The following is a 286,704-nucleotide window of genomic DNA, read 5'->3' as shown; positions in this document are numbered from 1 at the left end:
CCCTCACTCTCACAAGCCTTGGGAGGCAGGCCAATCCTCACTTACAGACAGCCCCCAACCTGAAGCAAATACTCACCAGCAACTACATACCACACCACAGAAACACTAAACCAGGAACCAATCCCTGTAACACACCCCGTTGCCTTCTTTGTCCCCATATCTACTCTACTGACACCATCATAGGACCCAACCACACCAGCCACACGGTCAGGGACTCATTCACCTGCACATCTACTAATGTGATATATGCCATCATGTGCCAGAAATGCCCCTCTGCCATGTACATTTGCCAAACTGGATAATCTCTGCGTAAAAGGATAAATGGACACAAATCAGACATCAGGAATGGTAACATACAAAAGCCAGTCGGAGAACACTTCAATCTCCCTGGACACTCAATAATAGATTTAAAAGTAGCCATTCTTCAAAAAAAAAACTTCCAAAACAGACTTCAAAGAGAAACTGCAGAGCTACAATTCATTTGCAAATTTAACTCCATCAATTTGGGCTTGAATAAGGACTGGGAGTGGCTGGCTCACTACAAAAGCAATTTTCCCTCTCTTGGTATTGACACCTCCTCATCAATTATTGGGAATGGACCACATCCACCCTGACTACATTGGCCTTCAACATTGGTTCTCTACTTGTAAGGTTACTCCCTTCTCTTCATGTGCCAACATATATTTATGCCTATATCTCTAATTTTCACTCCATGCATCTGAAGAAGTAGGCTTTTTACCCACGAAAGCTTATGCCCAAATCAATCTGTTAGTCTTTGAGGTGCCACCAGACTCCTCATCTTACAGTAGTTTCATCTAGATCCTATTTCCCTAGTTTGCTTATGAGAATGTCATGTGGGACAGTGTGAAAAGCTTTATTAAAGTCAAGTTATATCATGTCTGCTGCTTCCCCCATCCACTAGTTCAGTGACCCTGTCAAAGAAGGAGATTGGATTGGTTTGGCATGGTTTGTTCTTGACAAATCCATGTTGGCCATTCCTTATCATCTTGCTATCCTCCAGGTTTGTACAAACTGATTGTTTCATCATTTGTTCCAGTATCTTTCTGGGTATCAAAGTTAGGCTGATGGGTCTATAGTTCTGCAGGTCCTCCTTTCCCCCCCTTTTTGAAGATAGGTGCTATGTTTGCCCTTCTCCAGTCCTCTGGGACCTCACCTGTCCTCCATTAATTCTCAAAGATAATCACTAACGGTTCAGAGATTGCTTTGGCTAGTGTCTTAAGTACTGTAGAGGGTGAATTTCATCTGGCTTGGACAAATTGAATACCTCTAACTTACCTGAATATTCTTTAACTTGTTCTTTTCCTATTCTGGTCTCAGATCACTCGAGCCATCTATCCCCACACATACATCTCTATCTATCTATCACTGTTCTTAACACCACACTATATTTCAAGCATTCACTGTGATGAATTCCCAGCCATGTGACCAGGACACAGGCTGACGCTCCTAATGGGACACAGCCCAGAGGTGTCTTTAAAGTTGGGTGAGGCTGCAACCCTAACGAGCAATAAACCATCCCTGATTGAAATCAAGAAACAGGTTCTGTGCCCTTCAGAACTGGCAGGCACGTCCCAGCCTGTCCGCCCCTCCCTGCCCCCTGGGGACGCAGTTTGTATCGGCAGGTAAGATTCCCCTGGGATTGATAGGGAGGCTTCCAGGGAGTGTCCTTCTGCAAGGGAGAGCTGGGACACTCAAGTGGGGAAGGGGAAGCCTGGGTTTCCCGGCTCTGGGGCACAGCCTGGGCCTACGTTCTCAGGAATGCACACTCACACCCCTTCCCCACGTTGGCATCTCCAGGCTCACACTCTCCAAACACTCACACTCCCCCTCACACATGTATGCATGCTCCCCCTTCCCCCACATCACCCCAATACCCTCCCTTTTACACATGTACGCATGCTCCCCATACACACCCCAACACACACAGCCCTTTTACACACATACTCATGCTCCCCACACACCCCCAACACACACACCCCTTTTACACACGTACACATGCTCCCTACACACCCCCAACACACATACCATGTAAGCATGCTCCCCATACATACCCCAACACCTCCCCCTTTTATACATGTACTCATGCTCCCCATACACACCCCAACACACACACCCCTTTTACACACATACACATGCTCCCCACACACCCCAACACACACACCATGTACGCATGCTCCCCACACACACTCCAACACACACATCCCTTTTACACACATACACATGCTCCCCAAACACCCCCAACACACACACCCTTTACACATATACACCTGCTCCACACACACACCCCAACACACACACCCCTTTTACACACCTATGCAAGCTCCCAGCACTCCCCTTTACACATGTACGCATGCTCCCCACACACACCCCAACACCACCCTTTTACACATGTACACATGCGCTCTCTTACACGCACACTCCCTTCCCAGTTGTATGTATGCTTACACACACAGACACACACCACTCCTTTTACACACATACACAAGCACACTCTCACACACATGCCTCTTCAGATGTATGTATGTTCCTACACATACACACCCCAATACACACCACCCCTTTTACACATGTACATGTGTGCTCTCTCACACACACCCCTTTACAGAGGTATGTATGCTTACACACACACACATGCCCTGACACACACCCCTTTTACACACATACACATGCTCACACATGCACACCAGCTCCTTCACCCAAATACATATGCTTCCTCCCACACATGCACTTTCACAGTCATTTTCATCTTGTGTCTTCGGGGCAACTGCACATGGCCAAACACACACATGGCACTGAGGCCGTGTCTGCTCATAGGGGTGCTTAGCAGGACCCTGCCTTTGGAACGACAGGTGAGCCAGTGACTGAAGGATTCTCCCAAAGCACCTGGTACACCGAGTGGCTTAGCCAGGCCATGCAGACACAGCGGGCTGCCAGGTGTTTAACCCAGCAGCAGGGGCTCTCATCTCACTCATCACTTTAGTGCTTTTGCTACAGCTCTGGCAGACGGACTTCTTAGCATGTGCGCCACATGCCTCAGGTGGCACCTGGGGAGAGGGATAGCTCAGTGGTTTGAGCATTGGTCTGCTAAATCCAGGGTTGTGAGTTCAATCCTTGAGGGGGCCATTTAGGGATCTGGGGCAAAAATTGGGGATTGGTCCTGCTTTGAGCAAGGGGTTGGACTTAGATGACCTCCTGAGGTCCCTTCCAACTCTGATATTCTATGATTCTATGACCAGGATTCATCACTGAATTTGGTCCACTGGGTGGATCATTCGATTCCCAGGCTGGGTACTGACGGGGAGTGCGGCATGAACACTGATCCAGGCCCTCCAGGGATGGACTGAAAGGGGACCTCTAGCTAATAGACTGGAGGAGCCCAGAGGGAGAAGGTCCTCTTCCTCGCATCTGCCTCCTGGGGGCTTCAGCCAGCATCCAAACTGTAAAGGAGTACTTCCTTTTCTTTTTGCGAATACAGACTAACACGTGGCTACTCTGAAACCCAGCCAAACTGTGTGACTCTAATGAGCAAGGCTTCACACTGAGCACACTTCCATCTTCCCAGGGCCAACCTTATGGGTAGGCATCCACCCAGGGTGCTGTGGTCACCGGGGGGGGGGGGGGCACCAGGATCCAGAGGCAAGGAGTGGGGTGGGCTTGCGTGAGAGGCTGTGGAAGGGAGCTCAGGAAACTGTTGTGAGGGGGGAGGGAGGCAGCAGGGCTCTGGGAGGCAGTGGGGGCCAGAGGGGAAGGGTGGGGAGCCTGGGGGGCAGCAGGGGCTGGAGCAATGGGGGGAGGTAGTGGGGACTGTGGCAATGGTGGGGGGCAGGTCTGGGAGGCAGCAGGGGCCAGGGGGGATAGAGGGGGAGGCAGCAGGGGCCAGGGCACCAAAAATTCACCCAGGGTGCCATTTTCCCTAAAGCCGGCCCTGCATCCTCCCCTGCCTGGGAGCCTGCAGGAGAGTTGACCCATGGCTGGGCAGGGTTTAGCAGGCTCTTCTCTACCAGTGGTTGCTCTGGCCCTGAGGTTGTCCGCTTCCATGACTCAGTCTCTGACCAGGTCACTCCCAGGCATCAACAGCCCACGCGGACAGTGTCCCTCATGCTGTGGGTCATTAAGACAACGTTTCCCGCCCTCTGCGGCTCCTCTGCCATCAGATCAGGACCCTACAGCTCCTCCCTGGGGCTCTCAACCAAACCACAAATCACAATGGAAGCTACTTCTGCCCTCTCCCTTGGGCTTAAACGTAATCAATGTGGGTCCTGCCCAGCACTCTGGTCCTCTGCAGAACGCTGCCTCCCTGGAGTCTTGTCTCTGCTCCCCCACTCCTGTCCACCTCCAAGGCTGCTGTTTGTGGGTTGGCCTCTCTCTGACCCAAATCAGGAGTCTCCTTCACCCCTGCTGCCCTCTCCCATCACGGCCCATCTCCAGGTGCCCTCTTCAGTCAAACACCTCCCTGGTTTCTTCCCTGGTGCTCTGTCTGGGCTCTCCGCTGGAGCACGCTGCACCCCAGCTGCTTCTCTGTAGCTCTGGGTCCCACTCCCTGTGCTCAGAGAGGGACTGCAGCATTTGTCCCTCTCCCCTGCAGCCCCCTCTAATCTGGGCCTCCTCCCTTTACAGAAGTTACCCAGCTCTCCCTAGTTGGACCTCATCTTTAATCAGGCCTGGCCCCCTCCAGGTGCAACCAAGTGTGTTCACTGGTCTCTCATGGCCACAGTAACCCTTACACCACCAGTGTGAGCAGACACTGCATTGCAGAGCCCTATGTAGGAGTGTTCCTGGGGAATCTGGGGGTGCTAAAGGCCTGCAGGATCATTTCCAGCATCTGAAGGGTGAGCCTTAGCATGCCACCTGGCATCTGAACAGGGTTAGTCCCCGAGACAATCCTAGGGACCACAGGGGAAGGGGAGAGCTGACTTTGGTGACAGGAGACAGGATGCTGGTTTGAAGCTGTCATGGGTTGGTCACAATAAAAAGCTGTGACTATTTGATGGCCTAGGGAAATGAGCTGGTGGATACCATCCCATCCCAGCCTCCCACCACTCCTGGTGCGAGAGCCACCTCCTCTGCAGCTCTGGGTGCCTTGAGCAGTCTTAGCCACTGTCACTCTTTCCTCCTCTCCCAGTGCCTCTGAATTCCTATTCCTCTCTGCTTTGGTTACTAAGGAGCCCATCTGGGGACAGCTCCTCTGCACCGTGCAATTAGACTGCAAGCTCTTTGGGGCAGGGACTGTCTGTTTGTACAGCACCTGGCACAAGGGGTTCCTGGGTCAGGACTGGGGCTCCAGGGTGCTACAGTAATGTGAATACCTAATAAATCACTTTTTTCTCTCCTGGGGTCACTGCCAGAGGGTGAATTTCAGCCCCATGCAGACAGCCAGAGCCAGCCCCAGCCCGAGGCACCATGAAGTCCCAGGTGGTGCAGAGCCCTCAGCACAGGGGTGAATTCTACCCACCAGCTGCCACTTCAGCTTTCAGGGCCCAATTCTGAGCTTGCATGGTCAGCATGGTGCCCCACATACAGGAGGCAGGCGCTTGCCACCTGCAGCAGGGCAGGTTCTGCACCTGCATCCAGCTTGCACTCGCTGGCTGGACATGGTGCTGATGCACTGGGCGCTGATTTTCAGATGGGGCTGGCGCTGCTGCGGGATGCGAGTCCTGCTGGCAGCTAACAGGCTAGCCATCCATCTGCGGCATTCCAGCCAATCGCTCTGGCAAGAAGGATCAGTTGGATAAAAGCTTTTACTTTGCCAAACGCTCTGGCCGTAATTACATTTCATCACATTCTCATTTGTGCTGATGAATTACCTTATGACTAACTCATGATTAATTAATCCCAGGGAGGGGAACATGCCTTTATTAACTAAACTTTCCAGTTCACTTCCTGGCACTCTGGACACATTCCATCAATTAGGGAGTAAGGGGATGTTTGTTGTTAGCTAACAGATACCGCAATGAATCTCCTGTGATTGGGGCTGGCTGAGCTGATGGCTTGTTGGGGCTTCCCCCAGCCTGAGATGGCAGCCACCCATGTGCTGCATGGACAAAAAGCAACCGGTCGTTTCAGGACAAAAGGAACAAGATGAAACAGGATGAGTGATGATGTTGCAGAGGAACAGCTGCCAGGTGTGGAGCTGACTCCAGAGATGCCAAGGGGACTTGCCAGAACCGAGAATAGACCTGAGAGTAACAGGAAGTGCAGGCTCCTTGCTGAATCAGTCTCATTTTGTGGATTGGAGCTTAGACAGACAGACAGACATATGAGCACAGATGGGGGTGGATGGGGAGATAGATAGACAGACCCTTTTCAATAATGTAGACAGACTCCGTATCACTTTTCATGGTCCTTTGTTCCCTCAGGAGTCCTATTCTCCATCTTCTCCCAAGGCACAGAGCAAGGGTCTCTCATACCCAATAAAGATTTACTGTCATCACCAGGTGTATTACAGATGGCAAACCTGAAGCCCAAAAACCTTCTTTTCCACTGCTATCATGTTATCACTGCCTGTATCAAAGGACTGGTAGCACTGATGGCAAATGTTTGGCAGACAAGTCTAGTGTAGACACAGCCACAGAGGTTAAAGGACTTTTCCAAGGTTACACAGCGAGTCAGTGGTGAGGTCAATTAAGACACCTGGGGCCAATTATGATCTTTCCAGAAGGCAGGGAAGACAGCTAGGTTGATTGGGACACCTGAAGCCAGTCAGGGGCTGGCTGAAACTAGTTAAAACTCTCCCAGTTAGTCAGGTGGGCGCACATGTCAGGAGTTGTAGGAGGAAGCTGTGCTCTTGGAGGAACTAAGCAGTACAAACCATATCAGGCACAAAGAAGGAGATCCTGAGGTAAGGGTGAAGTAGATATTGAGGAAGTGGGGGCTGCTGTGAGGAAGTGGCCTAGGGAATTTTACATGTCCTATTTCCAAAAAGTCAGCTACCATAGCTGCTACTATTAGGGTCCCTGGGCTGGAGTCCAGAGTAGAGGGTGGGCCCGGGCTCCCCCGCTCCCCTCCCCAATTAATCACTGAGACTGGAGACAACAGAGACTTGCTGGCTTAGATGAAAATGGCTCAGTAGGCTGTGACCCTTGCCTCTAGAGAGAGAAGGGCTACGTGGAGGGTCACAGTGAGCCTCTGAGGCTAGCGAAATCCGCCAGGAAGCGTGGGACCCACTGAGACAAGGACAGAGCTTTGTCACCTGGGTTATATATTCTTCAGCATTTTGCCCAAACAAATTTTAAATTACTTAAGCAATGGGGCTCCCATCCCTTCCCTGGGAGAGATTATTCCACAGCCTAATAGCTCTCAAAGTTATTCTGATAAGGATAAGATATGAATAAGACAGACTCTTCTCTGGGCAAAAATTACATTGGGGAAGAAATCTACTAGAGTTTCCCCTGGGATAGTGCTTGGGGTGTGCTAGAGACCGCCGGGATCTCATTTGGATATGGATCGAGCCCTCTTTAATGTTTCTAATGAAGTAAATACTAATGGGAATTGTGTGATCATGGGAGACTTTAACTTCCCAGATATAGACTGGAGGACAAGTGCTAGTAATAATAATAGGGCTCAGATTTTCCTGGATGCGATAGCTGATGGATTCCTTCACCAAGTAGTTGCTGAACCAACAAGAGGGGATGCCATTTTAGATTTGGTTTTGGTGAGTAGTGAGGACCTCATAGAAGAAATGGTTGTAGGGGACAACCTTGGTTCGAGCGATCATGAGCTAATTCAGCTCAAACTAAATGGAAGGATAAATAAAAATAGATCTGTGACTAGGGTTTTTGATTTCAAAAGGGCTAACTTTAAAATATTAAGGAAATTAGTTAGGGAAGTGGATTGGACTGAAGAACTTGTGGATCTAAAGGTGGAGGAGGCCTGGAATTACTTCAAGTCTTTACTTTTTTGCGAACAGGGACCGCTAACAGGGAGTTTCGAGAGGGAGTTTGGAAAGGGGGCGAGGTACACTTGCCATTCTTTAAAACCTTTAAACTAAACTATAATCAAAACTTCTTGATTTAAACAAAAACCCTATCATTAACCTAGGTAACGGTAGGAGAAAATGCAGGCAGAAGCCCAGCAGCCGAGTGGGGGCTATCCAGTTTATTGCTCTCAGTGTAGCATGTATGATTTTACCTGCCCTGTGGGCGGGTGGCATATGTGTGCATTTAGTGCAAGGAGCTCCTGGCTCTCAGAGACCATGTGCGGGCTTTGGAGGCCAGAGTGGCAGAACTGGAGGAGCTCGGGGAGGCAGAGAGGTATGTTGATGAGGCTTTCCGGGACAGTGTAGATTTGTCCCACCTCTGGTCAGACAGCACCTGCGCTGTTAAGGAGGATGAAAGGCCCAGAGAAGGAGAGCAGTCAACGGGAACAGAGGGAAACCTTCCCATAGTTGGGACCCTCCTTCCAGGTGATGTTGGAGTATCCTCTCGTACTGAGGTTACCTCTTTGGGGGAGGGAACTCCAGTCATTAGGAAAAGGCAGGTGTTAGTAATGGGAGATTCAATCATTAGAAACACAGATAGCTGGGTTTGTGATGACTGGGAGAACCGTATGGTGACTTGCCTGCCTGGTGCGAAGGTTGTGGATCTCTCGAGGCATCGAGATAGACTTATGTGTAGTGCTGGGGAGGAGCCGGTGGTTGTGGTACATGTCAGTACCAATGACGTAGGGAAGGGTAGGAGAGACATCCTGGAGGCCAAATTTAGGCTGCTAGGAAAGAGACTGAAATCCAGGACCGCCATGGTGGCATTCTCAGAAATGCTTCCAGTTCCAGGAGCAGGGCCAGGTGGGCAGAGCTTCAGAGTCTCAATGCGTGGATGAGATGATGGTGTAGATAGGAGGGGTTTACATTTATTAGGAACTGGGGAAACTTTTGGGATAGGAGGAGCCTATACAGGAAGGATGGGCTTCACCTAAACCAAAGTGGATCCAGACTGCTGGCACTAAACATTAAAAAGGTTTTTAAACTAAGAGATGGGGAAAGCCAATCGCTGCAGAGGCGCATGTGGATTGGACAGAGACTTCTCTTAGAGGAGTGTCTAGTGAGAGAGACTCTCCAGGTTTTAATCAGGAGGAGAGGATGAAAGAGGACAAAGTATGGGCCAGATCAGACGAGAAACATTCACATAAAGAATCTGACACATCAGAAAAAGGCAGACAAATAAACAATGACAAGTTTTAAAGTGCTTGTACACAAATGCTAGACGTCTAAATAATAAGATGGGTGAACTAGAGTGCCTCGTGTTAAAGGAGGATATTGACATAATAGGCATCACAGAAACCTGGTGGAGAAAGGACAATAAATGGGACACAATCATTCCGGGGTACAAAATATATCGGAAGGACAGATCAGGTCGTGCGGGGGTGGGGAGTGGCACTATATGTGAAAGAAAATGTAGAATCAAATGAAATAAAAATCTTAAATGAATCCACATGTTCCATAGAATCTCTATGGATTGTAATTTCATGCTCTAATAAGAATATAACTGTAGGGATCTATTATCGACCACCTGCCCAGGACAGTGATAGTGATGATGAAATGCTAAGGGAGATTAGAGAGGCTATCAAAATAAAGAACTCAATAATAGGGGGGGGATTTCAATTATCCTCATATTGACTGGGTACATGTCACCTCAGGACGAAATGCAGAGACAAAATTTCTCGATACTTTAAATGACTGCTTCTTGGAGCAGCTGGTACAGGAACCCCCAAGGGGAGAGGCAACTCTCGATCTAGTCCAGAGTGGAGCGCAGGATCTGGTCCAAAAGGTAACTAAAACAGGACTGCTTGGAAACAGTGCCCACAATATAATAACATTTAACATTCCTGTGGTGGGAAGAACACCTCAACAGCCCAACACTGTGGCATTTAATTTCAGAAAGGGGAACTATGCAAAAATGAGGAGCTTAGTTAAACAGAAATTAAAAGGTACAGTGACTAGAATGAAATCCCTGCAAACTGCATGGACACTTTCAAAGACACCATAACAGATGCTCAGCTTAAATGTATACCCAAAATAAAAAAACACAGTAAAAGAACTATAAAAGAGCTACTGTGGCTTAACAACCATGTAAAAGAAGCAGTGAGAGATAAAAAGGCATCTTTTAAAAAGTGGAAGTCAAATCCTAGTGAGGTAAATAGAAAGGAGCATAAACACTGCCAAATTAAGTGTAAAAATATAATAAGAAAAACCAAAAAGGAATTTGAAGAACAGCTAGCCAAAAACTCAAAAGGTAATAACAAAATGTTTAAGTACATCAGAAGCAGGAAGCCTGCAACCAGTGGGGCCCCTGGACGATTGAGATACAAAAGGAGCACTTAGAGATGATAAAGTCATCGCAGAGAAACTAAATGAATTCTTTGCTTCAGTCTTCATGGCTGAGGATGTTAGAGAGATTCCCAAACCTGAGCCGTCTTTTGTAGGTGACAAATCTGAGGAATTGTCACAGATTGAAGTGTCACGAGAGGAGATTTTGGAATTAATTGAGAAACTTAACAGTCGCAAGTCACCGGGACCAGATGGCATTCACCCAAGAGTTCTGAAAGAACTCAAATGTGAAATTGCAGAACTATTAACTATGGTTTATAACCTGTCCTTTAAATCAGCTGCTGTACCCAATGCCTGGAAGATAGCTAATGTAACGCCAATATTTAAGAAGGGCTCTAGAGGTGATCCTGGCAATTACAGACCAGTAAGTCTAATGTCAGTACCAGGCAAATCAGTTGAAACAATAGTAAAGAATAAAATTGTCAGACACATAGAAGAACATAAATTGTCGTGCAAAAGTCAACATGGTTTCTGTAAAGGGAGATCGTGTCTTACTGATCTACTAGAGTTCTTTGAGGGGGTCAACAAACATGTGGACAAGGGGGATCCAGTGGACATAGTGTACTTAGATTTCCAGAAAGCCTTTGACAAGGTCCCTCACCAAAGGCTCTTACATAAATTAAGTTGTCATGGGATAAGAGGGAAGATCCTTTCATGGATTGAGAACTGGTTAAAAGGGTCAGTCCTAGGACCAATCCTATTCAACCTATTCATAAATGACCTGGAGAAAGGGGTAAACAGTGAGGTGGCAAAGTTTGCAGATGATACTAAACTGCTCAAGATAGTCAAGACCAAAGCAGACTGTGAAGAACTTCAAAAAGATCTCACAAAACTAAGTGATTGGGCAACAAAATGGCAAATGAAATTTAATGTGGTGTGACAAAGCTCTGTCCTTGCCTCCGTGGGTCCCACGTTTCCTGGCGGATTTCGCTAGCCTCAGAGGCTCACTGTGACCCTCCACATAACCGTCCTCTCTCTAGAGACAAGGGTCACAGTCTACTGAGCCATTTTCATCGTAAGCCAGCAAGGAAGGTGAGGAGAAGTTATCCTTCCTTGCACAGTCTCTGTTGTCTCCCAGTCTCAGTGATTAATCAGGGGGCAAAGGTGGGGGAGAGGGGGAGCCCGGGCCCACCGTCTACTCCGGGCTCCAGCCCAGGGACCCTAATAGTATCAGCTATGGTAGCTGACCTTTTAGAAACATGACATGTACAATTCCCTGGGCTACTTCCCCCACAGCAGCCCTCAATTCCTCAAGCTCCACTTCACCCTCACCTCAGGGCCTCCTTCCTTGTGCCTGATGTGGTGTGTACTACTCAGCCTCTCCAACAACACAACTTCCTCCCACAGCTCCTGACATGCACACCCACCTGACTGACTGGGAAGCTTTTAACTAGTTTCAGCCAGCCCCTGATTGGCTTCAGGTGTCCCAATCAACCTAGCCTTCTGCCTGCCTTCTGGAAAGTTTTTAATTGGCCCCAGGTGTCTTAATTGACCTGGAGCAGCTGCCATTTCACTTATCCTGGTACCAGGGATTTGTTTAGCCTGGAGCTAATATATCTATCTCCCACTACTTTTCCATAGCCATCTGGCCTTGCCCCGTCACAGTGGATAAATGTAAAGTAATGCACATTGGAAAAAATAACCCCAACTATACATACAATATGATGGGGGGTAATTTAGCTACAACTAATCAGGAGAAAGATCTTGGAGTCATCATGGATAGTTCTCTGAAGACGTCCATGCAGTATGCAGCAGCAGTCAAAAAAGCAAACGGGATGTTAGGAATCATTAAAAAAGGGATAGAGATTAAGACGGATTATTGCCCTTATATAAATCCATGGTACACCCACATCTTGAATACTGCATACAGATGTGGTCCCCTCACCTCAAAAAAGATATACTGGCATTAGAAAAGGTTCAGAAAAGGGTAATTCACATGATTAGGGGTTTGGAACGGGTCCCATATGAGGAGAGATTAAAGAGGCTAGGACTTTTCAGTTTGGAAAAGAGCAGACTAAGGGGGGGATATGATAGAGGTATATAAAATCATGAGTGGTGTGGAGAAAGTGAACAAGGAAAAGTTATTTACTTGTTCCCATAATATAAGAACTAGGGGCCACCAAATGAAATTAATTGGCAGCAGGTTTAAAACAAATAAAAGGAAGTACTTCTTCACTCAGCGCTCAGTCAACCTGTGGAACTCCTTGCCTGAGGAGGTTGTGAAGGCTAGGACTATAACAGGGTTTAAAAGAGAACTGGATAAATTCATGGACGTTAAGTCCATTAATGGCTATTAGCCAGGATGGGTAAGGAATGATGTCTCTAGCCTCTGTTTGTCAGAGAGTGGAGATGGATGGCAGGAGAGAGATAACTAGATCATTACCTGTTAGGTTCACTCCCTCTGGGGCACCCGGTATTGGCCACTGTCGATAGACAGGATACTGGGCTGGATGGACCTTTGGTCTGACCCAGTCTGGGCACGCTTATGTTCTTATGTTCTTAAGTCATAGCTGCAGAAGCTATCAGAAGCCTGCATCCCAAGAAAGGGGAAAAAATTCATAGGCAGGAGTTGTAGACCAAGCTGGATGAGCAAGCATCTCAGAGAGGTGATTAAGAAAAAGCAGAAAGCCTACAAGGAGTGGAAGATGGGAGGGATTAGCAAAGAAAGCTACCTTACTGAGGTCAGAACATGTAGGGATAAAGTGAGAGAGGCTAAAAGTCAAGTCGAGTTGGACCTTACTATTCGTTTTAATTCCTTTTGCAAGAGGTTCTATAGCCATATAAATAAGAAGGAAAAAAAAGAAAGAAGAAGTGGGACCGCTAAACACTGAGGATGGAGTGGAGGTCAAGGATAATCTAGGCAAGGCCCAATATCTAAACAAATACTTTGCCTCAGTCTTTAATGAGGCTCTTAGAGATAATGGTAGCATGACAAATGGGAATGAGGATATGGAGGTAAATATTACCACATCCGAGATAGAAGGCAAACTTGAACATCTTAATGGGACCAAATCAGGGGGCCCAGATAATCTTCATCCAAGAATATTAAAGGAACTGGCACATAAAATTGCAAGCCCATTAACATAAAATGTTAATGAATCTGTAAACTCAGGGGTTGTACCGTATGATTGGAGAATTGCTAACATAGTTCCTATTTGTAAGAAAGGGGAAAACAGTGATCCGGGTAACTACAGGCCTGTTAGTTTGAAATCTGTAGTATGCAAGGTCTTGGAAAAAAATTTGAAGGAGAAAGTAGTTAAGGACTTGAGGTCAATGGTAATTGGGACAAAATACAACATGGTTTTACAAAAGGTAGATTGCGTCAAACCAACCTGATCTCCTTCTTTGAGAAAGTAACAGATATTTTTGAAAAAAGAAACACGTGGATCTAATTTACCTCGATTTCAGTAAGGCATTTGATACGGTTCCACAGGGGGAATTATTAGCTAAATTGGAAAAGATGGGGATCAATATGAAACTTGAAAGGTGGATAAAGAACTAGTTAAAGGGGAGACTACAACGGCTCACACTGAAAGATGAACTGTCAGGCTGGAAGGAGGTTACTAGTGGAGTTCCTCAGGGATCTGTTTTGGGACCAATCTTATTTAATCTTTTTATTACTGACCTTGGCACAAAAAGCGGGAATGTGCTAATAAAGTTTGCGGATGACACAAAGCTGGGAGGTATTGCCAATACAGAGAAGGTCCGGGATATCATACAGGAAGATCTGGATGACCTTGTAAACTGGAGTAATAGTAATAGGATGAAATTTAATAGTGAGAAGTGCAAGGTCATGCATTTAGGGATTAATAACAAGAATTTTAGTTATAAGCTGGGGACGCATCAATTAGAAGTAACAGAGGAGGAGAAGGACCTCGGAGTATTGGTTGATCACAGGATGACTATGAGCCACCAATGTGATATGGCTGTGAAAAAGCTAAAGCAGTCTTGGGATGCATCAGGTGAGGTATTTCCAGTAGGGATAAGGAGGTACCGTTATACAAGGCACTGGTGAGACCTCATCTGGAATACTGGGTGCAGTTCTGGTCTCCCATGTTTAAGAAGGATGAATTCAAACTGGAACAGGTACAGAGAAGGGCTACTAGGATGATCCGAGGAATGGAAAACCTGTCTTATGAAAGGAGACTCAAAGAGCTTGGCTTGTTTAGCCTAACCAAAAGAAGGCTGAGAGGAGATATGATTGCTCTCTATAAATATATAACTATCACGGCGGGAGAAGAATTATTTAAGCTCCGTACCAATGTGGACACAAGAACAAATGGATATAAATTGGCCATCAGGAAGCTTAGACTTGAAATTAGACAAAGGTTTCTAACCATCAGAGGAGTGAAGTTCTGGAGCAGCCTTCCAAGGGAAGCAGTGGGGGCAAAAGATATATCTGGCTTCAAGACTAAGCTTGATAAGTTTATGGAAGGAATGATATGATGGGATAGCCTAATTCTGGCAACTAATTGATCTTCAACTATTAGCGGTAGATATGCCCAATGGCCTGTGATGGGATGTTAGATGGGGTGGGATCTGACTTACTACAGAGAATTCTTTCCTGGGTGTCTGGCTGGTGGGTCTTGCCCATATGCTCAGGGTTTAGCTGATCGCCATATTTGGGGTCGGGAAGGAATTTTCCTCCACGGCAGATTGGCAGAGGCCATGGGGGTTTTTCACCTCCCTCTGCAGTATGGGGCACGGGTCACTTGCTGGAGGATTCTCTGCACCTTGAAGCCTTTAAACCATAATTTGAGGACTTCAATAGCTCAGACATAGTTTAGGGGTTTGTTACAGGAGTGGGTGGGTGAGATTCTGTGGCCTGTGTTGTGCAGGAGGTCAGACTAGACTATCGTAATGGTTCCTTCTGACCTTAAGGTCTATGATTCTATAATATTCAGCTGCATTTTCCCATACACCATTTCAGCCATTGCTCCTAGAGAAGAATGAGGACTGGATGGGCCCTCTGGGGCAGCCTCCCATCACTCCCCCTGCACCCCTGCAGGACTGATCTCAACACCTGGGAACAACCCCAGTGGATGTGTGGGTCTCTCTCTTCGCTGACCTCACACTTGGCAAGGCAACTCACATCCTTTCATTTTCCACTCCATGCATCTGATGAAGTGGGTTCTAGCCCACAAAAGCTTATGCCCAAATAAATTTGTTAGTCTCTAAGGTGCCACAAGGACTCCTTGTTGTTTTTGCTGATACAGACTAACATGGCTACCACTCTGAAACCTCTCTTCGCTGTGGTTCTCTCCATCAGCTTCCCGCTGGCAGCTTGTTCCATTGCTGAGCTGCTCCTGGATTTATAGCTCTTTCTCATAGTGGTGAAGCTAAGTTTTCCCTGCTGCAGTATCAGGTCATTACTTCTTGTTCTGTCCACACTGAGTAATGCAAATAATTGATCCCTCTCCTCTTCCTAACATCCCTCTACTCCTCTGCAGACAATAATCGTCTCTCCCCTGAGCCACCGCTCCTCTTTAGGCATTCACGTGGTGTTGCTCCATGGTCAGACTCCTCCATCACCAAGATAGGTGCTGCTGGAACCACGTCAGAGGGACGGGGAGTGTCTGGGGTGAATCGCCAATAAATCAGCCACTGCTTCCCTCACTGCACTCCCAGCTACAGCAAGACTGCGGCTGGTCTCCTGGCTGGGAAGGAATCCGCTGTGAACAGGACTTTCTGACTCCTGCCCCATGGACAGAGCCAGTTGCTATGGGAGCGGGAAAGCTCAGTGATCCATGAAAGCTGCTCTCTGCGTAAATGGGGGCAGAACTCCTGAGCTTTAACATCACTTCTGAGACTTTCTGGAGAGCACACTATCACTTGTGCCCTAGCGCACGGTGGGCTCTTTAACATGAGCCACCAGCCACTTGAATGAGACCTTTAAACTCATTACACTTGTGGCCCCAAGCAGGATGTAATCCCACAGCCCCATTGGTGACTGGCTTGCACCCTAACCAAGGGCTGCAAGCCTTGTAGCAATAGCCTTAAAAAGCGCTTTAGTACTCTTGGCGATCGTGCCTCAAACACACTGGCTGTTTCTAGGTTACATAGCCCACGCCAAGAGCTGACTCTTACCCCAGGATCACCAGCCCAGAGCATTCAAAAGAAAAAATCGTGAGATCTGGGAAAGTAAGAACAGTGCAGCTCTTTCCCTTTGCCTTCTGTCTTTGGAGCCTCGTGGACAAACTCAGGTCACATTTTCTCTTTGCTCCTCAACCATTAGAGTGAAACTTTTTTTTTAATTAAATGAAAACTGGGATTCTTACACAATCCCAGGAGCTGGGGCTTTACAAAAAATACCAAATATTGTGATACTTGTTATAAACTCATGAGAGTCGGCAACACTGCTTGCCCCTATGAATAGCTATTTAAATGCTATACTCTCTCTTTCGGGGCATAGATGCTTGCTAATCTGTTACTCTGTTTGCTAATCTATGGGAAGGGAGATTTAGGTTAGATATTAGGGAAAACTTTCTAAGATCTAGAACTGGCTTCCAAGCAAGGCTGTGGAACCCCCATCATTTGCAGGTTTTTAAGAACAGGCTGGACGAACACCTGCCAGGGATGCTCCAGGTTTACTGAGTTTGGCCTCAGGGCAGGGGGGTGGACTTGGTGACCTCTCAATGTCCCTTCCAGCCCCACATTTCTACATTCTATGAAAATGCCATTAAGTGCCCACATACTTTTAAACATCTGACCTGAAATATTTCAGAGTAGCAGCCGTGTTAGTCTGTATTCGCAAAAAGAAAAGAAGTACTTGTGGCACCTTAGAGACTAACCAATTTATTTGAGCATGAGTTTTTGTGAGCTACAGCTCACTTCATCGGATGTCTTCTGCAGTTTCCACAGTATGCATCTGATGAAGTGAGCTGTAGCTCACGAAAGCTCATGCTCAAATAAATTGACCTGAAATGTCTATACTGAGCTTGCCTGGGTATCCTTCGCTCTGCCCCCTGGTGCTCCCACGGTGCACTACAGCTTTAATGACATGGCCACATATTATATTCCCACCCTGTGTTTGTTGTCTGGAGCACAGTGAAGGAGGCAGCTGTGCAATATTTATTTTTATCCCCATTATTCATTGAGTGGATTCTTGTTGCTTTCACTTCACACCATCCAGCCTGCCCACTGAGGGCCCTCATGTGTTCTCAGTTAGATCAGGTTCATTTGCATTTACACCTTAGTAATCACAAATAGAACTAGGTTCCTTATCAGGGACAGATCCTCAGATTCCCAGCCTCATCTACTGCAAACTGCCCAACCCTACCAATGAGTCAGGGGTCTTGGGGGGAAATAGTAGGTGATCATGTAATTAACGACTGTGGGTGGGATTTTCAAAGGAGTCTGGATGCCCAATTCCCACTGGAAATTAATAGGACCTGGACATCCACATTTGACAATCTGAGCCTAAATTCTTTTGCAGATACACAAGGGGACAGAGCCAAGTATGCACAAAACCTGACCTCTGTATTGCAACATGAATGCTCTTGCAACTGAGTTGCTGTAGAGGATTTCCTAGATCATTTTTTCTAAAGGAAAATGATAAAGCAAAGAGAAAAGGAGGACTTGTGGCACCTTAGAGACTAACAAATTTATTTGAGCATAAGCATGCATGCATCTGATGAAGTGAGCTGTCGCTCACAAAAGCTTATGCTCAAATAAATTTATACTAACACGGCTGCTACTCTGAAACCTGTCATAAAGCAAAGAAATCCCCTCATGTGAAACTATTTGCTAGAGGGCAGGAGAGGGCTGATTCCTGTACAAGACACTCACTAGCTCTACCTTATGGTTGGTGAAATTCACCTATGCAAAGAAAGCCAGTGCAACGCTTGGCCTTAAGTGGGACTTCAGAGATACAAAGGTTTGTGCTGGACCTCTGTCCAGGGGTGCATTCCAATCCCATAGGCAACTTCAAACATGGTATAGGGGAGATTCTATAGTTACCTTCTGAGAGCCAAAATCCCATTGCAATGATTTGTATGTGTCAGCCCAGTGCTAATCCCAGTGGGGGAGGTTGTTACTAAGGAATCTGTCACGTCTTTGTTCTTTAAATAACATTAGGAGTATGCAGAAAGCACACGGACACCACTGGGCTGCGAATAACAGTGCTTACTAGCTATATACTACATAAAAGGCCTATATAGATACATATACACACACTCTGCTGCTCTTTTAGGCTATGGTGCATCCTGCAATAGAAGAGAGAGAGGCCCACTAGAGAGCTCCAAACTATTTAAAGAGATACTACCCAATTTTTTAACACTGCAGAATCCCTCATCTTTTTCTCAAAAGAAAAAAACAATCGAAGCACATGCACAAAGTGTTTTAGCAAGTATTTATAACTCACTGTGAAAGGCTTCGCTCCACTCACAGCTGTGGCAGCCCCTCCCCGGGGCTTATCTGTGGAAGTCACTCACCACTGTCCGAGCCCCAGCCTGCTTGGGCTCAGTCCCTTGCCTCAAGCACTTGCTCTGCAGTCCTTCTCTTGCTAACCAGGAGCTGTAGCACCTCTCCATGGCTTCGCCCTCTGGCCTCCCCTGCCGGGGTCTCATCAAAGTCTCTTTCCACCAAGTCTCAGGCAGTCTCCATATCCCCTGTGCTGACGGTGCCACTCCCACAGTGGCTGGTAGGGGAACCCGGGCCTGTCCTCTTCTCCTGGTGCCAGGCCAGGGACCCTGAAACCCACCGTTCAGATCTATTCTCCCTTCACTGCTCCTTCCCTGGACTGCTTCCGAGAGCGCTTTTTTCAGGGTCCTAATCCGGCCCTTCTACCAGGAAGTGTGACTGCAGGCTCACCTTGGCTCCTGGGCTTTCTAAAAGCCCCCTCCTGGACCTGTCCAGATGAGCTTCAGTCTCAATGAGTGTCCTTGCCCCTTAGCTGCCCAGCTGGTGCTGCCTTCGGCTAATTGGCCTCTTGCCACCGTAACCCCTTCAGTGTTGCTAAGGGGTGAACACTCCATCATACTCACCCAAATCAAAAGGCATTTTTCACCCCCCACTGAAAGGCACTTCTCTGAGCTGGCTCCTCTCCCCTGGCCTGGCCAATATGCGTGTGTCTGCACCAAACCACGGAGGCGTCAGAGCTGTTAAAAAAGAAGTCACTTTTTATTTTATTTTTTTTAATGCTGGGGAAAAAAGTATTTTCCCACCTTCTTTGTTCCTGAAATTTACTGAGCTGTTTTTGCTCAGTCTTTCAGAAACGAGAAAGCAGCAGACTCACAGGCACTGCCCAGGGCCAGAACAATTCATCCTGAAAGGGAAAAGCTTCCCACTGTAAGGATGTGCAAAAGAGAGGACGGCACCAGGGTGGAACCCAGGAGATCTGGGTTTGACTCCTGGCACTGCCAGCGACTCCTTAGTGAAATCCCCACGGCACACATCCTCAAGGTGTCTAACTCCCGTTGACAGAGCTGGATTAACACATAGGCCAACTGGACATATGCTGGGGGCCCAGATTCGTGGGGAGGAGGGGCCCAAAACATGGAGGTTTATTTATTTATGTATTTATTTATTTATTTATTTTAAACCATATAATCATAGAACCATAGAAGATCAGGGTTGGAAGGGACCTCAGGAGGTCATCTAGTCCAACCCCCTGCTCAAAGCAGGACCAACCCCAACTAAATCATCCCAGCCAGGGCTTTGTCAAGCCTGACCTTAAAAATATCTAAGGAAGGAGATTCCACCACCTCCCTAGGTAACGCATTCCAGTGCTTCACCACCCTCCTAGTGAAAAAGTTTTTCCTAATATCCAACCTAAACCTCCCCCACTGCAACTTGAGACCATTACTCCTTGTGCTGTCAATGTGGATTTGCAGGCAAACTGAAAGAACTTTGCTCCCTTGAGTGGGTGCTGTTGTGGCCAGGCACAAGGGGTGGTAGCACCACTCAAATTTGGCCAGGCTGCCCTTTCATCCAAGTGAGTAGCACGCCTTGGAGCAGCAGGATGAGCAGCCGGTCCCAGCAGATCCGCAGCACAGTCAGCCTGGCCGCAACGGACAGTTGTTTGTTGTTATTCATATTAGAAGGTAGAAACCCAGAAGCGTCTGTTTGCCTAGAGCACAATGACGGGGTAATCTGGCTCTGCCCCTTGATTTCAGTGGGTTGGTGGGTTGTCTGTGGGCGAGGACTGGCCTGCCTCCCAAGGCCTGTGAAAGTGCGGGATCATTGTCCAGGATGGGTTGTAGATCAGTGATGATGCGCTGGAGAGGTTTTAGCTGAGGACTGTATGTGATGGCCAGTGGAGTTCTGTTGGTTTCTTTCTTGGGCTTGTCTTGCAGCAGGAGGCTTCTGGGTACACGTCTGGCTCTGTTGATCTGTTTCCTTATTTCCTCATGTGGAAATAAGGAAACAGGCCAGTCCTCGCCCACAGACAACCCGCCAACCTGAAGCATATTCTCACCAGCAACTACACACCACACCATAGTAACTCTAACTCAGGAACCAATCCATGCAACAAACCTCGATGCCAACTCTGCCCACATATCTACACCAGCGACACCATCACAGGACCTAACCAGATCGGCCCCACAGTCACCGGTTCATTCACCTGCATGTCCACCAATGTAATCTATGCCATCATGTGCCCGCAATGCCCCTCTGCTATGCGCATCGGCCAAACGGGACAGTCCCTACGTAAAAGGATAAATGGACACAAATCAGATATTAGGAATGGCAATATACAAAAACCTGTAGGAGAACACTGCAACCTCCCTGGACACACAATAGCAGATGTAAAGGCAGCCATCCTGCAGCAAAAAAACTTCAGGACCAGACTTCAAAGAGAAACTGCTGAGCTTCAGTTCATTTGCAGATTTGACCCCATCAGCTCAGGATTAAACACAGACTATGACTGGATTGCCAACTACAAAAGCCGTTTCTCCTCCCTTGGTGTTCACACCTCAGCTGCTAGAAGAGGGCCTCATCCACCCTGATTGCACTAACCTCGTTATCCCTAGCCTGATTCTTGCTTGCATATTTATACCTGCCTCTGGAAATTTCCACTACATGCAGCCGACGAAGTGGGGATTCACCCACGAAAGCTCATGCTCCAATACGTCTGTTAGTCTATAAGGTGCCACAGGACTCTGTGCCGCTTTCACATTGAAAAGTCAGCCTTTAGTGCATAGAAATGCACGCCTCGCCCAGGCTACTCTGCCAGCCCTCACCTCTCCCCCAAGACAGGGGAACTGCCAGCCATTTCCTGTTACTGTCCTGACTCTCTGCCCTCCTCGTTCATCTCCTTCACGAAAAGAAGGGCTGGATGGTAACTACTGACTTAATTAATGCCTCATTATTAATCACTCACACATAGAACTTATATTACTGGTTAGGGGTGATGAGTTACAGAGAAGCATCTTAAAGAACTTTAAACTTAAAAGAATCAGACACAGAAGCAATAATGACAGGTTTCAGAGTAGCAGCCGTGTTAGTCTGTATTCGCAAAAAGAACAGGAGTACTTGTGGCACCTTAGAGACTAACCAATTTATTTGAGCATAAGCTTTCGTGAGCTATAGCTCAGTTTATCGGATAATCAAGGTGGGCTATTTCCAGCAGTTGACAAGAACGTCTGAGGAACAGTAGGGGGTGGGGTGGGAATAAACATGGGGAAATAGTTTTACTTTGTGTAATGACCCATCCGCTCCCAGTCTCTATTCAAGCCTAAGTTAATTCTATCCAGTTTGCAAATTAATTCCAATTCAGCAGTCTCTCGTTGGAGTCTGTTTTTGAAGTCCTTTTGTTGTAATATTGCGACTTTTAGGTCTGTAATCGAGTGACCAGAGAGATTGAAGTGTTCTCTGACTGGTTTATGAATGTTATAATTCTTGATGTCTGATTTGTGTCCATTTATTCTTTTACGTAGAGACTGTCCAGTTTGACCAACGTACGTGGCAGAGGGGCATTGCTGGCACATGATGGCATATATCACATTGGTAGATGTGCAGGTGAACGAGCCTCTGATAGTGTGGCTGATGTGATTAGGCCCTGTGATGGTGTCCCCTGAATAGATATGTGGGCACAGCTGGCAATGGGCTTTGTTGCAAGGATAGGTTCCTGGGTTAGTGGTTCTGTTGTGTGGTGTGTGGTTGCTGGTGAGTATTTGCTTCAGGTTGGGGGGCTGTCTGTAAGCAAGGACTGGCCTGTCTCCCAAGATCTGTGAGAGTGATGGGTCATCCTTCAGGATAGGTTGTAGATCCTTGATGATGCGCTGGAGAGGTTTTAGTTGGGGGCTGAAGGTGATGGCTAGTGGCGTTCTGTTATTTTCTTTGTTGGGCCTGTCCTGTAGTAGGTGACTTCTGGGTACTCTTCTGGCTCTGTCAATTTGTTTCTTCGCTTCAGCAGGTGGGTATTGTAGTTGTAAGAATGCTTGATAGAGATCTTGTAGGTGTTTGTCTCTGTCTGAGGGGTTGGAGCAAATGCGGTTGTATCTTAGAGCTTGGCTGTTGACGATGGATCGTGTGGTGTGGTCTGGGTGAAAGCTGGAGGCATGTAGGTAGGAATAGCGGTCAGTAGGTTTCCGGTATAGGGTGGTGTTTATGTGGCCATCACTTATTAGCACCGTAGTGTCCAGGAAGTGGATCTCTTGTGTGGACTGGTCCAGGCTGAGGTTGATGGTGGGATGGATTGACAGAGCCAGAAGAGGACCCAGAAGTCACCTACTACAGGACAGGCCCAACAAAGAAAATAACAGAACGCCACTAGCCATCACCTTCAGCCCCCAACTAAAACCTCTCCAATGCATCATCAAGAATCTACAACCTATCCTGAAGGACGATCCCTCACTCTCACAGATCTTGGGAGACAGGCCAGTCCTCGCTTACAGACAGCCCCCCAACCTGAAGCAAATACTCACCAGCAACCGCACACCACACCACAGAACCACTAACCCAGGAACCTATCCTTGCAACAAAGCCCGCTGCCAACTGTGTCCACATATCTATTCAGGGGACACCATCACAGGGCCTAATCACATCAGCCACACTATCAGAGGCTCGTTCACCTGCACATCTACCAATGTGATCTATGCCATCATGTGCCAGCAATGCCCCTCTGCCATGTACATTGGTCAAACTGGACAGTCTCTATGTAAAAGAATAAATGGACACAAATCAGACGTCAAGAATTATAACTTTCAAAAACCAGTCGGAGAACACTTCAATCTCTTTGGTCACTCGATTACAGACCTAAAAGTGGCAATTCTTCAACAAAAGGACTTCAAAAACAGACTCCAACGAGAGACTGCTGAATTGGAATTAATTTGCAAACTGGATACAATTAACTTAGGCTTGAATAGAGACTGGGAGTGGATGGGTCATTACACAAAGTAAAACTATTTCCCCATGTTTATTCCCCTCCCCTCCCCCCCCCCCCCCACGCCACTGTTCCTCAGATGTTCTTGTCAACTGCTGGAAATGGCCCACCTTGATTATCACTGAAAAGGTTTTCTTCCCCCCTCTCCTCTTCTGCTGGTATTAGCTCATTTTAAGTGATCACTCTCCTTACAGTGTGTATGGTAACACCCATTGTTTCATGTTCTCTGTGTATATAAATCTCCCCACTGTATTTTCCACTGAATGCATCCGATGAAGTGAGCTGTAGCTCAGGAAAGCTTATGCTCAAATAAATTTGTTAGAAGCAATAATGTCACAGTAAAACCAATATGGGACTGGCCTAGTCGTTTTCAAGAAGCAACACTGCCCCTCCCCTTCCCTCCCCGCGCACACTTCACTGCCTGAGATTGGGCAGCACCCTCCCCCCCACTCCAGACCCCCGTGTTCATCTCCTCCCCTGCTCCAGGGCCCCATGCTCACCTCACCCCCCCCCAGCTCCAGACCCCCATCTTCACCTCCCCCTCCTCCCCTGCTCCAGAGCCCCATGTTCACCTCCCCCCTGTTCCAGACCCCCCCGTGTTCACCTCCCCCCCATCCTCCCCTGCTCCAGACCCCGTGTTCACCTCCCCCCCGCACTCCTCCCCTGCTCCAGACACCCCCAGATTTCCTCCCCACCCCTGCCATACCTCCCCTACTCTGGATGCCCTCACTCTCCTCCCCACCCCATCCTTCCTCCCCCTGCTCCACTTCCTCCTGCTACCCTCAATGCCCTGCCCCCCCTCACTCTCCCCATTCCCTTTTCACAGGGTCTCTGCTGCTCCTCACAGGCCCTGCGACCCGTAGCACGGCAGCCATGTTGCCGGTGAGCTTGGCTTTAATCGCACTGCAAGCAGCAGGAGGTGGCAGCCAGCACTATTAGGGGAGACAGACTGTAGGGAAATGGCAGCGTCTTGCTGGCTTCAGCCCCACTGAGGGTGATAGGAGATGGCGGCCATTGTGAACAGGGGAAAACTCATGAGTTGGCACCTTCCACCATGTTTTCATGAGACAGGTTAAAAACCAGCCCAGAATCACAAGAGTCACAATCAGATCGTGAGAGCTGGCAATGCTGTAAATAGTGTGACTCTCCCCGGGGCTCAGTTCTCTTGTGCAAAATGGAGAGGGTGGCACGTCCCTTCTCTGTCTACAGAGATTGTAACCTTGCTGGGGCCAGCTCTGTCTCTCGTTGGGTGTGTAACATGCTAGGGCCTGGGGGGGCCTGCAGCTGGGAGGCCTGCAGCTGCTCCTGTGAGAACAAAGAGACCCTTTCAAATGAAAAGCCTTAGGGTATGTCTACACTACAAAATTAGGTTGAATTTATAGAAGTCGGTTTTGTAGAAAGCGTTTTTATACAGTCGATTGTGTGCATCTCCACACAAATGCTCTAAGTGCATGTAGTCGGTGGAGTGTGTCCACAGTACCGAGGCAAGAGTCGACTTCCGGAGCGTTGCACTGTGGGTAGCTATCCCACAGTTCCCGCAGTCTCCGCTGCCCATTTGAATTCTGTGTAGAAATCCCAGTGCCTGATGGGGCTAAAACATTGTTGCGGGTGGTTCTGGGTACATATCATCAGGGCCCCCTTCCCTCCCTCCCTCAATGAAAGCAAGGGCAGACAATCGTTTCGCGCCTTTTTTCCTGAGTTACCTGTGCAGACGCCATACCACGGCAAGCATGGAGCCAGCTCACCGTCACCGTATGTCTCCTGGGTGCTGGCAGACGCAGTACTGCATTGCTACACAGCAGCTGCTCATTGCCTTTTGGCAGCAGACAGTGCAGTGTGACTGGTAGCCATAGTTGACGTAGTCCTGGGTGCTCTTTTAACCAACCTTGATAAGGTCGGGGCGCCTGGGCAAACATGGGAGTGACTCAGCCAGGTCATTTTCCTTTTAAGTTTCATCTCATGGCGATTCAGTCCTACCAGCAGTGCACTGTCTTTTAATCAGCAGCCAGCAGAAGACGATGGCCAGGAGTCATACTGCACCGTCTTCTGCCGAGCACCCAGGAGATGACAATGGCCAGCAGTCGTATTGCACAGTCTGCTGCCAGCAAGATGTATAAAGACAGATGAAGTGGATCAAAACAAGAAATAGACCAGATTTGTCTTGTATTCATTTTCTTCTCCCTCGCTCCGTGAAATCAACGGCCTGCTAAACCCAGTTTTGAGTTCTATCCTTGAGGGGGCCATTCTGTTTCTCGCAAAGCCACCCCCTTTGTTGATTTTAATTCCCTGTAAGCCATGTTGTCAGTCGCTCCTCCCTCCATCAGGGCAACAGCAGACAATCGTTCCGCGCCTCTTTTCTGTGCAGACGCCATACCACGGCAAGCATGGAGCCCACTCAGCTCCCTTTGGCAATTAGGAGCACATTAAACACCACACGCGTTACCCAGCAGTATATGCAGCACCAGAACCTGGCAAAGCGAAACCGGGCGAATAGGCAACCTCAGCGCGGTGACGAGAGTGATGAGGACATGGACACAGACTTCCCTCAAAGCACAGGTCCTGGCAATGTGGGCATCATGGTGCTAATGGAGCAGGTTCATGTGGTGGAATGCCAATTCTGGGCTCGGGAAACAAGCACAGACTGGTGGGACCACATAGTGTTGCAGGTCTGAGACGATTCCCAGTGGCTGTGAAACTTTTGCATGCATAAGGGCACTTTCATGGAACTTTGTGACTTGCTTTCCCCTGCCCTGAAGCACAAGAATACCAAGATGAGAGCAGCCCCCACAGTTCACAAGCGAGTGGCGATAGCCCTGTGGAAGCTTGCAACGCCAGACAGCTACCGGTCAGTCAGGAATCAATTTGGAGTGGGCAAATCTACTGTGGGGGCTGCTGTGATGCAAGTAGCCCATGCAATCAAAGATCTGCTGATATCAAGGGTAGTGACCCTGGGAAATGTGCAGGTCATAGTGGATGGCTTTGCTGCAATAGGATTCCCTAATTGTGGTGGGGCCATAGATGGAACCTACATCCCTATCTTGGCACCCTAGCAGCAAGCCGGCGAGCACATAAACCGCAAGGGGTACTTTTCAATAGTGCTGCAAGCACTGGTGGATCACAAGGGACGTTTCACCAACATCAACGTGGGATGGCCGGGAAAGGTTCATGACGCCCGCATCTTCTGGTCTGTTTCAAAAGCTGCAGGAAGGGACTTTATTCCCAGACAAGAAAATAACCGTTGGGGACGTTGAAATGCCTACATGTATCCTTGGGGACCCAGCCTACTCCTTAATGCCATGGCTCAAGAAGCTGTACACAGGCAGCCTGGACAGTAATCAGGAGCTGTTCAACTATAGGCTGAGCAAGTGCAGAATGGTGGTAGAATGTGCATTTGGATGTTTAAAAGCACGCTGGCGCAGTTTACTGACTCGGTTAGACCTCAGTGAAACCAATATTCCCACTGTTATTACTGCTTGCTGTGTGCTCCACAATATCTGTGAGAGTAAGGGGGAGATGTTTATGGCAGGGTGGGAGGTTGAGGCAAATCGCCTGGGCACTGGTTACGTGCAGCCAGACACCAGGGCAGTTAGAAGAGCACAGGAGGGCGCAGTGCGCTTTAGAGAAGCTTTGAAAACCACTTTCATGACTGGCCAGACTATGGTGTGAAAGTTCTGTTTGTTTCTCCTTGATGAAACCCCCAGCCACTTGGTTCACTCTACTTCCCTATAAACTAACCACCCTCCCCTCCTCCCTTCGATCACCCGCTTGCAGAGGCAATAAAGTCACTGCTGCTTCACATTCATGAATTCTTTATTAATTCATCACACAAATAGGGGGATAACTACCAAGGTAGCCCAGGAGGAGTGGTGGAGGAGGGAAGGACAAGGCCACACAACACTTTAAAAGTTTAAAACTTTAAAACTTATTGAATGCCAGCCTTCTGTTGCTTGGGCAATCCTCTGGGGTGGAGTGGCTGGGTGGCCGGAGGCCCCCCCACCGCATTCTTGGGCATCTGGGTGAGGAGGCTATGGAACTTGGGGAGGAGGGTGGTTGGTTACACAGGGGCTGTAGTGGTGGTCTGTGCTCCTGCTGCCTTTCCTGCAGCTCAACCATATGCTGGAGCATATTAGTTTGATCCTCCAGCAGCTTCAGCATTGAATCCTGCCTCCTCTCATCATGCTGCCGCCACCTTTCAGCTTCAGCCCTCTCTTCAGCCTGCCACTTACTCTCCTCAGCCCGCCACCTCTCCTCCCGGTCATTTTGTGCTTTCCTGCACTCTGATATTGTCTGCCTCCACGCATTCGTCTGTGCTCTGTCAGCGTGGGACGACAGCAGGAGCTCAGAGAACATTTCATCGCAAGTGCGTTTTTTTCGCCTTCTAATCTTCGCTAGCCTCTGGGAAGGAGAAGACCCTGTGATCCTTGAAACACATGCAGCTGGTGGAGAAAAAAAAAGGGACAGTGGTATTTAAAAAGACACATTTTATAGAACAATGGGTACACTCTTTCACAGTAAACCTTGCTGTTAACATTACATACATAGCACATGTGCTTTCATTCCAAGGTCATATTTTGCCTCCCCGCACCGCGTGGCTAGCCCCTCATCCCTCCCCCCTCCCCATGGCTAACAGCGGGGAACATCTCTGTTCAGCCACAGGCAAACAGCTCAGCAGGAACGGGCACCTCTGAATGTCCCCTTAAGAAAAGCACCCTATTTCAACCAGGTGACCATGAATGATTTCACTCTCCTGAGGATAACACAGAGAGATAAAGAACGGATGTTGTTTGAATGCCAGCAAACGTACACTGCAATGCTTTGTTCTACAATGATTCCCGAGTACGTGCTACTGGCCTGGAGTGGTAAAGTGTCCTACCATGGTGGATGGAATAAGGCTGTCCTCCCCAGAAACCTTTTGCAAAGGCTTTGGGAGTACATCCAGGAGAGCCTTAAATGCCAAGGGCAAATTAATCATTAAACATGCTTGCTTTTAAACCATATATAGTATTTTAAAAGGTACACTCACCAGAGGTCCCTTCTCTGCCTGGCAGGTCCGAGAGGCAGCCTTGGGTGGGTTCGGGGGGTACTGGCTCCAGGTCCAGGGTGAGGAATCAGTTCCTGGCTCTTGGGAAAACAGGTTTCTCCCCTTGCTTGCGGTGAGCTATGTACAACCTCACCATCATCATCATCATCTTCCTCGTCCCCAAAACCTGCTTTGGTGTTGCCTCCATCTCCACTGAAGGAGTCAAAAAACATGGCTGGGGTAGTGGTGGCTGAACCCCCTAAAATGGCATGAATCATAGAATCATAGAATATCAGGGTTGAAAGGGACCTCAGGAGGTCATCTAGTCCAACCCCCTGCTCAAAGCAGGACCAATCCCCAATCAAATCATCCCAGCCAGGGCTTTGTCAAGCCTGACCTTAAAAACTTCCAAGGAAGGAGATTCTACCACCTCCCTAGGTAACACATCCCAGTGTTTCACCACCCTCCTAGTGAAAAAGTTTTTCCTAATATCCAACCTAAACCTCCCCCACTGCAACTTGAGACCATTACTCCTTGTCCTGTTCTCTTCTACCACTGAGAATAGTCTAGAACCATCCTCTCTGGAACCACCTCTCAGGTAGTTGAAAGCAGCTATCAAATCCCCCCTCATTCTTCTCTTCTGAAGACTAAACAGTCCCAGTTCCCTCAGCCTCTCCTCATAAGTCATGTGTTCCAGACCCCTAATCATTTTTGTTGCCCTCCGCTGGACGTTTTCCAATTTTTCCACATCCTTCTTGTAGTGTGGGGACCAAAACTGGACACAGTACTCCAGATGAGGCCTCACCAATGTCGAATAGAGGGGAACGATCACATCCCTCGATCTGCTGGCAATGCCCCTACTTATACAGCCCAAAATGCCATTGGCCTTCTTGGCAACAAGGGCACACTGTTGACTCATATCCAGCTTCTCGTCCACTGTAACCCCTAGGTCCTTTTCTGCAGAACTGCTCTGAGCCATTCGGTCCCTAGTCTGTAGCGGTGCAGTGGGTTCTTCCGTCCTAAGTGCAGGACTCTGCACTTGTCCTTGTTGAACCTCATCAGATTTCTTTTGGCCCAATCCTCTAATTTGTCTAGGGCCCTCTGTATCCTATCCCTACCCTCCAGCATATTTACCTCTCCTCCCAGTTTAGTGTCATCTGCAAACTTGCTGAGAGTGCAATCCACACCATCCTCCAGATCATTAAAGAAGATATTGAACAAAACCGGCCCAAGGACCAACCCTTGGGGCACTCCACTTGATACCAGCTGCCAACTAGACATGGAGCCATTGATCACTACCTGTTGAGCCCGACAATCTAGCCAGCTTTCTATCCACCTTATAGTCCATTCATCCAGCCCATACTTCTTTAAACTTGCTGGCAAGAATACTGTGGGACACCGTGTCAAAAGCTTTGCTAAAGTCAAGGCATAACACGTCCACTGTTTTCCCCTCATCCACAGAGCCAGTTATCTCGTCATAGAAGGCAATTAGATTAGTCAGGAAGGACTTGCCCTTGGTGAATCCATGCTGACTGTTCCTGATCACTTTCCTCTCCTCTAAGTGCTTCAGAATTGATTCCTTGAGGACTTGCTCCATGATTTTTCCAGGGACTGAGGTGAGGCTGACTGGCCTGTAGTTCCCAGGATCCTCCTTCTTCCTTTTTTTAAAGATGGGCACTACATTAGCCTTTTTCCAGTCGTCCGGGACTTCCCCCAATCGCCATGAGTTTTCAAAGATAATGGCCAATGGCTCTGCAATCACATCCGCCAACTCCTTGAGCACTCTCGGATGCAGCGCATCCGGCCCCATGGACTTGTGCTCGTCCAGCTTTTCTAAATAGTCCCGAACCACTTCTTTCTCTACACAGGGCTGGTCACCTGCTCCCCATGCTGTGCTGCCCAGTGCAGGAGTCTGGGAGCTGACCTTGTTCGTGAAGACAGAGGCAAAAAAAGCATTGAGTACATTAGCTTTTTCCACATCCTCTGTCACTAGGTTGCCTCCCTCATTCAGTCAGGGGCCCACACTTTCCTTGACTTTCTTCTTGTTGCTAACATACCTGAAGAAACCCTTCTTGTTACTCTTAACATCTCTTGCTAGCTGCAACTCCAGGTGTGATTTGGCCTTCCTGATTTCACTCCTGCATGCCCGAGCAAGATTTTTATACTCTTCCCTGGTCATTTGTCCAATCTTCCACTTCTTGTAAGCTTCTTTTTTGTGTTTAAGATCAGCAAGGATTTCACTGTGAAGCCAATCTGGTCGCCTGCTGTATTTACTATTCTTTCGACACATCGGGATGGTTTGTCCCTGTAACCTCAATAAGCATTCTTTAAAATACAGCCAGCTCTCCTGGACTCCTTTCCCCCTCATGTTATTCTCCCAGGGGATCCTGCCCATCAGTTCCCTGAGGGAGTCACAGTCCGCTTTTCTGAAGTCCAGGGTCCGTATTCTGCTGCTCTCCTTTCTTCCCTGTGTCAGGATCCTGAACTCGACCATCTCATGGTCACTGCCTCCAAGGTTCCCATCCACTTTAGCTTCCCCTACTAATTCTTGCCGGTTTGTGAGCGGCAGGTCAAGAAGAGCTCTGCCTCTACTTGGTTCCTCCAGCACTTGCACCAGAAAATTGTCCCCTCCACTCTCCAAAAACTTCCTGGATTGTCTGTGCACCACTCTATTGCTCTCCCAGCAGATATCAGGGTGATTGAAGTCTCCCATGAGAACCAGGGCCTGCAAGCTAGTAACTTCTGTGAGTTGCCGGAAGAAAGCCTCGTCCACCTCACCCCCTGGTCCGGTTGTCTCTAGCAGACTCCCACCACGACATCACCCTTGTTGCTCACGCTTCTAAACTTAATCCAGAGACTCTCAGGTTTTTCTGCAGTTTCATACCTGAGCTCTGAGCAGTCATACTGCTCCCTTACATACAGAGGAACTCCCCCCCCTTTTCTGCCCTGCCTGTCCTTCCTGAACAGTTTATATCCATCCATGATAGTACCCCAGTCATGTGAGTTATCCCACCAAGCCTCTGTTATTCCAATCACATCATAATTCCTTGACTGTGCCAGGACTTCCGGTTCTCCCTGCTTGTTTCCCAGGTTTCTTGCATTTGTGTATAGGCACTTAAGATAACTCACTGATCGTCCCTCTTTCTCAGTATGAGGCAGGAGCCCTCCCCTCTCGCGCGCTCCTGCTCCTGCTTCTCGTCATAGAAGCAGCATGTTTTGGGCTCTGATCCGGAGCAGCCGTTTGCCTCTCTGATTTTCTGGTAGGCTTGCCTCAGCTCCTTAAGTTTCACGCGGCACTGCTTCGGGTCCCTGTTATGGCCTCTGTCCTTCATGCCCTGGGAGATTTTGACAAATATTTTGGCATTTCGAAAACTGGAATGGAGTTCTGATAGCACGGATTCCTCTCCCCATACAGCGATCAGATCCCGTACCTCCCGTTCGGTCCATGCTGGAGCTCTTTTGCGATTCTGGGACTCCATCATGGTCACCTCTGCTAATGAGCTCTGCATGGCCACCTCTGTTGATGAGCTCTGCACTCACCTGCAGCTTGCCACGCTGGCCAAACAGGAAATTGAAATTCAAAAGTTTGCGGGCCTTTTCCTGTCTACCTGGCCAGTGCATCTGAATTGAGAGTGCTGTCCAGAGCGGTCCCAATGGAGCACTCTGGGATAGCTCCCGGAGGCCAATACCGTCTAATTGTGTCCACAGTACCCCAAATTCATCCCGGCAAGGCCGATTTCAGCACTAATCCCCTTGTCGGGGGTGGAGTAAGGAAATCAATTTTAAGAGCCCTTTAAGTCGAAAAAAAGGGCTTCGTCATGTGGACGGGTGCACGGTTAAATCGATTTAAAGCTGCTAAATTCGACCTCAACTCCTAGTGTAGACCAAGGCTTAGGCAACCTTAGCAAAAGGATTGCTAGGCTTTTCATCTACAGTGCTGAGGGGGAGTCCTCCAGATCTCTGTCCTACGGGTGCCAACTTTCCAATGTGCTGGGGGATACTCAACCCCCGGATCTGCCCCAGGCCCCGCTCCCACTCCACCCCTTCCCCCAAGGCTCCATCCTGCCTCTTCCCACCCCTATCATGCCACACCCCTGTCCTGCCTCTTCCCACCCTATTCCTCCCCCTCCCCTGAGCATGCCCCCCCGCTCCTCCCCCTCCCAGTGCCTCCTGCATGCTGTGAAACAGCTGATCATGGTGGGTGGGAGGCGTTGGGAAGGAGGGGGAGGTGCTGAACGGTGGGGCCACCAGGGGGCGGAAGGCACTTGGGGCAGGGGGGAGCTGATGGGGGTATTATTAGAGTCTTATTATGAAGAGGACCTGAAAGGTTTTAGCTCACAAAAGAGGGTGTTTTTTCTTCTTTATTTTTTTAATCTTAGAAGTACCCCCAACATGAAGCATTGTTTCTTCTAGCGGGGCTTGCGGGGGACTCCAGAGATGTGAATTGTGTGTTCTCACACCTTAATTGAAGGTGTTGGCTGGGGGGAATGGTGACTGTTTAACAATGACATCCTTTCTCCAAAGAGTTCATTGGCCATTGCTATTCAATAGGTGTTAACACAAACAAACCAAAAGCACAGTGTTTTAAGCAGCCTAATTAAAATCTTCTTCCCCTCTCAGCCACTGCAGCTCTTTGATGATGGAATTTCACTAGCTCTCCAGTCCCCAGTGACTCTTTGGGGCTAGACAAGATCTGAATCCCTAACATAAAAATAAACCTTTATTACTTTTTAACACAACCCCCTTTGGGCCCGTCCTGCATCAGCAAACACAAGGCACAAAGCGGCTGAATTTCCCCCTTTGCTGGTCACCTTTAAATGATCCCATCAAGACCTGGGCGAGTCCACCACAGGGAGGTGAATGGGGAGGGGGAAGTGGGCTGGCTGCTGAGACGGAGGAGGGGCTGCTGCCGTGCTGGGCACCTTGTTGCCCTCACCTGGGGAGGGGGTTGGTCCTTCTTGGCAAGGAAGTGCTGGAAGCAGCGCTGCTTAGCAGTGAGAGTGAAGACTCACTGTTCACTTTGGCCCCTCACCAAAAACATGCCTGGATTCCAGCCTGCCCCAAAACAGACCATTTAAGCCTTAGGATGCTGGCTTACTCCTAGCTGGACAGTTTGTTGCTACTAGGGGGCGCTGTGCTGCCCTGGGGAGGGAGGAGGGCTGCTGACAGCAGGGAGTCTGAGTAAATTGAGAAACTTGGGAGGGTCCAGAATGACACCCCCTCCCCCCCCCCAGCAGCCCTGCCTCCTTCCCTGTCGCTGCTCCAATACAACCCAGCTTCCTCCCTCCCTTTGCCCTGGGCTGGGAGCGAGCACGGAGGAGACAGGCCATGTCAGGCCGGGGGCATGAGGGAGCCAGCCCAGTGCTGGCAGCAGGGGAGAGCCGGAAACAGGGCCCTGGAGGCTGAACTCCGTAGCACCAGCCATGGCGGGGAGAGGGGACCTGAGTCCCCACTCAGGCTTTGGCCTCTACGCTGGGTGCAGGGCCTGGCTGTGCATGATGTCACTTCTCTAGCCAGATGGCTTAGGTAACACGGGCTGTAATGACAAGCTTTATTTTCGATACAGCTGAGTGCGAGGATGGGGTAGCTTCCTCCCAAGGCTGTCTGAGAAGCTGGCTTCTCAGAGCCGCCCATCCTATGTGAAGGCCAGAGCCTCGTCCCATGGGCCCTCCGCTCAGCTGAGTCAGCCCAGACGCAGGATGATTTTAGCCCTGTTCAAGCCACACAGCACCCGCTCCTGGAACTGCAGCCACCAAGGGCCCATTCCTGCCCTTGAGCTCGCTGTGCCCCAAGGAGCGACAAGTCAAATGCTGGGAAAAGCCCTGGGCAGTCAGAAGGGTGGGGAGAGGGGCTCAGCCCAGGGGGGTGGAGGGGACAGGGAGTCACAATCGAAGAGTGGAAGCTGATAGTGTGGAAAGGAGCACGGTGAAAGGACTGGCATAAGCAGGAGGGGATGAGAGCAGAGAGATAGAGTGGGGAGGGCGAGATCAGTTGCTCACATACAAAATGGGAAATGACTGCCTAGGAAGGAGTACTGTGGAAAGGGATCTGGGGGTCACAGTGGACCACAAGCTAAATATGAGTCAACAGTGTAACACAATTGCAAAAAAAGCGAACATCATTCTGGGACATATTAGCAGGAGTGTTGTAACCAAGAATACAAGAAGTAATTCTTCCGCTTTACTCTGCTCTGATTAGGCCTCAACTGGAGTATTGTGTCTAGTTCTGGGCACCACATTTCAGGAAGGATGTGGACAAATTGCAGAGAGTTCAGAGAAGAGCAACAAAAATGATTAAAGGTCTAGAAAACATGACCGATGAGGGAAGATTGAAAAACTTGGGTTTGTTTAGTCTGGAAGAGAGAAGACTGAGAGGGGACATGATTACAGTTTTCAAGTGTAACCCTTCTGCCTGTCAGAGTTGGCAGCAACAAGGGCCGGGTTCAATATCTAGGGGATCCATTCCAATAACACAATGCAAACCGGCTCGAGCCCCCACCCAGTGACCTGGGACAAATATATACCACCCCCGCTGGGCGCTTCCAAGAGGCAATACTTCCCCTCTCGCAAGCACATAGTCTGAGTGTAGCAAAAAGCCTTTTAATAACAGAGAGAACCAATGTGGCATTATGTTGGGGAAACACCACCAACAGGATTCATAACACAACCCATGAGCAAAAAAAACCCACCCCAAGCAAATTGGGGCATGCCCCTTTCCCTTTGGTTCTTGAGTCCAGCAACCACAAATCACCCAAAGTCCCAAAAGTCCAATGACCCAAAAGTCTCTGTCCCTGGTCAGGGCAGCCCCAGAGTTCGAAAGTTTATCTGCGGAGCTTTACCTCCCAACCTGGGTGGAGATGGGACGGGGGTAAGAGGCACCTTACATGATCTGAAGCTGACCGCCCCACAGCTCCATAGGCCTTCGCTCCATTCTGCTCCGCCAGCCGCCCCACGAACTCCTTCGCTCAGCTCCGCTCTGCTCTGTTCTGCGGCTCACAAGCAGCTCCCGCCGTCCCACGAACTGCCCCACCAGCCGGTCCACAAACTGCTCCACGTCCTACCAGCAGCTCCCGCCATCCTACGAACGGCTCCACCAGCCTGTCCACAAGGCACTCCAGCCGTCCCGCAAACTGCTCCACAATATATCTTCAGGCTCCCCCACTACTTAACACAACGCCCAGTGATTTCAGCTTGTAGTAGGGGAGCCTCAGTGCTGGTACACCGTTAGCCCAAAGCGAGCTCAGTAGTCTGTAACTAGACTCCTAATGGAATCAAAATTAGCTCTGATATTCCACAGTGGAGAGAGGAAGAAGTGCAATTAGCATGTAAGGCCCTCACCAAGGGGCCCATACCACCAATATTAACACTTGTCCCCAGCCTCTCTCAATTCACACAGTTTGGAAACCCATGACCCTTGCCTAGCGAGTGCCACTTAGTTGATGGTGAGTCCCTCCATCATAACGAAAGGCCCAGTACAGTTCCAAGCACAGTTCCCATAATCAGGGTAATAACAATTTATTCTTCCTGCCCCAATAACAGAGACACTGGGGATCCCACAGCAGCCAAAGTGACCACTTGGGCAGCTATGGCCTCATTCTAGGCGGGGTGGGTGTGCCTATGCAAATGAGATCGGCCCCTGAAGTTCTTTTCCACAACTTGCCACACCTCACCACCAGATCTCAGGGTGGAGCTCATCCTGACACTGCTTACACAAGTATGTAAAAGGTTGCTACAAGGAGGAGGAAGAAACATTGTTTTTCTTAAACTCTGATGATGGGACAAGAAGCAATGGACTAAAATTGCAGCAAGGGAGGTTTAGGTTGGACATTAGGAAAAACTTCCTGTCAGGTGATTAAGCACTGGAATAAATTGCCTAGGAATCTCCATCATTGGGGATTTTTAAGAGCAGGTTGGACAAACACCTGTCAAGGATGGTATAGATAATTAGTCCTGCCACGAGTGCAGGGGACTGGACTAGATGACCTCTCGAGGTCCCTTCCAGTTCTATGATTCTATGATCATGATGGCCCTTGTAGCCAATGAGGAGAGAAGCAGCAGGACTGGCCCTAGGTGGGCAGCTGCCAGAGGAGAGACATCCCCATGCTCTGTGCAGGCTGGGAGGCCACCCAAGCCCTCCATCTCTCTTGAGATCAGCATCAGCCCCGCCACTACCCAGGGGATTCAGACCGCTGAATTCAGCCATCGCTGGAGCCCTGCCAGGATCCCATCACCACATGGCACTGGGAGCAGCAGCTCTGCCTCAGCTGCTTCCCTGGCACCAGCTTCCTGGCGGCCCCAGGGTTCCTGGCCTGGCTCCAGAAGCTGGTTCTGGAGTTTTTGGGCCACGGCTGCACTGGGTCTCTGCGGGGGTTCTCCATCTCCCCCTGGAGGAGGGAGGACAGGGCCTGACGTGCATGCACATGCAGGTCCATGTCTTCCACCTCCAGGCCCTGCAGAGGCTCCTTTATGGTGCAGGTAGCTGGGCGTGGAGCATGTTGGTGCATACCTTCCTCCGCCGCCTGCGAGGGCTCCAATACGATCAGCAGCTCTTTTCTCTCCATCCGAGAGGTCTTCCGTGAGACCTCTCCGAGCTGCCAGTCTTCTACCAGGACCTCCTCCGGATCTGGAAGCTGGTTTCAGCGACCAGGTCCATGGTACCCACCAAGGAGGCGGATCTCCTCACAGAGCCCCTGCTACACAATCTTCATCTTTGTGTGCAGGTGGCGGAGTCCCCCTCGGTGAGCCTGGTGGAAATTACCAGGATCGGTGACCTCCTGGACTATGACCGGGGGGACTGGGTGGGTCCCTATGCGCTCAGTAGGCAATGGGGTTCTCCATCCTTGGTACCCCGCTGTGTACTTCGGGAGGTGGAGGCAGCCTTATTGTCCACTTGTCAGTCTTTTCTCGAGTGGGTCCTGAGAGAGAGTATCCCCCACCCGCCCCTTACCCTGGGCCCTCCGGATCTCTTCATCCAGCCCCTGCCCTGTGAGTCCTCTCGGCCCCCACCCCTCTGTACCTCAAGTTGGCTGCGCGATTTGCAGCCGGTTCACTTCCGAACCACACCATGGGACCATCTCTACACGCTCGAGCTCCACATTCTTCATTTCCCCACCCTCACGTCCTACCAGCTGCAGGGGGTGGGGGACGCCGGTGGGCCAGTCTGTATTCCATCCTGGTTCCACGGCCCACCAGGGACATTAGTTGGCAGTTCCTCCATGGAGCCATGAGCACGGGCGTGTACCTGGCACAGTTCACCCCTCTTCCTGACGCCTGCCCTTTTTGCGGTGTGCAGGAGACCCTGGTGCATGTCTATCTGCAATGTGCCAGGTTGCAGCCCCTCTTCCGGCTCCTCCAGAACCTCTTGTTGAGGCTCTGGCTGCACTGTTCCCTGCACCTTTTTATACATGCTCAACACATCTGTGGCCCCACGAAGTCGAGGGACCACCTCATCAACCTCCTAGCCATGGCCAATGTGGCCTTTTATAACACCAGGGAGAGGAGGTTGGCTGAGGGGAGGGCCTGAGACTGTGCGGCCTGTTTTCGTTCTTTCATCCGTTCACACATCCCGGCAGAGTACCTCTGGGCGGCGTCCGCTGCTTCCTTGGATGCTTTTGAGGAGCAGTGGGTGCTGTCCGGGGTTCTCTGCTTGGTATCCCCTTCCGGTTCCCTAGTTTTGGCCCTTTGACCCCCACACCTGTTCCTGTTTTTTTTTCTGTGTTGTCCCCCGACTTTGGTTGAATTCTGGGCTCAGTAGCTCCTCCCCAGGAGGAGAAGGACCCCCGCACCCAGAAGGACCAGCTTCCTGGCAGGTGCTTCCCAGCCTCCCCTCCAGCCCTGCGCCTCACCCTGACTGCAGCAGGGGAGCACAGAGTGGGGCAGGGCTGGGGGGGTGACAGCACAGTGCAGGGTGTGATGCACGCCCTGGCCCTGCCAGTGCTGTGCCTGCTCTGGGGATAAGCAGAAGCCCTCAGGCACTGGGGCTGTCACATCCACTTGCATTCTGCTGCCCTGAGAGCTGCAGATCTGTGGACCAGCCTCAAGCCATACCGGAGTGGAGTGGCAGCCAGGGCACGCAGCCCTCTGCGGCTGGGGCGCCAAGCAGCACCAGGGCCAGGCTCTAAGGGCCCCTCCTGGATCACTGAACGGAGGGGAGTCATGCTGGCGAAACAGGCAGGGGGCTGGGTGGGTGCGAACAGTGAGGAAACGATCCCCAACCCCCCAGAACAGGCAGCGCCGCCCTTCCCCAGCTGCTGCCCCCCAGCAAAAGCAAGTGCCTTGGTGTGAGGCCATCTCCTGGGTGACTCCAGCGGAGAAGGGGCCTGGACCAACCCCCTGGGGCTCAGATCTGGGACCAGCCTCTCCGTACCCAGTAGCAAAGCTTGTGCTTGGGCCCATCCCTGATCCCTGAGACCTGGGGCACTTGCTTTCCAGGCTCAGTGCACAGGCCATTCAGCTCAGGGAACCCCACTGCCCTGTCGCCACAAGCAGCATGGGGGGGCGGGGGGAACTGGGACACAGTGGCCTGGCTGACAGCACCTCGCTGCTCACACCCTTGTCAGCTCTGCAGCAAGGTCTCGGGGCCACTTGCTCCCCACAGCGATGGGCTGCTCTGATGCTTTGTGCCTGAGAGAAACCCGCTCCCCGTGGCCCGTGGGAGCATTATGGGGTGTTTGGGAACGGAGTGGCCAGGCCAGCCCTACTGCCCAGGGAGCAGGCCAGCACCTTGGCAACAGAGTGGGGTGTGCCAAGTGTTCCATTGGGGGATGCTGCGGGGACAGGTGAGCTTGTGGCTGTCATCCAGACCTGGGCTCAGGAGACATGGAGCCCATTCCCAGCCCTGGCACTGACTCGCTGTGTGATATCAGGCAAGTCAAAACAGTTTGACAGTTTGACTGTGTACTTGATTGGTTATTTGAAAAAAGTGTGAATTGGGTGTGCTTTGTTCCAGGTGAGCCTTGAGTAGGCCTGACTGTTATAAAAAGCCAGTCAGCTGCGAACCAGCGACCAGCAGAGAGGCTAACAGAGGGAGTTTGCCTGGGAGTTCGTCCGGGGAGAGCCCACTGAGCCTTACATCTTGCCGGCTTCTCTGAGTAGTTACTACAACTCCTGAAGAAGCTCGTAGAAGGAAGGTAATATGGACGGGGAGCGTTCAGCTGTTGTGACCTGCACTGGATGTGCCATGTTTGTCTTTCTTCCACAGGACAGAAGCGACTTTGTCTGTACAAAGTGCAAGCTGGTCTCCATATTGGAAGAGAAGGTTCAAGGTCTGGAGCAACAGGTATCGACCCTGCGTTTCATAAGAGAAACGGAAGATTTCCTGGACATACGTCAGGATATGCTCCTATGGGCACAACATTCTGAAGATTCAGAGCAGGCTGCGCAGCGGGGACAGGAGGATGGGGAAGAAATTTGGCAGCATGTGACCTCCAGAAGAAGAAAGGGGAGCGTCCATGTACCAGCAACGCAGATACAGGTAAGTAACCGTTTTCATGTTCTCTCCACAGGTACTAACGCGGAGAGTGGACTAGATGATACATCTGAGGGAAGGGAACAGAAGGAGACTCCACTGATTGGAAGGCATGAGATGCACTGTCCCAGGGATGGGGGTTCCACGACCACCGCTCCCAAGAGGAGGAGGCGGGTGGTGGTGGTCGGGGACTCTCTCCTCAGGGGGACTAAGTCATTTATCTCCCGCCCTGACCGCGAAAACCGAGAAGTCTGCTGCTTGCCAGGAGCTAGGATTCACAATGTGACGGAGAGACTGCCGAGAGTCATCAAGACCTCGGATCGCTACCACTTCCTGCTTCTCCACGTGGGCACCAATGATACTGCCAAGAATGACCTTGAGCGGATCACTGCAGACTACGTGGCTCTGGGAAGAAGGATAAAGGAGTTTGAGGCACAAGTGGTCTTCTCGTCCATCCTCCCCGTGGAAGGAAAAGGCCTGGATAGAGACCATCGAATCGTGGAAGTCAACGAATGGCTACGCAGGTGGTGTCAGAGAGAAGGCTTTGGATTCTTTGACCATGGGATGGTGTTCCAAGAAGGAGGAGTGCTAGGCAGAGATGGGCTCCACCTAACAAAGAGAGGGAAGAGCATCTTCGCAAGCAGGCTGGCTAACCTAGTGAGGAGGGCTTTAAACTAGGGGGAAGGAGACCAAAGCCCTGAGGTAAGTGGGGACGTGCGATACCGGGAGGAAGCATGAGCAGGAGAATGCGAAAGGGGAGGGCTCCTGCCTCATACTAAGAAAGCAGGACAAACAGCAAGTTATCTCAAGTGCCTATACACAAATGCACGAAGCCTGGGAAACAAGCAGGGACAACTGGAAGTCTTGGCACAGTCAAGGAATTATGATGTGATTGGAATAACAGAGACTTGGTGGAATAACTCACATGACTGGAGTACTGTCATGAATGGACATAAACTGTTCAGGAAGGACAGGCAGAACAGAAAAGGTGGGGGAGTTGCACTGTATGTAAGGGAACAGTATGACTGCTCAGAGCTCCGGTATGAAACTGCAGAAAAACCTGAGTGTCTCTGGATTAAGTTTAGAAGCGTGAGCAACAAGGGTGATGTCGTGGTGGGAGTCTGCTAGAGACAACCGGACCAGGGGGATGAGGTGGACGAGGCTTTCTTCCGGCAACTCATTGAAGTTACTAGATTGCAGGCCCTGGTTCTCATGGGAGACTTCAATCACCCTGATATTTGCTGGGAGAGCAATAGAGCGGTGCACAGACAATCCAGGAAGTTTTTGGAGAGTGGAGGGGACAATTTCCTGGTGCAAGTGTTGGAGGAACCAAGTAGAGGCAGAGCTCTTCTTGACCTGCCGCTCACAAACCGGCAAGAATTAGTAGGGGAAGCTAAAGTGGATGGGAACCTGGGAGGCAGTGACCAGGAGATGGTCGAGTTCAGGATCCTGACACAGGGAAGAAAGGAGAGCAGCAGAATATGGACCCTGGACTTCAGAAAAGCGGACTGTGACTCCCTCAGGGAACTGATGGGCAGGATCCCCTGGGAGAATAACATGAGGGGGAAAGGAGTCCAGGAGAGCTGGCTGTATTTTAAAGAATGCTTATTGAGGTTACAGGGACAAACCATCCCGATGTGTCGAAAGAATAGTAAATATGGCAGGCGACCAGCTTGGCTTCACAGTGAAATCCTTGCTGATCTTAAACACAAAAAAGAAGCTTACAAGAAGTGGAAGATTGGACAAATGACCAGGGAAGAGTATAAAAATCTTGCTCGGGCATGCAGGAGTGAAATCAGGAAGGCCAAATCACACCTGGAGTTGCAGCTAGCAAGAGATGTTAAGAGTAACAAGAAGGGTTTCTTCAGGTATGTTAGCAACGAGAAGAAAGTCAAGGAAAGTGTGGGCCCCTGACTGAATGAGGGAGGCAACCTAGTGACAGAGGATGTGGAAAAAGCTAATGTACTCAATGCTTTTTTTGCCTCTGTCTTCACGAACAAGTCAGCTCCCAGACTACTGCACTGGGCAGCACAGCATGGGGAGCAGGTGACCACCCCTGTGTGGAGAAAGAAGTTGTTTGGGACTATTTAGAAAAGCTGGATGTGCACAAGTCCATGGGGCCGGATACGCTGCATCCGAGAGTGTTCAAGGAGTTGGCGGATGTGATTGCAGAGCCATTGGCTATTATTTTTGAAAACTCATGGCGATCGGGAAAGGTCCCAGACGACTGGAAAAAGGCTAATATAGTGCCCATCTTTAAAAAAGGGAAGAAGGAGGATCCTGGGAACTACAGGCCAGTCAGCCTCACCTCAGTCCCTGGAAAAATCATGGAGCAGGTCCTCAAGGAATCAATTCTGAAGCACTTAGAGGAGAGGAAAGTGATCAGGAACAGTCAGCATGGATTCACCAAGGGCAAGTCATGCTTGACTAATCTAATTGCCTTCTATGACGAGATAACTGGCTCTGTGGATGTGGGGAAAGCAGTGGACGTGTTGTTCCTTGACTTTAGCAAAGCTTTTGACACGGTCTCCCACAGTATTCTTGCCAGTAAGTGAAAGAAGTATGGGCTGGATGAATGGACTATAAGGTGGATAGAAAGCTGGCTAGATTGTCGGGCTCAACGGGTGGTGATCAATGGCTCCGTGTCTAGTTGACAGCCGGTATCAAGTGGAGTGCCCCAAGGGTCGGTCCTGGGGCCAGTTTTGTTCAATATCTTCATAAATGATCTGGAGGATGGTGTGGATTGCACCCTCAGCAAGTTTGCAGATGACACTAAACTGGGAGGAGAGGTAGATACGCTGGAGGGTAGGGATAGGATACAGAGGGACCTAGACAAATTAGAGGATTGGGCCAAAAGAAATCTGATGAGGTTCAACAAGGACAAGTGCAGAGTCCTGCACTTAGGACGGAAGAATCCAATGCACCGCTACAGACTAGGGACCGAATGGCTCGGCAGCAGTTCTGCAGAAAAGGACCTAGGGGTGACAGTGGACGAGAAGCTGGATATGAGTCAACAGTGTGCCCTTGTTGCCAAGAAGGCCAATGGCATTTTGGGCTGTATAAATAGGGGCATTGCCAGCAGATCGAGGGATGTGATTGTTCCCCTCTATTCGACATTGGTGAGGCCTCATCTGGAGTACTGTGTCCAGTTTTGGGCCGCACACTACAAGAAGGATGTGGAAAAATTGGAAAACGTCCAGCGGAGGGCAACAAAAATGATTAGGGGACAGGAACACATGACTTATGAGGAGAGGCTGAGGGAACTGGGATTGTTTAGTCTGCGGAAGAGAAGAATGAGGGGGGATTTGATAGCTGCTTTCAACTAACTGAAAGGGGATTCCAAAGAGGATGGATCCAGACTGTTCTCAGTGGTAGCAGATGACAGAACGAGGAGTAATGGTCTCAAGTTGCAGTGGGGGAGGTTTAGGTTGGATATTAGGAAAAACTTTTTCACTAGGACGGTGGTGAAACACTGGAATGCGTTACCTAGGGAGGTGGTGGAATCTCCTTCCTTAGAAGTTTTTAAGGTCAGGCTTGACAAAGCCGTGGCTGGGACGATTTAGTTGGGGATTGGTCCTGCTTTGAGCAGGGGGTTGGACTAGATGACCTCCTGAGGTCCGTTCCAACCCTGATGTTCTATGATTCTAAGTCGCCTCACTGTGCCTCAGTTTCCCCATCTGTGAAATGGGAGTAACGGAGCTACTCCCGCGAAGAACTGTGAAGGCTTGAGCCGGATCCCCAGCAGGTGGCTCCAATGGATCAAAGCCAGTGTACACTGGCTGAGGATGTGACCTTCGTGAGTGGCACTCACTGTGTCTGACTGGAGCATCCATGGCAGCTCCTCCACTCCCCAGGCCCTGGGAACTTCTGTTCTGACCTCTCCTTCCCCCTGGGGACATCTGGCTTCTGGGACTCTTGCCTGGGCCCAGATTACCATTAATGTCTGGTGATAAGGGAATTTAAGCCATCTCTGGATGGGTTAGGAGCAAGGCCTGTTTGGTGACATCTTGTCCATGTGCTTGGAAGCAGGGCAGGCATTTTCCAGGAATGCTCCCAGTCAAGGGTCAGGGGAGGCCTTGTCTCTCCCTCTCTGCTACAGCCACAGAGACAGAGCACATGTCCAGTTCAGTCACTCCTCAGCACGGGGACCTGGCTGGGCTAAGCTCATTCTGCCAGGGCTCTCTCCGACTGTGAGTGTCTCCTGTGCCGAGGAGTGCGGGCTGTGGGCTGCACTAACAGTCATTCCACGCCCACTGTCCCTTCGCCTGCAACAATGGAGCGACCTCCTGCCCAGACAGGCCCTGGTTACAAGGAGCCGAGCTGGATTGCAGGGAATAATAAGCCCAGGCAGCCTCCTTGGTCTCCAGGCTCAATTACCATGACAGCTCTGCCTCGGGCCAATTAAAACAGGAAGGTGCAATTATCCTGCCAGCAGGCAGCCTTGGCTAGCACTGGAGATGGGCTGAGGAATGTGGCTCATCAGAGTTAACTCTTTAGTGGCAGACGGAGAGAGAGAGCAGAGGGTGAGTGAGAAGCAAGGGGGTGAGATGAAGGTGAAAGGGTGGCAACAAGGGATGTGCCCCCATAAAGAGCTGTCAGTGGGTCACCCCTCTAGTTTTGCACAGACTATCGGGAGTGGGGCGCTGGAATCCAGTTCCTGGCTCTAGAAGGAGCCCAGGTGCCCCGGTCCGTGTCCGTCTGGTGTGTTGCGAGTTCCAGCCAGAAAGACCAGAGACTTTGTGACCTGGCCCAGGCACCCGTGGACGGTCCCCAGAGCATCTGTCGAAGGTGGATCCCAGAAACAAGCCTCTCTTCTCTCTCAGGCCTCCAGATGCCCAGGGCAGTGAGGCACAGCATGCCTCTCTCTGGCTCCTCCTCCAAGGCCGGCTGCTAATGAGTGTAATTAATCATGGCACAGGCATGAGTTCTATCTCCACCTGGTGCCTTGGCACCAGCAATATTCAGAGCCCAGGGGCCCAGCTCCACCCATATTTGGGGCTGTCCCCCCCCCGGCCCCACCTGCCGCCCCCCCGCGCCTCCTACGAGTGTCCCCTGGCCTCTGCCCTGCAGCTCCATGCGCCTCCCTGCAGCAGCTGCTGCCACAGAGTCCCAGTGCCCCCAACTTGACTGCCAGGGCAGACTGACTCTGAGCCTGCCCTTCCCTCTCAGACCCTTCCCTTTTCCGCCGGGACCCTCCACCAGCACAGGGGGCCCCCCGCCCGCAGTCACCGCTCCTGCCCCACGCTGGACAAGGAGGCAGCCCCATCCCCCACCCCCAGTGAGGCTACGGTCAGGGACAACAGCAGGGGGGGAGGCTCACGCAGCACCCCCTGGCACCCACCATGGGGGAGGCGAGGGAGATTCCTGGGCCTGAGAGGGGCCCTAGGAGCACATGCAGTGACAGTGGTGGGGGTGAGTGCTGCTGGGGGGGCAGGAAAGGGGGGCTCCTCCCCCAGAGCTCGCTGCTGCCAGCAGGGAAAGGGCTGGGGGAGTCCTCCTCTCTGGCCCCCGTCCCGGAGCAGCCTGCCTGCAACCCAAACTCCTCATCCCCAGCTCTGCCCCAGCCCAGAGCCCACACCCCCAGCCAGAGCCCTCACCCCCCCACCGCACCCTCAACCCTCTGCCCCAGCCCTGAGCCCCTCCAGCACCCCAAACATCTTATCCCCAGTCCCAGCCAGAGCCCTCGTCCCCCTGCACTCCAACCCTCTGCCTTAGCCCTGAGCCTCTCTAAGCCCCCAACCTCCCCAGACCCAGACTGATCCCTCACCTCCCCCACTCCTACTCTCACCCTGAGCCCCTCCCACACCCCAAATTCCTCATCTGCAGCCACACCCCTGCACCCCCTCCCTCCGCACCCCCTCCCATCCCCAAACTCCCTCCCAGAGCCTGCACCCCAATCCCCTGCCCCAGCCTAGGGCCTGCACCCCAGACCTCCTCCCCCACCCAAACTCCCTCCCAGAGCCTTGGGCAGGTGGGGGGCGGAGTTTGGGCAGGGGCAGGTTCTGGGCACCGCCAAGAATTATACAAACCTGCCGCCCCTGGGCAGAGGTGGGAATTTGAGGCTCATAGGCTTTGATTTTCTGCCCTGAGGGCTGGGAGCTGAGCTGAAATATGAATAGCTGAGGGAAGTGGGATTGTTCCCAGACGATGAATAGCTCATCATCAGAGACCTTCCCCTCCCCTTCCGGGGCTGGAGCACAGAGCTGCACGTCCAGAGGCTGGGGGAGCAGAGGGCTCCCCACCAGCCCCACCACTCTGGGGAGGCCCCTTCTATTAGGCCACCCTGGGTTACTGCCGTCATTAGAGCAGGGGGGTCAGGACTCCTCCTGCAATGCACAGCCCAGGCAGCCCCCGGCCTGCTCCTCAGACATGCCTGGCCAGTCTGGTCAGGGTGCCCATTTTCCTATGGCCAGCAGGGGGCAGGACGACATAAATCACCACCCTTGTAAAGAGACGAAATGGCTTCTGAATGGGCCTGACCCTGCAAAGTCTGCTCCACCAGGAGCTTTTACTGCCATGAGCAGAGCTGCTGGGACCCGTGGTGCCCCCTGTACGGACCCGGTTTGCTGGCACCACTAAGACAATAACATGCCTGCATAGGTTTGATCCTGCATGGTGCTGAGCACCACTGGTGACTCTAGCAGGGTGGGAGGGCACTCAGCACCACCCAGCATCACTCGCTGGGGTATGCGGGGAAGGGAGATGAACCCAGGCAGCAGCCCGGGCTCACCATCATCTGCTTTCCTGGACCCCATCCTCCCCCTCCTTGTTTGCAGCTTCCCCGACCCTGCCCAGCCTCTGCTTCTTCCCTCCCCATCTCCATTCTCCCCGGCCTTTATGTGTCTCATTCCCCCTCTCCCCCCACCCCCTGGCCAGGCAGGGTACCCCAGGCCACACCCAGCCCTGGGGGGCCAGCCTGACATTCCGGGGCCTGACCCAGCAGATTCGTCACTTGTCTCTCCCCAGTGTGTAGGGAAATGGGGGATGCTCGCACCCACAGCTGGTCAAGGGATGCTGCAGGCCCGGATTGAGCCTCGGAGGGGATAGATGAAGGTAGGGTGACCAGATGTCCCGATTTTATAGGGGCAGTCCCGATTTTTGTGTCTTTTTTCACATAGGCACCTATTACCCCCCACCTCCTGTCCCGATTTTTGACACTTGCTGTCTGGTCAGCCTCGATGAAGGGGCTGGCCCCAGGGGAGTGCTACATTAGCAGCGCACCGACTCCTCGCAATCTCCCCTGGGCCAATTCTGCAGGCAGGAGCTGCTCCAATCAGCCCTCGCCATCGGAGGCACCGGCCCTGCTGGGGAGCCAGAGCTGTGAATAGCAATTTGCCTTCAACAAATTAAACACCAAAAGCATATGTTCCCTGTCACCCTGTCACCTCCGCTCTGCCACAACTCATCTGCCAAGCCCTTTGCTCTCTGGAGAGCTGCCCCCGATCACAGCGACCCAGCCGAGGGCCAGAGCAGCTGCAGTGATCCGTGCCGAGCGCTGCCGGGCCCCGCAGCCACGTGCCCTCTGCACAGCACAGGCAGCCGGCGCAGCTGGCAGCATTCGAACTCGCAGCTTCCAACACCAGTAACTGTCAGCCCCAGGGACCCGGCCGGCCAGCCCTGAGGAGCCATTAGAGGGGAGCAATTCTGGCATATTCCAGTAGAAGGCAGTGGGACATACCCATTAGAGACCATCCAGGGGACTGGTTATCCCTCAGGAGTGGGGTCACAGCATGGTGCACAGGCTTCACGCGCCACCAACCCCCGCCAGAAATACTTCACGAGTCAGCCAGAGATTCCCACTAGGATCTGAACTCAGCACCGTGCGCGCCAACCACCCAGGCTCTCAAGTCAGGAGAGCTAAAGCAGCCGCTCCGTTCGCCAGGGCAGGCTGGGGCCCTGTGGAAGACAGCGGGTGCGATTGACACACAGCTCTGCCTTGCAGCAGGTAAGGATTATTTTGTACCACAACAGGGTAGGCACCAACCCCACTGCCTGTGGGAAGGGTCGGCCCTGCCTGAGCTCAGCAAGCGGCGGGAGCTGGTGTATTCACCAGCAGGGCCTGGACTGGATTTGAGTTCCTCGTGTCAGCTGCAGCGCGGGTGCTGGTGCGGGTGCCGGTGCGGCTCAGATGTTGTTCCCACTATGCAGCAGGTGTTCGGGACAGTGAGCCCAGCCAGTACTGGCCCTGATGTTGCCAGGACTGGTACAGCTGTCCCACTGCTGGAATGTGGGCACTGATTTGGCTAGAGGGCAGTGCCCAGGTACCCGCCCAGGGATCTAGACTGCTGACTATTGTGTAGTCACTGTGGGGTTTCCACCTCAGCCTGCTGCCTCTGCCTCTGGAGTGGATTCTCCGGCCCCTCCCCTGGCATGGAAGGGATCCCAGGATGGCCCTGCCCTGCTCAGTGCTGTTTAGCCCTTGGTTTCTTAGTGCCATGGGTGGTGGGAGTCTCTGGCATGGCGCAAGTTTGTGGCCTGAGCTCTGCTGCAGAGGCCTATGGATAATCCATCCCTATTGCTGCCTCACTCCATTCCCAGCACCCCACCAGCACACACCGCGGGGGCTGAGAAATCTGAGGGTGCGGGGTTCCCAGGCAGAGCATCAGGTATTGGGCACTGTCAGAGGGAAGATGCTGGATGCTCGTTGGCCCTGTGGTTTGCTCCGGAGGGGCAGGAGATGGGACACAGCACTAGCTGGATCAGTGAGTCGGCGTCTCATTACTCATCAATAGAGAGTGCTGCTGAGAGCGCGGCTGCACCGGGGACAGCGGCAGCTCCGTGGTTATCCTGAGATACAGCAGCTGTGTGTCCCACACAAACGATCCCCCGGCCTGGCACTTGGGGCAGGAGATCCATGGAGCAGGAGACGTGTGTGTATCAATGGTAGGGTGACCAGACAGCAAGTGTGAAAAATTGGGACGGGGTGGGAGGTAATAGGCCTCTATATAAGAAAAAGCCCCAAATATTGGGACTGTCCCTATAAAGTTGGGACATCTGGTCACCCTAATCAGTGGGCCTAGAATCATAGAATATCAGGGTTGGAAGGGACCTCAGGAGGTCATCTAGTCCAACCCCCTGCTCAAAGCAGGACCAATCCCCAACTAAATCATCCCAGCCGGGGCTTTGTCAAGCCTGACCTTAAAAATATCTAAGGAAGGAGATTCCACCACCTCCCTAGGTAACGCATTCCAGTGTTTCACCACCCTCCTAGTGAAAAAGATTTTCCTAATATTCAACCTAAACCTCCCCCACTGCAACTTGAGACCATTACTCCTTGTTCTGTCATCAGCTACCACTGAGAACAGTCTAGATCCATCCTCTTTGGAGCCCCCTTTCAGGTAGCTGAAAGCAGCTATCAAATCCCCCCTCATTCTTCTCTTCTGCAGACTAAACAATCCCAGTTCCCTCAGCCTCACCTCATAAGTCATGTGTTCCAGTCCACTAATAATTTTTGTTGCCCTCTGCTGGACATTTTCCATTTTTTCCACATCCTTCTTGTAGTGTGGGGCCCAAAACTGGACACAGTACTCCAGATGAGGCATCACCAATGTCGAATAGAGGGGAACGATCACGTCCCTCAATCTGCTGGCAATGCCCCTACTTATACATCCCAAAATGCCATTGGCCTTCTTGGCAACAAGGGCACACTGTTGACTCATATCCAGCTTCTCATCCACTGTAACCCCTAGGTCCTTTTCTGCAGAACTGCTGCCTAGCCATTCGGTCCCTAGTCTGTAGCGGTGCATGGGATTCTTCCGTCCTAAGTGCAGGACTCTGCACTTGTCCTTGTTGAACCTCATCAGATTTCTTTTGGCCCAATCCTCTAATTTGTCTAGGTCCCTCTGTATCCTATCCCTACCCTCCAGTGTATCTACCTCTCCTCCCAGTTTAGTGTCATCTGCAAACTTGCTGAGGGTGCAATCCACACCATCCTCCAGATTGCCTAGACACCTCCAGTGATGCACTGAGCCTTGTGACTACACAGCTCTCAGGTGTTTGGTCTCTCTTGCTCGCCTCCAAGGAAGAAGCACGGGCAGGGGTTGGGCCCTGGCCTCTGTCTGCCAGAAGCTGGGAGTGGGCGAGAGGGGACGGATCACTCAATGGCCTGGTCTGGTCATTCCCTCTGGGGCACCTGGCATTGGCCACTGTCGGAAGACCGGAGACTGGGCTAGCTGGACCTTTGGTCTGACCCAGGGCGTTCTTATGTTCTTATGTGCAGTGGCTTGGCTTGGCTTGGCTTGGCTTGGCAGTGTGTGCGTGTTTTTTAAATATAACCGTGGCTGTGTGTTTCTGTTAGCAAAGGCAGGCCAAAGAAATGTGCCTCACACTTGGAGTCAGGGGCACCAGAACAGGGGGAAGGGGTGGAGCGGTGACAGGGGGGAGCAGGGTCTTGGGGGAAAGATACAGCTTGGAGCTGGGGCCTTGGGGGAAGAGAGGGTGTGGGGGCGGGGTCTTGGGGGAAGGGGCAGTGTGAGGGCGGGGGCTCAGGGAGAAGGGCAGGGCCTGCTGCTCCTGCTTGGACTGGAAGGTGGGGAGGTGTGTGATGGGGGAGTTCACTGCAATGTCAGAGCAGCCCCCGAGAAGGGTCTGTCTCCCGCACAGATGAGCTTTGCTCTTGTTGAGATTCCACTGGGCCAGAGGAGCGGAGCTGTTGATTGTGGTCTTCATCCTGGATCTTACCCCTGGCAGCACCGTGGTGGGGGATATGCACCAACTCCCCCATCCCCAGACATTTTCACAGGGGAGGGGAACCTGGGCCCCAGAAAATCATTGCCCCTATTGTGCACACCTGGGGAGGAGTAATTGGGCGGATCAGACTCAGGTTCAGTTAAAGAGAGACCGTTAAGGGCTGGGAAGCCGGGGGAGAGCACAGGTCGAGTACCCCTCCTCCACAGCCGGGCTGGAGACAGCACGTTCCCTAGGAGAAGAACTGCAGTCTCGGGTCCAAACAAGTGCTAAGCTGGCTAAGGGAAAGCACGGGGCAGGTTAGGGTTTCACTTGACCAGCTCAGCACAAGCCTACATAGCCTTGCCTGGTCTCTTCAGAGCAGCTTAGTGGGCTCCTTCTGACCCTGCACTGTTTCGCCCAGCCTGGGCCCGGGGCTGCCTGGCTGTGGGATCGGGGTAACTGCAGTCTAACCAAGAGGGAGCGAGCGTGTTCCCAGCAGGTGCTTGGGAGCACTGATAATGTCAGTGTTGATCGGCAGCACTGTGAATTACAAGCAGCAGAGGCTGGACATGAAGACAGGCGAGCCTGTCCTGAGCACTGTGCCGGGCTCTGTCAGCGAACCTGCCCCTCTGCATTATGGCACTAAGCTGGTCAGGAGATGGTTCTGCTCCCACACCCCTGGCGTCGGGACGTTAGAGCACGTGGCTGTGAAACAAATACATCACTTGCCACTTAGCCACAAGACCTGTGCTACGGACCCTGGCCCCAGTCCTGCCCCCAGCAAAGCTGCTGGCCCTCTCTGTGTCTCCAGGCACACCTTAGCAAGGGATCATCACTGCTTAGTCAGGGATGAGGATGCCCGAAGGGGCACTTTTAGCAGAACCCTCCTCTCGTCTCTGGGACTCCTTCCATGAGGCCCCTATGGTAGAAGCCCCCTCCCTGATGTGATCCACTATCCCTCCATCCTCCCCGGCTCCGAGCCTCCCGCCCGCTCAGGACACCTTTCTCCCAAGAGGCCTCAACCTGACCCACCGAAGGCACCTGACAGCTGACGATGGAGCAGGTCGAGGAGGACACAGACATGGCAGACTTGAAGCGGCTGATGTCCCCTTCCTAGACGGGCGTGTCTGGAGCAGCGCCACAAGCAGAGTCATGCAGACTGAGATGACCAGCACTTTTGTCTGAAGAAAACTACATTTGTGGAGCTTAGTGAGCCGCTTGCCCCACCCCTCCAGCGTCACGACCCACGCATGCATGAGGGCAGCCATGCTGGTCTTGACGCTGGTTGCCAGAGTCCTCTGGAAACTACCTTAGACTGTTCCGGGTCCATTGCCAACCACTCTGGGACTGGAAAGTCAACTGTGGGTACAGCGGGGACGGAGGCTTCTGAGGGGATCCAGTATGTGGGTTACCCCACAGTGGCGTGCGTTAGATATTCCGGAGGTAGCTGCTGGCTTTGAGAGAATGGGGTTTCCAAACTGGGCCGGGGTCATTGATGGGACAGTGCCCATAGTTTGCCCTCCTCAAGGAGCACAGGAGTATGTAAACTGCAGCAGGTTCCACTCCATTGGCACACAGGCCCTTGGGGACCACAGAGGCTGATGTATGAATGACAACCTGGCTGCACTGGGAAAGATCATGGTGCCAGGGTTTTCTGCTGATCAGGAATCTACGTCCAAGGACAGGCTGTGCACTATTCCCTCCAAGTGACATTGTCTTAAATGGAGTTAGTGTCCCCACTGTTCCTCTTGGGGACCCTGCTCACCGCTTTTTGCCTTGGCTTATGGAACTGATCTCAGAAACTCTGCCAAAAGATTACACTCTCAGCAGGAGTAATTAACTCAACGATGTAACAAGCTGCCTGCTAACAGTGAACTGGGGAAGGGGGGATTGAAATGGGGGCCATTTACAATTGTAGTCCATTTCAGTTCAGTGTAGTCCATCTGGTCCACAGGTGGCAAAATCTTTTGTTTGGATTAAATATGCTGGGGGGTTGAGTGCAGCCCAGAAATGTGCCGGGGGGAAGGAAGGGGAGTGCCTGCAGAGTTCTGTGTGTCTCCATACAGTCATAATGGGCTGTTCTGTACACCATGGGGAGGCACCAATCCATATGGATGCTAATGCAGCATCCTGTAGTGTCCCTCATGAATTGTGACCTAATCCCAGGTGCTGAGAGCTGCAAACTTTTCCCAGAGCAGGAACTCCAGAGAGGCAGTCACATTTTGGGGAAGGGCATATTTTTCAGGGCCACTTCGGTAGCTGACCAGCCCACTCCACTCACAGATGTGCTGGTCATCACCACATATCTGAATACTTTGGTGGCACACACGGCTGGCTTGCCACTGGGGAATAAACCCTTGTGTCCTTCAAGGTGTGGAATGCCTCAAATGGTAGGGGCGTCTTAGGTGGAACGCCCCAGGAGCTGCCCTGCCCCGAGCCCGGACTGGTCTGCACTTCTTAGAAAAAAGCCATTGTGATTTTTCATTTCCCATTCTCTGCAGTGCCCAGCACTTGGGCAAAGTCTTGGTAAAAGATGCATGATGATGGTGTGTTCCCAGAGGTGGGGTTTTCATCCCTTGCTTTGCAATGGTTGTTCTTGAGCTGCTTAATCTGCTCTCTGCATTGACAGCCTGGTCTGGGGAATTTCCAACGCTGCCAGCCACTTTGCCGTTTGCGGGTAGGTGCAGTCATTCCTTGGACTTAGTGAAAGCAAATGGTTAGTTTGTTGGCCTCACACCAGAGAGTCCCCGAAATCTGGTTGTGCTCATGCCACCTGGAAGTTGTGGGTCTTGTGGGTCCTGCATTTGTCCTGTGAGGAAGGAGCAGAAAACAAGGGCTGGTCGGTGGCCATTGCAAGTGCCGGAGGTTCACTCTCTTTGCAGCTCAGAGGTTAGATGCTGCGCTGTATTTGAACAAAGTGAGTTGACTGGCATCTTGTGGGATAGAGATGACAAGGAACACCGGCCAGTGGGGCTGTGGGATAGAGTTGGCACACTCTCCGGGGAAGAGTCAGTCATGGCTGCATCACACTGCAAAATAATAGGGCTTGAACCCTGGGTCCCAGAGGGACTCACGTTTGGAACTCCCTGTGGGGTCCTCGGACCCTGAGTCTCAGCCCAAGTCTAAACGATCTGTGTGTAGACAGAAGGGGGATTCAGGATTGAGCCTGAGCCTGGGCTTACACTGCAGTGTGGACATACACTGAGGCACAGCGACTTCTCTCAGGCCTGTGGTGGAGTCAGGAATGGAGGCCTGACTCCCAATCCCCTGGGCTAGGCACTCGACTTCCCTGATGACTGGAAAGTCAGCTCTCAGGCTGAGAGTGCAGTGCTGAGAGCCGCACACTGATTGAGCTGAGCAGAGGAGAGTAGCTGTTTGAAATGTAGGAAGGTGCAGCCCCCACACAGACCAGGTTACACTGCAGTATGCTGAAAGGGTTCCACTGAGGTCAGGGCTCCGTGGTGCTTGGAGCTGTACAAACATGCAGCCAGTGACAGTCCTGGCCCCTAGGTGAAGCTTAGCAGGCAGATACAGCAAAGGAGGGGGTGAGTGGGGATTAACAAATGTGTTAGCATCAGCTAGCTGTATGGGCCACGCTTAGTCAATCAGGAGCAGCGGTCACAGCTCGTTGCCTGGCTTGCCATTTGCAGATGGTGATTTTCTGGCTGCAGAGGTGAGTTTGGAGAAGGGACTCGAATGGAGACGAAGGGGAGCTTCGTGGATTTTGACTGAGCTTTTTTCCCCATTAGTAAGGGGCAGAAAGTAAGGGCATAAATCATGGTTGGAATCAGTAAACCTCAGCCTGTAATATCAGTGGCTCTTAGTTTGCTTGTTTGTTTTTATTTTTTGTAGGGGAAGAGATTCTTAATTCAAAATAATGCAACAAAAGTTTTAAAAAATGGTAAGTCCATTTCATATTCTTGCTGAACCCAGCCTTTCAACTCCCATGAGCCAGGCCCCCCAGAATTAGAAAACTGGCTTAAAAATCAGGAGATTTTAAAATATAATACACGTTGGAGTCTTTTTCTGTGCCTTCGGGGAGTCACGTTTTCAAACTCTTCTGTGCAACCAGGCAGGCTAGAAACTTACTTTTTTTAAAAAGAAAGCTGAGATCCTGATATACACACTTAACTGCGGGAGCTGGGGTTTCCAACAAAACACCAAGTATTGAAAGACTCATGACAAAATCACAACACTGGGTTACGTGGAAATGTTTGAAAATGTTTTCTTTTCTGATTTTTCCTCAAAAATAAAACTGAAAAATTGCTGACGTTCTGGGTCACCGCCTTTCCCTTTTTTCCCCTTTTTCAGTGGCAAAGCTGAAAGAGGGGGGAAAGAAGGAGGGAAAGGGGAAGAAGTCAACACACACAGACACACACAAAAATGGAAAAATAACATTTTTAGTGGTCATATTTTTGTCGACAAACTGGAAAATTTTGAAAAATCCCCCCGGAAGTCTTTCTTTTCAGCAAAAGATCATTTTGCATTGAGAAAGAATTTGGAATGAAAAAGTTCAACTGACTCCACGACAGGCCAAAATCTTGTGTCCCAGGGAGAATCTCAAAGCCTCTTTGAGTCTGTCAGTGCTGGAGCTAGTTCTATTTCCAGATCAGGTAGAAATATCTGACTGAGCCAGTGCACTGGCACAGGAGGCCAGCCAGGCTAACCAGCCTGAGTATGGATCAAGGGTTGGGGGTGAGATTGGGTTTCATCGAAGCAGAGATATATTGCACCAGGCTTTGAGGAGATCCCAGTGCCAGTTCTAGTGTAGACAAACCCTCAGAGCGAGTTGTCGGGGCGGAAGCTGGGCTGGTGGGTTGAGACTCTCAGAGGAGAAATCTGCAGCCTTTCTATGGATTTCTGAATCCGTTTCCTAAAAGAAGAATTGCAGCTGATATTGACAAGCGGATATTTTCTTCCCGACCTCTTTCGATCCTTGAATGAAAGGCCCTCTGCACAGTATGATGATTTGGTTTTTTCTGCATTGTCTGCAGACACTGGTTCCTAATGGCAGGGTAGCTGGCAGGCACTGTGCACGCTGACCTTTTATTGCAGAGCTCTCCTGAATTAACATAGGGCTGCGCGCACAGGTTTGTTATTGTCGGGTTGCTGAGGAGCGCTGGGCTGAGCACACAGGTTTGTTATTGTCGGGTTGCTGAGGAGCGCTGGGCTGAGCGCACAGGTTTGTTATTGTCGGGTTGCTGAGGAGCGCTGGGCTGAGCACACAGGTTTGTTATTGTCGGGTTGCTGAGGAGCGCTGGGCTGAGCGCACAGGTTTGTTATTGTCGGGTTGCTGAGGAGCGCTGGGCTGAGCGCACAGGTTTGTTATTGTCGGGTTGCTGAGGAGCGCTGGGCTGAGCGCACAGGTTTGTTATTGTCGGGTTGCTGAGGAGCGCTGGGCTGCGCGCACAGGTTTGTTATTGTGGGGTTGCTGAGGAGCGCTGGGCTGAGCGCACAGGTTTGTTATTGTGGGGTTGCTGAGGAGCGCTGGGCTGAGCGCACAGGTTTGTTATTGTGGGGTTGCTGAGGAGCGCTGGGCTGAGCGCACAGGTTTGTTATTGTCGGGTTGCTGAGGAGCGCTGGGCTGAGCGCACAGGTTTGTTATTGTCGGGTTGCTGAGGAGCGCTGGGCTGAGCGCACAGGTTTGTTATTGTCGGGTTGCTGAGGAGCGCTGGGCTGAGCGCACAGGTTTGTTATTGTCGGGTTGCTGAGGAGCGCTGGGCTGAGCGCACAGGTTTGTTATTGTCGGGTTGCTGAGGAGCGCTGGGCTGAGCGCACAGGTTTGTTATTGTCGGGTTGCTGAGGAGCGCTGGGCTGAGCACACAGGTTTGTTATTGTGGGGTTGCTGAGGAGCGCTGGGCTGAGCGCACAGGTTTGTTATTGAGGGGTTGCTGAGGAGCGCTGGGCTGAGCGCACAGGTTTGTTATTGTCGGGTTGCTGAGGAGCGCTGGGCTGAGCGCACAGGTTTGTTATTGAGGGGTTGCTGAGGAGCGCTGGGCTGAGCGCACAGGTTTGTTATTGTCGGGTTGCTGAGGAGCACTGGGCTGAGCGCACAGGTTTGTTATTGTGGGGTTGCTGAGGAGCGCTGGGCTGCGCGCACAGGTTTGTTATTGTGGGGTTGCTGAGGAGCGCTGGGCTGAGCGCACAGGTTTGTTATTGTCGGGTTGCTGAGGAGCGCTGGGCTGAGCGCACAGGTTTGTTATTGTCGGGTTGCTGAGGAGCGCTGGGCTGAGCACACAGGTTTGTTATTGTGGGGTTGCTGAGGAGCGCTGGGCTGAGCGCACAGGTTTGTTATTGTCGGGTTGCTGAGGAGCGCTGGGCTGAGCGCACAGGTTTGTTATTGAGGGGTTGCTGAGGAGCGCTGGGCTGAGCGCACAGGTTTGTTATTGTCGGGTTGCTGAGGAGCGCTGGGCTGAGCGCACAGGTTTGTTATTGTCGGGTTGCTGAGGAGCGCTGGGCTGAGCGCACAGGTTTGTTATTGTTGGGTTGCTGAGGAGCGCTGGGCTGAGCGCACAGGTTTGTTATTGAGGGGTTGCTGAGGAGCGCTGGGCTGAGCGCACAGGTTTGTTATTGTCGGGTTGCTGAGGAGCACTGGGCTGAGCGCACAGGTTTGTTATTGTGGGGTTGCTGAGGAGCGCTGGGCTGCGCGCACAGGTTTGTTATTGTGGGGTTGCTGAGGAGCGCTGGGCTGAGCGCACAGGTTTGTTATTGTCGGGTTGCTGAGGAGCGCTGGGCTGAGCGCACAGGTTTGTTATTGTGGGGTTGCTGAGGAGCGCTGGGCTGAGCGCACAGGTTTGTTATTGTCGGGTTGCTGAGGAGCGCTGGGCTGAGCGCACAGGTTTGTTATTGTCGGGTTGCTGAGGAGCGCTGGGCTGAGCGCACAGGTTTGTTATTGTCGGGTTGCTGAGGAGCGCTGGGCTGAGCGCACAGGTTTGTTATTGTCGGGTTGCTGAGGAGCGCTGGGTTGAGCGCACAGGTTTGTTATTGTCGGGTTGCTGAGGAGCGCTGGGCTGAGCGCACAGGTTTGTTATTGAGGGGTTGCTGAGAAGCGCTGGGCTGAGCGCACAGGTTTGTTATTGTAGGGTTGCTGAGGAGCGCTGGGCTGCGCGCACAGGTTTGTTATTGTAGGGTTGCAGACAGTGACAAAAGGGCTGCTGACTGATGTTTTTTTAAAGCAGAAAAAAACGGCACAGAAATGTTTGCTTTAATAAAAAATCACAAGATGAAGAACAGCCTGAAACTTACGAATTTTGGATCAGTCAGCTGGGGGGTTGGGGGGCGGGACTTTGAACGAATCCAGTCCCCCACCCCACCCCCAGCACTCTTCCAGCATCCACAAGACTAGTGAGAAGCGACACATGCTCCCGGGGCTACTGCTCACCCAGCCGGCAGCCTGTGCAGCACAGAATTATGACACCCCACCTTAAATCGGAGCAAATTCCATCTTTCTGCGACGATGGCTCGCTCATTGCCAATCTAAACACGCAGGGAGGTTGGCTGCTGGCCAGGGCTGTGAGGGCCCCGCAAAGAGCCCCGGGGGAGTGCCTGTGCAGTGCTGTTATTGCTCTGCCAGGAATGGGCTGCTCCCTGGCCTCACAATGCTGCCTCACAGCTTGCTGGGGCAGCTCCAGCGCCAGGCTTGCAGACCAAGCTGTATGGCGCTCCAGGTTCTGCAGGGTGGCCGAAGCCCAGAGGAGTGCACCCCTTTCTCCCTGCCCCGAATGCCCTGGGGGCAGCAGCAGCAGCAGACACCCAGCTACGAAACCCTCTGACTGAATCCCAAGGAGAATCCAAACCAGAGTCCGTCTCATCCAGCATCCTGCCTGAGAGCAACCAGCACCTTTCAGACCATGGTGCAAGAAACCCCCTAGTGAAGCACTAAGGAATAACCTACCCGTAGGTTTCAGCCTAATCCAGTTAGGGTGAATCACGGCCAGCTGAGAGCGATTTTAGCCCTTCTAAGAATGTATATTTCCTATTTATGGGGGTTCTCACTAGCCATTTAAATGTCCACTCCCTATTTTAACCCTGCCGAGCTCCTCACCTATCTATCATAGGTATTTGCCTGGCCTCTGATAACCTCCAAATCTTTAATGTTTTTATCCTTACCACTGTTATGGAGGGGCTATTCTCCCCATGGGAAAATGAGGCACACAGAAACTGAAATGACTTGTCTAAGGTCACACAGGAAGTCTATGGGGAGCAGGGAATTGAAGCCAGGTGTCCCAAGTGGCTAAGCCACTGCCCTGATCATCCTCCCTCTCTCAGAGATATCTTCTGGCAGTGAGTTCCACGGGTTAAGTACATAGTTTGTAAAACAATGTTTCCTTTTTCTGTGTTCAGTTGGCTGCCTTTCATTGCCAGTGTGTTGGTTTTGGATTATGAGAAATGATCAACGGGAGAATCTGGGCCATTCAGTGTCATATCCCCGCTTATTCATCTTCTCTCTAAACTAAACAGTCCCAGGCTTCGCAGTCACCTTTTCTGTAGAAGTCTCGCTAGGCCTCTAACCATTTTCAGCGTCCATCTCTGAACCCCTCTGGACCTGCTATATCTTGCTGAGAAGGGGTCTGCACACACTACTCCTAGTGGATGTATAGAATGGCATTCAAACGTTTGCTGTGTTATTCTCTCTCCCACTCTTTTGGCATCCCAGTATCAAGTTTCCATTTCTGACAGTCGCTGTGCAAAGGGTCTGAAAACATTTTACAAACTATTTGCCCAACATTTTCAGATGCAGCCCTGAAATTACAGGTGCCTCAATTTTGGAGGGATCACACTAAGACACCCCAATCGTGAGACATCCAAACCTCAACAGCCACTTTGGAAAATGTTGGCCTATATCTGTCGGGATGACTTCACCCACCACTGGAATGCAGCCACCTCTGGAATGCTGCAGCTGTTTAACAGTATAGAGCAATGTTACAAAGCAGTTTAGGACAAGTGAAAGAGACTGTCGTATCTTCATGAAATATAGGGGAATTTAAGGATGCTGAATGTAATGAACTGCACTGGAACTTGCCTTGGAGGTGTAGACTAACAATTTGGCAGAATTTGCCACAGCATCTAAATGACTGGGTTTATGAACCGTTCTATAACAGGGTTATATACAATATACAAATTACAGAGTTGCTGAAGGAGAGAGATTAAGAGACAAAGGAGAAAACAGATTTGAAAGGGGATGAGGAATGGTTAAGAGGAAGAGCTGCAGAAAGGCTGTTCCAAGAAGAAGGCTCTTGCACCAGTAGTGACTGTATTGGGGAGAGCCCTGCTCATTTGTGCTTTTCAATCTGACACAGTTGAAAGCTACATCAGATAGTTTGGATTTCAAAATGGGAAAGAGCTGATGTTCTTAATCCACAGAGTGACTGCTTCTGGGGGCTGGGGCATAAGCAGCGTGGCTTTGTCTGAACTAGGAAAAGTGGTTGAGGTTAGGTTTCGCTTCGCTAACACAAGCTAGCTCACTAAGCTCAGCCTAGGTGACAACTCAGCCTGCTAAAATTTAACAACCCTGCATCTACACTAGGAAGGAAAAGTGCTTGAGTTTAGATCAAAGTTAGCTAGGTCATGTTAGCTGTCCCAAACTAAACTCAACCCCTTCTCCTAGTGAAGATAAGGCCTGTGAATACCCAGGCTCCAAAGGTCTCTATTATTATTATCATTGCTCCTCTATCCAGCAGCTGATGGGAAGGACCTTGCAAGTTGGCTACCCAATGGAGGAGAAATTACTGACATGGAGTCTAGGTGTATTCTAAGGATTTGTCTGTACAGGGATGAATTAAAAGTGGATTAATTGAACTGCATTAAACCCCTGTGTGGACATTCTCATTCATAATTAAAGTGGCCTTAATTCAGTTTGTGAATTAAACTAAACTGAATTAAGGCCACATTAATTCTGAGAGTGTCCACACAGGCGTATAATGCAGTTTAACTAATCCATTTTAAATTCACACCTTTAGTTAATTCAGGTTATTTTTCCTGAGTGTCTTTGTGCAGACAAGCTCTAAGTGTAACTTGTGTTATTTACACATATACTCCAGTCCTGGAGCAGTGGTGTTCACAAACAGCAGGCAGGGAAATCCTCAGGAATCTCAGCCCAATACTAATATCCTGTTCTCAGACAGCAATTCTGCCTCAAACAGTGACTCTAATCAGAGCTCATGGCAGAGAGCAAATGCTCCTGCTGCTCACACAGCTCCCGCTGGCCAGAACCTTGCATAACAAAACTAACATCACATAGCATTTCTTCCCAAGACTGCACATTTGCTCGCACACTAGAAGAAGGTCTTGGAGAACTCTATGTAACAGCACCACCTGGTGTTAGTTATATTCCAGGATGTTACACCAGTTGATAGCATGCCCTGTATGGAGCAACAGCATTACATGAGTGGGTGAAGAGGAACAAGTCAGCCAAGAAGCAATACCTGCACTCCAAGCACAGTAGGCTGTGCAGAGGCAAGAAGCCAGGGGGCAATGCAAGTAGAGGGGAGTCTTCCAAAGAGCCCGCTCCCCTGTGACTAGGTAAAGGAAGGGCAGAGCAAAGGTAGGTTCATGCTCCATGAGGCTCAACACTCTAGTTTTGAGGCTCCAGAAGAGTCAGGCTCCCCAAAGAGGCTTTTGCTCTGTGGGCTCTTGTCTTCCTTCCAGATCTGAGCCCTTCCTCTTTAGAGCCGGGGTTGGGGAGGGGTGTGTGTGTGGAATTTTGACTAAAACTTTTTTCAGAAAAAAATGCAGACTCAAGTAAACAGAAATATTGTGTGATTTTAGGTCAGTTTTGGCTAATTGTTTTGGTCGGGGGAAAAAAACTAAAAAAAATTCTGAAAAAGTCAAAACACTTGGTTCTGACATGTTTTCGATGAAATGCTTTGACTTTTCAATTCAAAATGGCTTTTTATTTAGAAATTAGCCCTTGGAATTTAATTTTTTTAATGTAAAAATGAAAAAAAGCTCAACACTGAAAGGAAACAAAACATTTTGTCTGACCCAAAATTAATTTTTTCCCCAATTTTTCAATTCACCAAAAATTTCAAAAACAATTGTTTCCAGTTTGTCACAAAACTATTTTGTTGTTGTTTTGGAATGGCCAGTGAACCGAACCATCCATTACTCACACAGATCTCTTCATCTCCCTCCCAAGTGGTCCAGCCCAGCCCAGAAGGAGACTGTCCAGCCAGCAGTGACCTTCTGTGCCCTGCATTGCCAGTTGCTGGTCTGCCCCAAGGCTGCAACGAGGCTCCCTCTGATCATAGGACCCAGATCCCATTGATCCTACACAGCGGATGGTGGAAAGCAATAGAGAAGACAAAGATGAGGAAGGTGGATATGCACCCGGAGGATGAAGAAAGGAGGCAGCCAACCTATCCAGTTGCTTATGTAGCTTGGGGCAGGGACTGTGGTCTCACGGATGTTTGATGCCAGGCTGAGCATGATGCTAGTGCTCAACAAATATTGATAATCACGATCAGCTCTGACCGCTTGTGAGCAGTGGTCATCACCCTGGGGCTAGAACAGGAATCACAATTAGCTCTCAGAGTAGCAGCCCTGTTAGTCTGTATCTGCAAAAAGAAAAGGAGGACTTGCGGCACCTTAGAGACTAACCAATTTATCTGAGCATAAGCTTTCGTGAGCTACAGCTCACTTCATCGGATGCATGCAGTGGAAAATACAGTGGGGAGATTTATATCCGCAAAGAACATGAAACAATGGGTGTTACCATACACACTGTAACAAGAGTGATCAGGTAAGGTGAGCTATTACCAGCAGGAGAGCGGCGGGGGGGGGGAAGCGGGGAGGGGGAAAACTGGTGTAGTGATAATTAAGGTGGGCCATTTCCAGCAGTTGACAAGAACGTGTGAGGAACAGTGGGGGAGGGGGGGAAATAAACATGGGGAAATAGTTTTACTTTTGTGTAATGACACATCCACTCCCAGTCTTTATTCAAGCCTAAGGTAATTGTATCCAGTGTGCAAATGAATTCCAATTCAGCAGTCTCTCATTGGAGTCTGTTTTTGAAGTTGTTTTGTTGTAATATTGCGACTTTTAGGTCTGTAATCGAGTGACCAGAGAGATTGAAGTGTTCTCCCACTGGTTTTTGAATGTCCCCTGAATAGATACGTGGACACAGTTGGCAACGGGCTTTGTTGCAAGGATAGGTTCCTGGGTTAGTGGTTCTGTGGTGTGGTGTGTGGTTGCTGGTGAGTATTTGCTTCAGGTTGCGGGGCTGTCTGTAAGCAAGGACTGGCCTGTCTCCCAAGATCTGTGAGAGTGATGGGTCGTCCTTCAGGATAGGTTGTAGATCCTTGATGATGGTTGGAGAGGTTTAAGTTGGGGGCTGAAGGTGATGGCTAGTGGCGTTCTGTTATTCTCTTTGTTGGGCCTGTCGTGTAGTAGGTGACTTCTGGGTACTCTTCTGGCTCTGTCAATCTGTTTCTTCACTTCAGCAGGTGGGTATTGTAGTTGTAAGAATGCTTGATAGAGATCTTGTAGGTGTTTGTCTCTGTCTGAGGGGTTGGAGCAAATGCGGTTGTATCGTAGAGCTTGGCTGTAGACGATGGATCGTGTGGTGTGGTCTGGATGGAAGCTGGAGGCATGTAGGTAAGCATAGCGGTCAGTAGGTTTCCGGTATAGGTTGGTGTATATGTGACCATCGCTTATTAGCAGAGTAGCGTCCAGGAAGTGGACCGCTTGTGTGGACTGGTTTAGGCTGAGGTTGATGGTGGGATGGAAATTGCTGAAATCCTGGTGGAATTCCTCAAGGGCTTCTTTTCCATGGGTCCAGACGATGAAGATGTCATCAGTGTAGCACAAGTAGAGTAGGGGCGTTAGGGGACGAGAGCTGAAGAAGCGTTGTTCTAAGTCAGCCATAAAAATGTTGGCATCCTGTGGGGTCATGCGGGTACCCATAGCAGTGCCGCTGATTTGAAGGTATACATTGTCCCCAAATGTAAAATAGTTATGGGTGAGAACAAAGCTCTGACTGCCTGTGAGCAGTGGTCATCACCCTGGGCTAGAACAGCTGTGGGGAATTTGCCACACCTCCCAATGTGCAGTCTCAAGAACTATTGACACCAGAGCAGTATTTTAGTGCTGTTGACCTCAGATACCATCACTGGACTCTGAGCAGCAGCAGGGTAATTGTAGGGACCAGTTGGTCTTGGAAGAGCAATCAAGAAATGGGTGTATGTGAGAGAGAAGCATATCGTGGGCCTGGAGCAATGAGCTTGTTTCCTTCCCCTCCCCTGGGATCAGCTCTGAAATGGCTTTGCCCCTGCAGCATTCCCCTCAACTCAGTGCTGCTCATCTAACCTGGGTAATAAAATTGCTGGTAAGTCATCACCTACAGGGACTGAACCTATGACCTGGGGACCTCAAACCCAGAGTCTCTAGTGCCTGAGCTGAAGGGCAAGGTCCCCTGCAGGCAGCAGCAGACTCATCGAAGAGCCGCACTGTGTGACCATGAGGTACATCAGGCACATGTGGATTGCTGCAAAGCTGCTCATAGGAAGTGCTCCAGGTGTGGCGGCAGCACAGAGCGTGCCTGTCAGGGTTCCCTCCCCACTCTGAACTCTGGGGTACAGATGTGGGGACCCGCATGAAAGACCCCCTAAGCTTATTTCTACGAGCTTAAGTTAAAACTTCCCCAAGGCACAAATTCTTTGCCCTTGGAGGGTACGCTGCCACCACCAAGTGATTTAACAAAGAATCAGGGAAAGGACCACTTGGAGTTCCTATTCCCCCAAAATATCCCATCAAGCCCTTACACCCCCTTTCCTGGGGAGGCTTGAGAATAATATCCTAACCAATTGGTTACAACGTGATCACAGACCCAAACTCTGGGTTTTAGGACAATAGAAAAATCAGTCAGGTTCTTAAAAGAAGGATTTTATTTAAAAAAAAAAAGGTAAAAATCACCTCTGTAAAATTAGGATGGAAAATATTTTTACAGGGTAACAAAAGCACACCAGGACTTCCTCTAGGCTTAGTTTCAAAGTTACAAAAAACCGGAATAAACCTCCCCCCAGCAAAGGAAAAATTCACAAGCAGAACAAAAGAACCTAACACGCCTTGCCTGGGCTTTTACGTACAATTTTTGTAATATGAGAGACTTTTAGGATGGTTTATATGAGAAGGAGTTTTCTGACCTGATGCTTCTTGGCTTCCCAAGAGAACACACAACACAGAGCACAAAAAGTCTGCCCCGCCCCCCAGATTTGAAAGTATCTTCTTTCCCCATTGGTCCTTTTGGTCAGGTGCCAACCAGGTTATTTGAGCTTCTTAACCCCTTACGGGTAAGGAGGAATTCTAGGCTACCCTAGGCTGTATGGTTATGACAGGGCCCAATCAGCACAGGGGCAATGCTGCCAGTAGAACAGAGGTGGGCAAACTGTGGCCCGTGGGCCACATCTGTCCTGCCCGGCCCCTGAGCTCCCGGCCGGGGAGGCTAGCCCCAGGCCCCTCCTCCGCTGTCCCCCCTCCCCTGCAGCCACACCACCACATGGGCAGCATAGTTTGCACCCGCCCACTTCCCAGGCTTTCCAATAAGCCTGTCCTGCCACTCTGAGCAGCATGGTAAGGGGGCAGGGGGAGGAGGGGGGGTTGGATAAGGGACAGGAGGTGCTGGGGGGCAGTCAGGGAAGAGGGGGTGGTTGGATGAGGCGGAAGTTCGGGGGCGGGGTCAGGAGACGGGGAGCAGGTGGGGTTGGATGGGGGTGGGGTCTGGGGGGGGGCAGTTAGGTACGGGGATCCCGGGAGGTGGCGGTCAGGGGACAAGGAGTGGAGGGGTGGGAGGTTGGATGGGTTGGGGGCCTGTTGGGGGGAGAGTGTGGATAGGGGTCGGGGCAGTCAGGGGACAGGGAGCAGGGGGGGTTGGATAGGGGGTGGGGTCCCGGGGAGGGCGGTTAGGGGACAAGGAGTGGGGGGGTTGGATGGGTTGGGAGTTCTGAGGGGGGCAGTCGGGGGCAGGAAGTGGGAGGAGGCCAGGCTGTTTGCAGAGGCACAGCCTTCCCTACTCGGCCCTCCATACCATTTCACAACCCCGATGTGGCCTTTGGGCCAAAAAGTTTGCCCTGCAGTAGAAGGTGCCTACCTTGTGGATATTGCTAGGGCAAGCCAGGGTGGGAGATAGCAGGAAAGAACTGGGAAAGAGAGGGGAGGAGGGAAGGCTGTGGAAAGGGATGGGTGGGCAGAAATGGCCCCCTCAAGGATTGAGCTCACAATCCTGGGTTTAGCGGGCCAATGCTCAAACCACTGAGCCATCCCTCCTTGGCAGCCCCAGTAGCAGTGTGACGGACTGTCCTCTCATGACAGCAGTGTCGCAGAAGGCTGAGGTGAATCAGGTCTGTCATGTCCTGCTCTGATTTAAAGGTGGACATAAAATGCTGTAAAGAAACCATCCTTATTCTCCATCCAGCTCTGAGTCCTAAACCTGCTCTGGGCTAGTCCCTGCATCAGCCACTCCCATAGTGCAGAAATCAAGATCCAGCCTTTGGATTCTCACTTGACTCCTCACTTCCCCAAGCTCCTGCGGGTGCTGTGGACACAACAATCAGGTCCAATCAGGGAGTCTGAGCCGGACAGCTCTTGATTTCCTCTCACAAGCTATCATCATTCAACTTCACTCACTGTCATGGTTTCCATCAATGTCATTATCCTCACTAAAACAAAAGGAGGACTTGTGGCACCTTAGAGACTAATTTATTTGAGCGTAAGCTTTCGTGAGCTACAGCTCTCTTCTTCGGATGCATTCTGGATGCATTCATCGGATGCATTCACTGGAGCTTGAAAGGCCTGTGATTGATGTTTCCCCTGAAGTGGAGACCAGCTGGGTTACATCTCTCTAGGGAGCTGCTGAAGGAGACCGGGCCTGCTGCAGATCCTGCCAGCATTCAGAAAGGGCACAGCCTTCCCAGCTGTGAACTCAGTGGCTTTCCTCCCAGAGGACCAGCCTCTCTCATTCACACAGCTGCACCCCCAGCAGCTCCTCTCTTGTGTCTCTAGCTCAGAAGTCACAGCTCCCTTTCAAACTTTGTATTCCTGGTGCCGTCAGTGGGGAAACAATGTCTTACGATGCGCTGCATACTTCATTTCCCATTATTTGCATGCAGACTACGTGCTGAGCATCTTCATCTGGAGTCAGAGACGCATCCGGTGCATGTTAGGTGATTCTGGTCTGATTACGCTGTCATTAGGCATGGATATCGGTAATACGCTTTTTGGATTTGGATTTCCAGCCTTAAATTGCTCAGCGTTTGTTGTCATAATAAGAACGTGGCATGTGTAAAGTAAGGAACAAGAGTCTCTTTAGGGACCTTTGAGGATGCAAATCGCTGTGAGATTTCAAACTGTCAAGCGAGGGGATAGGTGAGGGGTCTGGAAGAGGGGCGAGACAGATGTGGGGGAGGAAGATAAATAGACAGCTAATTAGATTCACAACAATGGCACTGTACACATACTGTAAAAAATAATAGATAGGTCAGGACAAAGGTGTGAGGTCACCTGAGTCAGATTAGATAGATAGTGGGCTGTATAGGGATAGATTGATGGATAGAGAGAGGGGCTGTTTCGGGACAGATAGATAGATATGAGGGGCTTGAAATAAAGCATATGGTACAGAGAAGCAAAGACACAGTGTGGGAAATGGGTTGAAGGGATAGGGATAAAACAAAGAAGAACACTGTATTTTAAAATGAAGTATAACATTAAATACTGTCCCCTCCAACCCACTGAAATGTCCCTCCGTTAAGGCTCTAAATCCAGCTCAGGCTGTGGTCTCATGCTCTATAGTATCAGCCTTGTGTGGTGTACAGAGTGGGCTCTAGTCATTAAAGCTGAGAAGCAGAAGTCAGGACTCCAGGGTTCTGCTCCCAGTTGTGGGAAGGACTGTGATCCGGGTTCGTGCCCTGGTTCCACCACTTCTACTGGGCAAGTCATCTCAGTAGCTGAGTAGCCCCGCTGATGAAATTGGGACAATAATAATTACCTTGGGAGGCTGGGGGAGGCTTTAAAGCTTAGAAGGACCATTTTAAAATCACTCCTTGGTCTGAAAATGTATTTGCTGTTACAAGTAACATAGAAGGTGACTAGAACAGCCAGAGAGGAGAGTGGTCTTTTCCAAAGCAACTGATTCATTTAGGAGCACAAGCCCAGTTGTCAATGGGACACACGCTGTTGATTGCAATGGGAGGTTAGGAGCCTAAATACCTTTACGGATCTAGGCCCTAGAGCTTTCAGGATCCCACCTGCATTTGAGCCAAGGCAGTTTGCTGCTTTCCCCCTGTTTATTGGGGCCTCAGGCCCAGCGATAGGGCAGGGACAGAAGGTACAAATGCCTACTTTCTAGTTGCAGGGATTTTGACCTTTGCTGTAGTAAATCAATCACAGCAGAAGCTTCAGCCCTAAGGGATTTCCAGCCCCGCCCTGGAGAAACCCCCTCTGTTCCTCATCCTCCCTTGAAAAGCAACCCATCAGAGCTACTGCAGGAGGCATACAGCACTCTCCCCCCTTCCCTCAGGAGCCAGAGGAGTTTTGGGTAGGGGAGGAGGGAGAGGAGCAGCCCTTCCTTCCCTGGAGAGGCTGGTAAAGAGCCCTGGAGCTGCCCCCACCCAGGCATGGGACAGGGGAGACGAGGAACCCATTGTGGTGCCCTAGACCTTGAGGAGGGCTCAAGGGCCCCACAGCTGCAGGTGGGGCAGAGCTGGGAATGGAACTGGGAGTATGGTGTAACTGGGACCCAAGTGCCCTCACTTCGGATGGGGGAAAGGGGGCTGGCAGAGCCGTAACTGCCCCAGCACTGTGCATGGGGGGGGGGGGGGGCTGGCAGAGCTGTAACTGCCTCCACCCTATGCAATGGGGGGTTGGGGAGTGTGGGGAAAAAAAACAGAATCATCTTATTAAAACCATCTGATGATTTTTGGGGATCTGAGTCATGATTTTTGAACTTTTAGGGTTGGCAGCAGGGCGGATGCGCCCGCTAAGCCACAGATGGTGGCAGGGTCTCAGGCCAGGGGAAGCCCCTGACTAGAGCTGGACACAGTCCTTCCCTTTCAGGGGGTTCCAATGTCAGAATGTGGTTTGGGTCCGACCTGAAGCCAAGCCCCGAAGTTCTAAAGTCTCCGGGGGGACAGAGCCCCAGCTGCAGGGCAGGGCACTGCGCCCGGCTAGCACCCAGCCAGCTGCCTGGCGGGCTGTCCAGGAGCCGGGCGGGGAAACCCGCCTGATTTCTGCGGGAGTTTGGGCGAAATGGAGCCAGTCCCACGACTTCGCCAAATCAGCAAATTCCAACCAAACATTTTCCTCCTGGAATTTCCCCCGCCAGCTCTCGTAGTGAGCCCGGACGCGTGCGGGTTGTGCCGAGACGGGGGGAGGGCACGGCCCATGTAGGGGACACTGACCCCGGCTGGGCACAAGCTGCTCCCCACGCCCGAGCCCCGCGCCCAGAGCCAGCCAGCCCTGTGCTGCGGCCGGGTCCCACGCAACCCCCCAGCGGGGTGCAACTCCGAGCTGCCAGGGCGGCCGCGGCGGCGCCCGGCGCAGGCGGGGGGTGCGGGCTGCTGCGGGCTCCGCGGACCGCGGGCAGGAGCGCGCCGCGCGGGGCTCCATGTCGGCGGGCGGAGCGCCCCCAGCCCGCCCCGGCTGCCGGGATCCCTGCGCCTTTAGCCCCCGCCCCGCCAGTGCGCAGAACCGGGAGGAAATTCCCCGGCCGCCCGCTCGCTCGCCCGCCCGCCCCTGACGCGGCACGGGGAGCAGGCGCGGGGCCCCGCGGTCTGCCTTTGTCCTGGCAGCTGCGCGGGGAGGGGCGGGGAGCCAGACTCGACCCGACCGCCCAGCGAGCCGGGCGCGGCTCGTTCCCTGCTCGCGGCTGCCGGCGCCGCTCTGCCGCCGCTTCCGGAGCTGGAGCCGCGGGACAGGGCGGGCCCGAGCCCCCCCGGCAGCGTCCCCAGCTCGGGCCGGCCCCGCGGCAGCTCGCCGAGGGGGTGTGGACGCGCAGTGCCGGCGGCCGGCCGGCTCCGCGGAGGCAGGGGCACAAAGGCTGGGCGTGTGCGCGCCGCGCAGGGAGGCGCCTCGCCCTGAGCCGGGGCCAGGCTGCCCGGGCGGCGGGCGGCTGAACCCGCCGGGGGAGGCGCGGGGAGCCAGGGGCGGGGGCAGAGCCGCTTTCGGGCCCCGCGGGCCATCCCCGCTGGGGGAGGCGGCGCCGCCCGCCATGGCCTGCAGCCTGAAAGACGAGCTGCTCTGCTCCATCTGCCTGAGCATCTACCAGGACCCGGTGAGCTTCGGCTGCGAGCACTACTTCTGCCGGAAATGCATCACGGAGCACTGGGTCCGGCAGGAGCACCAGGGCGCCCGCGACTGCCCCGAGTGCCGCCGCACCTTCGCCGAGCCCGCGCTGGCGCCGAGCCTCAAGCTCGCCAACATCGTGGAGCGCTACGCGGCCTTCCCGCTGGACGCCATCCTGAGCGCGCGGCGCCGCTCCGCGCCCTGCAAGGACCACGAGAAGGTGAAACTCTTCTGCCTGACGGACCGCGCCGTGGTCTGCTTCTTCTGCGACGAGCCCGCCGTGCACGAGCAGCACCAGGTCACCAACGTGGACGACGCCTTCGAGGAGCTGCAGGTGGGCGCCCCGGGCTGCAGGCGGGCTGGGCCCTGCCCCCGGCCGAGCCTCCCGGGGAGGTGCCCGGTGCCGGGGAGCCCCGCTGCCTGGCAGGGCCGAGCCCCGCGCTCGCTGCCTCAGTCGGGAATAAAAACAACGAGGAGTCCGGTGGCGCCTCAAAGGCGAACAGATTGATCTGGGCAGAAGCTGTCGTGGGTAAAAACCCCTTTCTTCCCTCCACACATCTGAAGAAGTGGGTATAAATCTGTTCGTCTTTAAGGTGCCACCGGACTCCTCGTAGTTTTTGTGGATACAGACGGACACAGCGACCCCCCGATACTCAGTTGTGAATGTAAAAAGCCCTGGCACCTCTTTCATTACGCATTGAGCTCTGCCAAGGAGGTGCCCATGGGCTAAAGCCCTGCGCTCAGCTTGGCTGGCCAGCTGCTGCTCCGCCCAGACCTAGGCTCTCATTCCTCCGGCCGGGCGGTGCCTGCCCCCAGCCCGGCTCTGGGTCGGTCCGGAGCCCTGAACCTGCTTGGCTCAGGCAGTAGCTCTCTCCTGGGGCAGCTGACAAGAGCCCAGAGCCTCTGTCCTGTGCCGGGGGAGGGAGGGAGGGAGCGCTGTGTGGCAGGTCCAGCATTAGCACCTCAGCCCTATGCCGAGCTCCTGGAGAGAGCTTCTGCTGAGGGTACAGATGGTGCCACACGCCCCCCTTCTGTCCCTTCGCCAGAGGCGGCAGCCTCATCTCATCCTCTACCCTCCCCTTGTTTCATTAACCACCGTTCTTGTTTTGGGGGTTTCTGACTGGAGCCAGCCCCCCAGGAGGGCCTGTTCCCCAGGCAGGGCGTGCTGTGCTCCATCTGCTTCACAAGGAGGGGTGGTGAACCCCTCATTTAACAAAAGGAGCAGCCAGCCCTTTTCTGAGCCGTTTAGCAGGGATCATGCCCCCACAACAACCCTCAGTGAACTGCGCCTCCTCTTGACTCCATCCCCCACCCGCAGTTCTCTTCTCACCCCCATCCTGCCTGCTTTGCTGCTCTGTGCATCTGTCTGAGCATGCGCCTCGGCATCTCAGCTCCCCGGTACCGTCCAGTGATTCAAATGGTGCTTGACTTGAGTAACATTGTAAGTGACATGGACTGGCTGTATACTACCTCCCAGGGTCCTGCGGTCCACAGAGCTAGAAATACCCACAAGGAAGATGCCAAAGACCAAATGGTGCAGAAAGACCAATAGACCTGTGGAATGAATCCACTTCCTTCTGCTGGGGAGTAATATGGTGTTCCTTCTATCCTGAGTGCTGCTGAAAGGGATAGCAAGGTAAACAGCTTTCTCTCCAGTCTGCAGTGTGCCATGCTTTGGGGGTGAGCAGCAGAGGTTGAGATTTAAGATAGGGATGATTGAATGCCATGCTTTGCAGGGTCAGGAAGGAACTGTGTCCCTCCTGTGCAGCAGTGCACAATTGGCCTGGGACATCATGGGGCTTTTCTTTCCCCTTCCTCTTGGAGCCTCAGGTGCCAGGATACAGGACATGATGGACCTCCTCTGTGTGACACTTTGCTGCGGAGGTTTATTTGGGTGGATGTGAGTGGTGGGTGTCTACATCTCTCTCTGCTCTCAGTGACAAAGCTTGCTTGCCTCCAGGGCAAGAGATTGAGCTGAGATTCCCAAACTTGAAACATCCATGAGCCTGTCTCCTGCATTTCCAATGGGTCACGTAGCTGGGCACAGCGCAGTGGATGATTTACAGCGCATGCTCTGCCAGTATCGTTGGAGGCATCGTGTTGGGCCGGAAGCTGGAAACCACATATCTGTTTTAATTTTTGGATTAATAATCTAGCAAGAGGGAGGCTGAGGGCCTGGTCTCAGTCTCCTGCTGCTTAGTACCCTTTGGGATTTTTAAAGCAAATTTCCTCTTTCTCTGTGCATTGGACTTTAACCAGGGGAGCTGGGGTTTTTTATGGCTATGAAGTGAAACTGGCTAAGATCTCTGCACTGGGTAGGAGCCAGAAACTGGCCTCAGACCCACCAACTAATTGCTTTCCAGTTGATAACAGCACTTATTGCCTTATTAAGGATACATCTGGCTGGTATCAGGGTGACATGCAGCCTGAGATCTCAGCGATAGGGTACAGTTATTACCCTTCCACTCCAGAGTGGTATCGGAGCTGGCTTTAGGATCTTTGGGTCCCAGAACTATTGGTGGGGAAGGGGATAGGGATGGTGGGGTGTTGTTGAAGATAAAAGGGGTAGCCTGTAAATTGCCAAAAAAATCACAGGGCCTCAGAGTTTGTGTGTGCTTTGGATTGTCCTAGGATGCCTGTGGGTTGGGAGATATATCTAGTTGGGCTATGAGGCAAGGGGTGGTTCAGGAGGGAGACTAGTGTGGGGGGTTCTCCAGTGGGGAATGCTGATTATTTGGGAGGGGCCAAAGTACCCCTAGCATGAAGTTCCTGGGCTCATTCATGATTCAAAATTGTTCCCAAATTCCTCCTCCGAATTATTCTCTCCCTATGGGTTGTTTGCCCACTGAGTTTGTGAAATCAGGTTCTTTACTGGTTAGCAATAGAAGTCACATAGTATTGTTCCTGCTTGGGTGACTTATGCAGCTAACCAGCAACTGCCATGGATTTTGAAATAATTTCAGAGATCAAATTTGAAAATTCCCTTAGTGCTGGTTCTGCTTTGCACTGAGGGACCCCAGACTGAAAAGTCTCTTAGGAACACAGGCATTGCCCGGCCAGATCAGAACAGGGACCTGTCTAGCCTGGTATCCTGATTCTGACATGGCCAGTACCGGTTGTTTCAGAGGAAGGTGCAAAGAGCCTTCAGTTATGGAATAACCTGCCCACAAGGGATGTTTTTACCTAACCCCTGTTACTCAATGGTTGGCTGATGCATGGAGCAGGAGGATTTATAGCCCTCATCCATATAAACCTCTCATTCTTTTTGTTTAGGTCTCCTAATAAGTTCTTGAACTATGTGATATCTTGTGGTTCCAGAGGTCAATACTGCGCTGTGTAGAGAAATATTTGTTAGGATCCGTTTTAGGTTTTTCTGGCTTTCAACTTTATGAGCTGCCTCCCTGTTCTTAGGAAGGGTGACTGGAGCTCCTCTTTCCAGGGAATTGAATGCGAGAGGATCACAAGGTGTTCACGCTGGCGTTGGTGTATGCTGCTTTGCTCGGCGCACTCTGCTCAGCCTGTGACAGGCAAATCGGCCTGATTTCAGAAGATATGTATTTTGCAAACATAAGTAGCTTCTGTCACTCAGTGAATCTCTAATGGGCTGGTTATCATGGGAACAACTCCATGACTGGTGACTATGACCTTTCCTCAGGCTCTATCTTGCTGCATTTGAAAGCTGTTGGTATTTAGTAGCAGGACTGGGGTTAGGGCTTTTGGCTGGGAAGGCGGGTGCTCTGGGAGACTATGGGAATCTGAGGCCTGGTCTACGCTACGAGTTTAGATTGAATTTAGCAGTGTTAGATCGATTTAACCCTGCACTTGTCCACACAACGAAGCCATTTTTGTCGACTTAATGGGTTCTTAAAATCGATTTCTGTACTCCTCCCCGACGAGGGGATTAGCGCTGAAATCGACATCGCCGGGTTGAATTTGGGTTAGTGCGGACGCAATTCGACGGTACCGAATGGGAGGTACTCGTTCTGATCGCTGTATGGGGAGACGAATCCGTTCTATCAGAACTCCATTCCAAAAGACGAAATGCCAAAATATTTGAAAAAATCTCCAAGGGCACGAAGGACAGAGGCTATAACAGGGACCCACAGCAGTGCCATGTAAAAATTAAGGAGCTCAGGAAAGCCTACCAAAAAAACAGAGAGGCAAATGCCCACTTAGGGTCAGAGCCCCAAACATGCCGCTTATATGATGAGCTGCATGCAATTCTAGGAGGTACCCCTACCACTGCCCCACCCCTGTACGTGGACTCCTGCAAGGGGGGAGTCTCACACAACAGGGATGAGGATTTTGGGGATGAGGAAGATGATAGCGCACACCAGGCCAGCGGAGAAACCGTTCTCCCTGACAGCCAGGGACTGTTTATCACCCTGGAGCCAATACCCTCCCAACCCGGGCTCCCGGACCTTGAAGGCGGAGAAGGCACCTCTGGTGAGTGTACCTTTGTAAATATAATACACAGTTTAAAAGCAAGCGTGTTTAATGATTAATTTGCCCTGAAGACTTGGGATGCATTCGTGGCCAGTACAGCTACTGGAAAAGTCTGTTAATGTGTCCGGGGATGGGGCAGAAATCCTCCAGGGACATCTTAATGAAGCTGTCTTGGAGTACTCCCAAAGCGTTTGCAAAAGGTTTCTGGGGAGGGCAGCCTTATTGTGTCCATGGTAGGACACTTTACCACGGCAGGCCAGTAGCACATAGTCTGGAATCCATTGCATAAGAAAGCATGGCAGCGTGTGGTCCCGGTGTTTGCTGGCATTCAGAGACTTCACTTCTCTGTGTTATCCTCAGGAGAGTGATATCATTCATGGTCACCTGGTTGAAATAGTGGAATTTTATTAAGGGGACATCAGAGGTGGCCATTCCTGCTAGGCTGTTTGCCTGTGTCTGAAAAGAAACCATCCCCGCTGTTAGCCACGCGGTCGGGGGAGGGGTGAAGCAATCATCCCAGATAATTGGGGGGGTGTATGTAGGGGGGGGGTTAGTTGGGTTTGTGCTGCACGTTAACCCGAAAACATCAGCCCCTCCTTTTAAATGGCCAATGTGTCTTTTTCAATTTTAACCTCCCTTTTTTTCCTCCTGCAACTGCAAATATTTCAACACTGCGACTAGCATCTCCGTCCCAGAGGCTAGTGCAGATAAGAAGGTGAAAAAAACGCACTCGCAATGAAATGTTCTCTGAGCTCATGCAGTCCACCCAAACTGAAAGAGCCCAGCAGAATGCGTGGAGGCAGACAATGGCAGAGTCCAGGAAAGCACAAAATGAACGTGAGGACAGATGGCTGGAGCAACAGGCGACGTGGCAGCAGCGTGATAACAGAGGCAGGATGCAATGCTGAGGCTACTGGAGGATCAAACTGAAATGCTCCGGCATATGGTTTAGCTGCAGGAAAGGCAGCAGGAGCACAGACTGCCACTGCAACCCCTGTGTAACCAACCGCCACTGCAACCCCTGTGTAACCAACTGCCCTCCTCCCCAAGTTCCCTAGCCTCCTCACCCAGACACCCAAGAACGCGGTGGGTTGGGGGGGCCCTCCGGGCACCCAACTACTCCACCCCAGAGGACTGCCCAAGCAACAGAAGGCTGGCATTCAATAAGTTTTGAAGTGCAGTGTGGCCTTGTCCTTCCCTCCTCCCCTCATCCACCACCCCACCCTGTGCTTCCCTCCTTCCCCTTCCCCACCCCCACCCCCACCCCGGGTACATTGGCAGTTATCCCCCTATTTGTGTGACGAATTAATAAAGAATGCATGAATTTGAAACAACAATGACTTTATTGCCTCTGCAAGCGGTGATTGAAGGGGGGAGGGGAGGGGAGGTCGATTGGCTAACAGGGAAGTAGAGTGAACCAAGGGGGCGGGTTTTCATCAAGGAGGAACAAACAGAAATGTCACACTGTAGCCTGGTCAGCCATGAAACTGGTTTTCAAAGCTTCTCTGATGCGCACCGCGCCCTGCTGTCTGGCTGTGTGTAATCAGCGGACACGCAGTTTGCCTCAACTTCCCACCCTGCCATAAATGTCTTCCCCCTTACTCTCACAGATATTGTGGAGCACACAGCAAGCAGTAATAACAATGGGAACATTGGTTTCGCTGAGGTCTGAACGAGTCAGTAAACTGCGCCAGCGCACTTTTAAACATCCAAAGGCACATTCTATCACCATTCTGCACTTGCTCAGCCTACAGTTGAACAGCTCCTGACTACTGTCCAGGCTGCCTGTGTATGGCTTCATGAGCCATGGCATTAAGGGTAGGCTGGGTCCCCAAGGATAACTATAGGCATTTCAACATTCCCAACAGTTATTTTCTGGTCTGGGAATAAAGTCCCTTCCTGCAGCTTTTGGAAACAGACCAGAGTTCCTGAAGATGCGAGCGTCATGAACCTTTCCCGGCCATCCCACATTGATGTTGGTGAAATGTCCCTTGTGATCCACCAGTGCTTGCAGCACCATTGAAAAGTACCCCTTGCGGTTTAAGTACTGGCTGCCTTGGTGGTCCGGTCCCAAGATAGGGATATGCGTTCCGTCTATCACCCCACACCAGTTAGGGAATCCCATTGCAGCAAAGCCATCCACTATGACCTGCACATTTCCCAGAGTCACTACCCTTGATAGCAGCAGCTCAGTGACTGCGTTGGCTACTTGCATCACAGCAACCCCCACAGTAGATTTGCCCACTGCAAATTGATTCTCGACTGACCGGTAGCTGTCTGGAGTTGCAAGCTTCCACAGGGCTATCGCCACTCGCTTGTGAACTGTGAGGGCTGCTCTCATCTTGGTATTCTGGTGCTTCAGGGCAGGGGAAAGCAAGTCACAAAGTTCCATGAAAATGCCCTTATGCATGCGGAAGTTTCACAGCCACTGGGAATCGTCCCAGATCTGCAACACTATGCGGTCCCAGCAGTCTGTGCTTGTTTCCCGGGCCCAGAATCGGCGTTCCAGAGCATGAGTCTGCCCCATTACCGCCAGGATGTCCAAGTTGCCAGGGCTCGTGGTTTGAGAGAAGTCTGTGTCCATGTCCTCATCACTCTCGTCACCGCGCTGCCATCGCCTCCTTGCCTGCTTTTGCAGATACTGTATGATAATGCGCGAGGTGTTTACAATGCTCATAACTGCTGTGGTGATCTGAGCAGGCTCCATGCTTGCCATGGTATGGCATCTGCAGGAGAGCAGGGTTGCAGGGGAAGCGGTGGTTGGATGACCAGTTTTGCAGACTTACTGCACCGTCTGCTGCCAGGACACAACAGCTGAGCGGCCTGCACGCTTGCTGTGGTATGGCGAGACAAGAGCAGCTGAGCAGAGTTGCAGCGGAAGCCGCCCTGCGAGACCACCAGGAGAGCAGAGTGCCAGCGGAAGCGGTGGATGACGCCGGTCATAGAGGACCTGCGAGGTGAATTCATAGCATCAGGAGAGCAGAGTGGATGACGATGATGACGGTGAGCAGTCCTACTGCACCGTCTGCTGAAAGCAGTATGGCGCCCGCACGGAAAAAAGGCGCAAAATGATTGTCTGCCGTTGCTTTCACGGAGGGAGGTGGCGACTGACGACATGTACCGAAAACCACCCGCGACAATGTTTTTGCCCCATCAGGCATTGGGAGCTTAACCAGAATTCCAATGGGCAGCGGAGACTGCGGGAACTGTGGGATAGCTACCCACAGTGCAATGCTCCGAAAGTCGATGCTAGCCTCGGCACTGTGGATGCACTCCGCCGACTTAATGTGTTTAGTGCATTAGTGTGGGAGGACACACAATCAACAGTATAAAATCGCTTTCTAAAAATCGACTTCTATAAATTCGACCTAATTTTGTAGTGTAGACATACCCTGAGATCGATTGGGGGCTGATTGGAGCTGGGAGGGGTTTGCCAGGCTTGCTGATCCTCTCTGAATCTGGTTGCCTTGCTCTCTTCTAGGTCAGGAATCCTGTGCCATCCCAGCACAGGTAGCTGTGCCTGGTTGAGCAGCTTCCTCCACTGCCTATGCTAGGTTGAGCGGTTGCTTTGCATGGCCAGGAACAGCGACCTCTCCTGCTTGGAGAATCCGGATGAGGCTCCGGACATTTCTCCTCTTGCCATAGTGGTGTGTTGGCACTCGTCGCATTAGCTGCGAAATGGCTGGGGGCTTGGCTGCTCAGAACTCGTATCGTATCTTAGGATTTTATCCTGCCACTCATCATGATAGTATCTGGACACCTTCAGTGTAAAATCCTTAGCAATAGTGGAGTCCCTAGTAGAGGTCTCTGGCTCTTTCTCCATTTTCAGGACCCAAACTCTGGCTGGGGTAGGTTTTTCTTTTTTGCTGGTAGGGGCTTGAGGTAGAGGGGATGTCGTGCTGTGCGTTTCATTCTTGTGGTGGAAAGGGCTTCTCAGAAAGGAAACTTTTGCAGCGTTTCCTAGAGATGGTCCGATTCAGGATTCCCCCATTCGGCTGGGGAGATTGCTTTGTCCCCTACTCCTGCGTGCTTTGTCCTGGGCTTAGCGCTCCACATTGTCCCCGAAAAGCACAGCTGTTACAGTACTTCATGGATCAGAATTCAGTCGTTGATGTAGCTGGGGGTTGGGCTATAAATTGCTTTTAAAATTAGGACCAAGGCATTAAATTGGCACTGAAAGCAACTGGGAGCCAGTGGAGGGGCTGTCCCACGGCCTGATGTGCTTCTGGCAGCCTGAGCTGTGGAGAAGAGGTGCAGCTGTGTTCTGTTCCAGCAGGGATCGCTGACTGTCCCGAAGGAATCAGCAGTGTCTGTAGCCCCCCAGTGTGTACTGCTCCTGCTCCACCCACGCTGTCCGCCCAGGGCGAGATGCAGCACCGCCGTTGGCTAGCGACCCCCTTGGTGCGGTAGCTCACATCTAGCATACATGCTGCAAGGCCAGGTAGCAGAGTTAGTCTTCGTTACTTGCATCGCATGGTAATTGTGCATGGCACGTTGTGAACGCAGTCATGCCAGGGCCCTGCCCCAAAGAGCTTGCTGATGCAATATAGACAGTGAAGGGTGGCAACAGTGAGATCAGGGCTCTAGCAGTGGGATCTAATGAGAGACTTAATTGGGGAGAGGGAGGCTGCTAAGGGATCTGTATGGTGTTTGCAGGAGGAAATGGTCATTTCCATCAGAAATTTTCCCCTTGTTTCACCCACGTGGTCCAGGTACAGTCAGGGGAAAGCGTTTAACTCTCCTTGTGCAGCAGAGCGTGCAGCGCCATCACCCAGGGGTGGGAGGATGTTCTCTGCCTGGCCCCAGAAGCAGCTCCTCAGTTGCTCCTCTGATTGCTGTGGACTTGAGCTGAAAGGCCTTGTTCCTCCTCAATAAGGGCCCTTCCTGTGTCTATATAGGACCTTATAACCCGGTGCATCTCAACCCCTGGGACCTGTAGGGTGCAGTGTGTGGAGGGCTGGGAGTGGGGTTGGGCTGCTGGAATAAGGTTGGCTATAGGTCAGGAGGGTCCAACCTAGGGCCGCACTGGTAACTTCCTCGGAGACATGCATGGTGCCACAGACTGCAGCCGCTCTCCCTTGGGAGGGTGGTGTAGTCCCAGAGGCCTCCCAGGGTGCAGTGGGGCTTGGCTGCTTGGGTCAAGGTGGATTGTCGCATGCTGGCACCCACTGAACTTTGGGCCTGACAGCCGCGCTGGCCGTTGCCCATCTGCAGGTGACCTGGGCGATTTAGCCATCTAATGAGATTAGGCAGGTGCTTAGAAGGGCAGGTGGCCTCTATCTCTGCCCAGCTGTCTTCCTGAAGCCCCCTCTTAGGCTGCTGAGCAGAGTTCACCTTGGGGAGCTGCAGCTCCACCCCTCGGTCCCAGGTTTACCCACCCCCTGCAGCACTTGCATCTCATCCATTGCAGTAGGGTGCGAGAGGATAACCCAAAGGGAAATGCGTTTGCAGGCAAAGTGTGATCAGTAGCCCAGGATGGGGAATGCCAGCTGCAGAGCGTGACCCTGCAAGCAGGTTGCCCAGCCTGCCTGGCCGCACCTGGAAGTGGGGAGGAGCCGGAGTGGGTTGGCACTGGCTATTGGAACACAGGAGTGGGGATTAGGGATGGCTTAGCGCCTCTGCTGAGCGCCAGCGGCCAGCTCCCCAGCCTTGCTATTGCGTGATAATCTTCTTGACAATTAGCAGAATCCCGCAGAGGCCAGTGCTAAAGGGAGGTGGCTACCAGCCAGGCCTGTGCTGTTCTACCAATGGGACACGTCAATGGAGGCGTGCTTCCTTTGTTGGGGGGGTCAGTGCACCCGGAATAGCCCCCTGGCCCTTGAGGGAGTCTGTGCTTTAGCCTGGCACAGTGCAGAATTGGCCTAATAGTACCCTCCTGGGGGCTGTCCTGGAGCCCTGTGTGACAGACACCCCAGAGCCGGCGCACAGCAAGGGCTCCCGTGTTAAGGAAAACAAGCAGGGTAGGGCCTCATCTGCCTTGGCTTAGAAACTGAGCCCCCCATTCCTGGCTCTGCTGTGGCTCCTTTGTAGCCGCTCAGCCGCCGTCAGGGGCCCCCAGAGTCGGCTTAACCCGCCTCCAGGGCATAGCCCCAGGCCGGGGGAGGCATTGAGCTGGCATACCTGGCTCTTCGGCAACCCCCATCATGCAGTTGCTCGCAGGGGTCCTGAGTTACAGAGCAGCCCATTGGTGGCTGTGGAAGCTGCTATGAATTAGAGCAAGGCTTGGGGCTGCTCTGACATACACCACAGGCCAGCCCTGCCCTGCAGCCCCCTCTACCTAACCCCCTAGACTGGCGGTAAGCTCCACCCTGGTCCCACCGAAATCCAGGCTGCCATTGCCTGCCGGGGAAGCAGATCCCTACCTAGCACTCTTTAAACCTGGCTTGTCCCTGCAGTGCAGGCCAGCCTTGGAGACCAGCACAGGCACCCAGTGGAGGCCAGGCCTGTGGTTAGCTTGGCTCTGGGCTGCAGGCTGGCTGGGAGCATGAGGCGTGAAAGCACTTTGCCTGGAGAGTTTAATCTCTGTGAAGGGTATCTAAGCCAGAGGCCTAGCAAACTCATTATCTGTGTGAGTGCCTAGCACTGATGGAGTGATAGAGACCAGCCCTCAGGAAATCTTGGGCTTACAGTCTTCAGGCAAATGCAGTGACTCATGATGGGGCCTAGCTGCACTGTGGTGCAGGGTAGGGGAGATGGGAAGGGGCCAGCATCGGCTGGGTGAGGCTCTGGCCTGACTGAATTAACCAGGGTGAGTGGGAATCTTGAAAGCGGCCAGTGAGAAGCGTCCCGCCAGCAGCAGGGGCCTGCCGCTACCTCCACCTCCATAGAGACCCTTGACTCACAGCAGCAGGAGTGATCCCATCCCCTGAAGTGCCCGTCCCCCCGCCACTGATTCCCTGGGTGCTGCTGGTGAGAATGAGCATCCTTCAGCTACGGGGGCTTTCTGCAAGAGCAGTGCTGCTGGCACAGCAAGGATCTCCCTGCTTGCTGGCTCTCAGCTGACATGGTACCTCCAGGGAGACAGGATGATGTGTCATTAGCAGGCGACTGGGGGGTCCTGATTGCCCAGCCCGCAAACCCACTTCTGCTAGGCCGGCGTCAGCCTCCTTCCCTCTGCCCCGGGGGAGGGGCGGTGGGGCTTGCTAATCGGCTGCCTCTCACTGATTGCTTCCCACACTGCCGTGGAGGACGAGCACTCTCTGCACAGCCCTCACTGAGCTGCCAGGAGGATGAGCCGTTGATGGGCCTCGCTCCGCAGGCGGTGTTAACGGGGATGCTGGCGTATGTCGGGGCGCTTGCGGCAGGGAGATGGAGCACGGCGCGGGAACAAAAGGGCTTGTTGCTCCTGTACACCTTGGTGGGAACATGACAGCAGGCGGCGCGAACACGCACGGGGGAGGCGGTGCTAGGAGCCGGTTGCTTGCTCAGCCAGATTCAGCCCCATGGCGAGTGTCCACACTGCTGCCAGCACCAGCTTTGGTCATGGCCACCTGGCCGTGTACAGGTGATGGAAGCTGTCCACGTGGCGCCTGCTGCAGCACGGGCTCCCCGGATCAGGCGGGCAGAGCGATTAGAGAGAGGAGAGGCCTCCCTCGCTGGCCAGGATCCCAGCTCCTGGCTCTTCCATTGCACCCCTCAGTCCCCTGCCTTCTCCAGAAACCAGGCCAAGCATAACACTTCATGCATACCTTGTCTCTTTCACCCTGAATTCCTGTATAAATCCTCCATCGAGGACTTGCCTCATGTACTGCTTAACAGCAACTACTTCTGGGGTGGGGCGCTGCAGCCGTACACAACAGCACTGCCCAGCAGTTCCAGACTTGCAAATGCTGTACGAGGGGACGTCAGGGAGGCAAGTAATAATAATCCTGGGTTATTGGGCCAGCTATTGCTGGGCAGGAAGTTCCGTAGGATCTGTTCTGAGGACAGATACTCAGGGCCTCAGTTTTATGTCCCATCCTAAAGCCTGCATCTCCCCACCTGCCATTGCATTGGCTCACTATCAAGCCAGAGGAAGAGTGATAGCTACTGAATGCAGCACCTCGGGTTGTTCTGGAGGTCTCCCACCCGAGCACCGATGAAGGCTGTGACCTTATCTGGCTTACGAAGCTAGTGCACAGGCTGAGGCAGCAAGGGTACAAGCCATCTACGCTGCTTTTCCTTCTGGCTGAAGTCACCTTCTCTGGTCACTACGTGAACATGGCCTCCTGCCTCTGTCTGCAATTCCCTCTTGGCTCCCTTCGTTTTTAGGGGCTGTTCCAGGACTGGCAAATCTCTTGCCAGAATAAAGAAGGGTCTTCTTTGCTATGTACCAGGGCAGGGGTGCCCAGGAATGGCTCTGAGCCTGTCGCAGTATCTCTGGCTAGTCCCGGGCAGAGATGGGGTGGTCCTATGGGGAGGCAAAGAGCTTTTGTCTCTTCCTCGAACACAAGTCCTGCAGAATTGCACTGAGCCTGTTGCTAAGTAATAGCTGTACAAGTATAATACTGCTTCAAGGGCAGCGTTATAGTAATTGCACTTTTCACTCGAGCTTTCAGAGGAGTCAGGATCATTATCTTCATTGTGCAGATGGAGAGACGGTGGTACACAGCAGCAAAGTGACTTGCCCAAGGTCATCCAGCAGGCCAGTGGCAGAGCTGGGAGTAGAACCCAGCTCTCATGGGTGCCAGGTCAGTGCCCTGGCCATTAGGCCTCACTGCTTCTAAATAGTTCTGTTGCATTATAGCTGTATTGTTTAAATTATTAACTTTCACCATCTCCCCCTTTCTCTGCTAGTTTAGTTCCCTCCTTCTGCTGCACATCTTGGTTTGAAGGCTTCCTCCCTTCCCTTCACTGCACCCTCCCTCTCTGATCTCTCTTTACGTGATGACAATGCTTCCCTCGTCTCCTCTCTTGTTTTCACAAACCCTGGCTGTGCACATGCAGGTGCTACAGTCCTTGGCAGGGACCAATCGGTGACCTCAAGCCCCTGTTCCTGGAGCTAACCAGCCACTCGGTCCGCTGCTGTCAGTCAGAGAGGGCAGCCCTAGCGGGAGACATGCTCTAACAGCTAAGCCAGGCTGGTGCGTTATTGCCCAAGCAGATGATGCGGCGTGCAGAGCCCTGCGGCGACCGAGGTGCCTGCACGTAGGGCCATGGTATGATACGTTATAGTTTCCTTTCAGCTTTTCTCCCGAGACCCCCGAATCCACAAGGTTGAGCATGTGGAAACCCTGTTCCTGGCTCTGGCGTTTGTCTCCCTGCTCTCACTGCCACACCTCTCAGTATCACAACAGTGCTATGCCAGAGAGTGTTAGCTGCAGGGATTAAGGCAGGATGGTGCTTGCGATGAAGGCGTAGAGATGCCTGCAGCCTCAAACCCTCACTGTGTTCGCTTGAGCCCAAGTCCCATCCTCAGCTCTCCTGGCACCTGTTCCGGCATGCAAACCACTCAGCAGCAGGTCCGTTCGCAGCCTGACACGGGAAATTCCCAACGCACGCTGGCTGCCCTCTGGGGCCGTGAGCTTCTTTTCCCTGCCAGCTTGGGACTCCAGAATCCTGCCTTGCTGAGCCAGACATGCTAGCCTGATGCAACACAGACCCAGGTCTGGTCCACGCCCCCAAAGCTGCAGACTTCAACTAAAAATTGCTCAGCAGGTAATATCAGCATGTCATAAAATCATAGAATATCAGGGTTGGAAGGGACCTCAGGAGGCCATCTAGTCCAACCCCCTGCTCAAAGCAGGACCAATCCCCAACTAAATCATCCCAGCCAGGGCTTTGTCAAGCCTGACCTTAAAAATATTTAAGGAAGGAGATTCCACCACCTACCGAGGTAACGCATTCCAGTGTTTCACCACCCTCGTAGTGAAAAAGTTTTTCCTAATATCCAACCTAAACCTCCCCCACTGCAACTTGAGACCATTACTCCTTGTTCTGTCATCAGCTACCACTGAGAACAGTCTAGATCCATCCTCTTTGGAACCCCCTTTCAGGTAGTTGAAAGCAGCTATCAAATCCCCCCTCATTCTTCTCTTCCGCAGACTAAACAATCCCAGTTCCCTCAGCCTCTCCTCATAACTCATGTGTTCCAGTCCCCTAATCATTTTTGTTGCCCTCTGCTGGACTCTTTCCAATTTTTCCACATCCTTCTTGTTGTGTGCGGCCCAAAACTGGACACACTACTCCAGATGAGGCCTCACCAATGTCGAATAGAGGGGAACGATCACGTCCGTCGATCTGCTGGCAATGCCCCTACATATACAGCCCAAAATGCCATTGGCCTTCTTGGCAACAAGGGCACACTGTTGACTTATATCCAGCTTCTCGTCCACTGTAACCCCTAGGTCCTTTTCTGCAGAACTGCTGCCTAGCCATTCGGTCCCTAGTCTGTAGCGGTGCATGGGATTCTTCCGTCCTAAGTGCGGGATTCTTCCGTCCTAAGTGCAGGACTCTGCACTTTTCCTTGTTGAACCTCATCAGATTTCTTTTGGCTCAATCCTCTAATTTGTCTAGATCCCTCTGTATCTTATCCCTACCCTCCAGCATATCTACCTCTCCTCCCAGTTTAGTGTCATCTGCAAACTTGCTGAGGGTGCAATCCACACCATCCTCCAGATCATTCATGAAGATATTGAACAAAACCGGCCCCAGGACCGACCCTTGGGACACTCCACTTGATACTGGCTGCCAACTAGACACGGAGCCGTTGATCACTACCCGTTGAGCCCAACAATCTAGCCAGCTTTCTATCCACCTTATCGTCCATTCATCCAGCCCATACTTCTTTAACTTGCTGGCAAGAATACTGTGGGAGACCGTGTCAAAAGCTCTGCTAAAGTCAAGGAACAACACGTCTACTGCTTTCCCCTCATCCACAGAGCCAGTTATCTCGTCATAGAAGGCAATTAGATTAGTCAGGCATGACTTGCCCTTGGTGAATCCATGCTGACTGTTCCTGATCACTTTCCTCTCCTCTAAGTGCTTCAGAATTGATTCCTTGAGGACCTGCTCCATGATTTTTCCAGGGACTGAGGTGAGGCTGACTGGCCTGTAGTTCCCAGGATCCTCCTTCTTCCCTTTTTTAAAGATGGGCACTACATTAGCCTTTTTCCAGTCGTCTGGGACTTCCCCGGATCGCCATGAGTTTTCAAAGATAATGGCCAATGGCTCTGCAATCACATCCGCCAACTCCTTTAGCACTCTCGGATGCAGCGCATCTGGCCCCATGGACTTGTGCTCATCCAGCTTTTCTAAATAGTCCCGAACCACTTCTTTCTCCACAGAGGGATGGTCACCTCCTCCCCATGCTCTCCTGGACTCCTTTCCCCGTCCTGTTAATCTCCCAGGGGATCCTGCCCATCAGTTCCCTGAGGTTGTCAAAGTCTGTTTTTCTGAAGTCCAGGGTCCGTATTCTGCTGCTCTCCTTTCTTCCCTGTGTCAGGATCCTGAACTCGACCTTCTCATGGTCACTGCCTCCCAGGTTCCCACCCACTTTTGCTTCCCCTACTCATTCTTCCCGGTTTGTGATTAGCAGGTCAAGAAGAGCTCCGCCCCTAGTTGGTTCCTCCAGCACTTTCACCAGGAAAGTGTCCCCTACGCTTTCCAAAAACTTCCTAGATTGTCTGTGCACTGCTCTATTGCTCTCCCAACAGATATCAATGTGATTGAAGTCTCCCATGAGAACCAGGGCCTGCAATCTAGTAACTTCCATTAGTACCCGGAAGAAAGCCTCGTCCACCTCATCCCCCTGGTCTGGTGGTCTCTAGCAGACTTTCACCACGACATCACCCTTGTTGCTCATGGTTCTAAACTTAATCCAGAGACACTCAGGTTTTTCTGCAGTTTCATACTTGAGCTCTTAGCAGTCATACTGCTCTCTTACATACAGTGCAACTCCCCCACCTTTTCTGCCCTGCCTGTCCTTCCTGAACAGTTTATATCCATCCATGACAGTACTCCAGTCATGTGAGTTATCCCACGAAGTCTCTGTTATTCCAATCACATCATAATTCCTTGACTGTGCCAGGACTTCCAGTTCTCCCTGCTTGTTTCCCAGGCTTCTTGCATTTGTGTATAGGCACTTGAGATAACTTGCTGTTTGTCCTGCTTTCTTAGTATGAGGCAGGAGCCCTCTGCTTTCGCGTTCTCCTGCTCGTGCTTCCTCCCGGTATCCCACGTCCCCACTTACCTCAGGGCTTTGGTCTTCTTCCCCTGGTGAACCTAGTTTAAAGCCCTCCTCACTAGGTTAGCCAACCTGCTTGCGAAAATGCTCTTCCCTCTCTTCATTAGGTGGAGCCCATCTCTGCCTAGCACTCCTCCTTCGTGGAACACCATCCCATGGTCAAAGAATCCAAAGCCTTCTCTCTGACACCACCTGCATAGCCATTCGTTGACTTCCACAATTCGACGGTCTCTATCCGGGCCTTTTCCTTCTACGGGGAGGATGGATGAGAACACCACTTGTGCCTCAAACTCCTTTATCCTTCTTCCCAGAGCCATGTAGTCTGCAGTGATCCACTCAGGGTCATTCTTGGCAGTATCATTGGTGCCCACATGGAGAAGCAGGAAGGGGTAGCGATCCGAGGGCTTGATGAGTCTCGGCAGTCTCTCCGTCACATCGTGAATCCTAGCTCCTGGCAAGCAGCAGACTTCTCGGTTTTCCCGGTCAGGGCGGCAGATAGATGACAGGCTTGACAAAGCCCTGGCTGGGATGATTTAGTTGGGGATTGGTCCTGCTTTGAGCAGGGGGTTGGACTAGATGACCTCCTGAGGTCCCTTCCAACCCTGATATTCTACGATTCTATGACTCAGTCCCCCTGAGGAGAGAGTCCCCGACCACCACCACCCGCCTCCTCCTCTTGGGAGCAGTGGTCGTGGAACCCCCATCCCTGGGACAGTGCATCTCATGCCTTCCAATTGGCGGAGTCTTCTTCTGTTCCCTTCCCTCAGATGTATCATCTAGTCCACTCTCCGCATTAGTTCCTGTGGAGAGAACACGAAAACAGTTGCTTACCTGTATCTGCACTGCTGGTACATGGACGCTCCCCTTTCTTCTTCTGGAGGTCACATGCTGCCAAATTTCTTCCCCATCCTCCTGTCCCCGCTGCGCAGCCTGCTCTGAATCTTCAGAACGTTGTGTCTGTAGGAGCATATCCTGACGTCTGTCCAGGAAATCTTCAGTTTCTCTTATGCAACGCAGGGTCGATACCTGTTGCTCCAGACCTTGAACCTTCTCTTCCAATATGGAGACCAGCTTGCACTTTGTACAGACAAAGTCGCTTCTGTCCTGTGGAAGAAAGACAAACATGGCACATCCAGTGCAGGTCACAACAGCTAAATGCTCCCCGTCCATGTTACCTTCCTTCTACGAGCTTCTTCAGGAGTTGTAGTAACTACTCAGAGAAGCCGGCAAGATGTAAGGCTCAGTGGGCTCTCCCCGGACGAACTCCCAGGCAAACTCCCTCTGTTAGCTGCTCTGCTTGTCGCTGGTTCGCAGCTGACTGGCTTTTTATAACAGTCAGGCCCTCTCAAGGCTCACCTGGAACAAAGCACTCCCAATTCACACTTTTCAAACAACCAATCAAGCACACAGTCAAACTGTCCCCACAACAGACACTCACATACTCACCAACACAGCCTCCCTAATGCAGCCCTTAGCGTACCTCCTCTCAGGCAGATCCCAGGCAAACTCCCTCTGTTAGCCTCTCTGCTGTTCGCCACTCAGCTGGTTCGCATGTCAGGAGACAGTCCCAAGGGGGTCTCTTTGACCGAACCCGTCACACCCCTTTCCTGTGGGAGTTTTGCTAATGGCCCAGCTGCCCTTTAGCTAATGTATGGGGATGGGATTGGCTGCTGTCCTGGAGCCCCAAAGTGTCGTCTGACCTGGCCATGGAAAGTGTGTCATTGGCTGGAACTGACTGTGCAGAACAGGGGTCCCTTCAGGACAGCTGAGAGGTTAAGGCCAGGTCGATGTATACCTCTGCTTTAACCCAGGTGATACTGCCCCACATCTCAGGGGAGCAGGGAGGCTAAATGCATCGATGCTTGGCAAGCACTTTGAGCTCCCCAGAGGAAGGGCATTGGGAAAGGGCAAAGTGTTATGAGATCTTTTTGATACAACCTTCATTCCCCCCTGCAGCTACAGGGAGATGTGCAAAAGCTGGTAAATCAGAGGCCTGTACGTTTGGTAGAGCGGGCCTGATTCTAGGGATTGCTGCCTGGCTCTGCAGACTTACCAGCCCTAGGAGGGCTTTGGGCGCCCTGGGTGTGGTGTCCTGTGCTGTGCTGGCTGGCAGCACCTTGCCATGGTCTGCCATGGCCAGACATAAGCACACTTCAGTTCTGGGGTTGTCTGAGCATCAGGGCTGGAGTAACCCGGAAAGTATTTAGCAGGCTCCTTTTACAGGACATAGAGTTGTTTGTATTAACTGTAAACTTTCTGATGGGAGCGTGTGTGCTGGGTGTGTGTGTGGGGGGATGTTGAGGGGTTGTGTATTTGTGGGGGTGGGGAAGTGTGTATGTTAAGGGGGAACTTAGGGGTGTGTTTGGGGGGATATAGGGAGTATTGGGGTGGCAGCTCCTGGCCCCTGCACTTGTCTCTGTTCTGAACATGGCCCCTACTGTGCCATCGCACTCCGTTTCCCCAGGCCCTGGCCAAGCCTCCCCATTAGATGCTACAGAGCGGGCGTGAGTGATTGTGGCAGAGCGCACAGAGCTGAATTCCCTCCTGCACTGAATGGGGACCACACGCAGCCCAGCACTGACCGCCAGGCTGGAGGCCTGTCGCAAGCAATACGGTCCCTTCTGTGACAAGTGCCTGAGCATCACACTGCAGCAGGCGGGGCCAGCCCAGGGTGGAGCAGCCCTCTCCTGGCTCGGATGGTGCTGTGGGGAGAGGGGCTAATGCCTCAATATCAGCGCTAGCCCTTTGGCTTCTCCCCTTTGGCACCGAGCACATCTGTTGGCTCCTCCAAAATCAAAAGCTGTAGTGGCTGAAATGGGCCAGATCCAGCCCGGGGGGTGCCCCTCCATCCTCACTGCAGCTTACTGCATCCTGACTGCCCCCAGGAGTGGTCTCTCCAGTGCATGGTGCTGTCTGCTGGGGAGAAGTGGGAGGTGCTCTGGCATCTGGGCTTGGCATGTCCTGCACTGATGCCTAGTGAGGGGGTCAGCTATGTGGCAGCCAGAGAGGGGTGCTTGTCATGGCTGCTTCTCCCTGAGTGCAGGATGGGTGGCTACTCCTCCATCACGCTCTGGCTGAGATTTCCATTGCTGCCGTGGGGATCTGGACTGGACACAACATTCCCAGGGCCCGCGGGCTGCTTTGAAAATCACAGCCTGTCCAGCACTGGTGAGCCGAGTGTGCACAGGGTGGGTCGTGACGGACTGGATTGTGGGTGCCAGCATCGCACACCCCAGCAATGGAGGCTCTTCCTCGCTCCCCCATGCATTCTCTCTGGCTCTAAATCTCCCATCCATAAACCTTTACCCAGACAGTGGGTCACTCGGACGGGGTGGGGGTCCATCACATCAAGTTGGTCACCTGTGAGCCTGGAAGTCTGAGCTTGTGGGGAGTGAGGGGATGGGCTAGGAGAGAGGAAGCTGTAAGCACAGCAAGGCAGTGTGATCTAGTGGTGTGAGCACTGGCCTGGCTGCCCAGAGCTCGTGGGTTCTAGCCTTGGCTCTGACGTGGCCTTGGACAAACTGCTTCCTCTCTGTAGGACAGGGCTCGTGATCCCTACTCCACCCCAGGGGTGGTTGGGCAGAAGGCTGGCAAGCCTGTGCGAGATCTGTCTGGGTAAAAGTCCCTCTGATTTATTAAAATGCTCTGGATCCAGATCAGCACCTGAACAGCCTCTGTGTCCCTCACTGCCGTGAAAGGTGCTCTGGGCAGTGGCACCCGAGGTCGCCTCTCTCCTGAGTGGCCCTGGGTCCTCTGCTTAGGTGCTGCATCGTAGCTCAGAGAACCCACCCTGCTCGGAGCAATGCGGCTGGACGGCTCTGGCCCTGCCTGACTGCTCTTTGTCTGTCTCCTTGCCTTGTGTTTCAGAGAGAACTGAAGGAGCAGCTCCAGGCACTGCAGGACAGCGAGTGCGGCCACACTGAGGCCCTGCACCTGCTCAAACGCCAGCTAGCCGAGACCAAGGTAACTGACTCAGGTGCAGAGCCCCCACTGGTTGGGGGGTGGATCATGACCGCCCAGCTGTGGCCTGTGGAGATGAAGGTCTCAGTGAGCTTGGGTGTCTCAGACTGGGAGGAGCTGCAGTCCGTGGATGGGGCGACAGACCTTTCACAGCCTCATTCTCCCCCAAGCCCCGCCGTATCCAGTCCCCGTCGGCCTCCAGAAAAAAGCCCAGCTCCCTCCAAACCGGGAGGCTTGTGTAGCGGTGGCTGTGGTGTGTACTCCCAGGAACTGCAGACTAGAGGTTCTAGGGCCAGATCATCGGAGGTATTCAGATGCCAAACTCCTACTGAAGTCAATGGGATGGTGGTGCCTAAATACCTTTACCTGGTCCCTAGAGACCGAGCAGACCTGTTGGGTCCCATCGGCTGCCCGACGCAGGCCTGTTCCTATCGGACCATTTTCTCATGCTACACTTGCCTTGTTCCCAGTGTCCCAGCGGTAAGACCTTCCCTTGGGCCAGTGATGCCACAGCCCAGCGGGCCATGACAAATCTGGACAGCCACCTGCTGTGGTCGGGCATCACTGCCCCAGGCTGCCATGGCCTGAGGTGTGCCCGGGCCGGGGGCGGCTCGGGAGGGCAGCCAGAGGCCTTGCATCATGTGCGGACGCAGCAGAGGTTTGCTCTACCCTGGCCTGCAGCCCTTGGGCTCCTGGTGCCGTCTGTGCCTCGCAGTCCAGAGGAAAGCGCCCTTGTTGCCCCCGCATTGAGCACCTCTCATGGATCCCTTTTGTGTGTTACAGGAGACCCTCGAGGCCCTGGCTGAGATCAGGTTCCCATGGTGCTAGGGGCTGCCCCAAAAGCTTAGGCCAGCTCCACAACTCTAGTTTGGGTCCTACCTCTATCTGAAATCAGTAGAGGTGAGGAGCCTAAATGCTGGTGTGGCTCTGACCTTACTGTGTAAGCAATTGAGGCAGACAGCGGGTGGGAGAAGGGGGGTGCTATGACCCCATGTACAGATGGGGAGTCAAGGCCCGGAAAGATTAATGGCAGAGGATCATGTGCCCCCACCCAGCAGCTCCTCTTCTTCTCAGGGTGATGTCGTGGTGGGAGTCTGCTAGAGACCACCGGACCAGGGGGAAGAGGTGGACGAGGCTTTCTTACGGCAACTAACAGAAGTTACTAGATCACAGGCCCTGGTTCTCATGGGAGACTTCAATCACCCTGATATCTGCTGGGAGAGCAATACAGCGGTGCACAGACAATCTAGGAAGTTTTTGGAACGTGTAGGGGACAGTTTCCTGGTGCAAGTGCTGGAGGAACCAACTAGGGGCAGAGCTCTTCTTGACCTGCTGCTCACAAACCTGGAAGAATGAGTAGGGGAAGCAAAAGTGGATGGGAACCTGGGAGGCAGTGACCATGAGATGGTCAAGTTATGGATCCTGACACAAGAAAGAAAGGAGAACAGCAGAATATGGACCCTGGACTTCAGAAAAGCAGATTTTGACTCCCTCAGGGAACTGATGGGCAGGATCCCCTGGGAGAGTAACATGAGGGGGAAAGGAGTGCAGGAGAGCTGGCTGTATTTTAAAGAATCCTTATTGAGGTTACAGGGACAAACCATCCCGATGTGTCGAAAGAAAAGTAAATATGGCAGGCGACCAGCTTGGCTTCACAGTGAAATCCTTGCTGATCTTAAACACAAAAAAGAAGCTTACAAGAAGTGGAAGTTTGGACAAATGACCAGGGAAGAGTATAAAAATCTTGCTCGGGCATGCAGGAGTGAAATCAGGAAGGCCAAATCACACCTGGAGTTGCAGCTAGCAAGAGATGTTAAGAGTAACAAGAAGGGTTTCTTCAGGTATGTTAGCAACAAGAAGAAAGTCAAGAAAAGTATGGGCCCCTTACTGAATGAGGGAGGCAACCTAGTGACAGAGAATGTGGAAAAAGCTAATGTACTCAATTAAATGTACTCAGTGCTTTTTTTGCCTCTGATTTCACAAACAAGGTCAGCTCCCAGACTACTGCACTGGGCAGCACAGCATGGGGAGGAGGTGACCAGCCCTCTGTGGAGAAAGAAGTGGTTCAGGGCTATTTAGAAGAGCTGGACGAGCACAAGTCCATGGGGCTGGATGCGCTGCATCCGAGAGTGCTAAAGGAATTGGCGGATGTGATTGCAGAGCCATTGGCCATTATCTTTGAAAACTCATGGCGATCGGGGGAGGTCCCAGAACACTGGAAAAAGGCTGATGTAGTGCCCATCTTTAAAAAAGGGAAGAAGGAGGATCCTGGGAACTACAGGCCAGTCAGCCTCACCTCAGTCCCTGGAAAAATCATGGAACAGGTCCGCAAGGAATCAATTCTGAAGCACTTAGAGGAGAGGAAAGTGATCAGGAGCAGTCAGCATGGATTCACCAAGGGCAAGTCCTTCCTGACTAATCTAATTGCCTTCTATGACGAGATAACTGGCTCTGTGGATGAGGGGAAAGCAGTGGACGTGTTGTTCCTTGACTTTAGCAAAGTTTTTGACACGGTCTCCCACAGTATTCTTGCCAGCAAATTAAAGAAGTATGGGCTGGATGAATGGACGATAAGGTGGATAGAAAGCTGGCTAGATTGTCGGGCTCAACGGGTAGTGGTCAATGGCTCCATGTCTAGTTGGCAGCCGGTATCAAGTTGACAGCCGGTATCAAGTGGAGTGCCCCAAGGGTTGGTCCTGGAGCCGGTTTTGTTCAATATCTTCATGAATGATCTGGAGGATGGTGTGGATTGTACCCTCAGCAAGTTTGCAGATGACACTAAACTGGGAGGAGAGTTGTCCAGGATTTCCAGGTTTATGGATCTTGGGTAGCACATAGAATACCCCAGGTCGGGGTTCCAGGAGTGTGTCTGTGCGGATTTGTTCTTGTGCTTTTTCAGGGAGTTTCTTGAGCAAAGGTGTAGTTTCTTTTGGTAACCCTCAGTGGGATCAGAGGGTAATGGCTTGTAGAAAGTGGTGTTGGAGAGCAGCCTAGCAGCCTCTTGTTCATATTCCGGCCTGTTCATGATAAAAGAATAAATGGACACAAATCAGACGTCAAGAATTATAACATTCAAAAACCAATCGGAGAACACTTCAGTCTCTTTGGTCACTCGATTACAGACCTAAAAGTGGCAATTCTTCAACAAAAAAACTTCAAAAACAGACTCCAATGAGATACTGCTGAATTGGAATTAATTTGCAAACTGGATACAATTAACTTAGGCTTGAATAGAGACTGGGAGTGGATGGGTCATTACACAAAGTAAAACTATTTCCCCATGTTTATTCCCCCCTTTCACCCCCCACTGTTCCTCAGACGTTCTTGTCAACTGCTGGAAATGGCCCACCTTGATTATCACTACAAAAGGTTTTTCCCCCCTGCTCTCCTGCTGGTAATAGCTCACCGTAAGTGATCACTCTGGTTACAGTGTGTATGGTAACATCCATTGTTTCATGCTCTCTATGTGTATAAATCGCCCCACTGTATTTTCCATGGAACGCATCCGATGAAGTGAGCTGTAGCTCACGAAAGCTTATGCTCAAATAAATTGGTTAGTCTCTAAGGTGCCACAAGTCCTCCTTTTCTTTTTGCGGATACAGACTAACATGGCTGCTACTCTGACACCTTTATTTTTAATGAAAGCCAAGATTCTCATATAATAATGTGACTCTAGAAGCTGGGGCTTTAACCAAAATACCAAATATTGTGAGAGGCACAAGGTGAGTGAGATGCTATCTTTTATTGGACCAGCTTCTATTGGTGAGAGAGACAAGCTTTCATCCAGTGAAAGATATTACCTCACCCACCTTGTCTCTAATATCTTGGGACTGACGAGGCTACAACAAGACAGCATACAAATATTGAGAGACTTGGAGTAAAATCATACAAGTTGGCACCACCAGGGAAGAATCCCAACTGGGGGAAGTCTGACCTTGGCTCATACCAGGAGCGTTGTGTTCTTGGAACAGATGTGGGTTCCCTTTTCCGAATTTGGAACTCGCTGTCCAAATTGTTTGCCTGTTCTCAGTCACCCTGGGTGTGGCTGATCCCAGGCCTTGGGCTAGTGGAATACTAGGCTGAGAGGCTAAGGGTATGTTTACACTGCGGTCAAAGGTGTGACTGCAGCATATGTAGACAGACCCCAGCTAGCTTTGATCCCAGTAGCTCCGGTAATAATAGCAGTGAAGCTGCATCAGCAGCCACTCGAATACACACCCAGGGTCCTGGGCAGCCTTGTGCAGTCCATGCTGCCGCTGTGTCACTGCTGTTCCTATTCACGCTGGCTAGGTCAGAGTTAGCTGGGGTCATGCTGCAGTCACACCTCTGACTGTAGTGCAGACATACCCTTAGAAGCACAGATCAGAACTCATAGCCCAGGGCAGGGAGGCTAAGGTAGCTTTGTCACCTTTATGCCATCCCAGGTCTTGGCTGATCCATGATCCTGGCCCGGGCTGCCTGTGCGCTGCAAAGTGGGACAGAATCTCCTCTGTGCGGCAGCCTTGCCATGCCACACTCCTGCCCCCAGCACACCCCTGCAGCAGGGCTTCTGTGGGGGTCCCCAGAGGGCGGCCTCGGTGCTATCTTCCACAGTGCCTGCTGTAGGCGCATCTTCCCCCAGCTGGATCTGGGGCCTTTACAGCCCCTTTACTTTGCTCCAGCCCTTTTACCTGGTGTAAAGGGGCTGGAGTGGGGGTGATGATCTCACCCTCTGTCATTGGTGGTGAAACCACTTCTCAGGCTGTATCAGCCACGGCGGCACGGTTGGGTCTTGCCTCTTTCAGATGCCATGTTTAACAGGCTGCTTTTTCTTGCAGTTTGTGAATGAATTTAGTGCTTATGAAAGTGAGGGATTGGCAGCTGAACCCCGGCATCCTGTGCCCCTGCCCACGCAGCCTTCCCACACCCAACTCTGCCAGGGCACCTTGATCCTGACCTGCACATCCTGCTGCTATTTCAGTCCTGGGCTTCTCACACAAAGCTCTGTTGGTACAATTTCCTCCTCACCCGCACCCCACTCTGCCCTGCAGTTCCAGTCCTGGGGTCTCCGCTCACCCAGCTCTGCTGATGCCCCTCGCTTCTACTCCCCTGCCCCCCTTATTCTAGTTCTGGACCTCTCCTCTGCAGGGACTGACACGAATTGTGGGGGGTTTTGGGGATGTGGATTCCCTAGAGCCTAAGGGGAATCTCCAAAACTCTCCTCACAAATGAACTTAAAAGGATTGAACTCACCTCTCCACAATTACAGTCCTGGTGCATTGGGATAAAGTGCTACCTAAACTCTCTGAATTATGTTTCACCAGCCAGGCTCCTTGTAACTCGCCTGGAGCGAGGTGCCGTGTTCACTTCCCAGGACATTTGTTTTTTAAAACAAATAAAACGTAACAACTGTAAATTATCGTTAGATGATGGGAGGCCACCAGAACTGGGATTGTTGCTGAGACAGGACAGCGTAATGTGCCATGATATTTTTTTTATACAAAGGCCTGCACCAGAGAGGAAATTAAAATGGAATGTGTGGTTTAAATCAGATCATTTGGAGATATTCTGAATTCAGAGAATTAGGCCATCCAATATCCCATTTCAGATATTCAGATTCCTTTGCTTAAAATTACCCTATCAAGATAAAAAAAAAATCATATTTAAAAAGATGATTTTTGCAGGGCTGCCCTAAAATGCCTCAGATTGTGGAAGCGGAAAGAACTGTAAACCTTGGATTTACTTTTCACTTCTTGTACAATCTAGTCTTCACATTTTGTACTGCAAGGAGACTTGTCAATTTCATTTTGTTTCTAGTCAGTTTCATTTCCTGTTTCTGATCTTGTTTCCTTCCCTACATTCCAGGACACTTTGGTATTGCCAGACCCCTGCTTCCTAAAATCATGAGCCAGGCCCTAAAAATGCATGATAGACTTACAATTCCTGAAATGAAATAAACTATTAGTAAATACTTATTATAAAATTGTAAACAATAATAAATAACACTGAGGTTCTTTTTCTTTTGCTTTCTGTTTCTTGAACCTTTTTAAGCTTTTCTAATAAACCAGGAGGACTAGAAACTTAGGGCTTGATCCCCAAAGGTACTTAGCCACCTAAGTCCAGTTTCTAGGTGCCCCTCTGGGATCACAGAACTCCCCTTGGCTACCATCTAACTCTGTAGGGTCCTAAACTCACTCACGTTTCTGCAGCAAAAGTTCCTTAGGTGCCAATGTTTCTGCCTCCAACCATGCACACTGCTGGACATCTAGGGGCTGATCTTCCATCCGAGCTCCAGAGAACTTCATGAACTGGGGGAAGATAGGCATTCGGCCACCCAACTCATCTGAGGGGCCTTCTCTGGTAGGCATGCTCAGAGGCCACCTAACTTCCGATAAGGTGGTGGAAGATGTCCCTTTAACCCAGTGGTTGGGGCACTTACCTGGGATGTGGGAGACCCTCAGTTCAAGTCCCCCCTATGTCTAATGAGGAGAAGGGATTTAAACAGAGATCTGATCCCTTTCACTTGTGTGTGCAAACTATTGGACTATAAAGGAAGAGATAGGTATAGTTAGGAAGAGACAGGTAATAGTTATGGGGGATTCGATCATTAGAAACACAGGTAGCTGGGTTTGCGATGAGCAGGAGAACCGCATGGTGATTCGCCTGCCTGGTGTGAAGGTTGCAGATCTCTCAAGACATCTAGATAGACTTCTGTGTAATGCTCGGGAGGAGCCGGTGGTCGTGGTACATGTAGGTACCAATGACATAGGGAAGGATAGGAGAGAGGTCCTGGGGACCGAATTTAGGCTGGTGTAGGTAAGAGATTGAAGTCCAGGACCTCCATGGTAGCATTCTCTGAAATGCTTCCAGTTCCACGTGCAGGGCCAGGTGGAACTGCAGGGTCTCAATGCGTGGATGAGACGAGGGTGTAGGGAGGAGGGGTTTAGATTTATTATGAACTGGGTAGACTGTTGGGAAAGGGGGAACCTATACAGGAAGGATGGGCTCCACCTAAACCGAAATGGAACCAGATTGCTGGCACTTCACATTAAAAAGGTTGTAGAACAGTTCTTAAACTAAGGCCTGGGGGAAAGCTGACAGGTGCGGAAGAGCGTGTGGTTCGGACAGAAACACCTCTTAGGGGAGGATCGATTAATGGAGATTCTAGTAAGGAGGAGAGGATGAAAGATGATAAAATACAGGTAGGATCTGATGAGAAACAGTCAAATCATAGAATCATAGATGAAAAAGAGTCTCATTCAATTACATCATGTAATGGCAGACAGCTAAAATTTTCCATTTTTTAAAGTGCTTGTACACAAATGCTAGAAGTCTAAATAATAAGATGGGTGAACTAGAGTGCGTTGTGTTAAAGGAGGATATTGACATAATAGGTATCACAGAAACCTGGTGGAGTGAGGACAATCAACGGGACAATTATTCCAGGGTACAAAATATATTGGAAGGACAGAACAGGTCATTGGGGGAGGGGGGGCAGCGGGGGGAGTGGCACTATATGTGAAAGAAAATGTAGAATCAAATTAAATAAAAATCTTAAATGAATCCACATGTTCCACAGAATCTCTATAGATAGTAATTCCATGCTCTAATAATAAGAATATAGCAGTAGAGAGATGTTACTGACCACCTGACCAGGATGGTGATAATGATTGTGAAATGCTCAGGGAGATTAGAGAGGTTATTAAAATAAAAAACCTCAATAATAATGGGGGATTTCAACTATCCCCATATTGACTGGGTACATGTCACCTCAGGATGGGATGAAGAGATAAAGTTTCTTGACACCTTAAATGACTGCTTCTTGGAGAAGCTAGTCCTGGAACCCACAAGAGGAGAGGCAATTCTTGATTTTGTTCAATATCTTCATTAATAATCTGGAGGATGGCGTGGATTGCACGCTCAGCAAGTTTGCAGATGACACTAAACTGGAAGGAGAGGTAGATACACTGGAGGGTAGGGATAGGATACAGAGGGCCCTAGACAAATTAGAGGATTGGGCCAAAAGAAATCTGATGAGGTTCAGCAAGGACAAGTGCAGAGTTCTGCACTTAGGATGGAAGAATCCCATGCACCGCTACAGACTCGGGACTGAGTGGCGAGGCAGCAGTTTTGCAGAAAAGGACCTAATGGACAAGAAGCTGGATATGAGTCAACAGTGTGCCCTTGTTACCAAGAAGGCTAACAACATTTTGAGCTGTATAAGTAGGAGCATTGCCAGCAGATCGAGGGACGTGATCATTTCCCTCTATTTGGCATTGGTGATGCCTCATCTGGAGTACTGTGTCCAGTTTTGGGCCCCACACTACAAGAAGGATGTGGACAAATTGGAGAGAGTCCAGCAGAGGGCAACAAAAATGATTAGGGGACTGGAACACATGACTTCTGAGGAGAGGCTGAGGGAACTGGGATTGTTTAGTCTGCGGAAGAGAAGAATGAGGGGGGATTTGATAGCTGCTTTCAACTACCTGAAAGGGGGTTCCAAAGAGGATGGATCTAGACTGTTCTCAGTGGTAGCAGATGACAGAACGAGGAGTAATGGTCTCAAGTTGCAGTGGGGGAGATTTAGGTTGGATATTAGGAAAAACTTTTTCACTAGGAGGGTGGTGAAGCACTGGAATGCGTTCCCTAGGGAGGTGGTGGAATCTCCTTCCTTTGAGGTTTTTAAGGTCAGGCTTGACAAAGCCGTGGCTGGGATGATTTAGTTGGGGCTTGGTCCTGCTTTGAGCAGGGGGTTGGACTAGATGACCTCCTGAGGTCCCTTCCAACCCTGATATTCTATGATTTAGGCCTAAGTGGAGAACAGGATCTGGTTCAAGAGGTGAATATAGCTGGACAGCTTGGTAATAGTGACCGTAACATAATTAAATTTAAAATCCTTGTGGCGGTAAAAACACCACAGCAGCACAGCACTGTAGCATTTAATTTCAGAAAGGGGAACTACACAAAAATGAGGAAGCTAGTTAAACAGAAATTAAAAGATATGGCACCAAAAGTGAAATCTCTGAAAGCTGCACGGAAAATTTTTAAAGACACCACGATAGAGGCTCAACTTAAGTGTATACCCCAAATTTAAAAAACATAGTAAGAGAACCAAAAAAGTGCCACCGTGGCTAACCAACAAAGTAAAAGAAGCAGTGAGAGGCAAAAAGGCATCCTTTAAAAGTGGAAGTTAAATCCTAGTGAGGAAAATAGAAAGGAGCATAAACACTGGCAAATGAAGTGTAAAAATACAATTAGGAAGGCCAAAAAAGAATTTGAAGGACAGCTAGCCAAAGACTCAGAAAGTAATAGCACATTTTTTCGAAGTACGTCAGAAGCAGGGAGCCTGCTAAACAGTTAGTGGGGCCACTGGACGATCGAGGTGTTTTAGCAGGACGATAAGGACGATAATGCCATTTCAGAGAAACTAAATGAATTCTTTGCATCGGCCTTCACAGCTGAAGATTTGAGGAAGATTCCCAAACCCGAGCCATTCTTTTTAGACGACAAATCTGAGGAACTGTCCCAGACTGAGGTGTCATTAGAGGAGGTTTTGGAACAAATTGATAAACTAAACTGTAATAAGTCACCAGGACCAGATGGCATTCACCCAAGAGTTGTGAAGGAACTCGAATGTGAAATTGCAGAACTACAAACTGTAGTTTGTAACCTATCATTTAAATCAGCTTCTGTACCCGATGACTGGAGGGTAGCTAATGTGACGCCAATTTTTAAAAATGGCTCCAGAGATGATGCTGGCAATTACAGGCTGGTAAACCTGACTTCAGTGCCGGGCAAACTGGTTGAAACTATAGTAAAGAACAAAATTGTCAGACACATAGATGAACATAATTTGTTGGTGAAGAGTCAGTATGGTTTTGGAAAGGGCAATGATGCCTCACCAATCTACTAGAATTCTTTGAGGGGGTCAACAAGCATGTTGTCAAGAGTGATCCAGTGGATATAGTGTACTTGGTCTTTCAGAAAGCCTTTGACAAGGTCCCTCACCAAGGGCTCTCAGGCAAAGTAAGCTGTCATGGGATAAGAGGGAAAGTCCTCTCATGGATCAGTAACTGGTGAAAAGATAGGAGACAAAGGGTATGAATAAATGGTCAGTTTTCAGAATGTAGAGAGGTAAATAGTGGTGTCCCCCAGGGGTCTATACTGGGCCCAGTCCTATTCAACATATTCATAAATGATCTGGAAAAAGGGGTAAACAGTGAGGTGGCAAAATTTTCAGATGATACAAAACTTCTCAAGATAGTTAAGTCCCAGGCAGACTGCGAAGAGCTGCAAAAGGATTCCTCAAAACTGGGTGACTGGGCAACAAAATGGCAGATGAAATTCAATGTTGATAAATGCAAAGTAATGCACATTGGAAAACATAATCCCAACTATACGTATAAAATGATGGGGTCTAAGTTAGCTGTTACCACTCAGAAAGAGATCTTGGAGTCATTGTGGAGAGTTCTCTGAAAACATCCACTCAATGCGCAGCAGCAGTCAAAAAAGCAAACAGAACATTGGGAATCATTAAGAAAGGGATAAATAGTAAGACAGAAAATATCATATTGCCTCTATATAAATCCATGGTATGCCCACATCTTGAATACTGTGTGCAGATGTGGTCATCCCATCTTAAAAATGATATATTGCAATTGGAAAAGGTTCAGAAAAGGGCAACAAAAATTATTAGGGGTATGGAACGGCTGCAATATGAGGAGAGATTAATAAGACTGGGACTTTTCATCTTGGAAAAGAGATGACTAGGGGGATATGATAGAGGTCTATAAAATCATAACTGGTGTAGAGAAAGAAAATCATAGAATTGTAGAATATCAGGGTTGGAAGGGACCTCAGGAGGTCATCTAGTCCAACCCCCTGCTCAGAGCAGGACCAATCCCCAACTAAATCATCCCAGCCACGGCTTTGTCAAGCCTGACCTTAAAAATATCTAAGGAAGGAGATTCCACCACCTCCCTAGGGAATGCATTCCAGTGCTTCACCACCCTCCTAGTGAAAAAGTTTTTCCTAATATCCAACCTAAACCTCCCGCACTGCAACTTGAGACCATTATTCCTTGTTCTGTCATCTGCTACCACTGAGAACAGTCTAGATCCGTCCTCTTTGGAACCCCCTTTCAGGTAGTTGAAAGCAGCTATCAAATCCCCCCTCATTCTTCTCTTCCGCAGACTAAACAATCCCAGTTCCCTCAGCCCCTCCTCATAAGTCATGTGTTCCAGTCCCCTAATCCTTTTTGTTGCCCTCCACTGGACTCTTTCCAATTTTTCCACATCCTTCTTGAAGTGTGGGGCCCAAAACTGGACACAGTACTCCAGATGAGGCCTCACCAATGTCGAATAGAGGGGAACGATCACGTCCCTCGATCTGCTGGCAATGCCCCTACGTATACATCCCAAAATGCCATTGGCCTTCTTGGCAACATAGGGAAGTGTTATTTACTCCTTCTCATAACACAAGAACTAGGGGTCACCAAATGAAATTAATATGCGGTAGGTTTAAAACAAACAAAAAAGTATTTTTTCACACAATGCACCATCAACCTGTGGAACTCCTTGCCAGAGGATGTTGTGAAGGCTAAGGCTATAACAAGGTTAAAAAAAAACTAGATAAGTTCATGGAGGATAGGTCCATCAATGACTGTTAGCCAGGATGGGCAGGGAGGGTGTCCCTAGCCTCTGTTTGCCAGAAACTGGGAATTGGCAATGGGATGGATCACTTGATGGTTACCTGTTCCTTCTGGAGCACCTGGCATTGGCCACTGTTGGCAGACAGGGTACTGGGCTAGGTGGACCTTTGGTCTGACCCAGTATGGTCATTCTTATGTTCTTAAAGTGATTTTTGACACAGTCCCACAGGACGCTCTCTTAAGGAAACTAGGGAATTGTGGCCGAGATGAGATTAGGCCACTATAAGGTGGGTGCACAGCTGGTTGAAAGAACGTACTCAAAGAGCTGTTATCAATGGTTTGCTATTAAACTGTGGAGAGGGGCACATATAGTGGGCTCCCGCAAGGGTCAGTCCTTAGTCTGGTACTATGCAATATTTTCATTAATGACCTGGTTAATGGAGCAGAGAGTATGCTTATAAAATTTGGAGATGACACCAAGCTGGGAGCGATTGCAAGCACTTTGGAGGACAGGATTAGAATTAAAATGACCTTGACAAAGTGGTGAGTTGGTCTGAAATCAACAAGATGAAATTTAATAAAGATAAGTGCAAAGTACTGCATTTAGGAAAGAAAAATCAAATGTACAGCTACAAAATGGGGAATAACTAGCACGGTGGTTGTATTGCTGGAAAGGATTTGGGGGTTAGAGTGGATCACAAATTGAATATGAGTCAACAGTGTGATGCTGTTGTGAAAAGGCTGATATCATTGTGGGCTGTATTTACAGATGTGAAGACACTGAAGGGTGTCCAGAGGAGAGCAACAAAAATGAGAAATGGTTTAGAAAACCTGACCTATGAGGAAAAGTTAAAAAAAGAACTGGGATCGTTTAGTCTTGAGGAAAGATGACAGAGGGGGGACCTGATAACAGTCACCAAATATGTTAAGGGCTGTTATAAAGAGGATGGGGTTCAATTGTTCTCCATGTCCACTGAAAGTAGGACAAAAAGTGATGATCTTAATCTGCAGCAAGGGAGAGTCAGGTTAGATATTAGGAAAAACTTTGAGTATAAAGAAAAGGAGTACCTGTGGCACCGTAGAGACTAACAAATTTATTTGAGCATAAGGTTTTGTGAGCTACAGCTCACTTCATCGGATGCATCCGAAGAAGTGAGCTATAGCTCACGAAAGCTCATGCTCAAATAAATTTGTTAGTCTCTAAGGTGCCACAGGTACTCCTTTTCTTTTTGCGAATACAGACTAACACGGCTGCTGCTCTGAAACCTTTCTAAGTATAACGGTAGTTAAATGCTGGAACAGGCTTCCCAGAGAGGTTATGGAATCCCCGTCGTTGGAGGTTTTTAAGAGCAGGTTGGATAAACCCCTCTTGGGGATGGTCTAGGTTTACTTGGTCCTGCCTCAGCGTAGGTTGCTGGACTAGATGACGTCTCAAGGTCCCTTCCAGCCCGACATTTCTATGATTCTCACTCTTTTTCTGGCCCAAATAATACTAAATTATTCAATTAAACTGGAACTACTTCAACAGGAGAAATTGAGGGAGACCCCCCTCAGAATAGCCCCTAGCCCTCATTGAAAGGTGGCAGATCCCTGTTCAGATTCCTTCTCCCCAAGAGGGGACATGACCCAAGCATCTCCCACAGCCTGAGCGAGTACCTGAACCACTGGGCTAAAGCCTATAGGGTGGGCCTCTCTTTTTTCCTCCTCCTCCTCCATCTGTTTTGTGTGAGCTAGGCAGCCTCTGAAACGCCTGCCAGACTGAGCCCTGCGTGCAAGTTAGGTAGAGGAATGACTATGTTGCCCCAGTTTGTGGATCACAGTCTAGGACACCTGGCTCTCTCCGTTCACTGTATAGGGAGCCTAAGCAGCAGATTCAGCGTTATGGATCCCAGTATTGTTCCTGAGATTTTCTAGGCACCTTTAAAAGTTTGGCACCATGATGTTTGGCGTCATAGTGCCCAAGACCTTTGTGGATCCAGCCTTCCTTACTTCCTTTAAATGAAAGCTGAGAGTCTCACTTAGTCACATGATTGCAGGAGCTTTAAGAAAACCTGCAAGTATCACTGGACTTGCAATAAAATTACAAGAGTTGGCCATGCTGAAAAAGCCGTTTGTTTTCATTGAAATTAAAAATAAAACATAGCCCTATTCCTAGTCAGAATTATGTCTCCTAAGAGCCCTTTTCTATTACATCAAAATGTTGGGCCTGAATTAACAGGAACAGCCTCACTTGAAAACCACGCTGTACCTGAAAACATTGTGCCCTGTGCTTACAAGTAACGTGGTCGGCCCATCCCGTCTCAAAACTCCTTTGCTGAGATGCTTACAAGATGCTTAACTGGCAGTAGTTAGGCAACTAGGACCACAGCCCAATGTGCTGGCCAGTATTGTCTCGTCCATCTGCTGTCTCTTGTCTCGGACTTGGACTGTGAGCTCCGGGGAGCAGGGGCCATCTCTTTGTTCTGTGTTTGTGCAGCACTAGAGCCATGGGGTCCTGGCCAGGTGCTCTCACAATACCAGTAATAAATCACCAGAATTCCTACATCTGATAGCACGCTGGGCCAGATTTTCCAAAGAGCCCCAGGCAAGATTTCCAAGGGCTCAACCCTTACAGCTGGGGCCAGATGTTCCAAAGACCTCAGCTCCCATTGGATAAGGTCCGAGTTTGCACAAGCACTTTGCTTCCAGCAGCCCCCATTCTGACACTTATGGCTGGGCTGGCAAAAGTGCCCTGCACCCAGCATGCCGAGTCCCTGAGCATCCTAAGTGGAAACAGCTCTTTGGAAAACATGTCGGTGTATAGTCGGTTCCCCTCTTTCTCTTTTATAGTCAGTTTCACTGCTTCTCCTGGGTGTCCTCAGTAAGTCACTCCACCCAGTCTGCAAGGATCTTTTGACAGTGATAGGGGAGAGAACATTTTTTTTAAACAATGGGGAAATGTGATTGCAACAAGGGGATGGAGGCAAACACACCTGACCCTCCCATTTTAAACCGACTAGATTTCAAGCTGACTGTGTCCCTTGGAAAAAAAATCTCATTAACAGGGTTTGCAGTAGCAGTGCGATTCTGAAATAGCGGATTCTGGAGCAAAGTGTCACATGGGTGTTGGAGGCAGGCTGAGGTTGCTCTCAGGGGTGGGGACAGCATGATTCCACAGGAGGGATGAGTGGAGTGGTGTGTGGTGAAGGGAAGTAAGCTGGGATTTAAGGGCAGCGAAGGTGCTGTTAAATATCCTTAACGTTCTTTCCACAGGCAAGCAACTGGGAGGGAGGGGGAAGGTCAGCGGTGCTGGGTGCTGTAGGGAGGAGAGACTGAGTCAACTGTGGGGTGAGGTGCCAGGGGCTCCCCAGCTGTAACACTGACCAGCCTTGCAGAGTGACGAGGTGTAGTGCCATGAAGACGCAGGGTGCAGTGTCAGTGCCTGGCACAGCCAGAGAGCAAGGCTGGGTGCTATAGTGAGGGAGTAATGGCCAGAGCAGGGAGGTGTGTGGGGAGCCCAGGGGTGGAATACTTCTGGGCACGCAGGTCTGGAGAAGGGGTCTCAGCAAACCTGTAGAGATGATTCATTGATTCCACTCCAGGAGAGCTCGGTAATCGTTGAGTCTGAGCTACTGGGCAGTTCCTGGAGCCGAGCTTTCAGAACCCAGCCAGTCTGCAGAGCACGTCTCGAATTCGGAATGAGAGAGATGAGCCCTGAAAATAGAGTGGAAGGGCTGCACGTCTGGAGCCTGGGGCCCTGGCAGAGTTGGCTGTGGGGAGCTCAGGGCTGGGCGGGCTGTGGGTGAGGTGTGGGGGGCAGTGGCAGAGCTGGGTGTGGGGAGCTCAGGGCTGGGCAGGCTGTGGGTGAGGAGTGGGGGGCACTGGCAGAGCTGGGTGTGGGGAGTTCACGGCTGGGCAGGCTGTGGGTCAGGAGTGGGGGGCAGTGGCAGAGCTGGGTGTGGGGAGCACAGGGCCGCGCGGGCTGTAGGTCAAGCCAGGGGCACTGGCAGAGCTGTGTGTGGGGAGTTCAGGGCCGGGCACGCTGTGGGGCAGGAGTGGGGGGCACTGGCAGAGCTGGGTGTGGGGAGCTCAGGGCTGGGCGGGCTGTGGGGCAGGAGTGGGGGGCAGTGGCAGAGCTGGGTGTGGGGAGCTCAGGGCTGGGGGGGCTGTTGGTGAGGCGTGGGGGGCAGTGGCAGAGCTGGGTGTGGGGAGCTCAGGGCCAGGCGGGCTGTGGGTGAGGAGTGGGGGGCAGTGGCAGAGCTGGGTGTGGGGAGCTCAGGGCCGGGCGGGCTGTGGGTGAGGCGTGGGGGGCAGTGGCAGAGCTGGGTGTGGGGAGCTCAGGGCTGGGCAGGCTGTGGGTGAGGCGTGGGGGGCAGTGGCAGAGCTGGGTGTGGGGAGCTCAGGGCCGGGCGGGCTGTGGGTGAGGAGTGGGGGCAGTGGCAGAGCTGGGTGTGGGGAGCTCAGGGCCGGGCGGGCTGTGGGTGAGGAGTGGGGGGCAGTGGCAGAGCTGGGTGTGGGGAGCTCAGGGCCGGGCGGGCTGTGGGTCAGGCGTGGGGGGCTCTGGCAGAGCTGGGTGTGGGGAGCTCAGGGCCGGGCGGGCTGTGGGTGAGGCGTGGGGGGCAGTGGCAGAGCTGGGTGTGGGGAGCTCAGGGCCGGGCGGGCTGTGGGTCAGGCGTGGGGGGCTCTGGCAGAGCTGGGTGTGGGGAGCTCAGGGCCGGGCGGGCTGTGGGTCAGGCGTGGGGGGCTCTGGCAGAGCTGGGTGTGGGGAGCTCAGGGCCGGGCGGGCTGTGGGTGAGGCGTGGGGGGCTCTGGCAGAGCTGGGTGTGGGGAGCTCAGGGCCGGGCGGGCTGTGGGTCAGGCGTGGGGGGCTCTGGCAGAGCTGGGTGTGGGGAGCTCAGGGCCGGGCGGGCTGTGGGTGAGGCGTGGGGGGCTCTGGCAGAGCTGGGTGTGGGGAGCTCAGGGCCGGGCGGGCTGTGGGTGAGGCGTGGGGGGCTCTGGCAGAGCTGGGTGTGGGGAGCTCAGGGCCGGGCGGGCTGTGGGTCAGGCGTGGGGGGCTCTGGCAGAGCTGGGTGTGGGGAGCTCAGGGCCGGGCGGGCTGTGGGTGAGGCGTGGGGGGCTCTGGCAGAGCTGGGTGTGGGGAGCTCAGGGCCGGGCGGGCTGTGGGTGAGGCGTGGGGGGCTCTGGCAGAGCTGGGTGTGGGGAGCTCAGGGCCGGGCGGGCTGTGGGTCAGGCGTGGGGGGCAGTGGCAGAGCTGGGTGTGGGAAGCTTAGGGCCGGGCGGGCTGTGGGTGAGGCGTGGGGGGCTCTGGCAGAGCTGGGTGTGGGGAGCTCAGGGCCGGGCGGGCTGTGGGTGAGGCGTGGGGGGCTCTGGCAGAGCTGGGTGTGGGGAGCTCAGGGCCGGGCGGGCTGTGGGTCAGGCGTGGGGGGCTCTGGCAGAGCTGGGTGTGGGGAGCTCAGGGCCGGGCGGGCTGTGGGTGAGGCGTGGGGGGCTCTGGCAGAGCTGGGTGTGGGGAGCTCAGGGCCGGGCGGGCTGTGGGTCAGGCGTGGGGGGCTCTGGCAGAGCTGGGTGTGGGGAGCTCAGGGCCGGGCGGGCTGTGAGTGAGGCGTGGGGGGCTCTGGCAGAGCTGGGTGTGGGGAGCTCAGGGCCGGGCGGGCTGTGGGTCAGGCGTGGGGGGCTCTGGCAGAGCTGGGTGTGGGGAGCTCAGGGCCGGGCGGTCTGTGGGTGAGGCGTGGGGGGCTCTGGCAGAGCTGGGTGTGGGTAGCTCAGGGCCGGGCGGGCTGTGGGTCAGGCGTGGGGGGCTCTGGCAGAGCTGGGTGTGGGGAGCTCAGGGCCGGGCGGTCTGTGGGTGAGGCGTGGGGGGCTCTGGCAGAGCTGGGTGTGGGGAGCTCAGGGCCGGGCGGGCTGTGGGTGAGGCGTGGGGGGCTCTGGCAGAGCTGGGTGTGGGGAGCTCAGGGCCGGGCGGTCTGTGGGTGAGGCGTGGGGGGCTCTGGCAGAGCTGGGTGTGGGTAGCTCAGGGCCGGGCGGGCTGTGGGTCAGGCGTGGGGGGCTCTGGCAGAGCTGGGTGTGGGGAGCTCAGGGCCGGGCGGGCTGTGGGTGAGGCGTGGGGGGCTCTGGCAGAGCTGGGTGTGGGGAGCTCAGGGCCGGGCGGGCTGTGGGTCAGGCGTGGGGGGCTCTGGCAGAGCTGGGTGGTGCTGTCGGGGAAGGAATGAGGGTGGTGTGTGGCTCTGTTGTGACTCTTCTCTGCTTGTCTGTCCTGTGCAGTCCTCTGCCAAGAGCCTGCGAGCCACCATTGGGGAGGCCTTTGAGCGGCTGCACCGGCTCCTGCGCGAGCGCCAGAAGGCCATGCTGGAGGAGCTGGAGGCCGACACCGCCAGGACTCTGACCGACATCGAGCAGAAGATCCAGCGCTACAGCCAGCAGCTGCGCAAAGTGCAGGAGGGCAGCCAGATCCTGCAGGAGCGGCTGGCTGAGATGGACAGGCATGCCTTCCTGGCCGGCATCGCCTCGCTCTCGGAGAGGTACTGGGGGGTGGGGGGCATCACCTGGCTTTCAGAGAGTGCATATGGCCTTTGCAGCCCAGCACTGTCTCAGTGCATCTCCCTGGACAACAGCTTTTCCCTCTCGTCAGCACCCAGCCCAGACTGGCCCAGCCCAGCCCAGGACAAAGCCCTTCCTGTTATGGCTCCCTCCCATCCATTCCTAGTCCCTGATCATCCTGAAGGCCCGCTTAGCCCCACCCCCACGGAAGGGTTTAGTAGGTGAGGACAGGACCTTTCTAGTCCAGAGCAGCTCCCCAAACCCACCCTGGCACCAACGGGACACTGCCAGGGTGTGCACACCGCCTGGCCTCACTCAGCGCTCCCATGGTGTATGCACCCCAGGGCCCATGTGGCTGTGACCCAAGTGGCAGTGCCCTATGCTCCTGCCAGAGCTCCTGCCTCTAGGCCAGGCCCTCACTCAATTGACCCCCTACCTCTGTAACGTCTCCCCTTCCTCACCAGCAAACCCCACATTGCAGTAGGGGAACTGCAGAGGCTCCGTGCTAACCAGCTTGACTCTCCAACCAGGCTCAAGGGAAAGATCCATGAAACAAACCTCACGTATGAAGACTTTCCTACCTCCAAATACATGGGCCCCCTGCAGTACACGATCTGGAAATCGCTCTTCCAGGACATCCATCCAGGTATGGTTCCCCAGCCCAGGGAGAGCAGCCTGCTCCCTCTAACATACTACAGGCCTTTCCTGGCATAATGTGGCAGCTGGGGCCTCTGGCGTGATTATCAGAAGTGCTGAGCACCCACAAGTCTACTGGTCTGAGGGCGGTGATGCTCAGCCTCCCTGCAAATCCTGCCGTGTGGGGAGAGTCGCCTTAGCTAGGTAAATACAGGCTGCTGGGCCCAGCCTTTGTGCTAGGAGGGATTAAACTGCAGACAGATGGCCGCTGTGGCCCCCTCAGGGCATTGTGGTCTGACGCCGGCAGGAAAACCCTGCACGTAGGGCCAGATTCTGAACTGGAAGTCACAGGGCTGCAGAAAGAAAAGGAGGACTTGTGGCACCTTAGAGACTAACCAATTTATTTGAGCATACGCTTTCGTGAGCTACAGCTCACTTCATCGGGTGCATTCAGGGCTGCAGGACTCAGCACGTCAGCTGGGGACGAGCAGCAGCAGACTGTATGTGACGTGCCGGTGCCTGCTGGGCAGCAGTGCCTGAGATCCAGCACCTGGCGTGTCCATGATGCGCCTCTGTCAAAGGGGCCCCGGCTGTGTGGTTTGATGTTTCTCCTGTTCTAAGGCTCTGCGGGAGTCCTGGGGGCTCCCCCTTTAGGGACCTGCAAGTGGCAGACTGGTGAGGGGACAGAATCCTTTGCCTCCAGGTCACTGGTTCAAATGCCGCCCCCTCCAGTAGTTGCACGTGGCTGCTCCGTGACCCATGCAAAATCCGAATGGGCAGAAAGCTGAGCACCGAGGCAGCAAAGCGCCCATTGACTGCAGTGGGGTGAGAGTGCCTTGGGGAGAACACCCTGTGTCTGGGGGGTCCTGAGATCCTGCAGGGACAGGGCCCAGAGCCTATGCACCACCCTCCCCTTCCCTCCCCCCCCACCGCTGCTGCTGTTCCCCCAGCCAGGGCCATGCATGTCCTAGTGTGCAGCCCAGACACCAGCTCCTGTTCCTGGGAGAAGGGAGAACGCATCAGAGGCTGACAAAGGCCCTTTCCGCAGGGCTGCTCCCACTGCTATGGTAACGGGAGCTTGGGGGCCTGCAGTGCAAGGATACGGCCCCAGATGGAGCTGGCCTGGAGACTGGCTGTGGGAGGCAGGGCCCTGGAGGCAGGCTGGGGAGTGGGGGGTTAATCCAGGGAGGTGGGGGTTAATTCCATTTCTAGCTGGGTTTCTCGTCACTGAGCTCAGTGTCTGATACAGACATTCGCAACCCATGGTTATTAATTAGCCGATCCATCCCCTGGGACATGGAGTGTTCTGCTGAGACACAGTGACCTGTAAGAGAGCTTGCTCCAGGCCTGCTGGCCTTCCTGCTCTTGTTTATTCGGGCCCCACCCTCTGTCCTGCCCGGGCATAAGGTCTGTCGAGTACCATTACACTTGCCTGGATGTGGCTAAAACTGCTCTGTGCCAGCTCTGCCATTGTTCCAAACCCATCTGCCTTTGCACTCCGCACAGCAGCAGCCCCGCTTGAGCTGACACGCTGCCTGCGGCCCCAGTGGGCACGAGCTCCTTTGGTGGGTTGGCGGGATCTGGGTTGCAAAGAGCCAGGCTCCGAGTGGTGCCCGCCCATTGTGACTGTGGGTTTCCCTTTTAGACCAAGTTTTCTCCCCCTGCCCCCTCCCCCATCCACAAAATAAGTCAGATTGGCCTCAGAATTGGTAGGTTAGACCCGGGGCCATGGTCAAATTTGTCTACAAATTTTGAAGTGACTTGGACAAGGGCTTCCTGAGTTATGACTGTCTAATCATGGAGGCATTCCACACCATTCCAAAAGCGCCTGTGGGGGGTGGAGTTTACCACTCTGCAGCAAAACCAAGAGAAAGGAGAGGGATGAAATCACCGTGCCTGGCTCCCCTCACTGAGCTCGAGTGCCTGGCACCAGCCTTTCGCTGATGAATGTGAAGTTACCAATGGTGTTAATTAATATCGCTGGGCAGCATCAGCTCTGCCAAGCCCAGCGCGGGGCATCTGTGAGCGCTGGGGACCTGAGCTTCCATAGAGGAGGCTGTGGGCCTTTCCCCACAGGAACCCCCTCGCTGGGGGCTGGGCAGTGGTGGGAAGAGAGAACTGCTTGTCCAAAGCTTGTGAGGGAGCCAGAGTCTCTATGGATCCTGGGGCCCCCAGCAAGGCACCCCAGGAATCTACTGCCCCTGCCAGCCTGGAGCTGACCTTGTACTCCTGCCCTGTGGCTCCGAGCAGCGTGGGGCCCCTCTTGCCAAACCCCAGGAGGTCTGTTAGATGGAGCAGGCAGGGAGCTCTGGTGCTTCCCACCAGCCACCCCACCTTCTCCTTCTCCAGTGCCCTACTCCCCCTTGCAGCAAGATTCCTGCCCTCTCGGGCCTCCTGGCTCCACTCTCCCCTTTTCCCCCTATATCCATAGACCCACCCTCATCAAAGATTTCTTGAGGCAGGGTTGGGGCAGGGGCTGTCACCCTCTGTAGCTCGCTGCGGGGATCCCACCACAGACACCAAGGAAGCTGCGGCTTGTGCTGGAGCATCCCACATTGAGGCTACACCTGCACTGGCCCTGGGGTGTAATTTCGAGACGTACCCACACTAGCTCTGATCGAGCTAGAACGCTGCAAATAACGCTGCAGCCACAGCTGCACAGATGGGGGAGGGTTAGCCGCCCTGCGTCCGCACCTAGGGTCTCAGGGAGGTTGTATGTGGGGCGGCTGACCTCTGGCGCCACCGTGGCTACCTATCTATTTTTAGTGTGCTCACTCAGTCAGAGCTAGCCTGGGTACATCTCGAGCTGGGAGCCCAGCAGAGCCAAGCCCTGTGACACACCTGGTTGATGTGTTTGTTATCCCACCCCAGATCAGCTCACCCAGGGCGTTGATCTGTGTGTCTAACTCCCACCATTGGGTGAGCTCTCAGAGATGTAGCCGTGGTGTGGGGTCCCCCAGAAAGGCCCCAAAGCATCAGCCCCCATCTCCGAGGCCCTGGCACATCTGTGCATGTGGTCTGTACTCTGGCAAGAGCATTCCCTACCTCTTTGCATCTTCCTCCTCCTAAAGGAAGCTTCAGTGCCAAAGGGATTGCTAAGCAGTGTCACGGGTGCGATTTTAAATGCAGCCGAGGCACTGGCAGAGCCTAGCTAGCTATACTGCCTCTCCCATGCTACAGGGCGCAAGAAGGTCCCTCCAACAGCTTTCCCCGCCTGTGGGGCCAGTCCCTGCGCGGAGCACAAGGGCAGATGGGGAGTTACAGGGGGCTGGCTGCCGAGCCACCTGACTGACCCCATCACATGTCCCTCAGCACAGCCCCCTCTGGTGTCCCTGCGGCTCTTTGTGAAGTGCTGTCTGTGTGAGGGGTGGCTGGGTGGGTGCTTGTAGGCCCCTATTTTGGGGGCATTTACATTCCCCTTGCATAAGCAAGTGCTTTGCCTGTAATTGACTAGCCGTGTGGGGTGTGGCTAGGTTCTGAGCCCCTTCCTGTCCCTCTGCTTTCCCAGTGCCAGCAGCCCTCACGCTGGACCCCGTCACAGCTCACCAGCGTCTCATCCTGTCGGATGACTGCACCATCGTGGCCTACGGCAACTTGCACCCGCAGCCGCTGCAGGATTCACCCAAGCGCTTTGACGTGGAGGTGTCGGTGCTGGGCTCAGAGGCCTTCGGCAGCGGCGTGCACTACTGGGAGGTCATCGTCTCGGAGAAGACCCAGTGGATGATCGGGCTGGCACACGAGGCTGTCACCCGCAAGGGGAGCATTCAGATCCAGCCCAGCCGCGGCTTTTACTGCATCGTCATGCACGACGGCAACCAGTACAGCGCCTGCACCCAGCCCTGGACCCGGCTCAATGTTAAGAGCAAGCTAGAGAAAGTTGGCGTCTTCTTGGACTATGACAAAGGCCTCCTGATCTTCTACAATGCTGATGACATGTCGTGGCTGTACACCTTCCGGGAGAAGTTCCCCGGCAAGCTCTGCTCATACTTTAGTCCTGGCCAGAGCCATGCCAATGGCAAGAACGTGCAGCCACTCCGCATAAACACCGTCCGGATCTAGGAGGGAGCAGAGAAGGGAGCCTGGAGCTGTATAGAGCCTCCTGGCCGGCAGGCTGAGTCCAGAGTCCCTGCTAAGACAGTTCCCACCTACTCCTTTCTGCAGGCTCTGGGGCTGTGCCATTCCTAGCTCTGACCTCCTGGCATTATCCGGATGCAGGAGGGTGCAGGGCTGGGGCTGGGGGGTTGTGGGGATGGAGGGAGGCCATGGAACTGTTGGTATTTCAGTGTGAGAGGATGCAGCATTCCTGCCTCCCTGTCTACGTCAGTTTCCAGACTAACCCAAGGATCCGGGCTGAGTGTGGACATCCAGCTGGCTATCCCTGGCATGACCCCGGCATTGCCATGGGCACTCTGCCAGGATGGATGCAGGTGGGACCCTGTGCTGTTGGAGCCTCCTGCTGGCATGGAGCAGAGCTGCTGCTGAACCGCTGCTTGGTATCTCAGCTCACCTGTGAGCTCCTAGCTGGGTTTGCTCCTACAGACAGAGCATGAACCATCCTGCACAGGGCTAGTGACCTGGCAGCATCTGCACTTAGTATGTGTTACATTGGCACTCAGGGGCCCCTGGCACCAAGGAGTCAGGATCCCGTGCTGCTAGGCCCTCTGCAAAGAAGTGGGTGGCAGCCTCTGCCCCAGAGAGCTGCAATCTAGGTTTATGACAAGGTGCAACTAAGGGGGAGAGGGTGGGGACGGACAAGGGGGAGGGTTAGATGAGCATGTTTTGCATAGTGGGCTGCAGCCTGGGCTTGCCAGCTGGGCTTGCAGTTCCTTTTAGCAGCAGCTGGAGGCTGAGGCAGCGTTGCCCTATGCCTCCCTGAGAGCAGAGGGCTCAGATTGCCAGAGGTAAAGTCATAGAGCCACCAGGTCATCAAGCCTGACCGCCTGCATGTCACCGGCACCAGCACCACCCCGCACCCGATCCTGAATCCAGCAACTGAAATGAGACCAAAGGTGCTCAGTCCACAGGAGCCTGGGTTGGCAGTGCCCCAGGCAGAGCACAGGCGGGGCTGATGGCGGGGAAATGACTGAGATACACCCAGGTAACCCTGGCAAGGGACCCACCCACTGCAGAAGGCAGCAGAACTGCTCCCTCAGCTGATCCCAGTACAGGGCATGGGTGTCTGAGCAGGGATGGGGTGTGCGCATGACCCCAACGAGGCCACCCTCCCCCAGGCCAGTTCCCTCTTGTGTGAGACCCTCCCCCCCAGCTGTCCCCTTCACCAGGTTCGTTGGCTTGGGCAAAATCTGCCAAGAGGAGCCTGGATTGGAGTACCCCGGGAGCCAGCCTGGCTCCGCAGTCTGATGGCTGCCTTAGGGGCACACATGGCTGGTGCCTGGCCCCAGATCTGCCATGGGTAGGGGCCAGCTGAGGTGCATGACCCTCAGCCCAGCACCGGTGGAGCCTGCTCCGGCACTGTATGCCACAGTCCTCGCTGAAGCCAGTTTGGCACCAGGGAATAATGGTCAGCCGTGATCATGGCTTGGTCCTGTGGCAGCTGCCTGTGGGCTTCCCTGCCCAGAGCCCTGCGTGGACAGAACAGTTACTGCACCTGTGTAACCAGGCTGGCTGGTCCTCCTGGCGTCACGGGTAGTGTGACACTGCCGAACACGTTGCTGGTGCTGCTCTGCGTGCATGCCCACGGGGCGCTCTGCCCCTGCTCAAGCATGGTGGGACAGCAACTCAGGTTTTCCCAGAATGCACTGCTACCAACACCTAGGTAGCAGAGCACGGATGCACCTGGTGCGTTGGCACAGCTCCCTGGTGCTGCAGGTGGATCAGGTGAGTGTCAGTTACTGAGCACAGTGCACGTGCAGTGTGGGCCGCGCCCCTTGGAGCAGTTTGTTTCCTACGGAGTGGAGTGTTGACCTGCGGGTTGCCAGGACAGATCTGTGACTGTGACCGTGTACCCGGCTCCGGAGGCATACGTTCCTCCCTCCACCTCGCTCTGGAACCAGTTCCTTGGCTCTTGTCAGTGAGCAAGATGTGCTTCAGGTTTCCCCGCACCCTCTCCCGGGTGGAGGTCACCTCTCGGGGGAATGCCTGCAGCTGCCTGGACTCGGGCAAACGCCTGAGCTGTGCAGTGGGCAAGGGCGGAGGGGGCTGGAGAAGAGGAGCCTGGGGAGGTGGGGGTGGGCTGGAGGAGAGGAACAAGGGATATCAGAGTAAAGGGTGGGGATAGGCAAGGTGTGTGAGGATAGGATAGGAGCGTGTGAGGCGGGTGACAGCAATAAGCAAGGAGTCCAATTTCCTCTCTCCAGCTGGGGCAGCCTGAGCAGGGCCCCAGGAATCAGCAGCTCCTGGTTCTTTGTGCCATGGCCTCTCCCCGTGCACGGTGGGGCAGACAGGTGATGGGACAGTGCTCAGCCCAGTGCGGCCTGGCAGGCGCTGCTCCTGGCCCGTGAGGGACGCGCTCGCACGCTACCTGGGCAATGGCATTTTGCCAGGCATTGCTAGTCATACAGAGGCAGCCAGAAGGCGGCAGCCTTGGCAAGTACCCTTGCCGTGGGAGGGGCTGGGATCGCCTAGCCCGCCTGGGTCTCCGCACGGAGCCACCGTCAGTACTGGCACCTTCACAGGCTCCAAACGCTGTGTCTTCCAAAGGCCCGTACCAGGAAGCATGACGGGCTGGGCTCCTTGTTCATGATTCATAGATTCGTAGATATTTAGGTCAGAAGGGACCATCATGATCATCTAGTCCGACCTCCTGCACAACGCAGGCCACAGAATCTCACCCACCCACTCCTGCGATAAACCTCTCACCTATGTCTGAGCTATTGAAGTCCTCAAATCGTGGTTTAAAGACTTCAAGGAGCAGAGAATCCTCCAGCAAGTGACCCGTGCCCCATGCTACAGAGGAAGGTGAAAAACCTCCAGGGCCTCTTCCAATCTGCCCTGGAGGAAAATTCCTTCCCGACCCCAAATATGGCGATCAGCTGAACCCTGAGCATATGGGCAAGATTCACCAGCCAGATACTACAGAAAATTCTTTCCTGGGTAACTCAGTTCCCACCCCATCTAATATCCCATCACAGGCCATTAGGCCTATTTACCTTGAATATTTAATTACCAAAACCATGTTATCCCATCATACCATCTCCTCCACATGGGGCAGAAGTTAGAGCACGTGACCTGGGTGGCCAGCACGCAGCGAGTAGTCAGTGCGATCAGCTCCTGCCGGCCCAGCAGCCAAGGGGGACGGGAAGCGCTCCAGTGCGTACAGGTAGGGACCTTGGCCGGGAATCTGGATTGAGTAGCTAACACTAGAGAGGCTGAGACCTAGACTTTCCTAACAGGGGCTTCTGTTTTGGGGGGCCCCTTGGGCCTGATATCCAGGGGCACTGAGCGAATACCACCAGTGCCCATCAACACCAGCTAGAGCCTGGAAGAACAGGCCAAAAGGGGCTCACAACAGGCACCCAAAAGCAGCTGCTATGACTGAAGACATAGGCCTCACATTGTAGCCAGTTAGTGGTAGCACCTAGCCCAGTTGGCACTAAGCCCATAGCTGGCCCAGGAGCCGGGGCCACTGGTCTGCACCCAGAGCAGCAGGGAGGCTAGCTGGGGGAAGTCCTGCCACCGGGAGGCGTGGAGCCTGCAGATTTGCCTTGGGGCTGTGGCAAGGGGTTGAAGGACAGATCTGGACAGGAGACATCAAAGCCGGGCCCTGTCTGTGGAGATCCTCATGGGGCAGCAGGGAGCTATGCACAATGATGGGGAGCAGGCACAAAGCTGAACATTGAGGTAGTTCTCTTGAGGCTGCCTGGAGCCCATCTGGTGCTGGCCTGATGCCTTTACTCCCGTCTCAGGTCAAAGGCTCTGAGCCTTCAGCAGGAGTGTGTTTGTGACGGGCCCCTGGGAATCAGTTCCATAATGGTGAGAACCCTGAGGCAGGGAAATAGACCCCCATGGAGGCAGGTGGGGCCCTGCACACCAGGGCTTTGAGAAGGGCAGGCGGCTGATGAGACTGTCCACTCTATAGTCACTGATCTCAACGCATCCGACAACAGAGCAAGAGCATCACGATCTGCAGTTACAGCTGGGGAAACTGAGGCACAGAGAGGTGAAGGCACTTGGCCAGAGTCCCACGCAGCTCTGGGACTGATACCAACAGCAGATTCCTGGTTCTGGGCCCTGTCACCTCCCCCAGACCCAGGCTGGGCTTGGCTAGGTGCCCCAAGGGGAGAAGTCCATTGCTGGCAATGGATGTCACCAAACCCTCCCCCTCACTGCACCAAGAAGCCAGTGGAAGCACAGGGACCTTGGACTTGCTGTGGTGCCTTTGTGGGCAATAGCGCCATGGTAGTAGTGTCTGAATGGCAGCCAGGAGGTCCCATGGGCAATGGGTGCAGAGACAATGTGGCAACATGACGGGTAGGGTGGCAGCCCCACACCTGTGTGGCTCCAGCCCGGCCCAAGGCAGCTGGCGTGTGGTGAATTTCACATGGCAACAGACTTGCTAAGTCCAGGTTTTGTGAGCACCAAGGAGCCGCTGTCTGCAGGTATTTGGAGAGACAAACGGGGTGTTCCCCACTGATATTTCTTGGCTCTGGGGACTCCAGGCTGATCATGTTGCTTTTTAAATGAACGAACTTGGGACATGTCAGGGTCTCTGGTCTGAGCAAGGAGGAAGCAGCCAGCTGTGCTCACTCTCTGTACAAGTGTGCGCAGCAGCCTGGTACATTGCTGCCTTGGGCACATCTGCTCCGTGCACTGAGGGGAGAAGGGCGTGGACAGGGATTGCTCTGGTTGTATGAAGAGCCCGTTCTCCCCTTCCAGAGATCCAGCTGAGACATGAGCCACCCACCATAAGGACTCAAGATCCAAAGGACACTAGATGTTGTGACTGGACTCAGGCCCTCCTGTCCTCCTACCCATGTGAGCTGGATCACATGCAGTGTGGTTTGCTTCTTGCCCCTTCTGGGGCCATGTCAGCCACCAGGCTCCCTGGAGACTTTCTGTTCAGTGAATGGCCAACGCTAATTGCTGCTCTGCAGCCTGGCCTGGCTGCTCACTTGGTGACAGAGAGGGGAAGAATAATGCTCCCCCATTTCACGGCTTCCACTGGAGGTAGCTGATGAGCAACACTTCCTCCTACCAGGAGGGCAGAAAGCCCAACTCCAAGGCACCAGCTGGCCATTCTGTGCTGAGTGCCTGGCTGCAGACTCCCCCACCTGGAGAGCTACTCCCCTCTCTGAGTACATTGCACACAGCCTGGTGGATGTAGGGGAGCAAAACCCAACATCACTGGTGACGTGGTGTCTGCCCCATCCTGGCCCAGTTCTTTCTGGGAAAAAGAGCTCCAGCTTGCAGATCAGGCTGAGGACGCTATTTGGAGGGAGGTGCTGAAACTCAGCCCCATCCCACTTTGGGGATGAATCCTGAAAACTCCTTCTGTGTGTAGGGAGTCCTATGGGGTGTAGCCCCATGAGGTTACTCGTCTGAGCAGGTTCAGCCTCTTGTCAAGGAGGCTGCTCTGTTGACGTCACTGAGAAATCCCGAGGTATGGACAGGAGCTGCAGGGAGAGAGCTGGTGTGGTGGGGGGACAGCATCCTTCTGTAGCCTGGCAGGATGGAGTGTCCCAGGGTAGTGCACCCACGGGCTGCGATCCTGCAAGGCAAGCTCAGTGCCTGGCATGAGTTGGCCCTTCCTGGCTTCACCATCCAAGTGACTCCAGTGCCTGCTGGGTGCACTTCCACCTCCACCACCTGCCTGCGTGCTCCGCCAGTGCTGTGGTTTTTCCTTCTTCAGAAGCTGATGGATTCTGTATTTATTCCTAGTTCCGTAGCAGGCCGTCTCTGACTGCTGCAATAAAGGCAATTTTTTAAAAAAGGAATGGAAACTTGTTTCTGCAATGCAGCCGCCCCCAGAGCTCCTGCCTTCCCCTCCTGGCCCATCTCCTTGCAGACGCCCCGCGGATTGCATGCAAACACAGACAAAGGACAACACTGCAGCTGGCAGCCAGACCTGCAGAAAGGCTGCCATTCGCATGCTATTGTTCTGCCGAATGGATCTCCACTGGTTCATAACATTCCTACCGCACCCCCCCCCCCCGCCAAGGTAGCAGGCATGATACACCGTTCTTGGGCCCGATTCTGTTCTCACTGGTGCAATTCTATTGACCTGAATCAAGTGACCGCTCATGGATAACTCTGAGAACAGATTGGGTCCTTTATCTATGTGCCACAGGAATCAGGCCCTACCACACTACAGGCCTGACTCAGTGGAGTCACACACACTGGGTTTTACAGCATTGTAGCCATGGGACCTGATCCTCCTCTCAGTTACAAAATACTGCTGTTGGCAACTGTAATGCTCCTCTCTTGGGGAGCGTGGCCGTGTGGTCATGGCTGCAAGTCCTGACATTCAAGGGGATTGTGGGAGGGGAGCCCAGGCACTCCTACTCCACTGAGCTCTGATCCAGGGCCCTTTGAGCTACTGGTAGTCTGGCAACCAAGGCTGCTTTAAGGTTGTCCATCCTGGGCCTCTTCCTCTCATCCACCCCCCTGGGGTCAGCTCAATCCAAGGCTTTCCCCTGGTGGGGAGATCCAAACCACAATGAGTAAGAGGAGATTACCCATGTCCACTGGATCCTTCCCTCTCTGGTTGTCTCTGGGGTGGGTCCTCCTTTCCCTCAGGTAGGGCCCCTTTGGGCAGCTGTTTCAGAGCCGTTAGGCTTCCCTCTGCACTGCTGGAGCTGTGGGCTGCAGATCTGCTCACCTCCAGCTCTGCCACCCAAATGAGCTAATTCCTGGCCTTTTAATTCCTTCAGCAGATGGAGTATTTGCTGCAGGTGTGGCGGGGTGGGGCTGGCTGAGCCCAAAATAATCCCTTAACCCCTTATTGCCCAGCACCCCATCACAGCAACAAAGAGCCAGCCAGCCCTAAGGCACAGCCAGACAACTCAAGATGCATAGGTAAACTGAGGCACCGGGAATGCCCTGATACTGCAATGATGGCCATATTTGTGCCAAGATAATGACTTGCCCAAAGTCTCAGAGCTAGTCAGTGACAGGGACCCTGATTCCCTCTCTGCTGCTGTTTCGCTAAGACAATTCCATCTGTGTTAGACGAGGGTTGGGGGAGAGGAGCTGGATGGAGTCTCCTGGGTATTATGCATCATTGGCCTGGCTCCTCCAGCCATCCAGGATTACAGAAAATGCAGGACTAGCTAAGCGCCCCCCACCCCCATTTCTGCTGACAAAATGAGCTCTCTTACCAACTCCTCTTCCTAATGGGTGAGCTGCAGCGAGCCAACTCTGTACCACGACCAGGACTTTCTCCAGAGGGAGCCTTGGCAGTGCCATCTGCAGTTAAGGACGTCATCTGTCAGCTCAGCGTGGCCACGCCTGGGCCTGCATTCAGAGGCGCCAACTGAATTGCAAAGCTGCTGTCAGTGCTGACTCTCAAGCCAGCTCGTGAGGGGGCAGAGCCTCCTTGTGCACTTGCAAACAAGCGAGGGAGAAAATAGATTCGGGGAAAATAAGGAACAAAGGATTTGCACAGACCAAGTGGAGCCACAAATGCAGATTCTGCCCTCAGTTACCAAATGGGGCAAAGCCAAAGGGACTCCACAGTAAACAGTTTCAGCTAAAGTTTTCATTTGGGGGTTTAGAAATTTACATTTGTTGCTTTACAAAAGCCAAGATTTTTTTGAAAACGAAAACCCAAAAATTGTTACTGAAAAAATCGCCCCCCCGGGGGGGGGTGTCATTAAGTTTTCCCATAAAAATTCAAAAGAAAGAGACAAAAGAAATTTCCTGCAAAAGATCATTGGGGCTCTTTGACTGGCTCAGGCGGCTGCTGTGGAGCAGAACCAGGCCCCGAGAGCCCAGACGAAGGCCAGTGCTGCACTGGAAGCTGGTGCCAGTATAGCAATGTGGGCTACAGGGAGCGACGGGCAGGGAACTGCTTTCCTGTCCAGCAAAAACTTTGAGCGTTTCAAAAAAACAGGTCCGATATCCCATTGGGCTGAAGCTGAGCCTTTCCACATGCTCCATGTGACTCTAGCCTGGGAGAGTCCAACTGGTGGGCTGGGCATTCAGCGGGGATGTGGGAAGCCCATGCTTACACACCCTCAATGAATTAGTATTTTTTAACAACAAATGCCCGTCCAGTTCTCCCTAGGGGTGTGATTTTAATTTTAGCAACATGTCTATCCTGGCAAAGGCCTTGCGTCGACACAGGTACACTGGCAGAGAAGGGCTTTTGCCGGGACAGCTTAGTTTGCGGGGGGAACGGCTGCAAGAGTCACTAGCACAGTGCTCTGCGTCTCCACTAGGAGGATTTGCAGCGCTTCTCTACTGCCAAAGAGTCTCTCGGTACAAGCTGGACTCGTCTGAAATGAACCCGTGGAGAGAGTTTATTACTCTCCTAATTACTCCTCTAATTAGCCACCTTGAAGCAAAACCAAGGGCCATGTGGGCCACTTGGCTGCCTTTCTGGGCCTCACAGGGAGTCAGTGCTGGCGGTGCTTTGTGGCTGCTGCCAGTGCTGGACAGAGCAGAGCTGTCAGTCCCAAGAGCCCACAGCCCAAAACCTTTGCAGGAACACTAATGCACCAACTGTGGGCTTGATACTGGTCTCATCTGGTGAAAATCAGGCTTGCTTCCAGTGACGTCAATGGGCTTGCACCAGTCGGAGAGGTGGCTCTACATTTCTGTGCCCCTTGAAGCAACAGAACCCTCCCTTTCTGCAGGCGCCCACCGGCAGTCAGCAGGTTGCTGCTCTCCCACCTGTAATGATGCTGCCTCTGGCGGGACACAACTGAGAGTATCAGTTCAGGACAAATTGCTGAGAGCAGGGCAGTCACTGCCCAAGGCTGGGGGTCCTTTATTACTACGGCACAACCCAACCAGCCAAACAGAGAGGACTTCAGTTTTATCCCACTGGCTAACCAGAAGTCACACAAGCAATTCCCTCAGATACTCCAGTTCCCTCGTATCACCACCAGTGCCCCTCGTTATGGGGATAAATGGTTATGAAAACCAATACCCCAGTAAAAGAAAAAAGGTTCTCTCGATCCCAAAGGACCAAGCCCCAGACCCAGGTCAAGTCAGATCTTACCCACAAATCACGCTGTTGCCAATCCTTTAGACTCTAAAATCTAAAGGTTTATTCGTAAAAGGAAAGAAATATAGATGAGAGCTAAAACTGGTTAGATGGAATCAATTACATACAGTGATGGCAAAGTTCTTGGTTCAGGCTTGTAGCAGAGATGGAATAAACTGCTGGCTTTAAATCAAGTCTCTGGAGTACATCCATAGCTGGGATGGGTCGTTCAGTCCTTTGTTCAGAGCTTCAGTATAGCAAAGTCCCTCCAGAGGTAAGAAGCAGGATTGAAGACAAAATTGAGGAGCTGCAGCAGCTTTTATAGTCTCTTGCCATGTGGTCTCTGCTTCCTTTGTCCCAAAGACACGCTGTCCATCCCATGGCCTGGAAACACCTCAGAGTTCTGTCCCTAGGCAGGTCCCTGCACACCTTGCTGAGTTCCCAGGCGTGTCTGCCTTCCCTCAGTGGGTCAGTTGTGTAGCTGATGGTCCTTAATGGGCCATCAAGCAGGCTAGGCAGTGCTGATGTCACAATGTCTGGGGTGTCACCCAGAAGCATAGCACAAGTTTGATATACAGACAGTATAGAGTCAATACTTATAACTTTAAATACAAAAATGATACCTGCATACAGATAGCATAATCCTAACCAGCCAACCATAACCTTGTCTTAGACACCTTACATGACCTCCTTTATACAAGAGTTGGTGCCACTACAGGACCTTGGTTGCAACAATCATCTATACGGTCCCTGTTTGTGTCAATAATGTCACACACACACACACACACACACACACACACACACACACACACCCTGCTCTCATCCTAAAGCGGGTCCCTGTGGTCAGTGCTTCTGCGCCTGGCAGGCTCATGGTATCAGGGCGGGGTCAGGAGCTGGGCTAACAGGGATTTATCCCCAGTGCCAGCTCCACCCACATTGAGGAAGTGCCTGGTAGAGTCTGGAGGAGGAGGGCTGCACCCACAGTTCTCTCCCTGGGGGGAGGAGAAAAGAGAGAATGATCCCCTCCCCCCGTGGCAGCTGTCCATCAGTGTACAGCTTCCAGCCACTCAGATATTACGGTGGCGATGGCAGCTGAGGCAGCCTGCAGAGAAGAGACCAGGTTTCCTGGAGAGAGGTAGGGAGGGTGTGACGGGCTCCCCAGGGTGAGGCCTGGGACTGTGAGACCGCTGTGCTCCCTGAACTCTCTCCAGTCTGGGCTGTTTCTCACAATGCCTTGCTAGTGACCTGCAGCAAACCCTTCCAGGCGCTGTGATCACTCAGCACCACCACATGTGGAGCCCCACACCCAGCTCTATTGCATGGATGCTCCCAGAGCCACTCATGAATCACACAGAGAAAGGCCCCGGAGCCAAATCCCCCCAGCTCCCAGCACTGTACCTCAAGACGAGTAGTGCAAATTTACCACTTCAGCAATGGAAAATGGACATACACCAGCCTTTGCAAAACCTGAGCAGATTTGCCACACACTTCATACAAACTCACTGGTAAAGATAAATAGTTAAACAAATGTATTGACTATAAAGGATAGCTTTTAAGTGATATTAAGTGATAGGCAAAAAGTCAGAGTTAGTTACCAAAAGAAATAAAATATAAGCACACAGTCTAAACTCTCAACCCTATTAGACTGGGCAACATCTAGACTAAGCAGTTGTTTCTCACCCCACTGGATATTTCAGTTCATAGTACACAGATTTCACCCTTAAAACCAGGCCAGTCCACTCACTTGGAATCTTCAGTCTTCTCCTGAGTGTCTTTGTTGCTTGCAGCTCAGATGGATGAAGGAGAAAGGCCAAGCATGTGGCCACTGTGTCTGTTTTATACCAGTCCATGTGCTTAGAAAACACAACTCCAGGCATGTCTGGGGGGCTTTGCTGAGTCTCTCCAAGCAAGATTGAGCAATTCCCCTGGTGTGGCCTCATGCAGGTGAGTCATTGAATTGTAGCTCCCTTGCTGGACAATGGCTGTTGATGCGTTGTTTGTTTGACACCCTACCTGAGCGTTGGTTACTTTCCTTGCTGTTGCCTCTGGGGATCTAATATCGGGCTGATTCCCCAATTTACAGCATGTTTCAGTGACAACCATATAACACAGTTCTCATAACTTCATATTCATTAATGATACACATCTATGGTTAGGTCAGAGTTTCTCAAACTGGGGGTTGGGACCCCTCAGGGGGTTGCGAGGTTATTACATGGGGGGTCATGAGCTGTCAGCCTCCACCCCAAACCCCGCTTTGCCTCCAGCATTTATAATGGTATTAAATATATTAAAAAGTGTTTTTAATTTATGGGGGAGGGCACACTCAGAGGCTTGCTATGTGAAAGGGGTCATCAGTAAAAAAATGTGAGAGCCACTGGGATAGAGAAATGACTTTCAGCAGATGGTAACCTTTCCCCGATACCTTACAAGGCCTGCTTTAGATGCAAGATCATGATTATATAAAACTGAGGAATATGGGGAAAAATTAGTGGGTGCTCTACACCCACCGGCAGCTAAGCGCCCCTCCCAGCCCCACCTCACCTCCTCCTCCACCTCTGCCTCCTCCCCTGAGCGCGCCGCGTCCCCGCTGCTTCACCTACCTCCCAGCGCTTGCTGCCGCCAAACAGCTGTAGCAGGCTCCGGGAGGGAGGGGGGAGGAGAGGGAATGTGGCGCTCTCAGGGAAGAAGGCGGGGAAGAGGCAGGGCTGGGGCAGGGATTTGGGGAAGGGGTCGAATAAGGGAGGGGGGAGTTGGGGGGGACTTTGGGGAAGGGGTTGGAATGGGGTTAGGAGGGGGCAGGGCAGGGATGGAGTCAGGGCAGGGCCAGAATGGTTGGCATTCCCAGCATGGAGGCCAAATTCCAGCTCCTCCAGGAATGGTTCCACTTCCTCCAGCTCAGCTTTGCAGCCCAGTGGCATGGGTAGCAGCAGGACGCTTGCTCTGCCTAGCCTGAACCTGCTCTGATTTCAGTCTCCTGGGCTAGCGCCAAGCTGTCAGGTGGGGCCCAGCACCTGGCCCCGCCAGGAGTCTGCCTAGTGCCGATGGTATTCCCTGCCCTGAAGTGCCATGCCCAGGTAAGGGCTGGTACATGCACCTGGCCCTTGGGACACATTTTCTTCAAGTGGCTAGAGCCAACCTCCAGTGCATTCTGCTCTGTCCAAGTCCATACAACCCTTCCTCATCAGGCCTGCAGCTGCCAGCCACCTCCCCAGCTCCCTTACCCCAGCTGAGCTCTGGGGTGCAGAGAGCAGACGCTCCCTGAGGCAATGGAGTGGAATAAAGCCGCGGCTAGAGGAACCCTCCGTCTGGCTGCCTGGGTGCTCAGAGGAGATGAGGCCACTGGGTGTGGGTTTGATGTTAGCTGCAGGAGGTCTGGGTTGCAGCAGCTGCTCAGCAAGCATGGGCCGGTCGCTTCCTGCTGTGATGGCTCCTGTGCTGAGCAAGTCTCACGGCCCCTTTTTACTCAGCTGGCTGGACCGCCCCAGAAACGTGATGACTCCTGCCAGCCCTGCAGGGATGGGCCCAGCCCTGGGGGAGCTGGCTGGTGGCTGTTCTGCCTCCTGCAGCGTCGCCAGGGCAGTCAGGTAAGGTGCCGACCGCAGCGTCCTTGTCTCTGAGGCGGCGGAGGGCCGAGAAGGGGTTGCAGAGCCCAGGGCAGTGGGCTGTGCTGGACGGCTGGAAAATCCCCCAGTGTCTTGGGGACGGAGCCTGCTGCAGCTGATCCCAGGATGGGGAATGAACAGGGTCCCTGCCAGAGCCTTTTTAGACCACTTTTGTGGGTATAGACGTATTTCAGCCCCCTTCCGTTTCGTGCTCTCGTAGCAGCCTGGTAGGGTGACCATACGTCCCGTTTTGGCCAGGACGGTCCCTTTTTTAACCCCTGTCCCAACCGTCCCGGCTTTTTTTTTTTTTTGTGGCAAAAGTGGGCATTTGTCCCAATTTCTCTTGCTGACTTGATCAGTTGGCAAGAGCAAACAGGACAGATGCCCACTTTCGTCAAAAAAGTGGGGTGTGGGTCAGGAGGGAGATGCCAGCCCCATGCAGGGGGAGAGGCAGAGTTCCCGTGGGGGGGGGGGGGAGGAAGGATTCCAGCATGCGGGGGACAGGCAGGGTTTGAGTGACCAGTGACAGCCTCAAGCGGGGGGGCTTGAGTGACCAGGGAGAGGGGCGGCAGTCTTGTATAATTTTTGGTGGTGCCCAGAACCCGCCCCTGCCCAAACTCCACCCGCCACCTGCCCAAGGCTCTGGGAGGGAGTTTGGGTGGGGGAGGAGGTCTGGGGTGCAGGCCCTAGGCTGGGGCAGGGGATTGGGGTGCAGGCTCTGGGAGGGAGTTTGGAGATGGGAGGGGGTGCGGAGGGAGGGGGTGCAGGGGTGAGGGCTGTGGGGTGTGGCTGCAGGTGAGGGATTTGGGGTGTGGGAGGGGCTCAGGGTGAGAGTAGGAGTGTGGGGGTTGAGGGCTCTGTCTGGGGCTGGGGGGGTTGGGGGCTTAGAGAAGCTCAGGGCTAAGGCAGAGGGTTGGAGTGCAGGGGGATGAGGGCTCTGGCTGGGACTGGGGATAAGGTGTTTGGGGTGTTGGAGGGGCTCAGGGCTGGGGCAGAGGGTTGAGGGTGCGGTGGGGGGGGTGAGGGCTCTGGCTGGGACTGGGGATAAGATGTTTGGGGTGTTGGAGGGGCTCAGGGCTGGGGCAGAGGGTTGAGGGTGCGGTGGGGGGGGTGAGGGCTCTGGCTGGGGGTGTGGGCTCTGGGCTGGGGCAGGGCTGGGGATGAGGAGTTTGGGGTGCAGGCAGGCTGCTCCGGGACGGGGGCCAGAGAGGAGGACTCCCCCCAGCCCTTTCCCTGCTGGCAGCAGCGAGCTCTGGGGGAGGAGCCCCCCTTTCCTGCCCCCCCAGCAGCACTCACCCCCACCACTGTCACTGCATGTGCTCCTAGGGCCCCTCTCAGGCCCAGGAATCTCCCTCGCCTCCCCCATGGTGGGTGCCAGGGGGTGCTGCGTGCGCTTCCCCCCGTGCTGTTGTCCCTGACCGTAGCCTCACTGGGGGTGGGGGATGGGGCTGCCTCCTTGTCCAGCGTGGGGCAGGAGCGGTGACTGCGGGCGGGGGGCCCCCTGTGCTGGTGGAGGGTCCCGGCGGAAAAGGGAAGGGTCTGAGGGGGAAGGGCAGGCTCAGAGTCAGTCTGCCCTGGCAGTCGAGTTGGGGGCACTGGGACTCTGCGGCAGCAGCTGCTGCAGGGAGGCGCATGGAGCTGCAGGGCAGAGGCAGGGCTGCTGGGCTGGGGTGCCTGGGGGCAGGAAGGGGAGGCCGGGGGACACTCGTAGGAGGCGCGGGGGGGAGGCAGGTGGGGCCGGGGGGGGACACCTAGCCCCAAATATGGGTGGAGCTGGGCCCCTGGGCTCTGAATATTGCTGGTGCCAAGGCACCAGGTGGAAATAGAACTCATGCCTGGGGTCTCCCATGGGCGGGGGGGTCAGGTGAGCGGCTGGGGCCTGCCCAGCGGGGGGAGGGAGTGGCTGGGAGGAGGGAGTGGGGAGGGCGAGTGGCTGGAGGGGAAGGGGTGGAGGGGGCGAGGGTGAGTGGCTGGGGCGGGGGGGAAGGCGAGGGCCAGCCCTGCATGGTGTCCCATTTTCCCATCTGGAAATATGGCCACCCTAAGGCTGGGGCTTGGCGTTCCCAGTGGCACTGCAGGCCCACAGCATCGCTCACCAGCCACATTGCCAGACCCACAGGGAAAGGGGCTGGAGTGGAGCAGTTAATAGCCAGGCTCTCAAGGATCAATCAGGTACCTAGGTGGTACCCACAGGCCAGCAAGGGAAGTGTAAGCTGCATGTTCTCATGCAGAGGGAATTGACAAATGTTCCCCAAGTCCCCAGAGGACCCTGATTGTTGCTCTAACAAGGGTGGATGCAGCTGCTAAAGGGACAATGAACCAAGGGTCAAGAAATTAAGTCTGATGGACAGCCAGGATAGGGTGGAGCCAGGCTGGCTATGAACGGAAGAGTGGAGGGCTAAGCCTGCGGTGGGGACTGGCGATTGTCCGAGAGCCCTTCATCTGGCTTGGATTGACTAAGTGACACAAGTGCCCGAAGAAGAGGAAGGCCAGTCAAATGCCAGATGAGACACAGTGAGAGGTGCCATCTCTCTATCAGGGTTTCATAGTGTCACCCAGCACCCTTAGCACTGAGAGAGTGAAAATCCTTCCCTGGAAGAAGATGAGGAGGAAGAAAAAAGATTTTTTCTCAATTTCAAAACCTGAACTTTTGATTAAAAATTTAGAGGGGAAAAAAGATTTTTCAAAAAATTCTTGCAGAAAACCATTTTCAAAAGGCCCTAGTTTGTACCAGGCTCCTGTGGTGACGTGGGTGCCCTCTGGTGGCACGTTACCCGGGTTTAACAGAACCCAAAGCAGTGGTAACTAACTGTTTCTCTCCAGCCAGTGTTAGGAATAAATCAATGGGGGAACAGCTCCTCTGGCTGATAAATGATTGAGGCAAACCAGAGCGCTTTCACCTAAAACTACACACACATGCTGTAGCAGTGGGTTCAGAGCATCTTAAATCTTTATATTTACCAAATTTAAGATGGTTTTGAGGAATCAGCAGCCGGGTTCTGCAGGGGGAGGAGGAGGCACCTTCCATCTAGTTGCTGGGGAACTTAGGTGTCAGATCCTTGCCCAACGAAAAGTTCCTTCAGATGCTACAAAGCACACTTTCTAACTAAACTTTTTACACATTTTCTCAGAACAAAGCACATAACTCATAATAGCTCCTAACAGGCTAACAATTTCCCTAGCAACAGCCAGTAACAATTCACTATTCTCCTTATCAACAAAACATTTCTAATCATAACAACAATAAACCTTACATGTCAGAGGTGCCTAAAACCAAGGCCAGCTGTCCAAACATTCTTTCTGTTTTCAGGGAACCGCAACTCCCTGTCATAGAATCATAGAATATCAGGGTTGGAAGGGACCTCAGGAGGCCATCTAGTCCAACCCCCTGCTCAAAGCGGACCAATCCCCAACTAAATCATCCCAGCCAGGGCTTTGTCAAGCCTGACCTTAAAAATATCTAAGGAAGGAGATTCCAGCACCTCCCTAGGTAACGCATTCCAGTGTTTCACCACCCTCCTAGTGAAAAAGTTTTTCCTAATATCCAACCTAAACCTCCCCCACTGCAACTTGAGACCATTACTCCTCGTTTTGTCATCTGCTACCACTGAGAACAGTCTAGATCCATCCTCTTTGGAACCCCCTTTCAGGTAGTTGAAAGCAGCTATCAAATCCCCCCTCATTCTTCTCTTCCTCAGACTAAACAATCCCAGTTCCCTCAGCCTCTCCTCATAACTCATGTGTTCCAGTCCCCTAATCATTTTTGTTGCCCTCCGCTGGACTCTTTCTAATTTTTCCACATCCTTCTTATAGCATGGGACCCAAAACTGGACACAGTACTCCAGATGAGGCCTCACCAATGTCGAATAGAGGGGAACGATCACGTCCCTCAATCTGCTGGCAATGCCCCTACTTATACAGCCCAAAATGCCATTGGCCTTCTTGGCAACAAGGGCACACTGTTGACTCATATCCAGCTTCTCATCCACTGTAACCCCTAGGTCCTTTTCTGCAGAACTGCTGCCTAACCATTTGGTCCCTAGTCTGTAGCGGTGCATTGGATTCTTCCGTCCTAAGTGCAGGACTCTGCACTTGTCCTTGTTGAACCTCATCAGATTTCTTTTGGCCCAATCCTCTAATTTTTCTAGGGCCCTCTGTATCCTATCCCTACCCTCCAGCATATCTACCTCTCCTCCCAGTTTAGTGTCATCTGCAAACTTGCTGAGGGTGCAATCCACACCATCCTCCAGATCATTTATGAAGATATTGAACAAAACCGGCCCCAGGACCGATCCTTGGGGCACTCCACTTGATACCGGCTGCCAACTAGACATGGAGCCATTGATCACTACCCATTGAGCCTGACAATCTAGCCAACTTTCTATCCACCTTATAGTCCATTCATCCAGCCCATACTTCTTTAACTTGCTGGCAAGAATACTGTGGGAGATCGTGTCAAAAGCTTTGCTAACGTCAAGGAACAACACGTCCACCACTTTCCCCTCATCCACAGAGCCAGTTATCTCGTCATATAAGGCAATTAGATTAGTCAGGCATGACTTGCCCTTGGTGAATCCATGCTGACTGTTCCTGATCACTTTCCTCTCCTCTAAGTGCTTCAGAATTGATTCCTTGAGGACCTGCTCCATGATTTTTCCAGGGACTGAGGTGAGGCTGACTGGCCTGTAGTTCCCAGGATCCTCCTTCTTCCCTTTTTTAAAGATAGGCTCTACATTAGCCTTTTTCCAGTCTTCCGGGACTTCCCCTGATCGCCATGAGTTTTCAAAGATAATGGCCAATGGCTCTGCAATCACATCCGCCAACTCCTTTAGCACTCTCGGATGCAGCGCATCCGGCCCCATGGACTTGTGCACGTCCAGCTTTTCTAAATAGTCCCGAACCACTTCTTTCTCCATAGAGGGCTGGTCACCTCCTCCCCATGCTGTGCTACCCAGTGCAGTAGTCTGTCCCAACCTCCCAGTCTGATTGGCAGAGCTGCAAATGTGCAGCTGCATGGCCTTGCCCCTCAGGGTCCTAAAACTAATTCTAGCTGTGTCTAGTCGGTAGCCGGTATCAAGCAGAGTGCCCCAAGGGTCGGTCCTGGGGCTGGTTTGTTCAATATCTTCATTAATGATCTGGAGGATGGCGTGGACTGCACCTTCAGCAAGTTTGCAGATGACACTAAACTGGGAGGAGAGGTAGATACACTGGAGGGTAGGGGTAGGATTCAGAGGGACCTAGACAAATTAGAGGATTGGGCCAAAAGAAATCTGATGAGGTTCAACAAAGACAAGAGCAGAGTCCTGCACTTAAGACAGAAGAATCCCATGCACCACCACAGACTAGGGACCGAATGGCTAGGCAGCAGTTCTGCAGAAAAGGACCTAGGGGTTACAGTGGACAAGAAGCTGGATATGAGTCAACAGTGTGCCCTTGTTGCCAAGAAGGCTAACAACATTTTGGGCTGTATAAGTAGGAGCATTGCCAGCAGATCGAGTGACGTGATCGTTCCCCTCTATTCGGCATTGGTGAGGCCCCATCTGGAATACTGTGACCAGTTTTGGGCCCCACACTACAAGAAGGATGTGGAAAAATTGGAAAGAGTCCAGCGGAGGCCAACAAAAATGATTAGGGGGCTGGAGCACAGTATTTATGACGAAAGGCTGAGGGAACTGGGATTATTTATTCTGCAGAGGAGAAGAATGAGGGGGAGATTTGATAGCTGCTTTCAGCTACCTGAAAGGGGGTTTCAAAGAGGATCAATCTAAACTGTTCTCAGTGGTACCAGATGACAAAACAAGGAGTAATGGTCTCAAGTTGCAGTGGGGGAGGTTTAGGTTGGATATTAGGAAAAATCTTTTCACTGGGAGGGTGGTGAAGCACTGGAATGCGTTACCTAGGGAGGTGGTGGAATCTCCTTCCTTTGAGGCTTTTAAGGTCAGGCTTGACAAAGCCCTGGCTAGGATGATTTAGTTGGGGATTGGTCCGCTTTGAGCAGGGGGTTGGACTAGATGACCTCCTGAGGTCCCTTCCAACCCTGATATTCTGTGATTCTATGATATTTGGGTTTCATCTGGCAGTGGTTGAACATACTGTGAGAGGTTCCCCGGGGTGCAACCTGGAACTGGGGTACCTCTGAGCCCTTTGTCTCACCATCTTGGGCTCCTTCTTACACTGTGATGCTGTGAGAAGCTGCAAATCTTTCCAGGTACTCACTTGTACAGACATCGACAGGCAGGGACACACCCAGCTGAGTTACATGAATGCTTCTCATGAAACAACAATAGAGAGGCTCCAGCCAATTCCCCCAGCTCCCCAGCCTAAGACCCCAGAGCTGTATCATCTTGCCCTGGTCAGAAGCCCGAGCACTGTAAATGTATTACCTAGTCTGCCCCTCCCTCAATGTGGAGAGGACAATGCACCAGCTTTTGTTCCTGAGCAGATTCCCCAATCACTTCAAGCAAAACACACTGTTTAAGGTAAAATATAAAACAGATTTATTAACTACAGAAAGATAGATTTTAAGTGATTGTAAGTAATAATAGCACAGATCAAAGTTGGTCACCTAAGAAATAAAAGTAAAATCTCAATCTGACTTCTAAAACTAGACAGGATTTGAATCAAGCAGTGTCTCACCCTGATGGTGTAGCTCCTTCATACACAGGCTGGGATTCCTCTTTTCAGCCTGGGAGCCCCCCTCTCCCATTCAAAGTCTTTGTTCTCCAGACATGTTTCCAGGTGTCGAGTTGTGAGGGGAGTGAGAACAAGCGATGATGTCACTTGCCCCTTTTATAGCTTCTTCCAGCTTGCTAATGTAGTGCCAATCTTTAAAAAAGGGAAGAAGGAGGATCCTGGGAACTACAGGCCAGTCAGCCTCACCTCAGTCCCCGGAAAAATCATGGATCAGGTCCTCAAGGAATCAATCCTGAAGCACTTACATGAGAGGAAAGTGATCAGGAACAGTCAGCATGGATTCACCAAGGGTAGGTCATGCCTGACTAATCTAATCGCCTTCTATGACGAGATTACTGGTTCTGTGGATGAAGGGAAAGCAGTGGATGTATTGTTTCTTGACTTTAGCAAAGCTTTTGACACGATCTCCCACAGTATTCTTGTCAGCAAGTTAAAGAAGTATGGGCTGGATGAATGCACTATAAGGTGGGTAGAAAGTTGGCTAGATTGTCGGGCTCAACGGGTAGTGATCAATGGCTCCATGTCTAGTTGGCAGCCGATGTCAAGTGGAGTGCCCCAGGGGTCGGTCCTGGGGCCGGTTTTGTTCAATATCTTCATAAATGATCTGGAGGATGGTGTGGATTGCACTCTCAGCAAATTTGCGGATGATACTAAACTGGGAGGAGTGGTAGATACGCTGGAGGGCAGGGATAGGATACAGAGGGACCTAGACAAATTGGAGGATTGGGCCAAAAGAAATCTGATGAGGTTCAATAAGGATAAGTGCAAGGTCCTGCACTTAGGATGGAAGAACCCAATGCACAGCTACAGACTAGGGACCGAATGGCTCGGCAGCAGTTCTGCAGAAAAGGACCTAGGGGTGACAGTGGACGAGAAGCTGGATATGAGTCAGCAGTGTGCCCTTGTTGCCAAGAAGGCCAATGGCATTTTGGGATGTATAAGTAGGGGCATAGCGAGCAGATCGAGGGACGTGATCGTTCCCCTCTATTCGACATTGGTGAGGCCTCATCTGGAGTACTGTGTCCAGTTTTGGGCCCCACACTACAAGAAGGATGTGGATAAATTGGAGAGAGTCCAGCGAAGGGCAACAAAAATGATTAGGGGTCTGGAACACATGACTTATGAGGAGAGGCTGAGGGAACTGGGATTGTTTAGTCTGCAGAAGAGAAGAATGAGGGGGGATTTGATAGCTGCTTTCAACTACCTGAGAGGTGGTTCCAGAGAGGATGGTTCTAGACTATTCTCAGTGGTAGAAGAGGACAGGACAAGGAGTAATGGTCTCAAGTTGCAGTGTGGGAGGTTTAGGTTGGATATTAGGAAAAACTTTTTCACTAGGAGGGTGGTGAAACACTGGAATGCGTTACCTAGGGAGGTGGTAGAATCTCCTTCCTTAGAAGTTTTTAAGGTCAGGCTTGACAAAGCCCTGGCTGGGATGATTTAATTGGGGATTGGTCCTGCTTTGAGCAGGGGGTTGGACTAGATGACCTCCTGAGGTCCCTTCCAACCGTGGTATTCTATGATTCTATGCTGAAAAGATCTTTTGCTATGAGGTGAGTTAAGCAGTCTCCATTGTCTATGTGCTCTCTCTGAGAGGTCTCCATTGTACACAGTTCCTGGGGTAGTCATTGTAAGTGTGTAGTCCCCTTAATGGGCCATCATCAGTGTCTGCCTGCCCCACTGTTGTACCTGAAAAGCTGGTTGTGGGTGTTCCCAACCTTACAACACATTTCAGTAACACACACATAGCAAAACTTCATAACTTCCCATCCAATGACAGCATATCAATCCAACAGATCAAGACTTTTAAAATCATAGAATATCCGGGTTGGAAGGGACCTCAGGAGGTCATCTAGTCCAACCCCCTGCTCAAAGCAGGACCAATCCCCGATTTTTGCCCCAAATGGCCCCCTCAGGGATTGAACTCACAACCCTGGGTTTAGCAGGCCAATGCTCAAACCACTGAGCTATCCCTCCCCCTGAAAACAAATCATAATCATATCACCATGGTAAATGTGGGGTGCCAGGGTGTTGCTTTGGGGTACAAAGTGTCACATACAAAACAGCTGATGCAGTACTGTCAAATTCTGGGGTACATGCAGGAATGTCAAATTAGGTGGCTACAGCGGAACCCTGCATGGTCCATTACTTTGTCTTTCACCAACGGCTACCTGGCCTACTCCCACAACTTCCGACAGAGATAATTCAACCAATCATCATAATTCCTCATCCATTAATTTACATGCCTTAATTCTATTGGTTAAAGTGAGACAGTGGACTGAGAGACCCTGTACGCACTCACGATGTGATCACAGGAAGATGACTTACTTGATCATCTTGACATAAAGTACCCTGGGATGTCTCCAGAGTTTGAGGAAAAGGGAAATAATCTTTAGTCTCCTTAAGTGGAGAGGCTAGCAACAGCAGAATGCAGGGAACTTTGCCTCCTTCTCCCCCTCCTCCCCCACCCCGCCCCCAACACACAGGCACCATGGGGTAGGCAGCTGGATGCTCATAGCTACACAGGATGCAAGTGATAGACTCTTCTCCAGGGTAACAGAATGTTTTTGATCAAAATGGGGAGGAGGAAATGAAGCTAAATTTAGAGGGATGGGGAGGAATCACACTTTACTTTAGGGTATACAGGTCTGCAAATTCTGGCCTCTTTAAGTGAGCACAAAGAGACAAGCAAGCGTAAAGATTCTATGTTCTATTATTCTAAAGGGAGACCTTCAAACAGCTGACAACTCATTCCATGGGAACACACTTTGCAACAAAAGAGATATATTTGCAAAGTAGGGTTTGTAGATGACAGTATTTCAACAAGCTGCCTCGATAATAATGCATGCTTCTCTTGTGAAAGATTTCCTTTTTACAACCGGCTAATTAAACACTTGCACACAGGAAACCATATGAGCAGAAATGTTATCCTGAACACTAGCTCCTTAAATGTAAGTGTCTAAAGACATTAGAATTGCCAGGTATGCTGATATTTATGTCTGCCACCTTTCATCAGAGAACATGCCACATATAAGCAAAAAGCTGGGAAATTCAAAGGAAAAACAAAATATCCCCCCTCCAATCCCCCCACGCCCTATATTGTGAGAAAGCTGCGGGCTGCTAACCCCTCAGTACACCCCAAAGAGGAATGTTAAAAACTAGGGAAGTGAACATCAGACAGACTGACAGTAGAAATCTCAGACCTCCTGACAGCACAAATTCCCTATGGCTCTGCAAGACAGCAGTGGACAGAAATCACAACCTTAACACCAAACAACAGTGGCATGGAGGAGGCACTACTGTGGTCTACTTAGAGAGATACAATGTACTGCAGCCTGCAGGCAGATGTCCCCCTCAAGTGGCCAGTCCATGCTAAAAGCTGCATGTTTCTCCCAAATCAGGGGTGGGCAAACTTTTTGGCCCAAGGACCACATCGGGGTTGTGCAACTGTATGGCCCCCCTGGCTCCTTGACCCCTGACTGCCCCCTCCCAGGACCCTCTGCCCTAACCGCCCCCAGGACCCCACCCCCTATCCAACTCCCCTTGCTCCCTGTCCCCTGACTGCCCCTGAGGACCCCCTGTCCCTTACCATGCCGGAGTCAGCCATGCCGCCACACTGCCCAACAGGAGTGGCGGGCTAGAGCACTGCCCGTGTGGCGGTGTGGCTTCGGGGGAGGGGCCGGGGGCTAGCCCCCGTGACCAGGAGCTCAGGGGCCGGGCAGGATGATCTCGCCTGCCGGATGTGGCCCGTGGGCTGTAGTTTGCCCACCTCTGTCCTAAATGCAAACAATATGTGACTCAACTCTTCTAATGATCCCTGGGCCTCTATCACAAATGGTCAACATCTGCTAATAATTTATTAACCCTTTCTAAGCTATTAATAAATGGAAATGTAATATGAATTTTTTTGCAAGTCTACAACAAAAGCAGATCCAGGTGGCAAAGCTGCTGTCTATGGCTCGCACCTGATGAGCAGCCAGCCATAGGTTTGACAAGACAAGAATGTCTCTAAAGTTTGGTCTACACTAGACCTTACTTTGGAATAACGTACATCACACCCCTGAGCGACATAAGTTACACTGACCTAAGCGCCGGTGTGGATGCGCTATGTTGGCAGGAGAGCTTCTCCCACCGATATAGCTCCCCCTCTCACCTAGGTGGATTTCTTATGCTGCCGACGGGAGACAGCTCTCCCGTCGGCATAGAGCATCTTCACCAGATGCGCTACATCTGGATCAGTGCAGCTGCGCTGATGTACCACTTCTAGTGTAGACAAGCCCTAAGTCTGTTGCCAACCTGGAGAAGATCTCTGTGTAGCTCAAAAGCTTGTCTCTCTCATCAGCAGAAGTTGGTCCAGTAAAAGGTATCCCCTCCCCCACCTTGTCGCTCTGATATCCAGGGGCCAACATGGCTACAACACTGCATGTGCCAAGTCCTCCAAGCCGCTTATGAGTCTGCATTAGAAAAGCAGCTAAGGGATTTATGTAGCCTCCATTGCTGCAAAATCTGAGCATCTCGCCATATTTAACAGATTTATCCTCACACTGCCTGCGAGGCAAGACAGGGCTGTTATCTCCATTGTACAGATGGGAGAAACTGAGGCACAGAGCAGCGAAGTACCTTACTCACGCTCCCACAGGAGAGCTGTGGCAGAGCAGGGATTTGAACCATGGTCTCCCTAGTCCTATGCTAGAGCCTCTCTGAGTCTGTCATCAATTTATAAATGCCATGGAGTCCAACCAGGATGTTTGCCTGGTAAATTGCTGCCCGCAGATGAAGGGATTAAACCTGTCCTCTGGCACCCAGCACCCTCTGAAACCCAAGACACCCCAGAGCTCATGGCCATTGGAGGGGACAGTGCCTCTTGCTGGGATATTTCTGTCTCTCCCCGCCCCCCCGCCACCCCCAGTTGCCTGGCCTCTCTGGAAGCACCAGGCACATGGTAACACGCTGGCTATGTGAGCGAGTGGCTGGCCCACCGGCGGATCAAGGGAAGGCGGATCTCCCTAGCTCCAGGGGCCAAGGCCTCATTCCAGCCTCCTGTGGGCGTTGGGAGAACATGTGATTTGACACAGGAACACCAGGCAGTGTCTGCAGCCGGGTGTCGTTACCCACCGGCAGGGCAGCCTGCTTAGCCTTTGGTTTGCTGGTTCCTTTTGCAGCTGCCTGGACCCGGGAAGGGGATTCTCAGGCCCCGCACCCCCTCCTCCGACCTGCAATGCCAGAGGAGCAGGGTGAGTGAGACAGACTCCCACAGGTGCTTCCCCTGCGAATAGGGAGGCTATTGGTAAGACAGAGCTGGGACTCCCCCAGGGAGGCACTGCCCAGCCAAGCCCTTGGGACCTTGGGTGCCAGGGTTGGGGAAGGGTGGCAGGATGCCAGGGGGGCCAGGGAGCCAGGCTGGATTTAGCGTGGGGGGCAGCTGGGCTGGGAGAGCGGCGTGTTGACAAGATGTCTCCTCTGCCCTTTCCAGAGCCAGCAGCCCCACGGCAGGACACAGCCACATTGCTGGGGGGTCGGGGGGAGCTACCTGCACAGGAATGCACGGGAGCTGGCTCCTCCCGGAGGCCATGAGTCTGCAGCACTTCCATGTCTGAGTTCATACTAAAGGCTGGGGCATGTGAGAATTCTCTGTGCAGGGCAAACTAGTGGATTTTAATAAAAACAATTATTTGCTGGTTGGAACAAAAACTTGGGTGGTTGGAGATCCCTGAGGCCCAGAGTTGTTAACCCCTGGTTTAAACACAGAGTCAGTGGACAGAACAAGAGAAATATTCAGAAATAAGCTTGTTTTATATTCAAAAAGATATTTAAAAAGAAAACTGTTTTATCAATACAACAATATGTTTATTTTGCATATCACCTGGTCATAGCACTCATCCATTTGAAAAACACTTTACAGTCCAAATACTATTTGGGGTAACACCCCCACAGCTCCCCCTCCGTAGTCTGGTGGTCAGGAACCCCCCCACCCCCACAGCTTGGTGTTCAGGACACTCATCTAGGATACTAGAGACCCAGGTTATTGCTCATCTCTAAGGCTCCATGTTTGTCACAGAGGTCACAGAAGTCACGGATTCCGTGACTTTCTGTGACCTCCGTGACTTCTGCAGCGGCCAGTGCACCTGGCCTGGGGGCAGTCTGCTGGGGCAGTCTTGGCCTCCCTGCCCCACAGCAGCAGGAGTTTGGGTGTGCGTGTGGTGGGGGAGCTCAGGGCTGGGGGTTGGGCTGCCGGATGGTGCTTAACTGCCGGGAGCTCCCGACATGCGCTCCCCTCCCTCATCTCCTAGCTCCACGGGCTGCCTCCTCCCACAGGCACCACCCCCGCAGCTCCCATTGGCAACGGTTCCCAGCCAATGGGAGCTGCAGAACCAGGGCCTGGGGCAGAGCAGAGGCAGCCCGTGGAGCTAGGAGCTGCCATAGTGTTGCCAACTTAGCGACTTTGTCACTAGATTTAGTGACTTTTTGGTTTCCTCAGCGAGCAAATAAGTGTCCAAGTGACCAGTGACAAATCTAGCGACTTTCGCTGCCAATGACAGTGACGTTCAGAGAAAGACGTCACCAACAGGCGTAGTCACCAAATCATTCACAAGCAGCTCAATAGTGTTAATAAAATCCATTCCATGCTCTTCTTACTATGTTCTGTTGCACCCAAAGTCAACGTCATTATGTCTCAACTGAGCACGTCCTCGGAAGGAATCGCATTCCAGGGCCGCTTGCGCTGAGATCACTCGAATCTGCAGGCGAGGAAATGAAGTTTGTGGAGACTAATTAAATATGTTACTAAAGCCAGGCGCACAGTGGAGAGAGCAGCACATTAGCCAGGGCTTGTTTTTACCCAGATGTGTTCTTTGTTGCTGCTCCATAGTACTGTAGGTAGCCCGGCCTGTGACGCAGGGAAGATGGCTAATGAAGCAGGCTGGGTGTGGGAGGCAGGTTAGCCAGCAAGGAGAGCTGCATGGATGGAAGATAAATTCATGGAGGTTAAGTCCATTAATGGCTATTAGCCAGGATGGGTAGAAGGGCTTAGCTACACTTGCGAGGTAGAGCGCATTAAAGCAGCCCCGGGCGCCCTAGCTCACTCCCCGTCCACACTGGCAAGGCATGTAGAGTGCTCGGACTCCACGGCTCGAGCGCCGCTGGTACTCCACCTCGGCGAGAAGATTAATGCTTGTTGCGCCTCGGCTGAAACGCCCGGGCGTCAGTGTGAACGAGGTGTTGCATTACTGTGCTCTGATCGGCCTCCGGAAACGTCCCATAATCCCCTTAAGTCACGTGGCCACTCTTGTCATTGTTTTGAACTCGCCTAGGAATGTGGATATGCCCTTTGAAAGCTCTGTTTCTGACAGCTGGCTCCGAGACGAAGCAAGCCGTTACTGTGGAATGCTGTGTGTGAGAGAGAGGCGGGGGCAGGGGGGTCTGCTGCTGTCTGAACTTACAAGACAGCATGCTGACATGTTTCAGCCCCCCAAAACCCACTCTCTCCCCCAACATACACACAACACACTCCCTGTCACACTCCACCCCCATTTAAAAAGCACGTTGCAGTCAATTGCATGCTGGGATAGCTGCCCACAAACACTCCCAATGCTGCTGCAAGTGCCGCAAATGTGGCCACGCCAGTGCGCTTGCAGCTGTCAGTGTGGACGGACTGCAGCACTTTCCCTGCTGCGCTCTCCGAAGGCTGGTTTAACTCAAAGCGCTCTACATCTGCAAGTGTAGCCATACTCTAAGGAACGGTGTCCCTAGCCTTTGTTTGTCAGAGGGTGGAGATGGATGGTAAGAGAGAGATCACTTGATCATTACCTGTTAGGTTCACTCCCTCTGGGGCACCTGGCATTGGCCACTGTCGGTAGACAGGATACCGGGCTGGATGGACCTTTGGTCTGACCCAGTATGGCTGTTCTTATGTTCTTAAGGTGGGGTGGGATGAAGTGAGACAGGGCCATGTGCCCAATGGGGCGGGGGGCACCAGGCCTCCAGGGATGAAGCCTTACTACAGGATCAAAGGTGGAGCTAGCTTGATTTCAGTTCCCCTTTACTCCTTCCCCTGGCTTGGCCTGGGGTTAGCTGCCCAGAAAATGAAACCCTGGAAGTGGGGGGAAGGGGTCCAGCTAGTGGATTTTTGTTTTTAAATCTACTTTCTTGGCTCCCTGCAGCGCCGAGCTCAGGTCAAGTGGATGCCTGCTTCCCCCCGGCTCCGGGCTCCCCCTTTCACTCACCAGTCGGCTCAAATCCAGACTGGCAAGAAAGGGAGGCTGGGCTGAAATGAACCAACCCCAGCTGTACTGGGCTGCCCTGTACAGAGCGCCCTGCCCAACGCACAGAGGGCGCCCTCCTGATGATGACAGCGTCCTGGTGTAGTTGCTTCTCGTGTGCAACAGAACATAGTGAGAAGAGCATAGAACGGATTTTATTAACACTATTGATCAGCTTGTGAATAATTTTGTGACGATACTCGCCTGTGTGTGTGTGTGTGTGTGTGTGTGTGTGTATAATTCTCTGTTGAATTCTCTGGAAATTTTGTTCAGTGACATTTCTGACTCCTTTTGAGTGCTTAAACAGCTGCATCTAGTGACTTTTCAGGGTTTGACTGGTGACTTCCTGCTATGTAGAGTCACCGCTCCCCAGGAGCCGAGTAGGGAACCTGCCCCAGCCCCACCACCATGACCCCCAGTCCCAGCACCTGCGGCACCTCCCCAAGCCGTGCCTCGCCCCAGCACCTGTGGCACCCCCCGAGCCACGCCTCCCCAAGCACTTGCGATGCTTCCCTGGCCGCGCCCCTCATCAGCACCCGCAGCATCCCCTGGGCTGCCCTCCCAGCAACCATGGCACCCTCCCCAGCCGCTCTCCCCCCATCCACCCAACTTTTAGTCAGAGGTGTATAGTAAAAGTCATGGACAGGTCCTGGGCCATGAATTTTTGTTTACTGCCCGTGACCTCTCCATGACTTTTACTAAAAATACCCATGACTAAACCGTAGCCTTACTCATATCACATTTGCAGCAAACTAAAATAATCAGATTCCAAAATAAATAACTGCAAAATTAATTAAAATTAAATAATTAAAATAAAACATAGCCAAACAATACATTAAATGAATTTAAAAGTAAAGTAATTACACTGAATTGAATTAATTTGAAGCTAACAAACCATAGATAAAGGATTCAGATTCCACATTTCTTGTAATAGCTAACTTGGTTTCACATTTTATTCATGTGCTTTGTTGTATCGCCATGTGGCCTACTTTGCTGTTTTTATAACTTCTTTTGGTGGCTCAAACTTGAAACATGGCTCAGGATTTGCCAGCTTCACTTGCATAATAGAGCACAGTGTCCCGCCTCGTCCAGGGCTGGGCTGAAAGGTGTCTTTCGAGGAAGACAGAACACTCTTCTCCTGCATTTGAGAGGGGTAACGCTCAGACAAGCCTGGCACCCCTGGACAGGAATGGGAACTTGAGGAGACCATGAGGGCTTTTGACATTGCTCAGACATGCCCACACCGTGGCCATCCTGCACTGCACAGCAGCGTTGGCTGTCAGTAGTGCTACTGTGACGTCATGAAGGTAAACCAGCATCTCACGGACAGGCAACAGGGCCAGAAAGGGTGAATGAGCTCCCCGACTGCCCTGACCCAGGGCCGGACTGCAGAGATGGTGTTGGGGACACTGGGGCTTGGCCACTAGGTAACTCGAGGGGATGGAAGACCACGAGTGTCGATGAAGTCCCCTCGCACTAGGCCCAGGTGTCCTTGGCCCCCCCTCCCGCCTGGAGGCACTCGCAGCAGCTCTGCGTACTAGGCCCAAGTGTCCTTGGCCCCCCCGCCTGGAGGCACTCGCAGCAGTTATGCTGAGGATCTGCAACAATATGCTGCAGAGTCAGACTGCCTGAAACTAAGCAAGGCCACACAGGGCAGATATGGAAGAACAATGCTGAATAAAGCAGCTTTATGTATGGTTTAACAAATGATACAGAGAACCAGGGAACTAGCTGGGAACTGGATTGGCTGGCTATATGGATTCTTGGGGCAGCTTGCTATTGGATAAGTATGCTGGGAAAAAGGATGTATAAAAGCCTGTGTAACTTCCTGCTCTGGGTACAGGATTTGAGATTCAAATCTCCCTGTACCTATTTGAAGCTTCAAATAAACTTTTCTGCTTCTCCACCCCGTTGTGATTATTGGGTGTAGCACACCGGGTAACGAACCACTCAAGCTGTTGTTCAGCCTCTCGGCACTGGGTGCTGGCAACAACGGGTTAGGAGAGATGGACAAGCAGAGCTGTGAAATGCAGCCGGCATGGTGAGCGACAGAAGGGGAGCTGTGTGCTCAGGTCTTGTGACGTCAGCCCACACATCTTGTCTATGGCCGTAGCTTTGATTCAAAGATCAAAAAGGGATATTAACACAGACTCGAGTGACACAGGTTTACGTCTCTGGCTCTTTGAAGGTTGTGATACCCTGTGTCCAGGGGCAGCGGGTTATATACGCTCGTGGGGCCCGGGCTCCAGCAATATTCAGGGCCTGGGTGCCCGGCTCCACCAATGTTTGGAGCCGGGTCTCTCCCCCGGCCCTGCCACCCCCCGCCCTGCACCTCCCCTGAGTGTCCCCAGGCCCCCACTCGCTGCCCCGCTCACCTCCCCCGGCCCCGAGCCTGCAGCTCACCCTGACTCTGCTCTGCCGGCTCCCAGCATCAACTGCTGCCGCAGGGTCCTCGTGCCCCCCTTTCACTAATGGCGGGGCAGGCTGCCCTTACCCTGCCCTTCCGCCCTAGCCCTGAGCCTCTCCAAGGCCCCAAACCCCTCAGCCCCAGCCCCAGACAGAGCCCTCATCCCCCCACACCCTAATCCTCTGTCCCAGCCCTGAGCCTCCTCCCACACCCCAAACCTCTCATCCTCAGCCCCACAGCCCTCACCCCTGCACCCCCTCCTATCCCCAAACTCCCTCCCAGAGCCTGCACCCCTCCCCCCTCCTACACCCCCACCCCCAGCCCAGAGCCTGCACCCAAACTCCATTCCAGAGCCTGCACCCCTCATCCTCTCCTGCACCCCCACCCCCTGCCCCAGCCCGGACCCTGCACCCAGCACCCAATCTCCATCCCAGAGCCTGTATACCAGACCCCCTCCCCCACCCAAATTCCCTCCCAGAGCCTGCACCTGCACCCCTCCTGCACCCTAATCCCCAGCCCAGGGCCTGCACCCCAGACCTCCTCCCCACACCCAAACTCCCTCCCAGAGCCTTAGGCAGGTGGGGGGTGGAGTTTGGGGGGGGCAGGTTCTGGGCACCACCAAAATTTCTACAAACTTGCCACCCCTGCCTGTATCTGAACTGTTTAATGGATAAATTTTTCTGTGCTAATTGCCATGATGTTTGGAAGAAGGAAAGTTAAGCCTATTGTTTTCTCAGGCCAAGAGGCTGCAGGAAATGTATAAAAACTTTGGGACACGATCCTTCTTCATCTCAGATCTGCTTTGGGTTTCAAGAGGGGGAAACCTTAAGCCATAAGGATTGAGATCCCCAGTCACTGACTAGAGTCACCCTGAATATGGACATTGGACTATAACCTGTGGACTATTTCTGAAAGGACTTTTGGCAACTACAAGCTCCGCTCTGCTCTGTATCTGAACCTCAAGAATTGAATTCAAGTCTGTCTGTATATTGATCTTTTAACCAACTCTCTCTCTTTTCTTTTTTAATAAATTTTAGCTTAGATAACAAGAATTGGCCATAAGCGTGTATTTGGGGTAAGATCTGAGTTATCATTTGATTTGGGTCTGGGGCTTGGTCCTTCGGGGTCAGGAGAACCTTTTCTTTTCTATGATGAAATAAGATTTTCAGAATTTATCATCCTATGTTTGACATGTGTGTCTGGAGGGAGGCCGGAGACAGGGCACTTTAAGGGAACTGCATTATTTGGATGTCTGAGTACCCAGGGAGGTGCTACAGAAGCTGGTTTGGGCTAGCTGGGCAAATCTCGGTATTGGAATAGCCACCAGTGTGTGGGGTTTGTCTGCCCCGCTCTGTCTGCAGTTCACCCTGATTGAGTGACCTCAGCTGGCTCCCACGGGCAGCACCGTCACAGCTGCCTCATCCCATGCACACGGAGGGCTAGCTGATTGCTGCTGCAACTGGTAATCAACAAACTCCTCTTGCAGCTTCTCTATCTCAGGTGGGGAGAGATTGAACCTGTGCTGGAATCTGCCAGCAAACTGCTCAACCTGTTCAAAAGTGCCATTCCCCCTGTCAAGGTTCCTCCCCCACTCTGAACTCTAGGGTACAGATGTGGGGACCTGCATGAAAAACCTCCTAAGCTTATCTTTACCAGCTTAGGTCAAAACTTCCCCAAGGTACAAAATATTACACCCTTTGTCCTTGGATTGGCCGCTACCACCACCAAACAAATACTGGTTACTGGGGAAGAGCTGTTTGGACACGTCTTTCCCCCCAAAATACTTCCCAAAAACCTTGCACCCTACTTCCTGGACAAGGTTTGGTAAAAAGCCTCACCAATTTGCCTAGGTGACTACAGACCCAGACCCTTGGATCTTAAGAACAATGAACAATCCTCCCAACACTTGCACCCTCCCTTTCCTGGGAAATGTTGGATAAAAAGCCTCACCAATTTGCATAGGTGACCACAGACCCAAACCCCTGGATCTGAGAACAATGAAAAAGCATTCAGTTTTCTTACAAGAAGACTTTTAATAAAAATAGAATTAGAAATAAGAAATCCCCCCTGTAAAATCAGGATGGTAAATACCTTACAGGGTAATTAGATTCAAAACATAGAGAACCCCTCTAGGCAAAAACCTTAAGTTACAAAAAAGATACACAGACAGAAATAGTTATTCTATTCAGCACAATTCTTTTCTCAGCCATTTAAAGAAATCATAATCTAACACATACCTAGCTAGATTACTTACTAAAAGTTCTAAGGCTTCATTCCTGGTCTATCCCCGGCAAAGACAAAATATAGACAGACACACAAACCCTTTGTTTCTCTCCCTCCTCCCAGCTTTTGAAAGTATCTTGTCTCCTCATTGGTCATTTTGGTCAGGTGCCAGCGAGGTTACCTTTAGCTTCTTAACCCTTTACAGGTGAGAGGAGATTTCCTCTGGCCAGGAGGGATTTTAAAGGGGTTTACCCTTCCCTTTCTATTTATGACACCCCCTAATCTCAAAGGTCACAAACGCTGCCATCTGGAACAGTTCCAAGGGAGCGGAGCATCTCCCGGGCAGCCCTGGCGGCACAGAAGAATGTCTGGTTAGCAGGACCAATAGCCCCTGGCTCTTCCCACTTCCGTGCACCCTGGTTTGTGTCCTAACCTACAAACACTGTTTGGCTCTTGCAGCACCAGAGCACCAATAATGTAAAGCTTTATGGACCCTGGACTTCAGAAAAGCAGACTTTGACAACCTCAGGGAACTGAGGGGCAGGATCTCCTGGGAGAATAACATGAGGGGGAAAGGAGTGCAGGAGAGCTGGCTGTATTTTAAAGAATCCTTATTGAGGTTACAGGGACAAACCATCCCAATGTGTAGAAAGAATAGTAAATATGGCAGGTGACCAGCTTGGCTTCACAGTGAAATCCTTGCTGATCTTAAACACAAAAAAGAAGCTTACAAGAAGTGGAAGTTTGGACAAATGACCAGGGAAGAGTATAAAAATATTGCTTGGGCATGCAGGAGTGAAATCAGGAAGGCCAAATCACACCTGGAGTTGCAGCTAGCAAGAGATGTTCAGAGTAACAAGAAGGGTTTCTTCAGGTATGTTAGCAACAAGAAGAAAGTCAAGGAAAGTGTGGGCCCCTGACAGAATGAGGGAGGCAACCTAGTGACAGAGGATGTGGAAAAAGCTAATGTACTCAATGCTTTTTTTGCCTCTGTCTTCACGAACAAGGTCAGCTCCCGGACTACTGCGCTGGGCAGCACAGCATGGGGAGGAGGTGACCAGCCCTCTGTGAAGAAAGAAGTGGTTCGGGACTATTTAGAAAAGCTGGATGTGCACAAGTCCATGGGGCCGGATGCGCTGCATCCGAGAGTGCTCAAGGAGTTGGCGGATGTGATTGCAGAGCCATTGGCTATTATTTTTGAAAACTCATGGCGATCGGGAAAGGTCCCGGACGACTGGAAAAAGGCTAATGTAGTGCCCATCTTTAAAAAAGGGAAGAAGGAGGATCCTGGGAACTACAGGCCAGTCAGCCTCACCTCAGTCCCTGGAAAAATCATGGAGCAGGTCCTCAAGGAATCAATTCTGAAGCACTTAGAGGAGAGGAAAGTGATCAGGAACAGCCAGCATGGATTCACCAAGGGCAAGTCATACCTGACTAATCTAATTGCCTTCTATGATGAGATAACTGTCTCTGTGGATGAGGGGAAAGCAGTGGACATGTTGTTCCTTGACTTTAGCAAAGCTTTTGACACGGTGTCCCACAGTATTCTTGTCATCAAGTTAAAGAAGTATGGGCTGGATGAATGGACTATAAGGTGGACAGAAAGTTGGGTAGATTGTCAGGCTCAACGGGTAGTGATCAATGGCTCCGTGTCTAGTTGACAGCTGGTATCAAGTGGAGTGCCCCAAGGGTCGGTTCTGGGACTGGTTTTCTTCAATATCTTCATGAATGAGCTGGAGGATGGTGTGGATTGCACTCTCAGCAAGTTTGCAGATGACACTAAATTGGGAGGAGAGGTAGATATGCTGGAGGGTAGGGATAGGATACAGAGGGTCCTAGACAAATTAGAGGATCGGGCCAAAAGAAATCTGATGAGGTTCAGCAAGGACAAGTGCAGAGTCCTGCCCTTAGGACGGAAGAATCCCATGCACCGCTACAGCCTCAGGACCAAATGGCTCGGCGGCAGTTCTGCAGAAAAGGACCTAGGGGTTACAGTGGACAAGAAGCTGGATATGAGTCAACGGTGTGCCCTTGTTGCCAAGAAGGCCAATGGCATTTTGGGATGTATAAGTAGGGGCATTGCCAGCAGATCGAGGGACGTGATCATTTCCCTCTATCTGGCATTGGTGAGGCCTCATCTGGAGTACTGTGTCCAGTTTTGGGCCCCACACTACAAGAAGGATGTGGAAAAATTGGAAAGAGTCCAGTGGAGGGCAACAAAAATGATTAGGGGACTGGAACACATGACTTATGAGGAGAGGCTGAGGGAACTGGGATTGTTTAGTCTGCAGAAGAGAAGAATGAGGGGGGATTTGATAGCTGCTTTCAACTACCTGAAAGGGGGTTCCAAAGAGGATCGATCTAAACTGTTCTCAGTGATAGCAGATGAGAGAAGAAGGAGTAATGGTCTCAAGTTGCAGTGGAGGAGGTTTAGGTTGGATATTAGGAATAACTTTTTCACTAGGAGGGTGGTGAAACATTGGAATGGGTTCCCTAGGGAGGTGGTGGAATCTCCTTCCTTTGAAGTTTTTAAGGTCAGGCTTGACAAAGCCCTTGCTGGGATGATTTAGTTGGGGATTGGTCCTGCTTAGAGTAGGGGGTTGGACTAGATGACCTCCTGAGGTCCTTTCCAACCCTGATATTCTATGATTCTATGAGTCACTGCAAATGAGTGAGCTGAATTTAGGAATGAGAGTGGGAGTGAGATATCAGGCTGAGGAGTGAGTCTCACATCCAGTGAGACCTGACATGGTTGGGCATTAGCAAGGCAAGCAGCCTCCAAGTCAGCTTGCCTCTCTGCTGCCCTGGTGCAGCCAGCTCTGGGGGCAACAGGGGGAGCTCAGTCCTTGGGGTCTGTGCCCAGGGAGGGGGAAAGGGGACCAGCTGCACTGTGGACACTAGGACACTGGAAACGAGGCTGAGCACCCTGCCCTGGCCACTTACACACCTCACCCAACAGTCACCAAATGCCAGCAGAATCCCACATCTTCCAGGTGCCTTGGCCAGGGAGTGGCAGAAGCAGGGAAGGGAGTGCAGGGTGCTTGAGAAATTGGTGAATAATTTCGTCACCACTGGAGGGTGCTCCGCAGGACCCAGGGAAGAGCACCCGCGAGGCTGATGGGCACCTTGGCTGCCAGCTCAGGGTGTTCCAGGCCAGGACATGCTGCTGGCAAGCTCATGGGGATGGCACTGAAATGTATCTGTGCCCCCTTCACACCAGCTGCCCCTGCAGAAATGTGGATCCCCTCCAGGAAAATAACGTACTGGTGATTAAACGATGCTGCCTGGGGCCCCCATTCACCTCCTGGCAGTGAGAGCAGCACCATTATCATCTGTTTATAAAGCAAACAGGGCAGCATGGTGCACAGGCCTCCCCACGCCAGCACTGCTGGTAGCCAGCCAGGGCACAGGGCTCTGGCACGCACAGGTGTGGCTGGTATTCACCAGCAGCAACTCTACCCCATGCTTCCAGTGAGCCCCTCCCCACCCAGGGCAAAACTGCCCCAGGCAGGCAGTGGGCCGCACAGGGCCATCAGTGGTTAAACAGCACCATGGCCCAGGGCTGGGCCCTCTGCTGGGGGGTGAGTGTCACTCCCTGTATTTCCTCCCCATTAATCCCTGGGCATCGCTCCCCTTTTGCCCACCCTGCAGGCATGTCTGAGCTCCCTCCAATTCACCCCCTCCTTGGCTTCTCCTGCCAGCACCAGGGTCAGTGGGGCAGGACACACCAGACACAGCCCTGGCTTAGGGCATCTGGCCTGAGCTGCTGTGGAGCTGCTACTGGCCTGTGGTGCGAGGAGGCAGCTTTGCTCAGATGCTCCGGGCTCATCCGCATGAGAAAGCTGCAGTTTGGACACCCATTGGGGCAGCCCCATGCAGGCCCCTGGGCACAGGGATTTCAGGCAGGGTGGGGCTTGGGGCTTGCTGGAAAACAACAATTCCACCACAGGAAAACATTGGAGGTTTCAAACTCTGGTGTAATTCCACATCAGATCAAATCCCACTGGCTTGACATTTTTCCTGAAAAGCAGGACACTCCTCCCCAACCTGATCCTCCTGGCCGCCGGTGGTCAGGACAACTGCCAAGGCCAGGGCACCCCCCCAGCCTGGTGTTCAGGACAACCCTCCAAGGCCAGGGCACACCCCCATGCCCAGGACACTCACCTAGGATACTAGAGACCCAGTGTGACATTCTATATCTTGGGGGAGCATCCTGGAACCCGCATAGTCCTCATTTTATATAATCGTGATTTTACATATAAAGCATGCCTTGTAAGGTATCGGGGAAAGGTTATGAACTGCTGAAAGTCATTTCTCTATCCATATATGTATAGCAGGAGTATTGTATGTATTAGCAGGAGTGTTGTAAGCAAGACACAAGAAGTAATTTTTCCGCTCTACTCCATGCTGATGAGGCCTCAACTGGGGTATTTTGTCCAGTTCTGGGCACCACATTTCAGGAAAGATGTGGACAAATTGGAGAAAGTCCAGAGAAGAGCAACAAAAACAATTAAAGGTCTAGAAGACATGACCGATGAGGGAAGATTGAAAAAATTGGGTTTGTTTAGCCTGGAGAAGAGAAGACTGAGAGGGGATATGATAACAGTTTTCAAGTACGTAAAAGGTTGTTACAAGGAGGAGGGAGAAAAATTGTTCTTCTTAACCTCTGAGGATAGGACAAGAAGCAATGGGCTTAAATTGCAGCAAGGGCGGTTTAGGTTGGACATTAGGAAAAACTTTCTAACTGTCAAGAGTGGTTAAGCACTGGAATAAATTGCTGAGGGAGGTTGTGGAATCTCCATCATTGGGGATTTTTAAGAGCGGGTTGGACAAACACCTGTCAGGGATGGTCGAGCTCAGTGCTACTCAAGCTATCTCATGTGGGGGACCAGCAATTTTTTTCCCCAATGTGCGCACAGACCGGTAGCCGATGGCTCGCGGACCGGCATCGGTCCACGGACCACCACTTTGAGTAGCACTGGTCTAGATAATACTTAGTCCTGCCTTGAGTGCAGGGGACTGGATAGGATGACCTCTCGAGATCCCTTCCAGTTCTATGATTCTATCATTAATGCATATGAAGTTATGAGAATTGTGTTGTATGGTGGTCACTAAAACATGCTGTAAGTTGGGGAATCAGCCAGCTATTAGATCCCCAGGGGTAACAGCAAGGAAAGTAACCAACGCCCAGGCGGGGTGTCAAACAAACAACCCATCAACAGCCATTGTCCAGCAAGGGAGCTACAATTCAATGACTCATCTGCATGAGGTCATACCAGGGGAATTGCTCAACCTTGCCTGGAGACTCAGCAATGCCCCAGACATGCCTGGACTTGTGTTCTACAAGCACATGGACTGAGGGTATAAAGCAGACACAGTGGCCACATGCCGGGCCTTTCTCCTGCTCCCACCTATGCTGCAAGCAACAAAGACACTCAGAAGAAGACTGAAGACTGTAACTGAGGGGACTGGCCCAGATTTAAGGGACTGTATATTAAGGACTGCAATATCCAGTCTGGTGAGAAAAACTGCTTAATCTAGATGTTGCCATGTCTAATAGGGTTCAGAATTTAGACTGTGTGCTTGTATTTTATTTCCTTAGGCAAAAAGTCAGTTAGTTACCAATCACTTAATATCACTTAAAATCTATCTTTTGTAGTCAATAAATCTGTTTTACTGTTGACCTTTACCAGTGAATTTGTATGAAGTGTGTGGCAAATCTGCTCAGGTTTACAAAGGCTGGTGTATGTCCACTTTCCATTGATGAAGTGATGAACCAATTAATAAATCTGCATGGCTCATCTTGAGCAGTGCAAGACGGTATATTCCTGAGGTACAGTGCTGGGAGCTGGGGGGATTTGGCTCTAGGGCCTTTCTCTGCGTGATTCGTGAGTGGCTCTGGGAGCATCCATGCAATAGAGCTGGGTGTGGGGCTCCACATGCGGTTGTGTTGACTGATGATAGCGCCTGGAGGGGTTGCTGCTGGTCCCTAGTGAGGCATTGTGAGACACAGCCCAGGCTGAAGAGAGTTCAGGGGGCACAGCGGTCCCACAGTCCCAGGCTATACCCCGGGGAGCCCGTCACACCCAGGTCAAGTTGCTACTCTGAATCTAGCAGAGGAGGGGCTTAAACTATGTCTTCCACACCCTGGGGAGGGCCTGAGCCTTTGGGATGCAGCTGGGGGCCTCTCTCTCTCTCCCTCTCCTTCCCGCTTCCAGAATCTGGCTGTGGGAAACCTTCCTGACAAAGCCTGTGTCCAAACCAGCCCATTTCCGGAGCCCTGTCTGTATTCACAAGGGAACGTGGTGTGGGAAGTTTTCCAATCCGCTCTAGTTGAGAGCAGCTTATCGCCCTTTAGCTTAAGCCTGCTCCTTCATCGACGTAAACTAAACCAAAATAAGCCTCACTTTAAACCAAATTCAGCATGTCCACATGGGGGGTTGCACCAGTGCAGTTAAACCCTCGTAAAGTCACACCTAAAGTTCAACTGATGCAGCTTTCCCTCCCCCACGCAGATGGGCCTTTATTGCACCTGACTCACCGGCCAAAGCTGAGCAGGGGCTGGGGACGGAGGGGGCTGGGCATTCTTGGCTTCCCAACATGCTCCCATGCAGGGTATGGGTCAGTGTCTCCTATTCGGCACAGCTACAGTAATGGAGCCCCTTGGTTTGGCTGCTTGGATGGTTTCCCCCTGAGGAACCAGGGGCCAGAAGGACATATCACTGACGAGGAGGAGGCCTGTCAGGGCTGTCAGGGTGGAGGCCTGTCAGGGCTGTGCCAGTGATAAACAAGACACAAAAATCACGTGTTCCCTTCAGAGGACATCAATCCTGGAAAAGCAGCAAAGACCTAGGGCTGGAGGGGACCCCCTGGCTCTTCAAATCCAGGCCCCTGCTCACACAGACAACCCAACAATATCCTCCCATGCACAATGCTAAAAGGAAACCTTAAAGGGGCTACCTTGTTCCCCAGAGCTCACCCTCCTTTACTGTGTCCCCAACCCATCTTCAGATCAATGCCCCCCTCCACCTCATCTTCATTTCTCATAGGCCACAAGGCCACCACTATCTGCCATCAACTGGCCTGTGCCCACCAAACCAGCATAGAGCCAGAAACTCAACCCGCTCCCCAGAAATGCTCTCATTAGTGGCCTGAGATCATACCATGTGCTCCAGACACCATCCTTCCACCCACTGTCTTGCCATGAGCTGGGGAGCTCCAGCTGCCTCCTCAACCCTCCCATTGACTGGAAGCCAGATGGTGCCAATCCCATTTATCATCTCATTCCAGAGACAAGCCTAGCTTCCCTTGCATCCTGTGCTCTCCCTGTCTGTGCTATCCTCCCAGGAGCTCCAGGCAGACGAACAGGAAGAGCACATGTGCCAATTCTACTTTGCTGCCCCCTCCCATTTGTGAAACTTCAGTTTCTTACACTCTTCTCTTACATGTTTCAGAGTAGCAGCCGTGTTAGTCTGTATTCGCAAAAAGAAAAGGAGTACTTGTGGCACCTTAGAGACTAACCAATTTATTTGAGCATAAGCTTTCGTGAGCCACAGCTCACTTCATCGTATGCATCCGATGAAGTGAGCTGTAGCTCACGAAAGCTTATGCTCAAATAAATTGGTTAGTCTCTAAGATGCCACAAGTACTCCTTTTCTTTTCTTACATGTGGATGATCAGCTCCTTGGGGCAGGAACCGCTTTGACTTCAGTGTCTGCAGCACCTGGCTAACAGGACCCTTGGCCATGACTTGTTCCTTGGCGTTCACACAGCACAGATCATCAATGTCACTGAAAAATGACTACGCTAATGGAGATCTGTATTCGTGAGTGGCATCAACTGGGGACATCAATGCTGCGGTCCCAGTAAAATGGCCCTCGGGGTCCCACAGCAAGACAACACATCACTCCGTCGTGTTAGCTGGAAAACAAGTTTCCATTTTGCAAACAATGTTGAGGCTCCAAACTTTATTTTTGTTCCCCATCAGAAAAAAAGCAAGACCTTCCAAAGCGTTCCTGTAAATCACCTGGGAGAGAGAGCCCCCATCCAGAACAGCCAATCCCACAGCAGTTAGGGCACTTGTGAGAAAGTGAGGTTCAGGTCCCAGCTTTGAAGCAGGTAGAGAAAAGACTTGAACCTGGTGTGCTCTCTCTTTCACTCTCTCTCTCTCATTTTGATCAGAAATCCCATCCTGTACCTAAGGAACCTTCCCAACAGACGTGACAGCAAAACCTTGGGGTTTCGGTGAAACGTTTAGGTTTCAATGAAAACACATTTTGCTGAAAAATTCCCAGCCAGCTCTATGTCCCCGTTCATCCCAACCAGACCTAATTGGCATGACAAGCTACATAGGTCTGAACAAGGTGTAACAGAGTCAGACCCATCAAGTATTCATTCCCCAAGGTACGTAAGATCTGCCATGGAGATGGCTGCCTGGGGACTTGGGGGTTCACCCCCTGGGCCCGTTTGTCACTAATGTCCATTCCTGAGTCAGAGCGCTTAAGGCCAGAAGGGACCATTATCTCATCTAGTCTGACCAACTGCTTAACACAGGCCAGGGAATTAACCCACTTATTCCTGTAATGAGCCCCACCCATCCATGGCAGGGAGATTGCTGCATAACACAATATTGTCTCTCTCCTGCCCCTGCCCCCAGAGTGGGGCATGGTCTGTTGCCATTACTTTCTGATGAGAAGTCTCACAGTTCTGGACCATTTGATGAAGTCTTTCTTGTGCTTGCCAGGTGACTTTTCTCCCCAGGTTCTATGGCTCAGCTTAGCTAGCCCTCCCCAAAACCAACACTCGCACTTTGGCTTTAGTTTTGGCTGGTTCAGTGGTTTGAGCATTGGCCTGCTAAAAACAGGGTTGTGAGTTCAATCCTTGAGGGGCCCATTTAGGGATCTGGGGCAAAAATTGGGGATTGGTCCTGCTTTGAGCAGGGAGTTGGACTAGATGATCTCCTGAGGTCCCTTCCAGCCCTGATATTCTATGGCCTTGTCTACACTATGAAATTAGGTCAAATTTATAGAAGTCGGTTTTGTAGAAAGCGTTTTTATACAGTTGATTGTGTGTGTCCCCACACAAATGCTCTAAGTGCATGTAGTCGGCGGAGTGTGTCCACAGTACCGAGGCAACCGTCGACTTCCGGAGCGTTGCACTGTGGGTAGCTATCCCACAGTTCCCGCAGTCTCCACCGCCCATTTGAATTCTGGGTAGAAATCCCAGTGCCTGATGGGGCTAAAACATTGTCGCGGGTAGTTCTGGGTACATATCGTCAGGGCCCCCTTCCCTCCCTCCCTCAATGAAAGCAAGGGCAGACAATCGTTTCGCGCCTTTTTTCCTGGGTTACCCGTGCAGACACCATACCACGGCAAGCATGGAGCCCGCTCTGCTCACCGTCACCGTATGTCTCCTGGGTGCTGGCAGACGCAGTACTGCATTGCTACACAGCAGCCGCTCATTGCCTTTTGGCAGCAGACAGTGCAGTGTGACTGGTAGCCGTCATCGACGTAATCTTTTAACCGACCTCAATGAGGTCAGGGGCGCCTGGGCAAACATGGGAGTGACTCAGCCAGGTCATTTCCCTTTTAAGTTTCGTCTCATGGCAATTCAGTCCTCCTGGCAGTGCACTGTCTTTTAATCTGCAGCCAGCCAGGAGTCATACTGCACCATCTTCTGCTGAGCACCCAGGAGATGACAATGGCTAGCGGTCGTACTGCACAGTCGGCTGCCAGCAAGATGTATAAAGATAGATGAAGTGGATCAAAACAAGAAATAGACCAGATTTGTTTTGTACTCATTTTCGTCTCCCTCCCTCCGTGAAATCAACGGCCTGCTAAACCCAGTTTTGAGTTCTATCCTTGAGGGGGCCATTCTGTTTCTCGCAAAGCCACCCCCTTTGTTGATTTTAATTCCCTGTAAGCCAACCCTGTAAGCCATGTTGTCAGTCGCCCCTCCTTCCACCAGAGCAATGGCAAACAATCATTTCACGCCCTTTTCCCTGGATTGCCCGAGCAGGAGCAGACGCCATAGCACAGCAAGCATGGAGCCCGTTCAGCTCACCACAGCAGTTATGACCATTGTAAACACCTCGCGCATTATCGTGCAGCTTATGCAGAACCAGCACCTGAAAAACCAGGCGAGGAGGCGACAGCAGCGCGGTGATGAGGACACGAACACACTTTTCTCTAAAACCGCGTTCCCCCACAATTTGGAGATCATGGTGTTAACGGGGCAGGCTCATGCCATGGAACGCCGATTCTGGGCCCGGGAAACAAGCACAGAGTGGTGGGATGTGTTGCAGGTCTGGGATGATTCCCAGTGGCTCCAAAACTTTTGCATGCGTAAGGGCACTTTCATGGAACTTTGTGTCTTGCTTTCCCCTGCCCTGAAGCGCCAGAATACAAAGATGAGAGCAGCCCTCACAGTTCACAAGCGAGTGGCGATAGCCCTGTGGAAGCTTGCAACACCAGACAGCTACCGGTCAGTTGGGAATCAATTTGGAGTGGGCAAATCTACTGTGGGGGCTGCTGTGATGCAAGTAGACAACGCAATCACTGAGTTGCTGCTATCAAGGGTAGTGACTCTGGGAAATGTGCAGGTCATAGTGGATGGCTTTGCTGCAATGGGATTCCTGAACTGTGGTGTGGTGATAGACAGAACGCATATCCCTATCTTGGGACCGGACCACCAAGGCAGCCAGTACTTAAACCGCAAGGGGTACTTTTCAATGGTGCTGCAAGCACTGGTGGATCACAAGGGACGTTTCACCAACATCAACGTGGGATGGCCGGGAAAGGTTCATGACACTCGCGTCTTCAGGAACTCTGGTCTGTTTAAACAGCTGCAGGAAGGGACTTACTTCCCAGACCAGAAAATAACCGTTGGGGATGTTGAAATGCCTATAGTTATCCTTGGGGATCCAGCCTACCCCTTAATGCCATGGCTCATGAAGCTGTACACAGGCAGCCTGGACAGTAGTCAGGAGCTGTTCAACTATAGGCTGAGCAAGTGCAGAATGGTGGTAGAGTGTGCATTTGGATGTTTAAAGGGTCGCTGGCGCAGTTTACTGACTCGCTCAGACCTCAGTGAAACCAATATTCCCATTGTTATTGCTGCTTGTTGTGTGCTCCACAATCTCTGTGAGAGTAAGGGGGAGACATTTATGGTGGGGTGGGAGGTTGATGCAAATTGCCTGGCTGCTGAATACGCGCAGCCAGACACCAGGGCAGTTAGAAGAGCACAGCAGGGTGCGCTGCGCATCAGAGAAGCTTTGAAAACCAGTTTCATGACTGGCCAGGGTACTGTGTGACACTTCTGTTTGTTTCTCCTTGATAAAAACCCGCCCCCTTGGTTGACTCTAATTCCCTGTAAGCCACCCACCCTCCTGCCTTCGATCACAGCTTGCTTGCAAAGGAAATAAAGTCACTATTGTTTAAAAAACATGTATTCTTTATTAATTGATTATAAAAATAGGGAGATAACTCACAAGGTATCCTGGGTGGGGTGTGGGCGGAGGCTAGGAGGGAAGGAAAAGGCCACTTTAAAACTTGCTGAATGAAAGCCTTCTGTTGCTTGGGCTGTCCACTGGGGTGGAGTGGTTGGGTGCCCGGAGCCTCCCACCCCGTGTTCTTGGGCATCTGGGTGAGGAGGCTATGGAACTTGGGGAGGAGGGAGGGTGGCTAAGCAGGGGCTGCAGCGGCAGTCTGTGATCCTGCTGCCGTTCATGAACCTCCACCAGACGCCGGAGCATGTCCATTTGATCCCGCAGTATCCCCAGCGTTGCCTCATGCCTCCTCTGATCTTCCTGCCACCACCTCTCCTCATGTTCATTGGCCACTGTCCTGTATTCTGTTATTGTGATCCTCCACACAGCTCTGACAGTGCCGGACGACTGCATGAGCTCAGAGAACATTTCATCGCGCGTGCGTTTTTTTCGCCGCCTTATCTGAGAGAGCTTTTGGGATGGAGGAGGGAGGCTTGAAACATTTGCAGCTGCTGGAGGAAAAAAAGGGAGAGAAGTATTTTAAAAGATACATTTTACAGAACAATGGCTATACTCTTTCACGGTGAACAACTCTATTCACATTACATAGCACATGTGATTTTGGTACAAGGTCGCATTTTGCATCTTATATTGAGTGCCTGCAGCTTTGGTGTTAGAGATCACACACGCAGGGCCAGGCAACAGAATTCGGCTTGCAGGCGGCCATGGTAAGCCATAGTCTTTCGGCTTCTGCAACCTTCATAACAGCAGCACCCTCCTCTCCCATACCAAGCAAAGCACGTTGAGTTGGCCATTTAGTGCTGCGGTTTTCCTGTTAACGAGTAGCAGCAGAAACCAAACTAACCCCCTCCCCCATCCAATTCTCTGGGATGATCGCTTTTCCCCTCCCCCCACTGCCTGGCTGCTATCAGGGAAGATTCCTGTTAGCCAAACGCGAACAGCTCAGCGCCAATGCCCCCCCGCCCACCGCTTGGCTAACTGCAAAGAGGATTTATTTTCAGCCACAGGCAAACAGCCCAGTAGGAACGGCCACCTCTGAGTGTCCCCTTAATCAAATTCCCCTATTTCAACCAGGTTACCATGAACGATATCACTCTCCTGAGGATAACACAGAGAGATAAAGAACGGATGTTGCTTGAATGCCAGCAAACACCGGGACCATCCGCTGCCAGGCTTTGTCATGCAATGATACCAGATTACTTGCTACTAGCATGGCGTGGTAAAGTGTCCTACCATGGAGGACGGAATAAGGCTGCTCTCCCCAGAAACCTTCTGCAAAGGCTTTTAGAGTACCTCCAGGAGAGCTTCATGGAGATGTCCCTGGAGGATTTCCATTCCATCCCCAGACACGTTAACAGACTTTTCCAGTAGCCGTACCGGCCACAAATGCATCCCAAGTCCTCAGGGCTACTTAATCATTAAAAAACACTTGCTTTTATAACAGGTATTATATTTTAAAAGGTACACTCACCAGAGGTCCCTTCTCTGGCTTCGTTGGGTTAGGAGGGTATTTCAGTCAGGGTGATAAAAAGATCCTGGCTATTGGGGAGAACGGTGTGCTGTGTGCTCTCCCCAAGCTCCTCCTCCTCCTCCTCATCTTCCCCATCTGCAAAATCCTCAGGCATGGCGGAGAGTGTCCCATCCTCGGAGTCCACGGACAGGGGTGGGGTAGTGGTGGCGGCCCCCCCAGCATTGCATGTAGCTCAGCGTAGAAGCGGCATGTCTGGGGCTCTGTCCTGGAGCATCCGTTTGATTCTTTGGTTTTCTGGTGCGCTTGTCTGAGCTCCTTAAGTTTCACGCAGCACTGTGTTGTGTCCCTGCTGTAGCCTCTGTCCCTCATGGCCTCGGAGATTTTTTTAAATGTTTTGGCATTTCGTCTTTTGGAACGTAGTTCTGATAGCACGGATTCCTCTCCCCACACAGCGATCAGAGCCCGTACCTCCCGTTCGGTCCCTGCTGGAGCTCTTTGTCGATTCTGGGACTGCATGGTCACCTGTGCTGATGAGCTCACCTGGCCAAACAGGAAATGAGATTCAAAAGTTCCTGGGGCTTTTCCCGTACACGAGGCCAGTGCATCCGAGTTCAGAGTGCTGTCCAGAGCGGTCACAATGGTGCACTGAGGTATAGCTACCGGAGGCCAATACCTTCGAATTGCGTCCACACTAACCGTAATTCAAAACAGCGATGTCGATTTCAGCACTAATCCCCTCTTTGGGGAGGAGTATAGAAATCAGTTTTAAGAGCCCTTTATGTCAAAAAAATGGCTTCATTGTGTGGATGGGTGCAGGGTTAATTCGGATTTAACGCTGCTAAATTCGACATAAACTCGTAGTGTAGACCAGGCCTATGATTCTACGGGTTTTGGTAGGAGACAGAACATCGAAAAAGAAGACTGGGTGTAAATAAGGAGCTCAATAGTAGCAGGGAAAAGCTGTACTGTACGAGAGGGCAAAGTGGCTGCTTTGTCTGACTTGCATGGGGCCTTTGCCTTTTCTGTTCATAAAACCTATTTGCTATTAAAAGCTTTTGGGGGTGGGGAAAGGTAGGAAATAACTTAGCAATATAATGTGAAAGCTAACAAAGGTTTCGTCTAGGAATTGTTTTTTTAAATACTATGATCATGACATCAATACAAGCACATAGCTCATGGTGAACAAACAGATTTTATTTTCTAGGTAAGTACTGATGACACCCAAAGTTTCAAAGTCAAACTGTGTTTTTATTTTGTCTGCGAGAAGCAAGGACAATTGTACATCTGAAGCTCTGTTCTCTCGCCAGGTGACATCAATCATGCTGGCAACCCAAAGGCACAGAGAGTACTGCAGTCTTTCTGAAAAAAACAAACATGTTTTTGGTCAGGAATTGCTGGTGCTTATTCTTCTCATTGCCACAGTCGTTCAGCAATATCTAGTTTGACATTTATTCCCACTAAGCTCATTTCACTGCAAGCTCCTTGAAGATAAATCATTCCATTGTAAACGGATGCAGGGTAATTTCTCCAGACTCACAGGAGATATACATTCAATAACATTTTTATCAATAAAACCAACCCCAGTTCATTTCAGATTGCAACCCAACCTTGTTCAAGATGAATCATTTCTCACAAGTTGTACATACAGTCCTTGTTGAAAACCTTTTCTTTTTGGAAGAAAGCTCAGTAAAACACATGCTTTGTTCATCAGGAAATTATGTCGCCTTGCTGTTTCTCAAGAGGAACCTGAGGCCTCTTTTATTACCAATTTGTTCACGGTTACTCGTTTCAGTGCACACTTAAGAGGAATTGTTTCATTGGTAGGTGTCCGATATAAAAGATCAGTTTGGTTCAAAACGATCCTACGCATTAACTCTTAGGAAGGGAACTTCAGGCTAGATTCACAAAGGGACTAAGGTGCCTAAGAGTACGTCTACACTGCAATACAAGACCCGCGGCGTGGCTGCGGCTGGCCTGGCTCAGCTGACTCAGGCTCACTATAAAATCGCCAGGTTCAGGCTCTGGCTGGAACCCAGGTTCTGAGGCCCTGCGAGGGGGGAGGGTCTCAGAGCCCAGGCTCCAGTCCCAGCCCAAATGTCTACACCGCAATATTATACCCCACAGCCCGAGCCAGCTGACCCAGTTCTGAGACTGAGTGCTGCAGGGCTTTTATCACAGTGTAGACGTTCCCTAAGTCCCAGAATCAGGCCCCCTGGGGATTTGCATGATCCTTGCCCAGCTTCACCCAAACCATGTAGGTGCCTAAAAATCACTCAGCGCCTAAACGTTCGCAATAGGAGCTCTCTAGGCACCTGTGTTTCTGCCTCTGGGCACGTGCCCCAGCCCCACAGACAGCTGAGCCCCAGCGCCCGGGGGAGGGATAGCTCTGTGGTTTGAGCATTGGCCTGCTAAACCCAGGGTTGTGAGTTCAATCCTCGAGGGGGCCATTTAGGGATCTGGGGCAAAAGTTGGGGATTGGTCCTGCTTTGAGCAGGGGGTTGGACTAGATGACCTCCTGAGGTCCCTTCCAACGCTGATGTTCTATGATTCTATGAAGCCAGTGAAGATGGATGTGTCTCCACCTACCTCACCTGCAGGGTAAGCCTGCTGGATCGGGCTCCTATAGGTGAGCTCACACAATGGCTGGGGAGGGCCTCCTACACAACGTTTACCCCAATGGTTAGGGTTTTCCTCAGGGACATGGCAAACCCTGGAACAAGTCCCCGCCACCTGCGAGGGAGAAGCAATCTGAACAGGGATCTGCCACTTCAGGCATCAAGCTATAGGCATTCGGCTGTGGGGCTCCCTCAGTCCCTCCTGCTGAAGCCGTTCCCCTGTGGATAAATAATGACAGAACCATTTTGCCAGAGTGAACGAGAGCATGCGCACGCAAGCATGAGAAGGGCTCTGCAGCCAGGTGGCTGGAGCACTCCACTGGCAGCCCCTGGATCCAGTCCCCTGCTCCAGTCCCTCTTCCATTATTTATCCCCAGGGGACCAGCTTACCAGGAGGGACTGAGGGAGCCCCCCAGCAGAATACCTGCAGCCCAGTGGTTAGAGCACCCTCCTGAGAGCTGGCAGCTCCCTGTTCAAATCTTCTCCCCTCCTCAGCTGGAGGGGGAACTTGAACAGGGGCTTCCCGTGTCCCAGGCATATGCCCTAACCACGGGACTAAGAGCTATGGGCAGAGGGAGCTCCCCTTCCCCTGCCTAATGCCGAGACAGGGTTCAGCTGAGGCAGTCAGTGCCTTCCTGCAACCTGGACTTTAAGGTGCGTAGCTCCAGGAAAGGAACAAGGCTCAGCAGTTAGCACAGACCCCTCAGCTTGGCACCTCCCATTTAGGTCAGGCACTGCCTACCATGCTGGCCATTGTGAATCCCACTCGGAGGCACTGGTCTCTCCCCAGTCACGGCACAGGGTGCCTGGGCCCTTAACTCTGGCTTTGTAAGTCCCAGCGATTTTCTAGGCACTGGAAAGGCTGAGTGCTGCCATGCCTATGGTTGTGTGTGAAGCCAGCCCTTCGGGCACTAGCTGCAAAGAGTCTGGGAGTTCTGGCTTCCCAGATCAGACACTCTGGCCATATTTCCACTGGGGTTGGTCAGCTTGCTGGGGGAGGGGCCATCTTGTTGTTCTGTGTTTGCACAGCACAAGTGCAATGGGTCCATGGCTGGGGCACATACCAAAGAAATAATGACAACCCATTTTTGGAGCCAAGAATGAAATTCACGCCCCCCACCCCCCAAGAAATCCAGGTAACTTGGATTTAGACCAGTTCTGAAAGCAACGTACCTGAGAAGACTTTAGCAGCAGATCTCACCTCCTGGAGCCCAGAGAAAGTCCCAGGTGCCACAGGTGGGAGACAGGTGTAGCTTGATGGGGAGTCCATGCAGTGAGACAGTGAGTTTGTCTGCTGGGTTATTGTTACATCACACAGGCTGGGAACTCAAGGAGACAGGCAAAACGCCCTAGAAAGCTGGTGTCTGGCCATGTGGGAATATATTTACACAAGGCGGGTTTTTTTCCAGGTTTACACCTAAAAAATAGGGTTATTGAGCCAAATTCACAGCTGGTGTAACTCTGTTAAATCAGCCAAATTTCTCCCGGGATAAATCTGGCACCATAATTATAAGGCAGGGAGGACAGAGATTCTTAGAGATGAGACATGGAGAGCAGACAAGTCAAGAACCGTGTGCTCTGTGTGTTGCATATATCACCGTAGTAACTACAGCTCCCGTCCCAGGCCTGTTCTATGCTGGCTCAGTAAATTCTGGAGACACAGAATCTGGGGGCAGAGGGAGGAAGGCAAGTGGGTTTGGGCAAGAGCTTCTCATCTCTGGAGAGCTACATTCAAACCCTGGTCTAAGCCAAGTTCAATGAGACCGATGGGTCACTGGCTAGTCCAGGTCACAACCCCCCCTGAGTTTGGTTCCCAGGCAGCATGGCAATGAGCTTGCCCGGTGGCATAGGCGCCGACTTCTACTGGAGCCGGTGGGTGCTCGGCCCCCCTCTGCCCCCAGCGCCAGTCTGACTCCACCCCTGCCCCGCCCTCTCCCGCCCCCATTCCAACCCCTTCCCCAAAGTCCCCGACCTGGCCCTGCCTCTTCCCCGCCTCCTCCCCTGAGTGCGCCACATTCCCGCTCCTCCCCCTCCCTCCCGGAGCCTGCTACAGCTGTTTGGCGGCGGCAAGCGCTGGGAGGTAGGCGGAGGAGCGGGGATGCGGCGCGCTCAGGGGAGCAGGCGGAGGTGAGGGGGGGCGGGGAGCTTGGGTGCCGGTGGGTGCAGAGCACCCACTAATTTTTCCCTGTGAGTGCTCCAGCCCCGGAGCACCCACGGAGTCGGCGCCTATGCCCGGTGGCTATTAGCACATTATCTGCCCTGCCTTTCCTCTGTGTGCCACGTGCTACTGACAGCTACAGCAAGAGAGGGGAGAGGCTGCGTGAGCCCCACGCGATCTCTGCAGGCAGGTGCAGAGATTACTTGGCAGGCCCCCAAGGCTGCCACAGCACTGGGAGCTCTCCAGGGCATCCTCCCTCTTTAGAATTATTTCCTGCCTGCAGAGAAAGAGGAAAGAAACAACAAGAGGCTACAAAGTACTAAACTTGACGCTGCTCCCCTGGAAGCCAATGGAAGTTTCCCAGAGTTCAGTGGGGGCTGGATCAGGCCCCGCCATAGACTAGAGACAACAAATAAAAGAGTTAAATAGCACATGGAGTCCTTGAACTTGGCCCGATACCCAAGTGCCACATCTGCAATCATAAAACCGCCTGCTCTTAAACCTTTGCCCAGTGCTTCATCACGTAACCTACCCACCCAGGCATCTGCGTGTGGGAGAGGGCTCCCCGGTTACCTGCGCAGCTGGAGAAGAGAGGGAAGTGGCCAGGCCCTGTAGCATTACAGGGCACCCAGTTCCCTTCGCTGAGACATACTTGCCTTTCCTGCTAGGAGCCCTGGAGCTGGGGCAGGCTGAGCTACACTTGTTGGAGTTCTACACTTGGAAGGGGACACTCTCCAACGGGAAGCCAGCACCCTCACTGCTACTTCTCCAGTGGAGATTATCTCTGCAGTAAGTCCTGAACACTTCCTCTTGTCTAGGCTTCTTTGGGGTGTTCTCTGTGCATAGTCCTAATCTGTCTAGGCCTATCACCAAGCAATGGCAGCCACTCCAGAGCAAAGTTGGAAGCTAGCTTCCCATTAGATCCACGTACCAAACTCCACTCCTAACTTCCTCAAAAAGAAACCGGATCCCCTGATGGCACATGCCACCTCTCAGCCCAGGGGAGAGCTTGTTTGGGAAGTTCTGGGAAAAAATATGAAAGTTGTGGTGTTTAAATCTTTACACCAAGTCACAACAGGGAAACGTGACCTAATTTTTGTTTTTCTTTTGGCTCATCACATCTTTAAACACCCTATTTTGTGCTTGGGTCACAAACACCCTATTACTAGTAATTGTGTGTTACAATAACTTTCTAAGTGATTCTAAATGGAAACTGATACTCCGCTGCCTCGAGCCTGTGCTCCTTCCTCCCAGTGCTGTACAGAGGAAAGGCAAAGGGGCTGGAGCCAGGAACAGAAAATCTGGAGGGACCAATGAGGTGGGGGAGGGGAGAATACTGGGGGGCAAATGGAGGGGTGGTTTCAGAATGATCTCTAAAGGGGGAATTGGCAGGGCATGGGGGTCAGTGAAGGGGCAAGAGCAGAGCTGGCTGGAAAAAAAACAAGAACATTTTCAAAAGTTGGAGAGTTTTAATACCAAGGATTTTATGGTTTTCTTCCTTTCCCCCTGAAAAAGAAGAAGGGAAGGAAAATAACCAAAAGGTCTGAACATTTTTCAGAGTTTAATAGAAACATTTCAAAATCAAAACACAAAAAAGTCATAACATTTTCATTTTTGAGAAAAGGCAATTTGTGATGAAAAAAAATTTGTTCCAAACGTGTTGCTCAGGTGTTGGTACAAGACCCAGCGGTGGGGCAGAAAGGAGAGGGGGCATGGAGAGACAGGGGCTTTTATCCAGGTTTGAAAACCAGAAGCCTTTTAAACCATTGAGGGCTTAAAGAGCTTCTCTCCCTTCCATTTGCCACAGTCCACCCAGAGAGTGGGTCACTAATATTTGCAGGTGGAGAGTCCTTTGGAGGGCTCATGATATCGGACAGCGCAGAGCTGGCTGGCTTTATCATCAGCCAGACGATGTCTTTTACACAAACAAGGAAATTCCTAATCCAATAACTTGGTTATGAGAGGAGTTAATGCTGAAGACAGGTTTTATCCTCAGCTCATGCCCCACTTACGAGAATGTTACACATTTAAAAACAAAAATTAAGTGTGGCAATGAACAGTCACTCCCCACCCCAGCCCACGTCCCCTCCCCTCCCCTTCAGGCAGCCCAGCTATCACCATGACCACACCCCATTTATATACCTCACTCTCAACTTGAATTTTGCCCCCTTGTATTTGCAGAGTGAACATGCCAAGGTCAAAATAATGAGTTACTAGATTATAAAATCCCATTCCTTACTCAAAGGCTATGTCTGCAATGCACTCTAACACTAGCGTAATTTGCAGTGCGACACCTTGCACACTACCTTTAGTTGGTACACAATAGAGCTGAAATAGTTCAAAATACAAACGTGCAAGCTCTGTGTACCTTACCCAGCCCTACGGCATCACACACTCAACACACATCACAACACCAAGCGAAGCAACCGTGCATTGCATTCCTACAGGCCCCCTGCTGTCCCACCCACACATCACACTGAGAACACAGAGGATAAACTCCTGCCCTACTGAAATCCTTGACAAAGGCCCCATTGACTTCCCTGGCAGCAGGATCTCACCCATACAACCCAGTATTGCCACACACAAGCATGGAAAAACAGGAGGGTTTTTAAAATACTGACACACCTGGGGTTGGATTTGGCCTGCACTTCTGAGCCTTTTGGTTGCGCTCAGGTCACACTCTCAAGATCTCCTCTGCAACCATGAGGCCTAAATGAAAGCTGAGATTCTCCTGCAATCTCCTGCTTTCAGCAGCTGTGCTGGTAAGAAACACACCCAAAATCGCTAGATGTTTGATAAAATCATTTGAGTGGGACAGCACAGACACCCCATCATCACCTAGGAGACTGCACTGTGGGAGTCTATGGAACTGTACTACACATTCAGGGTCTGATATTCAAGAGCTCCACACTCACAACTGAAGCCTGGTTTTTAGGAGCACTCAGACCCAGATCTTCAAAGGTATTTAGGCACCTAACTCCCAGTGAGGATCTGGGCCTCCGCTCCCAGCAGCTGCCTCTGTGAGGACACAGATGGCCAGAATTGTCAAGGGTTCCCCACTCTGAACACTGTGTGCTAAGCTCTCTTGTGGAAAATATCCGGCCTTAATAAACAATACATAAAAAAACCTCAGCAGTCCCCTGCCAGCAGCTGCTCCCATAAGAGAATGCAAAAAGAGGGCTGCTTGAAGGTTAGCTGGATGGCAGAAATCGGGGATATTTGGATGCAGGGGGTTAGACTTGGGCCATCTGGATTTTCCTCCAGTGAGGAAAAGCCACTAGAGTGACTCTTCAGTCCGACACGTCACCTTGGAGGTGGGTTTCCCCTCTTGAGTCTGATTATTTTCTTCCTGGATATTTTCTCCTTTTGGCCTCCAGAAATCTTTCAAATTATCAATTTCCCTCCCATTCCTGTGTCCCATCTCAGAAGAGCAAGCAGTAGAGGAGAGCGGCACTGGCTTGAGCAAACAGAGTCTCTTTAGTCTCCCATTCAGGAGACTCCTGCTGAGAAAAAGCTTTGCTCCGGGAATGTTTCAGCTCCTCAGCACTCAGACAGGAGGAATCCGAACAGGTACTCCAGCCAAATGGCCTCTTCAGAGCAACCGCTGATTGGTTCTACGAGACTTACAGGGCCAGCCCTGGAAGTCATGCAGGAAAGGGATTTCTGTAAGAGGGCAGGTGCTATGGAGAGTGGTAGATACTTTAGAAGAGGAAGAATAAGAATAAGAAGAAGGTGATTCTGGGGAAGAGCCTCAGTGGATCGTGCACCGTTTTCATCTGCTCTCAAGAGCGTGGTGAGCTATGTCAGTCATAGTTAGGTCCTTCCCTTTGGAAAACTCATTTGGGAGGAGGAGGATGGTCTCTGTTGCTTTCTCTCTGGTTAAGGGGGCAGCCTGAGAGACGTCTCTTCCCAAGAAATACCCTTGCTAGTCCATCTTAAAAGCAGTCCATTGCATTCCAGTCCAGGACTGGGGGGGAGGGGGGAATGCCAACAGCTGGGGTGTAACTATAGTCAAAGCAGGGGTGTCAAGTTTTCCAGTGCACTGCATCCAGCCGGGGGCTGGGGCACATGACTTACGAGGAGAGGCTGAGGGAACTGGAGTTATTTAGTCTGCAGAAGAGAAGAGTGAGGGGGGATTTGATAGCAGCCTTCAACTACCTGAAGTGGGGTTCCAAAGAGGATGGAGCTCGGCTGTTCTCAGTGGTGGCAGATGACAGAACAAGAAGCAATGGTCTCAAGTTGCAGTGGGGGAGGTTTAGGTTGGATATTAGGAAACACTATTTCACTAGGAGGGTGTTGAAACACTGGAATGCGTTACCTAGGGAGGTGGTGGAATCTCCATCCTTAGAGGTTTTTAAGGCCCGGCTTGACAAAGCCCTGGCTGGGCTGATTTAGTTGGTGTTGGTCCTGCTTTGAGCAGGGGTTGGACTAGATGACCTCCTGAGGTCTCTTCCAACCCTAATCTTCTATGATTCTTTCTCTAAGCCCTGGTCTACACTACGAGTTTAGGTCGAATTTAGCAGCGTTAGATCGATTTAACCCTGCAACCGTCCACATGACGAAGCCATTTTTGTTGATTTAAAGGGCTCTTAAAATTGATTTCTGTACTCCTCCCCAATGAGGGGATTAGCCCTGAAATCGACATTGCTGGTTCGAATTTGGCATAGTGTGGACACAATTCAACGGTATTGGCCTCCGGGAACTAACCCAGAGTGCTCCATTGTGACCACTCTGGACAGCACTCTCAACTCTGATGCACTAGCAAGGTACACAGGAAAAGACCCAGGAACTTTTGAATTTCATTTCTTGTTTGGCCAGCATGGCCAGGGTGGCGAGCATGCAGTCCCAGAATCGCAAAAGAGCTCCAGCATGGACCGAATGGGAGATACTGGATCTGATCACTGTATGGGGAGACAAATCCATGCTATCAGAACTCTGTTCCAAAAGATGAAATGCCAAAATATTTGCAAAAATCTCCAAGGGCATGAAGGACAGAGGCTACAACAGGGACCCGCAGCAGTGCCGTGTGAAAATTAAGGAGCTCAGGCAAGCCTACCAAAAAACCAAAGAGGCAAATGGCCGCTCTGGGTCAGAGCCCAAGACATGTCACTGTTATGATGAGCTGCATGCAATTCTAGGGGGGCCCCCTACCACTACCCCACCCTGTCCGTGAACACCTGCAAGGGGGGAGTCTCATGCAACAGGGATGAGGATTTTGGGGACGAGGAAGATGAGGAGGAGGAGGAGGAGAAGGATAGCACACAGCAGGCAAGCAGAGAAACCATTCTCCCCGACAGCCAGGAACTATTTATCACCCGGGAGCCAATACCCTCCCAACCCTCCCAAGGCGGGCTCCCGGACCATGAAGCTGGAGAAGGCACCTCTGGTGAGTATACCTTTGTAAATATAATACAGGGTTTAAAAGCAAGTGTGTTTAATTTTTAATTTGCCCTGAAGACTTGGGATGCATTCGTGGCCAGTACAGCTTCTGGAAAAGTCTGTTAATGTGTCTGGGGATGGAGCAGAAATGCTCCAGGGACATCTCCATGAAGCTCTTCTGGAGGTACTACCAAAGCGTTTGCAAAAGGTTTCTGGGGAGGGCAGCCTTATACCGTCCTCCATGGTAGGACACTTTACCACGCCAGGCCAGTAGCACATAGTCTGGAATCATTGCATAATAAAGCATGGCAGCGTATGGTCCCGGTGTTTGCTGGCATTCAAGCAACATCAGTTCTTTATCTCTCTGTGTTATCCTCAGGAGAGTGATCGTCCCAGAGAATTGGGTGGTGGTGGGGGTTTAGTTGGGTTTGTGCTGCACGTTAACCTGAAAACCGCAGCCCCTCCTTTTAAATGGCCAACCCAACGGGTGCTTGGTATGGGAAAGGAGGGCGCTGCTGTTTGAAACCATTCCCACATCTTATGAAGGCTGAAGAAGCCAAAAGACTGTGGCTTACTATGGCTGCCTGCAAGCCAAATTCTGTTGCCCAGCCCTGCATGTGTGATCTCTCACACCAAACCAGCAGGCCCTCAATATAAGAAGCAAAATGTGACCTTGTACCGAAAGCATATGTGCTATGTAAGGTTAACAGCTTGGTTCACCATGAAAGAGTCTACCCATTGTTCTCTAAAATGTGTCTTTTAAAAGATTACTCTCCCTTTTTTTCCTCCCGCAGCTGCAAATGTTTCAACACTCTCCTTATCATCTCCATCCCAGAGGCTAGCGCAGATAAGAAGGCAAAAAAAACGCACTCGCGATGAAATGTTCTCTGAGCTCATGCAGTCCACCCAAACTGAAAGATCCCAGCAGAATGCGTGGAGGAAAGCAATGGCAGAGTCCAGAAAAGCACAAAATGAACGCAAGGACAGGAGGGACGCGTGAGAGAAGTGGTGGGAGCAAGAGGAGAGGTGGTGGCAGTGTGGTAAGAGGAGGCAGGAGGCAACGTTGAGGCTCCTCCCTCCTCCCCCACCCCACCTGGTGCTTCCCTCCTCCCCCACCCCTCCCGGGCTACCTTGGCAGTTATCCCCCTATTTGTGTGACAAATTAACAAAGAATGCATGAATTTGAAACAACAATGACTTTATTGCCTCTGCAAGCGGTGATTGAAGGGGGGAGGGGAGGGCGGTTGGCTTACAGGGAAGTAGAGTGAACCAAGGGGCGGGTTTTCATCAAGGAGAAACAAACAGAACTTTCACACCGTAGCCTGGTCAGCCATGAAACTGGTTTTCAAAGCTTCTCTGATGTGCAGCGCATCCTCCTGTGCTCTTCTAATCGCCCTGGTGTCTGGCTGCGCGTAATCAGTGGCCAGGCTATTTGCCTCAAGTTCCCACCCCGCCATAAACGTCTCCCTCTTACTCTCACAGATACTGTGGAGCGCACAGCAAGCAGCAATAACAGTGGGAATATTGAATTCGCTGAAGTCTAACCGAGTCAGTAAATTGCGCCAGCGTGCTTTTAAACGTCCAAATGCACATTCTACCACCATTCTGCACTTGCTCAGCCTATAGTTGAACAGCTCCTGACTACTGTCCAGGCTGCCTGTGTATGGCTTCATGAGCCATGGTATTAAGGGGTAGGCTGGGTCCCCAAGGATAACTATTGGCATTTCAACATCCCCAATAATTATTTTCTGGTCTGGGAAGTAAGTCCCTTCCTGCAGCTGTTCAAACAGACCAGAGTTCCTGAAGATGCGAGCGCGATGCACCTTTCCCGGCCATCCCACGTTGATGTTGGTGAAACATCCCTTGTGATCCACCAGTGCTTGCAGCACCATTGAAAAGTACCCCTTGCGGGTTATGTACTCGCTGCCAAGCTGGTCTGGTGCCAAGATAGGGATATGGGTTCCGTCTATCGCCCCGTCGCAGTTAGGGAATCCCATTGCAGCAAAGCCATCCACTATGACCTGCACATTTCCCAGAGTCACTACCCTTGATAGCAGCAGCTCAGTGATTGCGTGGGCTACTTGCATCACAGCAGCCCCCATAGTAGATTTGCCCACTCCAAATTAATTCCCAGCTGACTGGTAGCTGTCTGGAGTTGCAAGCTTCTACAGGGCTATTGCCACTCGCTTGTGAACTGTGAGGGCTGCTCTCATCTTGGTATTCTGGCGCTTCAGGGCAGGGGAAAGCAAGTCACAAGGTTCCATGAAAGTGCCCTTACGCATGCGAAAGTTTCTCAGCCACTGGGATTCATCCCAGACCTGCAACACTATGCGGTCCCACCAGTCTGTGCTTGTTTCCCAGGCCCAGAATCGGCATTCCACGGCATGAGCCTGCCCCATTGCCACCAGGATGTCCACATTGCCAGGGCCCGTGCTTTGAGAGAAGTCTGTGTCCATGTTCTCGTCACTCTCGTCACCACACTGTCTCCTCGCCTGCTCTTGCAGGTTCTAGTTCTGCACATACTGTATGATAATGCGTGAGGTGTTTACAATGCTCATAACTGCCGGGGTGATCTGAGCAGGCTCCATGCTTGCCGTGGTATGGCGTCTGCAGGAGAGCAGAGTGCCAGCGGAAGCGGTGGCTGACGACGGATGCCACGAGAGTAGATATTTATAGAGTACGATGAGAGGACCCGCGAGGCGGATTCGTGAGAGCAGAGTTGCAGTGGAAGTGGTGGAGGACGACGGTTAGCACCGCGCACATTTCCCGAGGAAGAACACAAGTACCCAGAAGCCCATGACAGACAACATGGAGAAATTCGCCATTGAGACAATAGCAGCAGAGCAGAGTTGCAGCGGAAGCGGTGGAGGACGACGGTTAGCAAGCCTACTGCACCGGCTGCTGCCAGCAGCACCCAGGACACAACAGCGGCGGTGTGGGTGAGCTGAGCTGAGCAGGCTGCACGCTTGCCGTGGTATGGTGTCTGCGCGGAAAAAAGGCACAAAACGATTGTCTGCCATTGCTTTCACGGAGGGAGGTGGCGATTGACGACATGGACCCAAAACCACCCACGACAATGTTTTTGCCCCATCAGGCATTGGGAGCTTAACCCAGAATTCTAATGGGCGGCGGAGACTGCGGGAACTGTGGGATAGCTACCCACAGTGCAACACTCCGTAAGTCGATGCTAGCCACGGTAGTGAGGACGCACTCCGCTGACTTAATGCGCTTTGTGGTACATATGCAATCAACTGTATAAAATCGATTTATAAAAATTGACTTCTATAATATTGACCTAATTTCGTAGTATAGACAGACCCTGTGCGTGTACGTGGAGTGACGAGTACAATGGGGCCTTGGTCTTGTTTGGGAGCTCTAGGCATCACTGCAATATAAATAATAATACTATTTTCCACAATAATAATAAATAATAACACACATCAATAAACCTGAATTTCTAACCTAAAAAAGAAGCAAGGGGGGGAGAAAAAACTTTAAACACACTCTCAAGCCTTCTGTATGCCTCATAAGGAAGCAAAAAAATCCCAGACCCGTTTTTCTGGGTTGGAGGTCATCTTTTGTACTGGGACATCATCATTAGCCCTGGTCCACACTACACAGTTAGATTGACATAAGGCAGCTTATATTGACCTAACTATGTCAGTGTGCACACTACAGCCTTGCTCCTGCTGATGTGCCTTCCTACACTGACATCATAACTCCATCTCCAGTTTAACAGTGAGAGTAAATAACCACTGGAACAATTTACCCAGGGTTGTGGTGGATTCTCCATCACTGACCATTTTTAAACAAAGAAAAGTCTGCTCTAGTTCAAACAGGAGCTATTGTGGGGCAGGTCTCTGGCTGGTGCTCTCCAGGGGTCAGGCTAGAATGATCACAATGGTTTCACCTGGCCCTGGAATCTAGGAATCAGTTGAGGCTTCAGCGCTGATAAAATCTGGCCTCCCTCAAATTGCCCTTTTCTGGAAAATATTGAATCTCTGTGATCATCAGACACTAGGAAGTTTTCTTTCTTCCAACTTCCCCAGCCATGTACCGGTGAGCGTACTCCAGCAAAGCACCATAGCCCTCCTGGCTACTCACTGCTAGAGCAAAGTGACAGCCCTTGTTCCCCTCTGATAAGTGGACTCTCAGCATGCCTGCTACTTTTCAATCGCCCCCAACTGCTTCCTGGGAGCTGTGATAGTGGCTGCAGCATGTGTGGGTGGGTGGCCGGTGGCCTGCGTGGAGTGGTGTGGGTTGTTGGTTTTGTTTTTAAGTTAAAAGGGAGGTAGCATTAAGTAGCAGTTAGACCACAGGCCTGGGAATCAAGAGACCTGGGCTCTAATCCCAGCTCTGCCACTGATCTGCTGGACAGAGATTTAGGCAAGTCCCTTCTCCCCTCCATCCCTAGTGCCTCAGTTTCCCAATCTGTAAAATGGGGTAATGCCACTGACCTGCTTTGGTGAAGCCCTTTGACACCTGTGGGTGAAAACTGCTGCAGAAGTGCTACATCTGATTGGCAAGGGATGAAGTGTTTGGCAGCATGAGAGTGGTTTGCACTTGCCATGATCCGCCTGCTCCAGGGGAATGGGGCAGGCAGGGGTGTAAAAGGGTATGTTTGTAAGAGACTGATAACCCACAAGGGAACACAGCTCTTCCACTGGAATGGAGGGGCATTTCCCCCCAAAACAACTTTCCTCTAAGGCAGGGGTGACAAGCACATACCCACGCTAGCTGTGATGAAGCTAGTCACTAAAAATAGCAGCATAGCTGCAGCTGCCTGTGTGGTGGGATGGTTGAGCAGCCCTGAATACGTACGGTCCCATGTGTGGCTGTGCACCTCCAGCTCCAGTGCAGATGGGCCCCGAGGTCCCGTTCATGGGATGCACTGTGAGGCCCTGAGAATCTGTTGACCAGCCCTGACTCCTGAAGAGAAGGGTGAGAAAGGGCCTGACGGCCTCTCTGTCTCCATCTTATCAGGGTGCCTGTGGCCAGTCAGACTCAAGCCAATGGCATCTCCTTAGAGGCCAAGCAGGGATGTGCTGGGCCATAGGGTCTGACTCCTTGCCCAGCCTTTGTACTGTCGGCCATTGCACCTAGCTTCTCGGGACTGACTGGGAGCTGCCAAGGGCTCCTTGCCAGCGCCGAGAAGGCCATCTCTAGCATCTCCCCTGGTTCTTTGTTGCAGATGAAAATGGGATGTGGCACGCAGTGGTTGTTATCCCCTCCCTCCTGGCCTCCTCCACGCTGCTGGTGGTGGCAGCCATTGTCTGGAAGATGTGTCGGAGGGGGCGGGATGCTGAGAGGGAACCCATCGTCTTGCTGGAAGGTAAGGACGCGAGCTCTGCAGCTTTGGGTCTCACTCCCCAAACAGGCCTTTGCCCATCTCCAGCCCCAGGATCTCGCCAAGATCCTCCAGTGAGCATGTCAGCAAAGCTTACTAGGTGAGTCCGAGTTAGGAGAGTTTTCAAGCCCTAATGAGCCTCACAGCTCCCAAATGGCTTGTCTGGATCCCCTCCCGAAGCGACAGAACGCTGCCAGCTGCACACATGACTCGCACCCAGGATGGGACGTGGAAAGGAGTGAAAAGGGGGTATGCACAATGGTGCCTGTAAATCTCAGCCAAACCTTTGGAGTGGCTGCTGCTGTGTAATTCAGCTGCACAACCCCTCTGAGAAGTAGGTCAAGATGATCAGTGCACGCAGGAGTTGTGAGTCCGAGCCCTCTTTTCTGACCATTATGTCACACTTCCTGCTGGCTAGAGATTGGTCAAAGTCAGCCAGTCATTGAGGGTGTAAGCTGAGCAACAGAGGAATTTCCCCCAGGTTACAGTCCTGTTCAGTTGCAGAGGTTCAGCCTGTGTAGCGCACTGAAACAGGAAGCAAAGATTCTGCTAGACTGTAGAGATTCAGCCCGGTTTCTGTTGCGTCGGTCAGGGAGATGCCATGGCAGCAGGGATCCCAGCCCTCCCCTCACAGGGCTCTTGTGTGGCACCAAGACTCATTTAGTTCCAGGCCACAATCATTTCTGGGGACAGCTCTCTTGGCAGCGCCGGCCCTGGAGCCTCTGCAGTGACAACATACAGTCCAAGCAGAGAGGATCTGGATCCTGAAGTAGCAGCCAGCCTGGAGGGAGCTCGGCAGTCCTGCCAGGGTTGAACATTTCCACTGAAGGTCATGTGTGTCAGCCCCTCTTGTAGACAGAGATCAGCCTACAGCCCAACCCTGCTGAGCACCAGCTGAAAGAACGTCCATGAAAATACAGCACTGGAGACAGCCTGGCGTTTTAGCATGTCCCTTCCTCCCTCCAGCTAAGGGTTGCATTATCATCACATTTCATACCTCACCAGGCACAGCCCACACGAACAGCATTACAGAGCCCTTTTCACTAAATCACAAACGTAAGGGGAAAAGAAAGAGAAATACAAAGAACTGAAGCAAGGCCCAGAGCCATTCCATCTCCTCTACACCTCTCTCTGTCCTGTGGCGCTGAGGGCTATCGAGGTACCAGGAAATCTCCCAGATTTAAGTGGTAATTTTATTTATGTCTGTTATTGTCCCAGGGGTCTGTTGCCATGTTAACAAACACCAACCAAAAGCAAACAAATTATTTGAGGAACAGATATTGCGATCATATGCAGATGGTATGCAAAGGTGATGGTACTACTACATTGCATCATTAGTTAATAGCCAATAAAGTTGAGTTGTTAGTTGATTTTTTCAGTTCAGTGGCCAACCTGAAAAACCTGGGGAAAAAATGGTTTGTTCGAAACAAAAATTGTGGGTTTTTTCCCCTTGCCAAAGTGAAAACCCACCAAAAATATTTTCAGGTCAAACAAAACATTCTGAATGTCGATTTGAAAATTATATTTACAAAAGAATTTGTTTGCATTTTCAAAAGAAAATGTCAAAACCATTCGTTTAGAAAATGTCAAAATCAAACATTGTGACATTTCCCCCAAAAACATTTTCAGAGTTGGAGGGAGGGGATTGGCCTAAACAATTTGACCTAGATTGGTGAGTAGTTTTGGTGCCTCAAAAATGCATTTTTCAATAAATCTACTGTGACCCGAGATGCCTAGGGCAGCCCACACTGCAAATGCCGAGGGCAAGGCAGACTGCAAAGGGAGAGCAGATTCTCCCAGAACTGGAGGTTAACACTGTAGTTAGATTCACCAACCAAGCACAAACTGTGTTCCTGATTCCCCACATTGGTTACCAAGAAGCTAAACAAAAAAATAAATAAATCACTCAGCCCTCTTTATTGCATTCCAGTTCTCTGACTAGGTCCAGTAAGATGAGGAGTTATTTAAAACTCTGCTCACTATACAAAATGTTCTTCTGATCACAGAATTGTAGAATATCAGGGTTGGAAGGGACCTCAGGAGGTCATCTAGTCCAACCCCCTGCTCAAAGCAGGACCAATCCCCAACTAAATCATCCCAGCCAGGGCTTTGTCAAGCCTGACCTTAAAAACCTCAAAGGAAGGAGATTCCACCACCTCCCAAGGTAACGCATTCCAGTGCTTCACCACCCTCCTAGTAAAAAGTTTTTCCTAATATCCAACCTAAACCTCCCCCACTGCAACTTGAGACCATTACTCCTTGTTCTGTCAAAGGGACAAAAATCCCCAAAGGGATCCAAAATACCATGCTGCCAGCCAGTCCTTTAGTAATGAAAACTAAAGGTTTATTAGAAAAGAACAAGAAGAGAGTTGTTAAATGGTCAAAGCCATCAGATACATACATAAGACTTCAGAGTCCATATATCAGGTTCTTAGCAGCATTGGTGAGTTCGCTGGCTTGTAGAGTTCCTCTGGAACACATCCAAACCTTGGATGGGTCATTCAGTCCTTTTTTCAAAGCTTCAGTTTCAGCTGCTTAGGGTTCCCTGGTCACATGCTCAATAGAGCAATAGATTCGTGTTGGTACATTCTTTCTGTAGCCTGGCTATTGTGCTCTAGTTCTGGGCCACAGCCAACACACCTTGTCCAAATCAAGAGCAGATAATCCTGATATCACTAGAATGGGGAGAACCAAAATCATGGATCTAAACAGGGCATGTGATAGACCAAGGCTCCTGTAGCAAACCTGGCTCTGTGCTGCAAATCCAACCCGTATCTAGTCCCTGTTGAGCCCCATTTTGCTCCTCAAGGGTTAGTCCCCTTTCTTGTAGGCCATTAGCTTTCCTCCTCTTGGTGCCCATGCTTGGTATTAACGTTGCTTTTGGTTCCTTTCCATCAGTGGCCACCAGCCCTCAGGAAATGAAGGATTTTATAGAAATGATGAAGTTTCACATCAAGATCTGTAAACATGACAGCCTGGTGAAGGTCCTGTGGTGTCAGAGCCAAGCTCTGCCCCTCTGCCTCATCCTGGAGGCCATGAGCCTAGGAAATTTACTGCACTTCCTTTGGCAAGCTCGTCAGGTGAGAGGAGCTGTTTGGTTTTGACGTGGGCAAGCTGTAATGGGGGAATGCCAAGCACTGCGCCACCCTCAGCACCCTTCCACTTCTCTCTGCATTGCGGCCTTTTTAGGGTTAATGTAATTCTCCAAGCAGAAATGGGAAAACATTTGACTTTAGCAAATGCACTCCAAGCTGTGTTGGGATAAAGTCAGGAGAGTTGGAAAGTCTCATGATATCTGAAGTTTGTGTGAAAGCCCCAATTCGATAGAGTTCAAGGCCAGAAGGGATCATTGGATCACCTAGTCTGACCTCATGGATAGCCCAGGCCATTGCATTTCACCCAGTTACCCCTGTGTTGAGCCCAAAGACTTTAGTTAGACTAAAGAATTTCAGTCCTGGAGACCAAACTTGTGAGGCAGAGAACGGTAGTCTGAGGTGCCACCAATGCTTGAGGCCCCGGGATTGATATGTGAGATTTGCCCTGATGATTCCTGCAGGCGACCCATGCTCCATGCTGCAGAGGAAGGTGAAAACCCCAAGTCCCCTGCCAATCTGATCTGTGGGAATCTGACCTGACCTGGAGTCATGTTATTCCATGAGAATCTCGCTTTCGTTTTTTTTAAAGTGCGTCTTTAGCCCGCTTGGTGTAGAGAAAAGTGGGAAAATGCAACTCGTGTGACCTACAGGCTCTGACACCAGAAGGGGAAGGAGAAAACAATTTTTTAATCTCATGATTTTTGAACACTTGGAGTTGGCGACTCTGCAGCTGTACTCTGAGAACAGCCTGTAAATCTGACAATGTGAGGGCTCATTTATTCTCTCTGCTTCTGAGTGGAACTTGCTCACTTTACAGCGTAAGTCAGGACTCATGCTAGCTGCCAGCACCACAAATTCCAACTGGGATTTCAAATCCCATTTTTGCTTTGTGGATTCTTATTCCACCTCATCACCATAGTTTCTGAATGCCTTGTGCTTTCTGCCTCTGCACGATCACCAGTAAGAAAGCTTCTGCTGTCAGGGTTTAGCTGACAGTTCTGTTCATACATGAGATCAAATAGAATCCAGGTCTCTTTCAAATAACTGCAGTGTGAAAATGAATAACAACTTAATTGTGTCAGTAAAGTGAGCAGATATCACTAAAATTCTACAGAGCATAAGATACGATTTTTACCATAGTTACACCTATAAATGCGCTTTACAGGAGATAGGAATTCATGTTAAACATACTCAAGAATAGATGTAATTATTCCTAAATACTATGTGGTGACTGGTGCCCTAGCGAGACCTAAGATACCATAGGTATTGGGAACTCTTTAGGAATAATCAAATCTCTCCTAGTCCTACCACAAAGCAGAGAGTAGGAACTAGACCAAAGGTGGGCAAACTACGGCCCATGGGCCACATCTGGCCCACGGGACCCTCCTGCCCGGCCCCTGAGCCCCTGGCCTGGGAGGCTGGCCCCCGGCCCCTCCCCCGCTGTCCCCCTCCCCCGCAGCCTCAGCTCACTGCGCTGCTGGCGTGATGCTCCGGGCGGGGGGGCTGCGAGCTCCTGGGGCAGTGCAGCTGCAGAGCCCGGCCTGCCCCTGGGCTCTGTGCTGCGCGGTGAGGTGGCAGAAGAAGGGCGGGTTGGCTAGAGGGCAGGGGAGTTCGGGGTGGGGGGGTGGATAGGGGTCAAGGTGGTCAGAGGGCGGGGAACAGGGGGGATGAATGGGGGCAGGGGTCCCGGGGGGGCAGTCAAGAAGAGGGGGGGTTGGAAGGGGCAGGGGTCCCAGTGGGGGAGTCAAGAAGGAAAGGGGGGATTGGATGGGGTGGCGGGGGGGCAGTCAGGGGACAGAGAGAAGGGGTGGTTGGATGGGGCAGGGGTCCCGGGGGGGCCGTCAGGGAACAGGGGGGTTGGATGGGGCAGGAGTCCCGGGGTGGGCTGTCAGGGGGCGAGAAGAGGGCGAGAAGAGGCCCCCTTCCCCTAACCGTCCCTCCATACAATTTCCGAAACCCGATGTGGCCCTCAGGCCAAAAAGTTTGCCCGCCCCTGAACGAGACGACTTACTCGAGGTCCCAACTGCCTTCGAACCCAATTGGCTCTATTTTGTACTGCAGCATATAGAAGAGAGTTTTGAGCAGAGCAAAGAAATCACTATTAATACCCAACTAGGAACTATAACCAGAGGAATTATTGTATTTAGGTATTTTGCCTGTTTTCTGGTTAACCAATAAATTGTGCCCTGAGGTGACAGCCTGAGTCAAACTCTGGTGTGATGCTTCCCAGGCTGGTGGGCTACCTACCTGGAATTCTGACACTCAAATTTGGCGGGGAGAAGGGGGAGTCTAAAACTGAGAGGGTCTTGATCTTTAGTCTTCCCCATCTTGTCTGCAGTTTCAATTGGATTAGGATGTAATTATTGCGATCCCAAGCGGAAGATGTCGTGGAACATGGCAGTGTTTGTGGGGAGGCGGAGGCTGCCTGAGTGAACTGTCTCTTCCTCTTTTGACTTGGTAGGGGGACTTACCCGATAAGGGACATGTTTATGAGCTGACAGAGAAGAGCGTGTTCACCATGGCAATCCAAATTGCACGCGGACTGGTAAGTGTTGTGTATGTAGTGGAGGAGAGTGGGTCAAATACACTGGTTTGTTTATTTCAAGGTCAATTCATTAATCTTTAGAGAATAAAGCATGGCTTGTTCCTGCGGTGATCTCAGTCCTGGAGGACAATCAATGGGCAAAACCTCGCCACAGCTGTTGCCTTATTTAGCTGATCCTACAGGAAGTTCCTGAGCTCACTTCCCAGCTGGGAGAGCACATAGATCATACTGGGAACAGAAGGAATCTCTTGGAGCGTTATGGCCCCTTCCCTACAAGGCAAATGTAGGATTCAGCTAAGTAATGCTGCCAGAAAGGGGACTGGAATTTACACAGACATGCCCATGGGTAGGCCAACACCTTAACCTCTCAGCCATTCTAGATTATAGGCAGGATCTCCATTTGGGAGAGCACAGTTGCACTAGTTAACTCTGTGGCTGCTGAGACCAGGGGTGGCAGACCACTTGCTACTCACGCAGTCCCAAAGTCTCCTTTGCAAATGTGAATGTGGCTCTTCTCATTTCAGGAATATCTGACAGCGAGCCAGAAGTTGATCCATGGCGACGTAGCAGCTCGAAATGTGCTGATCCACCAGGATATGACAGTTCGGCTCTGCGGCCTGGGGCTGGCGGGAGAGGTCTACTGCAGGGGCATGCTGCCATCTAGGAAAGCAGCTGAGGTGCCCATCAAGTGGCTGCCACCAGAAAGGATCCTGAAGCGCCCAGTCACAGCCAAGGGCGATGTGTGAGTTACTAACGCCGGCTAGAGCACACCCAAAAGCAAGTTGTTCTCCAGAGCTGACTGGGGCATAGCAGAGGGGCAGCCTAGGAAACGCATGCTGGCTTTTAGGGGAAACCTGGGCACTAAAGCCTAGATGTTTGGGCTAGATTAAGGCCTTACAGGAGGATTCCTGATGGGCTGCCGAGCTCTGGTCCTGTGTGCTGTGAGGAGCGTGTTAGAAACCAAGCTCTCTGGGGAGCGTGCACCCCGGCCAGCATCTAGGGAGATCTCACAAGCCCCTTCCAGCTCCTAGCAGCAGTCTTCCCTCTTCCTGGCAGTGATTTGAATCCGCAGTGGTGCACCCTCGCCTCCTCTCTGGTCTCCTGGGGCCCTTGTCTGTGGTGCACCCTACTGAGCTTCCCCTCAGCCCTGCAATGGCCTTTCCAAGCCTTCATCTTCTCCTGGCTCCTCCTCTGGGTACTCTGGTTTGGCCCACCGGCCAAATTATATGAAAGTCAAAACCGCTCCAGCGTAAGGGGAACAAGTCCAAATGAAAGTCCAAACAAATCTTCAAACTCAGAACCCTTCCACCCTGTTCAGACTCCACTGCAGATCCCTTGTTGGCCCTGCCTCAGGGCTCCCCTGCAGGGGCCAGACCTGCACCCATAGAGTTCTTCCCATTATTTCCTGTCTGTTAAACCCAATCCTGGGGCTTCTCTCCAGCAGAGACCTGTCTCCTCTGAGCTCCCTTGGTCCACTTACAAGGCCCAGCTCCACCTCCTCTGGCCAGGAGACAACTGGTTAACCACCCCTGCCCAGGTGCAGAGCATGACAAATTGGGGTTCTTTCCCTTGCCTTGCAGGTGATAGCGGTAGGCCCCGTCACAGAACCCTCTAACAATGACCTGCCACCTAAGCGTGCTTGAAGAGCACAGTTTGGTGCGATGGAGCTTCCTGCATGGGAAGCTGAGATAGGTCTGAGATAATGTTACTCTCCCGACCTCCACTTCTAGCTGCCTCAGCCCTTTGCTGTGCTTGATATTCCCTCTCCCTTTCAGAGTAGAAACCTACAGCTGCCCCTTGCTCTTCTGCAGGCAGTTTGACAATAGCCAGAAGGCCCCAGCTCTGCGATTACTGATGTATATGGCACGAACGCAGCTTCATTCTCAGCTGGGTTAAGCCTGAAGACTAGAAGGGGAACGAAGCTTCTAGGTGTGAGGAGAGAATGTTTGTTTGCAGGAGCTGTTTCTACCGGATTTAATGTGGCAAAGCTTTCAACGAGTGTTTTCTCTTGGAAAATTAATCATTAGACCATGAGCTTAGTCTCTGCCTAAGTGTAGCTCTTCTGAGAGTGAGTTTTATACCTCGCGAGTATGGGCGGTGGGTATCGTAGACCAGGGGCGACTAAGCCTCCCCTAACCCAGACCGTGGCCTCACCCATGCTCCATCCTGAAGCCCCACCCTCACTCCCCCTCTCCCCTGAAACTGACAGGGGTTCCTCCAGCCATGGCGGGGGGGGGGGTCCCTCGGAGCTGCAGTGGGCAGGGCCTCCAGTGGAAGGGGCGAGAGCTAACCTCCCCAAAGGGGAGGTTCACTCACCGCCCGTGCTTACGAGCCTCCTGCTTTGCTAAGGAGGCCCCAGACAGACAGAGTTCCTGCAGGTGTCCTGAAATTTCAAACAGCAAAGTTATTCTCTCCACCACTCCCTGTGCTCAGTGTTCTAACAACACACCTGGTGCTGGGGGAGCCTCAAAGGGTTCACAAGTTTGATTCCTTTGACCGGTAGGTGAGATTTTGATCAGTCCCTTCTCATGAGATTCCTCGGTGTAATCAGGGTAGCATTACCCTGAAAATTGTATTTGTCTGGTTCTCCTGCATCTGATCCAAACCATCACATGTGGGTTAAGGCCAAGACTCATGTTACTTTTTACATCATTAGAAGGAGTTTATCCCATCCATAACGGAGTATAATGACTGCCCGAGGTCTTCTCGGCGGCCTCAGAGCCCTGCTCAGTCACGAGCTCCCCCCCACAACACACACATATGACCCATCAGCCACAGAGCCACTGCTGTATTCATTTAGATGGAATATAGGGGCCCAAAGATGTTAACATAATCAGGTGACTCTCCAACATTAGACAGTGTTAAACAGGGTTCAGGGTTTGGTAGAAAGAGACCTCAACCTGCTTGGTACCACGGCAAACAAAATTAAACATCTGTTAACCTTTTAGTAAAGATACAGAGATGAAGGAAAAACAGTTAAAGCATCTGAAATATAAAGTATTAAATAAGGTTTTCATTTTAACAACATCCATTGTTCCCTTTCCCTTTATCTGGAGAATTTTAGAAGGAAAACCTCCTTGTCTGACAGTCTCCGAGACTGGGGATAACTGTCTTTGGGGAGAAGAGAAGAAGTTAGCTGAGGTGGGTGGGGCTGGTTTGCTGCTAAAGTCCGATCCCATTTCATCTCAGGTGGTGGCTGGGATTCAGCTGGTAGAGGTGGAGGTATCTGGGTGCCTCTCTCTGGCCCTGTCTGGGCAGGACAATCCCTCTTGATTGAAGCAAAGAAGGACCAGGGTCCATGGAGGTGGTGGGGTGCCAGCCGTAATGGCAAAGCTTGCTTCAGCAGACTGTCTGTTCTTCCGTATTTCTCTCTCCCCACCAAATCTCTTTCTTTTAGGACCCAAAAAGGGAGTGGTGGGTGGAATAGCCCATCCCCTCATTATTTTGTCCACCAGTTGGGCCTAAAATCCGACTCACCAATTTTGGTTCATTAATTTCCGGATAACATTTTCTTGTTTACCAGGCATGGTCTTAACACAGTCCTTGAGATATACTAGTCGGCCTTTTTGTTTGGACTAATTCCGTCTGTCTCCCTTTCGCGTCTTCTCCCATCAACATTTGTTGTTATCGGTTATCATGACATTTTAGGAACTTGCACATACTTTTTACAGTTGAGCTCACAATTAGAGTAAATTTGTAGGCCCAGTTATCACAGCTCTACTAACAGGGCTCTCAGCTACTCCCATCCCAGTTCCATTTCAGATCTGTGGGCTCACTTCTCTGCTGCTGCCTTGTACATCTTTTCCTGGAGCCTGTGTAGCTCACCACATGGCCTCACAAGCAATGGAAAGAGGGACACCACAGCCCAGGCAGAGCTGAAGCAGACAGGGTCTCAAGCCTCTATTTCTGGCTTTAAACTGGCTGCAGACAGAGCGACATTCACAACTGATCATCAGTTCAAAATGACTCCCCAAACGCTAATTCTCGACCTGTACAGTGCTTCCAAACCACATGTTGCAAGTATTCAAAACTGAGCAGTCTTGACTGGACACATAGGTGTCATGTACTAGGATTCCACTCCCTGACTGGATAAGTGTAACTCTGTGGCAATGCTCACAATTCTGATTCTGAATTCAGACCTTCCACAAATTAGCACTAGACAATATCAGTGAAGGACATGTTAGACTAAGAACAGGCTAACTGATAGATCCCAAAGGCAGTCGACCATGGGAAATAGTTATCAAATAGGGGGTGTTTCTAGTGGGGTTCTCCATGGATCAGTTCTGTTTCTGATGCTGTTCAGTATTTTCATCAATGATCTGGAAGTAAATATAAAATGTGCGAATGACAAACTTTTTATCAGCAAAGATCAATGGAGGGGTAAATAGTAATAACTGGGCAGCCACACAAAGTGATCTGGATCACTTGGTAGGCTGGGCCCATTCATACAAAATATGTTTTAATACAGCCAAATGCAGTTATACATCAGGACCAAGGGATGCAGGCCAGACCAACAGAATGAGGGATGGGAGTACTTGTGGCACCTTAGAGACTAACACATTTATTAGAGCATAAGCTTTCGTGAGCTACAGCTCACTTCATCGGATGGATAGAATGGAACATATAGTAAGAAGATATATATATACATACAGAGAAGGTGGAAGTTGCCATGCAAACTGTAAGAGGCTAATTAATTAAGATGAGCTATTATCAGCAGGAGAAAAAAACTTTTGTAGTGATAATCAAGATGGCCCATTTAGACAGTTGACAAGAAGGTGTGAGGATACTTAACATGGGGAAATACATTCAATATGTGCAATGACCCAGCCACTCCCAGTCTCTATTCAAACCCAAGTTAATGGTATCTAGTTTGCATATTAATTCAAGCTCAGCAGTTTCTCGTTGGAGTCTGTTTTTGAAGCTTTTCTGTTGCAAAATTTCCACCCTTAAGTCTTTTACTGAGTGGCCAGAGAGGTTGAAGTGTTCTCCTACCGGTTTTTGAATGTTATGATTCCTGATGTCAGATTTGTGTCCATTTACTTTTTTTGTGTAGAGGCTGTCCGGTTTGGCCAATGTACATGGCAGAGGGGCATTGCTGGCACATGATGGCATAGATCCTGGAAAGCAGGGACTCTGAAAGGATTTAGGGGGCAGAGTGGATAAACAACCGAACATAAACTCCCTGTGCAACATTGTGGCAAAACAGGCTAATAGGATCCTTGGTAGGGAGTAAGAGTAGGGAGGTGATTTTACCTCTATGTATGGCATTGGTGAGACTGATGGTGGAATACTGTGCCCAGTTCTGGAGTACACAATTTAAAAAGGATATTGATAAAATTGGAGAGGGCGCAGAGAAGGGCCAAACAGATGATTCCAGGGATGGAGAAAATTCCTTACAGTGAGAGACTTAAGGAGCTCAATCTGTTTAGCTTCTCAGAAAGGTCAAGGTGTGATTTGATTACAGGATATAAGTACCTTCTTGGGGGGAAATACCAGGTATTGGTACTAAAGGGCACTTTGATCTAGCAAGCACAAGCAGAACAAGAATCAATGGTTGGAAGTTAAAGCCGGACAAATTCAAATTAGAATGAAGGCACACATGTTTAACAGTGATTGAATTTTCAAACTAATTCAAAGTCTGTCCCCAAGGAAAGTTTAGCACTGTCTGCCCAGAAATCTACCCTGGTAAAAATCAAGTGATCCTTTAGAAACCTGCTACACGTTCCGGCAGTGGCAGATATTCTCCTGTTACTGCCTTAGAGTCTCTAGTTTGCATTAGGTTAATTTACTGTCTGTCACGAGGAGGTTGCCTTTTGCTAAAGCAGATGGACCTCTTATGTGAAAGGAGTCATGGACAGGACCTTAGAATCTTACAAATGTGGGGCTGGAAGGGACCTCCAGTGGTCAAATCCACCCCTCTGCACTGAGGCAGAACCAAGTAAACCTAGACCATCCCTGACATGTGTTTGTCCAACCTGTTCTTAAAAAGCTCCAATGATGGGGATTCCACAGCCTCCCTTGGAAGCCTGTTCCAGAGCTTACCTGTCCTTAAAGTAAAAGTTTTCCCTAATATCTGACCTAAATCTCCCTTGTTGCAGATTAAGCCCATTACTTCTTCTCCTATCTTCAGTGGACATGGAGAACAACAGATCACTGTCCTCTTTATAAACAGCCCTTACCATATTTGAAGGCTGTCATCAGTTGCTTCCCCCCTCCCCCAGTCTTCTTTTCTCCAGACTAAACATACCAAGTGTTTTTGATTAAATAAAGGTGCACTGGAAAGTAATCGCTTTGAGGGTTTTGTCACTAATGAAGTGCAGTGCTATGAGAGATAAGCCAGCCCGAGACAGCACTGAATAAAGGATTTGTGGTGATGGAGCCATATTTTATCAGCCATATTTCACTAGTTCAAGCCTGTTGCCTTTGGTGAGTAGTTTACTGGCAAAGTTCAACTGAGCTTAGTGCTTGCCTTGCTCAAAAGCCATTCTAGTGCACTGAGTCACTGGATATGGACCAAGTGAAGATTTCAAATAATTGTGACCTAAAGTGTCTTGACTGCAATAGAATAAGCGGAGTGGTTTGATCAGGAACCTTTTGCACAGAACAGACTAAAGTTAGATGCAGCTAGGCTCCTCTGGAGGACTTGCTGAGTGATCCTGGAGACAGTGGGGAGGTGGGGTAGTGTAAACATACCTGCTTGCTAGTTTTCCTGCATTCTAGCCATGGCATTGTGACTGTATCTGCACCAGACTTTCATGGAATCATAGAATCATAGAATATCAGGGTTGGAAGGGACCTCAGGAGGTCATCTACTCCAAGCCCCTGCTCAAAGCAGGACCAATCCCCAACTAAATCATCCCAGCCAGGGCTTTGTCAAGCCTGACCTTAAAAACCTCAAAGGAAGGAGATTCCACCACCTCCCAAGGTAACACATTCCAGTGCTTCACCACCCTCCTAGTGAAAAAGTTTTTCCTAATATCCAACCTAAACCTCCCCCACTGCAACTTGAGACCGTTACTCCTCGTTCTGTCATCTGTTACCACTGAGAACAATCTAGATCCATCCTCTTTGGAACCCCCTTTCAGGTAGTTGAAAGCAGCTATCAAATCCCCCCTCATTCTTCTCTTCCGCAGACTCAACAATCCCAGTTCCCTCAGCCTCTCCTCATAAGTCATGTGTTCCAGTCCCCTCATCATTTTTGTTGCCCTCCGCTGGACTCTTTCCAATTTTTCCACATCCTTCTTATAGCATGGGGCCCAAAACTGGACACAGTACTCCAGATGAGGCCTCACCAGTGTCGAATAGAGGGGAACGATCACGTCCCTCGATCTGCTGGCAATGCCCCTACTTATACATCCCAAAATGCCATTGGCCTTCTTGGCAACAAGGGCACACTGTTGACTCATATCCAGCTTCTCGTCCACTGTAACCCCTAGCTCCTTTTCTGCAGAACTGCTGCCGAGCCACTTGGTCCCTAGTCTGTAGCGGTGCATGGGATTCTTCCGTCCTAAGTGCAGGACTCTGCACTTGTCCTTGTTGAACTTCATCAGATGTCTTTTGGCCCAATCCTCCAATTTGTCTAGGTCCCTCTGTATCCTATCCCTACCCTCCAGCGTATCTACCTCTCCTCCCAGTTTAGTGTCATCTGCAAACTTGCTGAGGGTGCAATCCACACCATCCTCCAGATCATTTATGAAGATATTGAACAAAACCGGCCCCAGGACCGACCCTTGGGGCACTCCACTTGATACCAGCTTCCAACTAGACACTCTCCCTAGGAGTCTGTGCTGCAGCCCAGCATATATGGTGGCTAGGAGCTTTCCTGCCAACTTCAGTTCTTCCATTTTCATCCTCTCCCTCTTAGTTATACACCCTGGAACCACCCACCAGCCTCTGGTTGCTCCCTTCACACACCTCTAGAAGCCCCCTCCTCCCCAATCTTTAGTTGCGGCTTAGCCAAGCAAGAAAGACTGAGAGCAAAGGGGCCACAAGGTATCCAAAGGGTGAAATACCCCTGGTGTCTGAAGTCCGCTTCCTGCAGCAGCCTCCAGGGCAACAAGCACATCAGAGACAAGCCAAAGCAGGAGGAGATAGCCAGGGTGTTCCTATACCAGCTAATTCCTGGCTGCCTGCTGCATCCCCCTAGGAACTGTTGTCACCAGGGGGCCAAGTAGGGCAGCTCACGGGGCTCCTCTAACCTGTCCAAGTCAGCCCTCCGTAACCCAGGACAGGGGGCACATTCCCTTCCCTTTGGTCCTCAGGCCAGCTAGCGACATGGCCCCTTTAATTCCTCAGGAATTAAATTAATTCCTTGGCGGACTCGGGGTCTAAACTGCTGATGGTTCCTTATTCTCCGTCCCCAGGTGCTCCCCATTACCCAACCCTGCTGCCCTCTGAAGTGTTATCCTGGCTACAGCGACAGCACCGCATGTAGAAGCCGGAAGGGTGTGGTAACAATCTGTAAGTGACTTGTAACCCCCACAGAATAATCCAACCACAGTACCTTCTAACCATGAGGCCTTAGCTATAACTGTGCTCCGGGCTGACCATTCAGCCTAGCCACTCGTAACCTGCCCTGCTCAGTAAATACCCAGGGTCTCTCCATGGTAAAACACTGATTGATTCCAATGGGGCAATGTAAAAGCACTAGGGGAGGGACCTGACTGGATAGAGGAAGGATAGCCTTGTGCTTAGAGCCCAGGGCTGCCTGGCTGGGCTGGGTTTGCAGCTGTGATTTCTGTCCCTTTCCCTCTCTGTGCCTCCTGTGTAAAATGGGCGTCATGAGGCTGACCCAACCCAGTGGGGGCTGTGAGCCATAAGCTCCCTGATGCCCTAAAGCCCCTGGAGATCTGTGGCTGGAAGGTACCAGAATGACACAAATTACATTAATAAAGCACTTGGCAGGGAGATGTGTCAAGAAAGAACTAAGGAGCTCTTGGATTTGTTCCTTCTACAGGCTGGGAGATGATGCGAGCTGCCAATCTCCTAAAATAGTGAGTGCATGGATAAGAATGGGGGATGAGACCATTGCTGTCTCCCATGACCTGCTGCTCTGTTCCTTCAGTATCACACTCGTGGTGATTAAAGGCAAAAAGGCATCCTTTAAAAATTGGACGTCACATGCTACTGAGGAAAACAGAAAGGAGCATAAACACTGGCAAGTCAAGTGTAAGAATATTATTAGAAAGGCCAAAAAAGAATGTGAAGAGCAACTAGCTAAAGACACAAAAACTAACAGCAAACAAATTTTAAGTATAACAGAAGCAGGAAGCCTGCCAAACAATCAGAGGGGCCACTGGACAATGGCAGTGCTAAAGGGGCACTCAAGGAAGACAAGACCATTATGGATGAATTCTAAACAAATTATTTGCATTGATATTCACTGCAGAGGATATGGGAGATATTCCCATGCCTAAGCCATTCTTTTTAGGTGACAAATCTTAGGAGCTCTTCCAGATTGAGGTGTCGGTAGAGGAGGTTTTGGAACAAACTGATAAATTAAACAGTAATAAGTCACCAGGCCCAGATGGGATTCACCCAAGAGTTCTGAAGGAACTCAGATATGAAATTGCAGAACTACAAACTGTGGTATGTAACCCATCGCTTAAATTAGCTTCTGTACCAGATGATTGGAGGGTAGCTAAAGTAATGCAGATTTTTTAAAAATACTCCAGAGGCGATCCCGGCAATTACAGGTTGGTAAGCCTAACTTTATTACCAGGCAAATTGGTTGAAACTACAGTAAAGAACTAAATTATCAAATACATAGATGAACACAATATGTTGGGGAAAAGTCAACATGGCTTTTGTAAAGGGAAATCATGTCTCACCAATCTGTTAGAATTCTTTGAGGGTGTCAACAAACACACGGACAAAGATGATCCAGTGGATAGAGTGTATTTGGACTTTCAGAAAGCCTTTGACAAAGTCCCTCACCAAAGACTCAAACTAAGCAGTCATGGGAAAAGAAGGAAAGTCCTCTCATGGATCAGTAACTGGTTAAACGATAGGAAACAAAGGGCAGGAATAAATGGTCATTTTTCAGACCGGAGAGAGGTAAATAGCGGGGTCCCCCAAGGATCTGTAGTTGGACCTGTGCTGAAGAACATATTCATAAATGATCTGGAAAAGTGGGTGAACAGTGAGGTGGCAAAATTTGCAGAAGATACGAAATTACTCAAGATAGTTAAGTCCAAAGCTGACTGCGAAGAGTTACAAAAGGATCTCACAAAAGTGGGTGACTGGGCAACAAAATAGCAGATGAAATTCAATGTTGATAAATGTAAAGTAATGCACACTGGGAAAAACAATTTCACTATACATACAAAATGATGGGATCTAAATTCTTTATCACCAAGAAAGAAATCATGGAGACATCCTGGATAGTTCTTTAAAAACATCTGCTCAGTGTGAAGCAGTGTCAAAAAAGAGAACAGAATGTTAGCAACCATTAGGAAAGGAATAAATAATAAAACAGAAAGTATAATGCCGCTATATAAATACATGGAACCCCCACTCCTGAATACTGCGGGCAGTTCTGGTTGTGTCATCTTTAAAAAGAGATATATTAGATTTGGAAAAGGTACAGAGAAGGGTAACAAAAATGATTAGGGGTATGGAACAGCTTCCTTACGAGGGGAGATTAAAAACACTGGGACTGTTCATTTTAGAAAAGAGACGACTAAGGGGGGATATGATAGAGGGCTATAACATCATGAAAGGTGTGAAGAAAGTGAAAAGGAAGTGTTATTTATCCCGTCACAGAACAGAAGAACTAAGGGTCACCCAAAAAATTAAGAGTGAGCAGGTTTAAAACAAACATAAGGAAGTACTTCTTCCCACAGTGCACAGTCCACCTGTGGAACTTATTGCCAGGGGACACTGTGAAGGCCAAAAGCATCACTGACTTTAAAAAAAAGCTAGATAAGTTCCTGGAGGATAGGTCCATCAGTGGCTATGAGCCAAGATGGTCAGGGACACAACCCCGTGCTCAAGGGGTCCCTAAACCTCCAGATGCCCACAGCTGTGACTGGATGGCAGAGGATGGATCGCTCAAAATTGCCCTATTCCATTCATTCCCTCTGAAGCACCTGGCACTGGCCACTGTCAGAAGACAGGATGCTGGGCTACATGGACCCTTGGTCTGACCCAGTGAGACTGTTTGTATGTGTGTCCTCCCACTGCTCGTCCTTACCTCCTTACGCTACTCTCAGGTCAGCCTGAGCTTGGTATATTTCACAACACCCAGGTTTCATGGCAACAACCCTTTTCACTACATGGGGCTCAGCTACCATATGTGATTTCTCCAGCGATGCTTGAAACCCTTGCTCCTAACCAGTGTTCTGGGACGCCCCACACGAAGCAGTGCCATGGCTTGATTGTTTTTAATGGACATTCTGTTAGCACGGCCCCTCCCACTCTCTCCAAGCTCTTTTATCAGCTCTGGAGCAAGGTGTTGCATTGTGTTGCATGCCTCCATTTTCCCCTTGCTCATTATTTTTAAGCTGGGGCTAGACCAGAGGTGGGCAAACTATGGCCCGGGGGCCACATCCGGCCCTCCAGCCTGTTTAATCTGGCCCTCGAGCTCCTGCTGGGGAGTGGAGTCTGGGGCTTGCCATGCTCCCGCGCTCCAGGCGGGGAGCAGGGTCGGAGACCACTCCACGCACTTGTGCCGAGGCTCCTGGAAGCAGCAGCATGTTCCCCCTCCAGCTCCTAAGTTTAGGGGTAGCCAGGGGGTTCCACACGCTACCCCCACCCCAAGCGCCACCCCCGTAGCTCCCATTGCGCCTGGCCACACCTCCACATAGGAGCCAGAGGGGGGAACATGTCGCTGCTTCCAAGAGGTGCTTGAGGTAAGCGCCTCCCGGAGCCTGCACCCCTGACCCCTTCCTGTGCCCCAACCTCCTGGCCCAGCCCAGAGCCCCCTCCTGCACCCAGAACTCATTTCTGGCCCAACCCCAGAGCCCGCACCTCCACACATCCCACACCCACCCAATTTTGTGAGCATTCATGGCCCACCATACAATTTCCATACCCAGATGTGGCCCTCGGGCCAAAATGTTTGCCCACCCCTGTGCTAGACTGACAGTCCTGAAGCCCTGAATCAATCCCTGGGGCAGAAGCAGTGCAAGCCTTCCCCAGGCTGCCCTCAGCCGGAGGGACCACTCCCAAGTGTGAGAACAGGACTCGCTCTCTATGGTGCCTTCTGCACTAACACCGCAGATGTAGGCCCCATCCTGGTGGTGGATTCTGGGATGGGGACACATGCCCCTGGGAACTGAGACTCAAACTATTTCACGCAGGGGAGCAACTTCCCACCTCAGCAGGGTTTGAACTGGCCACCTGCAGCTTATGAGAGACACTTGGCATCTCATTGAACTTGGCCAGTCACCTGCACCACGCACCCCCCTCACTTCTTTCATCTGTGGTTGTGAGGGCCACTGGAGACAGGGTGTATAATCAGGGCTATGGACATTTCCTCCTCCAGTAATAAAGAGGGAAGAGGCAACAACGGAGTTAGGATGGAAGTGACCTAGTGAGACTCTGGCTTCCACCTCTCAAGCTGCCATAGCCCGCATCTAAAAGTCAAATTGTCCTCTCCCTCCTTCCCACACTGAGCTGCCCCCACCCCACTGCTTTCACAGACAAAATCAGAACTGAGTTTGTCAAGGGAACAGCTGCCATGTTATATCCAGGAAGTGCCTAACACCTGCTACTTGGCAGGGGCTGAGCTTATACTGGGGGTTTGTTGTACCAATAAATTAAAAACCAGCAGGATCTTATTAAAGGGAAAAAGGCAAAATACCACATTTATTGTGAATACAGAAAGAATCATAGTAAGCAGTTAGTTACAGCTGTAACATTCCATTCAATCTCATCTTTATTCACTCATTCATTCATACAAACACACACACACAGGTTCTGCAAGGTTGTTATCATAGTAAGCAGTTAGTTATAGCTATAACATTCCATTCAATCTCATATTTATTCACACATTCACACACACACACACACACACACACACACACACAGAGGTTCTGCAAGGTTGTCATCATAGTTACCAGCCTTAGAGTTGCTCATGCCAAGCCACTGGCCAGGTGGCCTGGACATGAGGAGGGAGCAGGGCCTTGTCAGATGCTCATCTGATGCTCCTGGAAGTTGGTTTGCAGAATCAGACCCCAAAGTTCTCACTTTTTAAGAGTCTATTTTTATAGGAATTTCTTCCTATGCCAGTCTATGGGAATTGCTTCATCATGCTGTTGCTGAATCAATCAGCAGATAGCACATTCCTGACGGCTCCAAGAAGTTATCTTGTTCTTTGGTTCTCCCATTCTTGAGGCTGTTGGGTGGATTCCAGTCTGCCCTCCGGGGGTCCTCTGGTTATTTCCACTTGACGCCTTCTTCAGCCGATGGACACTGGATTCTTAGGCTGGCACCTCCCTGATCATTCAGTTATTATCCACACCAAGCATCCATCCACATACATCCTCTATCTCTATTTTAATCACAATTGTTAATACAACAAAAGGGCGGGGAGTCTCTGGGTGCTGTTTCTGTTGTTAGAGTATTGCTTTGAGTCTCTGTGAATTGCTTTGAGAACAGACTCTGTCTTAGAATGTACTAACGCAATTAGCAGCTTGCAAGTTTCACACATAGAGGGAGAGAAACAGTACCAAAACCCAAGAGACCTCTTAATTAGTAATACCCTGGAATTTAAACTATGGGGAATCAAACTCATTTGTGATTTTAATACAGAACTTCTTTAATATGATCCAACATAATCCCCCTTTTGACACTAAGATTTATAATCGTCAGTGTCACTTTCTATGTAGCCTATTCAAGAGAAGGTACTGTGAGGCAATTTGAGTTTGTGATTCCAATTCATGCCACATACACGATCCTAGTGATGTATCTTTACTACAAGGTTCTGGGGCAACAGGCAAGGTGAGGCACACCCACTTTTGAGGAGTCCATTCGGTACAACCTCTAGTGTCCAATAGCTTCCCTCCCTCCCCAGCCCACTGGCTCGAGGTCCAGGGTAGCCAGAAGGATCCCATGTGTAATATGGGGAGTGGGCTAACCTTCAATACCTTTGCCTCCAGGGACTGTTGGTGTGCAATTTTGACAACAATTTCTCCCATTAACAAGCCTGGTTTTACAATACTGGAAACATACTGCATCCATTCATATTGATAAGTGTCAAACAATGATCTCTTTCTTTGTTTTAACAAATGCATCAAACCCTTAATATTTCCCAATATGACCCAGAACATTTTGTGTTCCAAAGTAGCTCGTGCAAGTATCTGCATTTCAGTGCATCCCAGAGCTATGGCTGTGTAGTTTCCTATTTCTAATATTTTTTTTTTTAAATGGATAAGCCATGTGGTAGTATTAAGCCATTACTAAAGATTCCATTGGCCTTGTAGGTTACCCAGACCAATTTGGACCAAGTCTACATTGGCATGTACTTGTTTTTGTATCAGGCTGTCCTGTAGCTGGGACAGAAAGCTTAATTTATTTTTAAGTTCCTGCAGGTCTTCAGTATCTTTTTTTTTTTTTTTTTTTTTAAACACACAACAGTGCTAGCAACAAGACAAAACACAAGACAAAACATAGAACACAAAACACAATTTCTATTGTGACAGTAGATTCATGGTATTGGGTTACTTTTCAGCTGGCATCAGCTTTTCCTGATTTTTCTGAAAGACAAAAAGAACATGTTTCTACCCCTTTTGGGGTGGCAGATTATTGCTTAAAATATTTCTTTTACAAATACCCTTGCTGATTGCAGGCAAAACAGAGGAATTGCCCCCACATTTTCTTGTTTTTGTTCTATAGGTGGGCCAGGTTTCAATGGCTTTTATCTTTTAAGGGTTATGGGGAAATTATCCCACTGTTTAGTCATTAAATCCCTGAGTTTTCCTTCTTATACAGCAGACCAAGTTTATAATGTTTTTCCTGCTGTGTTAAGCTTTAAGTTTTATTTACAGGTAATAACTGAGAAGCATCATTACCATACGACCTTAAAGGGTTTTTCCAAAAATCATACACACTATACGTTGTTACAGGGATACTTATTATCATTAAATTTATTAAAATTATCTTGTTATCCCATGCCTTTTATTTAGACAATTTGTTTGCTGACCAGGTATGTCCTTTATCTGCAGCTCCTTTGTGCTGCTAGTTCTTTCCTTCCTTTATCATTTAGGTAATTTGCATTTTCACAGAAGCTTCCTGCTTTTGGATTTAAAGCCATCAGCAGCTCAGAGACTCTATCTTAAAAGGGACACAATCAGCTTTCACCAGAGTTTTGATTACTTTTAACTTCTGCTTCCAAAACACACAGCAATCTGAAAAAGAAAACCCAACCTATTGTGGCTCCCTTTGGAGCCCTAATAGCATTTTAATTAAGTAGCATGGTATGTTTGCATTTCTTTTGCCCCTTCTACAATATACCCTGCTCATGTTCTGGGGCAAATGCACATTCCTTCCATAGTTTAACTTCTATAACATTATCCAGATCCATTTTTACATAAGGTGTCACTATTTCTTTTTTTGCTTACAGAGGTTTCATGTACCTTTATCAAAGTGACAGTCTGATTACTCAGAGCCATTTTAAGACTCAGTGTTTCTAACATTGCTTCTTTTTGTTTTGTGCACCTCACCCCTGCTGTTGCTTCAGAGGGGCACTGTCTTTAATTTTTTTTTTGTACTACAACTCTCATCTGCTATTTTGTTACAAAAACAAACAAACAAAAAGAATCCAGAATTTTTTTTTTTATATTCTCCTGATTTTGACTGCACTGCTGCAGCCACAACTTAAAAACATTTTAAATTTTGTAAAGCATTGAGTTACCTTTTAAGGGTTAAATGCCAAATCCCAAAGCCAAACAACACTAATTACCTGTGTCTAGCAAAAAGGTCTGTCAGTTTTGCAACTTTGAATTAAAGAGTCAAATGGATTTTTAGTGGCATTATTTAAAACAAAACCAACTGGTCCTTAGAACTTTACATATTTACACACACAGAGATAGATACATACACATTTTCTTTAACATCCCTTCCACACTGCTCTGGTTTTTTTACATCTTACATTCCCTTTATACATTTGAGGCAGCTAAGTTCCAATAGAACCCTCTTATGTTCTTTTAGCAAATTTGACTAAATTGTCCAGTCAAATGATTTTAATCAGTTTATTTTTGCCTGGCTAATTTACAGACATTCCTTTGGAAAAGGGCCCATTTTTCCCTCAGAATGGCTGCAAAAAAACCAAGAATGCTCTTTCTCTAACGCTTTTCCTTTTTAACATTTTCACAAAGTTTAGCTGCTTAATTCCCTCCAGCCTCTGCAGAGTTAACTTTTTTTTTTTTTTTAACTCTTTATCTTTGTAATTATGCCTGGGGGTGCCATACATAGGACCTTCTCCCCCTTTATCTGCCTCCCTCCAGCCTCTGCAGAGTTAACTTTTTTCACTCTTTTTGTATTCCTGGAGTGCCTCTTTCACTATTTTCAGCTGGCTTTGGGTATTTGTAGCCAGCACCTTCGAATTGTCTGCTCCCTTTTCCGTTTGTGCCTTTTCCTCTTTACGTGAAGACAAGCGGAGGGAACAATCCTTACATGCCTCACACAACAACCAAATTGCTGCTGCATCTCTTTTGGCAGCACTAGAAGGCTTGTATATGAGGATATACTGAGCCAATCTATCCTCCAGGTCCGAAATAGTGCAGACATCAGCTAGGGCTTGTTTAGTCCAAGGACTGTGCCCAAATTATTGAAGGTTTTGTTTAAAAGGTGTAATTTCTTTAACAAAAGGTGAGGTTGGAGTTCCTTCTGACTCCATTCCTCCCTCTGGTACTGGCTTACCCTGTTTTCTTTTAAACATCTTAACATGGATATTTCAATCTCTTTGTCACTGCTGGTATTACTTAGCAAGTGACACAGCCTAGATTCTGAAATCATAGCTTAATCTATGCGTTTTCCCCCTGCTACCTTCCCGGAGGCCAGCAGGTCCCCTGCTACCTTCCCGGAGGCCAGCAGGTCTGGTTAACCTATTTCTCCCTGCTACCTTCTCGGAGGCCAGCAGGTCCGGTTAACCTGTTCTTCCCTGCTACCTTCTCGGAGGCCAGCAGGTCCCCTGCTACCTTCTCGGAGGCCAGCAGGTCTGGTTTAATCTGTTTTCCCTGCTACCTTCTCGGAGGCCAGCAGGTCCCCTGCTACCTTCTCGGAGGCCAGCAGGTCTGGTTTAATCTGTTTTTCCTGCTACCTTCTCGGAGGCCAGCAGGTCCCCTGCTACCTTCTCGGAGGCCAGCAGGTCTGGTTAACCTAATAGAAATGCCTAGCTCACTAGAGCTGGCAGTGTGCACACCAATATTTACAATAACTGAGGTTTTTTACCAATATTCCCCCTTTCGCAATTCTCCACCAAAATGTTGTACCAATAAATTAAAAACCAGCAGGATCTTATTAAAGGGAAAAAGGCAAAATACCACATTTATTGTGAATACAGAAAGAATCATAGTAAGCAGTTAGTTACAGCTGTAACATTCCATTCAATCTCATCTTTATTCACTCATTCATTCATACAAACACACACACACACACACACACAGGTTCTGCAAGGTTGTTATCATAGTAAGCAGTTAGTTATAGCTATAACATTCCATTCAATCTCATATTTATTCACACATTCACACACACACACACACACACACAGGTTCTGCAAGGTTGTCATCATAGTTACCAGCCTTAGAGTTGCTCATGCCAAGCCACTGGCCAGGTGGCCTGGACATGAGGAGGGAGCAGGGCCTTGTCAGATGCTCATCTGATGCTCCTGGAAGTTGGTTTGCAGAATCAGACCCCAAAGTTCTCACTTTTTAAGAGTCTATTTTTATAGGAATTTCTTCCTATGCCAGTCTATGGGAATTGCTTCATCATGCTGTTGCTGAATCAATCAGCAGATAGCACATTCCTGACGGCTCCAAGAAGTTATCTTGTTCTTTGGTTCTCCCATTCTTGAGGCTGTTGGGTGGATTCCAGTCTGCCCTCCGGGGGTCCTCTGGTTATTTCCACTTGACGCCTTCTTCAGCCGATGGACACTGGATTCTTAGGCTGGCACCTCCCTGATCATTCAGTTATTATCCACACCAAGCATCCATCCACATACATCCTCTATCTCTATTTTAATCACAATTGTTAATACAACAAAAGGGCGGGGAGTCTCTGGGTGCTGTTTCTGTTGTTAGAGTATTGCTTTGAGTCTCTGTGAATTGCTTTGAGAACAGACTCTGTCTTAGAATGTACTAACGCAATTAGCAGCTTGCAAGTTTCACACATAGAGGGAGAGAAACAGTACCAAAACCCAAGAGACCTCTTAATTAGTAATACCCTGGAATTTAAACTATGGGGAATCAAACTCATTTGTGATTTTAATACAGAACTTCTTTAATATGATCCAACAGGTTGGGGCTTGGACAATTGACCAGACCTATTTGCCGGAGGCTGACACACAAGGCAGAAGAGTTACCCACAGGTACAGCCATTGATTGAGAAGCCCAGCCCCATGCAGTGTACTGGCAGAGATCTAACCTGGGGAGGGGGAAGGAGAAGGCAGCTTTCAGTGCCAGCCGTGGCTTCTGGGTGTCTGGTAAATCAGAAGGTTGCTCCTTCACCCGTTCTCACCACCGTCTCTCTCTCGCCTTCTCCCAGACCGAGTGGGAGCCATCACAGGTCTCCCCCCCCCACCCCGCCCAACATTCTCTCTGCGTTCTAGAAGCAGGGCAATGTGCTGAAGGACAGCAGCAGGGCAAAAGAACCACCAGGTCAGAGGCAGGACTAACAGCACCCCAGGAGTACTCAGAAGTGCTCTCAAGAGCTGTTGGCACTCAACAGAACAAAACCCCCACTTGTCAGTGATGAGAGGGTGCCCTACCTGCAAGCAAGGCGAGGGATCACTGGGATTGGATGCATTGTTCTCCAGCCTCTTTAAACAACCAACCCGGAAAATAATAATAAATACGGTTTAGGGCTCCGTTGCCCAAAGGCCTCCCAGCTACTAACTATCTTCCTGAACCAAACTGAATCCAATAGACAACATGACCTGCCGAGTGCCCTGAATCCATCTGAACACAGATCAGTCACCCCCCATATGGAATTTAACTTGTACCTTTAAATCTCCAAGGTCTCTACTGGCTGCAGAGACCTGCAGCCAATTTAAGTGTGCGAGAGCTAAGCTATTATCACCATGCGTTGAGTTCAATGCAGAGACACATGCCATGGGACTTTGCTTCTTTCTTGGTTTGTTCTCTTTACTTCAAGCAAAGCTTGTGCATAAATATAACTTGTATCTGTTATTAACGACAGGTATCGTATCATGAGGAGTTGCTGGCAGGGGAAAGCTTCTAAGAGGCCTATGTTTTCACAGCTGATCAACCAGCTGGACTCTCACATGCCCCATGCAAATGGGGCAGAGCCACTTACTGCCACTGAGAGGCTGGACCTCAGTGACTATCAACGCATTGCTGGGGTCTCACCTGGGGAAGTCCCCTTGGAACTCTGTCTCTCTGATCCTTGTTTAAAGCACAACGCGGACAACAACAGTACGCCCCTGTGAAAGAGCCAGGCAGAGAAGTAGCTGGAGAAGGTGACTGCGGCCAAGTTTATATTTCCATGTTTATTATTTTTTCAATGTGAAAAATGCAAGGGAAACCCTTAGGAGAAGAGGGAAGGGATCTGAAAACTCCACTGACCTGACCAGGCCTGAGGCAAGGAAACTCCTCCTGCCTGAACCCAGCATCAAGGAGCAGCTTCTGACGTCTGTGTGTTTTCAGAAGTAAAAAAAAGCACTAAGCGCATGGCAAAGAAGGTAACCAATAGGGTTGTCAACTGTCGTTGCACAAATTCAAACACCCTTGCCCCGCCCCTTCTCTGAGGCCCCGCCCCCACTCACTCCAGCCCCTCACAGTCCATCGGTCGCTCTCCCCCACCCTCATTCACTTTCACCACGCTGGGGCAGAGGGTTGGGGTGTGGGATGGGGTGCGGGCTCTGGGCTGGCGCTGAGGGGTTCAGAGTGTGGGAGGGGGCTCTGGGCTGAGCCTGGAGCAGGGTTGGGAGTGCAGGCTTTGGGAGAGAGTTTGGGTACAGAAGGGGGCTCAGGACTGGGGCAGGGGGTTGGGGTGTGGCAGGGGGTTTGGGGTGTGGGCTCTGGGAGGGAGTTTGGGAGTGGGAAGGGGCTCAGGGCTGGGGCGGAGGTGTGGGATGGGGTGCTGGCTCTGAGAGGGAGTTTGGGTGCAGGGGGGCTGGGAAAGGGGATTGGGGTACAGCAGGGGATTTGGAGTGCAGGCTTTGGGAGGGAGTTTGGTGCAGGAGGGGGCTCAGGGCTGGGGCAGGGGTGCGGTAGGGACTGCGGGCTCTGGGAGGGAGTTTGGGTGCAGGAGGGGGCTGGGGCAGGGTGTTAGGCTGTTGGAGGGGTGTTCAGGGTGCAGGCTCCGGCCGTGTGGCGCGTATATCAGGTGGCTCCCGGAAGCGGCAGCACATCCAGGGAGCCACTCCTAGGCTCAGGGGCAGCCAGGCAGTTCTGCACGCTGCCCCTGCCTGCAGGCACCGCCCCCGCAGCTCCCATTGGCTGCAGTTCCCCGTTCCCGGCCAATGGGAACTGCAGAGTTGGCGCTCGGAGCAGGAGCAGCGCACAGAGACCCCCTGGCTGTGCCTCCTTCTAGGAGCTGCTGCCAGACATATTGCTTCTTCCGGGAGCAGCATGGAGCCAGGGCAGGTAGGGAGCCTGCCTTATTCCTGCTGGGCCGCTGGATTTATGGGGGCCTCAAATTTCCCAGATTGGCTTCAGTAGCCTCCAGGAGATCGAGCCCGATTCCCGGAGACTCCTGGCCAAACTGGGAGGCTTGGCAACCCTAGCAACCAAGAAAGTGATCTTGGCATTAACCAGAATATGGAAAGAACACACTAAGAATAAAAAATTATATCCTTCCCCTATGCCAAAGCATCTGGGCCACTGACCAACAGTGGAAAAACACATCTTAATTACAAATAAAATCCCACCCTCAAACTGCAAACCAGGGAGACAGCTTGGTCTAGTGCTTAGAGTAGGAGAGTGGGTGCCAGGATTTTTAGGTCCAGGTCTTCTCCCTTTGAAGCACCCGGCATTGGCCACTGTCGGCAGACAGGATACTGGGATAGATGGACCATTGTTCTGACCCAGTGTGGCTGTTCTTATTTAAAAATTAGTAACAAGATCATGGTTATTTAGGCACCCAATTTTCTCCTCCGGGTAGCTCTTCGGAGACTTGATTTCATTTGCAGAAGGCACTAGTAGCCAGGGGAAAGGGAAGACCAGGAATCATTGAGCTCAGCATAGTTTTGTTTCTGTTATACCATCCACGTTTTTACGTGCTGGAATTTCTTCACCATACAGAGCGGTAGTGCACCACACTGTTCTCAGCCCATAAAGACATATGTGATAAGAAGACTCACGTGTGTGAAGGTTTATGGGCCAGAAACTTCAGGAGCTGAATTGAGCCAAGTCTCCCTCCCAGGTAGTCTTGTTATGCTGGAAGGCATTAATGGTGGCCATCAAGCAGGTCTTTGATCTATAGCCAATTGCAGGCCTGATTAAAGCCAATGGGTGTGCCAAGCACCCTGCTTTCATTCTAAATTAAGTCCCTTTACACAGTGATAGCTGGAAACAAAAGAAGCGACTGCTCAAGGCACTGGCCGCAAGGCAAGGCCTGGTCAGAAGCTAAACCATGTGCGTTGCGAGGTTCAGTCCCTGCAAACACAGAGCCTAGGAAATGGTTTGGCAAGCTGTGTGCGTGTGTTAAAGCAGAGAAAACAAGTGAAGTGGTCAGGTAATTGATGAACATGTGTGGCCCTGAGAGAGAACAGAAATAGAGCTCCTTGGGCAGAGGACTGATGGAAGGGGCAGACTTGGAGACTGTGAGCAAGAAACTGCTTCCTGCTGTTTATTCCTACTGAGTTGAGGGGAAAAGGTCTTTGCAGAGATTCTTTGTAAATAAACAGGATTCACCAAAGATATATCTGATTTGTGTCACTGATTTTTCCTTTTAATGAAAACAACACAGAAAGGCACTGAACACTGGCTCACCACCAATGGGCAACAGTCAACATCAGGCTAACATCAGGTTAGTCTCTAAGGTGCCACAAGTATGAAGTGAACTGTAGCTCACGAAAGCTCATGCTCAAATAAACTGGTTAGTCCTTTTCTTTTTGCGAATACAGACTAACACGGCTGTTACTCTGAAACCTATCAGGCCCATGGCTACTGGGCCTTTCCAAAGGGCTGCAGAACATCTGGTGGCTTTTGGACGGAGCTCACCAGCACAGCTCACGTGGGGAAGGGAGTAGGAACGCAGGCATGGAGGCAGGGAGTGTGAGACAGATGCTTTCTTAGACATGCATGATGCAGGAATGTAAAACCTCCCCCCTCCACCAAGGGAAATCTGAGCTTGGCCGGGGCAGCAAGGCCACCGACAGCACAAGGCTCTCAAGCCAGGCGGCCACAGACTGGCAACCCCGTAGTGCCTGGCACCAGTGCCCATGCCTCTGGCACCTGCACCCCGGCCCCACCTCGTCCCCACAGGGTCAGAGATGGGGCGGCCAAAGGGGCACTGACCCTCGCTTTGCGAAACCGAGCTCAGCCCGGGTCCAGTGGGTGGAGGGAACCAGGGCTGGCCCCCGTGGCCCGCCTGGGTCCGGGTGGTCACCGCTGGGCCAAGCGGAGCGACTGGCGCGGTGACCTGGTGAGCAGGGCCCCAGCGCGGCCCAAAATGCCCCTTCTGGGGGCTTGGCCTCCCCCCCTTGCAAGTCTTCTGCTGCCCTGACCTGTGCCCCAGCGGGCCCCCACCACCCAACGGGCCCCCCAGGCCCCTAGCCCAGCGGCCCCGCGCAGAGCCTGACCCGGGCCCAGCTGCCAGGGGACCCTCCCCCGCCAGGGGGCGCTGCGCTAGGCGGTACCCCACGAGATGCCGGGCTCTGGTGGCGCCCTGCCCAGCCCGCAGGATCACCGCATGCGCATGCGCGGGACCTGCTCTCTCCGTTTGCCACGCTCCATCCCCCGGTGCTGTCCCTGCGCACCAGCCAGTTTTCACACAACGTTTACGCATGCGTATTCTCGCGCCTGCGCACTCGCTCATATTTCAGCGCGCGCTTCCCTAGTCCCTTTACCCTACCCGCCGAGATCGGGTAGGAGCAATCGAGTGCCGAGTCCTCGATGGGACCAGCCTCTCCCCGCCATTTTACACTGGCGAGAAGCGGCGCGGCAGGCGCCTACCCGCCCGGCCACCCGGAACGCGGGAGGCGGGGGCTGGGCCCGGGCCCCGGGCCCCGGGGAGGAGGGGGACAGCGCTGGGGTGGGGGCTTGGGCGAGGCCGCAGGGCGCTGGGCGGCGCGGGCCTGACGCTGCGGTCTCGCTTGCGGGCCCGCTCCCTGCCCGGGCCGAGCGCGGCGGCCGGGGAAGGAGCCATGGAGCCCGGCGGCGGGCGGAAGGAGAAGCCCAAGCCCAAGGAGCCCGGCAGCCGGCTGGAGAAGGCCAAGCAGAAATCCGCGCAGCAGGAGCTGAAGCAGAGGCAGAGAGCAGAGGTGCGGGCGGGGGGGGGGGCTCCCGGCGCCGGGGGGGGCCTGGCTGGGCGATGGGGGGGGCCTTGTTCTTTCCTGATCTTTTGATCTCAAAATGTTTCCGCGGTCCATGCAGTGTGACGGGGTGGAGCGGCCCCGCACTGGTACCGCAGGGGTTGGAAGCCCCCCTCTGAGGCTCTGCTGGGTATGCTCCAACTGGAGAACGGGTATAAAAGCCTGAAGAGCTGATCAGTCTGGGTGGAGCGCTGGAGGGGACGAAGGCACGCTGCCAGCTCCTGAGGAGGGACAGCCTGCACCCCAGGATCCGGAAGCCAGCCAAGCTGGGACATGCCCAGATGGAGCCCATCGCAGCAGGGGACAGACCTGAGGACCCCTCCACACGATGGTTAGGGTAGGAAGTGTCCAGAGGAACTTGAGAGGAAAACAGCATTAGAGCTGCAGAGAGGCTCGGGGTGTTTCAGGCAGATCCCCACTGAGCTGGTGGCAAGGGGGACTTGCCACTGCCAGGGCCCTGGGTTGAGACCCGGTGGAGAGGGCGGGCCCAGGTCCCCCTACACCTTCCCCCTACCCCCCAACACCTGCCCCCTCTCAGGGTCGGGTGGGAGGGGTGGCCCAGCACGGGACTCCGGCTGCTAGGCTGCGCTACCCTGCCAGTGAGGGGTGATTGTCTGAACTCTGGCCACTAGCCCGCTCTACCCTGCCTGAGGGCGGTGATTATCAGGTGATTACCTTGCCTGAGGGGGGTGACGTTCACCTTTGGGCCACACAGCCCTGACACATGAGGTGAGCCACATGGACTCCGGCCGCTAGGCTGCACTACCCTGCCTGCAAGGGGGGGTGGGTTATATGAACTCTGGCCAGTGGGCCGCACCGCTCTGACACTGGGAGCGATTTATATGGACTCCAGCCATTAGGGCACACTACCCTGCCTAAAGGGTAATTGCATGGAGGCCTCATCGGGCCGCCCACAGAGAGGCGAGCATGCAAACTTGGGAGTGGCAAGGTTCCAACACCCCAGCTCCCCCTGCCCCAAAGGGGTGCTAAGGTGCCAGGCCTGTCACAACTGGTGGAGAATGTGGGCATCGATCAGGGCCTGAAAGAAGGACCAAGTCACCCAAGATGGAGCCAGAGAAGCTTCTGAAATGGCTGCTGGACAACCAACAGCAGCAGGTGGCACAACAGCAGCAGCAAGCACAGTTGCTCTAGCAGCTAGCACAGAGGTGGGCAAACTACGGGCCACATCCGGCCCGCGGCACCATCCGGCCCGGCTCCTGAGCTCCCAGCCGGGGAGGCTAGCCCCCGGCCCCTCCCCCGCTGTCCCCTGCAGCTGCACCGCAGCGCCGGCAGCGCTCTGGCCCACCGCTCCTGTCGGGCAGTGCGACGGCGTGGCTGGGTCCGGCATGGTAAGGGAGTGGGGGGTTTGGATATGGGGTGGACAGGGGGCAGTCAGGGGATGGGGAGCAGGGGGAGTTGGATAGGGGGTGGGGTTCCAGGGGGCAGGTAGGGGTTGTGGCTGTCAGGGGACAGGGTGGGGGGGGTTGGATGGGGTGGGGCCCTGGGGGGCAGTTAGGGGTCAAGGAGCGGGGGGGTGGATGGGTTGGGAGTTCTGAGTGGGGCGGGAAGTGGGAGGGGGTGGATGGGTGTGGGGGCCAGGCTGTTTGGGGAGACACTGCCTTTCCTACCCAGCCCTCCATACCGTTGGGCAACGCTGATGTGGCCCTCGGGCCAAAAAGTTTGCCCACCCCTGAGCAAGCAGCACAACAGCAACTGCAGGTGGCGCAGCAGAAAGAACAGCAGCTGATTCGGGAGCTGGCTGCCCAACAAGCAAACCAGGAGCGACTGTTCCAGCAGATGGCAACTTTGCTAAGACACGCACCAAGTCCTCCCCCAGGCGGGGCCGGGGATGGCCTCGGAGGATCACCAGTGCACCTAACAAAGATGGGGCCCGGGAACGACCCCGAGGCCTTTCTCATGACTTTTGAGCGGGTTGCAACTGCCATCCAATGGCCCACCGCACACTGGGACTCTATCTTAGCCCCTTACTTAACTGGCCCAGCTCAATCCGCATATTGCAACCTCAATCCACAGGAGGTGCTGGAGTACTCTAAGGTCAAGGCAGCCATCTTGGTCCAAAACGGGGGTCAACCCCAAGACTTACCGCCAGCAAATCCATGATCTCTATTGGAGGTTGCTAGAACCAGAACATCGGATGAGCGTTCAAGTAGCCGAGACTGTGGCCCTAGAGCAGTTCCTCCAGACTATACCTACCGGGGGGAAGGAATGGGTGCAGCAGCACCGCCCAAGAAGCCTTGCTGAAGCGACCTCTCAATGGAGGATTACGTGGCAGCAGAGGGAGGGGAGAAGACAGTCTCCAAATTGGGGAACTCGGGTGAACGGAACCCAACCCTGGCACAGGGGCCGTGCAAGGTAGAGGGGAGGAGCCCCTGTTTGTACGCCCCCATCATCGGGGACCCCACCAACCCTTAGTGCAAGAGACCCAACGGTGCAAACCTCACGTGGGGCCAAGATGACTCGTTGGGAAGGAAGAGCACCCCCCAAAACACCCCACCCGGAGAAGGAGAGCGAGACCGGTGTTACGAGTGTGGACAGATAGGGCATTTCCGGAGGGAGTGCCCATAAATGGATTGTAATTATGGACAGGTTTGGGCCGCCGGTCAACACACCCAGAAGTGGGAGCCGGCTAAGATTGTTGTACCAGTGAAAGTGGATGGGATATCTACTGTGGACTTGGGATGTAGCCAGACAGTCATCTGGGCTGGGCTGGTAGAACTCGCCAGAGGCCCCAAACACCTGCAGTGTATTCATGGGGACGTGAAACCCTACCCCACTGTCTGGGTGCAGCTTGATGCCGCTCAGCAAGGCGGGCGATGCCTAGTTGGGGGTGGCCCCGAAGTTCACTTTCCCAGTGATTCAGGGATGCAATTGGCTGGGCTTCGCTGAGCTCCTGCAGGAGTGGGGTGCTCGGCCTGCGAGGAAAAGGGGTGTGTGGGCCGGGAGGCATGGATTACTAGGCCAACCAGCGCTGGACAACCCCCCTGGAGGGGCCCTCAGAGAATCCAGAGATAACCAAAGGAGGCTGAGCCCCTGCTGAGGCACCAAAAAGGGAGGGCCAGGGATAGCTGGATGTACATGCTGATTTCCTAGAAGAGGAACACCTCTTCCGACACCAACAGCAAGGACCCCGTTTTGAGATCCATAACGACTTACTCTATTGGGTGGTCCAGGAGCCCCAAATGAAATAAGACCTGCACCAACTGTTGGTCCTGTGGCGGTTCCAGGGGAACTCTACTCCACTTGGCTCACTCAGTACCTTGGGCTAGGCATCTAGGGAGGGAGAAAACCCTGCAACGGGTGGCCCAGAGGTTCTTCTGGCCAGGCATCCATCAAGAGGTGTGGGATTACTGTGCCTCTTGCCCTGAGTGCCAGAAGGCCAGCCCGAAAGGGGTACCGAAAGCCCCCCTTGTGCCCTTGCTGGTGATTGGGATGCCTTTTGAGCAGATTGGTATGGACTTGGTGGGGCCCTTGGAAAAGAGCAGCTCGGGCCACAAGTACATCCTCGTTGTGGTTGACTATGCAACGCGGTACCCAGAAGTGGTACCTTTATGAACCGCCACGGCCCCGGTCATCACCAACAAGCTCCTCCAGATCTTTGCCCATGTTGGTCTGCCCCAGGAGATTCTGGCGGATCAAGGGACTAACGTAACTTCTAGGTTGGTGGTGGAGCTATGTCATCTGTTAAATATCCACGCTCACAAGACCTCCGTCTACCACCCTCAGACAGTGGGTTGGTAGAGAGATTGAACGGCACCCTGAAAGCCACATTGCGAAAGTTTGTGGAAGATGACCCTCGGCACTGGGATAAGTTTTCCCCCAGTTTCTTCACCGTGCGAGAGGTGCCACAGGCTTCCACAGGGTTCTTCCCCTTCAAACTCCTCTACGGGAGGAAACCCCGGGGAATCTTAGATCTCCTGAGAGAAACATGGGAAGAACAGGACACCTGGGTCAGAGGATCCATTCAATATATCCTCCACCTACGGGAGCGGCTCTGAGAGTTGGGAGCTTTGGCATGAGAGAACCTGGTGCAGGCCCAATGTAGTCAAGAGGCTCAGTATAATAAGGGGGCGAAGATGAGAAGTTTTGAGCCTGGGGACCGCATCCTCTTGTTGTTACCTGCCTCTGAATCTAATCAAAGTGGCAAGGCCTCTTCCAGGTGGGCCCATCAACTACGAAGTTCGGGTGTCGGGGCAAAGGAAAGACACTCTGGTCTACCATGTGAACCTCCTCAAGGCCTGGAGAGACTGGGAAGGCCTGATGATCACCCCGTACCCTCCAGAACCTGAATTGGGGCCGTTGGCCAGCAAACCAGCAGAGCCAGGGGTAGCAGCCAAAGGCCAGGAGCTTGGCCTGGTACAGCAGGAACAGGTACGACAGTTCATATCCACCTTCCCCACTGTCTTGTCAGCCCAGCCAGGGAAGACCACCTTGAGCAGCCATCATATCGCCACCATCCCCGGCCACAAAGTGAGGAAGAACCACCGCCCGCCCTCAAAGATGTGGGAGACCGTGCGGAAAGAGCTCGAGGTGATCCCTGCTGAGCTGGTGGCAAGGGGTACTTGCCACTGCCATGGCCCTGGGTCGGGACCCAATGGAGCGGGCAGGCCTGGGTCCTCTTACACTTACACTTAGACACACAGTCCCCTTCACCCCCCAACCAGGGGGCGGGGGGCCTCAGCACAGGAACCATGCGGACTCTGGCCGCTAGTCCGTGCTACCCTGCCTGAGACAGGTGGTTATTATATGGATGTTGGGCCACACTGCCCTGGTGCTGGAGTGACTTCCATGACTGGCCATTGGGCCACACTGCCTTGATGCTTGAGGCGAGCCACCTGGACTCCGGCCGCTAGGCCGCACTATTCCATCTGTGAGGGGGATTATATGGATTCTGGTCATTGGGCTGCACTGCTTCAATGCTGGGAGCAAGTTATATGGACCCTGGCCAGTGGGCCACCCTGCCCTGATGTTTGGGGCGAGTTACAAGGACTCGGGCCGCTAGGCCGAACTACCCCACCTGCGAGGCGTGGTCAGAGGGACTCTGGCCACTGCGCCGCACCGCTCTGACGCTGGGAGCGATTTATACGGACTCCGGCCGTTAGGGCACACTACCCTGACTAAGGGGTGTTTGCATAAAGGGAGGCCATTAGGCCGCATCGGGCCACCTATAGAGAGGCGAGCACGTGAACTTGGGAGTGGCAAGGCTCCGACACCCCATCTCTGCCCTGCCCCGAAGGGGCGGTAAGGTGCCAGGCCCGTCAGAGGCAGCAACTAAACATTCTCATTTAAAATGCCTGTCCTCCACTCCCTGCATGGCCCTCTCTGGGTGTAAAGTGACTGCTTGTTGCAGAGGGCACATAGCCCTAGGGTGACGCAGCAGGGCGTGGGGAGTATTGACCTGGTAATGTTGCAGGGGAGTTTTACTGGGACTGTCTACACTGGGGATAGGAGACTTTCCTTGAGGGAAGATATCTGAGCATGTAACATGAGAGCCCAGGACGGGGGTTGGGGCCAGGTGACACCTTCTGCCAAGGAAACTGGACAAAGGCTGGAGGAGGAACCAGGGGAGGGGGGTGAGAGATGGCTGGAGGGGGTTTCAGTTTGGAGCTGGCTGGGGAAATGGAGGGAGCCCCAGGGGACTGGGGTCTAAGCTCCCTGCCCCCCAGAAGGACTTGACTGAGGGGTCCTGGTTGTACCTACAAGCTCTGTTTGGGACTATTTGTCGTCTAATAAGCCTTCTGTTTTCGTGGCTCACTGAGAGTCACGGTGAATCGCAGGAAGTGGGGGTGCAGGACCCTGACTCCCCCACACTCCGTGACACCTAGTCAACTTCCCTTCCTTCTCTCGTGCAAAGTGCTGCTTTGGCAGCAGACATCAGATTAGGAGCTTTGACGAGGGTGCTGGGTCACTGGATGCAGTAGCTTTAACATCAAGTGATCTGGGAGAACCCCAGTAGCAGCTTGATGATGAGATGTGCTCCCTTGAAAATGAACACAGGAGGGCAGCAGAGGGGAAGTTACAGTCAGCCTGAAAGTGCCTTCAACATTCATCTGCAGAGAGCCCACTCATCCTTGGAGCCCTAGCCCACTTCTAGCGGAGGACAAACATGTAAGGGGCCACAGCAGCTCTGGGATCCGCTCCTCTTTCCTGTATGCTCCACTGATGCTGCCACCTTCAGGAATGAGTTAAATGTGGCTTTGGGGGCAAGCCCTGCCCCAAATCGCCCAGACCATGGGGGCTCACTTTACATTTTCAACATGTATTTCTTTCCCCTCTGCCATACAGAGAGACCCACAAACAGGACAGTTACTGACTGAACAGGCAGGACTGGCTGTGTACCCCGACAAACTGACTAGACTGCAGTACTGACAAGTGTGCAGGAAGCAGACTGAAAAAACAGCAAATCATTTTTCTTCCTCTCAGCTGTGGGAATCTTTGGGGATTATTTGTAGTAGCAGGTAAAAGTATTTGAGACAAGTGTGACTTTTAGAGTGATACGGTCTCTTTGTAGTTAGAAGTTGAGGTGCCTGTTGGCATGGATACAGTTTCTTTAACACTTTAGAGAGACAATTCCAAACAGCAGAGTAGGACCCCAGTCTCCCAGCACTAAAACTACAGCCCCCTTTGGCAAGTGTGTGTTGTTCTCACACCCCCCTTTTCTCTGCACAGATCTACGCCCTGAACAGAGTGATGACAGAGCTTGAACAGCAGCAGTTCGATGCCTTCTGCAAGCAGATGCAGCCCTCTGGAGAATGAGACCCTCTGTCTGCCATCCCAGGATTGCCAGGGCCATTTTATACCAGGAAACAACATGGATGAGTGGTGGTCAGGGCTCAGTGTCCCCAGGTATCTTTCTGCTGACCATGGGGAATAATAAAAGGATCATACAGAACTGCACACTTGCAGATGTAGAGGGGGTAGGATCACTTGTATGGCATGAACCTTGTTCCACCTGCCCTTCATTGTAACTGCCTCTGACCCATTGTCTGGAGTTTTCCCACAGCAGTGCAGAATTCTCTGGTTCATCCTTGTTAAGATGGCATATTTTTCATTTTTTTTTTTTTTAAACACTGTCCTCCTTAAAGGTATTTATTACTTTGGTTTGACAAATAAACATTTTTTTAAATAGAAATTGTGGTTGCACTTACCTGGTCCTGATGCATAAGGGAAGTGTCTTCTAAAAGCAGCACGTGTCATGGCTAGAGCTGTGAGCTGTTGGCCAGGAGAATGAGACTACCACCCATTTCTTTTAAATGCTACTGGATACAAGACAGACCAGTAACTGGGTGGGGGCTAAGAACCTTCATGATCTAGGCATGCCACAGGCGCACACTGCTTAGAGCAGGTTGGGAGCAGAGAATGGACCTGCAGAAAGCATGCCATAAGCACACAGCTCTGAGATTGGGAGAGGGTTGGGGAAGAGAATACCCGCTGACAGGATCTGACACCTCTCAGCTATTGTTTCAGTCCGTATTCATGTCCATGGGGGGGGAGAATGTGTGCTCATTCACCTAAGAACTTCCCATTGCGATCACTTTGTGAGCCTCCTATGCTGCAGATGGACGTGTAGTCTCTACCCTAGTAGAATCTACCCCTTGCTGTCCTCCAGCTCGCAGATGCACTCCTCACAGCCCTATGGATACCACATTCCCTTTCTCTCGTGGCGCTGGTAGCTTGAGCAGGGATGTAGAGAATCGGTAGATGAGCGGCAGCAAGCTGTGCCCGGGGAGCTCCCTGATTGCCTCTTCCCTTGTGTGTTGAGAAAGTGGTGATGGTGAAAGGGGAGTTGTGGCTGCCTGGCAGTATCTCGTTTTCTTCCTGAGTGTTTCTGAAAATGTTCACTTTGGCTGAAAAAAATTCAAGTGGTTTTGTTACAGGTAACAAATACCTGTAACAAAACCACTTGAATTTTTTTCAGCCAAAGTACAAGTGTGTTTTAAAACCCTGCATCTGCTTCAATCTCTGACTGAATTGCCCTCACCTTCCCAGCTCAACTTCAGTCACCTTTATTAGACGACTCCTCTCTTCGGCACTTGCTTGAATGGTCACTTAGTACAAGTGTCACTGTTTGTAAGACCAGGATTTGTGAAAGAAGAGTGTCCCCATGTCTCTGACTGATGCAGGATGGATAAAAATTAATGATTAAAGATATTGTAAAAAATCAGATTTAAATAAAAAATCCAATTTTTGATTTAAATTAAATACAGGTTTATTTTTAAAAATAAATTTACTTACATTTGAAACTTGAAAATCTATATCAAGACCTGAACATATAGTACCTTAAAATCAATTAAATTAAATACAAACAATAAAAAGCAGTATGTTTTCTGTCAAATTTTAAAGAAAGTCAAACCACTGAACTGGGGGAAGTCTCTGGCTAAGTCCCTGGAACCAGAGTTTCTTGAAGAGCTAAATCAGCTTTTGACAGCAGTCACCCGTGCAGCAGGTGCAGAGAGAATATTTTCTTCATTTTTGTGTATTTAGCTAGTTCACTTCAATGGCTAGTTCATGCAAAATTAAGAAACCGATTGGGAGTTGACAAAGCAGGAAAGCTTGTTTTCGTCTTTCAATCTATGAATACAAATTAGGTGTGAGAGAATGAAATCTACTAGTTCTAAAATCTTGAAGAATGTGGTGGCCAGGAACAATCAGTTCAATTCACTAACTTTAGATAACGCTTCCTTCATTTAATAAATCAGTTTTAAATGCAAAATATTTTGATTTTTTTTCCTTATGTACCCAGCACTGTTAAGGTCAATTTAAGTAATAATTTTTTAAATGCTGTTTTTGTGCAGTTTTATTTGAATTTCCATAGAAATAGCGTTTGACAAATCACAAGTAAAAAAACCCCAGCATCTAGTAAATAAGAAATACATCATTTACCATTTTCTACCATAATAAAAAGGTAAAAATTAAAACTATGAATAAATGTAAGTTAAGCTACATAATTGTTTAAATGTGTATAGATAATGTATCTTCCTGGTTAGCAAAAAGAAGCACCGAGTTTAGTGTAAAGGTTACATTTAGTTGTAAATCCACATGTTTTAATGGTTACTGACCAATGAGACTAAATCTTTCTTTAGGCAAGTAACTAAAATGTACAAATGCAAAACATGATTAACATTGATTATTTAAATCAAGGTTTCCTGCTTGCTGATTTAAATCCTAATTAAAATTGGTGATTTAAATCAATCCATCGTGAACTAACGTCTTCAGCACTGCTGACTGTAAAATGGCTGGCTAGGTTGTCCTATAGCTGATTAGTCCTTGTCTTTGTGGGTTCTCGTTATAGATTCTTAGATTTCAAGGGCAGAAGGGACGGTTGGGTCATGTAGTTTGACCTCCTGCTTAACACAGGTGAGAGAATTTCATCCAGTTACTTCTGTACTGAGCCCAACAATTTTTGTTTGACTAAAGCAGATCTTCTAGAAAGGCATCCCGTTTTGATTTGAAAACATGAAGAGATGGAGAGGCCATCACTTCCCAGTCATTACAAAATAGAAAGGGATGGACAGGTATAGAGGGAGTTGGTTATTAACTGACCGCTTTTTGGACCGATTGGGGTTCTGGGCTTTCATAAACTTGACTCTAGTAGGCAGGTTTGATTAATCTAGACAGGGGCTGTAGTTGAGGAAACAGCTTGGTGTCTGTGCAGTTAACACAAACGCTTATTTGGCCTTTGCTCTGTTGGTGTAAATGTCCGTCTTTACAGCATCAGTGAGTTTGAAGAACCTTATTGCTAGGAGCATAGGCACTTGTGGAATGAATCTCCCTCTGTTAGGTGCATAAATTCCTGTATTCCACACAGGCTGGATTTGATTTAAATCAAATGGATTTAAATCAATCTAAATCACTAGTCTGGAAGACTCGATTTAATCATGGATAAAAGTGCATTCTTGTTGGTTGTCATAACCTTAATACATATTCTTCACAACTCCAAGATAGAGATGTCGGTTTCATTTTTAGAAGGTACACACTATAGATTTTTTAAGTGATTTATATTGAAAACTTTTCAGATGAGTTTTACAGCTATATCAGAAGATGAATGATTGTTTGGCTATTTCATTTACCAAAGGTAATTGAAGCAGATAATTATGAAGTCATTGGGAGGTGAACTATCTCCAATTCAACAGGTTAATCATTAATATTTGGAGGATTTTCTTGCCATGCTGTTTTAGGAGGAGAACATCACCAGAGAGACATTTAAATTGTTTTATTTAACTAAAACAACGTTATGTATTCTGGATTTTTTTCTTCAGCAGCAAACATATCATATTTAAATAAAACAAGCATATGAATTTTTGAATTTAAACATTCAAGTTTTTTTAAATCAGGTTTGTTTTTGTTAAAATTGTTTTCAACTAAAATAGTTAGATGAAATATTTTTTTAAAAACAAAATTAAATTGACTGCACTTTTAGAGCGAGGTAAGGGATTGACTCTGTGTACACAAATTTGCAGAGGGACAATAGGGTTGAGGTTTGTTATTTCTCACCTCTATATTATTTACTTAAAAACATTTTTACTGTTAACAAGCATGTTATCTTTGGAGACACATCCACAGTTTGAGAACTGCAAAACTAAGCATCTCTGATGGTATCTTCTAGACTGATCACTGAGTCCCAGTGGGTAGATAGAAAGATTAACCTAAATAATCTATACAGAAGCCCCTGGAACCGTATAAGATTGGGTCCCTAATCCATGAACTATTGGAACTCATTTACAAAACTTTTCTTAAACATTGCATTAATATATTCTCATACTATAGAATTAGAATTTATAATCCCTATTCTCTGATGAGATATCTTTGAGCTATAATGTATCTTAATTAAAACTATCTTTAGATAGGTTTTTTTTCCTCAAAAAACATTTTATCAAAAAAATCCAATTTAAAAATATTGGAATCAGGGTGGATAAAAATCACATGCTACCATACAAAATTCCAAACTGACTAGGCCTGGTGGAGGCCTCTAGAGCAAAAGATACTTCAAAGAGGAAGAGAGAATGAAAAATAGGATGAAACAAAGCAAAATAACCTCCTTAAACAGAATCTATGGGAGCACGAGGAGCTGTAAATGTTTTCCAGGAAACTTGTGTCACTTACTGCCAACTCCTGCTCTTACGAATGGGAACCCCCCCGGCCCATGGCGATAAAGCCTTTCAAATTCCCCACCACAGTGTATCTGCTGTGGGTGGATAGTCTTGTGGGAGCTCAACAGCATGGGCAGAAAATGAGGCTGCTCTGTGCTGCTTTATTATGAAAGAAACGTTATTGTGTGTTCTACGGGAACACTGATCCAAAGGGACCAGCAAGAACATACAAATTAGTAAATCCCACTGCTGGGAAGGCCATGCTGAAATACAGGGATATGCCGATGATGTGAGCAGTGAAGGGAAGTGATATGTTCATCTGCGAGTCGTTTTGCAGCTTTGGAGGCTCGTGTCTGAAGAGGCTAATAACTGGGAGGTGAGGGAGATCACAGCCCTTCGTGCAGCTTTCCTGCCGGGAAGTCCCCGTTGTTATGATCAGATGATTATTAACTGATCAGATTTGTGGAAGAATTGCAGATTTTATGATAAAAGCATGAGATTTGCTAGAGTCTTAGGGCATGCCCTAATAAAGATTTTCAGAAAAGGGATCATCACCAGGGATCCTAGTTATCCGTGATAAAAAACTAAAATTATCTGATAAAAAACTTAAAAATCCGCATTTTTCTGCTATTAAATTAAAAAGCTGAACTTTCATTTCCCTCGCCACAATATGTTCAAGGATCACTTAAACATAAAGTTTTATTGATATACAGTAGAACCCTATTTATCCAAGCCTCCGCTATCCAGCTCTCCGTATTAACCAAACCATCAGTCTCCCCGGGGCTGACTAGCCGAGACCCCGCTGTCCAGGGCTGACCACCTGAGTCCACCCGGCCTCTTAAAATAAGGAACAGAAAGCTCTTTGCCAATCCTCCTGATTATCCCAATTTTTGATTATCCAATCTGCCCCCAGTCCCAATTAGATCAGATAAACAAGGTTCCACTGTAAATTTAAAGTGCATTCAAAAATCAACCACAAGAGGGGGAGGCTGTGCACATTGAATAAGTCAGTGGTTCTCAACCGGGAGTACACGTATCTCTGGGGGTACGCAGATATCTTTTAGGGGGTACATCAACTCATCTAGATATTTGCCTAGTTTTACAACAGGCTACATAAAAAGCACTAGTGTCATCTACAAACTCAAATTTCATACAATGACTTGTTTATATTGCTCTAAATACTGTACTATACACTGAAATGTAAGCACAATATTTATATTCCAATTGATTTATTTGATAATTATATGGTAAAAATGATAAAATAAGCAATGTTTCGGTCCTAGTGTGCTGTGCCACTTTTGTATTTCTACGTCTGATTTTGCAACCAAGTAGTTTTTAAGTGAGATGAAACTTGGGGTACTCAAGACAAATCAGACTCCTGACAGGGGTACAGCAGTTTGGAAAGGTTGAGAGCCACTGGACTAAGTGACACTAGTACTTTCAGTAAAATTTAGTTCAAAATTCATATGTTTTTTCCCCCCACAAAATGTAAAAACTAAAGATTCTCAGTAAAAATGCAAATTCCATATTTTTCAATGGCAAATGGATTTCTAAGATCCTTGGTCATCCTCAGCTCATGCCATGTTGGCTGTGGCAGCCATTTTAAATTACAAACGCTTTTTTCCTACTGATGTTTTTCTGTTATTGATTGGTTATGGTATTAAACTGTGACCAGGCGGGGTTTATACATTTATATTCCTATTTTCTTAGGTGTATTCAAAACTAAAGCAATTAATTGTGATGGCTTGAGATTGTACAGCTATAATAAGAATTAACATGCTCCGTAGTGGATCACCAGGGAGTATTTACTAGCATATTAATTATATGGAAAAATAACATGAAGTTTACAATTTTCTGTTCATGAACAGCAAATTATACTTCTCTCTGCTAATAAGGATAGTTCAGATTGATCTGTGCGTAACAGGACATTGGTGTGTCTCAGAAAGACTGAAAAGGCAGTTTACCTAAACATGCAGCCTAATGCTAATTAAGACACAAAAAGGTCTTTCACAGTCTTCAGCATCTGAAACATCCTGTCTTCTCTTCTCCAGACTAAACAAACCCAATTTTTTTCAATCTTCCCTCATAGCTCATGTTTTCTAGATCTTTAATCGTTTTTGTTGCTCTTCTCTGGACTTTCTCCAATTTGTCCACATCCTTCCTGAAATGTGACACCCAGAACTGTACACAATACTCTAGCTGAGGCCAGTGTGGAGTAGAGCAGAAGAATTACTTCTCATGTCTTGCTTACAACATTCCTTCTAATACATCCCAGAATAATGATCGCTTTTTTTCCCAACGGTATTACATTGTTGACTCATATTTAGGTTGTGAACCACTATTACCCCAGAGCCCTTTCCTCAGTACTCCTTCCTAGGCCGTCATTTCCCATTGTGTATGTGTGCAACTGATTGTCCCTTCCAAAGTACTACTTTGCATTTGTCCTTATTGAATTTCATCCTACTTACTTCAGACCATTTCTCCAGTTTGTCCAGATCATTTTGAATTTTAATCCTATCCTCCAAAGCACTTGCAACCCCTCCCAGCTTGATATTGTCTGCAAACTTCATAAGTGTTCTCTCTTTGCCATGATCTAAATCAGGGGTCTCCAAACTTTTTGAATCGCGCACCCCCAGGGCCAGCTCTGCGGAAGCAAAAAAAAAAGAGCTGCTGCCAGCATGCCGCCAAGGACGGAGCGGGGAGAGCTGACCCGCCGGCGTGCGACCCAAGACGGAGCGGGGAGAGCTGACCCGCCGGCATGCGGCCCAAGACGGAGCGGGGAGAGCTGACCCGCCGGCATGCGGCCCAAGACGGAGCGGGGAGAGCCGACCCGCCGGCGTGGGGCCCAAGACGGAGCGGGGAGAGCTGACCCGCCGGCGTGCAGCCCAAGACGGAGCGGGGAGAGCCGAGCTGCTGCCGAAGAATCAGAGGTCCAGGAGCGCTGCTGCCACCGCGCCAGCAGCGCTCCTTTGGCGGCGCTCCTCCTGCCGCGCACCCCCAGGGATGGTCTTGCACACCCCCTGGGGTGCGCGAACCCCACTTTGGAGACCACTGATCTAAATCACTGATGAAGCTATTGAACAGAACCGGATCCAGAACCGATCCCTGTGCGACCCCACTCGTTATGCCCTTCCAGCATGACTGTGAACCACTGATGATTACTCTCTGGGAAAAATTTACCCGCCAGTTATGCACCCACCTTGTAGGTTGTATTTCCCTCGTTTGTTTATGAGAAGGTCATGCGGACAGTATCAGAAGTCTTACTAAAGTCAAGGTATACCACGTCTACCGCTTCCCCCCATCACAAGGCTTGTTACCCTGTCAAAGAAAGATATTAGGTTGGTTTGACATGATTTGTTCTTGACAAATCCATGCTGTTACTTATCATTTTACTATCTTTTAGGTGAAGTGTGGTATGCCAGAAATGGAACACTGTTTTCTTTAATTTAACACCCGGGACCGTAGGTATACAGTACTGGGTGTGTGCATATTGGAGCAAGTTTTACAGTCTGCTGGCAGTTACTTGGTGACCATGCCTAGTACCTGTGACATGAGACACTTTCAGGAAGGAGTCAGCCTTTTCTAGAGAGGCCACTTTGGCCTGAACAAGGGGTTCAGTCCATCCACTCTCTTCTAGCCAATCTCCCAATCACCTTTATGACTTGCCATTTCCAGATGCAGACCACCCACCATAATGACAGATTTGTCCTCTCCATCCCCAGCAGGCCAGGTCCACTGTATCGGTTTGGTTATGGGGAAAAGGGGCTGATTCACAGGGATCACTGGGACTTGGCGTGGTGATGTACAATGTTCCTTATCACATCCATGGCTGAACGAATCATTGCCACAGGCTCAGGAAGGGAAGAAGCCCAGTGCAGGCTGGGGTGAAGTCTTGCACTGGCTGTTTGCTGGCTTGCTAAGCTGCCCCGGAAATGTCTTGATCTCCATTGAAGGTATCCAGACTTGCTGCTTGCTTTACTTGTTCAAGCCATTTGCATTCTCCTTACAAGGCTTGTGTAATGAGCTGGCCATCAGCATGTGCAGCAGGGATGGGAGCACTGGTTTTCTGCAAGATCAATGAAAGGACAATTGTGACGACTATATCATCAGGAAGTGATGATATAGTCGTCTTCATTGATGTTGCTATCTCACAGCCCAGGGTGGGAATTTCACGGACAACTCCCTCCACTTGAGTACTGGGATACTGAAAAAGTGTATCCCAGTTCCATGGAAGGAGTCTGTTGCCATGGTGGAGCTGGGAATGTGGTCTATGTTGTTTATGGTCACAGCAGTGAACAGACCAGCATGAAGCTTTAGAGACAGACTGCATTCTCATTCTTGAAGTGTTGGCATGCATGTTGGCCATGCAGGTAGAGATAGCAGTGCTCTGTCATAGGAGATGGACAATCCATGTTTAAAGAAATTTCTACTAGCTCACTTTTTTCATGTCTGTGCATAAAATGTCAGACCAACATAGACTGGGAAAGGCATTTCTTGAGCTTTGTTGTGGTACAAACTGCTTAATTTGTGCCATGGCTTGCCAGAACTTAGCCCCAGCACCTCTAGGCTTGGCAATTCATAGCCCTGGCACCTCTGGGCATGCTGCATCAGTTAAGAACATAAGAATGCCCCTACTGGGTCAGACCAAACGTCCATCTAGCCCAGTATCCTGTCTTCCGACAGTGGCCAATGCCAAGTGCCCCAGAGGAAATGAACAGAACAGGTAATCATCAAGTGATCCATCCCATGTCGCTCATTCCCAGCTTCTGGCAAACAGAGGATAGAGACACCTTCCCTGCCCATCCTGGCTAATAGCCATTGATGGGCCTATCCTCCATGAATTTCTCTCGTTCTTTTTTGAACCCTATTATAGTCTTGGCCTTCACAACATTCATGTGGCAAAGAGTTCCACAGGTTGACTGTGCATTGTGTGGAAAAAATACTTGGTTTGTTTTAGACCTGCTGCCTATTAATTTCATTTGGTGACCCCTAGTTCTTGTACTATGAGATGGAATAAAGAACGCTTCCTTATTTCCTTTCTACATGTCATGATTTTATAGACCTCTATCATATCCCACCTTAGTCGTCTTTTTTCCAAGCTGAAAAGTCCCAGTCTTATTAATCTCTCCTCAGACGGAAGCCGTTCCATGTCCCTAATAATTTTTGTTGCCCTTTTCTGAACCTTTTCCCATCCCAATGTATCTATTTTGTGATGGAGCGACTACATCTGCCTGCAGTATTCCAGCTGTGGGCATACCAGGTGTGTATATAGAGGCAATATATTTTCTGTCTTATTATTCCTTTCTTAATGATTCCCAACAGTCTGTTCACTTTTTTGGCTGCTGCTGCACATTGAGTGAATGTTTTCAGAGAACTCTCCACACTGACTCCAAGATCTCTTTCTCGAGTGGTAACAGCTAATTTAGACCCCATCATTTTATACGTATAGTTGGGATTATGTTTTCCAATGTGCATTACTCTGTATTTATCAACATTGAATTTCATCTGCCGTTTTGTTGCCCAGTCACCCAGTTTTGTGAAATCCTTTTGTAGCTCTTCGCAGTCTGCCTGGGACTTAACTATCTTTACTAGTTTTGTGTCATCTGCAAATTTTGCCACCTCACTGTTTACCCCTTTTTCCGGATCATTTATGAATATGTTAAATAGGACTGGTCCCAATACAGACCCGAGGGGGACACCACTATTTACCTCTCTCCATTCTGAAAACTGACCATTTATTCCTACCCTTTGTTTCCTATCTTTTAACCAGTTCCTCTTATCCCATGACAGCTTACTTTGCTTAATAGCCTTTGGTGAGGGACCTTGTCAAAGGCTTTCTTTAAATCTAAATACACTATGTCCACTGGATCCCCCTTGTCCACATGCTTGTTGACCCCCTCAAAGAATTCTAGTTGAACACTCCTGCCAACAAAGCACTGTTCACACCAGCACTTAATGTAGACAAAACTTGTCTTTTGGTGTTTTTAACATCTCTGAATGAGAAAAGTTTTGTCTTTCATGTGCTAGTGTAAACAAAGCCTTACTTTTTCAAGCACTGATCTGTCAGCTGAACTGCATGCCTGTGGACTTGAGGATCTATGCCCAGAATAGAAGCTTCATGCGTTTACCAAGCCAAGGTCAGATAAAAGCTGTAACCTTGGGAGTGTAATAAAAATTAATACTTGCCACTCCAGACTTCTGTTACACTCCCAAGGTTACAGCTAATCAAACAGCATATGCACAAACCTCTTAGGACACCAAAAATCCAATTTTGTTCTTAAAATAGGTAAAATTTTATTAAAAACAAAAAGAAAGAAAATACATCTGGAACTTAGGCTTTGCTAGATTTTAAAAGAGCAATTCCAAAAACCAAGCACCCAAACTAGCTTTCTTAGGGGTTCATCTTAAAAGTTACAAGCAAACAAAATCATCTGGGATTAGCACAGAGGAGATCCATTAGCCAAAATAAAAAATAAACCTGATTGTGTCTAACTAAACATTCCCTATCCAAATAATTGCTTCTAGATTTGGAAGATGAATTTTCGTACCTGGTTCAAGCCTTACACAGCACTGCTGCTCTGTCCCTGCAGCCCAGAGAACAACAGACAAAGGGAAAGTTTCTTTCCAATTTTAAAAAGTTCTACATTTCCATTGGCTCTTTTGGTCAGGTGCCCAATCCTTTTCTTTTACCTGTGGACTTGTTAACCCTTTATAGGTAAAGCAAGCAGAGAACAGACCAAGAGGATTTTACAGCTAACTGGTTGGCTGGCTGTCCATCAAAGGGAGCTACTCTCCCCTCCCCCACTGCTCGTATCACACCATCATCTAATATACGTATGGCTGTGGATATGGGACGTGCCTTCAGCTTATGGGAAGATCTGATATTTTCTAGTAGAGTTTGATAGCCACATCCGACATGCTCTCTTTTTGAGTCTGCTGGATCAGTCAACTCTGCACCCGTATCTTCCTGACAAAGTACACACTTGCCCCAGTCAATAGAGGAATGGCTCTCTGTTGATGGACCTGCTCTTGAACAAGCTTGTCTAAAAGATACATTTGAAGCATTAGTAATAGCCAATAATAATCTCTTTCTCTACTGTGTGCGGTCAGTACTACCCAATCACCAAGCTGCTTTCACACAACCAAAGTACCCTCTGAAAGAAAAAGAGAAATGTGATTAAATTCTGCCAAGACCGCACTGACAATCAAAATTAGTACAAAGATGTGTCCTTACACCGATGTTAAGGTCATGCTGAAGCAAAAACTAAGAATACAGCCCTTGTGTGTCCAACTGTAAAGCAATGTTCTTTGCCAATTATGGGAATGCTGTTAAAATGGCTGCCACAGCCAACATAGCATGAGTTGGCAATGGCCCCATCTCTGAAAATCGTTATTAGGTCATGCCCTGTGACTCTGCCAAGTTTCACACTTTTATCATAAAGCCCACAAGTCTTTTTGGGGGGGACAAATCTGCTTGGCTATATGACAGGTTTCAGAGTAACAGCCGTGTTAGTCTGTATTCACAAAAAGAAAAGGAGTACTTGTGGCACCTTAGAGACTAACCAATTTATTTGAGCATGAGCTTTCGTGAGCTACAGCTCACTTCATCGGATGCATACTGTGGAAACTGCAGAAGACATTATATACACAGAGACCATGAAACAATACCTCCTCCCACCCCACTCTCCTGCTGGTAATAGCTTATCTAAAGTGATCATCAAGTTGGGCCATTTCCAGCACAAATCCAGGTTTTCTCACCCCTCCGCCGCCCCCCCCCCCACACACACACACAAACTCACTCTCCTGCTGGTAATAGCCCATCCAAAGTGACCACTCTCCTCACAATGTGCATGATAATCAAGGTGAGCCATTTCCTGCACAAATCCAGGTTCTCTCACCCCCCCCCCAACACACAAACTCACTCTCCTGCTGGCAATAGCTCATCCAAACTGACCACTCTCCCCACAATGTGCATGACAATCAAGGTGGGCCATTTCCAGCATAAATCCAAGTTTAACCAGAACGTCTGGGGGGAGGAGGGGGGAGGAAAAAACAAGGGGAAATAGGCTACCTTGCATAATGACTTAGCCACTCCCAGTCTCTATTTAAGCCTAAATTAATAGTATCCAATTTGCAAATGAATTCCAATTCAGCAGTTTCTCGCTGGAGTCTGGATTTGAAGTTTTTTTGTTGTAAGATAGCGACCTTCATGTCTGTGATTGCGTGACCAGAGAGATTGAAGTGTTCTCCGACTGGTTGGATGAGCTATTACCAGCAGGAGAGTGAGTTTGTGTGTGTATGGGGGTGGGGGGGGGGGGTGAGAAAACCTGTATTTGTGCTAGAAATGGCCCACCTTGATTTTCATGCACGTTTTAAGGAGAGTGGTCACTTTGGATAGGCTATTACCAGCAGGAGAGCAAGTCTGTGTGTGTGGTTTTTGGAGGGGGGTGAGAGAACCTGAATTTGTGCAGGAAATGGCCCACCTTGATTATCATACACATTGTGAAGAGAGTGGTCACTTTGGATGGGCTATTACCAGCAGGAGAGTGAGTTTGGGGGGGGGGGGCGGAGGGTGAGAAAACCTGGATTTGTGCTGGAAATGGCCCAACTTGATGATCACTTTAGATAAGCTATTACCAGCAGGAGAGTGGGGTGGGAGGAGGTATTGTTTCATGGTCTCTGTGTATATAATGTCTTCTGCAGTTTCCACTGAATGCATCCGATGAAGTGAGCTGTAGCTCACGAAAGCTCATGCTCAAATAAATTGGTTAGTCTCTAAGGTGCCACAAGTCCTCCTTTTCTTGGCTATATGAATTACCTCCAGCTACGGAGATGGTGATGTTTTTAACCAAAATGGGCTAAGTTATCGCTGGCAATGCTTCTCAGCCTTTAGTATTAGGGATGAATTTAGCCATTGCAGGAAGTTTTATCCAGCTGATAGCACGCCTGCAGGGCAAGGCAGATTTCCTCCTTGGCAAAGTCATTTACTTCTCCCAGAGGTGATGCCAAGTCAAATAGTACCATATATGATCTAATGCTTTCTGGGAGTGCGAGAAGCAAGCTCTCCTTGTGACAGGGTTACTGTTAGGGGGCTTATTCCTTCACCCACTCACTTCCCTGGTCCTTCTCGCATGAACAGAGAGCAACAATACCCGAAGTCCAAAGGTGCAAACAATTCGATGTTTATTGGGGTGAACTTCCAGCAAGCATGATTCCAGTTTCCTTCCTTAGTATCCTCCTTCCCAGCTCTGACACCACAGAGCCTTACACCTGTGTCCCTGTTCCCATTTCTCCCTTTAGCCAAACAGGATTCCAGTTTCCTTACTCCCATTCCCTGTTCCCATTTCCCCCTTTAGCAAAACATGGTTCCAATTTCTTCACCCCCATACCCTGTTCCCATCTCTCCCTCACACACACCCACCCCCTCCCACCAAGGCCCCCCCACTTCCTCATTGACTACAGATTATATAGTAAAACTTGAGTTCGGCTTAGCTATACCTTAACCAATCATTTTCCTGAAATTTAACTAACCAATCCTAACATATTGTAACATGATTACGTAACCAATTATATCCCACCACCTTAATTAGTTTACACCCAGCAAAATTAATTATACAGCAGACAGGAACAATCACAGAACCAGACAGAGATTATACAGACAAACAATAGCAAAGTAGGAACTATAATGACAAAACAATACAGAAGTGAGGATTTCACATCCCAGTATTGATAAGTGAGTTCTTGCCAGACAGGATGCTGTTTCCTTTTACATTTTCTAGGCACTTCCCTTTCTCTGGAGGTGATAGGCATTATCAGGACAGGATTGTATTCAGGACAGGATTGTATTCCTAACAGCCCAATAGCACCTTATTTCAATGTGACTAGTTTGGAATGTGAGGATGTGACCTGTCGCTTCCCAGCTTATGGCTGCCTCTGCTGCTTAGCCAAAGGCCTTAGCCTAAGCACAGGGCCTCAGACTGTCACAGTGAGAGAAGGCCCTTACACCAGCAGACAGTGATTTTGATTCTTTCTTTTATACTTCTAGAACTAGCCAAGTGATAAGAATACCCCTAAATTCTTAAAGTACAGGCCTTTACAGACAGGCCTGAATATCTATATCCTAACAGTTACCCTCACTGTTAAATAAATTGTGCATTATTCCAGTCTAAATTTGTCTAGCTTCAGCTTCCCCCTTGGATCTGGTGATACTTTTGTCTGCTAGATTGAAGACTCCTCTGTTCTACATCACTAGCAATTTTTAATTCAAGATTGCATGTTTTTATGAGCTCTGCTCTAGTTCTAACACAGGTTAGTTCAGGGATGTCCTATGATCGGCGTTATACCAGACAGGCTGGGTGATCACAGTGGACCCTTCTGGCTTTATAACCTATGACCGGTGTGTTAGTCATGTTGCTGCTCCTTGGTAGAAGCAATGGTTTTATTATGGCTGGGGTCAGCTTTTCAAGGCAGCCTTCTTTCTGCTGTAAGTGCAGTGATAAACAAGACCAGGCTCCTGCCATAAGGCGGAGGTTGTGTGCCATTAAAATACTGACCGGATCAAAACTGCATGATGCATAGTAAATACTGGCCTTTCAAAGCACATTTACAAAAAGGAGGGATTTGGTTTGTTTGTTTTTTGAACACACAGGGAAAGTAGGGGTAGGTGTGTTAATACCATTTCCAAACTTGGATCCATAAAGAAATATGGATTTAGGGGCAATCCTTGTGGTCCTAGAGACTTCACCAAGATCACAATGCAAGTCAGCAGCAGAGCTAGGAAGCAGTTCTACTAAGCTATCCTTTGCGCCATCTCCTGACTGGTACCTTCTGGAAAGTGGATGTGGAAAAAGCTAATGTACTCAATGCTTTTTTTGCCTCTGTTTTCACTAACAAGGTCAGCTCCCAGACTGCTGCGCTGGGCATCACAGAATGGAGAAGAGATGGCCAGCCCTCTGTGGAGATAGAGGTGGTTAGGGACTATTTAGAAAAGCTGGACGTGCACAAGTCCATGGGGCCGGACGAGTTGCATCCAAGAGTGCTGAAGGAATTGGCGGCTGCGATTGCAGAGCCCTTGGCCATTATCTTTGAAAACTCGTGGCGAACGGGGGAAGTCCCGGATGACTGGAAAAAGGCTAATGTAGTGCCAATCTTTAAAAAAGGGAAGAAGGAGGATCCTGGGAACTACAGGCCAGTCAGCCTCACCTCAGTCCCTGGAAAAATCATGGAGCAGGTCCTCAAAGAATCAATCCTGAAGCACTTACATGAGAGGAAAGTGATCAGGAACAGTCAGCATGGATTCACCAAGGGAAGGTCATGCCTGACTAATCTAATCGCCTTTTATGATGAGATTACTGGTTCTGTGGATGAAGGGAAAGCAGTGGATGTATTGTTTCTTGACTTTAGCAAAGCTTTTGACACGGTCTCCCACAGTATTCTTGTCAGCAAGTTAAGGAAGCATGGGCTGGATGAATGCACTATAAGGTGGGTAGAAAGCTGGCTAGATTGTCGGGCTCAACGGGTAGTGATCAATGGCTCCATGTCTAGTTGGCAGCCGGTGTCAAGTGGAGTGCCCCAGGGGTCGGTCCTGGGGCCGGTTTTGTTCAATATCTTCATAAATGATCTGGAGGATGGTGTGGATTGCACTCTCAACAAATTTGCGGATGATACTAAACTGGGAGGAGTGGTAGATACGCTGGAGGGGAGGGATAGGATACAGAAGGACCTAGACAAATTGGAGGATTGGGCCAAAAGAAATCTGATGAGGTTCAATAAGGATAAGTGCAGGGTCCTGCACTTAGGATGGAAGAATCCAATGCACCGCTACAGACTAGGGACCGAATGGCTAGGCAGCAGTTCTGCGGAAAAGGACCTAGGGGTGACAGTGGACGAGAAGCTGGATATGAGTCAACAGTGTGCCCTTGTTGCCAAGAAGGCCAATGGCATTTTGGGATGTATAAGTAGGGGCATAGCAAGCAGATCGAGGGACGTGATCGTTCCCCTCTATTCGACACTGGTGAGGCCTCATCTGGAGTACTGTGTCCAGTTTTGGGCCCCACACTACAAGAAGGATGTGGATAAATTGGAGAGAGTCCAGCGAAGGGCAACAAAAATGATGAGGGGTCTAGAGCACATGACTTATGAGGAGAGGCTGAGGGAGCTGGGATTGTTTAGTCTGCAGAAGAGAAGAATGAGGGGGGATTTGATAGCTGCTTTCAACTACCTGAAAGGGGGTTCCAAAGAGGATGGCTCTAGACCGTTCTCAATGGTAGCAGATGACAGAACGAGGAGTAATGGTCTCAAGTTGCAATGGGGGAGGTTTAGGTTGGATATTAGGAAAAACTTTTTCACTAGGAGGTTGGTGAAACACTGGAATGCGTTACCTAGGGAGGTGGTAGAATCTCCTTCCTTAGAGGTTTTTAAGGTCAGGCTTGACAAAGCCCTGGCTGGGATGATTTAACTGGGAATTGGTCCTGCTTCGAGCAGGGGGTTGGACTAGATGACCTTCTGGGGTCCCTTCCAACCCTGATATTCTATGATTCTAAGTGTTCTCTTGTCCTCACTGGTCTGGTTTTAGTAGTGGTATCATGTGACAGCGGTGGGAATTCCAATCTCCCTCGGGAATGTTCGCTGTGCCTCTTTGCATGCTAATAAGCAAGCCATTCTGCCAACACCCAGCCAAGCAGGGAACTCACTTTTGTCAAGCTACAGTGAGCAGAGTTGTATTCCACAGGATGCCTGTGTTTGAAGGCAAGAATTGTGGAAGATTTTTCCTGACATGCTTTCAGTCTCCAGCTTCTTTGCTTTTCAGGAGCAAACAGATTTACAAACAAACAAAGCACAGCATTGGATGTTTCCCCAACATTTTATTTCCAGAGATTGAACTTCAATTTCAAGTACAAATTTTCCATTGCTGTGCCCTTTCCCCAGATAAAGCAAATGCAGGGGGGAAACAATACGTTTCACTACAGTGATCAGTAAAAAATAAATAGTCTAAAACTCCTGGACATCAAGACTTCATGTCATATTTTAAAAGAGCTGGTAGATTATTTTCTTCCCAACCAAAGATTTGATCAATAGAGGAGAAAAGAGTTCTGTCCCCACAGTATTCAGGTGGGGACGGAGCTAATTCTCTTTAAACTATATTCAGGACTTCAACAACAATAAAAACCCACACCAGTTACTTCTGTACATTACATTACTATGTACATTTGTGATACATCTGCCAATTGAATGTTCTCTTGTTCACATTTCAGTTGCCAGAGCAGCTTCGCAGCAGCCTCCGGTCCTGCACACCACAGCTACAGATGAGCTACAGTCCATTTTGCCAGGCAGCTTCTTGCTTGGTGCGTTCGCTCGCTCCAACCCGTTAGCGGTGCCAGCAAATGTGCAAACAAAAAACGGGGACATGGAAGTAATGCCAGGTGTAGTCACAGCATCAGATAAGGGGCCATGTTTAAAAACACTTGGGAAGAGTCAGAGCACTCTTGGAGCGAAGGCTATGCCTAATGGGAATGAGTCTGTTTGCCTTCCAGTTTTGTGTGTATTGTGATAAGGTACCATATGGGTGGATTCCTAGCTACTCCTTGCTCCACTCCAGAGGGAGGGGTACTGAAGGCCTCATAATGGAGCCATTCTTCTTCTGGCTGCAGAGGCTGCATCAATACCACTGCCACTCAAATCAGCCACAGGGCTATGCCTGCGCGTAGGCACTCCCTGCTCCAGGGTCCGTGAGCAGCCACAATGCAAGAGAGACTAGGGCTCCAACAAGGCACTTTGAGCACAGATAGGAAGCCACTGTTTAGCCTGGCTAGTTTTATCCCCTCTAGTCAACAGGACCAAGTTTAGATACTTCTAAGGATGCGGATGCAATCAGAATTAGGGACTCAATGGCTTGAAAACAGTCAAGTGCCCCTCTGCTTGGACCCACTGCAACAGCTGCCACATGCTCTTGTGCCTGAATACCACTGGTGAATGCGAGGATTGCTCCACGGGCCCTCCTGGGGCACGCAAGTGACTCATTTGTCATTTCGAGACTCGAACACAGTGTGGCAGAAATATCAAGGTCTGGCACTGTGAAATGCTGAGCACCTTCAGTTCCATCTCCCAGGAGGCATTCAGGGCCTCGCAGGATCAGGCCTCTAGAAAGGGAGCTTCAAGGTGCAGGACTTGCTTCAGCAGTTCATCAGTCTGCTCTTCTGGGGGCACACTTTGAAGGTCAGGCTTATTTTCACAACCCTAGAGAAGGTAGGAGGCAGAATCTAGGTGCTTACATGACCCACTTTCCCCTTTCCCAGACAGCTCAAGTGAGAAAACCTCAACCTTTATGAGAACACGCATTTGTCAAAAAATTAAGGCAGAAGGATCTTACCCCAGTAGTTTGGCTATTTTATTTTCAAATGCACTCTCAGACTGAATCATTAATTAGGAGGACACCAATGTTAAAAACTAGTTAATCCAATGGTTATTTTAATTAATTTTCTTTATCGGAATGATACTCAAATCATAATTTGTCAATTGAGGCCATAACTTGAACTGTAAGGGCCTGATTTTGGTCTCACTCCAGCTTTACCCAGATGTTAGTCTGGCTTCAGTGATGTTACTCCAGATTGACACCACAGCAAAGAGATCAGAATCAGGTATCAAGTGTTTCCAAAAATTTGTTTTACTGTTTTGCAATAGTTTTTGATCTAGCTACGCCTGGACTGACATAGGTGCATGTGTATTAGGTCAATTTCCCTGGTCTTTCATCTGAAGTGAAGTTTCAAGCCTCAGACTTGTAACCACAGGTACAGTCCAAGTTATGTCCAGGGAGAGGTTTTCACATTGCCAAGACGACTCACTGTTGGGTAAAGTCCCTTCACCAGCAAAGTTTAGACAGTGGGCCAAATTCCTACCTCAGTAGGTACAACTCCAGTACAGGCAAATAAAGCTGGGCCAAGTTCAGACCTGGTGCAACTCCACAGACTTCAATGTAATTACACCAGGATCCAAACATTTAAGAGGTTATTCTTTATCCCTTGGTCTGCTAGACATTTTTCCCTTTTCAGAGGCAGGTGCTTTGTAGTGGGATAGTCATAACTTTCCTTCCTTCAGCACAGGATTCTCTGAAATGATAAGGTCCCACTGCAGTGGGATTTTGGTCTGGTATAGTGTATGTATGGTTTTACGTTTCAAGTACAAGATGATCTCACTAGTCTGATTACTTCTATGTGAGCATTAGAGGAGTCGGTGGTTACAATTTATAATATACAGATCTCAAATTTCAATGGGGAGCCGTTCATAATTATCTAAAATAGTAAAATAACCGATCTACACTACTCTACTTTTTAGGTATACCTCTGCTTTCTCAGCCTAACTCTGATGAGAAGCCAAGGCCCTTGGAGCAGGATAAAAGCCCTACCAGATACAGTATCTGCAGAGAATATAGGACTAGGTGATTCAATGTAAGCCATGGGCTTATGTTCAGTTAGTCACTGGCTCTTCTAAACATACATTTCCTAGCTGTGTCCTACCGCAGTCTGGGCTGCATCGCACCACCTCTAGAAAGGGGTGGTACGTTTTCATCTTTCGTGCAAATGCAAACACTGTTGCTGAGAAGGACTGAGAGCAATTTCAAATTGTCCTCAGTGATCCATTAAGAAAAAAGCCACTGTTCTGCTCTCCTGTGTATTACAAATATACAAATAAGCCTACTCTAACTATTTTCATGCCATTTCATTGGGTTAGGACAGGGGACCCCAACCTACAAGCCACCAGAGCATTTCATAAGGCCCACACCCTGCTTCAGCACAATATACTAATGGCCGATTCATTAGCGTTTTGTCATCATGTTACATCATTTTAGTTTACACTAGTGTGTAAATAGACAATACTGTACATAGAAACAACCTCGCTAAATACATATGAAACAAGCAGAACTTCAAATATAAATCAATACAGATGCCTTGAAATCTGATTAAAATCTATCAAATCTGTTTGGCCCACCCAAGGGTCGTGCTTAAGTTCCTGTGGCCCACCCGTATAATAAGGTTGGGCACCACTGGGTCAAGGTGTTAAGCAGCAGTTTTCAAATCAACATCTCAGTGCTTAAGATACCAATCTCAGTGCTTCTGATACTGATCCCAGCCTTCCTGGGCCTCTTCCAGAGTCACAGCTGAGGCTGGGCCTGTGGGGTCGTTAGAGGAACCCCCAGCGTGGGTGTCTACTGCCCTACAACTCTAGAAGAAGCAAATAACTTTATAAATTCATGATTTTAAGCATAATAAAAATCTGAAAATGAATTTCTCAACTTAAAATCCATACAGTATCTTTTTGTAAGGAATATGTACTCCCATCTTCAGCAAACCCTCCAATATCTGGGAGAGTTTAAATGAAGTTTCCCTATTAACAAGCGTTAAACTTCATGTTAGTTATTACACGTGGCGTCAGAGAGCCGGCACGACATGGACACTTTGAAACAGGCAGGGGAGCGGCATTAACACACAGGTACTTCCTACCGCTCCAGTTTGAAAGTGTTATTTGAAGTGACAAGTCGCTGTTACTTTCAAGTATAGATGATTTCAATGATGAAACCTTTAGTAAGGATTAGGCAACTCATGGATGTTAACACAGGATGAGTCTTCATTTAGGTCACAGGTGTTGCCTTTGGCAGGTTATCATGGTGACACATGAAGCTGTCATCTACACAATATCAAGCGTGCACTTAAACTTTGCTGCTCCACAAGGCGACTGGAAAGAAGATGTAAGTAGTAGACCAAACGAGATAGTAGAGAGAGACTATTGAATAGGAAGAGAACAAAACCATCAGGATACCTGCAACAGGAAAGTAGCACAGAAAAGTAGGTCAGATACAATTGACAAGGTTAAACAAATGTAAATATGCATTTCACACACTTCCCCAAATCCCTGCATTTCTGTCACTGAAAGGTTTTCTAGCAGGTTTGAGCCTAAAAGATTCTTCTGTTCACTGCTGGAAATAAGTCCTTTTAAAAAACACCAGACACAGGTTGTTTAGTATGATCTGGTCTTCTCTTGCACCTTTCACAGCACGTAAGTCTGCGGCAAAAGGAGCCATTGCCACCACGTATAATGTACTTCATGATCTTAAAAGAGAAATATAGAATCCATGAAAGTACAAGCTGCCAGAGCTACTCTTCTATACACCAGCAAAAACCTACTGCCTTCAAGGAAGTTGTGTTAAAGACTGTGACAGCAAACAGAGAGAAGGGTACTGCTAGACACAGATGTAATGCCATTCCCATCTCAGAGTCTCTGCTGTGCAGCATACAGCTATTAGTCAAAGTTTTAACACTTAAACTGGCTCTTGCCACACTGCCTTCCTGCAGCACCATGCACAGTGCAGCTGCCAGCCTGGTGAATTAGTTTCATGAGCCCACCTTTATATACACACAGTGCTGTGCTTCTACTATTTCCATGCCATGTCTAGAAGTCTGACAAAATAATTTTCTGGCTGTTACATGGGTTCTATAAATGAATAAAAAAATTAATAAAAAATGCAATTGTCCAGTATGAGCTGCTGGGTATTTTACACCTTCCTCTGAAACACTTGGTACTGGCCATTCCCAGAGAAAGGAAACTGAGCTAGATGGACCATTGATAGGATCTGGCATGACATTTTCTATGCTTCTGAATCATCTAGGTTTATTTCAGGGAAAAGGGAGCATGACCTAAGAGTTTGATCATAGCAATTGAGAGTTGAGAAACTGGTTCTATTCCTAATCCAAACATGGCCACTATGTGATCTTACACAAGTAACTTCTGTGCCTCTGCCTGTTTGCCGATCCCTAAACACTGAGAAAACGCTCTTCCCCATTTTGTAGTGTGTATTCACAATGTCTCTGGTGACAAGCACTATGGACATTCCACGTATTCTTCTTTCTGCTTCTCTTAAAGAGGCACACACTGTATTCAGGCAAGTAAGAATCCCCTCATGTTTCAAACACATGTTGAAGAAGATATATATTTTAGGTTTACAGTACAAAAAAGAAATGTATATTTTCATACAGCTCCCAAGAACTCTGGTTCACATTAGTTTACCCTTTCCATCAGTTCGGCTGAAGGATGAAGTCAGAGAAGGGACTAGATAATGAAGGGCAAAAGCACTATGCCTTCACCCCTTGTGTGTGTGTTGTAAGAAACAAATGAGAGCCAAGGTTTTGTGCTGGTTTGTTTTAAAAACTTACCCCCTGCATAGACCATCTTTTTCCAGAGCTGGGACTCCAGTACTTTGTCATGGGGATAGAAGCCCTGGTCAACCATGAACAGGATCATTATCATGGCCACAATCCGTAGAACCACAAGGTTGCCCCCTGTCAAGAGGTATGTGCCCGTCAGGAGGGAAGAAGCATAGGGACAGGGCAGGCCTCGGTACATGAAAGGGATTCCTACAAGAAAGAGGAAGGAATGGGTGACTTTTCCTTTTTAAATGGCCACAAAGCTATAAGACAGAGGATTCTGGGAAATAAAAGAGAATGCTTGGTTCAGCCCTAAAAAGGGGACATGGACAGATTAACCAAAAATTTGAACAGTTCTTCCCCGGTTTTATTTGTAACACCTGAGATAAGAAAAATGAACACTTAAAAATCACGTTTCACCATTTACTGTGTGTATTTTTCGTTTCCCTCAGCTTGACATCATCAACGATTAGACAGGGGAACAGACTATCTGGGAGTTCTCACTGTGCCCATCACCACAGTATCTCAACACTAAGAAAATGGATCATAACCGAAAGAAGGACTGCAACCAAAATAGGGTCGTGGGCTAATTTTCCCTCCCTCCTTCCCCTCGAGCAATCAGGACTACGTTTGTTTTCTTCTTTCCTCTCTTCTCCTCCCCAAGAGGTTTCCTCCCTCTTGCTTTCCTCTCTTCTACCTTCTCTTTCGTTGCTCTCTCACTCCAGCTATTGAAAGGGAAAATGCAGATGTTCACTGAGTCTTGGAGCACTGGGGAAACCCCAGATGACTGGAGGAAAGTCAATGTTGGGCCAGTTTTAAAAAGGGTTTAAACAGGCCGACCCAGGTAGTTATAGGCCTGTCTGCCAAACATCGACCCAAGAATTAAAAGGCGGCAACGCAATTAACGAAAGTCAACATGGGCTTATGGAAAACAGACCCTGCCTCACTAAACGTGGTATCTTTTTGAGGAGAGTACTTTTATCAACCAAATTTATAACCGTGCTACTGTAATTTCCTGAGACTTCTGTAAGGCAAGTGACTCGGTGCCACACCACATTTTAATTCAACAACTAGAACAGTATAAAGTGAACATGGCACACATTCAATGGACTAAACGGGCTAACACAGAGTCTCAACGTGTAACTGTAAATGGGGAGCCGTCAACAAGTGGGTGTGTTTCCCCTGGGGTCCCTCAGGGATTGGTTCTTGGCCCTGCACTATTTCACATTTCTATCAATAACCTGGGAGGAAACATAAAACCACCACTGATAAAGTTTTCAGATGACACAAACATTGGGCAAGTGGCAAATAATGAAGAGGACAGGGCACGGATACAGTTTGGAGAGTTTAATGTGTTGTTAACAGCACAGAGAGACAATAAAGTTGAAAGTCTCTAACATATACACAGCATCTCACCCACTCTCTCCCACAGAGGGCAAAACTATATCCTCTGAAAGAAAAACCTGCTGGAGTGGGACAGAGAGACCAGGAAATTCCACAAGGAGAACATGGTGGCCCCGAGGAGCCTGAACCCTTCCTACTGCTCCCCAGCCCCCAGGGGCTGACCTGCTCCCTCCTCCACAGCAGCAGAGATCCATCACTGGGGCCTCCCACACCTCCGAGCACTACCACCCACCCACCCACAGGTGCCACCACTTGCAGCAGTGGATATGAAATAAAACCAAGGAGAGTCCGCACTGTTTAGAGCAGCCTCAGAAACTCACAGGGCATGGCTGCTTCTCAGCTACAGGAGTTCAAAAAGCAGGACCAGCACGATTCTCTCATTCCTTTTCCTCCCAGCAGGAGGTGCTGCCCGGCCCGTGTTAGCAGAGACTAGAACAGAACTCCTACAGCTAGCTGACTGACTTTCAGCCACATTACGCCCTACTTACACGCCCTTATTACTGGCTGTAGCCATGCTCCAGACCCACGCAGAGGAAGGGAGACCACGCACTTACCACTCGAGAAGAAACACAAGCGGGTAAAGACTGCGAGCACATAGACCATCGCCAGCAAGCCATCCAGGATCCCGTGAGCCTGCAGCAGCAGAGCTGTGGCCAGACCGAATGACGTGAAGTCACCAAAGTCATCCAGCTTGGCACCTGCGCGAGTGACAAGTAGCTGCTCAGCGACCACGCAACCTGATCCCAGCACCACAAATGGCAGGAAGGGGCAAACAGATTTCCCAAACCCAGCAGTGCTCTTGGGGTGAGTCTAGCATCACCCACTAGGGAACTCCATGGGCTGGACACGACCAACGCAGCACGTCCCTTACAGAGACTAAAGGAGCTACAGCTATGCCTTGCTCATGACCCGTAAGTGCCTAGACAGGGAGATTTCTGACAGCAGGGGTCTCTTTAGTCCAGCCAAGGCAGAATAAGAGCCAAGAGCTGGAAGCAGAAGCTAGTCACACTCAAGTGGAAATAAGGCCCAACTGTGTAACTGTAAAGATAACAAACCACTGGAAGAACTAAGTAAGGGACATGGTGGGGTTACTCTCTGGCTTGGGCTCCAGTGAGGCAGATGATGGCAGGAAAGATGTTCCAGCTTTGGCGGATGGGAAGAGTCAAGTTTTGACCTTTGATTTTACAAACCACTTGGAACAGTCAGCTAGGCACATTTTAAACTGCCCCCACTTTCTGGTGCAACTCCTTTCACCTCAAGAGAGACCTGCCCTACTGGCTCCTTAAGGCCTCCCTCTGCCCTTCTGCCAAAGAGGAGAGTACTGAGCCTGGAGGATAGGGAGAGGAGATGGATCCTCTTGTCAAAGGGCTCATTTTTTCCCCACACTATTTCTGACCCATCCATGATCAGTCCTACCTGATGAAGAAGGAGCTGAGTTAGGCATTCAGGCTTGGTACCTCCCAGGGCATGCATGAGAAGTTCAGTTTGCAAAGTGGATGAGTTTCTCCACTTTGAGAGCTCTCCTGTCCCCTCAAATGAGCCATATCGCTCCTCCTCGCCTTTCCCCAGCCCTTTCCACACAGCCTTAGCGGAGCACTGAATTTGGCTTGTTTCACATTCAGTGCACAGTGAGATATAAGATTCTCTCCCTCAAGGCTACTACGAGTGTGAAACGGCACCTAGGATCACCACCGCTCCCTCCCCTCCCCACACGCAACAGCCTTGGAAGAGCTGGCGGAGGTGCTCGCTGGAGCGGCACTGTTAGTTTTCAATCAGCCCTGGAATGCTGGAGAAGTTCCAGAAGAAAGCTGGTGTGGTGCTGAGATTTAGAAAGGGTAAGTGAGTTGACCCAGGTAATTACAGACCTGTCAGTCTGATCACGGAGCGGCTGACACAGGACTCAATTAATACAGAATTAATAGTGGTGCTGGAAATTATTTTCTTAATATATTTATTGCTGTTTGCCCTGACTCAGCTGCCACACAAGCATTCTTTTATTAGTCCCAAAGGCCAGTTGATGTTGGTTACATCCAAAATACAGATGTAAACAGATAAACTCACAGTCAATATCCACCAACAATACAGTGATAAGCAAATAAGTGACAAGCCAAAACACAACCAGATCAGGCCTGGGAGACACCTTCCCATGAAAGCACGACTCCAGAGAGGTAAGGAAAAGCTCGGACAAGGAACCCGTAGAAAAACCAGGCTTTAGATACACTAATGCATGACAGATGTCATTGCGAATTACTGGACCTTCGCTGAAGTCAGCTGAAGCAGTTTATATTGCTTTGCCGTATTTTTCCCGAGCTACTGGTCTAAGAATTTCTAACAGATTATTTACTATGCCTGGGATCCAGTTAACACATTCTCTTTATTTCTGCTGCTTATCCTAAATCTTAAATAAGAAAACTCTAGTACTTCCAGGCCCAATACAAGTCTAACACGAACAATCCTTCATTCTCGTGATCTCTTTTTTTTTTGGTCTCATGCTTCAGGCCTATCACATATTAAAATCCACACTCAATTTAAAACCATAGTTTAGTGGGGTCTAATGTGGGCTTATATTCCTATAGAAGGGTAATATAATCAATGCCAACCAACACGGGTAAATGGAAAGTAGATCCTGTCAAACTAACTCTCTCTTTTTTTTGACGGGATTACTAGTTTGGTTGCCAAAGGTAACAGTGACTTAATATACTTAGACTTCTGCAAGGCATTTGACATGGAACTGCATGTTATATGCATTAAAAGCTGCCTAACTGATAGATGTGAAAATGTAATTGTAAGCAGGGGATCATCGAGCCGATGTGTTTGTAATGGGCTCCGACTCTTAGCCCGACGCTGTTTCACATTTTTAATCAGTGACCTGGAGGAAAACAAAATAATCACTAATTATGTTTGCAGAGGCCACAAAACTGGGGGAGTGGTAAATAATGAAGACAGGTCACTGATACAGAGTGATCTGGATCGCTTGGTAAACTGGGCACAAGCAAACAATATGCATTTTAATGTGGCTAAACGGATCCATCTAGGAATAATGAATGTGGGCCATGCTTACAGGATGGGGGACTCTATCCTGGGAAGCAGTGGGGGTCATGGAGGATAATCAGCTGACCATGAGCTCCCAGTGTGACACTGTGGCCAAAAGAGCTAATGTGATCCTGGGATGCATAAACTTTATTACTCCTGAGGACATTCTGCATATAGTATTTTAAAATTCTGCAAAATTCTGAAAATTTTATTTGTCAAATAAATGTGGACACTCCAGATTGGCCCTGGGAAGCACAGGCCACTGGCTGCACAGAGGTGGGAAATCACTGTGCGGCTCCCCCCAGGACACGGACTCAGCAGTGAGGCTGCACCCAACCCTGACACAGCGCAAGCCAGGCCTACCCCAGAAACACCCCAGGGCCCTGCTCCTCCGTGCCAGGTACACCAGGTGCAGGCAGGCAGGCTCAGGAAGGCACGATCCAAGTGTGGAGGGGCCTAGTGTGGGGGGATCCAGGTGTGGGTTGAGATAACTGTGTGGCAATCTGGGCGCGGGAGGGATCTGGATGCACAGTGGCTTGTTGGGGGTTTTTGGGTGCAACAGTAATGGGACTCCACAGGGGGATCCAGGTGAAGGTGGTTGAGGCTCGGCAGGGGGGTCTGGGTGTGGGGAGCTCAGTGGGAGGGTCCAGATGCTGGGGGAGTGCGGCTCAGTAGGGTGAGGATCCGGATGCAGGTGGCTCATTGGGGTGGTTTAGGTGCAGGGGGAGTGGGGCTTGTCGGGGGGGAGGGGCCGGGGTTATGGGTGTGTGTGTGGGGGGGTGAGGCTCGGCAGGAGGGTCTGGGTATGAGGGGGTCTAGATGCACAGGGGTTGGGGGGGATGGGGGAGCAGCTCCCTTTACAGTGATCTCTTCCCCTGCAGCTGAGGAGCAATAGGTGCAGGAAGGTGGGGGGAGAAGGGGAAGGCCAGTTTGCAGAGCTTCCTACAGCCGGGGGAGAAGTCTAGGGGTGGGTCTGACACAGCCCCAGATGCTGTGCAGGGGGAAGAGGAAGTCCTGTCTGCCCCAACCCAGCCGGGACTAGCAGCTGAGCCCAGCACAGGGTGGGAGCAACCAGCCAGGTCTTCCCCAGTCCCGTCCCCCGCCCCACAGTGAGTTACCACTCTGCCAGCTGCCCTGGGCACCCGAAACATACTGCTGGGGAGGGTCGTATGACTGCTCTTGTGGCTTCCCTTTGCTTCCTCATCAGAAAGTCATTTTCTATGGGGAAGAAAAAAAATCTGCAGGGGACATAAATTCTGTGCACGCACAGTGGCACAACATTCCCCAAGGAGTAATAAACGGGATTCTGGAGTAGGAATAGAGGTTATTTTACCTCCGCATTTGGCACTGGTGTGACCGTTGCTGGCATCCTGGGTCCAGATCTGGTTCTCACAATTCAAGGAGGATGTTGGTAAATTAGAGTGGGTTCAAAGAAGAGCCACGAGAATGATTAAAGGATTTGAAAACCTGCCTTATAGTGATAGACTCAAGAAGCTCAATCTATTTAGCTTAACAAAGAGACAGTTAAGGGGTGACTTGATCACAGTCTGTAAGTACCTACACAGGGCACAACTGCTCAATAATGGATTCTTCAATCTAGCAGAGAAAGGGCTAATACGATTCAGTGGCTGGAAGTTGAAGCTAGACAAATTCAGACTGGATATTAGGTCTAAAATTTTAACACTGAGGGTAATTAACCACTGCAACAATTTACCAAAGGTTGTGGTGGATTCTCCATCGCTGAGAATTTTAAAATCAAGATTCAGCGTTTTTCTAAAATATCTGCTCTAGGAATTATTTTAGGTAACTTCTCTGGCCTGCGTAATATCGGAGGTCAGACCAGATGATCACAATGGTCCTGTCTGGCCTTGGAGTCTATTAATCTACAAAGAGTAGGTGCCCTTTGGCTTAAGAACTTTCCTGCTTACTTCAGCTAAGGACTGTCAAAGGCATAACCTGTTTCCCTGCCCTGGCACAAACCCACCCGCACCTGAGGACAAGCCAGAGTCCCACACTCCCAAGATTACCAGGTACTGGAGGCAGTCACCATTTATAATTAATCCTGCCAATTCAGATAGTTGGACAGAGCCAGCACTAACCAAGTACTGGCTAAGAGAAAGGCAGTCTTCTACTTCCCCCACTTCCTGTACTTGCCAAGATTCCAGTGGAGGCTCCCCATTGACTTTTGCAAGTGTCATGGTGCACAGTACAGTCAGAAGTACACCACACCCTAGAGCATGAGACACCAGAATTGGTGCCACCACAAGATGGGTTTGAGTCAATGGGGAAGGACAGGGCATAAATAGCACCAGCACAATCTAGAGTTATGGGAGACAGGAGGTGCTGCAGGAAAGGAGGAAGAGGAACTGGTCTGGAGAAGGTAATTAAGAGAGCTTCTGTTCTTGCTCTTTCATAACACCAGAACAAGGGACCATTCAATAACATTGAAATGTGACAAATTCAAAACTGATAAAAGAAAATCCTTTACATAGTGGGCCTCATTTACACAGTGAGCCTGTGAAACTCATTGCCAGGCTGTTGTTGAGGCCAAGAAGTTGGTAACATTCAATGAGGGATCGAGAACAAGAATATTCAGCATTACAATAACTAATGCTAACAAAAGAAATTTTGGAAAGGAGGGATATAAAACTGGATGCTGCAGGGCTTAACCTGATCTCTGATTATATGGGGTTAGAACAAGACATTCACATGGGGGTTCAATTAGCCCACATCTGCCAGCCAAGAGGGTTCGTGCACCTTCCTGTGGCATCTGGGAAGGTGCACGAACTTGGGGCTGGGCATGTCAGGGGCAGAATACAGGACTAGAAGGACCAGGGGTCTGAGCTGGTATGGTGTCTTCCTATGTTTCTGCTTTCCTTCCCTGAAAGAGTACTAGGACAGAGGTCTGGGTTTTTTTATTGTAAGTTTAAAGCTCTGGATACTCTACTCCCCCGAGCAGGTACTTTTACTTCATTCGTCTTGGGGGCCCAAATTATTATTAGTAGCAATTATTTGTTTTGTAAGACACAAAAGACTTTTACTGCACTAGACAGTTAAACCCAGCCCCAAAGAATTACTGTCTGCAAGAGAAGAGGAGTTCAAGCTCTGTTTTTAGGACTCGGTCTTCGTTTTCCCTGAAGACCCTTTCTTTTAAAATAGGCACCTTCTTCTATGCTCCCTGGGTGTATCAAAGCCTCATCTGCCAACTTCACTGACTAAAATAAAGTGTAGTTGTTTTTATTCCCATTGGCCCTGGAGAGCCAAGCTACAGCAGAGGGAGCAGGAGTCGGTTCTGGCCTGCGTATCGTCAGAACTGTTGACGCCCCGAGCCTTATGGAACAACCTAGCTTGACTCCTGGTTCCCAAGGGCACCTGGCAGGGCTGCCAGTTAGAAAAATGCTGCTTATAAACCAAGCACACCTGATCTAGAGTCGCTGAGACAACAAACCTGGAGAGCACCACAACGCCTTCTTCCTAGGAAACCAGTGAGCCAGTGGGGCCAGAGGCCGAGTTGCTCAGATGGAGGCAGTGTCACAGCTCAACCCTACGCATGCTGCTCTACTCCCAAACATGGACTTACCTGGCTACATGCACAGGACAGTCCTACATGGGGCACAGAGAGTCCATCATAGAGAAACAACCTGGGAACGTCCAGGGGCCTGGCTGTATAGTCCTTGCACTCCCAAGGCCCAATTCGGTGTTGCCCTGGGGCAATCATTCACACCAGTCCAACACAGGTGTTAATGCCACCATTCAGATTTGGGAGCGGGAGTTTATACTCACTTTGCACTTGTGTAAAAAAGACTCCCCCAAGTGCAGGGCAATGGCGAATCTGACCCCAGTGACTGCAGTGGAGGCTTTGGGTGGGTTAAAAATGTAGCACTGGATTCCAGATCCCTACCCATCTCATGAACTTCTCTTTTGAATACTACATTTAGCCCTCTGCCCTTGCAAGGCTGATTCTGTATTCACATACTCTTGGGGTACAGCAGGCCTGGAAAACCTAGAACTATACCATATAACTCTCTTCGCTCTGGTCTGAAGGATAACAGATGAAGGCGGACTGCACTGGAAATTTGGATCTAATATACAATTTCTCTCCTCTGCCTCCAAGCAGACTCTTCCATTAGCATGCTGCAGGAGCTGACGTAGAGCAATCACTATGGCCCAAATAGTTGGGTGGGAAAAAAACAGGTGGCAATAGAAAACTAAGGAAGGTTTTTCTCAGTTTCCCCACCAGATCATTTATTGGCGATACAGGGAAGTTGCCTCCCTGAAGAATTAGAAGGGTTTTAAACCCACCCATCGGCAAGACTCACCACTCCAGAGTTTCACATGGATCTTGGGCCAAGCCAGAAACAAGGGCTCTTTGCAGTCAATCTGATGGTGGAAGATGAATCGAGAGCACCCATCCACATATGTGGATCCCCACTGGAAGTGGAGTCAAGGGGAAGAGTGCAGCAGAGGTCTCCATTCCACAGCCTCTGGACAGGGATGCAGTATGTTTCCTCTCTCTGTCCAGACGCCAGGGCCAAGGCCTGTTATTTTCCCCTCCCACACGGAATTTGCTCCCCACCTGTGTTTTCCATACCGACAGCTCAAAGTGATATGGTTGTTTTAGTGATTCATAACGGCCTGTCTGCAATGCCATCATTTACGAGAACGACTGGAGAAACTGCTGCTGCTGCTGGGCTACCAGGAGAGACACCGTGTTAATGGCTATTGAGTTTTGGTGTTTCAATTTGCAACAAGGAAGGCTAGAATTAAAAAAGGACATAATCTGAAATCCTCTGGATTCTAACACGTTCCAGGCAAACTGGGGACTAACTGCGATTCTGAAGAATGCTTTTAAAGCACAGAATCCTGACCGAAATCTCAGAAATTCTACAGGCAAACGACCCTACGTTTAGCAAGAAGCCCCCAGCACCAATGTGTGTAACGATTACCTGGCACAACAGTCTCTGTGCTTGGAAACCCACCTGTCTGGGAGTGCAGCGATGGGGTAGCAATACAGCCCGTGGGCTAATATTATCCCTAGGGTGCAATTTATCCTGCCCGACAGGGATGAGTGGACCCGTTATGTCTCGTTGGCTCATTAAGTAGATTGGACACTGCCTGTCTCACAGCCTGAGCAACAGGCCTCGTATTCTGAGCTTCTAAAGGACGACAAGAGGGAACTCACCCAGGGCTGAGCAAGCATTCAGTTGCCTAGCAACCGCTCCGTCAGCTAGGTCAAGCAGGAACCCAATCAGGAGCAGCCAGCAAGCACAGTGGTATTGCCTAGAGCACAAGAGCAAGGGAAGGACATTAGCGTCTCCATGGCTACGTCAGGTTCGGAGGTTTATAACAGGCAACAAGAGCATTAATTTTCAGGGTTGCTGGGGGACAGCCTGCGAAGCTGGAATGCGCATGGCTCTGCATCAGTGCAGGAGCCTGAAGTCAGAGCTCACGCCCAGATCTTCTGTTACACGCTGCCTTTCCCACCTCCCAGGCAGTAGCTCTCCCAGGGGCCAGCCCGCACCTCCTGCTGCCTTGTTCACACAGGCTCTCCGGAAGGGGAAGCAGCACTTACAGTGGAGGAGCAAATTCCACCCTGTGATGTGGGGGAGACAAGAGTCCTGTCCCGTACACATGCCACTTGCTCAGCCTTGGAAGAAGGGGACGTCCTTGACCTTGACCACAGGCAGGGGCTGATAGGCTTCAATAGGGAAGCATTAGAGGATAATCACACAGGGAGGAGGAGGGCAGTCAGCAGTGTGTCCGGGATGGCATGGCCTTGACCGAACCGGATTAAAGTGAGTAAGAGCCTCCCAGGGAAATCAAGCAGCCAAAACAGATTTGGCAGGGGAGCGTTACAAGATGCGTCAGCACGGGGGCAATCATTTTTGCATCGCAAAATAAGTCCCTCCCCAGCTCTTCACTCTCCTGTCGATGTCCCCCCCAGCGTGCCTATGGATCTCCTGCATTGTCCTTCCAAGGGCCCCTCTGTTTTTGTTCAAGTTGTGTCTCTGGCCCTCCCAGGTGTAAATGGAGGACAGAATTTGGTCCAACTTAGTAACAGGATACTGACTAGCTGTACAGTGCTGCGACTTCCTGGGCTCTGGGAGTTACTGTAACATCTGGCCAAGACATCACTCATGGGCGGCGAGAATAACAGACTCAGCCTCCCCTCGTGCAGCCACTGCTGCCGGACCCCGGTTGTGGGTTTGGTGGGGGAAATTTTTGCTTTTTATTATGCCCCATGCAGGTTCTGGGGTGGCTGAGGCAGCGGAATGTGCTACTCGGCTTCCTGGGTTCATCAGTAACTCGCTAGACTCCAGGGAGATGACTGATGAACCCAGGAAGCTGAGTAAGACATACCACCTCTCAGCCGCCCCAGAAGCTGCATGGGGCACAGCAAAATCTCAGGTTCTTCTTCTGGAAGAGAGACAACAGCTTTTGAATTTTCCCATGGGGAGGCTTGGGGTCTGCAGAGGGGAGGTGCGGTTGCGGTGGCTCTGGCCAGCCGGGGCTCCTCTAAGCAGGTTGCGGGGGGGCCCCCCCCTCAGGGCTCCGGCTGGCACGGGGCTCCTCTGGCAGTGGGGGGGGGGGCAGGGTGGTTTCAGGGCTCTGGCCACGGAGGGGAGCAAGGGGAAGGGGTGGAGTGGGGGCTCCACTCACCACTCATGGCTTCGCTGCTTTCATGAGCACCGCATTTATTCATTCCTGTGCACCAGGCACATCCCTTAGGCTGCTGTAGGACAATCTCCATTTGGTTGCCGTGGTACAAGGTGGTATCCAAACGGCAACAGAATCCCTGTCCTTCAAGGAGTGTCTGTTCATCTATCATCCCCATCTACCTAATTTGTTGTGTTCACTTCACCTTGAGGGAGAAAGGGCGAGTGTCTCTCGTCCAAACAGAGCTAATACATTTCCCTGCAGGCATGCGATGATCGCAGAGGTTCCTAAATATGATTCATGAAAAGGGCCTTACCAAATTCACAGCCATGAAAAACATGTCATGCACCATGAAATCTGGTCTCCCCTGTGAAATCTTGAATATTGTAGGGGGGTCACGGTATTGCCACCCTTTCTTCTGCGCTGCCCTCAGACCTGGGTGGATGGAGAGTGGTGGCTGCTCGCCGGGCACCCCGCTCTGAAGACAGCACAACAGAAGGGAACCGTCCTTACTTCTGTTGGCAGCAGCGCTACCTTCAGAGCGGGGTGCCCGGCCCCCAGCTACTGCTCTCATGCCCCCCCTACAATAGTCTTGAGACCCTCTTTTGGGTCAGGACCTCCCGTATGAGAAATGCTGACGTCTGAACACATCTGCAAAATTTGCTATTTATGCCATGACCAACCCGTGAAAAATTTGTGATTTCTCCACAATTTAAGTAGACCTCTATTCATAAATGGGATATTTGGGTGCAAACCCCAAATTGTGTGGTTTAATACCACTTAGAAACGACAGTAATAGGTGTTATAGAAATATCCAAAATAGGTACTGGGTTGTCCTATTATGTTCTCTCTTGCACAATTTTTGTTTGCCCCATGGATCAAAATGTTTGTATTGTAATTTCATAGTTTTCACTACACTGCATACCATGAACTCCTGGCCCTTTGCACTGCCAGCCAGGATAGAACTCAGCTCCTCCAGTTATGAAAGCAGAATCTCCTCCCACTTGAGCTAAGTGTTGAATAATAAATGTTTCTTTTGATTTTATAGACTAAGTTTTTTGTTTAAAAAACACCCAAACCTAAATTTGGGGGCTCTATTGCTTGACATCTCCCTTCCCCCCTCACTTTAATATTAACATAAATCGTGCATTAGGGAGCCATCTGTGTTACCACAACAGAGTCATGTACACCACGATCAGATCTGTAGTGTGGACAGGAGCTAGCCATATTGTAACCAGGTCACATAACGAAGCTAAAGCCTGGCATGTGACCAAGGCTCAATTACAGAGCTTTACTCTAGTCAGTGGAACTACGCCAATTTACACTATGGGGGACTAAGAAACCAGCCCTTTTACTGAGCTGTAACCAGGCCTCCAACTCTGTTTTTGTAGCTGCAGACAGGCTTAAAGTGAAGCTAAGGAGAGCAACAACTGCACACTAGACTGCCATGTTGGCTTTGCTCCAGGAAAGTGTCTCCCTGTGATTCCCCCTCCTGAACGAAACAGCACACAAGTGATATCACATAGAAATAACTCTTAGGCCATGCAGTGCGATTTGTTGTTCTATCAAAGAACATTTCAAATGTTTGCCTGGAGGGCAAAAGTCTGGGATGACCAGCTCTTTCCTTTTTATTCTATTTTATGAGCAGACACGATTCCCTGTTTGACAAGCCCCGATGAGGTTTCAGACCCCGAGTTAGCAGTCTGAACTGAGGCAGATCTCTACAGTGATGTCAACAGGAGCTGTATCTGAGTAGCGCTGCTGGACTGGGCAGTCAATTCCGGATGCACCATATAAATTAACAAGTCCAAGAAATATTTTTAGCTGGGTATCCTAACAGGACAATGTATAAGTAAAGGCCCCTTTGGCATCCTGCAGAAATTGATGGAAATTCCCACTCATACGGGAGGAAGACAACCTTGAATATATTCCCCTGTGCCTATTTAACTCTCTTCAATCACTTCGCTGTTTTGTTACCTCGTCAGGTCTCTTTTCTTTCCTACCTACCGTGTTGCTTACTTAGCCTAGAGGAGATACTTTGGCAGCACACTGGTAATGCAGTGCAGAGAAATTTTACGGTACATAGGCCAATTCTTATCCTGATTCACAGTCCAGGCATTCCACTGAAGTCCACAAGGGGGCAGAGGGTATAAATCATGGCAGGATATAGCACAGAAATACCTTGTGGCAACAAGAAGAAAAGGAGGACTTGTGGCACCTTAGAGACTAACCATTTGAGCATGAGCTTTCGTGAGCTACAGCTCACTTCATCGGATGCATACTGTGGAAATTGCAGAAGACATTATATACACAGACACCATGAAACAATACCTCCTCCCACCCCACTCTCCTGCTGGTAATAGCTTATCTAAAGTGATCATCAAGTTGGGCCATTTCCAGCACAAATCCACGTTCTCTCACCCTCCGCCCCCCCCCCCAGACAAACTCACTCTCTTGCTGGTAATAGCCCATCAAAAGTGACCACTGTCTTCACAATGTGCATGATAATCAAGGTGGGCCATTTCTAGCACAAATCTAGGTTCTCACACACACACCCCTCTCACCCCCCCCCCCACACACACACACAAACTCACTCTCCTGCTGGCAATAGCTCATCCAAACTGACCACTCTCCCCACACTGTGCATGACAATCAAGGTGGGCCACTTCCAGCATAAGTGGCCCACCTTGATTGTCATGCACAGTGTGGGGAGAGTGGTCAGTTTGGATGAGCTATTACCAGCAGGAGAGTGAGTTTGTGTGTGTATGGGGGTGGGGGAGTGAGAAAACCTGGATTTGTGCTGGAAATGGCCCACCTTGATTTTCATGCAGGTTGTAAGGAGAGTGGTCACTTTGGATAGGCTATTACCAGCAGGAGAGTGAGTTTGTGTGTGTGGTTTTTGGAGGGGGGTGAGGGAACCTGGATTTCTGCAGGAAATGGCCCACCTTGATTATCATACACATTGTGAAGACAGTGGTCACTTTTGATGGGCTATTACCAGCAAGAGAGTGAGTTTGTCTGTGGGGGGGCGGAGGGTGAGAAAACCTGGATTTGTGCTGGAAATGGCCCAACTTGATGATCACTTTAGATAAGCTATTACCAGCAGGAGAGTGGGGTGGTTTCATGGTGTCTGTGTATATAATGTCTTCTGCAATTTCCACAGTATGCATCTGATGAAGTGAGCTGTAGCTCACGAAAGCTCATGCTCAAATAAATTGGTTAGTCTCTAAGGTGCCACAAGTCCTCCTTTTCTTTTTGCGAATACAGACTAACACGGCTGTTACTCTGAAACTTGTGGCAACAGCCATCCCTCACCAGCTCCGATAGCCGTCACCTTGGAGATGTCAGGGGACATCAATGCAACCTGGTCACCTTAGGCCACGCCCACACAAGGACAAAATGTCACGTTTTGAAATGCACACGTGTTAGCAAATGGTTTGTCTACACAGCACCGCAATGCGGCTACGGGGGTACGAACTGCAGAGTGCACCAGAGCGGCGCTTTAGCTGCCCCCTCGCACGCTGTGGGTGTGAACTAAAAGGTTCCTAGTTCACATTAACACAGTCCTGGTGGAAAGAGTGAATTCACGTGCACTCGGTCCTTTTTGGTTTGCAGCAGGAGTGTCCACAGGGCAGTTAGTGTGCAGATCTTTGGTGCACTCTGCCATTCACACCCCTGTAGTCGTTTCAAATGTAAAGATGGCCTTACTGGCCCAGACCCTTCCCCCAGTGGAGCAAACAGAAGTTTTGCCATTGATTATAATGCGGATTCCCTGTCCCTCCCTCCACCCCTGCCAATTATCCAGTCCTTCCCATGAAATCACGACACTATGTGAAGCCCCAGACCCAGACATACCCATTTAGACTGCAGAGGATGGAAGACAGACCCATGATCAGGTTAGCCACAGAGAGGGCATTGGCGACATTCTTGCGGACAAACTCCAGAGCCTGGGCTCGGCCTGCTTGCTCACTCAGGAACAGCTTCTTAAAGTGGTGAAATATACCTGGAACCCAGCAGGGGGAGAAAGAGTCAGGACGAGAAGACCTTTGCGGCTGCCTTTCAAAAGGAAATTATTTAAGCACAGATCCTCGAAGAACAGGAGAGGCCCAATGGATCAGCGTTGAGTCTATAGTTAAATTCCCCAAGTATCTGTGAATCGCGTCTAGGGTCAAGCTGAGGGAGTCTTAGAGAAGGCTGATTTTATTGTGTGAACATGGAGCTAGGTTTCTTATAGGGATCCTATTGCAATGTGTCCTGGGACACAGAACGGCTGTTACAAGGGGACAGGAGCTTCTTGGCCTTATAGGTTTTTTTCCTTAAATAAAAGTAGAGCCAATAAAACACTAAATACCAATCGCAGCCCAGTCTGGATTTTAAAGAATTGATGCAAAAGTGGTGGAACAGGGACAAGGACTAGTGCCCCGCAACTCCAGTGCTCTATATTTAGATCCTTCCTTCAAAAAAGTTTGTTTTGGGACAGCCTTACAAAGAGGGGAGTTTTCCGGCTATTGGTGTGTAAATTAGTACCTGACTCCTCTTCTTCGTGGGGAGACCCGAGACAGCCAGCAGTTCCTCTGCCATTAAAGGGGTCAGCACTCATCTTGGTGCTTCCTTTGGCAGCTGTCAATGCTAAAGTGCCAGCCTGGCTGTAGCCCTTCTGCCCCACATCATGAGACGATTAACATGAGATTAGCTCCCAGAGGTGTTTTTTAAAAACCATACATGCTGCCCAGAGTATTTTCATGCACTTTCAAGCCTTATAGTTTCACACCTGCCTAATTTCTAGTCACTGCATGTCCTCACTCAGCTCAGCTTCACTCACTTGCGATGATCTGGCCAGTTGCAGCCTTTGCATTCTTATATATGCACACCTGTATATATTCATAGGGATAGATGCCTTTTGCTTTCCTCTGTCCTTTTAGCCCCCTCCCCTGAATAGCATGTTACAGAGGGGAGGAAAGACTGCAACATTAAGATGTCATCTCAGGTAGTAGCCTAGAAGAATTGCTACCTCTGTAGACTTCTTTTATTCATAGGAGGGGGACATTCCTGTGCAGGGGGCTAGCACAAAGCCTACGCACCACTGAAGTCATCAAAATTGGGTTTAAATGGAGCATAGGGCTTGTGCTGGCCGAAAGTGATGGGAGTTTATGCACGTTAGTTTTGCAAGACATTGGGGTGGGGGGGGACCACATCAGTTGAGTTCTAAACCACCGCAGCCAAAGATAACACCACAAATGAGCAATTCACTCTTCAGATGTTCAGCCCAGCTGCCCCAGTCGCTTTCATTCACCCCATTCTATAACCATGTGCCACAATTATACAATTGAATATGCATTTTTTTTAAAAAGCGTATCATAAAATTCTTAAAGCTGTTTCTATTTTACTCCCCCACACCCAACCACTAAAAGAAACATTTTTTACTTAGGAAAAAAACCAAAAACCAAAACTTACAATAAAACCAACCCCATGTTTTAAGCTCTATTTATCTTATATACCTATAGGGCTACTCTTTAGAGAAAAAGGTTAAGGGTCATGTCCTACTAGTGTGTTTTGCACCCTGCCCTTGACGTGTTTCCAAAGCCAGGCAAGTTCATGAGATTCTTCATCTGAAAGAAAACAGCATGTCAGAGCAAAAGCCATCAACGTGAAACGAGTCAGATTGGTGTATACGGCTTTACCGCCCTCCCTTCAAGCCCTCCCAAGGCTCATACTGGGACAATACAGTAAAAGCCAGTATCGTGTAAGACACATCTTTATCAAAGTTTCACTAGCACTTGCTCTCGTGAAAACAAGCTTCCCACGAGGCAGCCATTGGGCCCCCATTTGGAGGTACCATCCGCAGTCAGGCTTATTCTTTTTAAACCTCAGCGGCCTGCTCACTTGCTTGATCTTTGTACAAAAGCACAAGTTAGTTTTTAAAAATAACTGTTAAACATCCCATCAAAACTGTAAAGCTGTGTCCATTCTAGGCAAAGTCAGAGGAACAAGGGAACTCGTCCACTTAAACCTAACACTTGAGCAGATAAAACATGCACCTGGAGGACTACCAAGTCTATTTACCCCACATTAGAAACAACCCCATTTAGATTAACATAAAACACAGCAAAAAGGTGGTTAGAAGAGGCACCATTTACATCAGTGTGTGCATTTGAAATGTTTGATTGCCTAAAACCAAACTGATTGTCAAAGTAATGCTCACGAATCACTGAAATGAGATACCTACTAACAGATCTCCCAAGGTAAAAATGTTTTCTGTACTTAGGGCTTGTGGGGAGCAGTCAATTACATCTAACTTGTCAAATGAACTTCCTGAAAAATATTCTGTAAGAAATGAAATCTAAAGGACAGATTCTTTTGTAACCATCAAGAGCTGAACAGCTGGGCTGTTGGTTCATTTAGCATCTGTTCCATTTTTGTAGGCTGTGTTCTTTTACCACAAGCTAAGAGAAATGTCATAGGTTACAGACACCATGGAAAGAGAGGGAAGTAACATACAAGAAATCAAGGTGATTCCATATGAATTAAATGCATGTCTATTTGTAGATTTGGGACCAAATTTGCCACCTCACTTTGGCTGCTCTGTACTGTTACAATGATTAAAAGCAGCAATAAACCAGTCTTCAACAACCATTTAAACCAAGTTTGCAGCACCTAGCTCCTTTATGCTGCAAACTTGGTTTAAATGGTTGTCGAAGACTGTGCTGTGGTGATGCAAAATGTACTGGTGATACTGGCTCATTATATTTGCAGGGATAAGGCTGTTTACAAGATTACTCCCACACAATTCAGTAGATACAACCAAGGGAAGAGTCTATCTCGAGTGCTTTTTTAATTGTGCTGCTGGTTGGAGATTGGGAACAGCAATAAAAAAATAACATTTTTAAATAGATTATAATTGCACTTTAACTTTTCATCTCAGTAATGTAAAGACTCCAATATCACTGTTTATCAAAGAAATAGAAGGCCGCCTATACGCACAAAAAAACCCCCACAAAACGGGAGGGAAGGGGCAGGAACAAAAGAAAAAAATGCCCCCGCCCTAACTTGTCCACCTTTGTGCAACTATGGGAACTGAAAACAGCAGCCAACGGTAAGAAGCCAGTTTCAATCATTTTATTCAATTGCTCATTTTCTTCTCTGGAGCAAAATTCATCCCTTTGTAACACCATTGACTTTAATGGGTTTGTACTAGGCTTGAAGGTAGTTTTGTATGTTACAAGCGACTTGGCACCAGATCTTGTATTGGGCATTCCATTGAAAACTGGGGTTCTGGGTTTTCAGCAACTGAAACTAAGCCTGGGGCAGAAGACCCACTTGCAAGGGCCTATGTACCATTTAACTCTTGAAAATAGGGTTTATGTAGGACTTAAGAACACCAGAGTGCCTTGCAAGCGACCTTCCATACGGGGTGGGTATCACCCAGAGTGAAAGACTGAGCCTTCTATTCCGAGACCCACTCATTCCAGCCTGCAGAGTGTTTTCCTGGGTTACACACATTCCACTTTGTGCCCGTTTGCTTTGTTTTATGTTAATTCACCTGCATTCTATATATTCCAGCAGGAACCTTTAGCACTGGGACTTCGTTTCCTCTCTCAATTAGAAGGGAACTTGTTCTCCCTCTCTATTGCAAGGACAATGCAGTCATGTTGTAGGGAGAATTGCAAAATATCTTGACCTTTCCCTACCTGGATTTGGGGTCTACCCAAGATGAGATTTGTGTCTTCCCTATGTAATTTTGCAGAAGAACCTCAGATGATCCTTGGAGGATTCCTATTCAGGTACAGACCCAGCCAGATCCTATTTAGCAACATACTCTGGAGGCACAACGGCAAGATGGGCATAATATAGTGCATGTTTTATGTGCTAAAATAGTATTTTAAGTGAAGAGCTCTCTTCATTCATATCCCAAAACACCAGTTAACAGCTCCTTAGTTTGGTGCAATAAGTGGACATCACAATTCATACTATACCTCTCAAATGGAACACATCTGTGATGTTTAAAGACAAAAAAAAAAAAAAAAAAAAAAAGACTTCTTTGCCTATAAATTATTTCATCATCAGGTACTATTCCCTCTGCCTTTGAATGCCTAGTGTATTGAACACTGAGCAGTCACACACACCCCTGCCCCTACTCAATCACCACCCACCTGATTTTATTTGTTGCTTTTGTTGGAATTCAGCAACTAACATGCAGTCAAATGCAACATTAACAAGAGACCCTCACAGTGTATTAAATTTAAAAATTTAACCACGGATATTCAGTTTTACTCCTTCAGCTTTTCCAGCTGAATTAAACAAAATATTTAAATCTATTTAAGGAACAACCCCTGATAGGACACCTGTTCTCACCCCATACCAAATGGACCTTTCCCCATCTCTATGATTTTCTGTCACAGTTGAGAGGTAGGCCAAAAATTATTGCAAATGCCATGAAAGTGTTTTGTCTTCAGACACACAGGTGGATCTAGCTCATGCTAGAAAATTCCCAGAATGAGCCTTGCAAGTGTCTTTTGCTTAGATGCCAATACCGTTACAAGTCCAAAATTTAAAAACATCCAAGATCTCTGCTGGGATTTTTTTTTCATTATTATGATTTGAGGTACAACAGCTGTTCTCCCACATTATGAGCTTCTTCAGAAGAAACAGAACCTCTGAACTGAATCTGCCAGGCAGCTGCTTGCTGTTTTTTTTTTTATTCTACCACTGATACTGGCTCAAGTTTTATTTATTATGAAACAGTTATTTTTATAAGGAGCATACAACAGGGTCTTGACTGAGTGTTAATAGAAACCTATCAAAGGCATAGAGGCCTGATTTTCCCCTCACTCACACTGGTGCAAATCCAGAGTAACTCCACTAATGTCAATGGAATTACATCAGCATAGATGAGATGAGACTCATGCCCTGTGCAGTCCTTCACACCCATGCAAAGTGGGTATAAATAAAATCCACCATGTCAGATGTCTTCATTCACTTACACTCATTTAGGGCCTGATATTGCATTCCCTACTCAGGCAAGGCTCCAATTGACTTTAATGAAGCTTTGCAGAAGAAAGCCCTGAAGGATCCAGCCTTTGCACACTAATCCTGGCTAACTCTTGGGATCAATGTCACCTCAATCTCAAGGGGGCCTGTATAAACTCCAGTACACCACTAGACCCGTAACAAGGGGCCTTGTTTAGGCCCTCTGTACTAGGATGACTTTCACTCTTTATAACCTCATTCTTACAAGATAAGTTTGAGAAAACACAATATCCTGAACCAAAATTAGGGCATTCAGAAGAGGTGTCTTAAAAAGGAGGGCTGAGCAGGGTTGTTTACATAGGTTAATTCTTTGCGTCACTCCATAGTTGCAGGGGGAGTAATTAAGTCAGGCCATTAAATAAAGAACTCTAAACCTATTATAAGCCCGTACTGTGACATCAATGAAAATCCAGCCTTATTAAAGTAGCCTCAGAACTGTCATCACTGACCCTTCTTCAGCCCATAACATCTGGAAAGAAGTGTCAGGAAAAAATAGCAGCCAGCTTGATGGTCTTCAGTCAGATCACAAGTGAGTAGCCTTGAGGGCTACCTGGTGAATTTCAAGATGCTTAGATAGATATTCTTGGTAGTTGTTATCCAACAAAGCAGCCATCAAAACTGATAATTCACTAGACGTATGAGACGACCTTGAGCACATACATTATGCCCATTTATGCCAACGGAGTTCGACAGCGTGACAGAGAATGGACTCCACAGTGTAACTTTTAAAATTATTTGTCCTCTTCCTCCCCTCCCATTTCCCTGCTCCCATAGAGGTCAACACAAGTTTTGCCATTGACTTTAATGGAACTGGACTGGGCCCTCAAGTTATAGGACCTGATTCATCTCACCAGATGCATACAAGACTAACTTCCACTGACTTGCAGTAGTGTCACTCATTAGTCATTCTGGTGTAAGTAAGAGCAAAAACCAAGAGTAACTCCACTGAAGTCGAGTTACAGTGCTGTAAAACGGAGGAAAGTGAGAGGAGAATCAGGCCCATAGACTTATGTTAACTCCTTTCAGCCATGTCACAAAATAGGTCAGACATTTAGTTTAAGTAGGCTAAATCCTTACTCCAAACTCCCCTTTGATTGGATTCTCTGAGTTTTGCTGGTTTAGATCCAGAGTAACTCTGCCAGGATTACTTGTCATTTTCGATGTACATCAGGCTAAATAAGATCTGAATCCAGTCCATTACCTTCAGTGGTCAGAATAAGGGCTGACGGATGTGGCCCACAGAAGTGTATTCTCCTATTATTCTCTTTCAAGTTAAATATCAGCCCATCCCCCGAGAGTTAAAACTTAGTTCTTCTGAAGAGCCCTGTCGAATTAATGAAACCTCCCGGCCCAATATGAACTGCGGGGTTACTAACCACCTCAGAGTTGTTGCAGACAGGAATCCTCCCCAGCAGAAATCTTGGATTTTAACCATCAGTGAAAACAGAGAAAAGCAGCAACAAAAGGATTAGAATCTTGATATCCAACGATGCTTTTGGCATCACAATGGCCGGCTGCTGGCATCAGCAGTAACAGAACATGGAGAGAGGGTGCTCAAAGGGTTTTAAAAACAAACCAAAAAAAAAACAAATCCAAGTATGAAATTGGCATTTCTTTACCTTTCTGTTGTAAAAAAGGGATTATCCACTGGCCTCCAGTAAGGCAAGTTTGTTCCACTTTTGAGCAGTGTCTTTCACAATAACCTGTGTACACTTGCATCAACTGTGATTACTTGGGGGAAGGAGGTTAAAACATTCAACCAATGAGTGTTAACTATCAACATCCCACTCCCATGTCCACAGGGCCTGATTCTCCTATCGCATCAATGAGACTCCACTGGCTTCAGCAATGTTTCCCCAGTGTGACAGGAGGAGCAGGCTCAGTGTGTCCGGCGTGGTGTGAGGCAGTCTAGCCTCCCCACATTAAAGGCACAATCCAGCTCCCACTGAAGTCAATGAGTCTTTCCAATGGGGCCAGATCAGGTCCTCATGCCATATGGGCCACATTCTGCCTTTGGATGCACATGGGCCTCTCCTGTGGAAGTCAGTAGAAGTTCTCAGTAGAGGCCAAAGGCAGGCTGGGCTCCTGCAACTTCCCTCTAATTTTTCCCATCCATGGGCAGAATGAATTTTGTTATGTGCACCAATATGGAGGTGATGTTTGGTGGGATTGGGGCTGAGGGGTTAGGAGTGTGGAAGGGGGCTCAGGGCTGGGGGTGCAGGCTCTGGGGAAGAGTCAGGGATGAGGAGTTTGGGGTGCAGAAGGGGGCTCAGGGATGGGGCAGAGGGTTGTGGTGCGGGGGTGAGAGCTCCAGCTGGGGATGCGGAGTTTGGGATGCAGGCTGTCCTGGGCCTGGGGCCAGAGGACTCCCCCCAGCCCTCTCCCCACCAGCAGCAGCTCTGGGGCAGGGGCAGAGGCCCATGGCAGCCCTGCATTCCCCAACTTGCTCCCCTCCCCCCACCTGTGCGGCCCTTTATAGCTTGCTGCGCGGCCGTGCAGCTTAGCAGGAACTTTGGGCGCCTGTATTTCCGAATACAGAACACCATTGCTAGAGACAGGATAATGCCTCTGGTTCTTGGAGCATTTCCAACGTGAGCTGTCCAAGCCAATGAGCTCATTATACATGAATTGTCCCAAGACAGACCAAGAAGGCAAATCCTCACTAAGTCATCCAGGTTGCAAGCAACACATTGCCTAACCTATACCCTTCTACAGAGAAAATCTTCTTGTGGAAATTCCCACTTCAAATATTCTTTTCTCTGAGTTTCCAATCTTGAATTTAAAAAACAAAATGCTAGCTCAGCAAAATGATATTGAAACCCTAGTGAATCTGAAGAAAAATTCTGTCTCTCTCCATCCAGCTAACACTCAGTGGTGCCAAGAAAGTGTCTGAAAAAGGGAACGGGGGTTCTTTGTGCACAATACACACAGTACTATGCAAGTGGGCTTCTTGCATGGCTGGCTTATTTTAATTGTGACATGGTTTAACGTGGCTTTAAAAATTGTAGCTTTTTGTAGCTTCCTGCAGGAACAGCTAGACAGAGAGCAAACATGCCTCTTCGTATAAACTGAAAACAAGATAGCCAAGCTCGGATGATCCACAGTGGAAGAGTCAGAAAGAGGTTTAAAACAATAAAATAGTTCTAGGATAGGTTTAGATCGTATTCAAATCCAATGTAAGTCTAGCAGGAGGCACTCTTCTGGCTGAAATGAATATAGTTATTTCTCATAAATTTACACATTGGCATATTGAAAAGGAAGTGACAAGAGATAATGCAGGGTTTCCCCCAAGATTTTAGGTAAAGGTGTGGACAAGTTCCCAGATGTCTGAATATGCAGCCTCAAATTTACAATAGAGCATAGTTGGCTCCCTGTGGAGTTAGTTTTAGAGCTGGTTAAGAGGGGAGCAAAGGCTTTAAGGAACAGGGATGAATGGGAGGAGTTGGTGCAGAAAATGACATCAACCCCTCCTTAGAGCTTAGGGGAAACCCTGCAAAGGAAGAGGAGAGCAGTGAAGGCTCTAGAAGGTTTTCCAGTGTCCCTGCTGGGCATGCTCAAAGTGGTGCCATTGAGCAGGAGAAACAAATTCAAAGTCAATTCTAAGAGCATGCAGTTTCACCTGCCAGGAAGCCTTTGTGGGCCTGATTCTCAGGTGATGTAAACGGGTGTAGTGCCAATGACTTTGTGCCAATTTGCACCAGCTGAGATCCTGGCCCTGCAGGAGGTAGTTTTATAGTTCTATGAATATTGGTGACCTACCTCTCTTACAGGTTCAGATCCAAAGTATGCCCGTTAAGGTGACACACACTCCTTTTTGGTCCCCTTCACTCAGTTTTATACCAACAGTGACAATTCTCCACTAGGTAAGAGGGAATCGGAGTGACTTGCAAAGGAATAGGGGAAATGGCAGGATAGGAGATTTTGCTTCTTGGAATAATGTTGCTGCACTAGACTCCTATGAAGATTAAGTGGTAAACTGCTTTTTGTTTCCAGTGAAGCAACTGTTTGTGCTTCCAACCCAGAAGGGCCTTCCTGCCCATCAGCAACCTACCATATTCTGGATCATCACCTTGTACTTGAAAAAAGTCATCTAGGTTTCAAAACATGAGCTTTGTTATGGTAGCCTCAGAGCTTTTTAACAGCTGGCATGGGTTGATGCAAAGGCTGAGTCCAAGAACCCCTAGAAACTGTGGTCAGAATAAATTAAAGTAACTCCTCCCACTCTCCCCAATTTGGAGAGCTAAACTCGGGGCTTGTCTACACTACCTGCTGGATCAGGTATAGACACGATAAATCGACTGCTGAACGCTCTTTTGTCGACTCCGGTACTCCACCAGAATAAGACGCACATGCTGAGTCGATGGGAGAGCGTCAGCTGTCGACTTACCGCAAGTAGATCCAAGTACGTCGACATCAGCTACGCTATTCACGTAGCTGAAGTTCTATATCTTAGATTGACCCTGCGTGGTAGTGTAGACAAACCCTCAGACAAGCCAGCATGCTTAGATGCTATGATCAATACATTTTCCTTCAGTTAATCCCATTAAAAGGGACATCATCAAGGTTGGTAGACCCAAACAGCTAACTTGTATTTGCAAAAACCTACATAATTCATTAACAGCTCCATACTTAAACGCTATTTTCTCAGATAAGAAAAAACCCATGCAAGTCACCCAGCAGTCATGCATGCAAGTTTTAAAGAACATAATTCTGATAAGGGAATTTCAGTATCAAGTTCCCAAAGGGTGATTAATCAGCAAGAAAAATGGAACTTAAACCTCAGTGTCCTTTTAAAGGACAGATTTGCAGTAAAATTCCCCTTAGTCTCACTATAACTAATTTTGTATGACTTCAATTATCTCAGTCTACCAAGCAAAAGCCTTTCAGCAAAGTTACCTTTAAAATATGAACGTGCTTCCCCCTCTCTCACCTGTTCACGAAAGCATGAAATGTGCTGCTTACAAAGCAAGTTATCAATTTCCAGCTACAATTAAACAAGACATGTCACACCTCTGTTCTCTAATAATACAGGGAGCTGAGTGGCAAAGAGACAACAGCCTGATCTGCATTCCCTGCCTGCACTATCATCCCCAAGGACCTGCCTCACGTCTTGTGCAGCCATTTACACCTATGCAAATGGGGGTAGAACACACAACTTCTCACTCACATAAACTAGTGTTAATCAGCAGTCACATCAATGAGGTTAATGGCATTACACTAGTTTTTCCACCACAAAGTGCAATCAGAATCAGTCGCATAGGATTTAAACACTATCTCTGCTAACTCCGTTGTTCATGCTGATGTGAATGGGACATAATTAAGAGACTATCTATTCCTCTACCTTCTATAGCAAGGTCCCCTGATTTCTATGGGACCCCAGTGCTGAAACGTAGAAATTCTGCAGGAGCTTCAGGAAAATGTGATTTCTTTTAAAGGCTTTTTTTCAATTACATATGAAAATGCTTCACACAATCACTACGGAAGCTCCTGCATTATTTATATCTACATTTAAATGAATTTGTTTTCCACTCCCACAATATTTGCAATGCACTGTGTATTGGCAACTCAACTGCAGTGTAGAAGATGTCAGGGAGAAGCTGAGGTTTTGGCAACTAGGAAGGCATGGGCTGAACATATTAGCTGAATTAACTTGCTAGAGTGAAAGAGTTAAACAGGAGCATTTGAATTTTCATCATCAGCCATCAATAGCCAACATGCCACTGACATGAATGGGGCTAGTCACCATCTCTCAGATGTTGTTCCCAGCCGGCTGCATAATCAGCAAGACAATTCTGCATTGATGTAGGCTCAGTTCACACTTAAAAGGTTATCTGGCAAACACAGGGACAAGCACTTTTTAAAAAAATGAAATGCACTTCTGTGGCACAGGATGGATTCTGTGACACTGTCAAATAGATGGGTATAATTAGACCTATTGAGACTGGGGAAACACCCCAAGGCCAGATTCTGATCTCACTTATCCTGCTTTTACACCAGCATAATGCCATCGACTTCACGTGGTGTTTGCCCTGATTGACATCACTACCAGAGAAAAATACAGTCTGGGCTCAGGGTCACAAGAATGATTCAGGACAAGTTTCAAAATTACATCCCAGGTACACAGGACAGCACAGCTGTATTGCTCTCGTGTAATCCTTCTGCGGGGGGGGGGGGGGGGGAGAGGGGATTTCACCCATGATTAATTTCAACCGAACGCTGGCATCTTAACCCAATGGAGAAACTGCTGCACGGAGAGGCTGTGAAAGCTAATCTCATGCTCCAAATCCAATTTCAGTCATTCTGCAAGCAAGCAAAACAGAAATTACAGTTTAAGAAATTTAAACCCCTCTCCATTCAAACCTTAAAGACAGTGGTTTTGCATGACTCAGCTACATCCAGTGTATTCCTTGGCTGTTAGAGGGAAGTATTTAAAATAGGATCCAATTCCTGTTCCCCAATGCAATCCCCTCTCTCGTTCAAAGCAGACGGAACTCACCCTTACCAACTGCACAGGAGCACACCATTGCTAGTTCAAGCTGGCTGCAGTCTGCTTTAGGCTAGCAGGGGGAAAGGATAGTAGGAGAGAAGCAGCGATCACGTGAGCCAGGTAGATTCTCTCATAAGCAGCACACAGAGCCTCTCTAGTTGTATACCTCCAGTGGAGTGAATGTGAAAAAAAGGAAATAGTCAGAGACATTTAAAAACTGGCCATATCACACAATCCTGATACTGTAGGGCCCATTCAGGAGAGGATTTCTAAGTAAAAATGCTCCCTTGGCACATACTGTGTTTTAGGGGAGCTGAAGAAATGCTAATTCAGAACCTGTGTTTTCCTACTTGTTTCCTCATTAGGTGCAGGGCAGCATGTTACAGCATAGGGACCGGCTATCTTGGAAGGGAACTGTCGCTGGGGGGGTTGTTTGGTCATTAGTAGTTACACGATCATTAAAATCAGATTGTGAAAGTTCAGAAGTAAAGATGGATCATGCCCAGGAACGGTTGTGTGAAAAGCCTTCTAGAACACAGACATGGGAGACCAGTGAGGAAAGAGAAAACTCAAACCTATGTTAAAACAACAACAAACAAACCAACCTCCAGCAATATCAAGAAGGAACTTTATGGACATCACAGAATCACACACATTAATGTTAAAAATTACAGACCAAATGCTGCCTTTGGATGCGTGTGCACAGCTCCTAATGACTTCAAGGAGAGTCGCATGCACCCATCGCAGAATATAATTATTTGGCTCCTTGGTCAGCCTATCACAAACTGAGACAGAAAAGGCTCTGATCCAAGAGCCATTAAATTCCATGGAAGGACTCATGGATTTCAACAGGAAATGGATTGGGCCCCAAGTACAAGAACAGTGTCAGGCTTAACTTTCAATCTCCAGGCTTTGTTCCTTGTCAAACCAACACTTACAGTGTACTTGGGGCGGGGAGGGGGGATTTTAATACACACAAACACATGTTAAAAATTACACTGAGACCCCAGCAGGCCAGGCTGGCCAGAATGTTAAATGATTATGTTTAATATTTTAAGCTCTTTGAGACAGACCATGTCTTCCTACAGGTTTGTACATTAAGTGCAATGAAGTCTCCTGTTCTTGGGACTTCAGATGACAGGAGCTACTGCCATTAATAAGAGGTCAAGTTTTATTTTTTCCATGAAGTACTGAAATGAAGGGGAATGACTTTTGGCTGAATTCATCTTTTTACACCTTGTCTCAGTTGTACCAGAGTAATAAACCCCACATGCCAGTGGATTGTTAATCACAAGTAATTATTAAGGGCTTGTCTACACTGGCAATTTCCAGCGCTGCAGCTTGCTTGCTCAGGGGTGTGAAAAAAAAAAAAAAACACCCTGAGCGCAGTAAGTATCAGCGCTGTAAAGCACCAGTGTAGACAGTGCCCCAGCGCTGGGAGCTGCGTCCCTCGTGGAGGTGGCTCTGCTGTGACCATACAAGCCATGGTACGCTGCCAGTGTAGACTAGCCCTAAATCTTACATCTACATGTTGTGTAGTTCTTTGTGTGGCTAAGCCTGGTAGGCCACATTTCAGCCCAAGGGCTGGCTGTACCCTTATACTTTGGCCAGGGGGAGAGGGGGAACTAGAGTCACCAGGAACAGGCAGGAAGAAAGGGCCTGGAAAGCAGGGCACGGTGACTCTGCTCTGTGCTCCTTTCCTCTATAAACAGTCCCTCCACAAGCATCCACAGGGCTGGGGCTCTGCGGAGTACGATGGGGTGTGGTGGGACCAGATGCTCCACTTTAAACTGGTGGATTCTGAGAACTCCAGCTTCCCCTTCAATTCCTCATCTAGGACAGTATGGGGTGAACATGTGTGGGAGGTGCAGAGCCAGTGTCAGAATGGCTTCGGAAGAATCGAGCGGTTGGCAGAGGGGGAAATGGGAAACCCAGGGACCACTGCCTGCCTATGCCACAATCCCAGGATCTGTGGAGTTGCAGTCTGGTAGCTCTGCAGGATTTCAGACTACAACTCCTTCCCTCTGCTCAAACCGTAATCAAAGCCAGACAAAAGGTCCCATTAAGAAGGGCAACACAACTGGCCAAAAATGACCAGAAGTGGGTGAAAAGTTTTGAAATTCTGACCCCAAAACAAGTGATGAGCAGGGGGTGTACAAAAACATTCACAAATTCCCACCATTTTCCAACCAGCTGCAAGAACTACTGGACAAGCTTGGTGGTTGTCTCTTTGCGGTTTCTGGTCTAAAATTAAATCTTTTCTCCCCTCGCCCTAATCTATACACTAACAAACCTCTGGCAACTAAACATCTTTGCATGATAAATTGAACATTTGCTCCATGCTTCCTCTCTGGTTCTCAAGTTGTATGGATGCTGGTTTGTTTGTTGGTGTTTTCAGTGGAAAAAAAAGAGTTGGATCAGTAGATCAGTATGCAGAAAGGAGTAAGACATGCTCAAAGTTTCAAGAAGTACTCACCAGAAGGGGGCGACACCATCCACATCTTTGCTGAATTATTATGGGATACTGCACTCTTCTACTACTGAAGACTAATAAAAACATTTACAGAGGTTAGATCATGCTCACAGCACCTAGTGATCATTGCCCAGATTGCTCATCTCAGTTACCAAATGGGTATTATAAAAGGCCAATTAACTGGGGAAGGCTCTGCCTGCATCTAAATACACCCACCGTGTGCGGGACTTGTTACCAAAGCAAAACAAAAACCACTTTCAAGAAGTGCCGTTGTACCAAATACCCAAACTTCCCTAGTGGCCAGAAGTACAAAAGCTACACACCAGAGACAGGCATATCCTTCGGAACGATACAGCTCAGCATTTCTGCTTGCTGGCACGACACCTCATTAGCACGAGGCCAAAGCTTGCTTCACACAGTTAAACAAACAATGCTCTCAGCTGACAGAAGCAGGCTCAACTAGCAAATAGATTGCTTCCTGGTCTCCTGTGACAGCCCCCACCGCTGTGCTTCCGCAGGAGCATTTGGTCCTAGAACCCCCTGAAAGCAAAGCGCTGAGATTCTGTGTGTGAGTTTGAGCTTTGTCATTGCTGCATAAAGTGAGCATCCACATGGCACTGACTAAACTCACAGGCTGGGTCTTCCAAGGGGCCGAGATGAGTTGGGGGTTTAAATCCCACTGATACGGAGTGGGAGCAGAATTCCTAACCCAGCCTGCACTAGGCTCAGAATGAAACTTCCTAGGACTGATCTGGGGACAATTCCACAGGTATTATGGTAATTACTGTAGTCTGAAAGGAAGATTAGTGCTTGTGCAATTTCGAGACAAAACTTGCTTAAACAAAAGAATCCCTGAGATTTGAAAGACATTTATTAAGTTTAGAAACACACTGTTAAATAATTAAACAACCCTTCCCTCTTACACAGAAAAAAACTTTAAGGAAACTGATAATTAACATATAGATACAGCAAGAGTAAGTGGCAGAGATGGACTAAAAGTGATTTTGCTATAAGGCCCTGTTCAAAAAACAAGATTTAAGCCTGAAGAAAAGTTTATCCTCTGCTGGATCCAGTTACATGTCCCTGCAGTTGGAGACTTCCCTGGTATTTTCACCCCGCAGTGCATTGCACTCCTGAAATCCCAGGGTTCATCAGAGACTGCTCCAAGGTTTCGGAAATGCAATGTTATCATTCTAGAGCAGGGGCGGGCAAACTTTTTGGCCTGAGGGCCGCATCGGGTTTTGGAAATTGTATGGAGGGCCAGTTAGGGGAGGGAGGCTGGCCCGGCCCCCACCCCGTATCTGCCCCCCCCCCCCCGCTTCTTGCCCCCTGACAGCCCCCCGGGACCCCTGCCCCATCCAACCCCCCCTGTTCCCTGACTACCCCCCTGGGACCCCTGCCCCAATTCAATCCCCCTGTTCCCTGCCCTCTGACCACCCCAACCCCTATCTACCCCCCCACCTGCTGACCAACCCCCCGAACTCCCTTGCCCTCTAGCCAACCCGCCCTTCTCCCTGCCCCCTCACCGCGCAGCACAGAGCCCAGGATCAGGCCAGGCTCTGAAGCTGCACTGCCCCAGGAGCTTGCAGCCCCCCCGCCCGGAGCATCATGCTGCCGGCCGTGCAGTGAGTGGAGGCCGGGGGACAGCCTCCCAGGCCAGGCAGGAGGGTCCTGCGGGCCAGATGTGGCCTGTAGTTTGCCCACCTCTGTTCTAGAGCATGAAAACGGGGAAGTTTTCAAGTGCAAGGATGAGTGAATTGAGGGACAATAGCAGATGGATCCTACCAGGGTTGGCCTTCACTGCCCAGAGCGGGTGAGAGTGGGGGTGTGGTCAAAAGACAAGAAGCAGGGTGGGGCTGTGAGGCCAGCCATGGAAGGGAGTTTGGGACAATGGAGGGAGGCAGCGGGCTCAAGGGCGATGGCTGGGGAACCCAGGGGGAACAGCGGGGACCGGGAGGATGGACTAGGGGAGGCAGCAGAGGCCGGGGTGATGGACTAGGGGAGGCAGTGGGAGCCAGGAGCGATTGGGAGGGGAGGGGAAGACAGCTGGGGGCCAGGAGCAATGGGAGGGAGGCAGAGTGGACCAGGAGAGACCGGGGCAATGGGAAAGGGGGAACTTGCTGCAGGTGGCTACATCTCCAATACACATGCATCTGGAAAAGTGGTGTGGAGAAGGGGTGAATGTTAGGGGAGGCCAGATTGCACATGTGACAGCTTTTCAAAAGTTTAGAGGGAAAGGAAGGTCTGAGCTGCAGTTTGGGGATGGAAGGGGGCTCAGAAGGTTGGTGTAGCTCAGAGAAAACTTTGGAGCTACCCTCTGGGCTAGTCTTCTTCTTGTTGCACCCTCCGCACCAGAGCTTGTCAGGTAAAAAACTTGCAAGTGCTCCTTCTAACCTCAGAACATGATCAGGCCCTTTTTTATTGGCAGTGGGTAGATTTTTAGCCACTCTAAATCCCTTTGAGCAGCGTAATCCATCATGCAAGTACCACTTCCTTTGTAAGAGACACCTACCAAATCCAGTGCCTTTATCCCACCAAGTCACTTGCAATAAGAGCCCCTGGCAACAGAATGCCAACACTGGAATGTGTTACCTAGGGAGGTGGTGGAATCTCCTTCCTTTGAGGTTTTTAAGGTCAGGGTTGACAAAGCCCTGGCTGGGATGATTTAGTTGGGGATTGGTCCCACTTTGAGCAAGGGGTTGGACTAGATACCTCCTGAGGTCCCTTTCAACCCTGGTATTCTATGATTCTATGAACCAGGAGGAAAGAGGCCTGACTGTAAGGGACCAAAGTGATCAGTTTTGCAAATCACTCAGACAGCTCTTGCGTTTATTGCACTTTGGCCTGGACAGCATGAGAAATCTCCCGTCAGTCCCAGCCACTGGAAGGGAAAGGAGGAGCTTGGTTCGTCAAGCTGTGCCCATCTTTTGTAAATGCCTCACCCGGACCGGACATTCTTCTACTGCTTTACTAAAAGCTACTCAATCGTAGAAGTTTTCCTCTGGGAAGGCTCCCCCCGTAGAGAATAATAAGCAAGCACCATAGGCAGCTCTGATTGTCCCCATCAAGAAGGTAACGGGATAAATCGGACAATCTGGGCTATTAATATCTTCTGCAGACAAAGCAGCCCCAATGCCATTACGAAGGCGATTAGATGGTGAGGAGAGAGCATTGCCCGGCAGCCCATAGTCAGTGACCATTAGGGGCCCTGGGCCAGGTTCTCCTCATTTACCCTCGTGGGAATCAAGGGAACGGCACCAAAGCTATTGGCACAATACTGATGTAAAAATCAGGTGAAGGGAGAGGAAACTGTTCTAAAAAGTCAGTCAGCTGTGAACCAGCTGAGTGGCGAACAGCAGAGAGGCTATCAGAGGGAGTTTGCCTGGGATCTGCCTGAGAGGAGGTACGCTAAGGGCTGCATTAGGGAGGCTGTGTTGGTGAGTATGTGAGTGTCTGTTGTGGGGACAGTTTGACTGTGTGCTTGATTGGTTGTTTGAAAAGTGTGAATTGGGAGTGCTTTGTTCCAGGTGAGCCTTGAGAGGGCCTGACTGTATAAAAAGCCAGTCAGCTGCAAACCAGCGAACAGCAGAGAGGCTAACAGAGGGAGTTTGCCTGGGAGTTCGTCCGGGGAGAGCCCACTGAGCCTTACATCTTGCCGGCTTCTCTGAGTAGTCACTACAACTCCCGAGGAAGCTCATAGAAGGAAGGTAGCATGGATGGGGAGCGTTCAGCTTTTGTGACCTGCACTGGATGTGCCATGTTTGTCTTTCTTTCACAGGACAGAAGCAACTTTGTCTGTACAAAGTGCAAGCTGATCTCCATATTGGAAGAGAAGGTTCAAGGTCTGGAGCAACAGGTATCGACCCTGCGTTGCATAAGAGAAACGGAAGATTTCCTGGACAGACGTCAGGATATGCTTCTACGGACACAACGTTCTGAAGATTCAGAGCAGGCTGCGCAGCGGGGACAGGAGGACGGTGAAGAAATTTGGCAGCATGTGACCTCCAGAAGAAGAAAGGGGAGTGTCCATGTACCAGCAATGCAGATACAGGTAAGTAACCGTTTTCATGTTCTCTCCACAGGTACTAATGCGGAGAGTGGACTAGATGATACATCTGAGGGAAGGGAACAGAAGGAGACTCCGCCGATTGGAAGGCATGAGATGCACTGTCCTAGGGATGGGGGTTCCACAACCACCGCTCCCAAGAGGAGGAGGTGGGTGGTGGCAGTCAGGGACTTTCTCCTCAGGGGGACTGAGTCATCTATCTGCCACCCCGACCGGGAAAACCGAGAAGTCTGCTGCTTGCCAGGAGCTAAGATTCGCGATGTGACGGAGAGACTGCTGAGACTCATCAAGCCCTCGGATCGCTACCCCTTCCTGCTTCTCCACACAGGCACCAATGATACTGCCAAGAATGACCTTGAGCGGATCACTGCAGACTACGTGGCTCTGGGAAGAAGGATAAAGGAGTTTGAGGCGCAAGTGGTGTTTTCGTCCATCCTCCCCGTGGAAGGAAAAGGCCGGGGTAGAGACCGTCGAATCGTGGCAGTCAACGAATGGCTACGCAGGTGGTGTCGGAGAGAAGGCTTTGGATTCTTTGACCATGGGATGGTGTTTCAAGAAGGAGGAGTGCTAGGAAGAGACGGGCTCCACCTAACGAAGAGAGGGAAGAGCATCTTTGCAAGCAGGCTGGCTAACCTAGTGAGGAGGGCTTCAAACTAGGTTCACCAGGGGAAGGAGACCAAAGCCCTGAGGTAACTGGGGAAGTGGGATACTGGGAAGAAGCACGAGCAGGAGAGCGCAAGAGGGGAGGGCTCCTGCCTTATACTAAGAAAGCAGGACAAACAGCAAGTTATCTCAAGTACCTATACACAAATGCAAGAAGCCTGGAAAACAAGCAGGGAGAACTGGAAGTCCTGGCACAGTCAAGGAATTATGATGTGATTGGAATAACAGAGACTTGGTGGGTTAACTTACATGACTGGTGTACTGTCATGGATGGATATAAACTGTTCAGGAAGGACAGGCAGGGCAGAAAAGGTGGGGGAGTTGCACTGTATGTAAGGGAGCAGTATGACTGCTCAGAGCTCAAGTATGAAACTGCAGAAAAACCCGAGTGTCTCTGGATTAAGTTTAGAACCATGAGCAACAAGGGTGATGTCGTGGTGGAAGTCTGCTAGAGACCACCAGACCAGGGGGATGAGGCTTTCTTCTGGGTACTAATGGAAGTTACTAGATTGCAGGCCCTGGTTCTCATGGGAGACTTCAGTCACCCTGATATCTGCTGGGAGAGCAATACAGCAGTGCACAGACAATCCAGGAAGTTTTTGGAAAATGTAGGGGACAATTTCCTGGTGCAAGTGCTGGAGGAACCAACTAGGGGCAGAGCTCTTCTTAACCTGCTCCTCACAAACCGGGAAGAATTAGTAGGGGAAGCAAAAGTGGATGGGAACCTGGGAGGCAGTGACCATAAGAAGGTAGAGTTCAAGATCCTGACACAAGGAAGAAAGGAGAGCAGCAGAACACGGACCCTGGACTTCAGAAAAAGACGATTTTGACAACTTCAGGGAACTGAGGGGCAGGATCCCTTGAGAGAACATCATGAGGGGGAAAGGAGTCCAGGAGAGCTGGCTGTATTTTAAAAAGAAAAGGAGTACTTGTGGCACCTTAGAGACTAACAAATTTATTTGAGCGTAAGCTGTAGCTCACGAAAGCTTATGCTCAAATAAATTTGTTAGTCTCTAAGGTGCCACAAGTACTCCTTTTCTTTTTGCTAATACAGACTAACACGGCTGCTACTCTGAAACCTGTATTTGAAAGAATCCTTATTGAGGTTACAAGGACAAATCATCCCAAAGTGTAGAAAGAATAGTAAATATGGCAGGCGACCAGCTTGGCTTCACAGTGAAATCCTTGCCGATCTTAAACACAAAAAAGAAGCTTACAAGAAGTGGAAGATTGGACAAATGACCAGGGAAGAGTATAAAAATATTGCTCGGGCATGCAGGAGTGAAATCAGGAAGGCCAAATCACACCTGGAGTTGCAGCTAGCAAGAGATGTTAAGAGTAACAAGAAGGGTTTCTTCAGGTATGTTAGCAACAAGAACAAAGTCAAGGAAAGTTTGGGCCCCTGACTGAATGAGGGAGGCAACCTACTGACAGAGGATGTGGAAAAAGCTAATGTACTCAATGCTTTTTTTGCCTCGGTCTTCACGAACAAGATCAGCTCCCAGACTACTCCACTGGGCAGCACAGTATGGGAAGGAGGTGACCAGCCCGGTGTGGAGAAAGAAATGGTTCAGGACTATTTAGAAAAGCTGGATGAGCACAAGTCCATGGGGCCGGATGCGTTGCATCCGAGAGTGCTAAAGGAGTTGGCGGCTGTGATTGCAGAGCCATTGGCCATTATCTTTGAAAACTCATGGCAATCGGGGGAAGTCCTGGACGACTGGAAAAAGGCTGATGTAGTGCCCATCTTTAAAAAAGGGAAGGAGGATCCTGGGAACTACAGGCCAGTCAGCCTCACCTCAGTGCCTGGAAAAATCATGGAGCAGGTCCTCAAGGAATCAATTCTGAAGCACTCAGAGGAGAGAAAGTGATCAGGAACAGTCAGCATGGATTCACCAAGGGCAAGTCCTGCCTGACTAATCTAATTGCCTTTTATGACGAGACAACTGGCTCTGTGGATGAAGGGAAAGCAGTGGACGTGCTGTTCCTTGACTTTAGCAAAGCTTTTGACATGGTCTCCCACAGTATTCTTGCCAGCAAGTTAAAGAAGTATGGGCTGGATGAATGGACTATAAGATGGATAGAAAGCTGGCCAGATTGTCGGGCTCAGCGAGTAGTGGTCAATGGCTCCACGTCTAGTTGGCAGCCGATATCAAGTGGAGTGCCCCAAGGGTCGGTCCTGGGGCCGGTTTTGTTCAATATCTTCATAAATGATCTGGAGGATGGTGTGGATTGCACCCTCAGCAAGTTTGCAGATGACACTAAACTGAGAGGAGAGGTAGATACGCTGAGGGTAGGGATAGGATACAGAGGGCCCTAGACAAATTAGAGGATTGGGCCAAAAGAAATCTGATGAGGTTCAACAAGGACAAGTGCAGAGTCCTGCCCTTAGGACGGAAGAATCCCATGCACCGCTACAGACTCAGGACCGAGTGGCTAGGCAGCAGTTCTGCAGAAAAGGACCTAGGGGTGACAGTGGACGAGAAGCTGGATATGAGTCAACAGTGTGCCCTTGTTGCCAAGAAGGCCAATGGCATTTTGGGATGTATAAGTAGGGGCATTGCCAGCAGATCGAGGGACGTGATCATTCCCCTCTATTCAACATTGGTGAGGCCTCATCTGGAGTACTGTGTCCAGTTTTGGGCCCCACACTACAAGAAGGGTGTGGAAAAATTGGAAAACGTCCAGCGGAGGGCAACAAAAAGGATTAGGGGACTGGAACACATGAGTTATGAGGAGAGGCTAAGGGAACTGGGATTGTTGAGTCTGCGGAAGAGAAGAATGAGGGGGGATTTGATAGCTGCTTTCAACTACCTGAAAGGGGGTTCCAAAGAGGATGGATCTAGACTGTTCTCAGTGGTAACAGATGACAGAACGAGGAGTAACCGTCTCAAGTTGCAGTGGGGGAGGTTTAGGTTGGATATTAGGAAAAACTTTTTCACTAGGAGGGTGGTGAAACACTGGAATGCACCACCTCCCTAGGTAACACAATCTCCTTCCTTAGAAGTTTTTAAGGTCAGGCTTGACAAAGCCCTGGCTGGGATGATTTAATTGGGGATCGGTCCTGCTTTGGGCAGGGGGTTGGACTAGATGACCTCCTGAGGTCCCTTCCAATCCTGATATTCTGTGATTCTATGGTAGGAGAATCTGGCCTGGATTTGCCCGCCAGCTTCCAGTGAGGGAACTTGGCTCTGCCATGGGATCTGACTGTCCTGACGCTGACAACACCTTGCAGAGTCACTCCTGACCCGGGCGGCGGTAGAAGAGGCCAGGGAAGGCTTTAGCTCCCGTCGGACCCGCGGCTGCGGAGCTGCTGCTGTATTATGCCCCATGCAGGTTCCGGGGCGGCGAGCAGGCGGCATGTACTATTCAGCTTCCCGGATTATCTCCCTGGACTCCAGCGAGTTACTGATGGGCCCTGGAAGCTGAGTAAGACATACCGCCCCCTCGGCCGCCCCGGAACCTGCATGGGGCATAGCACAGCTGCTTCGGACCAAGCGGGAGGCTTTTCCACGCAGCCGCTTGGGCTCTGCGGAGGGGGGCGCGGCGCGGCCAGCCCGGGACTCCGCCGGCCGCGGGGGTCTCGGGGCTGCTCCGGGCGCGGGGGAGGAGCAGGGGGGCTCGGGGCTCGCCTCCCCTAAGGGGGGCTCCACCTGCCGCCCCTGCTTGCCCCTACTGCATTCAAAGCACAGTCCACAAACACAGACCCATCCTCACCTCCAGGCCTGTTACCGCTCTGAAAGACGGGAAACCGAGGCACGGAGACGTGACTTACCCAAATCAGTGGCAGAGCCCGGACTGGAGTGAAGCGTTTCTTTGCTCCCAGCCCTCTGCTGAAAACACTGGCCTGGCGCACTCCTTTCTTTTATAGCCAATGCCCGTCTCAGATGCCGGAGTCACGGAGCCGGGCGGGGCTAATTTACAGGGCAGAGGCTTTTTGCGAATCATGGTGGATTAGCGGGGTGGGAGGAGCGCTGGAGACCGCGGGCGCGGCGCTTGGACCAGGGTTTACTGCCTTCCGCGACGGGGCGGCCCGAGGGGTGCAGCTGCAGAAGTGGCGGGGCGCTGGTGGCCCGGTATGTTCACGCTACAGCGGCCGTGGAGGCCCGGCCCCAGCCCCGCCGCTGCACTGAGGTAGTGTAGACAAGCCTCAGTGTCGGCCCTCCAGCACAGCCGAGGGTTACGATGTAGATTTCAGTTCGTGTCGGTTTCGGTGCAGTTTGGTGTTTGTGCCTGGGGCATTGCAGGGAAAGTGGACCAAGAAGCAAATATTTTTTCTGCGAAATGGGCAAGACCTGTCATGCCTTCTTCGGTTCTGAAGCCGCACAGAACAGTTTTGCAGCGCTGACAATTGTGGTGGAGAGCTGGGAGCAGGTGTTCCCAAGGGAACATAGTCGGGGGCCTCGATAAAACCCTTCAGAGACTGGGGGCGAGGAGTAACTTGGCACAAAGGCATTGAGGGTTGTGGAGGCAAAACAAGGCCCCAGGCAGTTACTGGGTTACTGCAGCTAAGATCACTTGGGGGGAACATGTCGTGCCTGAGGAAGGGATGGAAAGGGAGTAAGGAGGGGGGGCAGGGGGAATAGGCTGTGGCCGAAGGAACAACAGGCTGCTGCTAAGGGGGACCAAGGTGGCTGAGTGGGGCCAAGGCGGGTCAGGGCGCAACAGGCTGAGGCGGGGGGGCTAGGGAGATGACGGGCTGGAGCTGGAGTCGAGCGGGGTGACAGCGAGACAGGCTGCGACTGGATGGAGCGGGGTCCAGGAGGGTGAGGGGGAGACAGGCTGCAGACAGGGGGTAGCAGGGCTGGGTGGGGGGGGGGGTTGGGATGATGTGGGGCAGACCGGGGGTGTCAGGTGCAGGGCTTGGGGTGATGGGGCAGAATGGGGGTGCAGGACAGAGGAGGCTGGAGGCAGGACTGGAGTGCAAGGTTGGGGGTGATAGGGACAGGGCGGGGTGGGGGGGATGGGGGCAGGATAGGGGAGCGGGCAAGCCAGGGGTGCAGGGCTGGCTGGGAGGGGATCGAGGGTGCAGGGCTGGGGGCTTGGGGGTGATGCGGGCAAGCTGGGGGTGAAGGGCTCGCTGAGGGGGTCGCGGGGCGCAGGGCTGGTCCCGCTCCCCGCGCACGGGTGCTCGCAGGCGCTGGACAGCTCCCGGGGAGACCTGGACCCGGACCCGCCCGTACTCACCGGGGGGCGGCGCTCCGCACTCGGACTTGGCTCCGGCTCCAGCTGCTGCTCCCGGCGGCCCCGCGGTCGCTTTTATGCCCGCTCCCCTCCTCCATCCCCGGGAAAATTCCACAGGAAGTGACGGCCGGGGCCTCCGGAGGGAGGGAGGGGAAGCAGCCCCCTGCACCGGCCCCCTGCATCCCCTGCACCCCCTGCCAGTGGCCCCCGAGCCCCAGTATGCCGCCCCCTGTACACCTGCACTGTGCCACCCTCAGCAGCCCCCTACATCTCCTATGCCTTCCCCCAGCAGCCCCTATACACCCCTACTATGCTACCCGCAGCAGCCTCCCCCCCATATATCCGCCGCTTTACTGTTCCCCGGGAATCTCTGTACACCCCCTATGCTGCCCCCAAGCAACCCCTTTACCACCACCAGGAGCCCCCTTTATCAACACTGTCACTATATCACCCCCAATAGTCCCATATACATCCCCTCATCTTGCCCTCAAGCATTCCCATACTGCCCCAAGAAGCCCCTTACACTGCTCCCTGCCACCACCACCACCCCCCATAGCCTGCTATATTGCCCCCATACAACCCCTAACAGCCCATTAAGAAGAACAGGAGGACTTGTGGCACCTTAGAGACTAACAAATTTATTAAAGCATAAGCCTTCGTGAGCTACAGCTCACTGCATCGGATGCATAGAATGGAACCTATAGTAAGATATATATATATATATATATACACACATACAGATAAGTGGAAATTACCATACAAACTGTGAGAGGCTAATTAGTTAAGATGAGTTATTATCAGCAGGAGAAAAAAGCTTTTGTAGTGATAATCAAGATGGCCCATTTAGACAGTTGACAAGAAGGTGTGAGGATGCTTAACTTAAGGATCTAGATTCAGTATGTGTAATGACCCAGCCACTCCCAGTGTCTATTCAAACCCGTTGTATATCTTACTGTATGTTCCATTCTGTGCATCCAATGAGGTGGGCTGTAGCCCACGAAAGCTTATGCTCTAATAAATTTGTTAGTCTCTAAGGTGCCTTTTTGCAGATACAGACCAACACGGCTGCTACTCTGAAACCTAACAACCCTTTATACATCCCCTATTTAACCCCCCATCCTGCCCCAACATCTCCTTATATACTCGCCAATACAATCTCTGTACTGCCCAACAAGCAGCCCTGTGTACATCGCTCGATAGGTAACCTTCCCATACTCACCCTGGAGCCGTCCAGCTGAGGTAACCGCCTTCACGCCTCCACAGCTGCCCTCCTGAGGCAGCTCCCCTGCTAAAAAAAAAATTGGAATTGCCCATGATATTTTTTTAAATTTAGCACTGAAACTGTATTAACTCACTGTTTAAGGACAGGCCGTTGTAGATAGAAAAGGTGAAAAGCAGCTACTTGAAAGTCTTCTGTTTGTTCACAGGCCTTATTTCATTTTCAAGGGTGAGGAGAAAACCTCAGAGACCATCTACATCAGTGCAGAATTCTGCTCACAAACAACCTCCTGGCTTTTTATTCACAAAGGGGACTTGGGGGTTGCCATGCTCAGCATTGCAGTGCCTAAATTTTCGGCACCTTGCTACCTCGTGGAATCCACAGTTAGGCACCTAGACAATGCATGGGGAGAGTAAAGTGCATAGGAATGGGATCCACAGAAGCCAGCGTGCTAGCCAGAGAGGGGTCTGGCCTAAGCCCCACCCTTCAAAGTGTGTGTGTGGATCAGAGGGAGCGCCCATCTCTATTTTGGGTTCTCGGCTGTGAGCCCTTTCCTGCAAAAAACGTGTGTGTGTGTGGGGGGGGGGACTGTTACTGTCTCCCCTTAGAACTTTGAGCCCAGAGGTCAGAGCACTCACCCAGGATATGGGACCCTGGGTTCCAATCCCCCTGCTCCAAGGCATATGTAATTATGTATGCACCATGGAACTGTATCAACAGAAGCGATTGAGGAGCCCTGACCCAAGAATACCCCATAGGCCAGTAGTCAGGGCACTGTCTGGGGAGATGGGAGACCCACATTCAAATCCCTTCTCCGCAGCAGGCCGAGGAAGGAAATGAACCCAGGCCCTGGGTGAGAGCACTAACCACTGAGCTAAAAGGTATAAAGGGGAGGGTGTTGACGGGGGTCCAGCTCCCTCTTCCCTCTCCGACCCAGACACAGTTCGCCGGAAAATAACAGTCCAGAGTCCAGTCTGCAAGCAATGGGAGAGGTTTACAGGGGCTAAACAAGCAAGCGTATTCCAAAGCCCTTCACATCACTCGGGCCAAACGCTATATGCCAACAGAGTTTTCTTCTTCGCCTCCCACAGTTAGAGTTCTATACGCCGACAGAACCCCCTTCTTCTCCTAACCCCTAGCTCCGCACACCGATGGACCCCCCTCTTCTCTCACCTAGTCTTGGCAAACTTAATTATACTTGTAGTGCCCCCCCCCGGTACCACCCCTTCCAATATATGGTCGTGTTCCGTTCTGGGGGTCTTGAGTCTGGGGGCAATAAGACCACCTCTTTCGCACTTGACAGGAGGGGTAAGGGGCGGGGTTACTTCTGGCTGTGGTCACTCTCTCCTGGACTCAGTGTCTCTTCCTTACACCTTCCAACTGCTTGGTTGGGTCCTCTGATCTTCTCTTGTTACTGAAAGGCAAGGCTACCCGCGGGGGGGGGGGGGGCAGCCTTATGCTTTCACTTCCATTCTCTTGCTTATTCCGCCTGTTTAAACTAAAAGCAAGGCCAGAAGCAAGATTATTATTGTTTAGTCTTTATCCTATTTACTTCACATTCTTCTAACGGGGTGCTTCCTCCTCTGGTGGCTTTTTGTGCCCCTCTCTTCCCCCCTCCCTCCCCGCCATAGGGACCTGCGGATGAGACAGGCCTAGTTTGAGGATCATGCTGGGGTTTAGGAGTGAGGAGAGTGCCAAGACCAAGGCAGCTGTCCACTGGCAGAAATGTAGGTATGATGGGACTTTAATGGCTGAATGTCAGCACCCTGGAACCTTAGGCACCAGCTGAATGGGGTTTTTGAGGATCTCAGTGGTGCTGACGTCCTTTTGTGGCTCTAGCCCAAATACATTGACTATTGAGGGATGAGAGGTGTAAAGCTCCAATTACTATGTACTGTTTAAGGCCCCATCTATGCTTAATTAATGTTTTCTGCAGTGGCTATTAAACAATTTAAAAAATACTTCAGGTCAAAAGGGTTTTAACCTCATTTGGCCCCATCTGTGTTGTGCAACTAAAATTTGTTAGCCTGAAGGGTTTTCAGGACTGCTTCAGGACCCCTGGTTAAAATGAAAGTCTGGGATTTTCAAGGAAGCCAGAGAGTTAGTTGCCCAAATTAATGAGAATTGGACACCAAACTCCCTTTGACTCCTTTGAAAATCTGAACCCAAGTGTCTGTTTGATTGATCTATGAGCAGGTAGCCAGAGAAACATCCACTCATATTTTGGAAATGTTCTATTTTTCATCAGAACCAGGTGGATCTCCCCTACTGATGTTCTGAACCAAGTTTGCCTATTGACCAGAGCAATTGAGATCACAATTCCACAGTCACTGCTTCTGAGGGGTGGATGTTGTTCTCCTCCACTTCAGGTCTTGGTGATTTCTCTTCCCTGTACACTCAATTACAGACCTAAAAGTCGCAATTATTCAACAACTTCAAAAACAGACTCCAACGAGAAACAGCAGAAATGGAATTAATCTGCAAACTGGACACCATTAAATTAGGCTTGAATAAAGACTGGGAATGGATGAGTCATTACACTAACTAAAAACTATTTCCCCATGCTAATTTTCCCCCTACTGTTACTCACACCTTCTTGTCAACTGTTTGAAATGGGCCATCCTGATTATCACTACAAAAGTTTTTCTTTTCTCTTGCTGATAATAGCCCACCTTAATCGATTGGTCTCGTTAAGAGTTGGTATGGCAACCCCCATTTTTTCATGTTCTCTGTGTGTGTATGTATATATATATATATATCTTCCTACTGTATTTTCCACTGCATGCATCTGATGAAGTGGGCTTTAGCCCACGAAACCTTGTGCTCAAATAAATTAGTTAGTTTCTAAGGTGCCACAAGTCCTCCTGTTCTTTCTGCTGATACAGACTAACAGGGCTACCACTCTGAAACCTCTTAATTCTGCTGGTTGATAAATGGTGAAGATGAAGCAGTGAAAACATGTATATGGCTTCAGGTTTTAATTTCTTAAGTTCGTCAGAGATTAAGAGCCCATTTCTGAAGTCCTTAATCAAAGGTCCCTGCTGAAGTCAAAATCTGTGAGAATGTTACCAGTAAGGACTTCAGTATCATTAAGTCTTTTAGAAGTCATATTTTGCTAGGATTGATCAAAGCTGCATAGAATCTATGTTGGTGCCACACTGGTTCTTCCCAGATTTGCCACATTCAGTACAATTCTTTGGCATCTCAACTGCCTGATGTAAAACAAACTGGTAATCAAAACAAGCCACTTCGTCCTCTTACCTGCTCCATGTTTTATGAGGAACTTCAGATGCAAGCAATCTGTTTTGTTATTCATTAGTTCCTGATGCAGTTCATCGCGGTTGTAGATCAGTGTGTAGTTAAGTCCCATAGATATTTTCCTGTTTGCTGGCTATTGAGAGAGTGACATTTCTTCACAGGTTAAAATCTCATTCTCATAATCATAGTTTTTGGTAACATTATATACAGCTTCCTCTTTTATCCCTTTGTTTCTTTTTCTTTGTTTTTTTTTCTTTGCACACCAGTTTGCCAGGTTTGTCCAGCTCTTCTCCTCTGTGCTTTGTTTCATGGCTTCTCTTCACGGTTGACAGCTTCTCCTGAGAAAAGCACTATCAAGAGTCAGTTGTCTTCTTCCCGAACATCACACCAGCTAGCCTAGGATCTTCTTAGCTGGTCACTTAGGGTATAGATCCCTTTCAAAAAGAGGGACCTAATTCTTGGCAGTGGATGTATAGGATTCATCAGAGAAATCAAAATGAGCTTTCTCATAGGCCACCATGCCCTTGGCAGGAAATGAACGGTTAGGAGAGAAGAAGCCTGGTTCAGTGGTTGGGGCAGTAGCTTGGAAGACTTGAACCCAGGTCTTTGCTCCATCACAGACTCACTGTGTGACTTTGGGCCAGTCTCTTGAAGGTAGGATCTTTGACAGGACTTTGGTGTTGCAATGCTGAGCATCACGTTGCCCTACTATTCCCAGGAACGACACTGTGACTCACAAAGCCACCTAAGGACCTCGGTGCCCTAAACAGAATAAGTGGAGAGAGATAGGGGCCTTAGACCAGGATGTGCAAAAGCCAGCATGCTAGGTGGAGAACCGCCTAAGCTAGCCAGTGGGAAATGCTGACGGGGGGTGTTAAGCCCCACCCTTCTCATGGAGCTAGGCACTTGTCTCCGGTAGTGGTACAGGAACCAGCTGCCTGGAGTTCCAGGCCTTAGGTACCTACATTGTTTCCTGCATGAAGGAGAGAGGAACCCGCCTGGCTCCACGCAAAACAGCTGAAGGAAGTGCGGGTGGTTCCCACCTTGTCACTTTGGCCCAGTGGCTGGCGCACTCTCTGGGGTGTGGGAGACTCAGGCAGCGGTGGATTATCCATGGGGCCCATGCCCAGGGGCCCCTGCCACTTGGGGACCCCCGGAAAAATGGGCACCCCAGCAGAAATCTGCTGCTGGGTAGCAGAAGCCCAGAGCCCTGGCAGAAGCCATGGGGTGGGCAGGGAAACCCCAGCTCCCCGACCCCGGCAGAAGCACCAAACGGGCAGGGCAGGGGAAGCCCCCGCTCCCCAACCCCCGCAGAAGCACCAAACGGGCAGGGCAGGGGAAGCCCCCGCTCCCCAACCCCAGTCCCCAGCAGAAGTGCCAGCAGGGGAAGCCCCAGCACCCAGACCTTGACTGCAGCCCTGGGACAGGAGGAGCTCTCGCTCCCTGCCGTGGCCCCGGGCCATGGCGGGGCGAAAGGGCTTCTCCGGTCTTGGGGCAGCACTATGGGGTGGGGTCATGGGTGGAATAGGGGTGGAGCTGCGGGGGAAGGGGCAGAATGGGGTGGGGCCATGGGCAGGGCTGCAGGAGGAAGGGGCAGAATGGGGGTAGGGCCACAGGTGGAAGAGGTGGAGTAGGGCCATGGTTCTGGCTCCAGGGCCCCCCCCACTTGCTCTGGCCCAGGGCCCCAGGAGACCTTAATCCGCCTTTGGACCAGGTTCAATTCCCCTCTCTGCCAGAGGGGGAGAAAGGATTTGAACAGGGGTCCCACCTCTCAGGAGTGCTCTAACCACTGGGCTCTGGGATACTCTGCAGTGGGGCTCCCTCATTCTCTCCTGTTGAAGCTGTTCCACTGTGGATAAATACATAACTAGTCACTGGGTCAGAAAGTGAGAATGACTCTGAAGACCAGTAGTTAGGTACGCAGCTACGAGGTGGGAGACCCAGGGTCTAGCCCCCTGCTTCAGTCATTCTTACATTTCTTTATCCAGAGTGGAACAGCTTCAACAGGCGTGACTGAGGGCACCCCACATTAAAGTATCACAAAGCTCAGTGGTTAGACCACCCTCTGAAGAGGTGCCAGACCCCACTCCAAATCCTTTCTCCCCTGTGGAAGAGGGGAGAATTGAACCTCGGTCTCCCACATCCCAGGTGAGTGCTTTAACCACTGAGCTAAAAGTTATTACTTAGCTACCCTCTTCCCATACAGCCATATTCTGAATTGGACTAGATCCAGTAGGCAGCCTCTGTGCATGCGTATGGGTCAGGCCCAGCACATGAGTTAGGCGTGTGAACTTCTATCCTCCCCTGGTTTGTGAATCATCCTGGAGTTCAGGCTCGGAGATAGGCATCCGGATGCCTAGAAGAAGGCAGAAACATAGGCATCGAGGGAACTTTTACCTTGAAAAGTTAGGTGTTGAGTGAGTTTAGGCACCTACAGGTTCAGCAGGAGTTTTGCAGATGGCAGTTGATCCAAAACTGGAACTTAAACATCTAAACCCGAGATGTAGGCACCTAAATCTGGGGTTTAGGCACCTAAGTAGGTTTGTGGGTCTAGGTCTTTGTCTCCCAGTTCCCCCTCTGTGCAATAGGGCTAATAGCACAGCCCTGCCTCACAGGAAAAATACCTTAAAGATCGTGAGGTGCTCAGATCTCCTGGTGACTGGGGCCAGGTCAGAACCGTAGCTGGACCTTTCAAACATCAGTGTTCCATGCATGCCAGCCAGCCAGCCAGCCAGCCAGTCAAAACTCACATTTACATTCTCCCCACCAATGTGTCTGTCATTAATCTCCAGATCATCCCATTCATAAAACACCTTAGCCTTCTAAGCATTGCCTCCTTTCACTATTCTGCTAATGATGATCATGATTAGAGCTGTCTGAATAATTCATTGTGTCTAGTCATTGCAAGTTGTGTCCTTTATTCATCAAACAATTTTTTGCCAACAACTTTTTTCACTATCCAACCAATTGTAATAGTGTCTTCTTCACTGGTGCTATAGCACCCAATGGATACTTCAAGGCTTTTCAGCACAGACTGTTTTAACTGTCTCTGCTCCAACATTCTCACGAACTCTTTCCTCCACAACTTGCTTTGGCTGCATTCCATGCTCTGCAACCTGACGCAAAGCATTAAACTCCCGCTCATCTTTCTGCTGACTGGTTTTCAAAACACCTAGTACAAACAGGGAGACTCCAGATCTGTACAAATCTCTTCTGTTTTTCCTGTGCAATGTGCTCACATATGCTGTGATGAAGCTCTGGGCCTGATTCTCTGTGTATTTTACACAGGTTTGCAGGAGCATAACTCAGCTAGCTTGGTTCCCCATTGCCTGGCACATTGTGTCATCATTTATACCTGTACAAAGGTGTTGTGTAAAATACTACCACCTCAGAATTCTCCACCCACATTGGCGGAAGCATTTTACACTCATTTGGCACAGGTATAAGTAGCTACCTATGTTGCAAGCAGGGGAGTTGGGCTCGTTGATTGAAATGGAATTACTCCTAATACAGAACAAAGTACCCAAGGAGAGAATCAGACCTTGTGTATCTTAAATGTAGCCTGGGAATGGGCATTTTAGACAAACTGTAAAATGACAGTGAGATCCTTCTGTCTCCTGTGGTAAACCCAGGACAAACAGCTACAAAAGGGGGGGGGTAGTAATTAGTCCCAGGGGATTAAAAGGCCCCTCCCTATCCACTGAGGAGAGAGAACCAGGGGGCAATAAGGTTCAGCTGGAAAAGGAGTTGCTAGGGAACTATTAGGTTCAGCTGACTCCAACTACTTCCGACTTTTTTAAACCCTCCCCTGGGTGGAAGGAGGGGGAGAGTGGGGGAGTGAGAGGAGCAGGGAAGCTGCCAGTAGGTTCTTTGCAGCAAGACACCAGATCTTCCCAGTAGGGAGGCTGCACTTGCTCTGCAGAAGGGAAGGAAAACAAGCACAAGGGACTGACTGAGGAGAGGAGTAGCAGGACCCTGTGCCTCCTATAAGGATTTGCCTTGCCCCAAACCTGAGTCTCCAAGGCTAAAAAGGACTCAGCCTACTGAGGCAAACAAGGTATTTTGTCACACATGGTGTCAGAGGTGGGATGTGGTGAGTGAGTAAGGCTCTGTGGCAAGCCATCTCAGGGCAGGGTAAATCACACCCACACACACACACAAAGGAGGATGTAGTGAAGGCGCTGGTACAGGCCACTGCGGCCCAACAAGAGGTTACTGATGAACCAGGCGGCCCAAGATCAAGCCACCCTGAATGAAGTAGTGAACCAGTTAAAAGCCCTGACCATGCTGACGCACGGGCCCCAGGGGATCCGGCTGCTGCGGGCAAGCAACTATTTACAGCAGATGACTATGGATGATGATATAGAGGCATATCTCCTCGCCTTGGAGAGGACGGCACTGCAGGACGCCTGGCCCCAAGACCAGTGGGCAGGTATCCTGACTCCATTTCTGTGTGGGGAGCCCCAGAAGGCCTATTTTGACATGACCACAGAGACAGCTATGGATTACCCCCAGCTGAAGGCAGAAATCCTGGCAAGGTCAGGTGTGACGTCAGCCATACGGGCCCAGTGCTTCCATGAGTGAAAATACCGGGACAGCAAACCACCAAGGTCCCAGCTATTTGATTTAATCCACCTCGCCCGGAAGTTGCTCCACCCCAAGACCCATGGGCCGGAGAAGATAGTGGAAATCCTCTTGTTCGACAGGTACATGAGGGGGTTGCCGCTGGACATACGGGGGTGGGTCTGCCAAAACGATCCCTACTTCTATGATGAACTAGTTGCCCTCATAGAGAGACACGTACCAGCCCAAGAACTTTCGCGGACCACGGGGGAAGGAAGGCGCCAGAATCGGAGACAAGTCTCTGCGCGGAGGCCCTGGTTTGCCCTAGCACCAGGCCGGACTATGGAGGGGAGGAAGGAGGCCGAAGAGCAGCCAGAGGCCCCGGAGAGACTTGAGGACTGGGGGAGAATGGCTTGGGGGATAGAATCATAGAATATCAGGGTTGGAAGGGACCTCAGGAGGTCATCTAGTCCAACCCCCTGCTCAAAGCAGGACCAATCCCCAACTAAATCATCCCAGCCAGGGCTTTGTCAACCCTGACCTTAAAAATATCTAAGGAAGGAGATTCCACCACCTCCCTAGGTAACGCGTTCCAGTGCTTCACCACCTTCCTAGTGAAAAGGTTTTTCCTAATATCCAACCTAAACCTCCCCCACTGCAACTTGAGACCATTACTCCTTGTTCTGTCATCCCCTACCACTGAGAACAGTCTAGATCCATCCTCTTTGGAACCCCCTTTCAGGTAGTTGAAAGCAGCTATCAAATCCCCCTCATTCTTCTCTTCCGCAGACTAAACAATCCCAGTTCCTCAGCCTCTCATCATGAGTCATGTGTTCCAGTCCCCTAATCCTTTTTGTTGTCCGCTGGATGCTTTCCAATTTTTCCACATCCTTCTTATAGTGTGGGCCCCAAAACTGGACACAGTACTCCAGATGAGGCCTCACCAATGTCGAATAGAGGGGAATGATCACGTTCCTCGATCTGCTGGCAATGCTCCTGCTTATGCAGCCCAAAATGCCGTTAGCCAGTCCTTGCTTACAGACAGCCCCCAAACCTGAAGCAAATACTTACCAGCAACCACACACCACACAACAGAACCACTAACCTAGGATCCTATCCTTGCAACAAAGCCCGTTGCCAACTCTGGCCACATATCTATTCAGGGGACACCATCACAGGGCCTAATCACATCAGCCACACTATCAGAGGCTCGTTCACCTGCACATCTACCAATGTGATATATGCCATCATGTGCCAGCAATGCCCCTCTGCCATGTACATTGGCCAAACTGGACAGTCTCTACATAAAAGAATAAATGGACACAAATCAAAGACATCAAGAATTATAACATTCAAAAACCAGTCGGAGAACACTTCAGTCTCTCTGGTCACTCGATTACAGACCTAAAAGTGGCAATTCTTCAACAAAAAAACTTCAGAAACAGACTCCAACGAGAGACTGCTGAATTGGAATTAATTTGCAAACTGGATACAATTAACTTAGGCTTGAATAGAGACTGGGAGTGGATGGGTCATTACACAAAGTAAAACTATTTCCCCATGTTTATTCCACCCCCCACCGTTCCTCAGACGTTCTTTTCAACGGCTGGAAATGGCCCACCTTGATTATCATTACAAAAGGTCGTTCCCCCCCCGCCCCCACTCTCCTGCTGGTAATATCTCACCTTCAGTGATCACTCTGGTTACAGTGTGTATGGTAACACCCATTGTTTCATGTCCGCTGTGTATATAAAATCTCCCCACTGTATTTTCCACTGAATGCATCCGATGAAGTGAGCTGTAGCTCACGAAAGCTCATGCTCAAATAAATTTGTTAGTCTCTAAGGTGCCACAAGTCCTCCTTTTTCTTTTTATGATTCTATGAAATGTCTCTCTCCTTTAGCCTCTCCAACATGTTCTTGATTCTTCTCTTTTTCAGTCAACACTGGTGACTGAACACTTTCATTCCACTCCCACCAAATCTTTTCTGGCTTTGGCCAATATGCTGTGGAGGGATTGTTGTCCCAGCAGTACATTCAGCTTAATTATATATCAATTTAAATGCCAAATTCCTGAGTTTTCCTGGATTCCATCACTTCCTGAGGAGGCCTCACTTCCTTCTCTCTAAACCCTGTGTAACTTCTGAGATCTGGATTGGTGATGTCTGAGCCACTTCAGAAATGATGGTGAACTTCCCAAACCATCTCCATTATGCATTCCATCCACCAGGAACAGTTAGTGTTTCAGTTCTTCACAGGTTTTTTTATCAGCTAACATAATGTGCCTTTACCAAGATGGGGAAATTTCTTTCTCTGAACCCCAAAATATCAGCCAGATTGTTTTTTAAATGCATCCTGAGAGTCCTTGCCAATACATCTAGGAAAATGAAAGCATTTTAGGTTATTAAGCGATAGCGGACAACTTAGGGACCTAAGCTTCAGGTCTGAAAATACATAGACAGGCTTTTATCTGGCAGGACTAACTAAGCCCTTCATCTTTCTGAAGCAGAAAAACTGATCTCCATGCAGTTTATTATGTGGAGGTCTTTTGGCTGAGATCTTGAAAAAGTGGCTGCTCTGTGTGATATTAAAGCTCTTCTGGCCCTTTCTGTAAGGGCATGTGTTTGCCACAGTGTCCTTAGGCAAAATTTCCCCTTCTCCCACGGGGGTATGTTGTGCTGAACACACCGTCTGCCTCGCTTAGTGCCAGCTGTCTGCTGGCTGGGTGGTTCATTGTAGCAGTCACTCAAGAGATCCCAGAAGTTACTCTGCTTCCCAGACCCCTTTCTGTTGCAGTTTTAGCAGGACAAAATAGCCCTTCCCTTGTAGAGTTCCAGTGCAAAGGAGTGATGTTGGACCCAGATGAATCTCTAGCTCTTGAGAACTGAAATAGCTTATTATAAATATAAAGGGAAGGGTAAACACCTTTAAAATCCCTCCTGGCCAGAGGACAAATCCTCTCACCTGTAAAGGGTTAAGAAGCTAAAGGTAACCTCGCTGGCACCTGATCAAAATGACCAATGAGGAGACAAGATACTTTCAAAGCTGGAGGGGGGGAGAAACAAAGGTTCTCTCTGTCTGTGTGTTGTTTTGCTGGGAACAGAGCAGGAATGGAGTCTTAGAACTTAGTAAGTAATCTAGCTAGATATGCGTTAGATTCTGTTTTGTTTAAATGGCTGATAAAATAAGCTGAGCTGAATGGAATGTATATTCCTGCTTTTGTGTCTTTTTGTAACTTAAGGTTTTGCCTAGAGGGATTCTCTGTTTTGAATCTAATTACCCTGTAAGGTGTTTACCATCCTGATTTTACAGAGGTGATTCTTTTACTTTTTTCTTCAATTAAAATTCTTCTTTTAAGAACCTGATTGCTTTTTCATTGTTCTTAAGATCCAAGGGTTTGGGTCTGTGTTCACCTATGCAAATTGGTGAGGATTTTTATCAAGCCTTCCCCAGGAAAGGGGGTGTAGGGTTTGGGAGGATTTTGGGGGGAAAAGATGTTTCCAAGCGGGCTCTTTCCCTGTTATGTATTTGTTAGACGCTTGGTGGTGGCAGCAATAAAGTCCAAGGGCAAAAGGTAAAATAGTTTGTACCTTGGGGAAGTTTTAACCTCAGCTGGTAAAAATAAGCTTAGGGGGTTTTTCATGCAGGTCCCCATATCTGTACCCTAGAGTTCAGAGTGGGGAAAGAAGCTTGACACAGCTAGTACAATTATTTGACTCCAGAAGGTATGTCAGCTTCAAGGGCGATGAGTCTTACTGGGAATGTCTCCATTTTGCAGGACTGCAACACCCCTGCTCAGCATTCACGAGAGCACTCTACCAAACAAACCCTATAAATAAAATGGAAGCCTATTGACTCCCAACTGGGACTATCTGCCAGTGAGAGAATGTAAATTGATTCCGAATTGAGAGCATCTGTGAGCGACTGCCTTTCGCTGACTATGATTCCCCAAGTGCATTCCTGCTAATGGCAGGCTGAGGCCATCTGGTGAGGTTTGGGAGTGTGTAGATGTTAAACTGAGCTGGTGAGGCCATAGCTCCCTGAACACATGACCTCATGGAGACTTAAATACACAAATGGCTGAGGTCCTGCCACCTTGTCCTGTGCATTTATCGAGAGCTTTACTAAACAAAGTCCAGGGGAGCGAGTGGATTCCTATTGGTTGCTGCTTGGGATCCTTGGGTGAGTTTCTGTAACTGTAGCTATGTAAAACTGAGTTGGTGGGGCCATAATAATAATACCACCATCTAACTCTTGTGTGGTGCCAATCACACACCTGGAATCTCAGAGGAGCTGAAAAATACCCGCCAGCAGTGAACCGTGGCTGAGCTGGTAAACAATGGGTGAACGGCAAGGAGCTTAAGGCCGTTTGGACAAAGTGCAGGACTTGCAGTGTAATGCACAGGTGAGTTCATCTTGATTCGTCATTGCCTTGGGGAGCTAGCAGTTCTCCTGGGTGAAGACAGTGCTGGTACCTGGCCAACTCCTGCTACTAGGTAGCTGTTGATGTGGGGCTAGTCTGAGCAGAAGCACCCCCTTGAGTGGGGGTCTACTTTAAGTGTGGGCCTACTTTTATCAAGCATTCTTAAGACTACAGTACCCACCTGGGGAAGTGAGGAAACAGATTGACAGAGCAGATGGGTACCCAGAAGTCACCTACTACAGGACAGGCCCAACAAGGAAAATAACAGAACAGCACTGGCCATCACGTACAGCCCCCTGCTAAAACCTCTCCAGCACATCATCAATGATCTACAACCTATCCTGGAAAATGATCCCTCACTCTTACAGACCTTGGGAGGCAGGCCAGTGCTCGCTTACAGACAGGCCCCCAACCAGAAGCAAATATCAGCAACTACATACCACACCACAGAAACACTAACCCAGGAAGCAATCCCTGTAACACACCCCGTTGCCTACTCTGTCCCCATATCTACTCTAGCGACATCAGAGGACCCAACCACATAAGCCACACCATCAGGGGCTCATTCACCTGCACATCTACTAATGTGATAGATGCCATCATGTGCCAGCAATGCCCCTCTGCCATGTGCATTGGTCAAACCGGACAGTCTCTACATAAAAGAATAAATGGACACAAATCGGACATTAGGAACGGTAACATACAAAAGCCACTCGGAGAACACTTCAGTCTCCCTGGACATTCTATAACTGGCTACTTTTAAATCTTTCTTCAACAAAAAAACTTCCAAAACAGACTTCAAAGAGAAACTGCAGAGCTACAATTCATTTGCAAATTTAACTCCATCAATTTGGGTTTGAATAGGGACTGGGAGCGGCTGGCTCACTACAAAAGCAACTTTTCCTTTCTTGGTATTGACACCTCTTCATCAATTATTGGGAGTGGACCACATCCACCCTGATTGAATTGGCCCTGTCAACACTGGTTCTCCACTTGTCAGGTAACTCCCTTCTCTTCATGTGTCAGTATATTTATGCCTTCATCTGTAATTTTCACACCATGCATCTGAAGAAGTGGGTTTTTTACCCACAAAAGCTTATGCCCAAATAAATCTGTTAGTCTTTGAGGTGCTGTGACGAAGTGGGAATGTTTTTAATGTTTTCTCTGATTACTGTGTGGGTGCCTCAGTTTCCCCTATGCCTTTCTTAAGTATCTGGGTGGTGGGATGAGGGTGTGTGATTGTTGCAGAGCCCAAGAGGGCCACTGTGATGGTGTCTGCACAGAGAATGGCTGACACCCTGTCTCCTGGCGACTGATGGCCTGGGCCCTCCCCTGCAAAGGTGCCAACTGAAGGTGTTGGAGAACAAAGAGATCAGGTGGCCTCCTGGCCTGGGAAAGGGACAAAGGCCAGGGGAGGGGCTGGAGAGTTTCAGTTTGG

General features: G+C 50.2%; 3 protein-coding genes and 1 pseudogene across 9 annotated transcripts; 3 read left to right on the top strand and 1 right to left on the bottom strand.

Annotated features, from left to right (window-relative positions):
- The first annotated feature begins 69,974 nt into the window (after window positions 1-69,974).
- On the top strand, window positions 69,975-113,692 carry TRIM62 (tripartite motif containing 62). 2 transcript variants are annotated; one of them, XM_074975424.1, is made up of 5 exons: window positions 69,980-70,429; window positions 90,572-90,667; window positions 108,534-108,790; window positions 109,340-109,455; window positions 112,954-113,683. In XM_074975424.1, exons 1-5 carry the CDS (start codon window positions 70,022-70,024, stop codon window positions 113,502-113,504), a joined length of 1,428 nt encoding a protein of 475 aa, XP_074831525.1. In that variant the 5' UTR covers window positions 69,980-70,021; the 3' UTR covers window positions 113,505-113,683. The 2 variants fall into 2 exon arrangements, with proteins under 2 accessions (XP_074831526.1, XP_074831525.1); XM_074975425.1 differs by lacking the exon at window positions 90,572-90,667 and having other exon boundaries at window positions 69,975-70,429; window positions 112,954-113,692.
- Window positions 113,693-115,235: 1,543 nt separating this feature from the next.
- Window positions 115,236-199,458, top strand: LOC141974364 (tyrosine-protein kinase STYK1-like; annotated as a pseudogene).
- A 3,799-nt stretch (window positions 199,459-203,257) lies between these two features.
- On the top strand, window positions 203,258-211,240 carry SVBP (small vasohibin binding protein). Its single transcript, XM_074975171.1, has 2 exons — window positions 203,258-203,457; window positions 210,196-211,240. The coding sequence occupies exons 1-2, from the start codon at window positions 203,341-203,343 to the stop codon at window positions 210,280-210,282; spliced, it is 204 nt and encodes a 67-aa protein (XP_074831272.1). The 5' UTR covers window positions 203,258-203,340; the 3' UTR covers window positions 210,283-211,240.
- A 15,527-nt stretch (window positions 211,241-226,767) lies between these two features.
- On the bottom strand, window positions 226,768-271,898 carry TMEM269 (transmembrane protein 269). Of its 6 annotated transcripts, XM_074933891.1 has the most exons (9): window positions 271,808-271,898; window positions 261,895-261,965; window positions 259,428-259,584; window positions 249,403-249,513; window positions 247,760-247,907; window positions 242,430-242,527; window positions 234,769-234,912; window positions 232,820-233,020; window positions 226,768-231,428 (listed from the first exon to the last, which is right to left on the bottom strand). In XM_074933891.1, exons 5-9 carry the CDS (start codon window positions 247,792-247,794, stop codon window positions 231,319-231,321), a joined length of 588 nt encoding a protein of 195 aa, XP_074789992.1. In that variant the 5' UTR covers window positions 247,795-247,907; window positions 249,403-249,513; window positions 259,428-259,584; window positions 261,895-261,965; window positions 271,808-271,898; the 3' UTR covers window positions 226,768-231,318. The 6 variants fall into 6 exon arrangements, with proteins under 6 accessions (XP_074789992.1, XP_074789988.1, XP_074789989.1 ...); XM_074933887.1 differs by lacking the exon at window positions 259,428-259,584; XM_074933888.1 differs by lacking the exon at window positions 259,428-259,584 and having other exon boundaries at window positions 249,449-249,513.
- Between the last annotated feature and the right edge of the window lie 14,806 nt (window positions 271,899-286,704).

The sequence above is a fragment of the Natator depressus genome, chromosome 18 (assembly GCF_965152275.1).
Source record: "Natator depressus isolate rNatDep1 chromosome 18, rNatDep2.hap1, whole genome shotgun sequence".
NCBI classification, from domain to species: Eukaryota; Metazoa; Chordata; order Testudines; family Cheloniidae; genus Natator; species Natator depressus.
The sequence above is the reverse complement of the archived record's forward strand: the minus strand, read 5'-3'. Positions and strand labels throughout refer to the sequence as shown.

Bases quoted from the DNA above. Each gene is read 5' to 3' on its own strand.
- TRIM62 (XM_074975424.1), top strand. From the start codon at position 70,022: ATGGCCTGCAGCCTGAAAGACGAGCTGCTCTGCTCCATCTGCCTGAGC. The intron at 70,430-90,571 runs GTGGGCGCCCCG...CTTGTGTTTCAG, and splicing joins ACGCCTTCGAGGAGCTGCAG to AGAGAACTGAAGGAGCAGCT. The intron at 90,668-108,533 runs GTAACTGACTCA...TGTCCTGTGCAG, and splicing joins GCCAGCTAGCCGAGACCAAG to TCCTCTGCCAAGAGCCTGCG.
- SVBP (XM_074975171.1), top strand. From the start codon at position 203,341: ATGGAGCCCGGCGGCGGGCGGAAGGAGAAGCCCAAGCCCAAGGAGCCC. The intron at 203,458-210,195 runs GTGCGGGCGGGG...TTCTCTGCACAG, and splicing joins AGCAGAGGCAGAGAGCAGAG to ATCTACGCCCTGAACAGAGT.
- TMEM269 (XM_074933891.1), bottom strand. From the start codon at position 247,794: ATGGGTCTGTCTTCCATCCTCTGCAGTCTAAATGG. The intron at 242,528-247,759 runs GTATGTCTGGGT...CTTGTGCTCTAG, and splicing joins ATCCTCTGCAGTCTAAATGG to GCAATACCACTGTGCTTGCT. The intron at 233,021-234,768 runs GTAAGTGCGTGG...TCTTTCTTGTAG, and splicing joins CTTGTGTTTCTTCTCGAGTG to GAATCCCTTTCATGTACCGA.